We start from the raw sequence: 240,933 nt of genomic DNA, 5'->3' as shown, positions 1-240,933 counted from the left end.
CTACAGTTGGACACACTTCATCTGGCTGTCATTTTATTAGCATTTCATATGAATAAAAACTGGGGTATTTGTTGGGCTGTCAAAGCGTACAGCTGCGCTTGAGTGTAGTTTTAGTATTTGCAAAGGTAGTTGTGCTTGCTTAAATAGTAGCTTGCACCTGTCACCACTTGCTAACAGGCCTTTGGATCACACACACAAACATCCTAGGCTTCTGGTAGCAGACATAAGTGTCTTCGAACACCAGGAAACACACTTTAGACTAAAAATAAACCACTTAAAACAATTGACCTGAGCATTGTGCCAGAGTAAAGGTCACTGAAATCATCAGGGTTAAATGGTCGCCTAAATGGACTGCACTTATATTGTGCTTTACTAGTCTTCAGACCACTTAAAGCACTTTTACATACTACTACATGTCACATTCACTCTTTCACACACATTCACACACTGATTGCAGAGGCTGCTATGCATTGTCTTCAATCAGGGTCTGACCATTTACACACAAACATGTTGGCTATGCCTTCAGGAGCAATTTGGGGTTCTGTCTTGTCCAAAGACATGAAGTCAAACTGCCAACATTTCCATTGAAAGAGGACGAACTCTACCACTGAGCCACCCCAGCCCTGCAGAGGGTTCATCCAAGATAATCCAACAAAGCAGGCACAAATATGAGAAGAGCTCAAATGGAAATACTCCTTGTTAGAAGCTACCGTTGCTATGCTTTAATTATTTTGGCGGTATTTTAAGTAGGAACATTAGCAGTCCCTCCCCTCTGTGTTTCTGTGGTTTCACTCCACCTGGACTGTCGGTGCCTCCGCCTCCTCTCTGCTCTTGTCTCCTCCTGCAGCAGCAGCAGTCTGTGGAAGCACTCCACCGCTATCACTACCTGTTGCACTCAAAGCTTCTCTAAACAGGCAATTGGAGGAGATCTAGCACATCTTTTTGCCCACAGCTGCAAGTTTTATTTTTCTCTGCATCACATGGATTGTGTGTCCCATTCATGATTTCCGGATCGCGCGGAAACAGGCTGCAGGTAGGCACCATCAAAAACACACTGTGGTAAAGGACTTCAAAAATAATCGTAGTTTTGCTTTCAATGCTGTGGGAAAATCTAGAAAATGATGCGCAACATGCTATGTCTTCTTAGCAGTTGGATTGTTCTTTGCATTTCCCAAGTCTATTAAAACAGGGGCTGTCTGAAAGCGTTGAAGCGTGATTAGCAGCCATTTATAAGCTAATTTTAATTCATGCGGAGGGCTTCGTTATGTGGCTTTATTGCACATTTTGCTGACATCTTTCAAGGGTGAAACTGGAGGGACAGCTGCGTTGAGCCTCAAGCTCCAAATCTTTCACTTTTCCAACTAAACTGATAAGTTTTGACTTTATATGTGGTTTGTTAAGATAAGATAAGATAAGATACACTTTTAAAAAAAAAGACAATAACAAAATACAGTAAAATTAAGAATAAATATGTACACTTTTCAATTATTATGGATAATTTAACACCTTGCAAGGTGGGTGAAGCCATCTGCTGCTGAAGGAGCTTCTTAAGGCCCCCACAGTCCCATGCAGAGGGTGAGAGGGGTTGTCCATGATAGATGTCAGCTTGGCTAACATCCCCCTCACTTGCACGTTCACTTTTAATTAACTATGAGACCTCCTTACAGGAAAATAGTTTAATAGTGCAACAGGTGTCCCATAAAAGACAGCTTTCTCTGAATGAGAGACTGAATGAAGTGTGTGTTGGACTTCAGAGAACTCAGATATTTGAGTAGGACTGAGGTCTCTGTCTGATGCAGCATGAAAACACTGATGTTTTAATTTCCCTGGTCTCATTGCAGCGGGCTCATGCCACCAGCCAGATGTGACCCACTGCCGCCAGCTTGGGACAGACTGACCGATGTGACCCCAAGACCTCATTGTTGGTCATCATGGGATGTGGCACCTCTGTTGCGACAGAAACCCAGGAGAAAAGAGTGGAGAAAAGTAAAGGTGTGTGGCTGGTTTATAGATGGTTCAAAAAGCAGGTAGCTGTTATTCTGCTCCCTGTGTGTCATTTCATCCAGGTCTGACACACATTTTCCCTGTGCTGTCAGCAGGAAAACTTAAGACCTGCTGCCCCTGAGGAAAGCTGTGAAAAAACAATTGGCATCAAATTAGAGCTGACATGTTAGAACACCTGGCCTGTTGTTAGAGCTAAACACAAGTGATAAGTGAGGGATAATAATTGGAGAGCAAGCTCAGATATAACTCAAATTAGGCTTCAGGGATGATGATATTACGCATTATGGTGTAACTCATGTTTGTGTGCTTACACAACCTTTAGGTCACATTTAAAGCTACATACACTCTGCCATCCCAGTTTCCAAAAACACAGTTTAGAGACTTAATCTGTTGTCTTCAGTCCAGATAAAAATCCGAGCTGAAACAAGCAGGCAATTGATCAACTTGTCAATGACACACATTTAATATGCAACTGCTTTGATATTTAATTAATCATTTCAGCTAAAAAAAAAATACGCTTGCAGCTTCTTAAATGTAAAGATTTGCCCTTTCACAGTTTTATACATTTTTTAATCAAAGTATCTTTAAATTTGGACAGAAAAAGCACATTTGAAGACGTCATGGTAGTCTTTCTTACATTTCATTGGCTTATCAATTAATGGATTAATTGAGCAAGTAATTGGCAGACTAATTATAGTGGCGATGTGGACTTATCAACTAACCAAAAAAACAAAACTGAAAAGGAAACCAGCCACTGTGAGTGTGGATCGTACCAACGATCAAACAAATGATCTTGGTCCAGGCAAGAAAATACAGTTTGTTTTTATATTTATTCAACAGCTTACAATCAATCAATGTTTCCTCTGGCGTGTCCTGGTAAAGAAACATTCACCTTTCCAGTGCCCACCCGTCCTAGCTTACCTGCCCATATATACACCCCACAACATGCAAAACTACAGATTCTATCAAAATAAAAGGCGTAAAAATAATCAAATATATTGATAACACAAATGTTATCGAACTTCCTAAAATCTTCCTTTAACGAAATAACAATGAATAAACAAATGACTCCATGTAAGGTAAATAAAATTATACAAAACAGTGTAAATAGCTCCAACATTAATTATTGACAAAAGTTATTATTAATTGCTATTAAAATTTAGAAATGTTGGCAATCTACACGCCTTGATGTTGGATCCATTTTACCAACAGACAATCTCTCTCTTAAAAATTCATTTCTAATCTGTTAATTTCACTTAATTATTATGTAAAGCTCCTGTAAGGTTTTTCAATGGTTTTAAAACGGACTGAAATGAATTGTGATGACTTAATATGGCCTACAAAAGCAAACCAGACCATCAGCAACAAGACTGATTATTTCTATGTGGTTATTTTTAATGCCTGAAACTGCTGGTGGGGGGTAGGTGTCAGACGAAGTGATTAGCTGCACGCTGCCTTTGTTTACATTTTCCAGGGCAAAAAGTTAAAGTGAGTGATACTTATGACTGTTAAAGAAAGCAGGATGAGATTTTATTGTTAAAAAACACAACTTTAGCATGTACAGGACAAAGTCAGGTGGTACAGCTTTGTCCACAGGGGGCGCCAAAATCAACACAAACCGAAAGTTCCTCACAGGAGCTTTAAGTACGTGTTGCTCCATTGTTATCTCCTTGATCTCCTCTGTGAAGCATTTTCTTATCTGCTCTTTAAACAGTGTATGATTAGGAGCAGACATCTCGGCACTAGTATTATTGGTTAGTATTTTCCACATCTCAGTGTCACTTTCTGATGTTAATTAATTTTTGCAGGAGTTGACTTGAGTTTGACTTGTTCCGCACACACACACACACACACACACACTGTGATGTTTGATGGTGTGTTCTTGTCTTCTCTCGTTAATGAGTGCTGTTTCTTCTGAAAGCTCTTTTAATTTGCTCACTTTTTCCAGTGTTGCTCATGACCTCCCCTGTGTCTTGTTATTTCTTCTTACTATGTGTGTGTGTCTTTGTCTGTGTGTTGTGTGTGTGTTTTTCTCTGTACATGATTTTATTCAATTACCAGTTACTCCTGCTGGACTGTCTTTCCTTTTTCTTACAGATGAAACAGTAAAGACCCCCAACCCTGCTCTGAGTAAGACCCTGCTCGTATTTGTGTGTGTGTGTGTGCATTTTACACATTGACCTCAATTTGTTTGTTGTAGTCTTCATTTACAAAAGCAGCAGCAGAAATAACATGTTTTTGTATCAGAAGCAGTTACTGAATTAAAGGAAATATTCTATCAAACTGTAATAAGCATAAAAAGTGTACCCTGTGTGCTAGAATGATAAAAAGAAAGCTGAAAAGTCTCATATGTATTGATTATGTTCTGCATGCATGTGGTTCCTAGACATGTTATATGTCGCTCGTGTTAAAAGTGATGTTCTGTCGCAGCTATGAAGGCGGCTGTCTTGATCCAGCGATGGTACCGGCGCTACATGGCCCGTCTGGAGATGAGGCGTCGCTACACCTGGAACATCTTCCAGTCCATCGAATACGCCGGAGAACAGGACCAGCTTCAGGTGACTCTCAACAAAAGCATGCTTAAAAACTGCTGACTTTTAGAAGCAACACAAATCTAATACACATCTTCTTATTGTTTCTCTTCAGCTCTCCAGCTTCTTCAGCTTCATGCTCGACAACTTCACTCAGCTGAGTGGAAACGGTCCAGGTTAGGAGCCAAACACTCTTATCTACACAGCATTCAGATCAGATAATATAGTCTAAAAAAAAACTCTGATTTCAGCCTTGAAATGTGGGATTTTAGAGGTAAATTTGATACAATTTAGAGTAAAATATTCACTCCTTACAGAAACTTCATGGCTGTCTGTGTCCGAAACCTAAATTTGTGAGGTTATTAAAGGTATAATAAGTGGGATTTTTCCTTGCATTTTGTTAACAGCACATTCAAACTGGGCCCCTCCTCCAGGGCTCTTCGTCACCAGAAGCTCACTCTCACTCTCTTGTGTGAGAACAAGCCCACCCCGCTGAGCTAACACCGACAGTATCACGGTTACCTTTGTGCTAGCATGCTAACCGCTGGTTACAGTTGCGCCGGTTAGCTTTGTGCCAGCAGGCTAAATGCCAGTTAGCTTGTTGTTGAACCACTCCCACACTCACCTATACGCTGTGATTGGCTCAGGGAACCACCCTGAAAACGTCCTGTGCAAAACAACAGATTAGATGCAGAGGGAAGGGTCTCACAAGGGTCTGCACACACACTCACCAACACACATGTATAGAGGCCCATAAGTGACATGTATCTATATTTTATAATATTTGTAAAAGTCTGTATTTTATTTTTCTAGGAAAATCCTACTTATTATACCCTTTTTAAGAGATATTTTGTGCCTTTTTGTAGCTTTAAACAGCTTTTTTAGGCTTATTTTCTGGTCTCTTATAAGGTGGAACAGTAATGATTAAAGATGTAATTAATGAAATTCAAATATACAATCATTTTAACCATTTAATAAGTTGTCAGCTGGTGTTTTATGGTTGTAATTGTGAACGTGAAAGGTGATATATGTATGTTTTTTTACCTCCCTGAAATGAACACTAGTTTTGTCATGCTCCTGTATTTTGGTCTACATCAGAAACCCATTGCATTTACCTTGTTGCTTAGTAACTAGTGTGAATGAGGAGGCCAGTGTTGGTGTGTTGCTCTGATACAAGTGAGCTTTAAGTGTCTACTGACCCACTCATCCGGCTAAAAAGCATAATGCTCCGATGAAGAGCTAATCTTATGTCAGTCCTTACAGCTCAACATCCTCTTCTTCAGTTTTACATTAAGACAACACAAGTGATGCATTGAGGACACAGTTTGTATGCGTTAGGCTATATATATCCTCTGTTTGTGTGTGTGTGTGTGTGAGTGTGTGAGAGAGAGAGAGAAGAGAGGACATTTAAGGTATAAGGTAAACAGGAAATAGACTTGCAGAAGAGACAGAGAGGCCTGTAGGTCGACGTCTGCTCCTGCCTTGTTTGTTTGCATAAATTAGAGAGCATCAGTTCCTTATTAGCATGTTGGAGTGGTCTTTTAATACAACAGTGAGGTCACACACGGAGGGGGATGTGTTTTGCTGTGTCCGGCTGTTTATGACAAGGAACTACAAATAGATGTGTTGTAGTTTATTCTGTAGGAGCCAGGAGGGAATTGACAAAGTATATTTTGTAGTAATTTTAAGGTGAAGGTGTGTGATGGTTTAGATTTGTGTTGATTTTTGTAGATTTTTTGCAGACGCTTTTGTCCAAAGCGATGTACATCTGAGAGTTAATACAACACAAGCAACGATCGAGAAAGGATGGCACGAAGTCTGTAAGTGCCAAAAAACAGCTTTAAGTGCGATCGGACGCTGGTGCAGACAGACAGTGCACAGGGCGTAAAGAAGTGGGGTTTTTTAGCATCATCATTAACAACATGAACAAGGGCAATATTATCATGATCATGAATATCCCAATCAACATCAACAATATCCTCAGAGTGCAGAGCTGTGAAAGAGCTTCTTCTTAAAGGTGGAAAGGGACTCTGCGGACTGAATGGAGGTTGGTAACTTGTTCCACCACCGGGGGAGTACTGAGGAGAAGAGTCTAGCTTATAGGACTAACTTAGGGCCCTGTTGTGATGGGAGTACCAGGCGTCTTTCATTGGCAGAGCAGGGATGTTGAATTAATATACTCACCTGTTCACCTTTTGTGGTCAGTGGGAGAGAGAGGGTCAGCTGTCATTATTGTGATTAGGAGTTTGTGCGCTATCATGAGTTCCTTTTTTTTTTAAATCCCTCAATGTGTTTTATTTGTAATTTATATATAATTTATTTAGAAGTTGTATCTATCACTTTTAACAACTACTACTGCTGTGTCCTTCAGATTTGATCTCCCAGCTGCTGGACCCCGTGGTCGACCCCTGGTTAGACAGAGATACCTGCTTCAACCTGATCCCTATTCCCGAGTCGTACACCGGGCCCCGACTGTCGTTTCCTCTCTCTGTCTCGGACACAAACGCTCTCCTCTCTGCTTTTAAGGAGCAGCAGGTACGGCTGCTTGGTCTCCTGCTCTTGAGTGTGTTTTTAGATGTTATGATGCTTAGAGGGACTCATTACGTTTCCACCACGCAGACTCTACATGCCAGATATGTTCTGCAGCTGCTGTACGAGACCAAAAAGCTCCTCAAACAGATGCCCAACATCATCCACCTGTCAACATCCTACACCAATGAGATCACTATATGTGGTGAGTGAACTTAACCTTAACGAAGTTTGTCAGTTTAAAGCACACAAGTTAAGAAGAACACAAACGTGTGAATGTTTCAGTGTCATCATAAGGATTTTGCTGTTTAATGCGCACCTGCCACATCTCACCATACAGCAGCACTCTGAATAAATGAAGGAGCTGCTTGGTAGTTAACTGATGTCTGTTAATGTGTTTTAAATACAGTAAACTGCATCTTAATGGCAGCCGTCCAAAAAGGAGGTCATGTTTATTCACGCTGATCAGGTGCTTGACTCCTCTCAAACTGCTGCCTCCTGCTGCAGAGTCGCATCTCATTAAACTCGAGAATACTTGTGACTAAAATACAAATAACGCTGTTTGGTGGTTGCGGTGGAGCAATTCACAATCATGTTGTAATTCCATTGTGGTATTTTAATCTTAATCTGTAGAAAAGGGATAAAATGAGCGAGCAATAGGACTAAAGATAAATGTGATTTTCTCTCGGTGCAGGAGATCTGCACGGGCGACTTGATGACCTGCTTCTCATATTTTATAAGGTAAAGCTATGATTTAACAATAGAACAACTTTCTGTTGCATCATTCACTACATATTTTATAAGAAAACATTAGTGAAAGTCAAGACCTCTGATTTTACGTTTGTGGCGCGCTGTTGTTGATCAGAACGGCCTTCCCTCTGCTGAGACGCCGTACGTGTTTAACGGGGACTTTGTGGACCGTGGGAAAAAGTCGGTAGAAGTGGTCATGCTTCTGTTTGCCTACCTTCTGCTTTACCCCGACTACATGCACCTGAACCGAGGGAACCACGAGGACCACATCATGAACCTCAGGTAGGAAGAAGAGTAGAAATGAAAGAAGACATTTATCCATCTCGATTTACCACAGATATTAAGGTAGTTAAATTACAAGAACTGTCTTAAAGCGAAGTTTTTACGTTATTCTTTCAGATACGGGTTCACAAAAGAAGTCATGCAGAAGTATAAGGTACAGTAAACTCTTGATACATTTAATGTATCATGTACAAACCACCATTTACCTTCTAGATGAATGGATTAATCTGAATTCGTTTTCCTGTGTGCAGACTCATGGGCGTGAGATCCTCCAGCTGTTTCAGGATGTTTTCAGCCTCCTTCCAGTCGCAACAGTCATCGACGGAAAGATCCTGATCGTTCACGGAGGGATATCCGACCAGACTGACCTGGACCTCCTCAACTCCATAGAGAGACACAAGGTCAGTGGAAACACACAGCCAACATTGATCCCTAACCCGCCCTCAGTGTAAACTCTTTTAACTGAAATCATTTATTTTGGCCACCAGAGGTCAGACATTTGAGAAATTCACAACCACAACACAATAATGTAGTTGTTAAAGCTAACAAGTTAGCAAACAGTTGGCTGAGTTTATATCCACTAGACATGGAGCACATTAGAGTTTGGAGGCTCGCTGTGCTTCCTTTATTTAGTACTTTAATAGTCTCTTGGTAACTTTGTTTATCTGCTGCAAGGCTGCCTTACCACCAACATTTAACGGGCAGCAGTTGACCTAGCCTAACTGCATCAACTTGTTTGTGGTAAATTAATTCAGATTTGACTTACACCTCAAAAGCACAATATGACCAAACATCATTAGGAGTACAAGGTGAGAGTCCTGCTTCATGTCCAAATCTTGTTTGTTGTATCTGTTTTGTTGGTACTTTGTGAGTGCCTCTGACTGAAGAAATACAGTTGATATTGAGCCATAAAAACTTGACACATAAAGTATAAAAACATAACCATAGATTTATTTTTGTTCTGACTTTCCTGTCTTTTCCTTCTCTGCTCCTGTAGGTAAAATCGGCCCTGAGGTTTCCCAGGCGCAGTTTGGACCAGCTGGACATCGGTCAGTCCTGCAGACAGATGAAGAGAATGAGATCCACAGACTGCTCTCGTCCCAGCAGCGACTGCAGCCACAGCAAGCACCAAAGAAGCCCCCACCAGAGGTCTGACAGCAGGCATAAGAAGCTTTCCGAAGTTGCATTGGGTTTTTTTTTTAGGTCAGTGTACAATATGAATTCTTGTTTCTAGTGACAGACCATTTTTATGCAGGAAGAGGCGATGTGGGGTCGGCCGACAAGACAGCGCCATCTCCACTTCTTCCTCCTCCTCCTCATCCTCTTCCTCCTCTTCGCTCTGCTCTCCTCGAACTCCGTCCTGCCTCACGCCTCGTCAGTGCCCGTCCACTCCCAGCTCGCCTTACGCCATCAGTGTCCTCCAAGTGCCTTTCCTGGACTCTCTGTCCTCCGTTGGCCCTCCTGAACCCCCACAGCATGAGCGAGAATGGAAACAGGTCAGAGAACACATTGTATCGGCTCTGTTTTCTGTGTTTTATGCAGCAGTTTCAGTTTCTCTCCTCTCTCCTGCAGATTGTGGACGTATTGTGGAGCGACCCTAAAACCCAGGAAGGCTGCAGTCCAAACACGTTCAGAGGAGGAGGCTGCTACTTCGGCCCTGACGTCACCCAGAGACTTCTGCTCCAACACGGACTGCAGCTGCTCATCAGATCCCACGAGTGCAAACAGGAGGGATACGAGCTCTGTCATGGAGGACAGGTACACGGGAAGTGTCACATTGTCTAAAAGTCTGAAACATATTTAGGTCTCGAGAAATAATTGTGTGAATTGTTTCTTCTGCAGGTGATCACAATTTTTTCAGCATCAAATTATTATGAGGAGGGAAGCAACCGTGGTGCGTACATTAAAGTGGGCAGAGAGCTGGTTCCACGCTTCTACCAGTACCAAGTCAGCCGCACAACACGCAAACTCACCCTAACACAGAGGTACGACAAGTGTCAGAGAATTTAGAGTCACAGTTTACATCAATAACGACAAAAAGACATCTGTGTATTACGTTTGAAAGCTTCATCTGTGTTTGTGTGTGTGCAGAGTACGAGCAGCAGAAGGCTCTGCTCTCAGGGCTCTGAAGGAGAAGCTGTTCAGCCATCGCTCTGAGCTCATGTCGGGCTTCCAGCAGTACGACCAGAATAACAAAGGTACACTCTCCTCATCACTCAAGAAGTCTTACTTAAACATTTACTTCCTAAGGTTTTAATAGGCAGTTGTTATATTTAAGCACATGTACTCTCAGGTAGTGTGTCAGTCAGTGAATGGACTCTGGTGTTGGAAGCTGTCCTGAGACTGGACCTGCCCTGGAGGACGCTGCGCCCGCACTTAGCCCGCCTGACACCAGATGGCAGCGTGGAGTATCAGTCCTGCTTCGAGGACATGGGACCAGGGATCCGTCTGCCGCAGGTCAGAGCAAGCAGCCAAGTACATCAACTCAAGAATTGAGGCTTAAGGCTATATTTTGAGATCTTGTTATTGAACTGTAGTACCTCTATAGTTGTTATAATTTCAGAGGGAAATATTCTGCTTTTGGAAACAGTTTTTGTTGGTTTTATCAACGTAAGGGAAAGAGGTTGGAGAATCATCTCAGGTGAGTGCAGGCAAATCAATATTTGCGAAAAGGGAGTCTTGTCTTTTTCTCCCCTGACAGCAACAATATAATGTATTGCTATAATTTCAACAACAAAGTCAATCCAGGAATACACTACAAAACTGTGAAAAACAAAGGAAAACTTAATATGCAATTTGTGCACAAATAAAATAACTTAATTTAGTTTCATTTCTGCCCGAGGAGCAGCTCTAAGCTTGACAACAAGTTACAATCCAGACGAGCTGCCTGTCGAGGTCGTCACGTTGTCGCTTTATTTTTCCAAATGTCAACTATAAATGATGTTGTGCTTCATGATTAATGTTTTTGCACGCCCTTTCTTTTCCTCTTTTCTGTCTTTAGGTGACTCCAAACCTGGCTGAAACTTTGTTCAGATACAGGACCGACATCGAGATAATATTCAACATTATAGACAAAGACCATTCAGGTAAAATTAAGTGCTCAACCTCCTTGAAGAATTTGTGTTAGTGATTTAAATGTATTATATAAAGTTGTGTTGTGTTGTCGTGTTCAGGTCTGATCTCCATCGAGGAGTTTCGTCACACCTGGCGTCTCTTCACTGCTCACCTGGGTGTTGACATTGACGACAGAGCCATCGATGACCTGGCCCGGAGTATCGACTTCAATAAGGACGGCAGTATAGACTTTACTGAGTTCCTGGAGGCCTTCAGAGTCGTGCACAAACTGGACAACAAGGATCAGCATGTCAATGGAAAGTATTCATGAAGGGAAGAATCTAAAGACTTCCAGAACAAACTCTGCACGATCAACAGAGAAACTAACAGAGGAAAGAAAGTAGAAAAGTAGTGATGAGGTGAAAAAATAAGTATTGCTTTCATTTATATAAAGATGAACTTTACATTTAAAAACCTGACATCTGAAAAAACAGCAGGAATTTAGTGAGGCACCAATCACAGGTGTATTTTTTTTAGCCTTTCTAGTGGCTTGGCTCGAGGGATGACAGAAGTCTGCCCTGAAGGTTACCTCCATCCAACACTTTGGTTTCAAAGAGAAATAGCTCAACAATTATTAGATGGATTGCATTTTTCATTGTACCCAGAGTAGGGCTGAACGATATTGGGAAAACGGACATTGCGATAACTTTTTGTTCTGCGGTATTCATTGTGATGTAAAAAACAGGAAATTATACCAGTAAACGCAGCGTGTTTTTATGTACAGTACATATATAACGAACAATTATACTTTTATATCTATTTTCCTTTAACAAAACAAAACCCGTTCCTAATTTAACCACCCTTGGTACAGCAACTGTAAATGAAAAAGTGGAGACAGTTCAGGTGGAGCGACACATTTCTTAAAATGAATGCAAATTGACTCGTGGGCTGCAACTGTGTTTTATGTCATCAACCATTTCTAATGGTGTTCAAATTAATAAGTGACTTTTCAAAATGAAAGCTCACTGCATTCTCCTTCCTGTCGGCACACACAACCTCATGCTTTGTGTGCACTGCAGGTGAAGCTGCTTAAAGTAAACACTCTGCGGAAAGTCCGCTCTATTAACAACCCGCTTAAGCTGCCACAATGTTATCCAGCACTAGGACGAGGTGTGGCTGATTACGGGAATACACGCACTGAAAAGTCGCTTCACTTATCTGAAGACCTGCCTCGATCATCCTGCCATCAGATCCGAGACGGCAGCATCGCATGCATGTTTACAGGCAGGTGACACACAGTGACTTTGACTGTGTTGCACAGTGGTCAGTTCACTCTGTGCTCTCATGAAGAGCTGCACTTGTGTTATATTAGACTGTTTTTTGGGGATTAGTCATAGAAAACATCCTCTAACACTTTATCTTGCACAACCAGCAGGCCAAAGTTGGCTGTACAATAAAATATCTCCACATAAACTACAAGACTTGAGGTAACTTTTGGTGCAGGCATTCAATCCAGGTCCAAAAAATGGCCAAAGAAACAAGTCTGAAGCAGGTCCTGGGGCTACTGTTTTTTTATGTAGTACGGACGTCACCTCTGACAGCAGCTGCAGACTGGTCCTCCTGCTGTATCTGTTGTACCATGATCCTCACCAGTGTGATGCACTGCTGTTACCTACGTATCAGTCCTGTAACTTCACATGCATTCACGAGAAAGGAATAAAATGCCCTTTTCAAACTAACTTGTATTTTGTGTAGTTTTTTATTCTCAGCGTGTGTCCATGTGCTACTTCACTCTGGCATCCTGCCGACTATAATTACCAAAATGTGCGAGCAGTTAAACAGGCCCAGGCATCCTGCCGGCACGAGTAAATGATGGGTTTAGATTTTACTGATGGCGTTAAATGTGCAGCACACACACACACTTTCAACATGTGCACACACACATCTGCAGACGGCTGCTTAAGTGAAGGGTGAAGGACAAACGGGGAGGTGTGGAGACAATAATTTGCACTGATTATTTTAGTGCCAGAGTTTTGGGATGTTTGGTTCATTTTTTTTAAAAGGCTCTTATGTTTGAGTGAATTATGTCATTTTTTGTATGCTAAAACAATAATTAAAATACTTGCTTTAAAGCAGGTTAAACAGCATCTCTCCACATACCGTCCCATCCATCTGTCAGAGTGTTTTGCGTGTGAACCATCTTCCTCCTCCTTCCTCCCTCCCAGCTGGCTCCCCTGCTGAAATCCCAGACAAGTTTTCTCCTCCCCTCAATCTTCAGCCTCTCGTATACTTCCCACTTTCACTGTCCAAATTGTGGAGAGGAATTTAAGCTCTGTAGATCATTGTCTCTTCCTGAACATACCTGGTGATGGGGGATCAGATGGGGCTCCTGGCAGCACTTGTAGCTCTTCTCTGCGTCTACACTCCAGGTACTTCTTCATGTTAATATTCATACTTGTGTGTTGTTAAGGGGAGCAGGAGTTCATTCTGAAACTGTCTACAGTGTGTGGAGCGGAGGGATGCAGTGGTTTCAGACACCTGGAGAATGGACAGACGTTTTTCCGTTACGGTGGACTGCTGGTGATCTTCCGCTGTCGTGCTGGATACAAACTCCATGGATACAAAACCAACAGCTGTGTGTCGGGGCACTGGTCCCGGGACACCCCAGTCTGTGTTGGTGAGGAGATTCATTCATGAGCATGTACTTTTAACCTTTTTATATATTAGGAATTCAGGTTATGATTTGTCAGATTTTCTCAACTTCTGTTCAAGTACTTTTATTAAGCTTCTTTCACAGTGCACAGCGGATACGTGAAAGGATTTGAAAAGAAGACAACAACAAAGAAAAGTCTGTTTTCAGGCTGGAACTTTAATCACTTTAAAGCTCCTGTGAGTTTTTCACTGGTTATGAAACAGACTGAAATTCATACAGATGCCTCTTTATGAGCTGAGACAAGATTGATTATTTCTATATTGTTATTTTTAATGCCTGAAACCACTTGGCAGGGGATAGGTGTCAGACGAAGCGATTAACTGCACGCTGCCTTTGTTTACATTTTCCAGGGCAAAAATTTAAAGTGACTGATACATATGACTGTTAAAGAAAGCAGGATGAGATTTTATTGTTAAAAACACCACTTAAGCTTATACAGAACAAAATCAGCAACGAGATAAGCGGTACAGCTTTGTCCACAGGGGGCGTCATAATCAACACAGACAGAAAGTTCCTCACAGGAGCTTTATATGATATTCTCCCCCTTCCTTCAGGATCTGGTTGCTCCAACCCAGGGCCACTCACCCATGGTACGAGCAGCATGAATGAGGATGGCTCCTGGGCTGTGTTTAGCTGTGACAGTGGCTTTCGGCTACATGGTCCTTCAATGTTGTACTGTAAAGGCCGCATCTGGAACAGCACAAAGCCTGTGTGCAGAGGTGTGGATATAAAACTCTAAGCTATTAAACAAAATATTTGATATTATAGAAAATACTGTGATTTAATTTCTTAGTAAGACTCTTAAATCTGTTTAACATGTTTATGTTGGAGCTAGCAGCTAATTAGCATTTGTTCAATATGTTTATGTTGGACCTAGCAGCTAATTAGCTTCGCGTAAAAACATGAAAGTGGGAAGAGGCTAGCTTTTGTCTGTTCAAAGCTAACAAAATACCTATAAAATCAAACTGAACTGCACTTTGTTAGCATTGTACAGAGCCAGGCTAGTTTTTTTTCCATTTTTCCTGTGCTAGCACTAAGCTAAGTTAGCCAGCTGATTCCAAACACAGCAATATGTAGACGTTTCTGTAAAAAAGACTATTCCCTTAACTTCTCACCATTTGGTCTTTGTCCTCTTTTCTCCCAGAGTCTGACATGATGAGCTCACTTTCAGGTGTCCATATGCTAAAGCCAAACATACACCAGAACCTCCAGGCTGCCGTACTTTCGAAGAACCTACAACAATCCCACTATGACACTCTTGCTAATACTGCATCCAAAGAAGCAAACCTCAAACTTGGCTCGTTGTCTCACACGCCTTCCCAAATGTCGAACAGCGAGAGTGTTAAAGTGACGAATCCTAAAATCCACCTGCAGCAACATAGCAAGTTTCCTAACTTTAACGTCAAAGATGGATTCCGGACAAGTAGTCGTGAGGCTCAACTTCAGGGTACAAATGAAGTTGGAGGACCAGAAACAGGAACTGGGGATGCTCCAGAGGCCAAAGCATCACAGGAGGAAGCCGAACAGCTGGACAAAGTAACTCAAATGTTTGCCTCTAAATCACATCCATCCACTGCTGTCCCATCTACCCTTTCATTAGTGCCAGGAACAGAGCAATTAGCAACTTCACCACCATTATTTTCAACATTACATACACCAGCTACCACTGCTACAAATACTGCTTTCAAGATTATCCTCCCAACTGTGATGTTTGCGCCAACTTCACAGCTTCACCACACAAGATCTGCTTTTCCTGTGCTTGTAAGTGAAGAAGCGCTCACTTTTGGAGAACATGGCGTGTCCTTGGATGAAGTACCTCCCTCTGAAGTAGTGACAGGCTCTTCACAAACTCTAGATGAAGACAAACAGGCTGAAACTGGTTTCAAGTATACTTCTTTGTCTCAGCCTGGATCTACTGATGAAGAGGAGCCCACAGAGACTTCAACACAGACTTCTTCTATTTCTGCTCATTTCGTTTCAGGTTCTTCTTCCATTTCATCACCTGCGTCCTCTGCAGCCTCTGTATCACCACATCTTTCATCCTTTTCCGTCCTTACTTCCACAATTCCCAGTTCCACCCAGTCCAGTATGAACACACATCCACAAAACACCTCCACCATCACTGAGCCATCATTTAACCGGACTCAATACCTCAACCGTACAACTAGCTCCACCTCCAAACCGCCTCAGCTGTTTCTGAGCCCGATCAGACGACCCGTGTGCCCGTACCCACCCGTGCCCGCTCATGGGACCTTCTACTTCCGTAATGTGGAGAATCCAGGACCCAGAGAGTACAGACACTACATCCAGTATGCTTGCTACCCTGGTTACACACTGGCTCATGGAGACGTACACAGTTACTGCCAGCAGGGCACCTGGAGCGGAATCACACCTGTTTGTCTAGGTAGGTCATTTTGATGCTTCATAACTAAACAGAAACTTAGAAAGTGCTGCAGTCGATTTACCAATCTACTGCCCAATATTTATTTGATGTATTTAATATTGTTTATTGTTGCCAACTCACCTAGAGTAATTTTTGTTTAGTCTTCCATTTTTAATTTCACCTCCCTTGATGTAGTGAAAATATGGAGTACGTACATTTACAGTATTAATATACAGTAAACAAAATGTAATGGTGCAAAATGTATATTTTTTTATTGACAAATTAATTTCTGTTAATATATATAAATAGTTTGTTAAAAAGATTTTTTTTTTGGCTTTTTGCCTTTATCGATAGGATAGCTGAAGAGAGACAGGAAATGTGGGGAGTAGAGAGCAGGGGATGGCATGCACCAAATGATCAGCTGACCGGGAGTCGAATCTGAGATCAGTGCGGCGAGGACTGTAGCCTCTGCACATGGGGCACCTGCTCTGCCAACTGAGCTAAACCAGCGCTTCAAGTAGTTTATTATCTTAAGTTTTTGTTAGATCTTGTTTGTGAATGGCAGAACCTACTTATAGTCCTTGGTCCGTCCTCTCCTGTTTGACAAGTGGGCAAGTTAATATATATGTATATAATGTCAGAAAATTGTGAAAATTGGCCATTACAATTTACTAAATCCCAAAGTGACATCTTTAAATGTTTTGTTCTGTCAAACCAACATTTCAAAGAAATACATTTTCAGTCACATACGTCAGACAAAAGGCAGAAGCTCCATTATGCATTTATGCACATAAAATACTTCCTTACTTAAAAATGTGCCAATCAATTTACTGTCAACTAACAGATTTTTGGATAATGGTTACAGTAGTTTCAGTTTACCCTTTAAAACAAACCGTTCATCAGTGTGTCTGCTATAAAGATCTTTTTGAAGATGATTTTGAAGGGTTCACTTATGTACAGGGTAGCTACATCCTTTGCTGCTGTTACAGATTCAAACTGAGTCGTCTCCAGTTTAACGCCTCTGTCTGATATTATCCCACCATCTAAAAGACCCTGAAAGTCTACTCATATGCTCACATTCATCTCTCTCATTGTCAGCGTTGCTCCATTTGAAACAACCCTTAAACTTGTAACTTCCCCTGAACTGCTCTCTCCTCCCTGTTTGTCTCCAGAGTTGACCCCATGTTCCGTCAACAACGGAGGCTGTTCCCAGCTGTGCTCTCACTCCCAGCACGTCAACCAGAGCTCCAATCAGACCCAGACCAGAACCGAGTGTCACTGCAGACCTGGATTCACTCTGCTGGATGACGGGCGAACATGTCGAGGTGAGCACACACTCTTTCCTCAGAGCCCTCCCTCACTGTGACGGTTACATTCCTCCTGAATCCTCTGCGGACCCCCTGCTCTCCTCCTAATAACAACACAGCGTGCGCCGAGGCGTGTCACAGCATAACAGGGAATCTGCTTCACATGTTTTATGTGTTTGATGTTTCACGGCTCACAGACGAGCATGAGTTTATGGCAGCATGACCGTATATTGTCTGAGGTTACACGTGCCTGCTCACACAGCCTATTATTTTTGAAAGCCTTTAGTGGATGGTGTTGAGATAGTTTAAACAGTGCTATTATCATCCTGTCTAGGCTATTATTGTGTGCCTGAGTTAGTTTACTTTTAGCCAGAAAATTCAGACAATTCAGAAAAATACAGGTTTATTTTAATTTTCAAAAGATTCATATTTTTGGATCAGAATTTGTCCAACGTTGTAAAGATGTGTCAGAAAACGGCAGTTACAGAGAGAACTGTCAGGCTGGAGAAATGTGGCTTTCAGTCAAACAAGGCACAAACTGATATACAAGCATGCTGAGTCCTTTCTACACATCCTTGTTTCCTGCCTCTGAAGAACAGGAAGTCAGAGGAAAACCTCTGCGTTCTGGTTTGCTCATTACAGGCCCAAACAGAGAGCAAACATGGAGACACATCAATGAGGTCTCAGATTCCAGTTTGATTCAGAGCGGCAGGGGAGACGAGCACCTTTCATCTGCTGCTCTTTTCTTTCATCTCCGTGCAGCCTGGACTGTGTGTTTCTGTCAGATTGACGACATTGTTGCTGTTGTGTTGATATATGTGTGTTGTAGATGTGGATGAGTGTGTGGAGCAGCAGCACCAGTGTCAGCACAGATGCAACAACACGTTTGGTTCCTTCAAGTGCAGCTGTGATGACGGATATCGACCAGCTCCTGACCAGATCTCCTGCACAGGTGTGTGTTGTGTTGCTGTGTGTATATATACTTGTGTGTCTGTTATTGTCATTTAAGTCCATCAGCAAAGTGTTTTTTTACTTGGGTCACAATCTTTCCAGATGTGGATGAGTGCATGCTGCCGGCAGCTGTAACAGGCTGCGTGTTCGGCTGTGTGAACACTCCCGGGAGCTTCCACTGTCAGTGCCCAGCAGGATACAGCCTTCAGCCTGCAGACAGACTGTGCCAAGGTCAGGGGACACTCACTGAACATTACAGTGAACCATGTAATGCTCCTTTAGGCCATGCTAGCTGCAAGAATGATAATGTCAGAACACCACTTTCTGCTTGATAGACTTACACTAAATTGGTTATAAACATTCATGTTTCAGAGATGATGAATCAAAGTGACAGTGGTGATCCCCTGACTTTTAATCTAACACCACCATGAGATTTTTATGAGGTTTTGAAGGAAATGACTGAACTAATATTGGATGAATTTACATAAAATTTGGTTCACACATTAATGTCCACTTCACGATAAAGTGTTATCACTCTGGTGATCGCCAGACGTTTAATCCAGCGCCGTTGGTCCAGATTTTAATTTGTCCAATTATTCAGTTTATGACCAAACTGCTCAACTTGCCTTATTCCCATTATCCTCAGCTAATGCTAATTGCTAGTTAGTAAATGTAAGCATTAACTAGGCTACTGTTACAATTAATGCTTAACTAAGATGGTGCTTACATTTGAAATTTAGTATAACATCATATACAGTACATTACCTGCTCAGTATTGGCATGTTAGAGTCACTGTTATCATGCTAGCATGCTGGTGTTAGCATTTAGCTCAGCTATTAGCTAGCATACCTGTAGAGTCTTAGTCTTGTTTTATAGTCACCATGATATAGATTCAAGTTTAAAAGTCACATTTGATATAATTTTAATAGTAAAGTAACTTTACAAAAAGAGCAGGTCTAGACTGTACCTTTTTATACTGAATTATTTAGAGAGAAACCCAACATGAAACCACCATCAGCAGCACTTAGCAACATTTGGCAACAGTGGCAGAAACCTTGAGCAGAACCAGGCTCCTGTTGAAGAGCCATCTGCCTCGCCTGGATGGGCCGAAAGGTGGGATAGGGGGAGATACAGGCAAAGAGATCAACCACAACAACATATGTTCTTGTTACATCAACTACAACAGGGGTGGCCAACCCTGCTCCTGGAGGGCTACCTTCCTGCATGTTTTAGGTTCCTCCGCACTCTAACACACCTGATTTGAATGATCTGCTCGTTCTCAACAAACTGAAGCGTCTCGGGGGATTGGTAATGAGCGAAACATTCGAATCAGGTGACAAATAATACAGACTTATGCTTGACGTGGATCTGAATATAAAGCGAATTTCCAAAATCCCATTTTGAAACGATACTGCAAATCTAGTAGTTCAGTTGCTACATGAATTCGACTTATTGTTTGACATTTTACATGTGTTCTGTGGTCAGCTCCTATAAAGCAAAAAATCTAATTATAGCTACTTCAAATAAATGTTACTAATTAAAAAACACACCAGGTATTGCAGCAATAAAATTGCAACAATAAAAAACATGTTTCTATTGGTGCAACTTTGTCCCAGTGCCTTTGCCCTTAAATACCAGAACACAATACATGAATAAAAAAGTTGTAGACTCAAGCTTAGTTTTCATCTCCTCTTAAACCTCTTTTTCGTCTTCAGATAAAGATGAATGTGCTGTTAATCAGGGGCTTGGTCCATGTATGGAGCAGTGTAATAACACACCAGGATCATACCGATGCTCCTGCACATACGGTCACATCTTAGCCGGAAACGGACACAGTTGCATCGCTGAGTGTCCATCAGGGTACAGGAAGCTGCCGACAACAACACCTGAGAATTCAACAACACAGGCTCGTAGGGAGGAGTGTGTAGGTAAGGGAAAAAAAAGGTTTCTCCAAAGATTTCTCCAACTAATGTCAAAAGCATGAGCCTTGTGCTTTTGTCCCCACACAGATATAAACGAGTGCCAGGAGGAGGACAGGTGTGGATGGCAGTGTGTCAATCTGCCAGGCTCGTACCGCTGCATCTGCCCCAGAGGATACACACTCCAAGGGGACAAGCGGCGCTGCAAGGGTCAGTGGGGTCATGCACACACAACATCTGTCTCAGTACGGTATATAGTATGTGGAACATTTTATATTAGTGTAGTATTGAAAGAAGCTTTTACCTGAACACAGTAACTTTAAGATATTTAAGATGTTTACATTAATATCAACGATTATGGTTTACGGATAATGGTTATATGAAGACAAGTAACAAACAGGATTTCTTTGCTCAAGAATCGCTGACCTAAGAGCATGCATTAACTGTTTTGAAGCCTTCTTTTCAGCATTTTGGTTGTCACCATCCTGTTCTTTTGAGTCACAAGTGTCACTATATTTGGATGGCAAGATTGAAGCGCATTGCTGCTCCTCTCCTGGTTGACAGGTCACCTTTGTGGCAATCTCAGAACGACGGTATAGCTTCTGGTAGCAATTTCAGGCATTCGGGTTTAGCCAGCGTTAAGGACCTACAGTAAAGACTTCCTTTTCTGTGCGCTGCATTGTTTACAGTCCAATTAGCAACTTGAGAAGGGACCATGTGTTCATATCAAAAGTGCAGGGAAAGTTGCCGCTCCAGATGTCAGCAAAATAAACGCTATCATTTCTTGGATCATCTGTTTCTGGGGAGTCCCTGTTTCATTGCAAATAGTAAGTTTCACAGAGGCTGCACCCTGGCCTACATCAGCAGAACGAACCCGAAAAAGAAACAGATTTTCTTGTGATTTACTTTAACGGGTCTTAAGTTTGCAGAAATAACATGGGAGCCGGGATGTCATTATGGTGGATTACGTTCCGCCTGCTTTTGGCCTCCACATGGACTGTTTTTTCTTGAAGTTTATGGTTTACATAGCCCTCAACATCTGAATCTTTATAATACACTACCTCATCCTAGTAATGCATTAAGTACATCTCTCAGAAACACTTAATTATGAATTGATAACAAGTAAACTAAAACAACTAACAAATAAGTATTACTTTTAGATTTTTGTTACTATTATTTGATACTAGGGCGGGATGCTTATCCAAATTTCTTTACAATTTTGGCTTTTCAGTTTTGCAAGTCTTTTACAGTTTATTTCCGATAGGAAAGTCTATGTAAGTGGCAGAAAAAAATCAAATTCATGTGTAAAAATTAATGTTTCTGTTATTATGTACTAGTATGTAAAACTCTTAATTTTTCCTCTCTCTCCTCTAGACATAAACGAGTGCAGTCAGAAGAATGGAGGGTGTTCCCACCTGTGTGTGAACCAGAAAGGTGGATATAAATGTGCCTGCCCAGCCTCCCATCGTCTCTCCCCCTACAGCTGGAAGAAATGTCTACCGAGGACAACAGCGAACACTGCTGGCTGAGCTGGAAACAACATCAAAGTATCTATTCATGTAGTCAAACCCAAAGAGCAACAAGTGGAGCTTAAAATAGGCTAGCTGGCCGATCAGAGCTCCTGCTGCATCGCGTATACAAAAGCATAGTGGCAAAGAGTTAATAAATGAATGATCGCTCAACATTAAAGGATTTTATTGTTTGCACAAAATGGCTTAATGAACATACTTTTCTGATGAAAAAAAAGATAAAATAGGTCTTTAAATATAAAACAGGTGACCTGCATAATGTATTATGGTAAAAAATGTATATATCTATATTTATTATATTAATTTAGACCATTGCAAATATTTCAGGGTAAGGCTTAGCATCAAAATACATCAACCTTTAACTGTTTCCTGCTTTCAAAATAAAAGTACTGTTAAAAGACATTTAAAACTTTCTTTTCCTCTGCTCTGTTTCAGTTATTCTTCTGACACGTTCACATACTACAATGCTCTTTTCAGACTTACAAAGACCCTCTTCAACATGCTGCAGACCTCTGGTACTTTACTAACATCTGGCTCTACTTAAGCTTCATTCTTTATGTTGACAACATGCACAATGCTGCCTTCTACTGTAGTCAATCAAAAACTTCTCTGTAACAGTATTAAAGCGGAATTCTGCCCAAACATACCATAAACTATCTTCTTTTCACTCACTGAACGACTCATGCATCTCAGTACCAAAACCTTGGGGGGGCATTCACACACTGACAGATGGATTAAATTGAATTCAGTGTACAAAACACACGCAAACAAAAACACGTTGGCATTCAGGCAAACTAGTTTTCTGATCCCATACAGGTCAGCGTTATTACAAGACAACACTGGCTTATTAATAACCTGGTCGCTATCAGAGGTCACATATTTTTTAAATTATTGCGGACAAATGAGTCACTTGTTTGGGAAAAATAATTAATAAATAAAAGTTATTTCAGAGTAAAAATTAATTTCCACATATTTCTGTCAGCCTTACAGTACAGCAATAAATCATCATTAATAAATAAAGATAAATAAAGTTAACAGGCCAATAATTAAGTAAAAAAATAAGTTTAAAATGTTTTTTTAAGGGAAATAGTTAAGAATTGGTGTGCATTAATTATTATATAGTTTACTCTGATAACTGCCAGGCTTATTAGTATTATAACACGTCATAAGACACAAAACTGTTGATATATTATTCTCACACACAACACAGAGAGCACAGAGACGAGCGAATAGCTTCACATTAAAGCATGTCAGACAGTCACCTGGAAACATACAGCAGAATGTTCGAGTTATAAATAAGTCCTGGACCCTAAAGAAAAAATAAATGCTTACTGGTATGTTGTAGTTTGGAATCAGCTGCCAAGGCGATTGTATTACATGAGTGTATTAGAGCTACCAAGATTTACTGAAGAGTACGTACTTACAAGCACACTATGAACCATATGAGCTGATAATGAGAAGCTTTGCTGCCTCTGTCTTTTGTTTTCAAACTAGTCTCCTCAGGCGTTTTCACTGCATCAGGCAGCTGGAGCTCGGCAGGAAGTCCTGGACATACGTGATCGCCGCCTTCGATAGATAGGTCATGGTGCCGTAGCTGCCACTGGGGGCGCTATCGTAGAAGAAGTTGCAGATTCCGGTTGCCTGGTCCTTTTCAAGGAAGTAATCACTGGCACTGAGGGATTTCTGGGGATGAAGAGGAAGAAGGAACCCTGGTTTTAATGCACAAACACATAAATGTCCTTTCAAACTAAAATCTATCTCTTGTAGTAGTTGTACCTGGTCATTGAGGAACATGTCATTGGCTAAATGCAGGATGCGGTCCACATAGATAATGCCCCCGATGCTTTCCACATCCACGTCAGCCACCAGACCGAGAACCATCACAGTCTCCACGAGAAGCTGACGGTACTCCGGTTGAGGGACGTGATTCAGGACAGTCTCCACCTGCACCGCAAACTTGATCTCTCCTTCTGTCATCTACACAGAAAACACAGAGGTAAACACACTTCCACATCCACAGGCAATCAAGCTGCAGCTACAAGTCACAGGCACACAACCTCTCTTGTTGTAGAAGAGGGCAGCACATATCCATCGATGGACAGGCCGTGGCACTTCTGCAGGATCTTCCACACCTTCTGGTAGAAGCCCATTGGTACTCTGTTGATGGCTCCGTCCAGCCTGCGTCTCCTCAGCCACTGGCCCTGCCTCTCCTCCCAGTGCAGCTGACCATCTCCTGGACCAGTGCCCACTGGAGATAGGATCCCACTGGGGGTGGAGGGGCTGCTACACCGCTGCGGTGAGAGAACAGGAAGAGACAGTTAGGATACATTTAATGGACCAGATTGGTGGTTTTCAACCTTATCTCCATGTACTCTATATGTATTTTTTATGCACTAAAACACATGCCAGTCGTGTCTGTGCCACCCAGGCTGTTCACTGTCACTACGCTCAGACTACACCTCAATATACCATGGCAGCAATTATTTACATGTAATTGGTAGAAATGAACATGTTAAACTCTTTTTTTTTAATGTTTAAACTTGTAGCAGTACCAACAGCTGAAGTGCTTTATCATCTTGAAAACATCATTACTCCCCCAGACCTGCTATCAGACTTCGATGTATAAAAACTTCCCCTTTAAGAGAATGATTAAAATGATCTACAACTCGGACCCTCACTGCATCATTAGGATTAGAAGTGTGATAGTGAACAGAGCCTTTACAGAATACAGTGTACTGAAAAGTGGAATTGTATATACATAACAAATACATGTAGATAAGGTGGAAACATCTACTTAAGAAGTCGTTCTCTATAGCTACACAGTCCGTGCAATCATTCGTGCATAATGACATCATGCTATGATCACGCTTGGCAATAGAAGACACTCGAGCAGATATACTAAAGGACAAGGCTGGTAATATTTAAGTGTAACCATAAACAGACATACAAAACTATTGATTAAGCTTGCTTAAGTGTTGTCTGTGTATCAAAGCCTGATAAAATGTATGCAACCGCTGCAAAGGCTATATGCAATGGCAAAGATCTATCACCTGAAGACCATTGTGTCAAAACGTTGTGATTAGCCTATAAAACTTTTTGTGGCATTAAGCAAGTGTGCGGGCTCGCTTTCTTTTTCTTGCTGCTGGCTTTTGATTACCGTGCATCTACGTGATGTGTGTATAACAACCATTTTGCACCGCTGCAATGGCTGACAGATAAACACAACCACTGTGGTTTATGTCTCTCAGCTTGTTAATATTGCAAAATAGTGTAAGCTTGAAACAGTGTCCCCAAGTTAAGTTAATTTAATTCATACAGCCCAAAATCATAAGTTTGCCTCAAAAGTTTTCAAATCTGTTCAACATAAAGCCCTCTCTATCCCCAGACTCACAATTTCGATTGGTACAAGTCTACAAACGGGAAAAAAAGGATAGAGAGGTACAGCGGAGTGACCCTTCTCCCAGGACAGACTTGTCTTAGAATTACCTACACCAGCGATCTTAATTGCAAGGCCAACATGTCGCCCTGCCTTACTGTATGTCTGTAGTTTGTTTTTGCAAAATAATGGAGATCTATGGGGTGCTATAACATGCTTTCAATACACAGATAATACTTTCTATTGTTGGTTTTGACCTCTTTAGGACATTTGTTGACAAAATAGTGCCAGCCTTATCCTCAAAAGCAGAGCACACATGCAATCTTTTAGTGTCAATACAAGATATGAAATGTAAATGATATGTTTGCTGAGTGCATACACACATTCTAACTACAGCATCCAAAGATAATCGAAAGCAGATGAGGTGAAATGGTTTACCGTGGAGCGAGGAGAGGTGACATTGCTATTCAAGGACATGCCTCCGCTGAGGATCTACACATGGAAATGTATGACAGATGACAGAACAGGTTGAGATGGTTCTTCATACTGCACAGATAAAGATGCTACAGCCGCACAGAGAATAATGTGACCGGATGTTTGATCTGGAATGAGAAAAGTGTTGTTAAATTCTTTGGAACCAAAGTGACCTGAAAAAAAAATGAATGATGCCAGTCTGTGCAAAACTGCTGTCAGGACATGAGTGATGACAAAGGGCTACTAGGAGCAGATGAATCAATGTCTGGATAGGTTCCAGATACAGAATGTATGGGATGCTGTTGCTCACAGAATGTTGTTGAGACTCGGCGGTTCGTTTATGATCATTTATTAAGCCGGCGGTTTGACTGGCAAGAGTCGGGTTAGAAACAGTCACATGCTAGTTATTATCAAAGTCAACCCACACTGAGAGGCCGAGAGCCATCCAGCTGCAAGAAAGACAAGAACCATCATAGATTAGGAGGGATAGATATAGACAGCCAGACAGCCAGACAAATATTATGCACTTCTTTGATTGTGCATCCCACCTGTTTAATTTCGCTCTTCAGCTTGTGTATTCCTGAGCGTTCGGTCTTGGTGGCTCCGGTGTGGCCCAGTTCATGGATGGAGATGGCCGGACTGGTGGCTGTTGACTGGATCGGGCGCACTGATCGACAGAGGCAAAAATGTACACATTAAAAAGTGTATTATATGTTACTTAGCCAGCATATCTGATTCATGCGCCCAGTGATATCTCTGTTCCTGGATGGAAAAAGAACTGGGCCATGCAGACATAAGCAGGATTTAGCAGAGTCTTTCTCCTGTGCCATAGTGTGTACAGGTTGTTCTAAGTTGACTTAAAGAAATAACAACTCTATAATTTATTAGTCAAACATGCTTGTGACTTTGCAACGTAATGCTTTGAGCTAAATACTGATCAGCATGCTGACAATGACAATGCTAGCATCTTGATGTTTAGCATGTTAATGTTTCCCATATTACCAGATTTTTCTTAGACATCTTACATTTGAATATTTGCATTAAATTGGTGGAGCTATAGCCTGTTGCCTCACAGCTAGAAGGTTCCTAAAAAAAAAAGTATATCAGAGGATATTTGAATATTTGTTCAGATTTTTGTCATGTCTCGTCATTTATGTTAAGTTCACACCTTTCAGTTCAGTTCTGTCTTTTGTGTTTCCCCTCCTGTTTTATTTTGTAGTAATGTCTCTCCTCTCGTTTCAGAAAACTTCACTTCCTGTCCTGATGTGTTTCCCGCCTTTGTGATTGTCGTCCCCGCCCTCATTGTTTCCACCTGTGTCCCATTACCTGGTGTGTGTGTATATATAGTGTCTCCCTTTGTCCTCTGCCTGTTCGTCTTGTCATGTTAGGAGATTTCAGATCAGTCAGGTTGTTATTTAGGATTTTTTGAAAAGACCAGTTTATCATTGAGATTTCTAGTTAGTCTTCCTTTACCGAATTTTACAGCCTTGCTGTGATTTTGTTTTGTTACTTTTGCTTTTTATGTCAGTTCTATACTGTGATTTTTGGTTAATACTTTGGCTTGGTTTTTTTACTCGAATAAAGAGTCTTTTTGGTTGAACTTTTGAGTCGTGCGCCTGGGTCCTTTACTTGGTTCTTGTCAATTTTTTTATTGCATCATTTAATTTCATGCAAAACTGAGGGTTCAACAAAACAACCTAAATCTACTATTACACAAACTGTAAAGGAAATAAACTCACTGCTCCTCTCCACCCCAAACTCTTTTCCACTGAGGATGTGATGCAGCAGGTTTTTCATGCCAAACGGACTCAGGCTCATCAAACTCTCAGACGCCTCCTCCCCTACAAAAAGTTACACAGTTTTTTTAACTGTGCAGGGTAGTTTGTTTACATCCACAGTTGTGTTAGTGCACGTTTGTTCTGTTTCCCTACCGGAGCAGTGCAGGCTGCGAGCCAGCTCGGTGGCCATCACTTGCATGATGAGTCCTATCCTGAGCCGGAGCATGTCCCCAAACAGAGCAGGCTGGGAGCGCACGTACATCGCCAGATAGACCATGATTTCCTAAATCACAAACTCGCACAGTTTACATCTGAAAGATTCATATCTGAAAATGTCCTGTAGCTGTTCCAAAGGTAAGTTTATAGATTTACCTGAGTGAGCACAGCTATACTGATGTCCTGACCACTGGCTTCATAGATGAGAGTGTTCAACTCCTCAGGAGGAAGGGGACTGAAGGGACACAGTGAGGAGAAGAGTTGGTTTATTATGTGGTAATTAAATCACTAATTCCCTTCAGCCAGGGACTCTGACTTACACTGTGATGACTTGTTCCCTGGGTTCAGGAGGAAGGCCTACAGTCAGCTGCTTGTGGTGGGAGATCAGATCCGTGCAGGCCTGAGGAACAGACATATAGAGGTTATTATTATAATTATCTCATAATATATTGATTCAGTAGAGTCAATAAAGTCTCTATTCCTTCTCCCTGGGTCATCAACACAAAGTAATTCAGCAGGTTGTTCAGCTAAAGTATTGATGTCAATGAGTCAGTTATCAATTTTTTCCACTCATTGATCCTGATAGATGAACGTGCGACTTACATTTTACCAATAAAGAACTTAAAAAGCAGCCTGCTGTGACAAAAAATGTCTCCTCACTGACCTCTGCGAGGACCTCCACCCTCTTGCGTAGGATTCCAGAGATGTATCTGATGAGACCCCACTCTTTACAGGCTCCAGCTTGCACATACAGCTCCTCCAGCAGGGAGCGCACACTGACCCCGCCCTGCCCCGGACCTGACAGCTCCACCAGCCAATCAGCTCCTCTGCTCGTCACAAGAAAACACAGGAAAGGTCAAAACAAAATCACTAACATAAGCTCTGTTCATACATAGTTGTCTGTAAGTCCGTACTTCATTATGTAGAGGATGTAGAGTATGTCGGCCTGGTCCTGCAGAGTCGGACACTCCTTCAGCTGCCTCACCAACACTGCAAAGTCCGTGTTGCCCTGAGAGTCTCGAGGCAGGTGCAGATCAGCAGCACTGTGGGGCTTATGAGGGAAGTCAGTGTGAGACAAATACACTCCAGATTAGTCCTGAAGTTACAAGAGAAACCGGGCTGATGGTGGAAGCATTTCGAGTTCCTACCTTTTGCTGCTTTACATTTGAGCTGTGCTGATGATGAGGAACATCAAGCAGGTTGAGAGATCTGCGGTGTTTGCTCTTAACAGGAGTCACAGGTAGATACATGGAAGACTCTGAAACACATGCAAAGAAAAAGATTGTTATGAAGTCAGACCATGATATTTTTGAGATGCTGTCGTGTAATATAATCCAAATATAGACATCACCCTGCGCTCCACCATTTTCTAACCCCTAATAAACATTTACATAAATTAAGCCCTGTCCCTGGACAGAAGGATTGTTCAACACGCAAACAGACTTTTACTTAATTTCTAGAACCTAATTAACTTACTGGGTATGTTCAGACCCTGGACCTGGGCCATAAAAGACAGGATATCTCTCGTTGTATGTTCAGCACTGAAGACGTGGTGCTGCCCCCTCTGGATGGGAGGAAGATGGCACTTGATGGTGGTGCTGTGGAGGAGCTGGGTGAGGTACTGGTCAAACATGTCCTTGGAGCCCTCTGCAGTTAAATAAATACACTCAATTACACATAGTTTGACTTAATAATAAAATATGACATACACATTATTCATTGTTAACTACCTGAGGGGCCATATTTGCTGTAGTCATCTCCATATTCGTCATCATCCTCCTCATCCTCCAGTAAGCTGTCATCGTTCTCTTCATCCAGGAAGCTGAGCTGAGTGTGGAAGGAAGTGGTCTTGAAACTGGAGAGGTCTGACATCTGCACCCTGGAGTTACATTCACACAAAATACCCACACATGCAAGAGAAGTTAAAAATACTGTGTTACAGACACTGAAACACATTATATATTAGTTTGATATAAACAAAGGGAACAGACCTCGCTCCTGCAAAGTAGCCATCCTGTAGTTTCCTAAGGGTTGCTAGGATACATGGATCAATCGCTTCTCCATCTTCATCTAAACAAAAGAGTAAAAAAATATTTTGATGCGGTGAAATAATTTGACAAAATAGCTGTATGGAAAAAAAAAAGTTAATTCTACATCACAGTTATATGCATTGAAACACATACTGTAGTAAACTGTTCCCTGTTTTACAGAGCATGAAGGAGTGTGACTTCTAATTTCCAGAGGCCTTTTTCTCATGTATATATGCTTAAGTCAACAACAGATACTATAAAGTCCAAACTGATATGTTTTGGGTTAAGAGTCCGATTACCCAGCATGCTGCGGGTGATGGGGAAAGTGAGCGTGGGTCGTCCTGTCATCCTCCAGCAGGAGGAGAGATAGGCCAGCTCTGTCCGCAACATCTCCACAATCATCTGGTTGTCCAGCGCCAGGTAGAAATGGTGCTGATCCAGGAACTGTAGTGAGGACAGAAAAAAACAAAACAGAAAATATATTTACTAATGCTTTCTGTCGAGCTTCATCATTGTGATTCTGAACATCTAAAGCTAGTTTTACCTGTGGGATGAAAATATAAGAGCGATTTCTGATCTCGTAGAACTTGGATGTTCCCAGAACTCCGATGTGTCTGTAGGGCCTCCCGCTCAAATTCAGTTTCTTGCAGTTTCCTGTGACAATTACACAAAATGTTACTTAATAATTCACACACATGTACACACAGGTAATAAGAAAACAGTGGTAGCTGCTTGTTACCCAGTTTGACGTAGACATGGCTGAGGATGCGGGCAGGCATGACCCTGATAGGCAGAATCTCTGACATGGTCTGGACCGTGATGCCATGATCGCTTAACAACTCCTGGATCTCCTCCGACTCTGCTACAACGCAAACTGACGCACACGTATAAAAAGAAATGCAATATATTCTTCTATCGGCAAATCTGTGTATAAACCCATACTACCATCAGAACACCATTATAAATAATAAATATAATGATGTTGGATCACCAACCTTGTACCACAACATCTGGTTTGAAGTTTGTAGAGAATCTCCTGTTGAGTGGATCTATCTCCCCTGGTGCTAAGAAACCCTTATAACACAAAGCAAGAGAGACACAGAGGGTGAATTATTAGAGACAAACAATGGCACTGGTATATTGTTTAGAAAAGAGATACCATCTGTATTTATATATCGTTGTCTACTTGTATAAGTGCCTTTTTTTCCTCATTTACAAAATAAAATCTCATCACAGATTATTTTCCGTATTTCTGACACGTTACAGCTGCGTGTTACACACTTTACATCAGAGCTGGTGAACAAGGACCCAGTGACTACCTCGGCCAGCAGACAGCCCAAGATGTAGAGTGACTGTCCCCACATGTGCGGCAGCTGCCCCATGGCCACTCTGTCCACTGAGTGAGGACTGCTGTACTCCTCCTGCACCTGCAAGAGGCAAAACATGTTCTCCATTTTATGTCTTATGCCTAATACACAAAATACAGCAGTCCAGATGCAACAAACACCTAAAGTCTAATGCTCCCTTATACTGATGGGCAGATAAACAGGAAAATCAAGAGGCTTGCATTATTCTACCATTACTATGGTACTTATAGTGGTAATATATACAAAATAGACCTAAAACAAATAGATGAATTATATCAATTAGACTCAAGTCAGAAAATGAAAGACCAGATACAAGTGAGTAGTTATTAAAGCACAAGACAAGAAGTATAGAAACCATGCTAGCAGCTCTGGGACAGTGCATCACCTCAGGAGTGCTATGAGTTAAACGATATTGTCAGGATGCTAACGATGATAAGCTAGCATGGTACTATGTTCAGCTACGGTTAGAGTGTTAGCATGTTTACATTTGCTAATTAGTATTAAACATTTAGTACAAATTAGGGTGACGGAAAAGTCATTACTTTTATGAGTAAAAAAAAAGGATTCGAAAAATTGACATGAACTTGCTGTTAGCATGATTGAAACACAAATGCTAATATTTACAGTTCTGACATCTTCCTGAAACACATAATGTCATCTCTTTCTTGAAGTTTTGTCACCTTGTTTTGGTGGGTCAGACAATGCAACTAGAACCTCAAAAAAAGGTGCACCTACTATTCTTCCTACAGAGGTGAGATACCTTGTCATGTGGGACAGAATAAAGTTCTGGCAGCAGTTTGATGCCGTTCTTCCCTCTGATCAAAATGCCCTCCAGTGCCTCTCGGTACTCCTGCACCTGTGGAGCACATTTGTTCAATATTACATCTGAAGTACAGGCCAGTCGATATCAACTCAAATACAGTGCACAGAACACAGTGTAAACTGCATATAGATGAGTGTGTTTGGTTTCATCACCTGCACTTGATCTTCAGCGAAGATACCGTCCAGGATGAGGTAAGTCCAGAACACAGGCCACTCACACTCGATGTTCTCAAACAGCTTGAGCTCTGCTGGATCGTAGTGCAGCCGAGACGGGTCCTAGTGAGACAACAGCAAGGAACAAAAGTAGAACCTTCTAGCTCAAATTACACAATTGTTTTACAACAAATAGAGCATTTAAATATATTATAAATCCCAGCATTAATACTTAAATGTGCAGAATTTCTTACCTCTTTAGGACATCGATATCCATCCCGGATAAAATGGCAGCAACCATAGCGACCCTGAAATACACCAAAGAGTGAACTTTTAAACTGCTGACTGACTTACAAGGAAAAGCTTTGAGGAAAAGACTAAATCGTGTGGTTTCTCTGTACATACTAATACATAAATAAGTAAAACAACACATGAATTATATCCTTAGATTATACCTGCAGTTTGCTGATGATTTCAGACTTAGTGATGGCCACCAGGTCAGCATCCTCAACAGCAAAAGCAGGAAAGGAAATGACAGACAGAAGTCCGGCGTCTATCTCCTTCGAGGTGGAAGCTCTTGGCAGCATGGAGCACAGGATGGACTGTGGGAAAACATACAGACATGCTGAGCAGAAGAAAGATGGGCAAAAATGATGCTGAGGTAACTGGAGGTAAAGCCAACAGTACCTGACAATGTTCCACTTCATCAGGCAAAACATGGATGACTGACTTCGGGCCCCCGTGTGCACCAAAAAGATCTAGCTCATCTATGGCCTCCAGAGCCGCCTGTGACAAAATCAACACAAACATTCATGCACCAATACATGTTACATACACATTCTACTTCAATTAATATCTGTAATAAATGTCTTCAATAAATGTCATTAATGTATAAACTTATGACAATATTACTAAGTGTGTGGCTCCTGTACCTTAGCAATTCCCACAGAGCTGCCGTTGAGCTCAGGTATGCCCTGGTTGGTCTTGTCACCTCGCTCCCACATCCCATAATCCTAGAGCGAGGAACAAAGGTAATGACATCTTTTTTTTTTTAAATTCTCAGCTCTCAATACTCTCCCCATATAATTATTAATGTCATTTGTACTGTAAAAACATGGTCAGAGCACAATGAGCATAAAACCAACATACTGGTTTGCAGCTTCAGATGTTTAAAAATTGTGGCTGAAATAAAACGCTGACGTAATTTAGACCCTGGTCCAATCAATGGAAGCAAACTAAGATTCTCCCTCCTCCAGAGGTTCCTAGCTCCCGGGGAAGGTTCCTCCAGTGAAAACATGGCTTGTGACAAGTTTATCATCTTTTAATTCCTTGAATTGTTTCTACTTGTCAGAACCTGGTAACAGTTTAGTCTGTTGTGACATGTTTTTACTATGAGTCATAAGACATAAGGCTTTTTGTTAGTTACCCCTCTGAGTGCCTCAGATCTGTTCAGAAACAGTTTAGTCCGGTTTGGCTACAGAGCAGCTAATTCCTGGTAAACTCCCTTTAAAACTTGTAAGATGCCCTTAATGACATCAGTAGGGGCAATTTATGAGCCAAGTCTTGGCTCATATATGCAGTAGTACTCTCAAGACTATAAACTGACTTTACTGTGTAAACTCTGTGTTGTTCCCCTTTAGCCTTTTCTCCTTTTTTAGCTGTTTCTTTTAAGTGAACTGCCCTTTGTGTCAGCACTATGCCTTGTTTTCTAGAAAGCCCCCTCTAACACCTCTGAAAATGTCACTCACCGCCACTTTGTAAGCAGCCTCTATGTAGAAGACCAAGTTTTGGATGAAGGCCACCTCATCCAGGTTTGAGATGATACGAAGACCTGTGTGACAACATAACACACTCAGCATGACAAACTAAAGCTTAACAAAGAACTGTGCAATGAAATGTTGTTTTACCTATGTGTGGCATATTTAAACCACATTATTTACATACAGAACACACGGAGAGATAAAAGCAACAAATATAAAAAACAACACGACTCAACCTGAGGCCGTCATCTGTGCCAGCATCAGCAGGTAAATGGAGGTGGCGTCCACCTGGAGGTGGCCCCACTGGTCGTCTCCAACCACCGTGGCACATGTTTGGGTATCAAATTTGGCATGCAAGCAATCCTTTGTACTCTGGGTGTGTTTGAACTTCTCCACCTTGGCCACCTGAAGACAAAAATATTCATATGCATACAGAAGCAGAATAAGCACCTATTTTAACACTCTGCTGTGAATTTGGCATCTTCTTCTTATTTCCAGCAATAGAAGGAGAAAGCAATGAACAATTCACACTGTTACTGCAGCCAGACTTTCACTATCAGTTTCACTTCAACATAATTGTCTGACCTACCACCTACTGTTTGTTCCCTTGAGTTTAACATCCCTCTACAGGTAGTGGCAGATTGTGATCAGGGACAATAAGTAGTTTAAATCTAATCATCCTGTTTAAATACCAGAGTTAACACATTGTGATTTCCTACTAACACATTTTGTGGATATGATGTTTATATGTACATACACAAGTGAACACACACTTGTGTCTTACCTGTCTCATCATGCACTGCAGAAGTCCCTGCATCAGTTTCACCACACTCTGCCAACAAACACCAACAGCTTCGTCAGTAAACTACAAAAATCCGACAAACGTCTCGATAATTCAAAATATCATAAGTATTTATTCATCCTTTAATTAATTAATTCTGAATCACTTTTTAAAACATTTTGTCCAGTTCAGTTTAAAGAGGTGTAATCACGAACAATGTAAACTGTTCACTTTCCCCCCCGAAACGAAGTGAACCCTTCAGGGTTCTGATGAGATTTAGTGTTGAATGTCAGTAAGTGAACACACCACCATTCAAATTTACCATCAGTACGTATGTCAGAAAGTGAATGCTCCACAGCTAAAATGCACTTTAGTACTTAAGGTCAGCAAGTGAACGCATCACCATTCAAATGCACTTCAGTAAGTAAATACATAACAGTTCACATACACTACAGTATGTATGAGATTTAGTGAACGGTCCATACTTTCAATGCACCATGGCATTGCATGTCAGGAAGTGAATGCACCACCATTCAAATACAACAGTATTAACGCAAGTAAGGGAACACATCCCTGTTCAAATGGCAGGAATCACAGATTTAATTAAATGTAGAAACGATTACATCTACAAAACAACTCAAAGTTCATTTAATAAGAATGATGCTTACTATGACTATTGGCCAAAATTTTAAATAGGGTCATTTGAGATATATGCATAAAATGCTAATTCACAACTTAATGAAGTTGGAAAAAGCAGTTGGATTTTCACCTAGACTAAGTTTGATTCCTAACACAACAGATCATCTATTACTTGCATCAATCAGCAGGTGAAAATTAATTGGTTTTAGCATTGACTTAGTGGTTTTACAGATCTATAGCATTTTAGTGAGAGTCTGGGTATTTCATCATACTTTATGTTACCCTGCAGTTCCTAATCCGAGAGCACGATTTTTTTGTTTTGTATTATTGTGATATATGTGTGTTTGTCTGTAGCCTACACTTGATAATGTGACCACGTGTCACACCCTAAAAGCGTCCTGCTCTTAAATAATTAACCCATCAATACAGTTAAAGCAAACACGCACTTGTGTACACAGTAACCCCCTCTCAAAAACACACCTGCTCCAGTTCGTAGGCCTTGGCCTTGTCTTCATCGCGGTCTGCGTTCTTGCGGTAGGCCATGCCCAACCCCCACACAGCCAGGACGCTGTACACATTGTCCCTCACCCAGGCGTCCTTCTTCGTGGCACTGGCAGGCAGAAGTCCTGTCACTGGGTTCTGAAACAAACACAGATCTTGCCTCTCACTATCCAAGCCACTTTCTATCATATTCTTTCAGTCCATTTAGATGACAGACCGAAATAGTCTAAATGTGTTTCACAAAATCTTAGAGCTGAAAGTGACATCATCTTCAAATACTAGCATTGAACATTAATGAAAGACAAAGCAGGAGAGGACAGCATTTTTTTTGTCAAGATACAAATAAAAGAAAGCATCATGTAGCAAGCTATCAGTAAAGGTTGGTTTAGTTTGGTTAGTGTGTTAATAATATATCATTAAAAATAGTTCAGTTTGTGCCCCCTACTCCCTTCCTCTGAAATCACACCTATACCCTTGCATGTATAGGCTTCTAAGGAAACTTGGCACAGTCTCCTATCAGCTGTGAAGCCTCTCTCTGTGAAGAGTCACAGCTTTAAACTTAGAGAGCTGTTGACAGTACCTCAATGTGAACTTCACTGTTTATAGACAAAGGTGCATAGTGTGCCGGCCCTCCAAAATTTCCAGGAGCTGAACTTTGCTCATGTTTTGTTTATTTTTAAGCAGGTCTGTCTGGCTGAACCTGAGGCTATGCAGGCTGCAAAACATCTGCATGTTTAACATATTTCTGCAAGAGGAAATGGAGGATTTGTTTACAAAAATCATGCAAAACTAGACATTGTGTCCATGCTTACAAATGTTGTGGAAAGTGACAAAGTGTAATATTTTGGAAGTACTTTGGCCTCCACATATTTGCATTTTATGTTGCCTTATATTTCAACTCCACAACATTTTTAAGGTAAACTTAAACTTCAGCTTTAGTGATTTGTTTAATTTCTTATTTTAGTTCATGTCTGCTACAGCAGAACAGGCTGCACATTCCTTTGTCCACATTCCTAAAAAACATTCTTTCCATATTTTTCTGGAGGAGAGCACATGATCCTCTTGCTCAACAAAAGTCAATGAGCATCGAGTTCTGCACCGGTACAACAGAGTCTACTGGGTAAATTTCAAGTAAATAGAGCTTGCCTCTAAGAGGAACTGCATTAGCAATTACATGAATTAAACATTCAATACCATTCTGCCCAAGCACAATGTATCAATGTATTTTTTCCGTTTACATCATATATTATTAATGGTAAATATTAAACATATACCAGTAACTGAATATGTCTTATAGAGTAGAACATAACTAGGTTAAACTACACGTTGTAAGTAGAAATGTTAAAAGTAAAGCTACCATAACCAGCTGCAACAAGCTTAAATATGAGTCAATAATTCAGCATGGCTCTGGACTCACCTGGTGGCGCAGGATAGTCTCTTGGACCAGCCTGGCATATCCATCCAGCCTCACTCCTGAGTTACTGCGGCTCCTCATCCTCGCTGATTACTGCACACAATACAACAAGTTACTTCTGAACTAGGATGCAGGCTAACCGCCCTAATTTACCTACCTTTAAATATGACAGTATTAAAATACAACGGCTTCATTTCCTTTAACACTGAGGTGACTTACCACGCAGTGATCCATCCTGTAAATCCTGCAGCTCGGATTTGATCTGACACCTTCTGCAGAGGCTGCTGCTCTGCTAAAGCTGGTTAGCCGAATAGCATCCAGCTGTTTGTGACGACAAAAACATGTCACGTCAAACTCACAGCTTCTTTTCACACAGACACAGTCAAATATTCCGGTAGTACTGCGTGAGGCGTAGAGTCAGGCCTAACAGGTGACAGCACGTGAGGTTTCACTACAAGAGGTTCGCGTGCGGGGTAGTATGTCTGCTACTGTACATCAATTCTGAAAAAACACATTATGTTCATGTTGTTTGATTTTTGGACGACAGGGGGCGCCAAACGACCTTTATTCTTTTCTCTTTACAAGAATTCAAGGCCCAATTTTATTATGTATTTCATTTTTTTGTTACTTTATGTTATAAAGCTTGAGGGCAAATATTGTAACTTATACTTTATGCTTCATTTATTTAATAACTTAAGGTACAAGTCACATTGCAGATTTATATTTTTAACATACGATAGATAGATAGATAGATAGATAGATAGATAGATAGATAGACTTTTTTGATTCCGAGGGAAATTTAGGCATATAATGTATAATAAAAAACATGTTTCCATGCAACTAGGTGTCCATTTATTGGGGCACAAGTATCTTGTGTTTAATTCAAATTATTATTATCATTATTATTATTATTATTATCATAGATTTCTACCAATTAAACAGATGTGAAAATAAAACTTGTAAAGTTATGTCCATAGGAAGTCATAGATCCAACGTCACGAATAACGGAATCTTTCAGCCAATCAAATTCCCTAGCTGGGGCTTTTTCACCCAATCACAGCGCCGTTATCGTGAGTCGTCTCATCAGCAAACACCATCCAGCTAATAGTTTAGCATCAGGCTGGCTAAGAAGCTAGCCTGCTGGAACACATATTTACCTGTTTATTGTCTTTGTTTATGTATTTCGCTTGAATTTAGTGAAGTTACCTTTCGTTCACGGGACTAAATCGAAGACCCGGTCGAAGGTAAAGAGTCGTGTTTATTTCTCATATGAGCTGTAGCTAGCTAAGCGTCGCAAGAGGGGGCGCAAATGAAACTAAACGTGTAGTTGATGTTAATATGTGGCAATTTAGCAAGGTTTGCTAACGTAAGCTAATGAAACTTTGTGCAGATGGCTCCTGTACGTAAAAGTCACCAAACTGCCAAATTTCAAATACATTTGATCAGATGCCCTGGTCGTCGTCAAGCTTGTGTTTCCCGTCAGGGCGTTTCTTAATATTATTCCGTTAGATTAAGCTACTGCAATAACTTTCTGGTCATGGAAAATTAATACTCATCATATATGTCACTCGACTGCTGATGATTTACAAACGACTAATTATATTTTGCTCACCTTCTTTAAATGCATCCAACTCTCTAAAGGTTGTAAGTGAATGTTTATCTCATCTTAACCAATAGTAACTGTCAACTGAACTTCCTCCCTCAGATGCAGTTCATGCTGCTGTTTAGCCGGCAGGGAAAACTGCGGTTACAGAAATGGTATGTTCCTCTGTCTGACAAGGAGAGGAAGAAGATCTCCAGAGACCTGGTCCAGACCATACTCGCCAGGAAGCCCAAGATGTGCAGCTTCTTGGAGTGGAGGGATCTCAAGATTGTGTACAAAAGGTAAGTGAAAAACAGAAGTTTAAATACTGGATGTGAGAGTCCCTCATTTTGTTGTTCCCATGTGGTATCTACAGCAATGTTTGGAGATGCATCTCACTTTTAAAATCCTGTCAGACTTTTTTCCTGTCATCTGAATGAGGCTTTCAACACAGGTGAGAATTGATGAAGGCTGTAAGATGTGGTTGAAATCTCTAGTAAATGATGGCAAGTGGACCCTGTGGTCCTTCAGTTGACCTAAAGATTGTTTTAGTAAAACTCATAAGAATAGAGTAGAATAGATAGAAAGGAAATTCTTGTGCCAGGTTAAATAATGGTCTATTCAATTCTGTTTGTTGAATTTATAAATGTTTCACAGTGGTTTTTAAAGGCTACACATTTTTTGTCGTTGAATTTGTAATGCTAGGCATAACAAATGGGTAATGGCTTGTGTTAATTGTTTGGTTTGTCACATCACTTGTGGTGGCTTTTCGGGTTGTTTATGAAAACCAATGATTCAGTGATTATTTTGTCAAGCACTGAGATTTCTGGCAGTTAGCTGTCACCTTCTGGTGTGTTATTAGAGCCAGGAACACCACCTCTCTAACAACAACTCCCAAACAATGAGGTCATCATCATGTGTTCAGTGTTAGAAACAAAAAAACTAATATATAAAGACAAACAACAAAACAGCCAAGAGACAGGGAAACAGCACTGCAGTACTGGAAGCTCTGCACAATGCTGTAACTCAGTGTATTTCATCATTACAAACAGAGTATATTTGGTATACATGTGCACAATCAAATGCAATGCATCCCTGCATTAAATCATGTAAATGCATCATGTTCTTTTTTGTTCATAGATGTTTTTAATCTTTATTGCAATCTAATTATTTTTTATCTTATTTGATGAAGGGTTAAAGAGGCAGGATTGTTTGAAAAGTGATTATTTTATTGGTTTATTATGGGTAAGATACACAATGATGTAACCATAAAAGCAGAGCTAAAAACGCTTGTTATTCGGGAAGTACGTTTTTTAAACCCTTTTTATTTTTGGCATGAAAATAAATAACAGGGAAAAAAATTCAGAGATACAGGAAAGCACAAATATACATCCATGTTACTAATATAATTGCCTGAGAGAGCATAGGCCCTGGTGTTTGTTCACATCATCGCCTTGTTAATCTATCTTCTGCCTTTTATTTCCTTACTTTGTTGCAGATATGCGAGCCTGTATTTCTGCTGTGCAGTAGAGGATCAGGATAACGAGCTGATCACCCTGGAGATCATCCACAGATATGTGGAGCTGCTGGACAAATATTTTGGCAGTGTAAGTCTCGTTCATTTTTAACAGATTAGCACGCTGATTGATTGTGTGGGGTGGAGACAATAGAAAGTTTACTGCACAAAGCCAAGAGTTCAGTCGGCACAGGACATCTTCTGATCTGCTGCTGTTTGTGGCTTTGCAGGTGTGCGAACTGGATATCATCTTCAACTTTGAGAAGGCCTACTTTATCCTGGACGAGTTCCTGCTGGGCGGAGAGGCGCAGGAGACATCCAAGAAGAACGTGCTGAAGGCCATTGAGCAGGCTGACCTGCTGCAGGAAGTACGCACTGTTTTTTTTTATCAACAAATAGCTGAACAAATTCCACAGACCAACCATAGTGTGAGATGAACAGTACTTTGAGTAGAGTTTTCTGTTGGTTAACATTCTTACGTGAAATTGTGTAGGTGCTTGCTAAGTCAGTTTAGGATAAATGCAGATTTCATTGTTTTGAATCCCAAAATGACGACATCAGATTTGTTGTAGATTTACTTTCATTCAAGACAAAGAAAAAAAGCAAATCTTTGAATTTGAGGAGCTGGAAACCGCACATTTATCAATATTTCCTTTAACATCAGTATTTTATTACAGTTGTTGCAGATTAATTTTCTGCTGATTCAGCGATCCTTGCAGATCTAACCTGGTGAAATTGTAAAAAATAATTTCACTAAGCGATGCAATTGTTAAACAGATAGAAGTGTAGATTTAAGATATCACGTATATTTTGTGCCGCAGTCCTTGTTTATTACGTCTCTCTCCTTTGGGCCAGTGTGCTGAAGAAAGTGCTGTCCTGCATGTTTTGGTTGATGTCGAGCTGTAATCACTTGCAGTCAACAGAATCAGGGCTCAGTGATTTATTTTAAGCAAGGCATGCCGTTGTATTGTTATAACAGCATGACTAACCGTGCAGGCCTGTAAACGTCACTGGTTCTACACTCATATTTAGAAGCTTAAAATGATGGCTCCTAATTTTGAAGGGGTACTTTTTGCTACACTGTGTATGACGGATGAACAAACCGACAGGAGACAACATTAATGTTTTTGTTTTCTTCATCCGCAGGAGGCCGAGGCACCACGGAGCGTTTTAGAAGAAATCGGTCTCACATAAACCATCTCGCTGCTGCTGCTGCTGCTGCTGCCCTGCAGCTCTTTCTCCCAGATGCAAATCTGGAAACGTCCGTGTCTCTATCCTGTCTTTTCCTGTTCACTGTTTCAGTGTTGTATGTATATAATCACCACCTGTGTACTGTATTAATTTGTACTGTACTTTCCCGATATGTGCTTTGAATGTGGTGCCAACTGTGGTTTTGGTGTGTTCCCCATGTACAAGCTCCCTCACTGTGTTCTGCAGTACTATAAGCAAACATTTATCCCATGACTTCTTAAAACCAAGTACAATGTAGCGACGACATGAAAACTCGAGCATCATATTAAGATCATCCATCGTTACAGAGTGCAGAGTTGTATTTGCTGTTTGGTTTTAAGGTCTTACTGAGGTGCTGTCGAAGCCAAAGTTGGTGCCTCTCGTGGATTTTCATCACATTAGAGTCACTGAGTTAAGCATCTGATTTCAAGAGCAGCTAAATAGTCAGAGAGGCTACAAAAAACTGTTATTTACAAAAATCAAGGCTGTCCTGAAGGTTTTTCCAGAATCTCTTGAGACTCTTTATCTGCGTAATAACAGTGAAGATTTATACCTTGTTTCTCAAGAAGTCCTAATCCTGGTAGGTGGAAATTACATGTCCTTGCTCACAGAATCATATTAACACATAAAATACTGAAAATAAAAATCAACCGGCAGCTAAATTGTCTTTGAAGACTGATAAACTGTAGAACAGCACTCAGTGTTCCTAAATGACCTTCATTTTAAAAATATATATATAACTGGACATAATTTATCAAACGTTCTGATGCACAGCTCCGTGACTTAAATGTAACGATAACACACGAGAGGCACTAACCCAGGCTTATGCTGTTGGAATCACTGACACTGTTACAATCACTTTTACATGGGCAGATTCGACCCACCAATTAATTGAAATCAAAGAATTACACATAATCATCATCAGTGCTTATGTTATGTAGGTTTGCATACGTTTGTGTTTGGTGATTTCCCTCCAGGTATTGAGCATTTCACTAATTGTTTTTGTGAAATTAGTGTTTCGTTTGGTAAAATTGTCGTTCTGTTGTCTTGATTTTGTTGACTTATATTGTTTACAAAAAAAAAAATTGTAATGGCCTTTGAAGATAAATGTTAGGTCAGTCTCTCCCTCAGTCTTAGGTCAGGATAGGATAGTGACCCAAATAAGAGAAACACTATTTTAGGTATTATGATACTTTGGCGTACTCTGAAAGACTAACATGACCAAAGAACACTGTGTTTTACCTCTGGAAGGCTCACATGGCGGAAAAGGGATTCAGAAGTGCAGCGTGTTTGATTGAGAAACGTATGCGGGGTTACTTGGCCACAATATACCAGTATTGTAAGTATTCTTAACCATATAAAGAGGTCTACCCTGAGTGTTATTATAGAGGAGGAACAGAAGAAGAAAAACTGCACATATCAGGGTTACCATCATTAATATTCATGACTGTCGGCTTGTTCACTTGTTGGTACGAAGCAGGAAAACAAGCCAACAATAAATGAATACTCATCCCAAACTGTATGGCAGTCACATTTTTTTATCTGCATTACCAAACCCACAAAGTGTTTTTGTTGAACATCCTCATCAAACAAGTTGATCTTTGATTTTTGCAAAAGAGGAAATCACTTTTTGTATTAAACACTGCCAATACATTTGCCAACATTTTTTCTTATATTTGAAAGTTATTAAAAATAAATGTATTCAAAAGAAACACCGACTGTTTTTGTTTCTTTTACTGAGCAACAACAGTCATGTAAAATATTCACATATGTACATGTTATGATGGGTGGTTACTTCCTGTATCACTGCTCAAACATTCCTCTCCACATTCACATTGCTGTATGCAAAAGAGCAGAACAATTTTAACTCAAAGAGGTGCTCGTGTCATCTTTTCCTGCTGGCTCACAAAGTATTTCAGTGTGAGACGGCTCACTTTTCACATCAGGACTGAGCTTCATCTCATTATCAACATGCAGACTCTCATCTAAGTCATTGTTTTTCTGAATCAGCTCTGTTTCGTGTCTGTCCTGACTCGCAGCATCAAGATTCTCCGCCGTCTCTTCCTTTAAGTCTTTTTCCTTTTCTGACTCTTCCGATGAGCTCGTCCCTTCAGGCAAATGATTCTTCTTCTTCTTGCTTTTCTTCTTACTCTTCTTCTTGCTCTTTTTGGACTTTTTGTGGCGGCGGCGGCTTGTGTTCGTATCATCATTAGGGGTTTTCTCATTTTTATCTGGCTTCTTGGGGCTTCTTTCTCTGCTCTGCTTGTGTCTTTCCCCGTCTGTGCTCGAGCTTCTCGACCGTTCTCTCTTTTTCCGGTTAGTGCAAGTATCTCTCTCTCTACTGTCCCTCTCTTCACTTCTATTTCTATTCTTGTGCTCCCTGTCTTTATCTCTGCTCCTGCTCCTCTGCCTGTCTCGATCTCTATCCCGACTCCTACTCCTCGATCTGTCTCTGCTTCGGCTGCGATACCAATCATTCCTCCTGTCATTGACTCTGGACCTGGATGACCATTTGTCCTCTCTTTGCTGGTGGGAGGCCCTTCTCTCTCTGCTCCTCTCTCTGCTCCTCCTCCTGTCGCCATCTCGTCTGCTGCGGGATCTCTCAGATCTCGGCGGGCTTCTGCTCCATTGACTCTGCCTCCAGGATCGATCTCCGTATCGCTCTGACTGCCATCCGTCTCTGCGACTTCCCCTGACGCTGCGGTCCGGTGACAAATGCAGGTCCCGGTCGGCCTCCCAGAATTCATTGCCAGGGTTTCGAAACACATGCAGGAAGTTACAGTGCTTCCCCTTGGGACACTTCTGCCTGTCAAACAAACCTGAGGAAGGAAAAACAACAATGTAAATGTGAATCTTGTATTTTAATGTAATATCACGTTTAATAGCCTTTCTTAACACTATTAATAGATAACTTACCACAAATGGCATTCTTCCACCGTGTAACAGGACATATCTCACAATGAAGCTGCCGGCCTGCGTACCACCTCCCATTGAACTTGATTAAGGCCTCCTTACACTGCTCCTCTCTGGACAGAGGACAAAGAATAGTTTTATCTACGAACACACACAATAGAGAGTTCATTTATTTGAAAAGGTTGTGGAGGTGTTGCATGATGGCTTACGTGTCAAACTGAATGTAAACATTTCCTCTCAGGTGTGGTTCGTAGTTGCAGCTGACCTAAAACAGAAAAACATCAATGAAACAAAGTGCTATTTTGGTGGTAATAAAAGTGAAGTGAGCAGTTTTTAATTGACATTTGTTTTTCAAATATATGTGAACACATTGAATATCCTTTTCTCATCTTACCTTGAATTGTACCACCTTGCCGACACTCTTTAACTCTGGCAGGACGTCATGGTAGAAGTCGAGGAAAGACTCCTGCAGCTCCTCCTCGCTGTGTTCCAACCAAGCGTCGATGTCGTAATCATCACGGCGCGACTCCTCCATGCCGAACGTTATAAACATGCCGCGGATCATCAGAGTCGGGCTGGATGTGGGATAAACGTGCTTCCGAGAACATCTGGACTCACAAAGACGGAAGAGGGAAAATTAGACTATGATTTCTGGAAAATTTGATGGCCATTAAAATAGTAGGTTAGTGAATTTAGTTGCTAGTACCTGTCTCCAAATCGACATGCTCCGGTTTTAAGGAAGAACGGACAGTTGGCCACGTCTCGCTCTGTCCCAAAGTTGTCAGAGCTTTCTGTCACAGGAGCCTCAGGATTCATCCACGGCCCTCCATTTTCCAGCTGGAAGTAAGAGCATGAACAAAAACATATATATACTGTATCGCTTGACTTAAAACTAGCAAAGGATTGTAGAAAATGATTCATTGTATGTAGCTCTTATCTAGTCGTTGGCATGGTTACAAGACTTGTCATAGTCCTAAACTTCTGGGCTCTGTTTTAGGTTTGTTTGCACTTTTTGTGATCCCGAGATATGTCAATATTCTAGTGCATGGATTACAGGAAGTCTCTCTGGAGAAAGCAAAATAAAGTTTTCTACAGTTAGCTGCTATTGTCAAAATGTACTAACCTGGCCAATTTATTCATCAGGCCTGGAAAAGTTATTAACAAATCGGATTAAGCCATCATGCTTTGAACACTTTCCACTGTTCTTAATGTGTGCGAGTGTACTTGAAAATAGTGCTTTATGGAACTTTTTCACCCTTGTGTCACATAAATTGTGAAGAAGTCAAAATAAGGAATTCTACAGTCAGAGTAACAACACATTCACATGTTTACCTGATTTTCAGCTTCATCCAGCATTTTCTGAACAGCCTCCTACAAATGGTGTAAAGACACGGCTGGTGAAAATGAGAAGAGGTCAACATACTGCAGCATGTCTGTCACTGTGTGTTAAGACCACATTCACAAGGACTGGCATTTCAAAATGTCTGCACTTCTGAAAAGCAACTTCACAGACTGTTTTCACACAATGTAAAAGATACATCCTTGTTGTGACAGCTGAGAGGTTTTGTCTTTGTGTGTATCTCAGTTAAGGAGTTGGATGGTTGCTTGTGCCGCTCAGTCAAGGATTTTTTTTTAAAGAACCAGGTACAGACCAAAAGACATTTTACAAAAGAAACATTCAGCTGGTGAGAAACTTTTATCTTTATCTGAATCTTCCCTTTGGGGTGAATAATAAAAATACTCATGATAAGGTGGAAGAGGATATTTTTCTTTTTGTTTTTATCCTCCCGGGCCACGTTTCACCTCTCTGCCTCGCCTCTCCTGCTGCTTCTGCTCCCTTTCTTCTTGTTCTTTCTTCTGCTGGGCCTCCCATTCCTGCTTTATCATCAGCTGTGAAAACAAAAAGACACAAAGCCAGAGATTGTTACAGTTCAGCTCAGGTGTGCTAATAAATTAGCTAATAATGCATCACAGCAAGAAGCCCCAACTGATAACAGTACTCCCCTGTGTCAAGCTTCATTGTTGGTATAATTTGACACTGCCAACATTGATCAGAGTTACTGGTAATTATTTTAGCAATGAGAACCAAAGACAATTTGTTCCCAGTGAAATCTCAGATATGTGGTTTGATTCTTTATAATACTCAGAAATTCTTCGCAGTTGTTGTTACTTAAAAAGGATTATATTTTCCTGCCATGGATTAACATACATTTGATGCTCCAGTGACGATTAACAGTGACAGTGTGTGTGGGAAATAGAGCCCCTGTTCATTATAATAAGGGAAAGGAGTGGAGCTCTATGGCACAGAGCAATAAGCTATATCAAGCTCACTGCACAAAGGCTTATATTCCTATATAGGAAAATATACTGTAGTCACTGCTCGATTATCCTCAAAGTCTTTGGTAAAACATTATAAAACCCAAGTTAAATCCTCTGTGTCCTGATCCGACATGCCACAAGACGATGAAAAACAAAATAAGCAGTACACCATCAGTGTGAACACATTAACATTTGTAAACTTGCTATGTTCACAAAGGGTAAGTAATCAAGTTTCTCAACAGTATTCTTTCGACTTACCTCCTCCTCTTCTTTTCTCTTCCGTGCAGCTTCCTCCCTCTCAAACCTCAGCCTGAATTCCTCCTGGGCAAGCCTCTCTCTTTCCAACCATTCTTCATGTTGCTGCTGTCTGAGAAAACAAGTCAGGCCCAAACCAAACAAAAAGATTATTAAAAATGGTACAATCAAGATTTCTGGGCTTTTTCTCACTAAAAGCAGAACAGGACAGCAGAGTAACAATGAGTAGAAACCTACCTTTCCTGCTCAGCATTATCAATATCCTCATCGTCTTCCTCATTTATTTCCTCTTCCTCTACAAGTTCGTTACTATCTCCATTGCTTAAACCTATAAGAGAGAAAATGTTTAGATTATCTGGATGAACTTTCAGGAACTGTATAAAAAAAAAAAAACTTCACAGTCGACAACAACGCCAACATGCAGCAGACATCATACCACATTCTCTAGTTTGGGCGAGAGCTTGGCGCTTCCGTTTTCTTCTCTCTTTCCTCAGGGCAGCCTTGCGCTGCTTTTGACTAAAGGAAAAGATGACATTTCAAAACATATTAAATTCAGGAGAGCAGAAATAACATAGCTGAAGATATTGCTCCTGGAGGGTCCTTAATTGTTATTGGGAGGGGGCAGACATGACCAGGGTAAAAAATGTATACTAAGAGTTAAGTTTAGTTTTTACAGAATGTCAACCACAGGTGGAACTTGTATTATACATTTCTGCAATTGCCCAACCACTTTGTAAACACTGGTCTCATGTAATCAAGTCCAACAGTCCTGCAGTAAATACAGCGCACATTAAGCAACCTGCACACTGTATATTCTGAGACTGTATGAAAGGGGTGTTGATTCAACTATACAACAAAATCACAACGAGTTGAGACCGTAGTTTGTGTTATTATCTTGTATTTATACTAAATTATGTACACACTGTAGAACTGTCTTCAAGTTGCAAGAGTTCTATACTCAATAACATTAAAAGCTTTACAAACGTAGGGTTAAATTGGCTAAGGTGGGTCCATTGCAGTAACTATACAACACTGTTATGACGTTTATACGGTTTCTCTTGTTTTGTGGTTAACACCCAAACATTAATGGTTAATCAAGTTATCTAAACAAGACACAAACCTCAAAACAGGCGCAGAAATCAGTGGAGTTGCTGCTGCCATCACAGCTAACTATAGCTAACGGAAACTAGCTAGCATTAGCATCCAGACGTATTTTAGCCGTAGTTAATTATTCTCAAACGCATTCCGTTAAAACATTGAAGCAAATGTTCTCCGACTAGACGAGTTGTATCCGACGTGGATTTCATCTATCAACGTAATCATATAATTGAATAATTTCTAATCGCTGTAACTGTTAGCTAGCTGCATGCGGATTTGTTTAGCTAAAGAGTTGTAGCGGAAGAGGTTGTTGAGTGGATACAAAGTACTTCCGGTTAATATTCAAAATAAAATGTCGTGTTTTTATGTTTCAGAAAAAAATACAGATTATTTCCCGATTATTAGAGAGTATTTAGAGACATTTTATTTGTTTCAATATGTCAATATGTCTAAAAGTACGTGTGACAGGACACTTAAATAAATACATTAGAAACACACAAGCCAGGAGATAAAACCTCTCTGGAAGTCCATTAAAACTAAACTAAATGTATCTAAAATGTCAAAGTTTCCTTTACTTTTTGGTCTTTACATATTTAATGAACAACTTTACATAAAATATAAAAGCGCACTTATGTGAGTCAATCAATTCTAACTGACTAATATATACAGTATATATGTACAGTAAATGAAAAATAGTTTAATCTTCTAAATCACAAAAAGTACAATGGCCAGTTCCAGTAAAGTTTCCTTTGGTGCCAACAATGTTAATTACAAGTATTAATGTTCAATATCTATAGTTATATTCTCAACAAAATCAAAATTATTTTGAAATTGAAAATGTATCTGTGGGAACTGTATTAAACCTTACTCTGTAAGTAACTCTGAGTATGACAGGACTTTTTTTTAACCAAGTACACTTAAATTGTAAAATATCTATCTATTGTATGAATAACACTGTATATTTTGAAACACGCAGACACGTTGAATAATTGATTTATTTGCAAACCCATAAGCAAAAAGGCACTGCCCAGAAACAGTCAGCGTCAACAAGAACACAATTTTTATAACAAAAAATAAGTATTGTCAAGTAGTTTGAATGCCCTACACAAAACCCAAAACAAATATCTGCGCTCTGATACATGTGCTTTTTAAATGTCCTCTTTTTAAGTTCACATTTTAAAGATAAGCAGCAAAACATAAATGAAAGGAGACATAAACTCGGTCAATGGAGTATTTTGTCACGTTTCCAATACCTCCACTGTGCCGTCATTAAGGTTACAGGTGGCGGCTCCCTCTCTAAGAATATAAACAGCTAATAACTGCAAACACAGTTCTATGCAAGTACTTCAGCATTTATTCAAGCATCCTTGTCATCCCTGGCGCTCTGTCATTCTGTCTTCTTATCTGGTGTTGGTCTGAGGAAGAAGGCAGGCCTGGTGCAGCAGCGGTAGCAGAGAGCTTGAGACACCAGAGCATACAGGACATTGACCAGCAAGAAGACAGGTTGTCTGTCAGCAGGCACTCTGTAGGAGAATGGTGTCCGTGTGTGCAGAGATGCACCGATGTGAGCGAACTGGGCCTGTAAAAAAAAGTGATTCATTGTTAGTATATTCACATTAAAAAAAAATTCTTAAATTTTCCATAAAGATTGACTGGAGTTCATACTGGGTAATTATTCAAATAAAAAATAATGATAGTTTTAAGGTGGATTATTTATTTAACAGACATCTCTGATGCTGCCACTCATTCTCAAATTTTTTCAACAGACTTCAGACAGTTGTTGTTTCATAGAAAGTTACTGAAATCACACACACAGCGTGTCTCATAGCAACCCGGCTGTCAGAGCATCAGCTTGTCTATTTATAGCCTTGCAGAACAGCTGACATTCAAGTGAATACCACCATTCCTCTCAGTCTGATGTCAGCTTCTGCCCTTATCCTGCCGATGAGTGACACGCTGGCCTGCAGCTTGAACACAATGGCTGCTTTGTATTTTTTAAATTGTAGTTGGTGCACAAGCTGCTCCCACCACTCATTACAGTTCATACAGAGCCACTGGTGTTTGACGGCACGAAAGATCTTAAACTGAGACCAATGTGACCCTAGCTGCACAGCCTAATTTGCCTAATCTACCTGGAATGATTGTATCATCATGCGGGAAAAGATTTCACACAGAACTGTTCCTAACATGAACCCTGCATTACACCTCGTATCCTACAGGTACCTTGATGTTTAACCAGACAACACCTTACTAGAAGGCCAGTGTTGAAAGATTGTGCTCTGCTTTATAGTAAGTAAGTAAAGCTTAGTAGGAATATACTTTTTACACAGACTAAAGGTGTACAAGGTTTATCAGAGTATTATGTTTTGAATCCAACAAGCTGTTTTAGAGAGCAGTCAGATTTGAGTTAAAGAGTTAAAACTAAGCTTGCTCGTGTGTTACAGAACGCCATGATCGTAGGGGCAGAAATGAAAACTGGTCCCTCTGGTAAATATATGTGCAGTCTGTTCTAATGCAATCACAGGCAATATTGTCCAACATTGTCACATATCTCATATTCTGCACGCAGAGTTTGAGATATCACACTCAGGCAGACATATCCCTATAGTAACTAAATGTAAAGTCAATTTTGATTGTATTTTGTTGAGGCTTCAGGGGTGGTGTAATAGATTTATAGTGTCCTCATCTGTTGGTAAATGGTAAATGAACTGTACTTATATAGTGCTTTTCTAGACTTTGCGACCACTCAAAGCTGTTTTTACACTACATGTCACATTCACCCATTTACACACACATTCATACACTGATGGCAGAGGCTGCTACGTTAAGTGTCAATCAGTTATCACATTCTTACACCGTTGGCTATGCCACCGGGAGCGATTTGGGGTTCAGTGTCTTGCCCAAGGACACTTCGACATGTAGCCTGAGGGAGCTCCGACCTTCCGATTGAAAGACGGCCGACTCTACTACTGAGCCACAGACACCCCTGTTGTCACTTATTGTTGTGTTTTACTGTGTGGTTATGATAAGTATGTGCTACTTACGATTTTTTTCTTCTTTTATTTATGCATTTATTTATTGTATTATTATCACCTATTTTACTATTATTATTATTATTATTATTATTATTACTTTTCTGTTTATACCGACACTGCAACCCTCCTATAGTTTATAAATTGCTCCTATGTATATTTATAGGACGCTACTTGTATTCAAATGGCATGCATGACTGTGTATATATGTTGTGACTTAGATATACATGTGAGCTCATTGTTGCTTCTTGATCGGTTGTTTTTATTGACATGGTCCCCTACCAACGTCTATCTAAACTGTAGTTTATGTTTATTTCATTTCCTTATATGTGAAATGCTCAATAAAAACAATGTTAAAAAAAAAGTCCAAGAAAAATGTCCCCAAAGGGACAATAAAAGTGTATTGTATCTTGTTGTGTCGTGTCTTATCGTATTGTATTATATCGTATCTTGTTGTGTTGTGTCGCATTGTATTTTTTGTATCGTATCAAGTTGTATATTGCATATTGTATTGTATTGTATCAAATGAAATTATTGTACTGAACTGTACTTTACAGATAATAACTCTCATTGCACTTTTTAAGGTGCAGTCTGAATACTTTCCCCTTCAACCTGAACGATGTGAAACATTGTTTGGTGGTGAAGAATCTTTGACTGCAAAGACTTAGTTATCCTTATTGGTCACCAGCATAGAAAAGGAGTAACTCATAGGACTCACCTGTGCCAGCGCTCCAGAGTGCACTAGGGTCAGATCTGGCATCCATTCACAACCTGGAACCATCAGCCCATAGAGAGCACTGATGTAATATGGTCCAGAGTACAGCATGTATACCAACATCTGAAAAACATGGATACAATATACTGCTCAGAGATTTGTTTTAATGACATTCATAGGTTGACTGTTTGGCGTTTGGACCTTTGTTGACCTACCTGTATTTTAGGATAGGCTGCAGGGTCTTTAAGGTACGGCTCATACTGTCGTGTGTAGTCCTGACACCATTTGCTGGAACAATCCAGAACAATCTAAAACACAAACTGTGTGAAATACAGAAGCTCTACATCCAGCATCTGTTCTACCACCATGTGTTTATTGATAATCTAAGGGTTTCTTACCAGACCTCTGAAGACACAGAAAGCAAAAGCAGGAATGAGGTAGATGATAAAAAGTAAGTCCAGAGGTCTGTGGAGTAAACTTTTCCTTTCAGCGTCCCGGATGCTCTGAGAGAAAGCAACAATACAATGTTCAACAGGGTTCTACTTAACTACATGCTGGTATAACAGTAAGAAGTATGGCACAAAGACATGGAGCCTGGAGTTGAACTTGTAGTTTCTGGCAGTTCAGACTTTGCACTGCTTCTTACTGGCACCCAAAATACAACATATAAAGCTTGGATTGATTATGGCCACGACAGTCAATAGTTGTACTGTAAGGGACTGGAAATAAAACCAATGTTTTACAAGATGGATGGTGTGAAATATATTGTTGATCATAAATTTAAAAAAAGTGTATAATGTGCAATTCCCTGAAATAAAGTAAAGAACCTGTCGTTCATTTCCAGCTAACTTCATCAACTCCAACGTCTTCTTTGGCATTTCTCCTTTTTAGAGGATGTGTGTGAATGTTGCGGTATAAGTTCCTCATATAATTTACCTCACTTTCTTATACTTGAAACTACATGTTACATTCCCTCATTCATAACAGTCTACAAAAGTTACAAAACAAAACAATATTTATTGTAAAATCTGTCATTTTTGATCCTGACTTACTGTCAGCTGAACATCCCGTGTGGAGGGCTGGCTGAAGATGCGAAAGCAGGCCCAGACAGACACTGAGATATACAGCATGTGGAGAAGGAAGAGAGAACTAACTTGGGTCCCATATTTACCTGGAATCAAACAGAGCAAGGTTATATCATACTGTGTGAAAGACACCCCCTAAAAGTAGCTGTATTTAGAGTAGGCTTTGTGTGTGTAATGCTAGTCTCCAAAAATCTGCAATGTTTGGATCATTGTATGGGAAAGGTATGTGCAAATGGGTTACACAGCCTATCCTACACAAGCTATCTAAAAGCATCTCATTATTTTTAGTGTACTTACCCACAGCATTCCCAAGAATGTAGACTATGGCACGCATGAGAAAAGATCCCACCCAGTAGAGTCCAATGGCCCTGTAGCTGTCCCTGTGAAAACAACATACCCTACTATTGTCAAATCAGGTGAATACGGTATACATCCACAGACAAAGATAGATAGATAGATAGATAGATAGATAGAGCTCTTACCCCCATGTGATAGCAGCAATCATGACCAGATACATGAGATAGTGCACACAGCCATCCCAGTAGGAGATCATGTGCCCATATGCTGTATTGATGTGTGGATCTGCCTGAAACATATTACATTTGTCAGTACAAATCTGTGCAGGCACTTAAAGACAGCTCACAAACAGGACTCACAACACAACACTTGCCTCTTTGAGGTAAAACGTCACAAATCCATCAATGATGTTGTCCTGCTCCAACCCGATGATGAGATTCACCACACTGAGGAATGCGTACACTGCATACACTACAGATATAAGCATACATACATTTGTCTCCATGGGGTGATACATTTACGCAACAGTAAAAACTTTCAGTTAGCTCAGTGCCAAGCCCAGAAGGACATTATGTAAACATAATGCACAATTTATCAGTATTTTACACTTAACTCAACTACATTTTATTTTAAGACAGAAACGTGCATTAGTGTTTTATAATACCATAGAAAAGAGGATCTACTGGAGCCTTCTTCCTGAGCATAAAACGTGCTGAAATGCAAATGATGAGGACTGTTGTGCAACCAGCAAAGACGAAAGCTTCAGCACTAAATGCAGAGTAGAACAGAACAGAGTAGAAATTGAAACAATTTTCAACTGATGCTACTCCACTGTTAGGTGCAACTTTTTCAGTAGCCGAAAAATAAGATGTAACAGCACAAGTTAAGAGTAGTAGTAGGCATATTTTCACTCACCTGTCGCTGTATATGAGGGAGTTGAATAAGTAGCAGGTAGGGATTGACATCAAGGAGAGCACAAATACTCCCGTCCCCGCAGACGCGCTCATTGTGGACCAGGCTTGAGCGATTTATCCTGTGCGAGAATTGAAAAATTCAGCCGAGGAAAACTCTCATGTTAAGGATGTCACTTGTTATATAATGACCGGAATTAACTTCTTGCACCGTCGCTGCATGCATGTTCTGTCTTGTTCGTTTGGTCTCTCTCGCTTTCTCTTCCTACCTACTGTAGCCCACCTCTCTGCCTCCTACTGTCACTCTTTCTCTCTCTCTCTCTCTCTCTCACTCACACACACACACACACACACACACACACACACACACACACACACACACACAGAGAGAGAGAGAGAGAGAGAGAGAGAGAGAGAGAGAACTTTTAAGACTCACTGTGAAGGATCTACTTGCTGATTGTGTTTTTAATCCGTAAATCTTTCTGAAGGGTTGTTTACCTATTTTTAGTCAAAGTGCAGAGTCTGACATCTAGCGGATGATTGGAAAGAGCAGCAGAAAGAGTAAGTTTGTCATGTCCCTTATACAAAGCAATATGGAACACAAAATAAATTCAAACAAATCAGTTCTTAATATATTTGTTTGTAAATTCATAGCATTTAATTATTATTATTATCAAATATTGTAAATGCTTATTTATAAGTTGACTCTTACAATGAGTTTACATGACTTTCCCCCACTTTTCAAAGAATAAGATCGTTATAGTTTAAAAACATTTTGTAAAACTTTTTTCTTCAGATTTTAAAGGTGGTTTCTTATTATGAAATCATAAACATTTTTCAGTACATCTTTACTAGATTAGTTGAACTGATATATTCTTTGTTTATATCTGTTTTGTAACTATTTTTTTCTATTCATTTATCCGTTCTTTGTTCTGAATATTAATTTCATTTATGTTGATCTTTTTTCTCTTTTTCTCCTCACTTTTTAGCACTATCCAAGATGATTTACTATTGTTTGTTTCACCCTTTTAAATTTATCAATAAAGTTTAGAGAAAAAAATTGTTTTGAAGGATGTGTGCGCATGCGTCATTGCTGGAGATACGCAAGCTAGCAAGTAACTAGCTAAACATCAAAGAGTGATGGCGTCTGCAGCGATGGATACCACGTAAATAAATACAATCACGTAAGGCACGGTCGGTACATGTTGGTGTGTCGATAACGCTCCTTCACTAGAGGTAGATTACATAATAGGAGCGTGTCGTTATGGCGACCGGGAGCGGCGGGAGTGTCGGCGGCGGCTTGGCGTCAAACCATGACGGTCAGGAGGCAGCATCCAACTCGGCTCAGTCTGGAGCCGCAGCAGGGCTCTCCAACGTGCCAGCCTCCGGTCCTGCCCGGTCCGCCTCCCCGCCCGTCCTCGGCCTTCACCGGGAGCCCATGTACAACTGGCAGGCGACGAAGAGCTCCCTGAAGGAGCGCTTCGCCTTCCTCTTCAACAACGAGCTGCTCAGCGACGTCAGGTTCATAGTGGGGAAGGGCAGACAGGCCCAGAGGATACCGGCCCATAAATTTGTGCTGGCCGCGGGCAGTGCCGTCTTTGATGCTATGTTCAACGGAGGCATGGCCACAACCTCGACTGAAATAGAGCTGCCTGATGTGGAGCCTGCAGCCTTCCTTTCCTTGCTCAGGTAGGACAGGTGATCACTATGCATTCGCTCCTGCAACATCAAGTCCCTCTTGTAGGAGAATGTTTTTTAATCATTGCACTGCACCCTTGAAACCATCAATAACAGCATAATAACTAACAGAATGAACATTTAATATTATAACCCTCAGATCCTTAAAGTCGGTCCCAGACGCAAAGCAGTAGCTAAGTATTGTGTACTGTGGAGCTGAAACAATGGGTTCATTAATGGATTAGTCGCTCCTAAACGTAAAACTAATCTGTAACTATCTTTATAATCAGTTTGTTTTTAAAGTCAAGCTTAAACGCATTTTCGTTGATTCCAACTTCTTAATTTTGAGGTTTTACAAAGTTGATAGTGATAGAGATTATGTCAAAACAAGCCTATTTGAAGACGATACTTTTGGCACTTTGACAAAATATGTTTTTTTGTTTTTTTTTCTATTTTCTTTTAATTCCCAGATGACACAATTCCTATTTTAATCGAGAAGGAATTTTCAGATTACGTAATAAGTCATTTAATAAGCCTGAATAAGGGCTTAGACGAGCTAGTAAGATCTTTTGTTGGTCAATATATTTTACAGTAACACCTGGATTAGTGTCAAACCTTTTGATTTTGTATAACTAAACCTTTTGATTTTGTATAACTAATTCTATATAATCTATCTATAATAACTTTATTTTTTTTAAACACATTACAACCCAGTAAATATGATAGCACAAATTGATCCTGGAGTACAAGAAAAGATGGTCTGTTGTTTATTTGAAGCAGAGCTTAACCAAAAGTCAAAGATCTTGTGCACAGAAATTGTAATAATCTATAAAAGCAAATAGTCCAACTTGTCTCCCTGGAAAGAAAATATGATATTTATAAACTACTGTCTGATATGAGAGTAAGTAGATCAGACTGTGGCCAGACATAAGACCCCAGCTTTCAGACACTGTTTGATGCTCAGTGGGACTGACAGATTTCAGTTGGTACAAAAAAGTCCTGAGGTTTGAAACCCAGCCTAAGTGCATTTAAAGGACATCAAATTTAGTCCATTTTTTTTAAGACTCGTTAATCTACATGTGTTGGCTAAACTATTCTGAATTATACTGCAGATAACAACATAAATACCTAACCACACACATTGTTCCTCTGTACAGGTTCCTGTATTCTGACGAGGTCCACATTGGTCCAGAGACTGTGATGACGACTCTGTACACGGCTAAGAAGTACGCCGTCCCTGCTCTGGAGGGTCACTGTGTGGAGTTCCTCACCAAGCACCTCAGAGCTGACAATGCGTTCATGCTCCTCACTCAGGTTAGAGACCTGATGCTTTAACAGCACATTTGGTTTGCCATGTCATATGTCACAATTATTTTGTGGTTAGCCCAAGGGGCACATCGACACATCTTAATACCTTTAGTTGTCATGGTCTGAGGTTTTTAGTTACGTGTCTCTACGATTCTTAATATTTGGTGCTCAAAGATTTGAAAAATGTATTTCCAGAAATGGTGGTCGGGATAATGCACATCCTAGCTGTGATCAGATTTCAGTGGACATTCTTTCTACCGAAGAAATAGTCCATATGAAAACTGTTGAAATCTTTTTCTGGTGATTATCCAGAGCAACCAGGACAGCCTTTTTTGGGAAAAACAAGTGGCTTTTTTAAGTTCTAAGGCTAATATTTTTTACTTTGAGCAGCACAAAATAAATGCTATTTAACTCCACTGGAAATACATCCAATTATCTATAATTTTAGCACAGAACATAACTCATTGCTTGGCCAGATATCCTCAGAAGAAAGTATTTTCACAGTATTTTAGGTGAATTCACTGTCTGAGAACAAGGCAGCAAAATAAGATCATTTTAAAGCAGGGCAGGAATAGATGGTTTCAATAACAGCTTGATCTGATTTTTTTAAAGGGTCCTTCTGTGCAGTATATGAAATAATGTCATAATAATTCTGCATTGCAGTGGGGGATAAAACCATTTGTTTTTCACCCTGTCAACACCGACTCATCATCTAGGCATCGATGGGTTAGTTTTCACGACATTAGCTGTTCTATTTTTGGTTTATGCTGCCGTTTGATTTAGATCAGCTTTTTTTGATCTGCTGCTGGCTGCTTCTTCAAGCTGCATGTTCAGCTGCTTTCTGATCAAAAAGCCTTTTTTTCCCTTGTCAAACTCAGCAACAGAAAGAGCAGTCGTCTATAAACCATCTAAAGCAACCGAGAGAAAACAAAAGATACATTCCCAGTTGGTACTCTTATCTATCTGTGTCACTGCTTTCCTGCTTATTTAATTTGAACATTTTGTGAAGTTTGATTTCTCCAAAATGTCTAATTTGTGAGAATATATTCAGGGTTTCCCAACTCGGGTGTTTTTATTTTTTTCCACCGAACTGCTTTCGGTTCATCTTGCACAATATTTAATAAAAAGAAGGCCGTTCTTTTTAGAGATCCAGCATTTCTCCTCTGGTGCACCTCTAAAAGATGCTTATGTTGCTTCTTTTGTGCTTTTATTACAGGCGAGGTTATTCGATGAGCCTCAACTCGCCAGTCTCTGCTTAGACACTATAGACAAAAGCACTGCTGATGCAATAAACGCAGAGGGCTTTACTGACATTGACCTCGGTATGTGAGTTTTTTTAACATCATATCTCATTTTCAGCAGCTTGTTTGGATGAAAAAAGATGAATAATCTGTGTTTGTATGTATAGATACCTTATGTGCAGTGCTACAAAGAGACACACTCAGCATCAGGGAGAACCGTCTGTTTGGGGCGGTGGTACGCTGGGCAGAGGCTGAGTGTTACAGACAACAGCTTCCCCCGACCTCGGAGAACAAACAGAAGGTTCTGGGGAAAGCTCTCCCACTCATCCGCTTCCCGCTCATGACTGTTGAGGAGTTTGCAGCAGGTAAGCATATCAAGATAAAACTTGTTTCTCATGCTTCAATGGTACTTTGTTTTCAATACTTTATTGACCTATTCAGTCATAACTAAACATGTTCGTCATGTTCCTGATGTTTCCATACAACTCCAAACCACAGAAACCAGCTTGATATTCTTTCTTGTGCCACAGGGCCTGCCCAGTCTGGAATATTGTTCGATCGGGAGGTGGTAAATCTGTTTTTACACTTTACAGTAAACCCCAAACCACGGGTCGACTACATTGACAGGCCCCGCTGCTGCCTCAGGGGGGAGGAGTGCAGCATTAATAGATTCCAGCAGGTTGAGAGTCGATGGGGGTACAGTGGTACCAGCGACAGAATCAGGTGAGATGACAAACATCGCTGGTTCGACGTTATTCTGAGAAAACTGAACTGTTGTTGCATTTTGTTCATGTTTTCTCTCTGTGTGTTTTTTCTCCCTCTCCAGATTCAATGTTAACAAAAGAATATCTATAGTGGGTTTTGGCTTGTATGGTTCAATACATGGACCCACTGACTATCAAGTCAACATACAGGTAACTTCAACTATTAATTATGTCAATGGAAAACTCTTTAACACTGCTTATATCATCTGTGTGTTTGCGATAAAGGGTTGTGAGTTTCCAAGTTTGGTAGGACTCGATATTGTTAAAGACCAGCTCCAGTCATGTTTAAAGACGTCTAAAATGTTCTGCTTGAAATAATAAATTGTGTCTGATATATTTTTTCTGCAAAATACATTTAATTATATTGTAAAAATCCTCCAAAAGCATCTCCTCCTTCTCCCTCATTAAAAATTCCTGAATCTGCATAGTCCCCGCCCACTATGCACATTTCCAACCGCCCCCCTCCATCGCGAAAACAGAACACGTCTCTGCCATCATTTAGTGGCAACTTGTTGAAACCTAGCTAGCTTGAAACTAGTAGTAATGTTAACGTTAGTAGTCAGTAGTGAGTTTGCAAAAATTCCGGTGACGGTTACAGCTGGCTCATGCATCACCAAAGTGGTTGCCATGGGTTACACATAATGATATGCATAGCGTCACCCCGTCCATTAACGGGATTGGCTCCTTAGGTTTGTGACGTCTCAAACCTGCCAATCTGAAAACGTGTTGTTCAGCCTGTCCTTGGTACACTGCAGTTTAAAAGCAGACAGGCCCAGCCATGGAGATGATGCTGATGTTGTCCCTGATATGTCTTGTAGCACATGAAGAACACCACATGGAGATGTTTACAAGGTTAAACACTTTTTCACTGGAGGGGTCTTGAACAGTTTTTAATAGTAGTGGTAGATACCAAAGAAATACCCAGCTCTACTTTCTGCTGAACCCACTTTCCACCCCTGAATCCTGCATGCTGTGATTCCTTGTTAGTTAGAAGTTTCCTGCACTTCCAACGACTAACTTGTACTACATCAAAGAGTTTGAAGTGTGTGAAGCTGTTGCATTTAATTTTGGCTTATTTCTAAAGATGAAGAGAGCTTTTACAGTTGAGAAAAAACAAGCCACTGATTACCTGACTACCTTTTATCGAGTGGATTTGTCCCTGAAAGTGTAAATGGGCTCTTCTTACAGAGAACTGCAACAACAGTAACTGTGCCACAGTTTAACAGAAAATCACAAGTGCAAAGTGCCCTGTTTAAGTTCAATGAAGTACAATTTTCCTCTGCGCCCTGTCGTGCTCTCATTTACGACATTATCATTTCTTGCAGATCTTAGAGAGCGACAAACGCATCACACTGGGGCAGAACGACACAGGTTTCAGCTGCGACGGCACAGCCAGCACTTTCAGAGTGATGTTCAAAGAGCCTGTGGAGATCCTACCTAATGTCAGCTACACTGCATGTGCCACCTTAAAGGTCAGTTCAGACTGTCTTTTAAATATATGTCCTTAATTTCATGAATGAACGAGATCTGTTTAACCCAGATTTGGATTAATCTTTCCCCCGCATTTTAACTGTCCCCTCAGGGCCCAGACTCCCATTATGGCACCAAAGGATTGAAGAAGGTGACCCAGGAAACAGTGACGGGGACCAAGACGACGTTTTTCTTTTTTAGCTCACCTGGAAATAACAACGGTACTTCAGTGGAGGACGGGCAGATACCAGAGATCATCTACTACACCTAGACTTAAAACATTGTCATGCAGGTACACTGGACCAGGGAGACCTTAGACTGCTGGGAAGACTGGACTGCTGGAGATAAACGTAGTGCCTCTTGAACCCTTGGAGTAGAGAATGTGTTTGTGTGTGCGTGTGTGTGCGTGTGTGTGCGTGTGTGTGTGTGTGTGTGTGTGTGTGTGTAATGGTGTACAGACATGATGAGGAATGTGGAAACAGACAGAGTTGAGGTCAAATCACAGCTCTGGTGTGAAAAAAAAGCATATTTGGGCATAAACTCTACTACAACTGTAAATGATCAAAATACTGATCTGTGTGTCTGTGTGTTATTATCAGTAGACCACCAGTGCACCAGTGAAACGACAGAGACAGCTACCATATGTTGGTCGATGCCATTTCAATAGTTACTTTGTCAGTTTTTGCTGATACATTTACCGAAAGTATCATATTTGCGTATTTTTTATTGTGCACTGTTTATCATTTATTCAGCAGGCGTCTTCAGTACTTTGTTTTTTTGCATTGTATTAAGGATCCATTCGTGTTATGTAACTTTACCAGTGGTACATGTTGTAATTTATGACTTCATGTTTGCTTAGCACTTCATCAAAATGTAAATAAAAACCAAAAAAGAACATTTGAAGACTTTTATGGTGAAATAAATGAAGGAAAAAAACCTTTTTGGCAATAAAACGTTGTAAGACCAAAGCAAGATTGTTTCCTTTGATAGACTCTTTTATCATATATGATAATTCATGTATGTGAAGCTAATATTCCTCTCTCTGTCACTAGGTGATGCCAAATACCCCATACAGCCAACTATCAAGCTACTGATCAGATTAAGTGGGACTAGGCAAGCTGGGTCAGTGGTTTAAATCTGAGGGTGTGAGATGATCGAGGATAAGCATAATTTGCCTCTTTAGTCATTGAAAGAAAACAGTCTGAGGGAGACAGTAACTTAGGTTCAACTGCTCTAGGTGTCAACAATTACTAAATGTGGAGGAGAAAAGTATGGCACATGATTATTATACTATTGTTGATATGTGTAAGAGGTAGTGTTTGACTGCTGCAGCTGGTTGAGGTGGAGTTAACTGCCGTACATACAACTCAGTGTTCGATTTACCTTTAAACTGTTATTGAAATGAACCTATGTTAGAGGTTTAGAGGGATTAAGAGACGTCTGACACTGGACAGGAACTCTAAAGCAGATCTTGTTCTATTAGTAGTCACAATCCCAAAATACTGGGAAACACTTTAACAATGTATAAGTTTGATAAATATCATGTGTGTTTCATGAAAAAAATGAAAAATCTATAGCTGTATAATTAAAACAATAAGTACAATAATTCTCCTGAAAATGTAGTGAATTAGACATGTAAAGAAGAAAGGGGAAATATTTATGTAAAGTACTTTAAAATTGAACTTAGCTCGCCCACAGTACAGTGAGTGCATGTAGTTAGTTCCTATCCACCGCTGCACATGCCACATGTGAGAAGGAGATGCAGGTAGAAATAGCCTTCAGTAACAAGTATTTGGATATTTCACCAAATTAAAAGTAGCAAAGCTGCGTTCTGATAATCCTCCCTACTTTCATCTTTTTTCAGTTAAAGGAAAAAAAGAATTGGCACCTAAATCAGAATCAGAATCAGAATTGGTGTTTATTGTCAAGTAGGTTTACACATACAAGGAATTTGTTTTGGTGATTTTGGTGCAGAACAATTAACACAAAACTAGAATAAAATTAAGTCAAAAGACTTAAATAGAATAAGATAAAAAATAGGAATAAGAATAAAAATATAAAAAGGAATACGTATAATACAAATAGTACAAAATATGTACAGTTGTGATTAAAAACTGTACAGGTGTGCAGGATATTGAACAGTGCAAAGACCTTACAGTATTAATTTAAAAATAATGCAGTGTATAGACAATATAAGTCCAGTGTGCATTAATGTCACGCGTAGTCCGACGCATAGTATGTAACGCATAGTATCAAAAGTTACTCAAATCCGATTTAACTTTGTGATCAAAAAGAGGAAATGTGTGTCGTCAGAGCTGCAAGGAGTTGAATCAGCAGACAAATAAATAAAATATAGTATTTATTATAATGTAAAGCACTAGAAACAATAAAGACATTCAATAAGATCATGCACAATGGCCTCATTCAATATGTTAGTTACTGTTATGTATGGGATAATGTTTAGTGAGCCGGTCATTGTTATGAAATGAACCCTGACTGGGTGATGCCCGAGTCCATCACCTGAACAGGTTCATTTCACAACAATGACCCGCTCCCTATACATTATCCCGCTTATTACACGGCGACTTACTGACTTAATTTGAAACAAAATGTTAATTTAAATCGTCCTTCAGCATCTGAGCTTAGAACTCCATCCATAGCAAATGACCAATCAGAATCAAGTATTCAATAAGGCTGTGTAATAACATATTATTATTACTAACACCCTCACATCAGCAGAATTATAGTGCAACGTGTTGTCCAGGTGGAGCTATTTCAAACTACTTTATATGGTTTTGGGAAGTTTAATGTATAATGGTGTATACGCTGATTTAATGGTTTTAATGAATCTGAATTTAAATCTGTAAAGTAACAAATAACTAAAACAGACACCTCAACAAGTTACTTTCTCCTACTGGAAATAGCTTTACTTTAAGGGGTCAAAAAGGTTGATGAAGGATGATCAGATTTCAATCATAGGCTGTTGCACTCAAAACTTAAGTAATACTTGATTATCGATGCTTGTGAACATCTCTGACACTCATTTTGTAAGAATATTTTAATTAAAGATCAAGAGTTTAAGCTGCAAAAAGTGCAGCAAAGTATTTTGTGTACCTTAAACCAGCCTGTAACTCCTCTAACAAAACAGCATAATAATCAGCACTGTCATTTTTGTTCCTCCCTAAACCCTCATGCAAATCTGAAAAATGCCAGATTATTTCTTGTTGGATGTGACGTGTTCTTATTCTGCCAGGAAATAAAGCTGAGCTGTCTGCTGAAAGCTATCATGCTGCAAGCTATCTACAGCTCAGAGACGAAGTGCTCTTAAATAAATTGCATAATCCACACAATCATATGAGAAATGCTGTGGAAACATGGCCACTTTAGACGGCTGTGAGTGGGCTTTGACGAGGAGGGTGATCCACGGAGGCTGTCAGGTGAGTCACCGGGACCTGAGAGCCTCTCCCGCTGACTGACTGCCCACTTAGACAGCATTTATTACTGAAGGAACCGAGGAAAATCAGTGTGAGGCAGGTTTTTCACCACCCACCAGTCACCAAACACTCAAAAATCAGGAGGACAAATAGACTACAGCACTAACAGTCCTCTGCTCTTATCCGCTTTGAGTAAAAAATAATGTTTCACGGTCTAATGGGAGAATAAAAAACAGGTTCAGGGAAGCTCTTTTAATACTTTCAGAGGTTGATGGATGAGGTTTTCACAGACACTGAGGCACTAAAGAGGCAAACATGAAGCTTATGGGGACTAACTGAAGCGTGTAGACTGGTCCTTGCAGCTTTTAGATTACAAATCCATGGCAGTGATTTGTGATTTTCTGATGAGTGTGGTTGTATTTCAGTCTGTTTGATAGTGTGTGGGTGGGCAGATAACTGCAGAATCGGCCGTCTTTCTCAGTTTTGAGCGTTCTACTTTGAACACAGACAGCAGGGGAGAGGATTTATGCCTCTGCTGCTTTTGACAGCCCGTGACATGTAATAGTACAGGACTGAAGTGTTGCAGAGTCAGACTTACTTTGCCTTAAGCAGAACAGAGAAAGGCTCTCTTCCCTCTGTACTGCCTCTGCAGAACAGCCCTGCTTTCCTGAGTGAACAGCATCCTCAAAGTGGCCTTGGAAAGCAAGTTTCTCAGGATGTTGCAGCATTATGAATGACCACTCCGACTGTCAAGGTTTAAGTTTTCATAATGTTGTATGTTGTAGGTTAGAAAAGTGGAGTACTATATGTACAATATGAAAGCAGCATTGAACTTGGCACACAAATGATTGAGTTAATGACAATAACCAGATTTGAGCAATGACTGTGATGATGTAGGCTGCAGCCAGAGCTCATTACGCCTACCTTTCTCACAGTATAAAAATGAGAACATTTATGAACAACCTACGCTGTGCAGACTTTGAATAAAAGACGGAGCGATGCATACATTATATGTAAATGCATGTACTAATGTACTATAGAAATACATCATTTTATACAGTACATAGAGCTACACACATGCATACACATCTACTTATACAGAATACACATACAGGCGATACAGGATTTTCTCCCAGATCATGATTAGAAAATTAAACGCTCTGGATAAGTTCATTGCATGTTCTCCCAGTGCATGCGTGGGTTCTTTCCGGCTTCCTCCCACAGTACAAAGACATGCTCTGTAGGTTATTTGGGGATTCTAAATTGCCCGTCGGTGTGAATGTGAGCATGAAAGGTTGTCTGTCTATATGTGTCGTCCCTGTGATTGACTGGAGATCAGTCCAGGGTGTACCCCGCCTCTCACCCAATGACTGGGAGCTGGGATAGGCTCCAGCTCGCCCGAGACCCTGAACAGGATAAACGGTATAGATGGATGGATGGACAAGTTATTATTATCAGGATGATCATGAATTGGGATGATCAATACAAATGAATTAGGCATACAAATACTGTTTATACATTAATACACATATGGATGTGCTTTGTTGTACAAAAACACATTTTGATGAGTACCAAGATCATCCTTTAAGATGATTCCACAGACTCAATCACTTTATATCAGTATGTCCTTTCTCTTATTGTAGTTTAATCTTTGATGATTGTAACTACTGATGTGCAGATGTACTGTGAAACTTTATAATCAAATAACTCTAGAATATCAAATATGATGACACATAATTATATACTAGTTTAAATCTTGAATGCAAGCTCACCTGGCTTCTGTAGGTTTCATAATAAAAGCACATTTTTAGCCAAACCACTAAGTTCAGTGTAATGGCTTCAGGGAAATGGAATACACAATTTCAAGGCTTATATTTGTAACGGCCTGTGGACACACAAGAACACAAGCATGCAGCTTGTGTGATTCAGCAACATTGAGGCAGCCAGAGATCCACTAGGGAAAGGTAGGTTGGCAGATCAGCTGGTCAAAACAGTTGTGCATGATGACAGGATGACTGGAGCATAATGATGACTAGAAAACAATCTTGCAGAAGACAGATGTAAGTGAGGAGAACATTTTGAAAATAGGGGAAATGAGGATCAGGTGATGTGGAAATGGTGAGACGTTCGAGGGTAAACAGGTGTTGAATCACGGATGTGGAAAGTTTCCTCAAAATGCTCTTTTTAGAGTTCTTGTTTTAATTTCATCTTTTAGAAAGCATGGGAGTCACTCAGATGTGAAGAATGATGCATAATGTAGTCATTAAAACTGCATCAACTTAAAACAGTTCTTTGAGGCTGCTGCTATGACAGCTGTCTGCTAAACTTTAAATGACTTAAAAAAGCACTTTAGCATGTAACGTGTGTACACTTGTGATACACAGTCACAACTGATGCAAGAGTATACACTACAGTATTTAATATATATATAAATACAGTATTTTCTTCCCTGTCAAAATCTGATATCCAAATTACCCACAATGCAGCAATACCGCCAACCATTCAGTCAGAGATTGGGGTCCGTTATGCTAGTAGCAGCTAATGTAGCCTTGAGCTGCTAGCCTCAGAGATGAGGTGCAGGCTACCAACGTCATGGAGCTCACATTTTTCTAACATCCACATTTGTCCTGTTCCAACCAGAGACTGTGTAAACATAATATATATCTTTATACAAAGCAACAGTGCCTCAGGTGATGGCAACTGAGGCTAGCTATCAGACTTGCCTGGCTTCCTCTGGAGGCACAAAATGTTTTATACAACTATTTCCCTTCAGCAGTCGTACTCCCCAAGAGTTCTGTCATCAAACTTTGATGTGAAGAATCAGTGGAGTCACTTTAAAAATAATTAATTTAAAGGTATAATCTTGAAGATTTTCATTTAAATAAATGTCTGTTAAGTCACTATCTATCACCGAATGAGGTAACACAATGGCCCACTGATGAAAGCCTTTGCATTTACAGTATTAAGTATTATTATGGACTGGGTGTCTGTGGGACATTCGCAGATAAAATCACAAGCAGCGCCCAGTTAGTGACGCGTTTTCCATCACCCAGCAGTGGTTGGTCTGCCAGAGAGGGTAGGCGGAGCTAAGCGACTGCTTTTCTGCTCTCTGCAAATGTTGTAATCTACTATGTAATCTACTATGGCTGAACAAACAAAGAAAAGATCGATGACTACAGATACAACTTCAACAATAAGTGAAAATCCAAAGAAAAAGAAACTAATTTGATGCTCAGGTGAAGGCAAACAGTCTAAAAAGGAAATTGACCATCAGCGAGGAAAATCAAGAGTTACAACCTTACCAAATGGAGCCAGCTGTAGACGTCTGGTCATCTGGGACGTATGCGCCCGCAAATGCCTTTTATCACCATAGGGTGCCGCCAAAGAGAACGAAACGGAGAACTTCGAGATTATTACTTTAAGTTAAATCGTGATTAACTGATTCAGTCCCTTTCTATCTTTAATTTTCCTTTGTGCAGTCTGACTAATTTAAACCACTTTAGACCATGTGTGAAATCATTCCAGATGTTTCTGGGGGGGAAATGGCATTATTCCAAGACTGTTCTCAATCAGTCTACCTTCAGTGTGCAGAATATCCGGCAATTTGCCTGTGTGTTTAATCTTAGCTATTATTTAAATATTCTGTACACCCTGTTAGCATGACACATCATCATTGGCTGTAATCCATTTAAAATCATTAATACAGAATGTTCTGGTATGAGATCCAGCTCTGGGTGAGTGTTCAGACCACTTCACAACAACATGAACCTGCAGGGACGAGGGTGCGTGTGTGTGTGTGTGTGTGTGTCTACTTGTCCAGCTGGTGGAAGTTATGCAATCTGTATTCTAATGATGTAAGTGAGGAGGGTAATTAGTTTCCACGCACATAGGATGGTGTGGTGAGCATCACTAACCCCCAGGAGCAGAGTCACTGAGTGTTTATTTCTACTGAAACTGCTCATTTGTGAGTTTTGTCACTTGATATAGTTCAGGAGCGGAAAGTAAAGAGGATGATTATTGTGTTTTTTTCCAGTCTTTAGGTATAAAATACAAAATTTGTTAGATTTCAGTAGAGATGGCAGTATGATGAGAAGGCAAAGCACACCTGTTAGATAAGTGCAGGCGAAAGAATCTAATGAAATACACAGCAGACCCATGTCTTCTGTAATATGAGACAATTTAATTTATATTTTCATATTAGTAATTGATTCTATTGTAGTTGTTTCCCTTGAGTAAAGGTTCTGAGTACTTCCTCTGTTACTGAGTAGTCCTTAAGTCTGCCTGCATCTTCCTGCAGAGGTACCACCAGATATAATCAGACTAACAAGCTCCCCTCGGCAGCAGCAGAGTCCACTTTCTTTACATGGCTGACCTGAGCGGCTGCATCATTAACTTATAGAGCATGCAGCTGGATGAACAGGGGACAAGATGTTATCAAACCTGATCTGCAGCAGCAATTAAAAGGGTCTATTCTTATATCTACGCGCATGTATGAGTGCCTGCGCACCATCTTCACGTGTGTGTTCACGTGACAAAGTGTACAGATTTGTATGTACCTTAAAAAGCTGGGGGCGTTTTAATTTCTACAGAAAGAGCAGAGCAAGCGTACTCCTCCATTCACACACGTCACACGCTACATAAGCACTCCCCACTGTCTGCTGGGGGCTGGCAGGCTGGCCTGGGCCAACCTTAGCCCCTGCACTATCCAACACCAGATGTAGGTCGGCGAGTGCTGCAGGGGCTGGGGGATGTGGCGTGTGTGTGTCGGTGGAGGACTGTGTGTTGTTTTGTGTGCACACGTGTAAATGTGTGTATGCACTCAGACTGGGGGGGTGGGGGGGATAGAGTGATGATTGTAGTGGATGAGTTCATCATCAAGGACATGGCCCCCAGCACACTGTCTCCATTGCTGTCACATTGCATCGTCACAAACAGGCCACATGAAGCCTGACAGCCCGGCAGACCAGACCGAGGGGGCTCTCACTGGTCCTCACTCTGGCTCTCTGCATTGTTTTCCCTCTCTTACACTCTCCATTATGCACCATGCATTAACAGCTTATTAACTTTAAAAGGAATACATAATGGGTTTGATTATAGGGGTCACTGACAGCTCCACTTAAGTGAGGAGATGAAACCAAAATAATGATAAGGAGATTTGTTTAATGTAGCAATAATGAAAAAGGGACTCGCCCTTATATTTAAATGTTTATGCTCAGTTAACAAGATAAACATGGTGAATGAGTAACAGATTCTTAATACTCAATGGCACCCAAAGGACTGGATTAACATGTTGACCTCTGGATTAGTCTTCGCTTTACAAAGGGTCAAGCTCTTGAGGATTTCAGGAGGATGTTATGTCACTCTTGTTTCATTGGATCCTCAATATTAGCTGGTTAAGAGTGTGTGTTAACGCCAGAGAGGGTGCACAGCCATGCTAGCAGCTGTATGCTAACATCAGTCGGCTAACATGTTCACAATGACAATATGCTTATGTTAACAATGTCTAATGTTGATGTTGACCAAAGTCACTAAAGTGATTACAATTTAACCTGAAGGGAAATGAGAAATATAACTTTTTCTTACCCAAAAAAGACTGGTACGCTATTTTGGTACCTTTCGACAGAGCAAAGCTAGCTGTTTCCCCCTGTTTATAGTCTTTGTGCTAACCAGGGTAATTAGCTTCTAGCTATATCTTTACATTGATGGAAAGAAATAAGGGTTCTCATTCAACTCTCGCTAAAAAAAAAAGAAGTACTTTGTAAGTTATGCATATACTTAATTATACTTTAAAACAATTAAACTTTTTATATAATTTCTTTTCCAATAAATCCCTATTTCATTGTTACTGTTTCAGTCTCAGTCTAGCACATCTCTGCTCTGTGAGGACGCAGCCATCTCGGCTGAAGTCTCTCTAATCTAAACTGATTACAGTGGTGATGGCAGCCTTCAGCGCTGTGTGCCAGTTTCAGCACATCCCCCACACACTTTCTCCCCACTCTCCTCCCCTCCCTCCTCCATCATCACAGCTGATTGCACTGCTGAAGTCCAAATGAACTGTTAACCCCGTCTTCTCCTCAGCCGTAAATAGCAGCAGCATTCAGGCAGTGATCAAACAATGCAGAATGTTTCCGCCTCTGTTGTGGATCAGTGGAGACGGCCACTGTGTCCAAAGTCACCATTTGTTTCTAATTAGAGATCTGCAGTGAATGGACTGAGATGCACAAGCCCTGACATCTTTAGGCAATGAGCTACATGCGCCATAGCCAATGATGCATGTAGCAATAATGTATTAATGATGCACATTAATATTTCAGTTGCTCCTCACAATGTGAACTATTGGTCTTTGGCTTCTTGTGGGCCATTTGCTGTGAATGCTGCTTTCCCTTTCACGCAGTACAGTTGTTCAAGCCACCAGGTTTAATGTGTCATCCATTAGACTGATATCAAAGGATCAGCGATGGAACTGGTGAAAGGTGGCTTCAGATTATTAATGAATTCTGAGCTGCAATAAGAGATGTGTAATTACAGCTTCTGGGAAAAAATAAGGTGATCCACACTTTGATGAGTCACATGTCAAATTATTTTATTACGTCAAATCATACCCAGTTGTTGTAAGATAGGTTGCCAATGCACCTAAACTTACCTAGGTAACAATGGTCAGGTTATTCTCATTGATAGGGAACACTTTGCATGTTCATCTTACAACCACAACTTCATAGACAAGCATGTTTGATTACTTTTTCTTATTTTACAGTGCCAAACTGGCCCCTACTCAAAGCAGTATGTTCCCCAGTAAATCAGTTGTTTCTTGTTCATCTTACAAACCCTATAAAAAAGGTTTTCCCTCTACCCCCGTCACAAATCTGAGCATTTGATGCTAAAAAAATTGAGGTAACATTGCTTTGTCTTTTTAAATTGAAGGATTTTCAGTGTTTTGAAGTTAAAAAGATAACTTTTTTTGTTTACTAGAGACATGTACAGTATCTATCTTTCCACCTTATGTTTGAATCATTTTCAAAAGCCTCATGAACACTGACAGATTTCATCGTTTTAAATTGCTGCATCTTTACAAAACACCTTTAACCCTCAAACACTAATACAGAGTAACAGTTTGTTAAAGTTTGAGCCTCATAACTTCACAAAGCAGAACCCCATGTTAAGAAAATACATGTTTATTGATAACAGCCCACCTTACAAGTATCTGTAGATAATATTGTGACAGAAAAAATAAAACTGCATTACATATAGATTTCTCAAATTCAGATTCACTGTTTGCTACAATACCGTCCTGTATAATTAATAACAATCTGATATCCAAACATGAAAGATGACAACAGCAAAACTATCTTAACACAAAACCACCCCTCATTCAAAATCCCCAGTTGTAATGCGATTGATTATTGTTAAAACGGCACACATAACTGAAATATTGAGAAATTTATCAGTGGGAGTTGAAGTACTGAAAAAAGGAACATGTACAAATGTAATGAGGAAATTTAATATAATTACAGGGCTGAGCAATATGAGAAAATAGTACTGTTTTTATGTAAACAGTAGGTAGAGGTCAACATTTTTTAGCCATCACATTACAGAAAAACTCTCAGAAAAATTACCCAGAATTTCATTCATAAATGTTCAATGTAAAGCAATTAAACGGTGTCTCACAATATTTGAAAAGTTTCACACAAATACAACAAATTAATCATATTTATACATTGCTCAGCCCCTTGCTGAAGCTGTGGCACTGAGAGCCACACAAAATGATAATAATCAACAGCTGCACATTGCCACATATTGTATTGCAATGCAAGTTATGAGCCTGCCAATAGTCAAAATACTGACAACACCTGAGAGTTTAGAGTAGAGACTAGTAGCGGTCATGATGTGGTCTCTGATGGTGAGAGTTGTATCCCTGGTTGGAGCTTGGAGGGCCCGATTGATACCCACTTCCATGACCCCATTGCCTGTCTCTATCTCGGTCTCTATCTCTATCTCTATCTCGGTCCCTATCTCTATCTCTGTCATGCCAGTTTTGCTGTCCACGCTGGTCCCCTCTCCAACCCCGGTCTCCTCCCCATCCTCGGCCTCCTCTCCACCCATGACCTCCACGACGGTCTTGGTACCTAGATGGAAATCGATATAAATTTCATCCATCTTCAACAGCACACAAAACATAAATGCATGCATTACATGGAATATGTAAAAACAAAGACTATATAATCAAACACATGTTGTTTTATCAATTTTAAAAATGGCTAATCAGATTTTGCAAAAGACCAAGAAAGGCCAAGTATATCTAGCTCAGAACAATTGGTTTCCCGAACCACAACGAATAAAGAAACCAGACTTATCCTGAACTTGAAATCAAAATAGTTAACCTGTGTCTTTTAAAAAACGGTGCACACCACATATTTAACAAATAAAAGCCCCTTTACTACTACTACTACCACCATATTTTCTGGAGGCGCAAACCCCAGTTAGTCACAGTGTCTAATCCCTCACGTCATTCAATTTCTCGGTAGAATATTAAATCAGTGGAATTGCAATTTAACTGTAATTTAAGCTTTAATAACTTTAATTTACTTACAGTGTTGCAATTATTAAATCATATGCCTCCTGTCACTGCTCTAAAATCACACACTTGCATATTTAGATAACCTGGTTATTAGACATTCGGTATTATTAACAACACTATAATATACAGTTTTCACCGAAACCATGAAAAAGTGTGTAAATTACGAATCACAAATTGCGCAGTTTTCTTAGATCCCCCTCCGTTAAGTGTGATTTAAGGCTATGTAAAACAAACAAACAAAAAAACAATGTTTTTAGTTTTTCCGAGCTAATGATAAATTACCTGTTATCCCTGCCTCTGTGGTTTCCTCCTCCACGACTTCTCCAGTCCTCGACGATGGGTGGGGTGTCGGCGGGACGGTTCAGATACTCCTGGTACTCCTGGTCCTCTGATGAAAATCTGTGGGCAAACAGCTCCTCGTATTTCTGCAGGTTCTCTGTGGTCTCGGCCATACTGCAATGACAGATAAAACACTAAATAACCGGTGGCTATCATGGCAAAGCTGCTCAAACTATACGTGTGTACCGCTTGTGTTTGCTATACTACAAGCCAAATTTCCACGCGGAACAATAAAAACTAGACATATCATGATATGATTGGCTAGCGTTACCAAAAATAGATACAACATTGATACCCCGATTTTAAACGCTTATTTTAAATACATACCTTTCTACAACGTGAACGTTGTTAGCTTTAGCTACACAGTAATAATAAATACCATGACACAAACAACTTGTCGGAAGAAATGCAGTGCTAGTCCGTCACCGAAATGATTCCCCAGGAACACATTGACATATTTTCACAGTTCCGGGAGCGCGCGCACCTGAAAATGATTGACGGCCGTTACCTGCCATTTGGAAACGGGATCAACGGTTAATATCAAATCCTTTAAAGTCTTTTATTTTAGAACAAATGTTGCCTTTAAACCTTACTTTAAAACAAACACTTTAAGCTGAATAAGCTAATTAGTGGCGAGGCCAATCGCATTAATTTGCTTTAACCCTTGTTTCGCCTAATTAACGCGAAAATGCCAGCTGCTGAAAGCTAACGTCAATTAAATATGTAAGTACGCTTGAATTTAACGGGACAGCTATCGTTGTTGGTGGTTTAACAGTATGATTTTGTGAATTATTTTCGGTTTCAATTTTTATATGGTTTCGGACCACAGTTTTGGGGTAAAACACCTACTGAAACCGCAGACACACCACAGGTTGAAAAAGTGTGGGTGGCTCTGGCAGAAGCGCGAGCAGGTGGAAGCCACTCCGTGTCGCTGCTGCTGCCCTTCAGTGAAATACAATCCCGTTGGGGAGGGAGAAACTCTGCGCAGCGAGCAAGCAGTGAAACGCAAACATTAACTTAATTCATCAGCGCCGATTGTTTGAAGGCAGCGTGGAGGGAGCCAATCCGAAGTGGGATTAATTCTGTGGCGTGTGTGAAGAGGGAAAACAAACAAGCAAAGAAAAAAACTTCCTGAAACAAGCGGGGTTCTGTGAGACTGCGCTTGACAACCCGGTGTATCGAGTTTACGAAGAAGTGCTCTCATTTTTCAGTTGTCTCTCAACAGCAAGAGGACTTATTCGAAGCTGGCGGACGGGGAATGAACTCTTTGGACCTCTAATCATCTGTGGACTTTGACTGCGCTTTCACACATTATTTTCCACTCAACCAGCTGCCGATTGAGCCTTACATATTAACAGGAGTTGTTCCTCAAGTCCGCGGCAATGGGGTGAGTAATCCAGAAAGCGCTGCCCTTCAGAGCGCCTCTAATGACACCTGCACTGACTGACATGGTATGCGTGTGTGCCGTTGAAATTACGGCAACAATACCTATATAATTGTCCACTCTAATATATGACAAGACTTATCTTAAATGTGATTATCGATGTCGTTGTTGCCCGATGCTTTCCTGTGCGTATTTGGAGCTAAGGAAGACCCCAATTTACTCTTTTACAGCCAGATTATTTGGGAGCATAGAAAGTGGTGTCTTGGTACATATTCCGATTTTATGTGTGAAAGAAATGTAAAGCCAGATTACTAATTAGGGATTTATTTCTAATATCTTAGCCAGATTTGAGGTGGTAAGGTCTAATTTCTTTGTGAATACTCCTCCTTATCTGTCTGTAGGATTACGTGTGAGAGGGTTATGATGTCAGGTGTCAGAGTCAACACTGCCCACTAATGAGAGATGGTACTTCTGGGAGTGTGTGTATTTTGTGTGTTTGAGTGTGAGTGTTGTCCACAAGGCTGGAGGTAGTGTGGTGTACTCCCACAGTTGTTTACAGTGCACAGCACATTATTTTGCCTCCATAGTGTACTGTTGTGTTAATGTGGACTCTGTGGCTCAATGCCGTAGTTATGCAACCACACCAGCTCTCTTTGCATCTACATACATATATACTGTATACCACTGAGTGTCTTTCTGAAGTATACCTAGCTGTGTTTGCATGGCTTTTCACTTAAAAACATTAACAACTGCAGTCATGTGATTTATTTCAGAATAAAACCTGTGCCTTAATGATTTCTATAAACCTTAGACACCTTGATTTAGCTGTAAAAATATAAGACAAGCTGAGAATTGATGTTCAACAGTAAGGCAACAAGTGCCACAATATGCAACAGTGACATGTTTTTTTTAATGTGTAAAAACCAGTTCAACAGTCCTGACTTCTCAAGAGTTTGGCTCACTCATCAAGCAGGTTTGAAACTGAAGTGAGTCAGTAGTTTTGTCATGAGCCTGGCCCAGCAGCAGCAAGACAGCCAGTCGCAAGCAGGAGGTCACACCTACTGACAGAGACATGGCAACAAGTTTCCTTTCTCCAGTTGCCTGGTTTCAGTATGTGCCAACCAGTAGTATCAAGTGACAGCTCAATACTTTCTGCCATTCTCTAAAGCCACTGGACACAAACTGGTAGCATTTGTTTAGGGATCGTCTCATGTTTTTTTCCCTTAAGCATTATTATTTTAATCATTTGTTTAGTGTAGAACATCTCAAAGTATTAAAAAATATAAGTTCTCAGAGCCCGTGTCAAACTGTCACAAACTCTGTATAACTGTCTAATTATACATTTCTAAATGGCTAATTTCCATTTAATTGACCATTTGTTCCAGCTCTAACTGAATCATGATTCGGTGAGTCATCTTATCTGTAAAATGTTACAGAAAGCGATAAATGCTCTGCCCAATTTAGGTGACGTTTTTCTAATATCATGTTTTATCTGACTCTGAATGTTTTTTTTATTTATCATTGGAACCTGGGGTTATACTTTATTGCTGTTTAAAGTAATCACTTAAGCAACTATTGAATTGTTGCAGAAAATTGAATTAATCATCAGTAAGGCTGTCTCTAGGGCTACAGCCACAGACTGTATAAAAGAAGTGCACGTAGCAACTGTGGTGACATAGTTTCATGGACCACTGTTTTGAAACTTCTAGGCCGTCACCATCTTATATATTTTTAAACCAGAAGTGACCATATTTGGACGACAGGGTGGACACACATTGCTACGTGTCCTATCCTGGTTGACAGGTTGCAGTTTAATGTGTCAATCACAGGTAGACATGGCCTTAGGCATACCCTGCTATACGTTCTACTTTACTCTAATTAGGGCCATAGTTTACATGAAGAACACCAAGCTGTTTTAAAAAGACAAGGTAATAAATCAGTTGTAACCAGTGGAGGCGCCGCTTTCTCAGCATCAAAAAGAATGCAAGTTTCAAGTTCTGCATCAGCTTGACTTTTAAAACTAAGAAGCTAAGTCCTCTTCTCTCAGTCTGTGGCTGAAACTCACTTTGATTTTAATTATCGAGTAATCTGTGGTTGATTGTTTGTTTGTTTTTGTGGTCTCAAGCCCAAGGGGACTTGATTAATTTGCAACAACCAGCATTTTAATTCTAAAAATGCCAATTTTCTAATTAAAGGACATTAAGAGAAGCTTTCAAACCTCTCAGCTCAGAAGTGAACTCGGGGGAATTGCTTTTTTTTTTTTCAAATTAAAACAAAAATACTAAAAAGATTCCCATAATATATCTGATAAACTACTAATCAATTAATTACCTTATCTGTAATCATTGTAGCTCTTTATTTTTAATTATTATCTTGAATAAAAGTGTCAATCAAGGTTGAATCAATATGCGTGTCTAATTGTGTCGCTCATTACCGCCTGATTACACTTTGTAATGATGCAGTGTGTCCTGCCCTAAATGACTAATCAATATAGATAGATAGTGTGTGACGTAGTGTGTTTAACGGTGGGAACTATAGATCGTTGTGTTTTTATAGATGTCCTTTTATGCCTCTTCACTTCTAACTGGAGTTATAAATTAACCATGAGCCACACACACACACACACACACACACACACACACACACACAGATTAACTCCCTCAGTGTCCTGTCCCTAGTCTAGCATAGATCTCTGATCATGTGATCTATCGGGGCCCTCCTGACCTTGACACAATTTGATCTTTGTTATTGAACACAGTTAATAAACTCATTGTTTCTGTGCACAATCCCCAATAAAAAATCCAAGTAGGTCATTAAATAGTGTTTAAAGAAGTTGTAGTGTTTGTTATGGGAGTTTTAGTTACACTTCTGCAGCTTAACTGCTGCATCTCAGAAATTATTCCTAAATAAAGCTCAGATTGCCCCAAAGCCCCACTTTACTGAATAAGTGGTCCCATAATAAGCAAAGCAATCTGCGTATTGCTATTTAGAATAAGCCATGCTCGAGCAGCCCAACGCAGGGATAGATGCTAATCTGCTGGCTGGCCGAGACTGACCGCTGAGGGCTTAACACTCATTGATTAGGCTCGCTGACATGTGACGTGGCAGTGGGTCTCTTGTCTGGCGGTAGGACAGTGACCGAGGCTTTAGGCCCTAATCTGAGTGTGTGTTCTCCGTCTGTGGCTGAAGGCTGGAGCTAATTGTTGTAGAGGTGTATTAGGGGAGTACAAGCAGGTCTTACAGTTAAGAATCATGGGTAAATGAAAGGGGACAGACTGACGGATTGGACATCTCCTCACCAGATGGTTGAGGCCTAGGAGGCCATCTGCTGCCATGCTGTGCTTCTGTGGAGACTTCCTCACTTCCCTTTTCTCCGAGCTCTCAGATTAAGTTGGAGTCTGCATCATATTGAGTCAGTGTGATGGAGGAGGACCTGCTGCGGTTGCTGGTTTGATTCTGGCCGGCTGCCTTTGTTGCATAGGATTCTGTCCGTCTCTCTCCTGCCAGTTTATTGAGCTGTGCTGGCATGGAGGTACAGTTCAATGTACCGTATGACCAAAACATGGGTAGAAATAATGAAGGTCACCTTTAATAATGGTAGTGAATGTTCAGTGACAAAATGTCCAACAAATAAAGTACAGTGTTAAAGCAATATAGAAAAACATATGGTTCCCCCAAAAGTCCCAGGAGGATGAAAGGTTAACAAAAGTTACAAGCAAATACAGTAGTCTCTGAAACATCCAATCACAAGTTCTGTGAGCCCGATATGACGCGGTAGAATCGCCTCTCTTTTTCAGACTAACCATTCAAAACCAAAAGACTCAATTAAAAAAGCAGCATGTATTGTTTTCTGTTTTGTATTGATGAATTGCTTCGGTGGCTAATTTGTTTTCAAAATGAATTAGTTTTTTTTCTCATTTCATTGATTCAGCTACGTATCTTGTAATGATAATAAAGAGCAGGTATGAGCTCTAATGCTGAATTAAGCTGAACAAAACAAAACTCCTCGTCACTGTCGATCTCCTCTGCTCACTTTGTTAACAACATTTCAGTCCTGGAAGCTTCATAAATGTTTCTTCATGAGTTCTGGCTGCAGCGAGCGTTAATGAAGTGAGGATAAGGGATCATTGTCACTGGTGTGAGTGTGTTGGATCTCGGTTATTGAGTTTTTGATGAAATACACCTTTCAAAAAGACTAGGGTAGACTAGGGAAGGCTAGTGTGTGGGAGGTTTGTTGTAATAGCTAACTATCTAATGAAGATAAAATAAAACATTGAGACTGCTCATAAAATAGAAAATTTGCAGCTGTTCATTTTTCTCCACAGAGCCTTTCAGTATTAATGTTTGTCTCAGTCAGCACAGATTATTGCATGCCGCAGTAAACGCATGCAAACCTGCCCTTTCTCTACCCTCCTGCCATCATTACTAGATTAGCGTGTTTGTTGCGATAAAAGCCCAGGTGTTGTTGCAGGTATGATCCCACAGAGCCTTCCTCTTCTGCCTACTTTGCTTGTTCGCTCAGACAAAACGCGGCTCTCACTAATAAGGCCGCTCTGCTCTCCAGCTGAACCTCCACTATTCATCTGACACATAAGCGGGATTATACCGGCTAATGAGAATCCTCGTTATTAAATTCAGTTTCTTGTGTTCAGAAATGAATGCTGCTTCGGTCATCACCACACATTTGTTTCTAATTCACCATCCTCACATTACAGGAGTCACCAGATCTGCGCACCTTGCGACCTAGATATGAGTTTCTCATTTTCCCTCTTTGACAGATTTGGGAGAAGATGTTCTTTTGTTACTCTGCGCTGCAGAAAAGCCAATTGTAACTTAGTGTATTGTTGTGAGCGCTTTGAGAGGGAGTGAGGAAGGATAAGTGTCAGTATTCCCTACTGCACTGTAGATATTTGACAAGTGACTAATGCAGCTTTTGTCACTAAAGTTCTTTCAAAAGACAGAAATGAAAGTTCTCTGTATTTTTCAGAGCACTTAAGTTCAATGACGGCAATTTATATAAATTCTGCTAATGGTGATACAGTTCCCCTCCAGGCACGATTTCAAGTGTGTAAAATGACTCTGCTCTGATTAATATTACGTTAAGCATGGTTTTTACACATTAAAAGTGTCTGAGTCTGGAAGCTCATGGCTCTTTCTCCATCAGTGAGACATAGTGGATCAGGCCGTGATCCCATCCCAGTTATGATGACCAGTGAAAGAGCTTCAGAGGAAACATGGAGAGAATCAGCCGGACACGCTTGAGCCTCAGATGCAGCGTCTGTTGTGTGATTAGCAGACGTGTCAGAGTGCTAACTCTTGATTGTGTTTGTTAGCTTGTTAGATTATAACTGGTAGTGGCTAAAACAATGTAAAGAGCTTTTTAATATCTGCTATGAAGTTACAGTGTTTGGTTGTGGTTATAGTGGAAGGAAGCTCCTGGGTCAGATATACAATATATATATATATATATATATATAACATATATCCAAAACTGCTCACTGTGCTTTGTGCTCTGTCAGAACTTTCACTAATGCAAACTCTTGATGTCTGTATGTTGTCATCTACGTTTGAGTTTTCAGGTTTCTTTGCTGATTTTGTTGCATTAGAAAGTGATTCACTCTTGAATATGTCAAGTACCACATCTGGTTTTCCATGAACGCGTCTTGATGTCAAATTTTAGAGACAGGCTCTCTGCTTACAAACTCTGCATGGATACATTTAATTGATTTAAAGTCAGACATTTTAGGGGACATAAACTTAAACTGACAAACTCGAAGATTTCAGTTTTGCTCCATTTGACGCTACCTACTGGCGATATGCAGTAATTTTGAGAGGACACTTCCTAATTTAATCAGACGTCTATGGTTGGCTCCCTTTGTCACGGTTGCAACTCTTGATTTTCCTCGCTGACGGTCGCTTTCCTTTTTAGACTGTTTGCCTTCATCTGAGCGTCGAACTTGTTTCTTTTTCCTTGGATTTCCACTTATATTTGAAGGTGTGTCTGTAGTCTTCGATCTTTTCTCCGTCTCCGTTACTCGCAACATTTACAGAAACCGGAAGTGAATCCACTTAGCTCCGCCTACCCTCTCTGGCAGACCAATCACTGCTGGGTGATGGAAAACGCGTCACTAATTGGGCGCCGCTTGTGATTTTTTCAGCAAACGTCACCGCAGACAGTCTGTAATAATACTATATACTGCAAATGCAAAGGCTTTCGTCAGTGGGCCATAGGCTCAATCACCATTGTGTTACCTCATTCGGCGATAGATAGTGACTTAACAGGCATTTATTTACATGAAAATCTTTGAGATTATCACTTTAAACAACACATTTTAGAGTGGAGTGTATCCTGTAAGTTATTAATGTAGCCCTGTGAATGTCCTGCTTCAGTGCCTGTCTTAGTGAGAGAACTTTTCCTTTGTGAATTTGACACATAAGTGCTTGAAGTGGTGGAGTTATGTGTTCACTGCCCACAGGCTACATGATGCACGTCAGCATGCTAAAAAGAGTCCTAACGCTGCACTGAGTGTTTTTCCATCAGATCTCTGCAAATAATGTGATGCACTTTTCAATTTCAACGTCAGTTCAGGTTTATTGTTTTGCCTCCAGAGGGTTCAAAGGGGCAAAACATATTTCTAAACAGGCCACTGACCCGGTGAAGTCCCGCTGCCAGAGAGATGCTGTCTCTCTAATGAAGAGATCCTATTATGGTGTTACAGGCTCATTCATTACGCCGGGCCTGTGGGTCTGCAGCCAGTAGTACCTGGATGTACAGTTGACTAGTTTATTCCTCCTCAGGCCATTTCGCACTCCAAACATGGTGTTAAACCCAGACGTTGTGTGGTGATGCTATCTCTCTGCTGACCCATTTAGAGGAAGACTTGATACCTCTGTTACAATGCTGCAAGTTTAGATGAGCATACTTTTTACTTGCATAGTCTTGCATTTAGTCATCAACTAAAATGAATCAAATTTACATATTCCTCTTCCCCACCAAAGTTAGAGTGTTGATGCAGATTTCTCAGACCCGGGGAGACCTGCTAACTGCCGATTGTCTCTTTTCCCATTGCCAGTGTAGTATACCCCTATGGGTCTCTTTTCTGCTGCGTCACCATGTGACGTCACAAACGTGCCGGAAACAGGGTTAGTAAACAATAGTACGCACAAAAAGCTTACATTATACTCTTTGGTAAGCAGCATGGAGGCCAGTGAAGATGTTACTGTGGTTAGGTCTTTATTGTGTCTTTTACTCATTCAGTCTATTTCTCAATCTCGGTGCAGACAAATTTAAAACGATGTTCGAGCGCTGCTCGGACGGAGACGGAAAGGAGGCTTTGTGTTCCCATCATTGCTGATCGGAGCTGAGACGATAATTACCCGGGTCTGAAGGCCGATTGTAACCTTTCCCACTAAGCAAAAAATCCAGGCGTTAGTGGGTTTTTCGACCAGTGTGAAAGGGGCTATACATAAGTATCTGTTTGATCCTCGAAATGTTTTTGTATCTGTATTTGTGCAGGTTTATGTGCTGCCTCCAAGTGGTTTCTATGACTTCTGGAGGTAGTGAAGTAGCATTATTTTAATGCTGCTGATTCATGTTACACAGGCGACAAAGCCTGTTTGTTTTGTGACTTTAAACCATTGAATATTTGCCCTACAATCCCAAATAACTAATCAATAACAACTGACAGCTGTCTGGTTCACTTGGAAAAAAAAATGTAGGTGTCTGTGATTGATAAGGAAAGTTTGTTTGAGGAATGAGACCGGAGTGGATTCTTGAACTCAGGAATCTGGACGAGGCCGTTCTCTCACTCGCTGAAAAAACACACCTGAATTCCACAGGTGTAGCAGAACTGAAATGCAATGTGACAGCAGCCCCTCACATTAATCCACAGGCAAACTCTGCTGCTGTTATTCATGCTTCATCCCGGTACACTGTGTCATCCTGCATCGTTTTAAAATGTCTTTTTTAAGCAGCAGGATTATCTGGTTCTTAGCAAACTTGGGCAATGTGTAGGCTAACATTTCAAAGGATTTAAGAGAACAAGAGGCAGACATGTTAGTCGTGCATCACTTGAAATACGGCTGCTCCATGTTCCTCAGAGGTAATAGTGCATTTATTGACTGCTAACCTGGCAGTCTTGTGTTAACAGTTTTCTTGATGGTTTTGTTTGCTGTTACGTGTGATTTGGTTTCGTCGAACAATTGACTTTGTCCTCTTTTGTTTTTAATTTATTCTTTTGCTGGTTCACAGCTCGATTGCTGCATCACGAGTGTGGATGGGCCTGAAGTGTATGTGTAGGTGTATGTAGGCATAGACAGTGCAGACTCACTCAAACCTGCTCCCATCCCACACACACACAGTAACACACACACACCTGTAAATTATTTAAACGCACCAGATGGGGACAGAGCACCCAACAGTCAGTGGGACGCAGAATTCAGCACTCAAAAGACCCAAATGTTGTCGTCTTCTTTTTTTATCCACAAAATCAATCAGCCTAATGCTTTTTATCTGGGCAAAGCAGATCACTGGATTCCACCAACAGTTTGTGTGAGTGCATCCATGTGTTCAGCTGTGGCCTTTCGCTTCTCTTCCCCTGCCAGTGCGAGCTGGCTCCAGACACTGCCACTGCAAAGGTCAGCGTGTTTGTGTGTGTGTGTGTGTGTGTGTGTGTGTGTGTGTGTGTGTGTGTGTGTGTGTGTGTGTGTGTGTGTGTGTGTGTGTGTGTGTGTGTGTGTGTGTGTGTGTGTGTGTGTGTGTGTGTGTGTGTGTGTGTGTGTGTGTGTGTGGTTGGCTGTGTGTGTGTATGTATGTAAAGCGACAACAGTGATCTGTATAATGGGGTTTTGTTGTTCCCAAAGCAGATGAAGACTGAGATTAGGCTTAAAGGGGGCAGTGAATTTATTAGGCTTTCATTTCTGTGAGAACCATAATCCCAATGGAAGTAAAAGCTTTATTAGCTCATGAATTGTCGCTGCCTGCCGGCCTTTCTGTCTGTCTATGTGATATTATTTTCACCAGGTTCTCATTGTAATGCATTAAATAACACCTTTGAAGCAGTTGAATGTCCTATTGACAACTTGCTTTGCCAGTTGCTGTTAAGCAGCAATGACACCATCTGCACTCTGTTAATAAAACTCTAGACTCACTGTATAGGAATAAAAGTGTATTCATGTTTCGGCTTGCTTTAACAGTCTCTGTTGGGTAAAACGTTGGGCCTTTTTCAGAACAAGCTCTCGTATGATTTGGATTGAGGCTCATTTTTCTAAACACAATGCCGTGCTTGAAAAAATTGCAATATTTGTGAGGCTTTTTTTGTGCATGAATAATTTTTTGCTTTGCCAAGCAGAGTGGTCGTGCCATGTCGTCCAGCTCAGCCACCCTTGTGCACGCTCCACACATTTTATTGAAAGCCTCCATATCATGAAAACAAACGTCAGGCTGAGAAGTGAAAGCAAAAAGAGCAAGAGCAATACTAGTAAGGATCAGGGGCCGGATTCACAAACCAAAAGAAACGTTCTTAAGTGCAATTCACTGTTATTTTCTTTAGAATAGTCTTATTTCGTACAAACTTCTTTATTTTCTTACTTACAAACCTTTTAGATGAGATGAGCTATGTATGTAAATTAGGCGTCTCATTATTGACTATAAAGGACCAAAATGTTATTTCACTTTATTAAAATGTTAACTGTCACATTTGCCAACTTTCTTTGAAGGGGTGTGCATAAAACTGACATGACACGTTCATAGCCAAGACATGACACCTGTCATGAACATTGAATGAGTCTCTATGAATGTTCATGACTGTTGTCATTAAGTGTCATTCTGTCAATTATGTCATTTTTAATGCAAAGTTGATCTCAAATTGATCAGGAGGAATTGGTTATGATAGTTTTTGGACTTTTTTTTGTCGCCATGGCTACAGTTGTCCTGCTACCTCCTTCAATCAGCTCGCTTCCCAGTTGGCTATTGTGTCGTTCCACGTGACAATCCACAGAGAGCGTGCTCGGCTGTCCTCGGGGTTCCCCCCACACAACGGGGTAATGGATCCTAAATATTGAACATGTTTAATATTTACCATTTGAAATCGGTGCGGCCTTGACAGCCTTCCGAGCAGATCGGGGGAAGTAAAATCACTCTTGACATACCTCACACCACAGGAACATCTGGAGAGATAATCTATAGAAGCATCAAAAAATGAGGACTTCCTTTTCCACCTTTAAGTAAAAGCTAAAGACCCAGCTCGTTCATGAACACCTCCACATTTAATGATGTTGATGCTATTGATGATGTTGATGATGATAATATTGAAGATGATGATATTTAGGATGTTGTTGATATTGATTAGATGATGATATCCATGACAATTATGATCTTGATGACTTTGTGCATTGCCTCTGTGCACTGCCTGTTGACACCTGTGTCTGATCGGAGCAGTTTGTTGGAACTTAGTGACTTTGTTCCCTCCTGTCTTGATCCTTGCTTGTGCTGTACTAACTCTTGGAAGTACGTCGCTTTGGACCAAAGCTTCTGCTAAAGTTTGTAACATTGTAAACACACAGTAAACACGCAAATCAAAAAATGGATACAAGCTTTTCTAGGTTTGAGAGTTTTGTAAGAAGCAGCGTGTGCCCAGTAAACTTCATCAGTCTGAAAGCCATGTTCTCGTCTCATTCTGACTTCCAAAGAGCCACTTCTGATCCATCACCCCCATATTCTTCCTCTGCATCCATTATCAGGCTCTCAAGATGCCCTCTGACCCCTCTCATCCAGCCACTCCACCTAATTATTCCTCACTCTTAGAACTTTGTAGAAGAGCAGCTCGATCCACCTGCACTCACCTTTTGAGATGAGAACTTGTAGTGGGTAATTTAAACCTGCTGGGTCCAGTCCCTGAGGAGCACCGCCATTACAGGAAGTGCAACTGGTTTCTCACAATCGGCAGCGGTGTTCCTGCTGTTTCAAGTGCCTCTATAGATGAAATTGAGTGTACGGGTGAGGGTAGGTCTGCACTTGTACAAAACACTTGAAATGTTCTTGGATGTGACAACATGGCTGTTTATGAAACGGCAAAGTGCTTTCTTTAAAATGGCACATAGATTTGATCTGTAATGATTTATTAATTAATTTAAAAATGATCAAGCTGGTGGTCTTACACTGGATAAAATATGTGAAGCTTTCCCATCTTTACCAGTCATAAAATGCAAAGATTAAACATATTCTTACCTGCATAATCTAATGTAGCATGCAACATTAGCCTTCAGCAGGAAACACAGAGAGAGGAGGATTCTCCGAGCATATTTCACAACAGCTTTCAACTCTTGACTTCAGGGTCATGGCTGCGGTTTTCTGTGCGTGTATACATTGACAGAAAGAGAGGAGAATCAGTGAATAGAAAGCCACTTGTTTGCGTACGTCATGCAGGAGAGGAGCATTTCCTCTTTGTTTTCAGCCTGTGGACTTGCTGGGAGGCAGATTACTTCACCCCCTGAGAGATAGATGACGTGATTTTGTTCGGGAGACGTGGAATCTTGATAGCTAATTGTGGCTAAAATTGTTCAGTGAGCGGACTCTGAGGCACATCAGTTTTCCATTACTTATTTTATTAACATGACTTCCTCCTGTCTTGGGAATAATTTTTTCCAACGCACTTACAGTTTGCTCTGTAAAGGTGTTTCAACACTGCCGTTATTACATTATTTAATTGAAAGCATTATTTTACCATTGACGCTAATGGCTTTTAGATGCTGTTAAACCTCATAGTGCTCATATCAATCATTACTATGTTAGTGTTGGAACAACTTTGACTCCTGGCTGTACTTGTCCTGCTTTCATTTAGTTTGAAATACTTCCCCTGTGAAGTTTTCATGGCCACTCATCCCTTACATTAAACATAAACGTTTCAGCATTGCCAAAGAAAAAAGTATTAAGAACTGTTGTGCAATCATCTGAACAAAATGCTGTTTTAGAAATAAACGTTTTTGCACACTGCTGAAGGTTAGAGAGAAGAGACGTGTGTGAAGTAGTGCTTTCTAATAGAGCTGGGGGATGTTGAGAACATCTTTTATTATATGGAAATTTCAAGATGTTCAAATATACAAAACACCGCTATGCCCAATTAAATACATTCTGTTCTACTACTTTCTTATACATAAAACTCATGTTAAACATTTTTGTTGACGTGTGATATCAAATATAATGGACATATAATGTTTGATCAGACTGACATGTTTACTTTGTGTAGCTGTTGGTACATTTGTATGATGTTAAAGACAGAGTATTATAGAGTCATAGATGTTGATGATCAATGAATACAAACAAGTTTAAACCTGTGACTACTTTAAGTCACTGCGGCAAAGAGGGAGACAAACTGGTTTCATACACTACAATCAGGATTCCTGTGTTTATAGAAACAGCTCAACATTTTAACAAGTGTTATTCAGACCTGGGAGGAGGGTCTGGACTAACCCGGATGGATGGATGGAACACTAGAAAGGAAAGAAAGGAATATATACATCCAGGAATTCTAACATCAATAATAAATGATAATCTCAACTACATTCATCTTAAATATCAACTAACATGATTCTAAATATAAACATATCTGAAAAGTAAACGCACTCAAGTAAATCTAAAACTATCTAAAAAAACATTACAGAGAGGTAGAGGTGTTCATGTACCATACAGTCTTCGCAGTTGTAAATGTGCAATTAAAGTGTATAGAGATGTTAATGTGCAAGTACACTGATGAAGTGGTACTAAACGTTCAAGATGAATTCACCTGTTGTTGTGAAATCTGGGATTACAAAAAGTTTTTAGGCAGTTATGGAAAGTTTGTAAGTTAATTAATTGATTTATTAATGTATTAAATAAATTGAATTGGCAGTTTAAAATTATTATTTCATTAAAGTATCACTTATTTTGTATTTTCCTTTTATAAAAAAAGATGTGCCCAGGGACCACAGATGTAACAGATGTAGCTATATAGCTAACTCTGGCCCAACAGTTGTGTCTTGCATGGCCCCTGTCGAATAAACTAATAAACTCGAGTAAATGAAGACATTTCCCCCACAAACTGGTTCCTTAACAGTACACCAGAAAGCATGAAATACAAGGTATGACTTACAACATTTCCTCTTCAAGAGTTGTTTGTTTGTTTTTCTCTTTGAAAAATGACAAGTGAGAGAGTGATGATATTTTTATCTCTTTTTTTCTTGCAAGACGGTGAGGTGCCTCTTGTTTGACTGTGTAACCACAAGTAGGTAATTGTCTTGATGCATTCGGTGCACAGGGGAAATCTTCCATTAGACTACAGACACGAGTGAAAAACAAGTGCACAGTCTCACACAAACACTGCATCAGCGTCTCTGTCACCTATGAGGGAGGAGGGGGTGTTGATGCGCTAATGGCTTTGGGTTGCTATAAGGATTGAGGGTGTGTGTTACATTATCACCTGCCCGTCTGTGCTGGGACTAACAGGACTCTGCATCTCTGGAGACGCAGCGCAGTGTCTCTGCAGGCATGATGTGCTGGGGAGATGTTAAGAAGTCACTCTAACTTGGTTAAATGTTGTGAAATGTGGCTCTCTGCTCAGTGGAAATTGTCTCGCACTGCGGTTACATATTGCGTGTCCTATCTGCAGTGTTCTTGTCTCATATTGTCCTCTCTTCTCTGTCTTCTCTCCTCTGTCCTTCTCTCTCCAGGGAGCAGCCGATCTACACCACCAGGGCCCACGTCTTCCAAATCGACCCAACCACCAAGAAGAACTGGGTCCCTGCCAGCAAGCAGGCTGTCACCGTCTCCTATTTTTACGACAGCACACGTAACAGCTACCGCATCATCAGCGTGGATGGATCCAAGGTATGTGTGCGTGAGTGCATATTGTGTGTCTGTGTGTAACCATATCAGAAGAAGATAATGGGGAACATTAAACTGCTCTCAGGAGAGACAGTTGACTCTGAGGAAGAGCACTCAGAGCCACAATTGAACAAAACGAGTTATGAAGCGTATTAATGGGACATGTGGAGCTGCAACCTAACATCAGACCACTTGATATTTTCATGCTCTTCTACTTCTGATGTGAGAAAAGTCATCTATGCCCTGTGGTCCCTTTAAACACGACTTATTAAAGAATTGAGGAAAAAATGGATTGAACATATATTGGTATGTCAAATATATAAAATTACACACAAAATATTAAAATTGAAAGCAATTGTGTTCTACCGTCATGCATTACACAAGACTCATCTCTTAGTACGTGCAAGACAACAGAGCACGAATTCTAGGAATCCAGGAAGCACACTTCGCCAAACTCATTTCCTCATTGAGTTGATTTTAAATACTTGTGACCTATTTAAACGAGTGCATCTAATTAGTTTTTGCTCTGTTGATTAAACTGGTGATGCTTCCTTAATTAATTAAATACCTGTTTAGTTTGTTAAATACTAGAAAATAATTTAAAATCTTATTTTCTCATAGTGCAAGGGAATTTCCTGGAATCACTTATTTTTGACAGACTGCCACTTCAAAATCACAACATAATCAATTTACAAATACACAAAGCAGAGAAAGGCAGCACGTTTTCAAAGGTAAACAGAAAATACTGACTGTTTCCTGATAAATGTTCAAAATGATTTGTTGATGTCTAAAATAGATCATATCTAAATTTTGCTAAATCAACCAATTGATCAATCACCTTTCAGCTTTAATTAAAAATAAATTTGTAGGTTGGTAATGACATAGATGTAAATAAAACAAAACAAAAACGTGTCACAGCAGAACAACCTGAAAACCAAAAATACTATATACATTTTAAGTATTTGCTTTATCCATTAAAAAGAATAAAAAATTGAATGGAGATTCTGCGCACACAACATGTATATATGGTTGACTTTGCTGCCTCATGGGTTTCCATTAAGACACACACGAGTTAAAGGAGCAATTCTCTGCTGGAAAAAGCCACTGTCAGTCAAAGCTGGTGTTCTCTGTAATCAATAGAAGCAATAATATTTGAAATTGGCGCCATGGTGGAGAAAATTGTACAAACAGCTTGTGGTTTCGCCCATTCTACATTCCCTCAACACCCAGCGTGCATTGCGCCCCTCCCTCTGAAAGGAACGGCCCAGCGAGAGACACTGGAGTGAAGCAGTACAGAATCAGAAATACGGCGAGAATATACTGGTGGTCTGCCTCTGCCAGATGACTCGTTTTACGTAGTCTGGCGGAGGTTTTCCAGGGCCCATTGCCCTGTATCATAGCCAAATTGTATTTTTTTTCTACCATAATGGCATTAGCTCCCCATGATGGCATGATAGGACTGAGGTTGAGAATTGGCGATTAAGGAGAGGCTTATAAATGCGTTAATAGATCAGCACAGGACCAAACTGTAGCATGTAGGTTTAAATCAAAGTCTGGACATCAGTGAACATCCCCTGTAACAAATACAGGTAAACAATAGCAGCCAGGAGCTGCATGCTCGTTGAGTTACAATTAAATTCAATTATCTGTCATTTTCTTTCATCATACAGCAGTCGACAGTTGTCATTCTTGATGGACTTAAGAGCTTTTAAGCCTTTGTCACACTGGATCAGCTTTTCTTCTTCTAAAAGTCAAGTCCCTCTGCACAGATTTTTGATCTAATTTGATGCTTTTATTCTGAATTCTGTTTCAGCCATGCGTTTTTAAGAGCAGTGATCGGTTAGCTTAAAGAACAGGCTCTGTATCTGATCATTATCAATCTCTTAGCTTCGTGCTCTTGTGATGACAAATCGAATCTGTTCCTTTAATTCTGAGATTTGATCATGCATGCGACAACACACACCTATGAGCGTGCCTGTGTCTCATATTCACACTACCTTCCTCTGCTATCTGAAAGAGTAGATTGCGTGTTTCCATGGCGATCAGAGTCTTCTCTCTGTGTGAACACTGAAGGTGGGTTATGGCAGTGGTATCCCTCCGCTGACACTGTCAGGCAGTCACCTTTTGCACATTCTGAAATTGCACAGATTACCTGCAGAGCCTCTTCAGACACTGAGCGGGGTGACAGTAGTTTGGTTCTCTTTATGTGCTCGGCGGTGGTCCCTTTAACGTGCACTGCTCTGTTTGGGTAAGGCCCTGCTGGGTTCAGAGCTACGATTACCAACCCAACAGCTGAAGGGTGGCTCTCACAGGAACTCAACATGGATTTATCTCAATGTGGAATATTTGCACGCCAAGCTTTTTCTAAGGTGAAGCTCTGCTTTACGGTGGCAAACTAATGCAGACCAAAATATGAGATTTGAGCTGTGCGTGGATGGGATCTATCTGCTAAGTTTTATAATGTTTGAGCCAGACAGTGAAAAGTTAAAAAACATGACATGCTTTTTAGATTTGGAAAACATTTTCCTCAGCAATTTAAGGCATTTTTTTAACATAATTTAAAATGCACTGTTTTTGTGTTCCTGCATGACTTTGTTGAGTCAAACTCTGTTAGCATCAAAATAGCTCTCTTCCCACATCTAAAAACGAGAGAGGCAAGACTCTAATCTGTTATGTCATCAAGCAGCTCTCATCGAGCTACAGAATTGACAACACTGCTCGCATGTTTTATCTTTCGATACAAAACAATCTGTTTTCTTTGTGAGAACGGGGTTGGAAATGTACTTTATTTCTGGCTGGATGCTTCTATATTTTTGTTTGCCCTCTATGTCCCCGAGGCCAGGAGTCCTCTCTCTGCTCCTCCGCTGCTGTCATCCCCCCTGTCCTCCTGCCTCTCCTCTCTCCTGTAACCTTGAGAAACAAAGCAGTATGTGTCATAAAGTGTCTGCAGGCAGCAGCTATATGTGACTTATGAGGATTAACATTTATAGTATAAAATGTTATCCCAATCTGAACCGAGATGTCTCCAGTTAATTGAAGTAAGTCAAAGAGATTTCTATATGAGCAAAGTAACCGAAAGCAGGGAAATGTTGAGTCATATCAAATGAATGTTAAATTTAGTTCCTGGTTTGTACACTTGCTGCGAGGGAGACAGGTCTGTCTAGAACAATAGTTTGTGCTGCTCTACACACTAACTATGACAGACCGTCAGCTTATATTCATCCATCCGTGATGGCTGGGCAACTCGATGATGATGATATGCCAAGTAGAGGAGCGTATCAGCACTTTTGCCTTTCATACAGCGATGTCGCAGGCCTTGTGACAACACAGCAAAGAGCTTTATCGCTCTACTATATGAATTATTCCATGCATGATAACTTTTCAAGCTTGAAAAACTTCAGCTCTTCTCTTAATTTCAATATTTTTGCCTTTTAAAACCTTCTGTGTCTTTAACTACCTACTTTTTCTATATTTTTTTACCACTTCTCTCGCAGCCTGAGTCCAAAATTAACATTTTGGCCCACATGCCGGGGGCTGGTGAGCTACAAGACATGTGTCTGCCAAGAATAAGAATTCAAATTCCTCCATGTGAGCTTGTTGTGTTTTTTTCGCTCACAGGTTTGCCAGAACTTTTTAACCAGTTCATAGTTTTTGCCATTATTACAAGACACAGCCCTGTGCTATCACCTTGCTTTCCTATATAATTTGTCTGCAACCAAAATACGCCATGTAGTTTCTCTACCTGTGTGACATTAAGCCTAATTTCCAAATTTAAAAGTCTTAGTTCTATTGGGGTGAAGAGGACATGGCTGCCCTGCACTTCAGAATACAATATTTTCCCTCCATAATTTAAAGGTTGGGCTTGGACAATCAAGCTAGATTTGATATGTGTATCTCAAGCCATCATGATGGGAGAATGCACTGGGTTTACCCACGTCCCAAAACAATCACTCATTAAGATCAATGTGCACAAGCTAATGTGAATGTCAGAAACTGTCAGAAACAAACAGGGACGACAAATAATTAGAAATCATAAATGTCATCTGAAGGTTGATGTACAGTATTTATTAACCTCTTCCAATGAAAAGGCTGCCGCGCATCACCCGACTGTCCAGACTCAAAAGCAGAATCATAATTCCAGCATGAGAAGCTGAATGTTCCCGTTTATTGTCTTATCTCTTGAATTAAACACCGTATTTCATCAGAGCGTCATGGGGCCCTGTGTGTCACACGAGCTGATTGATGATCTCACTTCCTGTCTGAACAAAACACAATACTTTTTGGATTCACATTACTCCTGCATGTTTGCTTCCGCACAGCTCGGAGAAGCACAACACATAATTTATATATTTTACAACAGGCTGCCAGTATTAAGATTACAGAAGGCTTGAGGACCTGCTGAATGCATAGCTCTCCATAAGTTTATGCAGAAATCCAGGAAGCAGACTTGGCTTTAAGTTTTGATGTGGTGACTCACTCCGACTCAAACTAAGTCCACCCCCCGCCTGTCTTTGAAAACCAAACTTGCGTCATTGCCACCCAGGAAAGGTTTTTGCACTCCTCTATATATGATGAGATAAATTGCATCAGGTCATTAAAGCGGTTGACAGATGTACAAAAAATATCTCACATTTCTTCATCCACATAACACCTCTGCTTGATGAGCAATCGCAGGTTTATCATCTTTGATGAGAGGACACAGAGACCATCCTGTCGTCTTTCTTTGGCTGTGTGTCAGTTATCACACCGCTGCCAGTTCCTCCTGTTCATCAGCATAACTATCCTCACTGCACATTTGTCACCATTATTTTCATATACAGTACATCCTTCAAAAAGTAGGCTTTGTGCCTTACATTTAGTTAGAAACTACTGAAATTTGCTATATGATAGTAAAAGGTGAAGTGTTAAAAGAGAAAGCACAGCAATAAATGAAATATATATATATATGAAGTATGTATCTGGCAAGAGCACAGGTTTAGTTTCACTATTTGGGGGGCACTTAGTATGCCTGAAGGGGGCTGGTGTCTGGTGTATTTTTAAGGGACCAATTTGTGGTGGAAATATCTTTATCTATGTCTACCACTCTCTTTGCCTTTATTTATAGGACGGCTGAAGATAGACAGGAAAAGTGTGGAGTAGAGAGTGGGGGATGACATGCACCAAATGATCGGCAGACCTGGAGTCAAACCTGTGATCAGTGTGTCTGTGGCTAGCCTCTGTACATGGAGCGTCTGCTCTACCAACTGAGCCAAACAAGCACCCAAAACTAACATTATTTAACTTCCTGCTACTTTTTATTTTTTATTTGGTTATTTTGTCACTACATAGTTTAATGTAACTGATTACATGTTGAAGCGGCTGTGGCTCAGTGGTAGAGTCGGTCGTCTCTCAATCGTAAGGTTAGGGGTTGGATCCCTGACTGCTACAGTCACACGTCGAAGTGTCCTTGGGCAAAACACTGAACCCCAAATTGCTCCCGGTGGCATAGCCATGAATGTACATAGATATTGATTGGAGATTGGCACTAAAGCCTTTGCAGTCAGTGTGTGAATGGGTGAATAACATGGGTGTGACATGTAGTGTAAAAGTGCTTTGAGTGGTCGGAGGACTAGAAAAGTGCTATATAAGTACAGCCCTTTCACCATGAACTAATATAATGAGAGAAATAGAGAGTGTTAACTGCTGTACTCACCTCAGCTGCACCCTCCTGCCTCCTAAATGAATTATGAATGGCCAACAAATAACTATAATTAGGTGACTGTTGTTTCATCGCAGCTTGTGTTCAGATTAAACTGAAATGAATGGATATTATCGTCGTGGAGATAACTCACAAAACTTCCATAACAGCTTGAAATGTTTTCTAATCCCTTATTTCACCACAGTAGGGGGATTCATATTATGTTTTCATGTTTGTAAAAACCAATTGCAATTAAAATTGCCTTTTTATTCTGAAATGGTCCATTATGGGCACGTCTTTTTACAGAGTTTAAAATGCTTCCTGCAAAGTGTTATGTCTTGTGGCAAGTCAGAGCTTTTTTAATTACACGCTAACTAGCTGAGGTTAATTATAAATATCCTACCATATGAGACGCACAGGCATAGAGAGTGCATGCATAGGTTAAGAAGAATAAAGACAACTTGGTAATTTGGTTCTGCAGACTGGTGAAACTCTTTATAATTCTTAGTTTTATCAGTGAAGTGTTCGAGTCACCCTGCAGACTGGAGTCTCTGGAGTCTGTTAACAGTGACAGACAGAGTGACAGCTTTCTCATATCAACGAGTCTCTGCAACTTAGAGTGCTTTGTTTGAGCCATGTTTTATAATTCAGTTTCTTGAAAAAATTATTGCCAGGCACAATTCAGTAGCAACTGAGTATTGGTAGCACACACTCCTACTGTTCCAATTCTTCGCCATTGGTAGCTGATGTCCTCTTTTCAGCTATGGCAAAGTTTTCAGGCATTTGGTGGTCGACAAGTGATCACAGCTCTTTCCCCCATACCCCTCTCTCATGTCCTACATCTCTTATCTTACTTCCTGACTCTGCAGATTCTGTGCGCTCTGCAGACACATAATCAGCTGCAGAAGATTTATCCTCTAACCTCCCGGCCGTCTCTGAGTTTCTCGCTGACCCTCAGGCCATTGGCCAACCCAGCTTCACTCTGCGTCACATGTGCCACTTTATCCGCAGCCCGGCTCGTAGAAGGCACAGCTGCCAGCGTCACTCCGCTCTCCCTCCCTCTGCCAGCCCCCGCTCTCTCACCTGCTCGCCCACTGAGACAAACATCAGACATGCCAATATACACTTACAGCTAGAGCCAATGAAGTCGAAGGCAGTTACTCAGTAGTTTACGTGCAGGAGTATCTGGCTAGGATTAGCTGGGATTTGTCATCATTTGTTCTACCTTTAATCTGTTGGTACTCAAATTTCTACATTGTGTATTTGAGCAAAATATTACTAGCAGTAATGTGATTAAAGATGCGCAAGGTTGGGCGATATTAACTGTCCCATAGTTGTTTCTCTTCTTAGATGAATCATATTATACATCTGTCACTGTCACGTTTTCCTTAAGGCCAATATGATGCGTTAAGATGGCTAGTTTTTCTGACAAAAGTCCAAACATCTGAAGAGAGTTGGTTAACAGTTAACAGAAATATAAATGCATCAAATCCTAAAAATTAAAAACTGGGTGTGATTGGTGGTATATTTGATGGATCAAGGTTCTGATCAATGACTGTATATAGATGGATGACGCGTCTCCGTCTGCTCTCATTTTACTGAATTGATGCCAGAATAGCCCCCCGTGATAGGTGCTGCCATCTTGCAATGGTGACGTCATTTGGAGCCTGTGCAGTAGAGATCGGCGGGCGGCGCCGCCATAGCCACTTCCGCTAACCAAAACACACACTTAACTTACCGAAAAAACAGCAAAGATCCCGCACATCGGCGTGTTTAACAGCAGAATAGCTTCTCTGTGTTGGTCTGAGGTTAACGTTCACAGATATGGAAACTTCAATGACTGTAGTGATTGTTTTATTTACGTTTCCTCTCGTTGTTCCTCCTCTACTCTGCTAATGTGGAACAGATCGGCTGCAGGAGCTGTCAACAGAGCTGTCAATCATCCTTTTTACAGGATAATTGTCAGAAAAATGAACACTTGGACATAAATCAGCATGATAAGAGCTAATTATGATGACAGAAACCATGTTTGACAAAAATGTATTTGGCGTATATTTTGAATTTATAGTTTGACTCATGTCCCATCTGTTAACATGGAGGAGGCGGGCTTTATGACCTATACTGCAGCCAGTCTGCAGGGGTCGCTCCAAATGTTTTTGCTTCACTTTTAGGGAGCTGTCATGTCGTCCATCTTTTTATACAACCTATGTTCTGATACATTTACCTTTTAAAGTTTCATCTCTACATTTATCAAAACTATTGATTTTTGATGAAAGATGGCAAAATACAGCTCTTCTAAAAGTTAGTCACCTTTAAAATTGAATGATCATCCAATCCTAGTTGCTGAGTTTGGATTGAGGCTTTCAGAGCGGGTCACACAGCAGACAGAATGGCAGGTTCAGTTCCCTTCTTTTGATATATTTTGTACCTCTCCACCTGAAGAGTCTGAAATCATAATAATATCAGAGAGGAAATGATCCGCAGAAGCGTCACGTCTGCGTCTATCATCCGATTCAAAAAGGCTTTACAGGCCAGTTCTTTATGTTGTCAAGAGTCTTGACACATTAGACACTTTCTTTCATAAAATCTACAAGCGCAGGCGTATCAGCCCAAAAGATGAAGATTCACAACCTCAGCTCAGTGTTGGGTTAAATCTGACAACTCAGCTGTCAGTTTGGAGAGGTGAAAGTCAGAGGCTCTGACAGGATTTCTAGCAGACAATGTTTTATAGCAAGAAGGAATTTGGACTCTAATTGGCTGATTGACAACATATGATAACTGATCCTGTGTCAGGTTCTGAAAAAGAAACGTCTTCGAATTATTTATTTCTTCTTAGCATGTTGCAGTTACATCTGTTTACCTAACTCTTTAATGTTTTGTGTTTCTTCAGCAACACTGGCCCAGTTTCCCCACAATGATTAAAGTTTCATCTTATCGCAACACTCCTCTTTGAGCCAACGCGGTGGCCTCTGTTAAATATTCACTCTGCTGCTTGTGATGAGACATCTCATCAGGCGCTACCCTGGTTCCTCTTCTGAAGAAATTAGGTGACATTTGTTTGGATGAAGCCTCTGAAGAGTTCAGATGAGATCCCCTGCACCTTTGAAAATTGCCATTTACCTTATGAACCCTTGATGTGGGATACAGCTTTAATCAGAGGTTGTAATGATAATCTTTCCGGTATATGACAGTCACAGATAAAGGTCTTCTTTGTTTTTGCACAGTGGCTGCTCTCTCTAGAAGCTATTACCATTGTTCTGAATGGGTCACAAATGTCTAAAAGGTGTATTGATTGCGAGCTAATGTGCTCGTTCTGTTGGCTCAGTCTCTGCGTTTTGGGTCCCTTTGCCCAGTAATGATGCAGTTCAAAGTGTTTTAACACCTCAGTCACTGAGAGATGGAGCGGGAGACGGTGGGGGCGTTGAAAAGGACACGAGTCTGTCAGCAATCTGAGTTCTTGAGTCCTGTTTTCAGAGCCATGTTGCTATGAAACAAGGCCTGCACTGTGATTAAACTGTCTTCTATTGTTTCTTAATTGTTGGGGTAATTTGCATGTGCAGTTTCTAACTTCTCCTAAATCTTGGTAGTGAGAATGTGTTTGTGCACATGCACAGTGGTAGATGTAAGCTGCCTGTGTTTGAATGCACATTTAGCACGTCTGTCTCTACAGCGATGCCGTAAACACACACATCAGTGCAGTCCAGTGAGGCTGAAATGTGCTGAAAGTCGTCACTGCCTCGTGTGCCGGTTATTTTTGACTGCAGCAGATGTTTTCTGGCAGCTGATTTACTGCAGAGCTGCAACAGGTGAAAGTGTCCTGTAGCAAATATGGGGATTGTAATTTGACCACTTAGAGGTTAGTGGGTCAGCACATGCCACTGCTTGGGGTGTCTCTGTTTATGTGCGTCATTGTCTTACTTATTTTATGATGTTTTAATTGTAGAACAAAATGACGGGTACAAATAATCATTTAATTTATGTTGTTTCTGGTGTGTAACCCGTCATCTTTGGGTAGATGGTTGCTCAGTCTGTAGGGACTTTGCTGAGGAACTGTAGGGTGGCTAGTTCAAGTCCCGGTACAGACCAAGCATGGACATTGCGGCTGGAGAGGTGCTGTGTCATTTTCTGGGCACTGTCGAAGTGCCCTTGAGCAAGGCACTGAATCCCCCACTGCTCGGAGCGCATGTCCATGTGCAGCCCCCTCCCTCATCTCTCCATTAATGCATGTCCATAGGGTCCTGTTAGTGCATGTGTGTATTTCAGGCCTATGTGTGTGTAGCATGTTGTTAATAATAACAGAGTAAATACACTGAATTCCCCCGGTGATAAAGTTCTTCTTCTTCTTCTTCGGATCCTCAACCCCAAAAGTCTTGAACACTGTGGGACGCTCCCACATTGTGTTAAAAGTTGCACAGACCTGTTTAACGTGAAAAGAGGTGAAGTCTTAGGGTTTGGTTTCTTAGAGTGTCAGTGTTCTTGTGTTGAGGATCCATCCTTTAAATAACAGGACATTGTGAGATACCGAGATTCTCTTGCCGAAAAAAGGCCTTGCATCATGAGTCAGTTGCTGGTTGATGGAAATATCGTCGATTTTAAAGCTAAAAAAACACTGAAATTATGTTTTTAATTGAAGGAAAAGAATGGTTTGCTTTTCATGTATTAAAGGGGTTCTCCTCTTTATGCAGAGGGTAACCACTTATCAAAGATTGCATTGTGTTGTAGAAAGCCTCTCAAATATGCAAATGAATCCGACCACTTAAGAAGAAAACAATAAATATGGCAATTGTAATCAAACTTAGCGTGGGCGTGGTGAGTGACATTAGCGGGGTATTACAGATCTACTCTCGTATGAATGGAGCTACAATAGACGATTGTTCTTTGCTAAATCAAAAGGGCTATTCATTGTTGGAATGCAGCTGCTAAAGTTTCATTTATAACACGTCTGGGCTGAAATACAGACACAACTTTCTAACACAGCGGTAGGCTGGGGGAGTGTGCCCACCTGGTGGACCTCAGAACTATGCATGAAGACTTTATCGAATATCAGTATGAAAAGTAATGACGTGTTACCTTGTCCTTACAGGTGATCATCAACAGCACCATCACACCCAACATGACGTTCACCAAGACATCGCAGAAGTTTGGCCAGTGGGCGGACAGCAGGGCCAACACGGTGTTTGGACTGGGCTTCTCCTCAGAGCAGCAGCTGGCCAAGGTGACAGGAAACATTTGTGCAGCATCATAGCACACATCAGAAAAGACTGATTTATGTATTTGAAGCAGTCAGAAAATGGTTTACGGATACAGCTTATTCCTACATCGTCACTATCACCAGATTACTGCTTCCTTGTTCTGTAGAAACTCTTGAAAATGAGCCACACTGTGTGTGACATTTCCTCTTGTGTTCTCACTAATCATCGCGGCTCTCTCGTCTGTCTCATATTTCCAGTTTGCCGAGAAGTTCCAGGAGGTGAAAGAATCAGCCAAGCTAGCGAGGGATAAATCTCAAGAGAAGGGCGAGACGTTGAGTAATCACTCGCAGGTAAATGATATCTCTGTGCTGTCTCACTTTCTGTTTCAACACCTTTACTGTTCCTTTACTTCCACAGTCAGCCTCCACAGAGAACATTTCAGTGTAGCCCAGTTTCCTTTACAGACAATAAAGGGTTTATGTGAACAAAGGTCAATAAAGCTTTTGTTGAATATTATTGGACAGCAACACAGAAATCATTCATACAACTGTGTTAATCATCTTGAATAAGAGGTCAAGGGTCATCCTCAGCTACTTACTACCTGGCTGGCACCCGCAGCTAAGAGGATAAGTTAGTCTGAGAGGGGAATAAAATAATAAAAGTCTCTCAGTTCCACAATAATGTTCTCAAGGTGGTTTTTCTGTCAGTGAGTAAACAGCATTGTTTCGAGGTAGATGCAGCAGTCAGCGGCAGCCAGCTCTGCTCTCTGCTTCTCTGACTCCAGATGGCAGGACTCAGACTCACTCTGAGACACACAGAGCTGCTGGGCCATATGACATGATAAATACTGGCAACAGTTTTCCCTCGCCCCTCTGCTGTCATAGCTGACGTGTCCAGGGTGTTTACAGTGCCGCACTGAAAAAAGCCCAGGGCCTCTTCTTCACAGTCGGAGCAGAATTTATGAGACACTTTTAGGGATTTTAACCCCTCAGACCTTTAAAAAGCCGCAGGGAAGCCTTTTGCTAAATAAAAATCTGCCCGGAACCATAACAAGTCTCTCTCTGTCCCCTACCAGGAGTCTGGACGTGAGACGCCCTCAACCAACCAGGCGTCCAGCATTAATGGGACGGATGATGAGAAAATCTCTCATGTCGGTCCGGAGGCTGCTGTGCTGAAGACCGAGAACGAGCGTCTCAAGAGTGCAGTGGAGCTGAGGTGAGCTTTCGTGTTGTGGACGGAACAACCTCTTAGATGTGTAATGCTTTTGCAAATTGAAATTCACACACAAAGTAGTCTGCAGCTCGGGATGATGTTTGTTTTACTGGAGCAGAAACAGAAAACACACAGGTGAAGGGAATCTGTCGTCACCACCTTTCATTCTCAAGCCATCAGAATGATCCAAGGTTTATTTAATAGTTCAGAAGACTATAGCATGTGGACAGAATGAAAATACCCATGCAGATTTTAGGGGTGCCACATATCTCACAGTACAGCAGCATTCGCCTCATAATGCATCACATCATTAAAACTCCAAACACAGCAGCCCCTGATTGCTTTCACATAATTCCCTTTCTCTAATTGTCTCTGCACCAAACCACTTCGATGTTCTTCCTCCTCATTTTATTGCTGCGGGGATGATATCGTGTCCCCAAAGGGCTCAGAAATCATCTGATCTAACTGACAAAACGACGCTCCTCTACTCCACCTTTTGGTTATCTGGCCTTCACAATGCAGATGCTGAGTGTAAAAACGGGTAATTGCATGAAGCACCAGATGTGGGTCCAGATGGGATTAAAATGACCCCAGGGCATCAGAGGCAATTAAAATGACAGCGAGTTATTTAGCCAGAATTAGAGCAAGGTATCAACAAAAAAGCACTACCGGTTTATTTGATCCAGATGTTGTGAGGTGAAAAAAAAGATTACCAGACCTTTGTTGGCAATGCTCGAGAATTCATACACACAAGAAAGTAAGTATTAACTGAACATCTGCATGAATGGTGCAGGAAACGGATCCAGTTATTTCCCTAGAAAGAAACTTGTTATATAATCGGTATGCATTTCCCTGGACAGGATCAGGACACAGCATGTAAAATACGACACATACAAGGACTGAAGTTTCCTATAATAAATGACATATTATCTTCATATGCTTTTTATCTTTATTGTTATTTAGCATTTTCCGTATACCTAATTAATAACTTACTATTTAATGTAATTACTCTAATTAGTAATTTAATTTTAGCATATCTTCTAGTCCTTGTCTGAATCAGTTATTTATTTTAAGGGTGAAGGGTTCACTAGAAGGAAAGATTATTGTTATTCTCTATTATCAATCAGTAGAGCCGAATCATAATGAAACTTATCTCAGGACACTTTACAAATATACATATGTGTTGAACTCTCTTATACATATTCATTTTTTATTATTAATAGTTTATTTGAAGAAAAGGGACAATGTACATTAATCAAGACTCAAACAAAATGCGCACACGTGTTAGCTGATAGTCCGGTGGTCCCTTTTGCCAGACGTTGTTGGCATCCGAAAACAACAAAAACAATTCAATAGGCACAACAGTTAAAATATGCTAGTTTGAGATAAAAGCATTCAATACAGACAATGAGTGGATAGAATCCCATTCATAGGTGATCTGCAACAAGCCATTTTTGACATTGCACTTAAAAGAATGATAAGATGGGGACTCTCTTATTGACTGTGGTGCTGAATTCCATTGAACGGGATTATGCAGTCCCCCCTAACTGCACCTCTATTTACTCTGTTTACATTAGATATGAAGATGATGAAACCTGACGGAGGAGGAGCTAAACCATTAGTTATCTTATAGACTATAGGCAGATATTTTTGTATGTTTTTTTGGTAGACATTTACCTTGTATTTATGCTGTTCATGGTTTTGGCACATTGTTAAATTAACAGCATTTATGAATGATACCAAGTGACTCTTCACTTCACATCCTGCACTAGAAGATATAAATAACACATAAAGCTTTTCCACTCAAAGCTCGACAGAAGGCAGGTCGTCTTAGGAATGTCTTGCTAAAGGGCTCCTCCCTTCTTTGTCCTGTTTATGTTTAACTATAGAATGATTACTTGGAATTACATTAACCAGATCGATAAAGGAAACGCATCAAGACTGTTGGTGCCTTTGTAATTAGAGTGAAGATGGACATTTTTCCCAGGAAGCATCCTTGGACTGATCTTAAAACCCTCTTTCTTTCTAACTGAGTGTTTAAAACACTGATTTATAATGTTGTAAAGGAAAGCAATAGGTTTCATGCAGTGCATCAAGCTTACATGTGTTGGTTGTGGTTATTTAGCACAGCTGGGTCCACCATTGTCCTGTCTCTGCTGGCCTTATTTCGTGCCTTCACAAGGCTTTGGGATTTAGTTTTGTGGAAGTGTGTCACAGCAGAGAAACAGCCGAGGACTGCAGAATGTTGCGGTGCAAGTCTGTCCACATTTGATGGAGCGCAGCACACTTTCACCCAGCCATGCATAAGGAAGGGAACAGCGATGCATACTAAATATACATCACAACCTCTCCAACCTTATTGATAAGACAGAAGCACACACTGTGGTAAAGAAGATAAGAATCAGGTTCCTTTCAGGGCTGCAGCTCGTTAGACATTTGAGACGTTTTCCACTCATTTCTTTTTTAATGGTCTAAATATCTCTTGACAGTGAGATGTACATCACAGCTAATTAGATAGTTATGACTGAGAGGATTCTGTAGGATTATGTGCCTTGTCAGTGGGCACAAGCCCCAGGCTTTTCAACACCAACCTGTCCAAATGTTCCTCCCATTAATATCTCCCCTCCCGTATCTCCCTCTCTCTGTCTCTCCTGTCTGGCAGCAACACCAACGCCAAGAAATGGGAAACAGAGCTGCAGACTTTAAGAGAAAATAACGCCAGGCTGGTGGACGCACTGCAGGAGTCCTCGGCTAATGTAGAGAGCTGGAAGAAACAACTTAGTGCCTGCAAGGAAGAGAGTGACACGCTCAGGGAAAAGGTAACACAGTCATGCACTCCTAGAGGGAAGCTGAATAATGTACACACACCCATCGATCCTGCAGATAGGAAAGGTGACGGTTTAAAACACTGCTTCCTTGTTACAAAAGAGACAAAACTGCTTCACAAAATGAAGAGATTCTCAGGGGTTGGTAATATATTAACCAAACAAGGACAAACATAATTCTGATAGCAAAGTTTCTCCACTGAGCGAGCACAGTACTGTACATGTTATTAGCTTGTGTGATCCCTGAGTCTCAGCTCCACTCAGTCCACTAAAAATAGAATCATTTTAGTTTCATAATCAATGTGGGCTGTTCCTGCAGCTGGCCTGGTGTTGCAATGATACTTTTTATTTTGTAACATGCTGCAAGTTTTCCCTCTAATTGCTAGTGTCAGTTTTCATGTCGACACCTCTTACACTGTGCAGCATATTTGAGATTTCATAAACACAAATAAACAGATGCGTGTGGTTAACACAGAATTGGAAACAATCTGTTGTCCATATTGAGTATTTTCTTAAACCACTACTCCTCCTTTTTCTTCCCACGTGCAGATTGTCGAACTTGAAGCTCAGTGCGCTGAGGCCGATCAGGAGAAGCAGAAGAACGCCCAGCTGAGTGTACGAGTGCAGGAGCTGGAGGCTGAGCTGAACGACAAAGAGCAGGTAACCCGTCTGTTACACATTGATACAGTGTTGGCAGCGGGGCTGTCTGCTGGAGTTTTATAAAACAATGCTTTCTTTGTTACAAAGGTGGAATTTTACTTTGCATGTTCACTCGGTGCCCTTCATCCTGTCTTCATCAAAGAAATCCCCATTTAAAGACGATCACTCCACCCTTTAATCTCCTGAAGATGAAAATCTACTCTCGCCTCCTCATTCGAACATATCAGTGCTTCTCTTCACCTCTTGTTCCTCCTCCACTCCTCTCCCTCAGGAGGTGATTATACCTCCGTAGGAAATGACAGGTCTTTTTGTGTGATCCTGGGTTTGGTATGGATCGCTCTCGTTATTTTCGCCAACCCAGCTAAATCCAGACCTTTAAAACTGCCCACTATTCTTCCTCCTAATATCCTCTCTTTTCATACTTTCTGTGCGGCTTATTTTTTCAGTCATTTACTTTATTTGTGCTGTTTTGGTACAATTTAACTCAACTGTGAAAATAGTCTAACTTTGTGCTTGTAAATTTATCCACTGACCTTGTCTCTAGTCAGAGCAGCAGGAAATTTTGGCACAAAGCCATTAGCAGCAGTGCCTGATGCCTGCTGCATCAATCATCCATAATCCAAACTAGCCGACTGTCAGCGCAGCAGAGCCTAATGCTGCTGTTATTTCTAATGAGGAGGAGCCCTGTGCAGCCACACAGTCTTTGACCTTTGATCACCGCTTGTTAAACACTGTTTTTGTCTGCAGACAACTGATTAGCACTGACTTCAGCGACGGCCTCGCTGCCTTTCTCTACTATAAAGTGACCGTGTCTCACTATCTGCAATGAAAGGGAGAAACAATCAGCCCCGTGTGAAGCAGAGGGAAAGATGAATGACAAAGATACAGTTACCGTAAGAGGAAATTAGATGTTAATTCTGGATATATTATGATTCAACAGCAAAGGACAGTATTTTCTGCTGACAGTGGCTTGTTGAGTACATATTGGATATTTGGCCAAATCCTTTTAGGTTTTTTTTTACAGTAGTATCAAACTGTCAATTACTGAAAGCTGGCATCCAACAAAGAGAATAGTTTGACATTTTAGGAAACGTGTTTACCTGCGATTGATATCACTTTCATACCTGTCTGTAAATGTGAGGCTGAAGCTTTAGCTTAGCATAAAGACTAAAGACACAGCTAATCAGCTTGGCCCTTTCCAAAGGGAACAAAATCTGCCTACCAGCACCTCTGACGCTTACTAATCCACTGCTCCTGGTCAAGAAAGTCCAGCATGTAACCCCTCTGTAAAACCACAAGTGACACATTGACCAACTGCAGTTCATGGGTAATGCAGCAAGTCGAGCTTTTCGCTCTCCCTATAATGTGAATGTTATTTTCCTGCTATCAGGTAGTCTGTTAAGTTTTGAGTAACTCAAATTCTAAAAAAAAAAATGTTTTCAAAATGTCCCCAAGCCCGTCTTCTTCATCATACTTAATTGTTTAATCTGCTAAAGATCTTCTGTAATATTTGGTCTGTTTGTAACACAAACTGTGAAAAACCTCCCTTTATTATCTTATAGAGCTCAGGTTATGTCATCAGATGTCTTCATTTGTCCAGAAAACAGCCCAGTTACTACACACTGGCATGACAAGTGAACGCAGTAAATTTAAACATTTTAAGAACCTGGAACCAAGATTTTTTTAAATATTTATTTAATAAATAAAATCTGCCAAGGATTACTTATAGCTTGTTCAGTCTGATCAACAATAAAGACTCAAAGATTTTCAATTTTCAGTCACACTAAACGGAGACAAAGCAGTACACCAACACATTTCAGGAGCAGGAACAAGTTCACCTTTCATACTTTTGCTTGATGGATCACTTAAATGTTGATAGACCCTCAAACGTTTAGTGTTAAAAAAATAGTGACATCTATAGCTATGCTGCATAAAGACCCTGTTCCCCTGAGGTAAACAGTGTGTCTGGGATATTCTAGTTGAGCACCTGGCAGCCTGAGTATTAATAGAACATCTTCCTTGGAGAGCGTTAAATCAGACACAACAACAGCGAGGCGGCAGTTCAACCTGAGCTGGAGCTGTTTTTAAAAGAGTATCGGCAAAGACTCGAGTCCTTTGGGTGCTTCAGCGTCTCCACAGCCCTGCAATGCTCCTGACACTGGCCAAGGGGTCTGCAGGAGGAAGTCTCTCTGTTTGCACAGTGTTACACAGCAGCAGACAGCCCACAGACGCTCCTCTACCCAGTGACTCACCTCCTTCTAGAAACACACAAGCTCCACTCCTCCAATTAAAACGTGCCTATGAATTATTAAGCATTCACTGTGGTGTGACCCCGCGCTGACCACCTGTGAACTTACACAACAAAGCTGCTGCAGGTGACTTCAAACACTCCGCCAGTTATTCCTTACTGTGACTAGCGTGGAGCTATACTGGATGCTATGAAACTAAAGATGTTGTTTGGCTTAAAGCAGCTTTGAGATGAAGTTTTGAGAGATAATAGACGCTGAGAAGAAAGTAAACGTGTAAGCACAGGGCAGATAAACAAGTCAAGGCTGTATCTTCAGTTTTAAGTCTGTGATGTTTCTCTTTCTTTACTTTTGTTCTCATTATTCCCTTCTTGCTCTGTATTACTGCCAACTGAGTTTATAATTTTTACAGCTGCCAGCGCAAAATAATTAGCACCATCTTAAAAACATAAATGTAAATGCTCCAGGGTCATGGCTGAGTATTCACTATTAATACTTTTTTTTTCGTACCGCTTTAAATGTGTCTGCCGCAACCAATGCAAAAAAGATCAATTACTGAGAAGTGTGTGCTTGATAGCTTATTGCCTAAAGTAAGTTAGCTTAGCTTAGCACAAAGACTGGAAACGGGGAGACAGCTAAGCCTGGACATTTCCAAAGGTAACAATATCTGCCCTCCATCACCTCTTAAGTTTGTGTTTGTTTTATCCAGTAGGTTTCTGCTCCTGGTCAGCAAATAGTCCATCACATAAGCCCTCACACAAGCAGGTTTTATACGTTTATTAGTGGTTTCCAGAAACGCTGGTTGGTAGTTTTTTTACGTTAGGAAAGAGCCATTAAAAAAAAATCTAAAATGCCTTCAATACAGCCTAAAATGAGGGGTCGATAACGGCGAGTAGCAAGTCCACAAACTGATCCAATACTTCATTTCAGAATCAATTCAGTTTTAAGTTTTGAAAAGAAATCAAGTTAGAAATCAATTGTTGGTCACTGCGCCGAAACATTAACCTACACAGCAAGTTTTGCTATTCTGCCACTATGGATTTATTACAGCCCGCATTGGTAACTACTGATTTGGAGTGCTGCACTGTTCTATGGTCATTTATACCATCATAACAAGAAAAAAAGAGTATGGTGCTAGCAGAGAACGTAACCTGAGTAAAAGTTAACACAATGCAGGATATTTTACCCTGGAAATCCTGCCAGCAGAACGATGATGTGTTCAGTTTGTAAGGCTTCACTTTCGAGGGGTGTTACCACAAAGGGTTAGTAGTATAGACTCGTAGCTCTATATTTGGATTGGTACTCGGTTCTCATATATTCTCATCCCAAATTCCCCCCCTGGGGATCGGTAACGGGTTATCTTATCTTATATACAAGTTCAGGAAAAGGAATCGGCCATGATAAGGAAAACATGGTACTGGAACACCTCTATCATCCTGATATAGTTTTTTGATGTTTGATTATCTTTATTTCCCCTTTTCTTCCAGGAGCTGGAGAATCTGAGGAAGCAGGCAGAGATAATCCCTCAGCTCATGGCAGAGTGCGAGGGCATCACCACCAAAATGCAGGTACGTTCAAAGTACCCAGAAATCCCACATAAACCCCCCATTTGTCTCAGGTGTGAATCACAGCGGAGTATAAAAGCCTGACAGGGAGCTGTAAAGCTTACAGCACACGTGAGGAGGGGACGGCTGTCACAGCGAGGTAACGCACTTAACGCTTTGAGGCATAAGCAGCACTTTCAGAAGGATGTACAGAAAGAGAGAGTTCCTATTCAGCGTTCAGCCTGAGGGCTGGTGACACAACATTCCCATCACGTGTCTCACTAACGCACATCGTGGTTACTGTATCTATTAATAAAGGTCCGTCCCCGGTACATCGCTGAGTGGATTATTGCCTCTTTGAAAAGGTTTCCTCTTCCTCATCTGAGGAACAGAGATACTCCATCTCTGTCACGGCGTATTAGCTTCCTAGCTGCACAGATTTGATCTGTTAGATAAGGAAAAAAAACAGAGAGCTTTAATGACCAAGTCTCACAACATTTCTGAAGGTGTGTGTGTGTCTGCGAGATTAAGTTGGGTGTGTTGCCAGAAACCCTCGAACAATACAGACTCACGCCCATCACCTCCCGTCTGTCTCATAACAAGGAGCACCTGTTCTTCCAGGCCGTATTGAGAAATATCAGACTCTCTGTTAAACCAGAAGTGCCAGGCTCGGTGACTGACTGCCCCGAGAGTGCCAAGTCTGACATGAGCTGCATTGATAGTGACGCTCATGTCGGCCTGTTCGCACTGACTCAGAGCAGTGATTGTCGCCCAAGCTGTCATGCATGTGCCGCCTTTCAAGCCGGGGCAGGGAGCAGAATAAAACAACAGTGGCATGCCTGAAGTTCCTGTGCTTCACAAAGTTTAACAGCCTGGTTTGTTTCTGCAACAGCCAGCTGGATGAACGACAGTGTGAACTGAACCAGCAGGAGTTTATCTAACCAGCTAGCTAAACTGAGGAGAAGCGGAGACAAAGGGTTTGAATACCTCTGTCTATCCACGAGGCCCAGGGCCAAAACCCAGCCATCGTGCATTTAGATAATAGTAAAGTAAAGCTGTTGAGAAGGACTTCAGTGCAGCTTTTTTACCCTAATCTGAATCTGTTTTTGTGGCTTTCTCACGATGAATTTTCGAACTCTACCTCTGTGTTTTGGGTCATTGCTCCCCTCTATTTAAAGCCGACACCCCGCGTGGCGATCGGGTTTCAGGAGTCAGCTGCGGATACAGTCATGCAGGAGCAACACTCATTTAGCACTCCTATTTTAAACCCCTCCCTTCAATGGTATCTTCACCATTAATGTGTCACTTGTGTCGCCTGCTAGTCTGAAACACTTCCTCTGCCCTTAATTCCTCTTCATAAATGTACTTAATTACAAGCTTCGGTTTCAGTCTTGATGATTTAAAAATGTTTTTTTTTCTAACAGTATTTTGGTAAAATGCTGAAAAGCCAGCTGAACTGCTTTTATCTTATTACTGACTGTTTGTGTAAGAAGCTCTGTCTTTGTTTTGGCATCTCTGCAAACCCGTGCTGCTACATCAAATGCTCCGACATCCCTCTTAAGAAACAATCTTCTTTTCCCTGTTGCCACCGTTTCCTTTAATGTAACTGTTGTTTTTTCTTACACACAGGCTGCGGAGGCGAAGAACGGAGAGCTGGAGGGGAGGATAGGAGGTCTGCAGTTGGACATCGACGACAGCCGACAGAAGCAGGGCAACATGAAGGGCGAGCTGAAGAAGTTCATGGATATCCTGGATGGAAAGATAGACGAGCTGCATGAGTTCAGGCAGGGGCTCTCCAAGCTGGGTGTTGATAACTGAGAAAAGTGGCACTGAGTTGAAAGGGTCAGAGGTCAGGTGCGAAGGATTCACTACAGTATGTCTTCAGGGCAGAAACTATGTGGCACCTACTCCCCCAAGGTGATGCCCACTCAGAAACTATCAGCTTTGGCTTCTAATAAACACTACCATGTGAGAAAGAGAGTATTGGAGAGGGAGACTGGCAGCAGGAAGGCCAGCGTGCTCCACCAAATGGCTCAATTTTTGTGCGCTGGCTTTCTGAAACTAAATCAAGAGTCACACTTTGAGCTAACTTATCCGTTTCTGTGGGGGAAGCGGCTTTAAAAAGCTGGTGGTGGGTTCTTAGATTCTGTCCATCTGTCTTTTTTCTGAAGGCTGCAGCTCTTCTTCACACGCAGTCTGACTTTAGAGTAAAAAAAGGGGACTTAAAGGGCTAAAACGAATAACACAACAAAGACAATGCTGTTCAGCATCACTCGAGTAATAATTGGTGTTAATCCTTGTGGCCCCCTCAGAGAATTAGAGATCTTTCTACAGACTGTCCTCGCTGTTGCCTCCCGTCTATCTCAGGTGTGTTAGGAGACAGTTTGTACTCATTAGATTATATGCACATACATGACAACCGGCCGTGACACAAAGTGCCTCCAGGTGAGTCTTAACCCGCCTGGCAAGGAGAACTGGCCAAGTGATGACCATCACCATAATAATAATCCACTCACTAATAAAAAGAGGTGCGGGCGAGCCCATCCAGAGGACGTTAATGTGGTTGTAAAACAGGTGTTTGCACAGAAGCTACTCTGAGAAGGAGTGTCTCTCGTGGTGTTTTCGTCAAACACACCTTTTGATTATATTTGAATAAAGAAGGAAAACTCTCGTCTCAGGAGCTTTCCATCAGACACATCCAAAACTAATAATAGGAAACGACTTTGCCATGAGTGTAGTGTAGTTTTCAAAGGACTGTGTGTGTGCAATAGTATTGTTGTGTGTCTCCAAGGCTGTTTTTGTGCTTCCTTACACACTGGTTTTTGTTATGGTGGTGGTTATTTTGGGGTGAGGGGACTTGGTGCTGCTCGACGGGTGAACAATGTGAAAGTGTACTTCACTGAAAAGATGGCATGGGCCTTTTCACTACAACCCTGTCAGATTCTTGGTTTTTTGTTTTACATATTTATTTATTTTTGGTGCCTCTCTGCAACTAGCGTTTCTAGAACAAACCAAGTAAATCAACAATAATGTCTCTATAGGTGTACAATGATATATTAAGAATACCAAACTGTCAGGATTCAGAGGTTTGTTTGCAGGATGCTGTCAGAGCTGCTTTGGGGAAGTCCATCTTAAATTATGGTACATTTACAATCATAAGCACATGTTGTAGTGGCATATTTACTGGGTAATACTATGGTGTTTAAGTATATTTTTCCATCACTGTTTTGATCTTGTTACGATTAAGAAATCTATGAAAGGACTTTTTGCTTCTCTGTTTAGCCCTACTGTTCATAAGTCACCTGAACCTGCATAACACAACGTATGATCCTTCCTTTTGAACCAATGCCTCTTGTGCACTTTTGTGACTCCTGTTCAATATTGTACAATAGAACTGACAATTGTTAAAATCTAGTTTAATTATAAAGCTGAGTAAGTGTCTTCTTTTTAGCTTTAATGGTGGGCCACGTTTTGGTAAAAGCTCCACAGAGGAGAGGAGAGGTTTCTCTAATCCAAACCTAGTCCTAAATCAGTTTGATGGGTTTTTAAGCTTCCAAATCTGCTGACACAATGGAAGTCTTGAGGGTTTTTTCCTGGATGAGAAGGTGGAATGAACCTACAGCGCGAGAGCTGCATCCTGTCGAGGCTCGGGCACAAAAGCTCCGCCACCGCACGTCTCTTTCTGTGATGTTGATTTACATAACACTAAATATAGCTGTAATCCAAACAGAGACACACACAAGCAAAGCACAGGAAGTGGGATTTAATCACAGCCAGTGACACGTATCAGTTTCTCTCAGGTCAGAACAAATGAAGCAAACACACATTATGAGCCTGTTTGTGGGAAGGAACAACACTTAGAGTCCATCGTCCTCACAGCGCCGAGGAAATAACTGCAGGGGTGGATCAGACGACATGTTGCCAGGCAACTTAATCCCACACACTTATTTTTTTTGTAAATATATCTGCGTGTGATTGACAATGAGACGTTTGGATCCAGTGCAACCTTCCAACAATTATTTTTTTAATTTCACCAGAGAGTCGGTCATCTTTCTCAGCCAATGAGTCTCTCTGCTGCGCTCTCTCGGGCAGACTTTGATCGTCTTTATTACCTTCAGAGATCAGCTGTTTGGCACAGGTCCATCAGAAAACTAATCAATACGCAGAATGAGCTTCAATTTGGTGCTGAAATGATCATTTAATTTAACGCTTACTTAGTTGATGGAAAATTAAATGCTGGTCGATTTCAGTTATCTAATAGAGAAAAGTCTCCTGAGCCTGTGGGCTGTATTGAAATGGCTTCTTGTTGTCTAATCAGCAGCAGAATATCCACATATAATACATTTAAAATCATATAAACAGAAGAGTAACACATTTTACAACTGGAAAGCTACAGATTATTTTTGCATATTTGACTGGTTAATAATCAAAGTTGCCAGCGATTAAGAAGCTGCTTCATTTTAAACAACTACAATTTTAATGATAAAACAGTTTGAGTCACTTTTTATAACAGGAAACTGAACATCTTTTAAGTGCAACTTGGACCGACAGAGCAATGTGAAGCCATCACTCTGAGCTGTGATATTTTCTTTTTCATTGGCAGAAAGGACATTTTGTTAAAACGATCTAAATGAATAATTTAAGAAGTGATGTGTCACTTCTGAAAACTTTATGGGGAGTTATTTGGGGCATTTGTTCACAGAAAAAATAATGTTACAGTAGGCTCTGGATCTGTCGGCGTTTCGGACATTTTACTTCACTCTAGGGCAGGGTTCTCAAACTTTTTGGGGCCAGGCACCTGAAACGGGAGAATATTTTCCAAGGACCCCCTTGGACCCCCCTTAATATTTGTTGATAAAAATGTTTTTTTTTTCAATAGCTTCCATGTCATGTGATCCAGTGTCCTCAAATCAATGTCAGATGTTAACACTCACATTTTTCCAATAGCTTGAAAAAGCTGGCCCAAAGCTAACGTGGTGGGAGGAATGGACACAATATGCTTCATTGACACAAATGGTCCTCATCTGTTGATGTGCAGTTTTTAATGATAAAGCACATTTTTATAATTTATTAGAAAGGTATTATAATTATTTTGCGGACCCCACTTTGAGAACCACTGCTCTAGGAAGACAATGTTGGTTGATTAAGTATTTTGGTTAAGACATGAGAAACTCAAAAACTTCTGGATGGATTTCAACTAAATTTAGTTCAGACATTCATGTTCCCCAGAGGGAGAAACTCTAATGACTTTAGTGGTTTGATGAACTTTATACATGTTTCTAACTGTCCTGTGTTAATTAAGCGCTAAAAAGCTTGTTTAGGTGTATGCAGGCTAACATAGTAAAGAATGCTAATAACATCAGCTCAACATCAGCCTGTTAACACTGGAATTATGAGCAACTTAGCATGATAATTTTAGCATTCAACAAAGTACTGCTTTTCTACACACATCCTCACAGAACTGTGAGCATGTCTATAGACAGTTATATTTCAGTGTTTGTTATTTTTCTGCGATTCTAAGAGTGTGTTTGTTTGACTCTTAAACAAAAGAATACGTGGGCCCCATGTCTAGAGGCCCCAAGGCTACAGTCCTCGACGCACTGATCGCAGGTTCGACTCCCGGTCTGCAGATCCATTTGGTGCATGTCTTCCCCGACTCTCTACTTCCACATTTCCCGTCTCTCTTCAGCTTTCCTATTTAATAAAGGCAAAATGCCAAAATAATCTTAAAAAAAAAAAAGAATACATGGGCCTTAATCTCTTAACTTTTCTGACTGTTTATAGTCAAAATTATGAATAAATTACATGAAAAATGTGAAACATTATATATCACCAACTAAAATAGTTCTTACTTGTTGCCTCGTATCAGAATCAATCAAACTCAGACTGATGCAGCAGCAGCGTCTCTCTCTGCTGTTCATCTCCGTCTCTTTAAGTCTCTCAGCGAGGATCATTGTGTGTCTGGTGATGAGTGGGCGAGTGGGTGAAACATCATTAAGAAACTATGCTGCTCTGTACATGTGTCTGAGAGGGAGACACAGAAAGAGAGACATGGTACTGGAGGCCACTACCACTGAGACTTCCTGTTGCCATAGTAACAGGCTGCAGAATTTCATGTTGACGCTCGACCTGTGGGTTCGTCTAAATGCCCGCCATGTGTATGTCCCCCAAGGTGCGTGACCCTGTATTGCACCTGAATCACCTGGATGAGACTGATAACTGAAACACACGCACAGTGATGGCGGCCCTGCAAACATTATAGCGTTAAGAGCAGCCATAACTACCTCTGATAACAGCTGATCTCTGAGTACACAGAGCTGAATAAACCCAATCACAGCTGCCCGGGGACGTCTGATCTGTCACTGCAGGGGAGAGATGTGCGAGAGCGACGGCTGTTACAACATGACTCATCGCCATGTGGGCAACAAATCCCAATCACACTCACCGGGGTCCCACCAGCACAGGTTGATAAGACACCGCCTTATATGATGTGACTCATTTAAAGAACAGGGGTTTTATTACGGTCCGGCTAACCTGTGGAGATCAGGGAATGGCACGAATTATTAAAGACAAATAACGGACAATCCACCATCATGATTAAACGTGTGGTCTTTTATTTTGAAATCACAGCCGTACAACTGGAACACGTTTCTTTGCAGAATTAAAGGTTTAAAACAAAGTGCAGCAATTAATCATTTCTCCCACAAACTGTTGGCCATACAGTACAGTATTTTTGTACATAATAAATCCTAACCTCGTCTTTTTGGAGGTTCAAGTAAGTTGAGTGCTGCGTCACAGGTTCAAGGATAATAAGTGCACAAGTTTGCCCTAAATAATGAGTCTGAAAACTTTTCGGAGGATTTAAAACCACGATAAGAGAGCAAGATGTGTACATTTACAAGCAACTTAGTTATAAATAATGCTAGATTCCTTTTTTGTATGTAACTTCATTTGATATGGCGTCATAAAAGAGATTATGTAAAAACTGCACCTAATTTAAGCCTAGCACATTCCCACATTTCTGACACAAAAATAACCACAGCGACAGGACAGTGCATCAACAGCCTGTAACACAAACAATGACGCAGACTTCAGACATGTCGGCTGTAAATAATTAACACTGCTGCACCTCAGGAAATAAATGTTCCTTTGTTATGTAATAAAATGCAGAAACTACAATAGCCCTTACAGGGGTAGAGCAGGTTAAGAATACATTTGCTCAAATGTTGCTACATTCAAAACAATAGAAGTCAGCTGAATTTCGACTCAGCAATGCAGGGAGAAGAGAGTTTGTGACAGTGGAGTCGTGTAGTGTAGTTGTCTCTGCCTGCAGCTCAGGCTTCCCCTGCTGTGTGACAGTCTCAATAAAGGCCTTCAGACGCACAGTTGGAAGAAAAGCAGTCATTAACACACTTTGTACTACAGCACTACTGCCTGGCTTTTCCTTTAATAAGCGCTGAAGCACATCGCCTCATTGGCTCCGTTTGGGACTGCTTTAGAGGACAGTAAATCCTGATTCTCATTTGAACAGTTGAAGCTGTTTATAATATCACAGCGCTATTTTTAAAAAGGCAAACATGACTACTGTTTCAACTTCGTCAAACTGCAATGTTGCAATGAGAAGAGGTACGATCTTTTTAAAGAAGAAGCTTTTTGGTGAACATTTGGCAGTGATGTAGCTCAGAGCCGTGAAGGAAAGGGGTAAATGTAAGCATTGTGTGTGTGTGTGTGTGTCTGCGCTCTCAGCTGTCCCAGTCTATACTGTGTGTCTCATCGTCTCCTCTGTCCTCATCGTCAGAGTCGGCTGCCACCTTCTTCATCCTCATCATGGCGGCTTTGATGCTGCGCTCCAGCTCTGTGTCTCCGCTGTTCTGGCTTTCTGCACGTGCAGGAACCACCTGCAGCACCAAGAGAGTCAATTTAAAACCAGTTTTCATCCACATTACCTCCCGATGGGAAAATTATCTACGGTTAAAATATCAATTAAACTTGTTTTCACAGACAGCAGACAATCATTATAGAACAAAGCAGGAGTGCAACTAACAACATTAACAAAAGCTCTGTGCCATGTAGCTGAGGCCTTTAGCCATGACACTGAGCCAGCAAGCACAACTCCAATACATTACAGCCATTATTCTTATTATACATATTCAACTGTCACAGTCACTCGTGCCTGACATGATTCGACTGGAGTTTCCTTTATGTACGGACACAAAATGTTTTGATCAAATATTATACAGTGAAAAAGCTTTGGATGAACAGACAGCTGTTGGGCTGAAACACAAACAGGGTCCGTGTGTTTTTATAGCTGCATGTTTACGACGTCACTGTAGAAAAGAGCAGGTACAAATAATAAAAATTAATGATAGCTGAATTCCATCGCCCTGGTGCAGGCTCGCTCATTGGCTTGTATAGTACAGCAGTACTTTTCCTATTATGGTCAAAATGTCAGCTGTGAGAAGGCATAGATGATCCGACACAGACTGCGCGAGCAAAGAAAACTAGTTTGATGAAATTATCATTTAGATTTAGATTTGATAATGTGTTCTTCCTTTACAGATACAAAAATATATGAAATATTGCAGAGGTTTCCTGTTATGAACATGGCGTGTTTTTATTCTCTGTTTCCTGGCCAGGTGAAATGAAAATTAGCTTACAGCTAACTCTGGTACAGCTAAGAAGCTGTGCATTGTCCCTGTCAAATAAACAAATACAAATCTATTAAAATCAAGTGCAACATATCTAAATTAAACAAAACATAATACAGCGTTAACACAGAGACAAACTTTAGTTAACTAAGTTTGACAAGTAAATCATCTAACATTTGTTATTCATCTTTTAAGATGGCAATCAACATAAATTACCCAAAAGCCCCGAGGATATTTGAGTCATTTGTCTTTCAAACCAAATCTGCCTTCAGTTATTCCCATACACCCTTAAAACCACCAATTCTATCTTTATATGTCACACTTGCTTCGTGCATTCCCATATCCCATGGATGGTAAATAATCTATATTTTGTTGACAACAAACCAAATGACAAGACCAAAAACATAAAATGTTCATCTGTCTCTAAATACTTTCAGACTTTAGCAGCCTCTATGCTTTTCTGTTCTCGTAGAGCTTCTCACCTTCTTCAGCATGACTCCCTGTCTGATGGCAGACATTAAAGAGCTCCTCGGGTCCTCAGCAAGGGGCTCCATCCTCGGAGTCGGGACCTTTCGAAGCTGGATCTGTCCACGCTGCAACGAGGCCAACACTTCATCCATAGTTCCTGCAGTGACAATAAAGAATAAAGGAAAAGAGGCACTTTCAAAATGATGGAAGGAGGTGCTCTTAAAGTAAGGCATTGAAAAAGTTAACGAAGGAAGCAGCCCGCACAGAGCTTTACCAGGTTGTCACTGGTCACAATTTCAAATCAGATTAAAAAAAAAAAGCTTCATCTAGAGCGACCTCCATTTGACAAAAGCAAAAATAAAATAATAAAAGCCTTTTGGACCATAACTGATGTAAAATGCTTCCTCTGGTCTCACGGGGGAAGTTGGGAATTCAGGAGAGAACACCGTGTACAGACACACAAAGACACACACACCTTTCTGTGCTACAAACAGACACAACCTTCCCTGCAGTTGAACAAATTCATTCAACCAGCTCCATCTGTGTTATATTTCTCCAATGGATGTACATCAAAATGTTCCTTCAGAATCCAACAGTTGGATGTCTATTTATTACAGACACACTAAAAGCAGGATTATTCTTTGTGTATTTTTTCACTCTCACCTATATTTTGTTTGAGCGTGTTCTTGGCTGGAAAAGGGGGGGCCTCCTTTTCACTGAGAGGCATGGGGGTGTCCTCAGAGGAAGGTGAAGCTCTGACAGGGGGAGGAGGTACTGCAGGCAGCAGTGGTGGTGGAGGAGGGGGTGGTGGTGGTGGTGGTGGTGGGGGAGGAGGAGGAGGTGCAGTAGGGCAGGTTGTTGGTGGCGGTGCAGAGTAGATCTGGACAGGGATGTCTTTGGGTGGCTGTTTCTTGGGTGTTTTATTGCGTCTCGGTGCAGGACGGATGGAGGGGGGTCCCTCAGAGGGGCCGAGGCTGATGATTGACAGCGGCTGGGAGGGACACGGTTCTGAAGGAGACAGCCTGGACTGAGGAGTCTTCAGGATGAACTGGCCCTGTCGCTTCTGGAAAAGAGAAAGGACAAAGTGCTTTCAGAAATAAGGACATTATCTTGTCTGATGTTGTGAGAGAGACGGCAAAGACACAAGACGACGCCCACACAGCAGTCTAATCTAATTCTCCTGCTTTAAAAAGGTCCCACAGAGACTTGAGATTAAACTGATGTGACAGAGGGGTATGTGTACAAAACACACACATTTTAATCCGCCTAATATGCTCGAGTAGGATGATCTTGTAATATATATTAAGAGAAAACAGAAACAATCCATAAAAATGATTGGGTGGCAAAACAGCCTTAACACGAGAGCCTCAGATGCTGGACGGTTTGTCAGTTTGTCACAAAGGTTATTAACAAATTAAGTTCTTCGTTATTAGTAGCTACTAGCAGATTTATTAAACCAGTTTGCAGCATTAAAACTTAAGAGATGTCTGCAAAGAAAGAAGAAGAAGAAGAAGAAGAAGACATACTTTATTAATCCCCGGGGGAAATTCAATGTTTTCACTCTATTAGAAACATGCTGCACACATAGGCCCAAAATACACACATGCACAAACAGGACTCTATGAACATGCAATAATGGAGAGGTGTCAGAGTAAGGGGACTGCACATGGATGTGCACCCTGAACAGTGGGGGATTCGGTGCCTTGCTCAAGGACACCTCTCCAGCAGCCAGTCCCAGTTTCCATGCTTGGTCTGTATGGAGACTTGAACCGGCCTCCTCTGGTTCCCAATCCAAGTCCCTACAGACTGAGCTACAATCTGCCCCAAAATAAGTTCCTTACTGATTGCTAGAAAGCATCAGAATCCATGTCCAGTCTAAAGTAACGACAAACATAAACTAACTGTAGCCTCACAGGCTGTGACAAAACTGACAACATAGATTAAGAGTCATGCTAGCAGCTCTGTGAGGCTGCTCTTTGGCACAGGACTGAATAAGCTAAATGCTAATGTTAGCATAAAGTGCTCATAATGACAATGCTGATAGTTAGCTGGTTTAATGTTTCACATGTTTACAATGGTAATTTAGCATGTTAGCTTAACAACATTTAATTAGCAATAATGAATTAGTACAACTAACTTTAATGCATATAGCATAATAACAGAAGTATTGGAAAAACTGCTGTTTGTTTTGACATAATGGTGGCGCTACAGCTCAAGTCGGGGGATCATTAAAATACAGCAGGGTCCTCCTGGGGGCCACATTCATGTCTGTACTAAATTTCATGGCAATCAGCTTCATAGTTTTTAAATATTTAAGTCTGTTAATGCACATGTGACTGATTTATTAATATATACTTAAATCAATTATTAAACTCATTTAGGACCATTACAATCTTGACTTTTAAGACAGCATGACGAGAACCACTAAAGTGCTCAGCTTTACCTGCTGTGGAAGGTCATGTGACACGATCCAAAGCTACTCACAGCTAATAGGTGTGTGTGTGTGATACGATTGGATGCTGACTATTCAAGAATCAATTTAGCAACTTATTTGTAGATTTTCTTTAGTGGCCGAAACAGTTTAACAGTCGAGTGTTCTTAAATTGAATTTTGAGGTGAACTGTGGAATAAGTAAATAAGTAAGTAAAGTTTATTTGTTATAGCACCTTTCACAGAGTGATGTCACAAAGTGCTTCACAAAAAAATCACAGGACAATAACAACAACAACGATCAAAAAATGAACAAAAAACACAGAATAGAAAAATTCAATTGTACAAAATTATGTTACATGGTCAAAAGCCAAATTGAAAAAATATGTCTTTAAGTGCTTCTGTATAAAACCTCTTTAAAGTATCAGATGAAACCGCAAACCGAAGGGTTTGTTAGAAGGATGTTTCAAAGTGTCGGAGCAATAGATTGGAAGGCGCGGCCACCTTTTGTCCTCAGTCGTGCACGAGGAACAACAAGTAGACCCTGGTCAGAGGACCCGAGGGATCTACTGGGGATATATGGATGGAGCTGGTCAGCAATGTGTTTGGGTGCTTGGTTGTGCGGGGCTTTATGGACGAAAAGAAGGATTTTAAATTGAATTCAGAATTTTATTGGGAGCCAGTGTAGAGAGAATAGGATGGGTGTGATGTGAGTTGCTCGGCTGGTCTGAGTCAGCAGCCTAGCGGCAGCATTTTGGATCAGTTGTAGACGCGCAAGGGAGGATTTATTGAGGCAGGTGAAAAAGGGAATTGCAGTAATCAAGCCGGGAAGAAATAAAAGCATGAATGAGCATCTCCAGCTCAGCATGTGAGACAACAGGTTTCAATTTAGCCATGTTTCTTAAATGAAAGAAGCATTAACTGATAAGTGATTAAATATGTTGCTCAGAAAGCATTTCCTGATCAAAAAGGGGGTATCACTCAGGAGCGTCTGGGGGTTTTCAGAAGCAGAGCAGAGGCTGCAGGGGGAAGAAGAGCAGAGACAATAAGAGAGAGAGCCTGACCTCTCTGAAGGATCGTAATCTGCTCAGGGTCTTCTCCCGCTCCTGGTCCACCCACAGTTTCCTCCTCTGATCCTCCTCTTTCCTCTTCTCTCGCTTCTGCAGGACAACAGAGGGAGACAGTGAGGGATTTTCAGAGGGGAAAGAAATGGACATAGTGTCATTTGGTGTCATTTGGTGTCATTTGGAGGTAACAGGGACAGACTCTCTCACAAGCGGTAGCCACTAATTCAGCTCACAAAGTTAATAGTAGTTAACTTCTTTTATTCAATAGTAATATTTATTTATTTCTCAAAGGGTCATATGTGCAATAAAAATCTGTCAATGTGCAATAATCTCTCACCACAGTGCAATAACCTAATTTAGTTTAATTGAACTATTACCCACTTGTTATCTAATTTTGTACTTTTTTATATATATATATATATATCGATAGATATATATATTTTGATCCTTATTTTTTTACCCTCTGTGTGCTGATTCTTTCCTATTGTATTGTACTGTATAAGCTGCTGGAGACTGAATTTCCCAGAGGGAGTCATCCCAAAGGGATCAATAAAGTTGAGTCTAAGTCTAAGTCTAAGTCTAAGTCTTTGTGGTGCAGGAGCATCTCTGTGGGACGTCTCGTTGCAGTGGTGACGTACCATTTGGATCTGATGGTGCTGGTTTAAGAAGAGGGAGCTCTGCTTGGCTGGCAGCTGCTTCTGCTCGTTGGCCTCCATGCACTGATCCTGGAAACGCACACAAAACAAAAACATAACTGTGGTTGGTCTTGAACACACTATAGTGAGAAGTTAGTGGGTGCTTTCAGGGTCCTTCAGAGTTTATAAAATGCCAGTGAAGCGGCTAATGAGGGGCAGAAAACATCTCAGTTAATTGGGATAGCAGTTTTTAAATTTCTAAATGTTTTTTTTTTTACTGCACTGTTAAATTTTAATGCATGTGATCCTTTTTCCCTGGAGATTACTGCCGGTGATTTTTGGAGCCTCGAATCAGGAGACTCCTCTCACTTTGTTCTGAGCAATAAAATCCTTTTTAATCAGATAAAATTAGCATTCAGCCAGCAGTGGGAGACAATGCCAACTGCACCAACTGTGCTTAAATTACTCTGTCAGCTAAAAATAAAACTCAATAGTCCAAACTCAAAAATACTAAAAACCCAGCAATTAGAGAGCAGAAGGAGATAGAGAGGGAGGAGAATCCCTACATGTTCTTTCAGGGGTTTTAACTAACAAATATTTTTCATCATTGATAATTTTGTTAATAGTTTTTCATTATTAAAAGATTACTTGTTTGATCTATAAATTATCCCTTAACAGCAGAAAAGTATCAATCTTTTTTCAGAGGCAAAGTGACGTCTTCAAAAAGCTGTTTTTGTGGGAAATAGTCAAAAAGATGACCTCATTGTAAGACTGGAAGAAGTAAGTTATCCTCACTGTAACTATATGCAGTCTACTATTCACTGATCAATATGTTTCCCCTCAAAAAAAGATGGCCCTAAAAAAATAACTTTTCCTGGAGCAGAAGAATTTCTCCTGAAGAAAAACAAAGGTCGATGGTTCTCGCCCTCGCACCTTTTTGTTGCGCAGATAAGCTCGCCGGGCGCAGATGTTGCCTCTCTTGGTCTCCAGGTTTTGCAGGCGTCTTTTGAGCTGACTGACAGCCGGAGAGTCCGCTGGGTGAATACTTGTTTGGAACATGCTCTGCAGCTCCTCTGGATCCTCGCACACATCGTAATACACCACCTCCTCCTTCAGCTCTGAAACACAAACACAGTCCGATCAGTAAAAAAGTAATTTCCCTGTTTCAGTTCATCCTAAAGTGACATGTCAATAGAACAAACAGTTGGATTATAAGGTTTTGAGAAGCATGTTTAATGTATTTCTGCCTGAATATATATCAACTCTTGGGCCAGTTTTTGCATGATAAGACCCAGGTAAGTCAAGGTATTTTTCAGCAGTACGGTAGGTACCAGACCAGCTGCATATAAACTGGGTAAGAGCCAAAGAAATGTCCTTGCCTTTTGAGGATTATTTTGCTCATAGTATAAACTTTGAATTCTCTTGAAAGGCTCCATAAACTCAGCAGCCTTCTTTGAATTTGCTTATCTCACATTTCACTCTGTCCTCTCTCTTTCTTTACTCAGCAGCATCTGGTAAAAGACACCTTCGTGCATCTGAAGGGGGAGGAAATAAACCTGAAACCGGCCAAGGTGAGGATACACAAACCCAGCCAGAGTCACCACACACACACACACAGACACACTTAGAAGCAAACATCAATCAGGTCCCAGGAGGAGCAATTAAGGAAATATTTACATGCAAAAACTATTTCCCCAAAGTAAACCCTGCACATCATAATCCAATAACATCGGCCTGTAAGAACTCAGTATGACCTGATATATTTATTTATTTATATCTATATTTTAAGATTATTAAAAAAAATCTTTATTTGTATGACAGCTGAAGAGAGACAGAAAATATGGTGAGAAGAGAGTGGGGGACAACATACAGCAAAGGGCCGAGGGTGGGAGTCGAACCCGCGATCGCTGCGTCACAGACAAAAGCCTCTGCACACGGGGTGCCAACATTAAAGCTGAAGCAGTGTTGGAATGGTGCTGATTCTACTGTATGCTAAGTGTGATGTAGTGTTGCCTTATATTGTAACGTTTCTAGTATTGCTTAAATTAGGTGGACGGATCATTGGAGTCACAATACAGAGAAATCACATGTATACATGTCCAAAAAAAGAGACTACTTTAAAAACACAAGCGTTTAAAAAGGGCCAGTTCACCAAATTCAAACTAAAGAAATCAAAACACATTTTTCTGATGATTTGGCTGCTTAACACCACGGTTATGGTGTATGCTGCTGCTCCGAGCTACCTACTTATTTTTTTAAATTATACCTCTGTGTTTATTGTTCTGCACCTACACACCAAGTCAAATTCCTTGTATGTGAAAACCTACTTGGCAATAATCCGGATTCTGATTCTCGTTAAGGAGCCAATTAAGGGATACTGCTACTTTATGTCAGTATCTTACTATTTTAAAAATAGTAAGATAACTCACTCAACTCTGAACAAAGAGAATATACATTCATTTATTACATTTAGCTTGACTTAAACCTTCTGAATATATCATTAACTCTGATCTCTGTTGCAAAGAAACTTCCAAAAACCCACAACAACAGGCACTAAAATAGACCTAGAGAAACCAGACACTGCTGCAGAATCTTCACACTTAAACATTTTCTTTGGCATCAAAGTAATGCAGTGATCATTCTCAGTAAACAGGAACTGCTCATAGCTTATTAGGCACATACTTTGAATTATGTGAAATGTGCCACAAATGTAAACAAACATGGGCTAAATTGTGGCTTTGGTGAACTCACCCTCTAGGTAAGCTAATATTTATTGCACAGCTTTCACACTGGAAAGCATAACCTTGTTCTTGTCTCACTCTTTGTGCAGTCATTTACTGTATTACTGCAGTAATTCAAATACAGGCAAAGATGGTGTGAAAAGCTTTAGAGGCCAATTACAGTTTCACAGTGGGATGCAACCTTGACTTGAAAAACCTTTTCTCCACGCTTCGATATTTTATACTTAAAGATTCTGGTATTATGATTTCAGATGCTTTATACATCTACAAATTAATGCTGCTTGAGTGCTTCATAGTGGCCTGGACACCGTCTTTTCACAGTGTATAAAAAGGTAATATACTCCCTCCCTTCATAAAGCAGAAGCGGAGTGCACATCTATCGTCGCTGCATGTGTTGTGTACCTTTAATCTGCCGCCGCAGGGTAGTTATCTGAGCCACGAGCAGCTGCTCCTCGTGCTTCAGGATCTCAAACTTGGTGTCGTACAGCTCTAGCTGGGTTTCATAGAACTGCAGCTCCAGCTGGTCCACCGTGTCCTGCTGCTGGCCTGCATCAGACGCAGACCCAGGATCAGCTTTGTGGCTCTTGACTTTTCCAGTCAGGCTGCCCATCTGCACCAAACACAGCAGAGAAATACTAAGTCTAAAGGATATATATAGCATATTACAGTCTAAACTGAGCACAGCAACTGCTATTTAGTAAACGAAAACCCTCCATGTTATTCTTTTCATCATATTATTACTCTTAACGTTTGCCTCCTGTGTTGGATTTTTCTATGCTTTCTGACAGCTGACGTAAATTCAGGACCTGGGAGAGTCCTTGAACATGATAAGAAGGCGCTTTTAAAACAGACTTTGCTCTCAACTACATCACCAGGAGAAAAAAAATAAATTATTTGACTTAAGAATCAATCCGAGAGTCTGCGTCAGATAACCTTTCTCAAGTTTTAATCTCTGCGAGTTGGCTTTCAAACTGTGATGAAATGAGCTGAAACCAAAAGCTACCTGCAAGGTCAGACAGTAATGTTAGGTATGCACGATATGTAGTGAAAGAGCTGATGCATTTAAAGTATATGGGTGTCCTTAAATGCCTTAAATGATTTAACCACAATTCACACTGCCTGGATGTGACACAGAAGCAGAACAGAGTGAATTGATTTTTAATAATATACTGATTATTATAAACACACTATGCAAATACACCAAATGTAAAGGCCTCAAGCTGTGTCATGTGCAGGCTTTATGCGTAGGTGTAGCTTACTGATCCTATTATAAACACACACACACACACACACTGAGCTGTCTGTGTAAGGACTAATGCAGATTTCACAGTGGTAGATACTTTCAGCTTCCTGATACCTGTTTTTTAAAGAGCTTAATCGGATGAATAATGCAACCACATGCAGGTGGAAGCGCTGAAGGTGTTCTCTGTCGTCCTCCAAAAAGCTCGAACGCACAGCATGACTCTCTAAAGCAGCAAGTGCTTCGCTGCAGCTTTACCAGAAGCACTGTGATCCTGACATCTGTATTCACAGATATGCGTATAGCTGGAACGTTTTGAGTACGTACATACAAACGGACGCACTAGCTTATTCATGACTGCGGGTTTTTTGGGGGTGTATCGAGGGGATTCTCTGTGTTTTTGTAGACGCTTTATAAATAGATCAAAGGACTATAGCAGCCAGAGATTCAGATCAGACTGGAATACCAAGTGAAACATAAAATAGAACATGTGGGCACCGTGTCACATCTCTACAGACTTACATCCACTACAAAAGCAGTGTTGGCCTTGGCACTAAGAAATACAGACCTGAATGACAACTAAAGCCTTACAACTGGGACCAAAAGACATTATGGGATGTGCTGACTAAAACAGAGCAAGTAAAAAAAAAAGGTTATTTTATGTTTAATCCAAAAAAAAAAAAAGTAAGACACACACCCTTTCTCTGATGCCGTCTTTCTTGCGGTTAAGGCACATCTCTGTAGTTCTCATGTGCTGCAGGGTTTCCTTTGCCAACAGGAAGCGCAGTTTCTCCAGTCTGGGAGCTGCAGACGCCCAGGCAGCAGCTCCAAAACGACACTTATCCTCCTCCATCTGCTTTAACATACCTGCATATGCATAAAGGGTCTGTTATGTCCACATCACACAAAGCACATATATAGGTCATTAAATACTGTTATGCGAGTGGTTTAGTTTACTTTTTCAACAATCAGGAAACAGACATTGCCAGACATATACACTGTTAGGCAAGAGCAGCCATACAAATGCTTGTGGATGTTGCTGTGATCAACAAAGCGCCATCATTTCTTCAATTTAATTGAAGAAACCGCTGTGATATCCTTCACAATTCCCTTATTTTCTCCCTCTGACAAGGCTTTGAAATGCTTGCTTTGATAATAAATTCTTCACACAGAGTCTGGTATATTGTTTTTTCTTTATGTATATATCTGTAGTAAGTGGTCCATGTGCTTTTAGATTCATCTGAATATGTGTATTGCATGTTTAATCTTTTCCTCACTTAATTATTAGATTAAAATGTTGTTTGTTTCCTGTGTGCACCAAAGAATGCATCCATAAACATATTAGAGAAATGAACACAACAACTTATACCAGCCAGAGCCTTTGAAGTCTGTGCAAAGTAGGTGACAGTGATGTCCTGAATTGAGGCGACTGCATCTTCTGCTTTCATTTTCCACTCCTCTGCCTCCTTCTGCAGAGCTGCAATTCTCTTAGGACCCAAGTCCTCAAACTCCAAACACTTCTGTGGAGAATCACGGCGAGCAAAAAGTGGACAACTTTAGATTCAGTGATTAAATGCAGACGGCTGACTTAACCAACAAACATATAAATTTGGCTTTTAGTGTAAGTCTAGAGAGAAAAGTTAAGAGAGGAAATAAAATCCCACTTTATATTATGCACAGCTTCTTAATATATGCCTGTATTTATGTACCAGGATCTCCATCTTGTAGAGGCAGGCCAGCTCTCTCATGTCCCTGAAAGGCTGCAGCAGATACTGGAAGAAGGTGGTGGCCACAGTGACCAGGTCCTGGTAGGCCTCGTCCTCCTCCTCGTAGATGCTGAGCAACGCAACCATTCGGTCTGTACTGCCATGACTCTGCAGCAGCTGTAAATATGGAGGACATAAATAACACAACATGAGTTTAATCTGAGTTCACAGCCTCGTCTTTGAATTTTCACATCTCAAAAACACAGAAATCTCTGAGCGAGCTGTTTTTCATACCAATTTCAACCAACAGACTGTGTTTGTTCAATCAGAACACAACTTTCATAACAGAGAGAGGTGAAGGTTGAACCGTAAAATCACAAGTTAGCGTGTCAACAACCATTTCTTATCAAGGGTTAAAGTGTAACACCTTTAGACCACTGACCTTGTCTGCACCTCGGTCAGCTAATATGCTGTTATATAAAGGACAGAATGGTAAATCTATGTGTTAAGAATTAGGGTTGAGAAGATAGGGATTTAATTGCAGATCATGATAGTAAACAATTAAGATCTGATGGTACATTTCCCTAATCAGGATAATCATGAATATGCTAATGAGTGAACTGAAAAAGCTGCCTTGCTTGGAACAATACAGCTCCATAATCATCTTTTTTTAATGTATCGCTAAATAACTAAAGGGGGAGCTTTATGATTACATTATGTATTTATTAACATGTATTTATTAACAATATAGGTAAAGAAAATAAGAATTAAAGTATGATGATTTAGTGTCATTTTAAGGGTTTTACCATAAATATACTAATGTGAATATTTTGGCCAGGATAATCGTGTCATGAAGATATTCTATTATGTCATGCCTAATAGGAAGAGTTGAGGAAATAGGCTTGAGAGATAGGTTAATAATTTCCTATATTATGTGATTTCACGCTAACCTGCACAGTGTATTTGATGGGAACAATATGAGGTTTATGGTCTAAAATCTGCTCTCTGACAGTCTCGACAAAGTGTGACCTGTATAGAGTGGGAATTTCCTATGTCACTTTTTATTTCATTACATTTAAAACATGTTATTTATTGTGTAAAAAGCAAATGAAGAGACTAAAAGTAACCTTTCTGTGCTCTTGTGAAACTCACTAGGTGACAAAGAAATCAGTGCTGGTGATGTTGCAACATTTGAGCTTTGATTGAATTACACAAACAGCAAAGGTTTGCTGTGTCATAGTAGTTCTGCATTTAGACTTGTAACACCACTATGTGGTGCTAGTCCTACAGGGTAACATTCAAAACAAGAAAGAGAAATAAAGAGCTTAAAGATGTTTGCTAAGCTGTATTAAACCCTCAACCTTTTTTTATTCGAGTGAAACAGCCCCTTTAAAAATATTTGTGTACCTTGTCAACATCTATTTAAAGTGTATCAAAGATAAGCAGTGGTAATTAATTAAGAACTGTATGTGCCATATTCAGGTAAGTCTATCCTCATTGATATAAGTACATTCTTTGTTGCTATATACAGAGAGGTTTCTCTAATATGTAGTCCACACACATTTATGTATGGTATTGACAGGATATTAGACACAACTCTCAGCAATATTGCCACAAACTAAAGCCTCCAAAATTACAGTAAAGATGAATCAACACTCAAAAACAGGTGTATTACAATGCCTCAATTTAAGCGAGGTGCGTCTAATAACCTCGCAGACCCGTGTTTACATAGTACCCATGATGACTCGCGCAGCTGTAAACAGGATATGAGCACGTGCGCGTAATTAGATACCACTCTGCCCTACTCCACGCCTGTCACACTCCTCACCTGTCTCAGGTGACCCTTGGCCCTCGCCATCTCCTCCTGCATGGTCTTCCTTCTGAACTCCTGTAGATTTTCAAAGTACTCCTCCACATCCCGCTCATTCTGTGTGAATAATGTATCGAGGACGATTTTTCTCCCGCAGACGTCAATGGCTGTGCTGAAGTACTTTTCCAGTTTCCTACACGGTGTGTCAAAATCCCTCTCATCGTCGTCGTCAGGACCTGACCTCCGAGTTAGGAAGAGCAAGTCCCAAATGTTGCCCCCCTCGAACTCCGACAAATCCGGGAAGCAGGTTACCAAGACGTCTGCCACGCATGTAAACTGTTGATGGATTTGTTTCAAGTCGTTCACGGAGAAAAGTCCAGCCCAGCTCATCTGAGGGTCGCCAACGGTGACTTCAGCTTTGCGTTTCTGCCTTTGTAACGTCCGGTTGTGGCAGGTGACGGCGAATTTACACTCGATGACGTTCCATTGTACAATGAACCCGAGCTTAAACGTCTCAGTTTCCTCAAATATGTTACTCTTAACTGCCACCCAGCCCTCCAGACTATCTAGCCGCTCACACTCTACGTTATTCATCTTAAAAAAGGATGTTTCACTTTGGCCTCCGAGAAGCTGCTGTCTCTGTTTACAACGTCCGCCATTTGTATGACGTAGGCTGCCTTCAGGCACCTTAAACACATCCGGAACAATAACAAACGGAACTTTAAAGGCTTCACAAAGTTAAAAATGTACCCTTAAAAAGGTTGTTTTAATTCTTTTTAAAGAAATGGATGCATGAGAAAACCGAAGCCCATTTAGTTTGTGCGCACTATTAAACTAGAAAATTAAATAAAACATTTCTTCTATAATAGATTGCACGCAGTTTCTCCCCAATATTCTTCCTCCTATTGTCGATCAACGTTGCTTGATTTTTAAATTAAATGAACAGTTACGGAAAAAGACCGGCCTCTAATTTCAACCACAGAGGTGCTCAAAGTGCAGGTCAAAATTTAGCTATTTCTTATAAAACGCGTTTAAATGACAATAGTGGGAATTTACAAGGAGCCCTGAAGGCACCATGATGTCCCTGGTAATGTGTTCAACTTCGACCTTTAAATCACATGTTTTCGGGGATTTCCACCTCTTGATATCAAAACAATGACTAATTCTGAGCCTGAAACTAGCACTAATATCATGTTTAAAGTATTTACAGAACTCAGGCATCTACTTAGTCTAAATTTCATGGTTTATTCAACAGATAACTAACTTCCAGCATGAATGTTTGACATGCCTATGACATCTGAGCGGTCTGTGTCCCATCTATTTTTGTCTCAGTTTCTGGGTGAGGGTTGGACTGCTTACAGAGTTGGTTTGTCGGACACCACTGTGGGCCTGCACTGGTTGTTTAGAACAGACTGGTTTACTGAATATACAAGGTAAATGTGCCATCAGCGTATCATTCACTGTTTATTATCTAATTAACAGATTGTTCTGCACATGTAATTTGCTTGGTTCAAGGAAGAAGATTATATTTTTCTTAAGATCTGAAAAGCTAATGTGTTCATTTGGTTTAGTAATTATTTGATGCAAGATTTGAAGATTATCACTCTAAATAGTTGCTGAGAAATAGATTGGTTTTAATTAAGATCTGTAAAAGGCTGAATTAAATTGATCATCTATCAGAAACATGGATTACAAGTGGTTTTCACCCTCCCAGCGATTCTCCTAATGGACCTATATGAGATCAGAGGAGGTATACTGGATGCGATAGCAGAAGAAGCTGAGCAGCAGGGGTTAAGCAGAGAGTCGACCACCGTGGAGCCCTACAATGTAGCTCCAGACAGAAGAGGGAGGACAGCCCGAGACGTTTCCACCTTCCAGAGATTCTCTGTTGACACCAATGAGTCCCTTCATTTTGAGCCCTGTGAGGATTGCCCTCCATCCCCAACCGGGGCGGAAGATGGAAATGATGAGGATGACGTGTTTAAGGAGGGAGGAACTGAGGTGGGAGGACCAACACAGCTTTGGCTCAGCATTTGATATGGTCTTATTTGATTCAACCACATTTAAACACACAAGAGGATTTTGGAGAAACACAGAAGGAGAAAAACAAGCCATATTATTTTCAGTTGATAATTAAAGAGGTAAAATAATGTATTTCTATTGTTTTCAGAGAGAGATCATCACAATTAGGAATCGGCTGCAGGGAAAGGTTGCTGAGATGGAGAGCTTTGCAGGTCATCTGGAGGAAATCTTTCTCACTGTGGAGGTAAATGTTGAGCTCTATTGAAGACTATTTTTTAGGTAAACGGATCGTTACAGTGTTTTTTTTAAACGTTGATTTATTACTTTATGGTTGAGTTAGCATTTGGGAATACTGCTTTTTGTTATTATTTTGTTTTATTAAAGTTGAAGATGTCAGATTTCAGTTCTGTAACTGGAAAGTCCATGTTTCTTTCCCAAAGGGCCTCAACTCAACAATAAGACACATCCATTTCCTTCAATTCCCTCCCTGTTATCTGTCATCCTCTCTTTTTCCTGCCTCTCCATATTTGGTTTAATGCATAACAAATACATTCCACTGTGATCATATAAATGTGTGTACAGGAGAACTTTGGCCGTCAGGAGCAGCACTTGGAGCAGCACTACAACGATGTACTGCAGACGTTGTCTCAGAGATACGACGAGAGGGCGGCTGGACTGGAGGAGGAGAAGAAGGGGAAGCTTGAGGCCCTGTACAGTCAGCTGCTGGCTTGTGGCCGGGCGATGGATGCCTCCAAAGAGCTCATTGAGGCGGCCCAGGAGATTTACCGCAGCCAAGACAAGAGGCTTTTCCTGAAGGTGTCCAAGCTTGTGGTTTTTATAAAGCCAAACATTCAAATGTGCTGATTACAGTGCAGGATTTTGCTGTAAGCACAGCTCAGTTTGTCGACATGACTGTTAGTAAGTCATTCTTTATTCAATTGTTTTCTTTGACCTTTATTGACAGACAGTTATGCCCACCATTAAAAGGTAATTATGATGCAGCTCTGTGAGTATGTCGCATGGAGTGACAGTGAAATGACTGCAGAGTGATTTCAAAAGACAAACCATTAATGACACAATGGTTAGATTCAGACTAATGTTACCTAGAATTATCTGCAGTTACTAATATTATCTAAGCGGACAGTGCAGTTTGCATTTTCTCTCTGTGCATGCCTGGGTACTTCGGCTTCCTCCCACAGTCCAAAGACATGCTCGTTATGTTAATTGGTGACTCTAAAATTGCCCATAGGTGTGAGTGTGAGCATGAAAGGTTGTCTCTGTGTGTCAGCCCTGTGATTGACTGGCGATCAGTCGTGGGTGTAACCCCGCCTCTCGCCCAATGGCAGCTGGGATAAGCTCCAGCCCCTCTGCAACCCTTAACAGGATAAGCGGTATAGATTATGGATGGATGGATGTTTTCAGATTAAGATTACTGCTGTGTGAGTAATTAGGATGCATTGACAATGCTGTCCTGTGCGAACTTTGTATCATTACTCTATACAAGTAGGGTTTCAAAAGGGTTTTTATCTGGTTAACAAGAGAATTTTCTCAACCCATAAAGAGAAAACTTAATGGCCCAGTAGAGAGAAAAATACATGTTTTTACTGGACAGGGAGGGATAAAAAAAGACAGCTGGAAAGTAACAAAAGCTGTTATAAGAATGGGGACTTTAACTTTTAACATTCTGACTGATTTAAATGAATGGCATGACACAAGCTGCTCTCTACCTCAATGTTAAATCTCACTACAATAAGCTTGTTTTTGTTTTTGCTTCTACACTAGAATCGAGGAGTTTGCCAAAGAGGAGGTTGACCTCAGGTTGGCTACAAGTCTGGATTTTAACACACCACTGGCTGACCTGTCAGACGTCAAAACCATGATGGACTCCATCAACGTCGTTCCAGGTCTGAGTTTCCAACATTTCACTACCACCAATTGGCCTATGAATAAGTCCCTACAGTGCACAGTTGAAGGGTTAAAGGTGGGGTAGTCATTTTGAAAGAAAATAAACTGCAAGAGCACACTAGTTTAAAAGTATTCAACCCGAGAATAAACTCCCTCATTTAGCTGTCACCAAAGCTTATATCAGTGTACTGTACACTTTGATAATAGACTTTCTCTGGTCATCTGTCCTGTTTGTGTATGTCTTCAAGCAGAAATGAACATTTAGGATATTGTGAATGGTAAATTTAGTTCAGTGTCACCGTTTTTATGCTTTGATACTAGCAACAACCCTGGGGTGAAATATTGTTTCCTTCCAAATTTATTTACTGCTTTGAGAAATTTTCACACAAATGTCTAAAATTGACATTGAAATGTTCTACAAAACACCAAATCACATTTGGTCACATACTGTTTATCTTACACCAATCTTGAAAAACTGTGGTGATTGTATATATCAGCCAGGCTGAAGATCTGTAAGTAAAGCAGCCATGTTTACAATCCTTCTTGGCAGCATCTTCCATATTTGAAGCATTATCTTCTGTCATGGCTACAGCTTTGTATTCGATCACAGTCAGCTTTTTCGGCCAAGAATGTGAACACATTACGGGAAAATTACTTTGATTTTTGTTTCTCTTAATGAAGTAAAAAAGCTGAACAAGATCAAGTCAAAATTTATTTTCTTGTATATCAAATGTGCCTCAAAGGGCTTCACAATCGGTGCAGCAAACAACATCCTCTATTCTCTTCATACAGAGTGGTTGTCACAAACTGTTTGCCGAGGCATACAACCGCAGGGCGATGATTCCAGTAAAGATAAGAAATTGGCCAAAATGGAAGCATAAAGGTTTCATTGTTCAGTGCAATTTAGAACAAGCTGTATCACTTTTAATGCAAAAAAGCTCCTCTAAGATTGCCAAAGCCCTTTTAATGGTATGACTTGATAATACATACTAATAACAAGTCTCCAATATAAAACCAGCTCCATCCGCCCCAGTCATCAACCCTCAGATGCCCAACTCCGCCTCCCAGACGTCGCTGCGTGTCTGCTGGAGCTTGTTCTCCGACGACACGGTGGAGTACTACGAGCTTTACTACAGGCCCGTGCTGGAGGACACACCGGCAGACAGCACCTGCGCACCACATGGTACAACACAGACACAGACTGCTGATTCACACTGCATGATAACACCATCTACTGTTGGAATGGGATCTACTGAAGGAAAATAAGGGATGTGTTTTTTGATCAGTGCCGCCAAAATAAAATCTGTGCTGGTTTTTCAGAGAGCAAGGTGAAAGTGAAGGAGACCCACTGCACTGTGACGGATCTGCTGCCCAATGCTCAGTATGAACTGTGGGTGACGGCTACCAACACCACAGGCATCAGCCCAGTGAGCGAGAAGGCTTTATACATGACAGGTAATACATGTTACACTGTTGTCAGGATGTCCCCTAAAATCCCTCTCAGGTGTATTTTTATCTTTTTTTGTTAGCACTCACGTGATTGATGCTGTACAGAATGTGGTCTAAATAGTTGATTCCTCTCCCTCTAGTGCCGTCTCCTCCTGTGATCAAACAGAGGGAGTGTACCAGCTGCCCAGAAGCTGCTCTGATCCGCTGGGAGTCGGGAAACACCAACCCTGTGGACTCTTACACTGTGGAGCTCAGTGAGATGGGTACTGATGGCTTACAGAGCGGTGTCACTGAGTAAGAGCTGTGTTCACAACATACAACAGAGAAACTAAATCAACATTAATCAGGCTTTTCTTGAATTTGTCATGTTTTTTTTAAAGCATTCACCAACAGCTTGTTTAAAGCTGGAAAGCTTCAATGGACATGCAGAGCTTCAAAGATGCACTACCCTGTATTTGTCCTCACTTGCCCATCCTTTATTAAGGCTTTGGCTTCGATACATTCATAAACACGCCTGTATTACTGCTTACTAAGGATTGTTGAAGTCCCATGGTTACAGAGCTGCTGAATCAAGACTCACTCTGCCCCAGAAAATCTATTCTTAGCTTCAGCTCCTGCAGCACACTGTCCTCATTTGGGGTCATTATAGTTGTTTTTATCTGGGCACTTCAAACAGTCAAAGTATTGACCTGAAATGTTTGGATTTTTTTTAATTGAGGAGCCTAAACTGTTTAAACTTTAATGAGTCTATGGTCCAACTTTGACAAACTTTTAAGATCCCCCCAGAATCCTGGCAGTTGTAAGACAAGATGTTATTTTAATGCTTTACACTCGGGAAGAGGAGTGGAAATCAAATTTTCATCATGGTGCATTTAATATATTTTAAAAGGAAGTGATATCAGCCTTCTGTCTCATCGGTTGGTCCCCCAGGTCTATCGTAGCCGTTCCCACCTGTCAGTGTCTGATCCAGCTGCAGTCAGGACGCCGTTACCTCATATCTGTGAGAGCTGTCAACATCGGCGGGCCCAGCGACAGGAGTGAAGTTATTACTGTCTCCACAACAGGTGAGAAGCATCGTGGATCAACCTGATCATTGTGCTTTGTCATTTCATCAGTTGATAAAAGTACACTAATTTATAAAAAAGCTTCCTTTACAAATAAAAGTCCTTAATTTAAATGTTACTTGAGTAGAAGTACAGACGTATCAAAATAAATCTACTCTTTGAGTTTTTACATGTGATTATTATTACATGATTATGCATGTTACCATGCTAACCCATAATCTGATGCAGTCATCTTCAGTTTAAATACATATTTGAGTCATAAAGAGGTCAAAGGATGAAGTTGTTTTACAAGAAAATAAAACAGCTTAATCTAAACGAACATCTCATTACATATAGAAGAATTTAGCTTGTTTTCTAATCTAGTGACCCCTTACTGGTGGTATCACACCTCTTGTGTGAATTCCCAGGTTGGGGAAAAGCTACTTTAACATCTAAGAGAAAGCTGTGGAGCTAATTGAAGTGCTTCACATATTGTTGGATTTTAATCTGTAACAGTGTTTCATATTTTATGTACTGATCAGTTTTTAAAAAACAAGATCTTAATTTGAACGGTTACTCCTAACTTAGCTGGTAAATAATTGATACATGTAAGTCTAAAGTAGCAAACAGAAAAACTCAAGTACAAGTGCCTCAAAATTATACTTAAGTACAGTAAATGAACTGGCTGCTTTCTGCATTCATATAGTATAATTACTAATTATAATGTTTACTTACCTGTGCAGGTACATTCTTCCATCTCCTGGAGGAAACCGCCCATCCTTGCTTGTCCATCTCTGAAGATGGCTTCACCATGTTTTATGGAGACGAGGAGCTGCCAATTAGTGCTATGGCCTTAGATGATAACACCTTTGCCAGGTAAGGTGTACAATGTTCTTTTGTCAAAGAGGATAATGAGAATTCTAGTCGTGTAGATATATCAAATGTGTGTGTTTGTGTGTGTCCAGGTGTGTAGCTGTCCTTGGGAATCTGATTCCAGTGCGAGGCAGACATTACTGGGAGGTCGAGGTGGACGATGGGACTGAGTTTAGGATGGGAGTTGCATACGAGGACACAGAGAGGAACTCGTACCTCGGAGCCAACAACACGTCCTGGTGTATGAGACACATTCTCACTCCAACCAGGTAACAGTGCACCACCTCTACTAAGACAGCAACGATATGGACATTGTTAATGACAGAACTCTTTCTGCAGCGCTAGTTCTCCAAAATAACTCTATTAGGACAAAAGGAGTATTTGTTTGTACATAGCTTATCTTAGCTTAAGTCCTAAACATGAAATATTTACTTATTTTGTGACAGTTAATAGGTTTATGGTTATGACCTCTTGATCAAAGCCTTAGTGGCTGAATGCTGTTTTTATTTGGGTTCAGAAGCAAAGAAAAATATTGATTTAGCTATTACTTTTGCAAAAACAGCAGCGAAGTCTGCGGGCCTGAGACCCTAAACAAGAAGCAAAACAGAGCCTTTAGAGCTGATGATTAGATGATTAAAAATTTTGATAATCAATTTACAGGTTTGAGGACTTAGAAAAAGTCATCTCTGATTCCAATCTCCTACATGTGAATATTTTCTTGTTTCTTTCTGCTCTGACAGAATATATTTGGGTTGTGGACAAAACAAGACATTGAGGCCATCTTATTGGGCAAACATTGATTGACATATTTTACCCACTTGGTTAGATCTTAAATCAGACTAATAGAAGAAATAATCCTCAGATTGTTTAACAAAGTAATTGTTACTTGCAGCCCTAGTAGTCTTGGCTAGTCACTGTTTGAAACAAACTTCATTAAGTTTGTTGTGCAACCTGGGATGGATAAACACGGCTACACAGACCAAGCAGATGCAGACTTTTTTTTACTGATACATCAAATAGCTGCAGATCCTCACAGGGACCACTACTGCAGTTCATAGAAACTAGGCCGAGACTAATTTTAGCCAGCAGAAATTTTCCTATCCTAAGCAAAAAATTGTGCATCCGCTCAGTGCAAAGCTTAAACCTGTCTGTTACTTTCTAAGCGTTGCTATGGCAACCCTCACTGGAACAAAGCAGGAGAGTTGAATTGTCACATTGAGGAAATCAGAGCAGCATATCACACAAGCTCTAAATGTGGCTCTTATTGTGGGCATCTTCTTAGTGATTCTGCCCACGCTCAATTTAACAATCACATTTCTCATTTTCTTTAATCTGCAGCCGTTTGAAATCCCGCTGCTGGCTCAAGATTCAGAACCTGCTTCAGTAATAACACAGAAATCATCCCAAACAGGATGAGAGGAAAAGCTTTTTGTTTAGAAATTATTTGCTTAACACAATCTTTTTCCCCCCATTAGGCATAAATATGAGTTCCTGCACAACGGTTGGAGTCCTGACCTGAGGATCACAGTGAACCCGGTGCGGATAGGAGTGGCTCTGGACTACGAGAGGGGGGCTCTGTCCTTCTTTAATGTGGATCTGGAACAACACCTGCACACCTTCCACTGTAACTTCAGAAGTTATGTCCACCCCTGCTTTAGCCTGGACAACCCAGGAGCTCTTACTGTACACAACGGCATAGAGGCTCCTGAGTACACATTCATCTGACACGTGCAGTATCATCTAATCATAACAGGAAAGAAAAAAAACAGGGTTCGTAGGATTTAAAATAGTTGTTTAAAATAATTACAGAAGGTTGTGGTTTAATCCCCGAGAAGAAAACAATGAGAACATGCATATTCATCAACAACAAGTCTGCTGACATTCCTCAGCAGTATAAAATGTGCAGGATCTGAAGACAATACGGGGTTTTCAATTGTTTTTATTATAATATTCCATGGGAACAGGCATACACCATTTTCCAAGATAAGAAAAAGTTTCACTGAATTTTACAATATGTATTTATATCATCAGCAACCGCAGCAGACCAAGTGTTTGAATCCCCCCAAAGAAAGGAAATACGGGGCTTGTTTTTGATAAGCAAGAGATGCGTTGGAAAATGAAATAAAGGTGTTTTAAGGACAAAAAAAAACCCATTTGCAGTTATTTTTACAATTGTATTCACATCTTTAAAAGGAAAAATCCACCCTGAATATCTCCACACTGTTCAAACTGGCTGTTGATACTGGTACATCTTGAGATTTGTAAGTGCATGTTTTAGCGTTAACAAAAAAGAAAACAAAGGGTTCTTTAAAGGCAGCAATAACACAAGGGACAAAAACAAGTGTTTTCTAAAAACAATATTAGTATGTAGCCACTTTGCATTGCAATTAATGTGACTACAAACACGCTCAATGAAAGTGAACTAGTAAGCAGGCTATCTTGTATTTACATTTTCTTTATAGGCAGGCATACATTTAAATATGCCAACCTTTGGCTAAAAGCAACAGGTTCACATCTGTTGTGTGTAAGACATTCTTTGAGATCCATGAAAGAACAAAAACAAAGTACATAAAATAAAAACCTACACCAAGAAATTAAACCCTTCTTCTTTTAGAGTCTGCGAAAGCACCGAACATTAGTAACTGTTGATAAATTAGAGATCATATCTGGTTTTTTTTGCCACTTCAGCCAGTTACTATGAATCATCTGTACCTTACATTATAAAAAGATTGTCAATCTGATGGTGTATGAAGCAAAGTCACTTGTGTTTAAGGTCTTAAAATGGATGTCTGATCATGGAAGTGGTACCAGAAACGTTTAAGAAATGCCAAACAGATTAGTCTGCTTCATTGGAAGTAAGAAAAATAAATAGAATTTTACAAGTTGCATGAAAAATGGTCCGCAGTAACGTATTCACTTATAGTAGTGCGGTGTTAAACTGGTATATTCCTAAAACAGTGCATGATAACACAAGGGTGGATTTTTCTTTGATGGGCTTTGAGAAGGGGCTGATGTTTTGGGAGTAGAGACTTTGGGTCTGTGGGTGTCCTGGGCATTTGGGATGGGGGAGGGCAAGTGTTATGATTTATCTGTCTTACTGCTGCGCGTCCTCTCCTCCTCTTCATCGGAGGAATCTCCTCCGTAGGGCACTAGCCCTGACGCGTCTGCTTCCACTTTAGACTTCTTCTCGCACACGTCCTCCTGAACACCTGTAAGGGCACAATAAAAAAAATGGAGAGACAGAGAAAAGTGGACAGAAGGTGGGAAACATGAGAGAGGGAGGGGCGAGACAAAGAGAGAGAGAGAGAGTAGAAACAAAAAGGAAACCCATTGAGGAGCCCCATGTTAGCGATGGTTTTGAGTTGATCCACAGCCAGGGGGAGGGAAGATATCAAATGAAACGGCAGCAGAGCACACATCCATAACAGGCAGGTCCGGGGACACATGTTGAGAGAGAAAACAAGGGAAAGACAAAGAACATATACAAGAAGAGCGTGTTAGTGGGTTCTACCAGTGAGAGATTCACACAGGTCTCCACTCCTCCCCCATTGCTCCATGGGGGGAGATGCCATTTTATGCAACAGAAAACTCTACAGATGAAATGTCTGACGAGTCAGACTCTCAGGAAATCAAAAAAGTGCATACCCATTGACGCGGCGCTGACAGGGGGACTGGCTGGATTTTCTGTCACGACGTCTCTCGGCCTTTTGCGTGCAACAGGGGCAGGAGTCACGAAGAGAGGCGGCGGTGGAGGCATCAGAATCCTTAACAAAAAACAAACATGAATATCTACACCGCGCAGGATTAATGGAGAATAATATTTAAAGAAAATTAGCTCTGTAAACTGACCTTTCTACTACTTTCTCCTCTCCAACACTGGAGGCAGGAAGTGCAGACTCCTGATGAGCAGGACCCTCTGGAGAACTACTGGCAGGCTAAACACAAGAGTACAAAACATTTAATAATTCAAAACTAACTTAAAAAAAAAACATAATTAAGAAAGGTTTGATCCACAGGAATAACATTTAATCAGCATGTGGAGACCTTTCCAAATTCCTAAGATAAGATATGATAAAACTTTATTAATCCCGAAGGAAATTATAGTGCTAGATGGCTCCAATGACGACGAGGAGCGACTCTAGCAGGCTGCTGCATGGGACAGCACAAGAAGAAAGAGGCAGAACGAAAGTTTAATTCATTTTCTAAAATTAATTTGGGTTAAAAAGTCACATAAAGAATATAAAATTACGTTTTTTCATTTGCATATAACCAGCAGCTTTATTTTCACGTTAATACGGTCTCTTCCTTTAAAAAAAGTCTTGTTAGAAAATATGATGCAGTCAAATCTGGACAACTGCCATAGTCTAAGTTGCAGTCAAAGCTGAGGCAACCTGGGTCAGATATAGAGGCAGTAGGTTCCTCAGTTAGATCTTTAAAGATTTGTCTCATGACAAATTCTGTACTCAGACAAAGCATAAAGTCCATCTGGGGATGATGTCGGGAATTTCCAATTGATTAGCATTGTGTCATACAGTGACGCCGCTTAATCCCATGTCTGTGGTCCCAGAACACTGCTCAGCTTTGTTTAACAGCCATTTTTTTATTAGCAATGGTAATTCAGGATTGATTCCACTTACTACTGAAGTAGTCAACTAGTTCAACACTGGACAAGGAAGCTTAAGAGGCAGCAGTTATTCGGGGTTAACTGAAAGACATTTCTGACGAATATAATTGTGGGAAAATGTTAACCATGATGATGATTGAAGGCTCTCCATTCTCTTTGAATGATCATGAGCACACAGTTTTACCCTCAGCAGCAACTCAAAACAAGTTGATCAAAAGATGTATTTACGATAAAATGTCAGAATGATCCTCCCGTGGTGTGTGCCGGTATGACTTTTCAGCTAACCTGTTCTTCCTTTGGCCCCTCCTGGAAATGTCGTTTGGGACTTCCTGAGTCAGGTGCCGCGTTTAAAGATCCTTCAGCCTCCACGCTTTCACTGCTGCCAGGGTCCTTAAATAGAGCAAAACCAACACATACTCACTGATGCTGCAGCCAGATTTTAAAAACATAACTCCACCAAGGCTTCCGCTTGCTTAATGTCTCCTGACAACATATTAATATGGATTTTTACAAAGACAATTATCTTTAAAACTGCAGAGACTGACCTCAAGCTTCAGAAAACTTTTAAACTAGTGAAGATATTAGTTGAGTGGAAAATGTATTAGATGATTGAGCTATGGCTTTGGTACGAGATCCTTTAAAAGATGTTTTTATCATTACATTTTTTTTTTTTTACATCAAATCAGCAAAATAACGACCTGAATGTTGAATGCAATCTCGCATCGCAACCTTAACCTTTGGTGGTTACCTGGACGAGATAGGGATGCGGTTTCCTAGGACACACCGGATACTGAACCATTGCCTGAGAAGATGGAGGGTTTGTCGACATGTTAGAATGACTTGGGGGACCATTTGCATTACTCCAATAACCACCGGCTCCTGGGTACGCTGAATAGCCGCCAGCATACCCATTTGCTGGGTAGTTATACCAGGACCCCTGGGTAGAGTAATTGCTATTAGGAGGAAATCCATGTGCTGGGTATGCTGAAATGAAAGTATAGAGCTTGGAGTTAATAACATATATCAAATCAATTGATAATGGTGTTTTGACAACTGTGACCTTGAATTTTAAACATATGTTGAGCTACTAAAGCCGTCATGGGAGAGGTTAAAGACCACAAGAAAAGTAGTCAGCTACTACCTGATATCTTGTCACTATGAATGGCACATTTCGATTACTCCCCAATCGCATTTGACTTTAGATTTTTAATGATCAACTTTATTCTTTTAAGCACTTATAACTATGAAAGTGAATAAATATAATTGCGCATACAATTTCCCACCAATATTATGAAAAGGAAAATCTGAATTTGATAGGGAGTCTTTATTATTTAGTATATTTCTCAGGGACACTGCATAATATGAACGTTTTTGAATAAATGCCAAAATTACCCAAAAGGCTAGTCCCACAGATATCAGAGCAGTAAATGATTTAAAACATGATGTATAGCAACACAGACATGGGAGGCAGGCAATAAAGCAAAGCATGTAATCAGCATATTCTGTTTACATTTTTCAGTCTATGCCTTAAATAGGTAGCACTTTCCAGTTAAGACATGTGGGATGTATTGATATTATTCTGGTTTTAGGAGCATCCGGACTTATATAGAGCACATTCTAAATATGTCTCAATTCGGGTGTTAAACCAGTTTGTGCAAACGTCCTCTTGCATGTAAGGCCAGCTGTCTGCATTGTTAACAAACAAACTAGCCAACAGTTTGTGGTTGACTGCAGTGTGTAGGGCTGAATATTGATGTATAATATAAAGAGGTGGAATATTTATTTTCATTGGACATACAAACATCAATGGCCAAACTGAAATATTTGATGTCAACAGAATCGATATAATGTTACAGTTGTTTCCATTCAGTATCAAGTCTCACAGGAAAGGCAAAATGTTGCTACTTGCTGCTGGTAAGCTACACTGTGTCGTCTTTAAAAGATTATTATTATTATTTACATAGGACGTGCACAATAGGTGAGGATGCACAGAAAACTATAATTATCACCTAACCAACTTTTGATTACAAGAATCAAAATTGAAGCATGTTTAGATCGATTTTTCAGTATCAAATGTTACACCCCTGCTGGTCACCCTGTTGGCATTGGATACAAATCACAGAACAATACTCACGTTGTGTTGAGCCTGTGGCTGTGTACATCGACACCATACGGGCATGTTCAGATCTCACCTGCAACATGACAAGAGGCAAAGCTATGTGAGGCGTGAGATAACAATCCACAATGTTGATCAATATTTTGAATGAATTTTTTGTTGTATTGTGGGTAGGTGCAGAGCACTCAAAACCTATCTCTGGAGATCAGGTGGTTCACGCTACCACTTTCACTTTAGGAGGTGGGTATCAGTGAAAACTATACGCTTTAATAGTTTCACCTTCTTAAACCTCCCGTTAGACTCATTGAATTCACTTTAAGATCCCTGACTTACAGTTTCCAGCAGACTCTCTGTGAGTTTCTTCGCTGACTCCAATCCAGCTGAATTTGGGTGGCTGTAACACATGAAGCGAAATATTCAATATGATGAAACTGACACAAAACACAGAAAAAGAAAAGTTAAGAATGTATGTGCAAGTGGGGCTCTTTTATAGCTGTTCCAACCAAAAATTAAACCAAACCTAAACATGGTTATTGACTTAAATGCAGCTTTACTTAATTGATTCAGATGAATGACTTCTTGCATGCAAAGTCATGTCCAATAATAAAGGTAAAACATGTTTAAATAACTTCAAGAATTATGAGGAAAAAGTTATTTCAGGGCTGTAGTTGATGTTGCTTGTGGTTCTTGGAGGAGAGGAAGTTGCATAGGCATCATTTAATTTTAGAAGAACATAAATTCAGATCTCTATAAAAGGACCTGAAAAGTTTGGAAAAGGTGAGATGTGTAACAAACATACCTGATGTAGACGTAAAGAGGCTCAAACGACTCCCGCTTTGATGCTTGTTCAATGTAACCGGAACTTTTTCCCCTGAGAAAGACTCGAGCCCCCGTCTCTGTCTGGATGTGACTCAGGTACGTCCCTCCTGGACCCTCAACCTTTTCATTCACATTGAATGAGGGCAGCGCCTGGTCCAGACCCACAAAAATCTTTGTGTGCACAAAACTCTGAGGGTAAAGAAAAATATGACTCACTATTCTTCCCTGCATATTTAGGTTGTTTATTCACACAAACATTTAACAGAACAGCTTTGTAAGCAGGTGCAGCAATCCAAGGGTTTTCCCTGTAGACCAGGATGTTCTCTCTGCTACTTAATTTGGGAGGTGGGTATCAGTGAAGGCAACATGGTCTTCATTTGCCTCACTTTCTTAACCTCCATTTGTAAAATTCTGACTCACACAATAAGCAAAAGTAAAATTAATATTGAAGACAGAAGAGCTGAGATGCACAATGATTTGTATACAAAATAAAACATACCAAAACTAATAACATAAAAAAAGCTAATTACAAACATGCGTTAACAGCGCCCACAATGACAAAGCTGCTACGTTTGAGCACAATGTACTTGTATCTTCCCCATTTCCAACATTGCAAAGGCATAAAAACAAAGTCAGATTACTGCTTGCAATTTAGAGGTAATGTGGTAAATGCCTTCCACAAGTTGCAGCTAAGAAATACTTTAAAAGTGGTACCATTTTAGTAACGATTCCTTTGGAAACTAAACAGACATCATCACCAATTGAAGTGGAGGGAATGTCAACACAGACGTCACATCTGCCTACCCCTGAATGAGGAGCTGCTGGCCGGTGTCCCTGCCCAGGTGCTGTGTTCGTGTTGGGCATCCGTGGCACAGGTGTGGGGATGACAGGGCGAGGAGGCTGAGGGTAGAGTGTAAGCGCAGGCATTATGGGTGGCTGTTGTCCTCCCGATGCTGCTGAAGCCCTCAACACGTCCTCAGAGATGATCTCCTTTATCCTCATCACAGCTTCTGATGTTGCAGAAAAGTCACACAATGTTCAGACATTAGCCATATTCAATCTCTTGCCTCAAAGAAAACCTTCATGAATTACATTGAATAGGGCAATTCCAAACAACACATTGAGCAGATTAAATCAAAGTACTACTTACTATTGACCTGATCTTGGTTCTTTCCCTGGACATGCAAATACAAAGGTCTTTGTCTAAAAGAAAGCAAATAAAAAAGTCATGGACAATACTGTAATTCTGCACTATTACAAACATTGATTCTTTTTTTTACATCGAAAAACGTCGTCATGACATTGTCTTGGTACATACCCTCCTTTTCCCTTGTCAGCTTCAGACATGTAATGACCTTTTGTTGAGACAACTGCTCCACTACACTGTCGGATCTGAAAAAGGTTATAGGATATTGGATTAAGAGATAGGAGTGATTTCTTGACAAGCTGTTAAATACTCTTACTACTACACTTTTCAATATGTAAAATGCAACACTGCTATGGCCACTTCCTATTTACCTCCTCTTGTGTCTTTCCTTTTGTGAGAAGGTCCCTGCAATTTAGAGGCACATCATTTATGTCGACCTCTGTGACCACCATTTCCTCTGTTGTGGTTTGCATGGGCATACTTGAAGGAGCCTACAAGACATAAAAATGATAAGAGAAGCTATAAGCCCTGCGACGGCATGGACAAGGTATATTACAGAGCAAGCTACAGTTTTAAATCATGTGTACCTTTGCAAGTAATGGTGGAGGAGTCAACAGCTTTCCTTTTGCCATTAGCATGGCATTTATTTTAGCAGCCATGGCCGCAGCCATTTCAACTCCTCCCTGAGGTGCTGGCTTTTCTCCAAGCTGGGAAACAGTGCTGTTGGAGCCGGCAGTGACCCCTGATAAGGAGACCGGGTGGGCTGCATTTTCACTCTGCTGCTGCCTTACATCTACATTCTGCTTTGGTTGTGCTGGCTGATCCCATCTGCTGGTTAGGCACCTGAGGATAAAAACAAGAAACAAATAAAATGTTAAATATGCAAACTTATAACATTCACTTTTACCACAGTACTTTAACAACAAGAAAATATATTTTAAAGTACGAAGTAACTCATAAGTGAACTGTCCACTTGATTCTTAAAGTGTAATCTGGTAAATCTAAAAACACAAAATGAAATTAGCATGTTCAGTAAAGGTGTAAATATTGCTAGTGATCATTCCATGACATGGGCCTAAGTGTGGCTGACTGAAACTATCCCATCAGAAACATGTGGAGTCTTGTTAAACTGCGGTGTGTAAAATAAAGGGATACATCTTAGCACCCTGCATTCTTTCACTATTCTTGTATGTTTGTCTACACATACTTTTACACGTTTATATTCTAAGGAAATACAAAACTACATATGTAACTTGTTCATCATTTCAAGCGACACTCTCACGCCTGTACGTATTTGTTTACTGTAGCCGTATGCTAACCACGTTTAACGATATATCTTTCAGGTAACCAACGTATTCTCCGGCGTTGCGAAATAATTTTTAACCGTTTGTTATTTTGATAGCTAACAAAACGGGTTGTATTTTGAGCCGTTTCAACAGAAGTTGTGGTAAGTTAAAGTGGCTGTTTAAAGTCAGCTAATCTAACAACAGCTACTGTTAGCTAGCTTTGACTAGATATCTACGGCTAAGCTAGCTAACTTATTTAGCAAGTTACGATCATGTTTTTGGACAAATATATATTTAGGACTTGAAATAATACAGTATTCAAAAATCTTGGTAAGATAAGCACAAGCCAACTTTATGTATTCACATTTTAAGCGGACTATTGACAACCTAAAGAAAACATTTACTATTAATAGGCCGCGACCATGTATGCTAGCTGCTAGTTGGTGCTAAGGCTAACCTCTTGTGTTTCAAATTCAGTGAACAAATACAGACAAATGCTAAAGTACAAGAAAAAACTAAAACGAAACTTACGGTGTTTGCCCAGTCATTCCCGAAGACATAGCACCAGTCCACTAAATCTGCAGTAAAATAAAAACAGTTGCTAATATCGTTGACGCTGAAACACGGCAGCCATCGGTCTGCTGCTTGCTTGCGCGGCGATTTCTTCTGACGACTCGTCGCAATGTCTGACTGAACGGAAGTTGAACTGTTTTCATGTTACGTAACACTCACTGGACGAGCGTAATAGGTAACTTATCAACCTTATATCATTGGAAAAGAAAGACCATCTAGTTCAGAGAGCAGACATTTAAGTATACACTTTTAAATGGAACCAGGATTTCCAGCAAATTGATTTAAAATTGTGATTAAGCATATATAATTACAAAAGTTCAGGCCCCATTTTCATGACCTCAGAACAATGGCCTCATTTATTCTGCTAGGGGGCTCTGGGGCTGAAAGGAGAAGCCAAGCCCCCATTAAATATCCGGTCACATTACATGCTACGTTTACCAATATTCGCTTTTCTTCTTTTCATTTCAATTAAAAGCTGAGTACTGGACAAATTAGTACAAGCATCTGCAAGTATCTGCCATTTTTAAATTCACACCACTCGCTTAAAGGTCAAAGCCCAAAAACGTCCTGACCCTGGAAAAATAGGAAAATATAGGCATAGGGCAGGGTGTCAACAGATAAAGTCTCTGCAACACAATCACATTGGTTCTTAAATAATGACTTAGAGGGATTATTTTGGTAACAGTATATAGCCTACATTGTTTTTAATGAAGATCATAACCATCCTGCCTTTGAGGCCCACTTTTTCACAAATTACGTGAATATGGCTGAATTTACTTGCTAGGGGCCACAAATAAGCTGCTGGACAATGAAGATACCTATCACATTTTGCCTTGCCTTACCTGTATGAGTTCTGTCTTCAAACACTTGAGCAGAAAACCACAGAAGAATTAATGTGATTAGGTGTGCTTCCTGTTCCTGGCTCCAAAATCACAGTGCAGAGTTTAGCTTTGTTCAACTTTGTGGTTAGATTGACTTTAATGACAACATTGTAATATATTTATAAAATATAGTACATCAGACTTTGCCATCGATAGTGGGTAAAGACAATGACTTGGACTTGTTGCCAACGTTGTTCCTGTTTTATTCCCAGTCCACCAACCTTTACACAGACAGCCATTGAATGTTTGACAGTATGAAATGTTAGAAAATAGCAGCTTTGACCATGCAGCCAAAAGTACTAATGCTCTGTGTTTGGAAATAGAAAATATATTTAGTTTATACGTACAGAGAGTATGGCATGACTTTGCATAATGATTGAACCAACAGTAGCCTATTGCACACAAACTATTTGCATTACTTATAACTATTACAAATAATAGAAGTAGCCTAACTATTTGTATTAGATTTCTCTTGGTATACACGTATGTATTAATGTAAATGGCACATTTTTAATAAAGAGCAGAGAGACTGTCCCAACCAAAAGTATTTGATGTTTCTTCCAAACCTTAAAACAGCCCGTCTATATTTAGCTGACAAAAACCTCTAGCAGCAGTGTGAAATATTGACTCTTTGCCAGAAACGAAGGAGGAAGTTGAATGACCGAGTCCATAGCAACATAACACCTAGGAGGGAAAAAGTTGCAGTGTAAAAAAGGGGTCAACAAAGTGAAACAAAAATGGAAGACTATTGATAAAATCTTGTTTCCTACAAACAGCCAACATACTCTTCTTTCACCATGACCACAATTGTTTGCTAACAAATACTTTTAAAAACCAAACCATGATAAATCCATAACCCTTTGTTATTTTTATATAATTTTGGAAAGAAGAAAGAAAGCATTCTTCGGTTTACAAATGAAAAGTTGAAATTATAAGCAACAAAACAAAACGTTAATCAATTCTGTACTTAGGGATTTTGCTTCTATAGCCATACCAGATTTTGGAGACTAATATTAGCTAACATTAGCAAAGTTTGGGTACTGTACGTATAGTTTTACATGACCTTATGACTCTAGTCCACTTGTGACATTAATGAAGCGTTTTAGCTATAACAATAACTTAACCACAGCTGTACATCAAGGTGTTTTTTCCATTTGTGGAAGATCAAAAGACTGTAAATTATTTATGTAACTTTCATTTGTAATGCTCTGTGAGGCTTTACTGTGTTTATCAAAATAAATTATTTTCTACATGTTTTAATAAAATGTGAGGCTAAACCAGAGTTAACCAGTGAGGCTATTACCTCCACTTGTTCTTTCTGCAGCAGCATTCTGGTATTCCGCCATTAATTGGACAGTTAATGTTTGTAAGTGATGTAGAGTTCCATTGTTTTCTACCGTCCTTCTATGATAGGTAAAGTAGATGTTCAAGCCATGGTCTCAGCAAGCCAACATTTTCTTTCACATTCATCTTTTACCTCCATTCAAACTGCTTTCTAGTTTAACAATCCAGAGTCCTCTGAAACCCAAATCTGCAAGCGTCACCTCTATACATGACTGGATATACCTGAAAAACACTAAGACTTCAATCTGGTCAACGTCCTTGCTTGTTCCTGAGTTGGAGTTCGGTTCCACTCCACATTTTAATGTGTTCTTCTTTGGCCTGTGCTACACCTTTTCAAAAAGTTTCATGAAAATCCGGCCAGTAGTTTGTCCATAATCATGCTGACAAACACACAAACAAATGTCAAAGTAACACAAGTCAACTTAAGAGGAAATTCAACAGTGAGACAGGCTCAGTGCAAACATTTAGTACACATATAAGGCATGTTGTAAGCTAATAAGAATGATTTAAAGAAGACAGAGAAAGATACAGTAAGTAAGAGAACAGACATTGAATCATTGCAGAAAATAGACTGCAAACTTATAATTGACATTATTTTATTTTTCATTGAATAGTTCTAAATTTTCTTCCGTGCCTTCAGACCAAGATGTGAATCAGAAGGAACAAACAAATCCCCTGATTTGAGTGTACAGTTCTGTCATAAGAGAAAGAAAGATAACCGTGGTCAATACATCTTATTAACCATCATTTGCTTAGCTGTTATGGCATTTATATACTGTTTAAAGAGGAAATATTCTTAATAAGCAACAATCTTTAACATATATTAGTATCCTAATCTGAAACCAGCCTTGAACAGAAAGCTGTTCCCTGGGTCTGTGCATAAGGATGTTGGACAAGTGGCCAAAATAGAATGACGTTTGATCAGAAATCAATGCAAGCCGGCCTCTAGGAGACTGCTTAAAGACAGTGATAGACAACTCTGCGATCCACATCCTTCTTAACCATTTAGTTCTCTGTATACATGCTCCGCGGGACCGTCCAATTCACAGGTATTCAGATAGCTATAATGGTTGATCTCATTTGCTGCAAATCCAGTGTAAAATTCATTGTCTATAAAAATATTGAGATTTACTTGAACATAACCTTCTGACTATGTCATAATAAAAACTCCAGATGTCCGTTGCAGTTGCACAGTGGGATGTACTGTATAAATATTGTATAAAATAAGGCAGTCTTTTCAGTAGGATAAACCAGATACAAAAATTTCTGGGAGAAAAAATTTTCAAGTCCAAAATGTTTTTCACATATTTCTGCTGTTGTCAAATGTCAAGCGGTTTACAGCATTAAACCAAGAGTAAGGGATTGTTGCAACAATGAATACACCCACACACCCACACCTACAACCCCAACACACACGCCCACACACACAAACACATAAACACACACACACACACGCACACACGCACAAACTCCTGATGATCAACAATAACAGCTTATTCTACAATGCAACATCCCATCCCTGGACAAATCACTGAGACGTAGACATTTCTAATATTGTTTACAGTGCAATACAAAAGTGTTCATTCAAACTGGTACTGTACTTTTCATAAGAAAATAAAAATGTTGAGTATGGTAACGCTTCATATGAGTAATAAGGTGATGTTTTTGAGAGTTATAGTAGTATTTGACTTCATCAGCTTTGGCTTTTTCTCTCTTTTTGAAGCTCGTTTTTTGTTCTTATTTATCAACTAATTCATTTATGAATTTTAATATAGAAAATATGGAACATCTAAAGAAAATTAACAAACCAAATCATCTGCAGTGTTGAGGTTTTTGTCTCTCAGCAGTGGCCTTAGTTAAAGATCCACTGCCTGACCCAAGAAGAAAGCATCCCCTTCAACGTGTCTGTAACGACAGCTTAGTGTCAACATGGATGTGTTTCTGAAGGACACACAAATATATTGCCAAAAAAAACAAAGCAGTGGAGTGTTCTTTCATGGTGTGAGGTTTTTTGTCTCTTAGCAGTGGCCTCAAATAAAGATCCACTACCTGACCCAAAGAGAAATCATTCCCTCGCACATGTCTGTAGTGTCAGCTTGGATGTGTTTCTGAAGGACACATGAGTATATTGCAAAAACAAAACAAAACAAAAAGAAGCAGTGGAGTGTTCGTTCATGGTGTGGCCTCCAGGGGCAGAGAGAGCAGTTCTGCCACGCTGCCAGCACAGAGATGGAGGTCAAAGGTGATTGGACACCTTCGGATCCAGACCACACTTCATCCACTCCTCCAGTCCTGCTCGCTCCTTCATAAACAAGCAGTTTTTACTCAAACAGCAGCTTCACAGGCAGACAGGAGAGCCCACGTGGTAATTAAGGGACGGATGCTTTGCCAGGAGGCCCGTAAAGACCCTCTTCTCAGTCATGTCACTTGACCAGCTACACTGCGAATGCCTGAGAGGCACGTGAAGTTCATAAGGATGCTGTGTGTCTGTGTCTGTTAGTCACAGTTCTCATCTGACAAGGTTGTGAAGCCAGCAGCGTCACTGCTGCGACCGCCTGTCAGGAAGTCCTTCTGTGGTTTCTGTATGGACGGACATGTGGACGCTCGGCGTGCTACAGAAGCAGGAGAGTGAAGGCGAGGAGGCCCTTCGGCTGGCAGGGAGAAAGACGCCCCAGCACGAGAGAGGAAGGCTGACCCAGACCGCAGAGTCCCGGAGCCGGACACTGCAGCGGCCTACTCTGGAGGCGGTCGCAGGCTGTGCAGCTTCCTCTCGTCCAGGCCTTTCCAGTACTTAAAGTTGTTGTCCAAGTGCTGCATAAGATTGGGGAGGTCTGCAAAAGCTGGAGAACCGAAAAATGTTGATAACCTGATATCAAACGCTGACAGTTCATTTAATGATTGGGGATGTGTTTTTAAATCAACTCCACTTTCTTACTAACAAGATTTTTCTTAACTAATTCTTCTACCGTATATCAGGACATCTACTGAGCACCTATTCCTGATACCAGTGTGTTTCCCAGGTTCTCTTTTTCCAAATTTAAAATCAATATACCTCTCAGTGTTCAGGTCATTGTTATTAAGGTAACAAGAGGCTAAGGATTTGTGTGGTGTTACTGTAACCTTATGAATGTAACCATCTATTTCAATATAAAATTCAATGGTTAGACTAAGAAACTGTGGCTGCGTCTGTAAATCCACACTAACATGCTTTTTAACATACATTTTTAGTGCACCCTAAACCGTAGTATGAAACCAACAGAATGTGAAATTACAGTCTGCAAGTACGGGACACTATGATGCCATTTATATCCTACAATACAGTGACAACAACAACATTAAAGGCAGCTCTGACGTAACATTGATGATGCTTAAATTTAAGTATAAGTATAATATAGGACCTTCCTATAGGTGTAATATACTGTTAATTAGTTAATTGGTCACAGCATTGTATGTCCAAACACTGTTATAGTTGCCACAAAGTACAAATACTAAAAGTTAATTTGAAGAGATCCAAACTTTATGCTCTGACAATCTACATGCTACTTCAATGAAAACTAACAAAATAGAGATGTATAGTAGTGTATGTGTCTCCAGTGTTTGCATGCTGTGCAGTCTTACCATCCCATGCATCAAACATGTCGGTAATGAAGTAGTCTATGAAGGAAATCTGGGACTTTGGGATGCTACACGTGTTTCTGTCAAACACAGGCATAACCACCGGTAGGCCTTGTCTCTTCTCCTCGTCCGTCTGTACCAGAGACGACAGCACAAGTCATCATCACGCACAATAAATACATAATTACAAAAGAATTGAAAAAAGACACAGCGCAGCTGCTGCCTGCTGGATCCATCTCCACACAGCAGCACCACCCTGTTATTTTTTTTTAATTACCTGTGCAAAATACTCCTCTGAGATGCGTCCGGCCCATTCTATACAAAGCTCCTGAGGCCTACATGGATTGGAGATGTCTGCACACTTAATCAGCATCCGCTTGACGAGGATGCGATTCTCAGGAGATGTCAGAATGCCTTTGACAGATTCCTCATCACTGTTTCCCTTTAAAGAAAAAATAAACAGCAGCCGAGCATTAGCACAGAGACAACTGAAGTTCTGGTTAATACACTTCTCCATGTACCGTAAAATGTCGCACTGGCAGCTGAAGAGGGTTTTAGTTTTGTTTAAGGAGTGTGTGTTCATTTTGGGCCACTGCAACACTTACATGTAAGAGAGTACAGGGTGGTTCAGACAGTCACATGATTTGCAGCGTACTGTGTGTTTCTAGATTGAATTCAGGAACAATTATGTTAAGCAGAAGTACAGAGGGTCTATTTGGCTAAGCTGAGATGAGAGACGCCTCTGTTTGATTCAGACCTTCAAGTCTATACGTTAACTGAATCAAAGTACATGAGCAACAACAGCCAAAGAGCTGCTTTCATCAATGTAAACTCCATTAAACTGAAATGCGCAATCTGTGTAAAGTGACGCGCTCTGAAAGGATCTATATTCAGAGCAATAACTGAGGAAAGAAAACAGTATTAAATCATTCATCACATCATTTTTGCCTTTAAAGGGAAGACGACTTTTAAATGCCTGTCGAGCATTCCTCACACAGACGAGAAAGATGGTACCAAGTTGTAAAATTCTCTCCCCACAAAACTATCTGTGCCCGGGCAGCAACAGGCCACGAGTCCCCTGATCCAGGATCACCCTCTGTCCAGCTCTTAAACTATTGTCGCTTGCACTGTGTTGGACTGAGTTTGGTTCTGCGACAGTGCGTGACAGAATGAGATTACAATGTTTGTCAAGTGTCTGAATGCTCCTGTTTGTCCTTCCTGCTCTGACGCACAACACTGATCTATTTAGAAAAAAAAAGAGGCTAAAATTAGAACTACTATTTCTACACAGGTAGGAAATATCAAAACATTTAAAAGCTTCATTTCTAATCTCACCCCGTTCTCCTCCAGAGCAGCCAGCGGCTTGTTGATGCTGTTGACGAATTTGTTGACGTGTTCAAAGTGTTTGGTCATCTCCGTTGCGAGCACCATGTCGATGATAGCCTGTCGTAGTGTTCGATATTCATTCCTAGAAGAGAAGAAAGACAGGCGGGAGTCAGACAGGTGAAGGAGAGGAAGGCAGGGAGAGAAGAAAAGGAGAACACAGAGAGAGTGAGACGACAGTGTTGTAAATAGCATAAAAACCCGTGTGAACAGTTTTCCCCCTCTGACTGCTGTGACAGTGGAGATGAATGGATGCTTTGTTCACCTTCCCCCTCTGAGGGGACCAGCACATGTGAGCTATTCTGCTCCGGGACTCAAATCACATTACTACCACGCCACTGTCAACACACACAGTATTGCTTTCATCGACACAAATGCCGACTTAGCTTATCCCCTGTGATGCTTCAGGTGATGACTGTATCAAACTGTTTTTTTGGTTTGATTTTTAGAGATTTGTTTTTGGCCTTTGGCTTTATTAGATAGGACGGTAGATAGGACAGAGATATGTGAAGAGAGAGAGGGGGGATGACTTGCGGCAAGGGGCCGATGGCTGGAGTTGAACTTGGGGTGGCTGGTCGGGGACTGAGCCTATTTACATGAGACGCACGCTCTAACCACGGAGCTAAGCTGGTGCCGCCATAAACTATTTTCTATAAGAACTTTGATACAGAAAGTAAACATTTTCAAAATGTTACAGATTGATTTATAAAAATACTGCAATTTCTGATTTATAAGATACATTTCTTTAAAGTAACAATCTCAAACTTTTTCATTTAAATAAATGCCTGTTAAGTCACTATCTATCACCCAGTGAGGTAACACAATGGTGATTGAGCCTATGGCCCACTGATGAAAGCCTTTGCATTTGCAGTATATCGTATTTTTACGGAATGGGTGTCTGTGGAGAAATCAGAAGCGGCGCCCAGTTAGTGACGCATTTTCCATCACCCAGCAGTGATTGGTCTGCCAGGGAGGGTAGGCGGAGCTAAGTGGCTGCACTTGGAGGCTGTGGCTCAGTGGTAGAGTCGTTGTCTCTCACCACTGGAAGGTTGGGGGTTCCATCCCTGACTGCAAGTGTCCTTGGGCAAGACACTGAACCCCATATTGCTCCTGGTGGCATAGCCAACAATATGAATGCATAGATCATTAACTCTCAGATGTACGTTGCTTTGGACAAAAGCGTCTGCTAAATGAAATTGTGACATTATAACATTGTAACGCTTCCACTTTCTGTAAGCATTGCAAAGAAAAGATCGATGACTACAGATACAACTTCAAAAATAAGTGAAAATCCAAAGAAAAAGAAACAAATTGGACGCTCAGATGAAGGCAAACAGTCTAAAAAGCGAAGCAACCGTCAGCGAGGAAAATCAAGAGTTACAACCGTAACAAAGGGAGCCAACCTTAGACGTCTGGTTAAATTTGGAAGAGTGCTCTCATAATGACCAATTATCACCAGTGGGAGGCGCTCAAGAGCACAATAATTCTTCGAGATTGTATCTTTAATATAGAACAATACAACTGGGTTGTAAGGGCAATCGCTCAAATTGCAAATAAGCACAAAAGTCAGCAGATTGATCTAATTTTGAATAAATAAAAAGTTTAGTTTCAATGTTACCTTTGGAGACTGTGTTATTCAAAACTTTATTACGGACTCGATGTCCAGATAAAAAGGCAACACAATACACAAAATAACACAATTTGAAATGTTAAATATATACAAAAATTAACGTCTTATAAGAAGGCATCTGTTCCAGTGTCTCCAGAGCTGGGACTAAATCTGATGTTTGACAATACCGAGATGATAACGTTCTCTCTCTCTCTTCGAGGCATCAAGCTGGCAAATAAATTTATACATACGATTTCTTAAAACAGCTTGAACAGTATTGACATTTCACTTTCACTACACCATCTTGGTCGCTTAAGGAGAATCCTCATAGAACCATTACAAGCTGTAATCTCTGTGAGCTTGTTTGTCCACAGGTGTGCAGTATAGAGGGGTTGTGTTATGTGGTAGCTGACCATGTAATCTTCATTTGATCTATGAACAGCAAAGGCATGAACAAATAATAACAATGTTTCTTGTGTGATGACTGTCCTACCTTTCTATGTTTTTGAAGATGTTGCACTTGTCGTCTCTGGTGGTGATCTGGAAGGCCAGTGCCGCGTGGTGGCTCTCCAGCACGGCGGTGTCGTTGTAGAGGATGGCCAGCTCGCTTCCTGCGTTGCACAGGAAGCTGTTGGTGCGGCCCGGGTGGTCCACGTCGTGTACAGTAGCAGCAATCAGGGCAGCCACCTCGTCGATGGGATCCAAACTTTGCTGTTGTGTGAAAGGACACGAAAAACAATGGAAATATGAAACTGGAAAGATTGATGCACATTAAAGGAAAAGAGTGGTCTTATACATATGAGGGGTGAAGTGGGGCAAAGGCTGTGACATGCTTCAAATAACGGCTGCAGATTCAACTAAAAAGAAGCTCTACATCATCTTGATTTATGAATAGGATGATAACATTTATTGTTTGCCTAAATATGCTGCATTTACAAGTTTTCAAAAGGTGACAACCGCAGGAAACCACTTATAAAATGAGTATACTTCTCACACCACAAAATATCTGCTACTCGCACAATACAGATACAAAGGAGCACAAGATCAAGCAGAAACTGAGGCTCTGTTAGCGCTTGTGTAGATCATTTTTAACCTACTTTGGAAGCCGAAACAAATAGCTGCCCTAAATGAGTTGTAATTTCAGTCATTATATTTATGCGGTAACTTATTGTTAACAAGGTGGTTCTTTGTCTCGTGTTGCAGCACTATAAAAGGTATGAACAGAGAAAAAAAGGAAAAGCAAAAGTTCATCAGAATAAGTGCTCATTTCTAAAATAATTTGCAGCATAACAGACCTGCTAACCTGTAGACTTCCAGGGATTCATTAACCTTGGGTGATGTAACCTCACAGTTCAGTGGCTAAGCCAATGAAAGATCACTGGACTGAGATCAGAAATAGACAGTTTTATAATCAGCTTAACCAGCGCACGGCCTAAACCAGTGAGCCACTGACACACTTGGGTGAAACCACAGCTCTCTTGGATAACGTAGGCTCAGACGGGACCTCTGACACTGAACCTGAGCAGAACGCTGCACTTGATAGTACAACATCCCCTCACATCCCCCTGTAAGTGTCCTGGCCCACTGTCAAAGCAGTGGAAAACACTTCAATGTCAGCTTCTGGCGGATACAGCCATGTAGCCTCCCATGTTCTCAGAAGCCACAGCTTTAGCCTAAGCTTTGGACTATTACAAACTTTCTAAAAGCAAAACTCATGTCATGATATGCAGGTTTTGGCATGTTTTGAAATATATGCTACATTGTTAATATTTACTGTTTTCTAACGTACCTTGACCCTCTCCTTGCAGAGAAAATATGCTGTTGCGTGCAGGACGTCGGCTGCATGGGAAGAGTTGTGGTAGGAGTTACTGGAGTGGTAGTTAGCTTCAATCACTTGTAGCCAGGAGCGCAGAGTGGCCTCAGGACAGTTCAGGTACTCGCAGACCCCAAAGCGGGAGAAGATCTTCATGCCCAAGTAGGTCAAAGGCCTGTGGGAGGGTTCAGCATGTTTGTTTAACACTGAGTGATACAACTATTAAAACATTAGTCACAATGCCTCTGGAAGCTCCTAACCGTGTTGTCGTCTCACCGTTTCAGGGTTGCAGCTTCCAGGTTGAAGATGTCAAAGTCCCAAGAGTCCTCGTTCTCCATGGTCTGGGCGATACGAGGGGGGATGTCGTTTAGTGACAGAGGAGTTGTCAGCTGACTGGGGATATGGTGCGGCTCTGTGAGAGGGCGAGACAAGAGAGGAAGCGATTAGATATAGTTACAGTTTTTGTTCAGTGTTCATTACCTCGGGATGAACCCCAGAAGAAAGAAAAGGGTTTTAGCGTGTAATAACAGAGCTCGAGAAAATAAAAATAACTCTTAAACAGAGTGTGACACTTCAGATTGTGTCTCCTGTATGCTTTACATAAACTTACGTTTTGCGGAAAAGATGTATTCATTTCCTGACAGTCTTCGTAAACCATCCTGTGAACAAGACAGAAAGTGTCAGGGATGGAGGAAACAGGCTGCAAACACATGATTCATGCTTTTGAACAGCTTCATTAAGGGGTTCAGCTCAGCGTTCGGCACACTTTCTAACTGAGACATTAACTCTTGCTTCAGATCGATATAAAAGTCCATCCGTCCTTTATCTATACCGCTTATCCTGTTCAGGGTTGTGGGGGGCTGGAGCCTATCCCAGCTGTCATTGGGCGAGAGGCGGGGTACACCCTGGACTGATCGCCAGACAATCTGACACACAGAGAGAGACAACGTTCATGCCCATATTCACACCTACGGGCAATTTTAGAGTCACCAATTAACCTTATGAGCATGTCTTTGGACTGTGGGAGGAAGCCGAGGCACCCACGCATGCACGGGGAGAACATGCAAACTCCACACAGAAAGGCCCACTTTGTCTGAACCGGGGTTCAAACTAAGAACTTTCTAGCTGTGAGGCGACAGCGCTTACCACCGCACCACCGCGCAGCCCGATATAAAAGTCATGTGTGCTAAATAAAGCTGCTAGGAAAGGACAGACTGACAAAAGCTGATCTCATTGGACTATAGAGTGAAGAAAGCTGGGTGCATCTGGTCAAGTTGTTGTTATATACACAATGGTGTCAACAAAAAAGACACATAATACTTTAGCCTGAAGTCAGGGGGAATTTACATCTGAAAAGTAGGTAAGAAAATAACACGTAAGAGCACCAGGAGGATATCAGCAAAAATCTCTAATAACTACCTTAAATCCTTGAAAACTGCATTTTGACTGAGGCAACTTAACTTTAAAATCTACAGCATAATAAATAAGACATTGATTAACACTTTGATGGGTGTTCTTCCATCTCTGCTATGACATAATATTTTGGAAGCTGTGTTATGTTGACACCTCATATCGTTCCCCCACCAGCACACAGAGGGAGTGGAGGGACGAGGCAGCCAAGCTGAGCTTATTAATGAAACCAATATGCAGCTTAAGAAATGATTACCATATTTATGAAGTGTAATAGTTGTGTCATAGATGACACCGTGTTAATTTATGTACATATGTCAGATACTGTACAGAAAATTATTCCAATATGTCACATGCCTTTCTCAGGGCTGAGCTGCACGCTGGGATATTAAATGGGGCTCATCAGTGAGGTAACACATCATCACCGAAATAATATAACTCAGCACCTCAGTGGTAACCGTGGTAATGATGCAGATCTTCCAGGACTGTGATTTCTATCAGCTGTGAATAATAGACTTTTCTTTAAGGATTATGAAACTTGAGGTGCATTAAACTGTTTTTCGCCACACCAGCCTCTAATGACAGTTGGTCAATCTATCGACTATTTTAACAGCCGTTGGATGGACTGACATTAAATTTTGCACAGAGATTCATGATCCACAGAGAATGAACCCTAAAGGTGGCTGCACACGGCCCAGACAATGACCAACTCACCTCAACGTTCTAAAGTTGGCAGTTGCTGGTTGCAGTCTCTAGAATGTTCCGGAAACCAACTGCCAGCTCCACACTGCCCAGACACTAGCTGACAGGACAGACTTGTGTTGGCTACTTTTTCTTAGTTAAGTTTTTGCTTTATTTTACATGGACGAAGGTCGTGGGTACTGATGTTCCGCACGCGACTATAGGCTAGTTGTCAAGGGAACGCACTCTCAGAATGTTGCGGTTTGTTGGGAAAAGGTGGTCTGACTTTCCACGACTCCACCAAACCCGACTGGACATGTCAAACTCAACAACAACAACAACTCAATACGTCAAACATCAACCAACACCAACTATAGTTGGAGTTGGTTGCCGTTTATGTGGGCAGCCACCATAAAGCCAATCAGGTCTACAGTTGTAGTTTTAAGTGTGAGCATGGAAGGAAATGTGGCAGAGACATTCAGTTTCCTCACAGAATGAACTGTAATAGCTTTGTTGATCCCATAACTTTCCTTAAGCACCCTTATGATAAAAAGTATAACTTAATCAATACCTGCAACCTGCAAAATTATTTATATTCCCATTAGCCTCAGCTGTTATTTGTGTTTAATGCTAAATAGCACAAATTAGCATGCTAACATGCTAAACTAAGATGGTGAAAATGGCAAATATTCAACCATCTAAATATCAGCATGTTAGCATTGTCACTGTGAGCATGTTGATTCCAGCAATCAACTCAAAGTATAGGCTCACAGATCAACTAGCATGACTGTACACTCTTATTTTTTGTTTTATCTATCCATCCGTCCCTTATCTATACTGCTTTTCCTGTTCAGGGTTGCAGGGAGGCTGGAGCCAATCTTAGCTGTCGATGGGTGAGAGATTTGGTACAGTCTGGCCTGATCGCCAGTCAATCACAGGACTGACACAGTCCTTTCATGCTCACACTCACACCTATGTCATTTTAGAGTCACCAATGAACCGAAAGAGCATGGAACCCACACATGCACGGGGAGAACATGCAAACTCCACACAGAAAGGCCCACTTCATCCGAACGGGACTGCGAACCAGGAACCTTCTAGCTGTGAGGCGACAGCGCTCACTGTGCAAACTATTTTTTAATGTTAACAGAAACCAAAATGTTTATTTCAGTTTGTAAAAAACATAAACATTTACATAATGTGTCTTAAAAAATGTCTATATAAGCTATAATAAAATAGTTCTAACATAAAATGTATAATTTTGTGTTGTGAAACTCTGTCCTCAGCCCACTGTACGTCATGAAATTGTTGAAAGAAGAAAAAAAATAACACACTGTTGTAGAGAAATTGAGGCCGTAATGTTAACATTTTTACTGCCTGTCAGCTGTGTAAATGACAGGCCTAAATCATCCAGTCATCCTGGTGCACCATATACATATTTTGGGCGTCAGTGAGTACATGGGTGTGTGTCGCAGAGTGAAATGTTTACTTCACAAGTGAAAAAGGAAGAGGAGACTGGCTCATCTTTGACCCGAGCATTGTCTGATGGTGGAGCTGCCTCTGTACACACTGGTTATTTTAAGTCTTTCTCTCTCGAAAGATGACAGCTCTTCTCTTAATGTTCAGCGGGTCTTCTGAGTTCAAACCCAGCACACCGTACCACAACAAAGCTGAGGAATGAATTACGCAATTTATAAAGCAAAATTATTCGTATTTAAATATTTATCTTAACCTGAACCTGCACCTTGTGATTTTCTAGGCTTTATCGCTCAAGCAGAGAAAGTTTTTCTAGGGAAGGACTGCGTGTAACAATTCTCTGCCTCTGTGTATCTGGAGTGTACATGTATAAGTAAAGCCATGCTTATTCATCTGATCCAAAGAACAGGATGTTTCCAGGCCTGTGGAGTCAAGAGGAAGAGGTTCATGTGAGTGTGACTGTGTGCAATGTCTGTGTAAAGAGAGAGAGAGAGAGAGAGAGAGAGAGGGAGGCAGAGGGGGGAGAGAGAGAGGGCGGGGTGGGCTTTCCTCTCCAGCCTACAGGAGCACAAAGGACAATCTAACACTTCCTCTGGGGTTGTTGCCAAGACTGCCAACTTGGCACTCTTTCTACTTCTGTACTTCACCATTGCTGTCTGTTAATCTCTGTCTCCCTCCCCCAAATATGAACAGCAACCAAAACAAGAGTCCGCACAAACACTCCCGCCTCTCTGTTTCTTTCATTTAACACATAATCATCCTGAGTGACTCAAGGACATTCACGTAGACATGCACGTTATCACTGTGGAATTCTGCAAATGCTCTGCGAGCATGTTATCATATGGGAGTCGATTCATTTGCAAGGGAAGGAAGCTGTTTGGGTGTTTCCGACTTCTCGAAGGACCCGGGTGCTGGAGGGGACCTGCCGCTTACCGTCATCAGCCCCCCCACAAGGTCATTCGTGTGGGGGTCTTCATCCTTGGTGCCTAACTGAGGGGAGTAGAGCTCAGTGGTCCTAAGGATCTCCAGTACCCGATCCAAGGCCTCTGCCACGGGCATAGGACTGCTTTCCTGCGCTGCATTGATGATGTTGATTACCTGGATGTAGCAAAAACAAGGTTAAAATTATTATAAATGGCATAATATCGCTAACAACAACACGTTTGTTAAGCACTATCCCAAAACCTAAAAATAGATAATTACATAATGATAGATAAAAATAGTTACTAGACCATAATCAAATAGCCAAATAAAGTTTAGATAACATTTGATAAAGTAAAGTAAAATTAGAATAAATTCTCAAATAAAAGCTCTGCCACATGATTTCAAACACTCTGTCCCCTCGTATTGTAGGCATACACGCTCATTGGCGACTTAAAGGGTCACAAAAAAGCCCTGAAATTAAACAGTAAGATGTTAAAATCAATCCAGAGACATGGAAGTCAGTGTAAAGAGATTAAAACAGGCATGATGTGGTCACAGCTTTTACTTCAATCAATCAATCAATCAATCAAATTTTATTTGTATAGTGCCAAATCATAACCAGGGTTATCTCGAGACACTCTAAACGCTCTAGAAGCGTAGAACAGCTCCCCTATCTTGATCTAAAAGTGAAATCTAAATAAAAGTCCACTTACCACAACCTCTTAATTAACATTTTTGTTTATTCTGAATGAAAACAGACATAAATTGTTTTTTATGGGGTTATGTACCAAAGTGTAGTTTGTATGCTTTTGTGTTAACTATAGCAGATATAATTTGCTAATAACTGAGCTCTACATGTGCCAATAGGTTTAATTTCTTTTACTTTTAGACAAGATCAGGCTAGCTGTTTCCCCATATTTCTCGTCTTTGTGCTAAGCTAAGCTAACCAGCTGCCGGCTCCAGCTTTATATTGAATGGTACCAATCGTCTCCTCCAACTCTCAGCAAGAAATAACAATATATCGCAAAATATCAAGCTGTTAAATTAAGAGGCGATTCCATTTATCTCAGCACTTTTTAAAAAGCATGTAAGATGACCTCTCTAACGTTAATTAAAGTCCTGATTGTAAAAATGTTTCAAGAGTGATTCAAACAAGATTTAACATGGTGCTTAGAAAACATACACACAGATTTACAGCTTTGCTATTAAATATCAACTTGGAGGATCCAACAAAAGGGCACCTGTGGCGAGGTCAGTGAGCATGTGCAGGGACACAAGTTCTCACTAACTCACTTACACACACACACACACACACACACACACACACACACACACACACACACACACACACACACACACACACACACACACACACACACACACACACACACACACACACACACACACACACACACACACACACACACACACACTAGCAGCAGTTCTATCGGTGCTTTATTCTGGAGAGGATGATGCCTTCAGGGACTGACTCCACAGTCAAATGATACAGCAGTGGAACTGCTGTGTGTCATATGACCCATCCCTGGGGACTTTCTCTGTTCCTGACTATCCCGGCTGCAAACTACACAAACCACAGAAACAGCAGGTCATGCTGCTCTAACATGCTTTCCTGTCTTGTGCATGAAATGTGGCATTTTATCTCCTCTCGACATGGTTTGCCTGGCCTCTAGGCTCAGTCCTACAAACTGTACAAGACGTGCTCCCAGCAGTTTCATTACTAAAGTGTTCAGTCATGAGATACAACACTTCAGTACAAAGTGCTGATCATATGATGGATGCTCGGAGGGTTGATGGGGAGGGAGATGAACCCACCTTGGTGATGGGAGCTTCTATAGTCATGGAGTGGATTCGGGCCATTGAGGAGTGCCTTCGCTGTGAGCTCCCTGTCAGGGTGAAAAAATACCCCCAAAACATCCCCACATTACAATCCAACAAACAAACTGTACTTTTCCATTCCCTTTCTAATGACTGTGTTTGTGTCCAATCGACACCTAATGCAAACAGGCAACTGAGAAGCTTTCATAAGCTGAGAAGAAACGCCCAGAGTTTCCATCGTCTATGTCCCTTCACTCTCACCATCGCTCCCCCGAGACGTTGTAGATCTGACGTCCAGAGAGCCTTTCCTCCGGTCTTTGTGCTTACTGGATTGGATGTCTGGGGAGGAGAAAACACACCTTAGATTAAGAAGGAAAACAAACAAACACAGTTCAGGTAAAGTGAAAAGGCTTTGGCCCCCCATCACAATATTTTTTATCCAATCAATTAGCAAAGTTTGAAAAAAGGTGCAAAAGTAGAGATAAAGTCTTAGCCAATGAAATGAAATACAATACTTTTATATGCTATTAAACATTCTGAACTAAAAAAAACAGTCAAATACTCCAGGACTTGAGAAAACTGGGATTCCCGAGTCCCATATTTTCTTATCTTATCATTGTCAGATGTGTTTTAGGCTTTTAAAGGACAAGGCTGGTGTAATCGTATCAGAACCAACAATGTGTTGGTCTGTCTCTGAATACTGTCTGACTTCCAAACAGCAATATTGTGAATCATTTTTGGACAGCGGTCCATCACCCAGACCATACACATATATAAGGTTTTGTTTAATCTGCCTAAATAAACTTTCAATGCTTTGTACGTTTTTTCCTTAATTTATACATTAGATCATGAATGACCAAAACTACTGATTGTGTGTGTGTGATTTGATTCAGAAACTTAAGTATAAGGTTAGAAAAAAATAGAGATAAAGGCAGGAAACCTTTCTTTGTTTCTCCGTCATTGTTCGTCTATGGAAAAACTGTGTATTTAGATTTCAGACACATGGACAAAAGGAAAAGTCAAAGTCAATTAAGAACAAAGTAAATGAAAGACACCGGTCACTCTGAAGGGCCAGAAAAAAGAAAAGGAAAGCTCAACTTCACTTGGTTCTAATGTAACATTACAAACAAAGTTAACCTCTAGCATCTAATCCAAAAAGGGCTGTTGAATAAGAGTTATGCATGTCAGTGCTGTAAGACCATGCAAAGCTTCATAAAAAAACTGCCATATTTAAAAATTACTTCTTTAAAGTAAGCTGGTGAAAAGACACCAACACAGGACAGACATGATTCCTGCTCTGTTCCTCTGTCAGGAGTGTAGCTGCTGCATTTTGAAACCACAGCTTTGAATTGGCTTTACCGTTGACACCACAATGCAGGAAGAAACAATAGTCCAGTTTAGAGAAAATAAAGGCATGGATAACTTTTTAAGGTCAACAAAAGAGAGAATGCATTTCTTTAAGAGCTATTTCTCAGATAAAGCAGGAATGGACACTGATAGTGTTCAAAGTGTGGCTGAAGAAAACAGTGATTCTCTATGGTGCATTTTCTGACACATTTCAAAAGTTTTGAGTTGACAGAGCTCCCGATCCCGAATGTGACTACCTCCAATTTGTTGATATGAATGTCTTACAAATGTTGGTGTTTGCAAACATTAGGTTAGACTAGCAAGGATGTGCTGCTTCCCCAATGGCAAACACAATGCTGGCCCTCAGATCCTCAATCCTTTTGATTGATCACAAGTGACATTTTCGTAAAAAGAACCTCCATCACTTATGCTGATAACTAAGCAGCAGCGAGAAGCTGAACTGCTCAAATCTGCATAACTCCATATTATTTTGGGGGGTTTAGCATAATAAATCCCTCGTAATGCTATTGCAACACACAGAAGAATTCAGACTGGCATGACTTGCCTTCACAGTTGGCTTTTTCATGGAGCAGAGAATTTCAGGGTGGATCTTACCTGTCTGAGACTCTGCCTGCACACGTTCACTGGATTTATCACTCTGCACGGACAGAGGAGAGAAGCATATTGATACATGCAGACCAGTAAGCTCCTTTCATTCAATATAAATCAGCAAAACTGGAGACACATCTCACCTTATTATTATCATTTAAAGGCCAGTTGATAGACACATAGTGTCTGGTTTTTCTGTGAATGACAGAATCCAATTAGTACACCCGGCAATTTAAAGAATATAATTATTATTCATTCATATATTATCCGGTATAATTATTGAGTTGCTGGGAATGTAATTTTCATTTAGGATGACTGAATGACCTCAACAAACTCACCCTCCCTGTCCAATTACAGGTGTGATCTTCACATTTTGCTGAATGCTGTCTCCATTCTTCTTTTTGGCATAATAAATCCCCTGCCACTCCTGAAACGAAACAAACCAACACCAAGAGAGAGGAAGTTTAAAATATAGACACAAAACATATTCAGGAAGTATTTGCCATATAAACTGAAAAAAAGTACAATTTGAAAATGCCCTAAAAGTTGATGTAGACGGTGTGTATGGCGTTTTTTGTGTTGCAGGTTAGGTGGCCAGGTGCGATGAGTATTTCAGAGAGCAGCAAGTTGTCTTTAATGGGCAGTGGGAGTGCTCCTGGAGTCTGGTGCATTTGTTTCATGTCCCCCCTCCTACAGACTGCACTGGCAGCTTAAAAAGAGCCTTCCTGCTGTTCGCCTGTCTGGGACTGACCTTCGCTCTCTGTGTAGTAAGATTACAGCACAGCCATCAGCCGCTGTTCTTGTGCACATGAAACAGAGCTGCTGGACGGCCAGTGGTGCAGACTTACAGCACACATGGATGCACGTGCACGCATGCATGCACAGACACAAAGGCAGGAGCGGATATCTACAGTATTTACAAGAGTGATTTGATTGTGATGCAGTAGTCTACAATGATTGCTATATAATATGTCAAAATCACATATATACAGGTATAAACAAACCCCCAAAATGTATTTTATGATAAGATTAAGCTTCTGATTAAGATCCATATTAAGTAAACCCAAGTGAAACTTGTGTTTGGCCTGAAATGTATGGTGTAGTGCTGAGATAAGTTCATGAATGTATATTACCTTTCCTTTCCGTATGCAGGAATTTATTGTTTCAAGGAGATCAGGCTTATTCTTCTCACTTTTAGGCACTTCTATTATTTCCTTCCCTATTAGCTCGCCTTGTTGGTAGCCCATAATGGACTCATAGGCAGGGTTCACATACTGGGAAGGAGAAGTAACAAGAGCGTTATGAACATAAAAGTTCAGATTTCAGACACAGTTAAGATGATGTTCTCAACATATAAGCCTTGCCAACCAAAACAACTCTCTTTATAAAAAGGCAACACACTTGTTGGAAAACATAACAGGCCACTTTAAAGTTGACAAAATGTCTCAGAGGGACAGAGACCGCAACTATCAGTACTGAGATCTGGGATCACAAGACATGAACAGGCACTGAATAGGGGGGAAGGAGAGAGAAAGAAATAGAAGCAGAGGGAGGAAGAGATGAAGCAGTCATCAAAATAATGCAAACGAGGAGGATTTAAGTGAATTAGAAACTCACCTGAATTACTTGATCTTCAGAAGTGATCTCTATGGCCTCTTGGCTTTGTTCTAGAGCTGTGAAAATAGCATTCCCAGCCCTTGTGGAAAAGGAGAGATAACAGTAGCAGAATTATTGTTAAAATATGCAACAAGCAGAGTTTCCAGCTTCTATTTATATACATATAGAGTTCCTCTGATACTGCCTAAAATGCAGTAAGTATGCCAGTCAATGCACCAATCCGCTACCATTAAATAAATAGCCTCAATTATTATGTCAATCAGTGTTTATTATGTCCACTTTTTTTAATCACACTAGTATCGAAGGGGTACTCGGTATCGGCCCATACTTAAGTCAAGATATTGGAATCAGTATTAGGAGTAAAAAATGGTATCAGAACATCTACATATACATAAAAAAGTAATAAATAAGTGTGAAATAAAAATGTCTTTTCGTCAGTGCAATAGCTTTGAATAATATGCTGTGCAACTACTCTAAACTGTAACTACAACACGCCTCACCTCAGTTTGAACTGCGCCCGCACCTCTCCATGCTCCAACTGTAGCAGCTCATTATAGCAGGCCATCATATTGGCATTCTCCACATATCTCTGAAGGGTCAGAGGGCAACACGGATCAATCAAAGACAACTACAATTCAATTTTCATGTCAATGTTTCCATTAGGGGATGTGTTATAATGCTGCTAAAGCCATAAGTAACAGTGTTTCAGACAGAGGGAACTCGATGCACATGTCTCCTGAGCAAACAGAAGGATTTACAATCTGTGTCCCTGCCTTACAGCGAGTGTTGACAGTAGGGATATAAAATACATATCATAAGAATAATACAAACACAGGCAGCAGAAGATACATTCACACACACATACACACAATGTGGCTCACCCTATTAAAGCCGGCATTGATCAGGGGCATCACAGAGGCCTCCTCTCTGTCTGGCCTTAAAAAGAGAGCACATGTTTGCACCAAAACATTGCTATGACAAATGCTTGTTGAGAGAACATCAGAGGTTTTCTCCATATGACAGGCTGCAGGCCAGCAAACCTCCACTGAGACATGCTTTTTAATTATGAAAATACTCCTAATCATTAGCTACTTGGAAAAACAGGAAAGGGTAGAAAGGCAGAGGGGGCCAGTGGGTTGTACGTACCTTTTCACAACGGCGACTATCACAGTGTTTTCTGAAGAGTTGACCGCTCTAATTGACCTGAATGTAAACAGAGGGAGCCTTTTTAGCCAGTGAGCAGGCTGGTGGAAAAGCCCATGGCATCAAATCAATGTATTTTTCAGTTTTTTTCACGCTCCGATTCTCCCAGGCAAGCAGAGCCCAGTGGTGGAGCTCTGTGAGCAGGCCTAAGGCCTCTGAAAGAATGCAGTGTACAGGGCCACTCATCCGCCTGTGGTTTCCCCCAGCCAGTGGTCATAAAAGGCCCTTTAGTTCCCCTTCGGAGCCCGTGCGTGTACACTGAACATATGGATTGGCCAAAATGAATAGGGTTAACATACACGCTGGGCAGGGCGAATGAATGTTTGTAAATGTGTTTTTGGTTTGGGCAGAGGCTAAAGATAGAGGGTGGTATGGGCAGGCACCGCTCATTTCTCACTGACATGACTCCACTAGGTAGCATGAGAGGCAAGTTAGTGAGCACGAACTGAACTGGCCATTTACCCCCGCACATTTACGATCGCACGTGTTACCAAATGTACTTTAAGCCATGAAAAGGAGGGCTGAAATCAGTGCTGACAAAATCATCTGGTCTGGATTATGTCATTGATTTTCCACAGCAGTTACAGAATTTAAATTAAATTCTACGGTCCATAACATTACAGATGCTTAAACAAGGGTATTGTAGCAAGTGGAGACAAGTGGACGATTGTGGAGAAGCTCACCTAAGCTGTTGTTACTGAACATGTGTGTGCAAACTAGCTAATAGGCAGGCAGAGAAGTTAAACCAGTTAGCTGAATGTAATGAAGGAATGGTTGAAGTAGTCAGCTGAATGTAATTGATAAAGGGTTATGATAGCCAAATAATGTTAATGTTGAAAGCTGTTTAAGAATTGGATAAACTGATTAAATTGTTCAAACAAATGAATAAATTAAATTAAAATGGATAAACTGTTCAAATAGATGGCTTAAATGAATGGATAAATGGTTCAAACAGTTAGCTTAAAGTAACAGATAAACAGTCAAAACTATTAGCTAATCGTAATAGATAAATTGTCAGAACAGTTAGCTAAAAGTACAGGATAAAACGTTAAAAATAGTTAGCTAGAGCTAAAGATAAATGGTTAAGTTGGTCAAATAGTTAGCTAAAGTAGCTAATGGAACCATTGAGTTAAAGTAGTGAATAAATTGTATGAAATTGATCGATGATTGTTAAATTAGTTCGCTAAAAGTTCAATGAATAATTGAAATAGGTAAAAATCATTGATAAATGTTTGAAATGATTTTCTAAATGGTTTGAAAAGTTAGCTTATAGTAATAGATAGGTAGTGATGGTAATGTTTCCACCCTTCCAGTGGTGGTACTAATGCAAAATGATGCTGACCTAACAGCTTAAACTGACATTTTTAAAAGCACCTTTTACTCTACCCACATGTATATAACCGATAGTCTAATCGCATCCAGCTAGAAATCCGTTCAAAGTACACATACAAAACATGACATATGACATAAAGATGGACTTGAGTTCACCAGAGCTGTGGGGGTACACCAGGCAACAAAAGATGGAAGCCACTGCACTGCATGATTATAGAAATACACATAAGGAATACAGTAAGTACAAAGATGATGGTAGAAATGGCCTACCGGCATAGTGCTTCAGCGTCAAAGTGTCTGGAATGTCTGTGGTCAATGATGACGAGGTCATGATGCTTCTCCAAGAAGCATTCAAGAGCCGACTCGGGTGTTCGTGCCATGCTGCACCTGAAGTTGGCCTTCTCACATGCCCAGCAGAAGCCATTACTCTGACTGTCCTCTTTGGCAAAAACTAAAAGTACCTGCAAGAAGAGAGATGACTAAGCACACATAGCCAACTGAGTCATTTCTATTTTCATGTAACCTTTGCAATGTCACACTACAACCAACGAAAATGTGTTACTTTTCAGAGATCTATAATATATAGGATGAGTAAATATTCAAAGGGAAAAATGTTTACATGAAGAGTGGATGAAAACACCGCAGAAAAAAGGCAGGGATAAAAAAGCTTGAAAAAGTTGCAGTAAATTGTTAGCATTAGCACAAAGTAGACCACAGACTACAACATGTAAATGAATGCGTGTGCAGTCCTTCAGTAGTTGTAAAGTAATGTTTACATCTAACTGATGGATAAATGTTACATTAATGGATATATGGTCTCTGTTTGGTTTGTCATATTTGGACTGAAGCTACAGTATTCAATCAGATGGGAATATTTATTGCAAAACGTGAGAATAACAAGGCTAAATGATACAAAACTAGCATCATTGATCACAAATAATCTGCCTCCATCCTGCACTACAGAATTAAACAATTAAAATCAAGACGAAAGAGAGCTACAGTAAAATGTGGATTTGAGGTCTCCGTGTATCAGCAGCTCTGAGTTGTCAAGTCATCACTGGTGCGCTCATGCTCATTTGCGCCTGTCGTCCTAATCAGCCTGCAGTGCGGGCTGGGCTGTGACCTCAGGCCTCCAGCGGACAGGCCCTGATTGATCAGGCTCAGCTCGCACTCTCGGGTGCGTCACAGATTTTATTGTCCACCGCCGTGATCTATGACACAATTAGTCGAGGTGGCCTTGAGTGGCTGCGGCCCCTCCCACCCGTCTGCCAAGGTTGTGGCAGAAAGTGCTGCTGCTACCGTCAAACCGACCATTGAGAGCCCGCTCTCTCTCTGCCAGCATACTTTCATATAACCCCTCACTTGCGTAAATACCGGACCAGAGATTTAGGCCCGCCTCCAAGAGCAGCGCTGCACTAAGAGTAGATTCATGAGTCACTCTCTCAAACAGACGTCATCTCCCACTGTTGGCAGGGAGCAGAATGAACGTAAAGAAGGGAAAGTTTGTTCTGCAGTTTTAAGTTTGCATCACACCTGTAAAATTGAGTTAGGGCACAAAGACCTGACTTTGTCGAGAGAACTGGAACTACCGTCCTCGGCACAATGAAGGGACAGAGGACTGGCTGTGTTGACACTTGTCCTTTTGATTCATTCTGACGCTCCGTGTGGCTTTATTTGAGTACCAAAAGGCCTGAAGCAGAGAGCCATTACGCTAGAGAGCGGTGTTCCTAATACAAACCATATTCCACACATGAACATTTTCCCTACAAGCAGCAATAAGTGTCCAGGTCATAAATACATCACCACCGAGTCCTGCAGCTATGTTCGGTACGCACAGGGAATTAGATCAGAATTCCACATTGGGATGTTGGTAGAAAAGTCAACATTCCCGCAGAGGTGGAGGAACGAGGTAAAATAGGCTAAGATAAGGTCTTTTCAGAGGAACTAAGGTTAGACAGATTTAACACACACTGTCGCAACAGGGAAAAGAATCTGTCAGAGAAGTTTTTAAACTAAGGAGACTAAGACAGCAAAAGTAGCTGAAGGGGGTAGCAGCATTTTTGGCAGTGTCTGATCGCTCTGTCCAGAAAACTTCATTGTTGAAAACAGACAGGGCCCGGCCAGATCCTGTGAGCGGCGAGAAAAGAGGAGGAGTGGAGAGGAGGAGGGCATGACAGGATCAGCTGTGAGTGACAAAAACAGGAAGGGGATATCTCTCTACCTCGTTTTCCTACCGTGGTCACACTGGAGCGCATCGGACAATAAAGCCCAGTCTGCACACTCATACATGGCATTGAATTACAGGACGTCTGATGTATTGCCTTGATTTGACTCTCACAGACTTCATGTTATCTTTGTTGCACATCTGAAATTGTTTTAGTTAGCTTCAATATATGACACAGAAACGTGGCAAATTCTCACATTTGGGGGGATGAAGCTGAAGTCACATTTGTGCTTGAAAAATAGATAAAACAATTCATCGATTATTAATAATAGCCGACATTCATTTTTCTATCCCAAATGCAGCCTCTCAAAATACATTAAATATTCCTTAAAGACTGACTTTATAAAGACACGACAGAAACCACGCATGTGAAAGTAGCAAGCACAGTACCAAACTGTATAATGACCCATTGAACGTCAGAGAAAGTCCTGAACGGGTCCATGGGTCCTCTGTGCAGCTCTTCATAACATGCATTGTTCATTATGGTATGTTCGTGGTCATAAATGTTTGGCCCTGTTGTCTTGACAACCGGGAGCTGCATGGCACACAATAAGTCCATTAACATTTTTTTTTTTCTTCTTCCTCTTCTTTGACGTTTTGTAAAACTAATCCTAAGAAAATGCATCCAAATATTGACGGTCACACCAAGTTTAGCTCCCATGCCAGCCAAATGATATGGCCATAAACATGTCACTGGAGCTGTGACAGACCGGTTGTTACAGACTTAATGCATTCAAGCACATAAGCATCAATCCAACAGGTGCTTGGCATTGTTTTACGTTACCTGAAGTGGGTCTTTAAATAACTTCATTGGTCCAAATTGCACCTCTGTTAATGTGGTCTGGAAGACAAGAAGAAGAGGAATACAACGATTAGAAAAATGACATCATACATGTGATACTTTCTCAGTTCATTTTTCATATTTGTGTATTTTAACATTATCTATATTAATTTTAGAAACAACTTGACTCCTACACACATATATGTATATCTGACACACATGCAAGAGAAAACATAAAGTCAAAAATCTCCAGTACAACTGGACAAATGACAACTTCCTTTATCCATACACATTGTCCAAGCCCACCCCAACTCAAAAAGAAGAAATAGTGGAAGAAGATGTTAGTTGAGGGTTGTGGGTTGACACACTGAAGTTTAAGTCCAACTTATATTGATGTACAAATGTTAAAAATCTCTGCATATCTACATCTTTCCATTATGGAGCACTTAATCTGTTCGCCAATATCAACCTCATTTCTAAAGTTCATCTTTAATAATGATGTCTTCATGTAGGCCCTCTCTCCATGCCTCTAGCCTCTTTATGAATGACTCCGAGGACTCGCCTATCAGCAGGCTCAACATTAACTCCAAACTCATCAAGCAGCTTGATCTGTGTCCCATCACTTAAAAATATGCTGATCTGGGTACCACTCTAGCATCCGTTTAGCACGAGTAGGGCTTAATGGTCAAATTAGCCAAAATAAAAACCCAGCATCTCGTTAGATTTTCAAGATTAAAGCATTTAAGTTAGCAATAATAAATAAGCAACAACCAGTGAGACTTTCAAAATAAAACTTGGTAGTTTTTAAACTTTTTATGACTTTTGGACGTTCAGCATCACTTTCACGTGGTTCATGTTAATGAAGGACAACCTAAATATGTAACATAACAACCTACAAAAGCATAGGTAATGTAACTATAAAGAAGTCTACTTCTTAAAAAAAGTAAACATTGGCACATAGGACACAAACTCAGATTTCCTGAACGAAAGTCTTTAATTGTGAAGGGGGCTTAGACCTATATACTCGTTGTTTAGGGTCCAAGAGACCCCACTGCTGTAAGTGTGATAATAATAACACCAAAAACAACATTTCCCCCCTCTCTTTTTTCTGACCAGGTTTGACCAATATGTCTAAAAGTATTAAAGTGCTAACCTTATTTTTGCCATAAACTGGACTTGCATATTGGATGAAGGTGACATAAAAATGTTGATAACGCATCATAAAATCCCCAAATAAGGCAATATCTCATTCTTGATTTCTATTGTTGACACAATATCTATGGATTAAAACACAAAGAAATGTATCTTCTCCATAATAGTGTTAAGTTATGTAGAAGTAACTTAGTTTGATCTCTGAGGAACATCTTATGAACAAAATAAAACAAAAGTTGTAGAAATTTAGCGACATTCAAACCATCACATACAAAGAACATATAGAAATCCACTGCGTTTAATCATGTTATACAGCCGTTCTTGTGAGGACAAAAAAAGTCATAAAGCTGATTAAGGTGTGAAGTATTTTTAAGAGCTGTTAAAGAGCCTCCAGGACTGCAAACAGAACATTAGCGTGAAGAATGAATCCATTGGTGAAATATACATCATTGTATTTTCTGAAGTGCCGTACTTAAGCACCATTTCATGCTACTTTAGACTTTTACTGCACAACATTTATTGGACAGCTCTACTAGATACTTGAGATTTTACATGAAAAACATAAATATCTAATTACTCCAAGAAAATGCTTCTAACAGATTATCACAACACAACAGTGATAGAAATGTATTATATGATACAATTTATCATATTATTGATATAGCCTACTATTTTACATTATACATACTTTTACTTGCTCACAGTACTTTTGTTAATTGCAGATGTTTCACCTGAAATAGAGTTTTAGGACCAATAAGTCACACATTTCTTTATGATAATATTTGTGTTTTTTCAGAGAACAGAAAGTAGTAAATGCTGCCTTCACAAAAATGCATTAGTTATAATAATCCAATGATATAATTTTCATAAAACACCACAAAATCGGCCAGTCTGTTGTACTTTTTACTGTACCTAATAAATGTGCTTTTCTGTGAGTCTAACTGACTTCATATCATTGTTAGGTCAATTTTAGCTCTTATGTTACCCAGCGGACAGATTCTTCTTTCAAACACTGTTGCCACTTTGGAGAACAGTTATAAAACATTATTAAGCTCAACCTATTATGCATAATCTCTACAACTTTTAAAACCTTGATTGTTTTTTTCATGCATGATTACAAACATGTATTAAGAGTTTTATAAAGCCTTCATAATAACTTATGAATGTGGTTGTATTGCATTATAGATATGACCTTCAAAAAAAGCTGTTCTGAAAACAATCTGTATTTTGCGTGAGCGAGCTATGCACCAGGACGGCAAGTCATTATAGTTCTTTTTAGGATCTTGTGTTTTGTTTCAGAAATGTAATAAAAACTGTGAAAAAATGCCCATCTGAGCTGAAGGTGACATCTCAATACGTCTTATTTTGTCAAACCAACAGTCCAAACCACAAAGCTAACGTCACTATATGACCAATAAAAGCCGTATTAATGCCAAATATGTTATGAATGTGGTTGTAATGCATTAAAGACGTGACCTTCGAAGAAAGTCTTAAGAAAATTTGGCTTTCGCTTGAGCTAGCTGTGCACTAGGACGGCAACTAACAATTATTTATTAATGCAATTTGAAAAAGAATTGTGAAAAAACTACTCATCTTAGCTCAAGGTGACTTTTCCAAATGTCTTGTTTTGTGCCACCAGAAGTCCAAAACACAAAGTGTTCAGTTTACTTTAACAACTTATCAAGAAAAAGGGCAAATCCTCAGATTTTAGCGTCTATAGCCAACATGTTTTTGGCATATTTGCTTCAAAAAATGAATAAAGGATTAATCACTTCATCACATCAAAATAGCTGACAATCAATTTTCAGCACCACATGGCAGTGACTTACTTTCATAATATTTCTGAAGGCTCTGTACCTCTCACCAGTGACTGAATCAGCAAAAACAAAGCCTGTGAATCAGTGTCCTCGTTTCTAATTCAACCAGACAGCAGAGAAGTAAAAAATTAAAATAAAATAAAAAAGACTGCAGACGCACAGGTTTTCAACTCATTACACTTTTCCTTCATGAGCTTACTCTTTTCTGTCTGCAAATAATTTAGCTTCCTTCCTGCTAAATAGGACCCAGCTCAGGGGTTAGTAACGATAGCAACCAAGCCCCTTGCGGACCGCCATCCCTCTAGAATTCCTCGTCTCCGTAAACAATCCACACATGTGAGGGGGAATACAGAGAGGAATTTCAGAGCATGCCGGGCGGCTGTAAATCACTTCTTGCTAAATTGTAAGCCTTTTGAAAGCTCCATGAAACAACAAAAGGGGGGAAAAAAGCTGATTAGCCCTCGGTTGTAGCCAAATTGACGTCATCATGACACTGGGCCGTTTGTTGTAGCTGCTCCACAAACAGGGAGTATGGCATCAGGATGGCAGCGAGCTCATACTCTGCGATCATCTGATCTTTCACAGACACAAGGACCTGGTCGCATGATAGGCTCATGTGCGCTGGAGAGACAGTATGCATGTGTTAGTGTGTGTTTCTGTGTGTGGCTGTATAAAAGGGGCTAACATATGGAAATGCCACAAACTCGTGCTTTTCTAAAAGGGTTTAACCAAACAAGGCCTAGTTTTTCTACTTGTCAGATATGATTTCAGTGACTCTAACCACGTGTGTCAGAACAAATAACTCAGTCCTCAGCTGTATTCATTTTGATCAGAGCCTCAAAGAACCCATATATTATCCCGTGTAGGTGAAACAAAACATTCACTCTTCTTTAATAGACTTCGGCTGGCTTTCAGTCAGAAATGGTGCCTGCATTAAGTTATACCATGAATAAAATTATGTTTCAACTGCAAGTCACCATACTCACATGGCAGCCATTTTCCTCTGATGTCATGCTCAGGGTGGGACGCTCAAGTGCTGTTATAATGTTGTACAACAGTATACCAGGATGTAAGCCCTATAAATGTAGGTTACCTAACAAAAGTTTCATTTCATCATTTCACCACTTCTTGATAAATGAGCAATTAAAAGGACAATTGATAGTGAAAACTTGGAGGTAAATCAACATAGGCTATTTGAATCCACCCTACTGTAAAATATCAGCTAATGCTAGCATTCAAATGCTCCTTAGATAACACTACGTTATCTAGCATTACATTAGCTTGTAACTGAAAAGCTAACTATTAGCTAGTAACTAGCTAATGTTATGTTAGCTAGTTCTGTAAAACTACCAAACAGTAGCTTTCAGTAAATTGAAAGTGATTGTTAGAAACCTTAAATCTATAACATAAACATGAAATAATGTCTCACAGTTATGTTCCAGGTTGTTATTCGTATAGATTGAAGTTTTCTTACAATCAATTTCAATTTATTGCCTCCAGCTTATACTAAAAAAACAATAAACAGTCAAAATCAAGAGGGAAATCTGGTCATATTTCAAGTTAAAACATACTAGATATCCCATTAGCCATTGTCAGACAACAGCTAACACATCTAGCCACTAACTACATTATATTACCGTTAGCTAGAAAATGGCTGAAAGCTAATATTACTGTTTGGTAGTTTTACACAATAAAATAAGAAAGGCATAAATTCCTAGCTAACATAATGTTCTCTTCCTAGCTAACATTACCTAGTATGTACGTTATCAAACATGCTGTTTTACGTTGAAATACAGATCTCTCTCCAGATTTTCACTATTAGTTGCCTTTTCAGTTGCTCATTTACAAAGAGGTGGTGACATGATAATTATTTTTGGCTACCCTACATTTATGCTGCTTACATCCTGGAATTTGAGCACCCTGAGCATGACGTCAGAAGAAAATGGCCACTGTCTTAATATGGTGAATGATGCGGTTTGTCGCTAATGTAGTTGAGGTCAAGGTCTTGACGTATGGAGCTGGACCACAGCCTCCAGCGAGCGGAGGCCTGGCGAGAGCAGCGAGCAGCACTCTGTCTCCATCCAAGGAGACTTCCCTCTCTAACTGACACTGACACGACCAATGCAACTGCAGCCGAGGTTGTGTAACTCGAATAGCCAGCCAGCCACACACACACACACACACACACTCACACACATAGTTGAACCAGTCTGCCAACCTCTTCGGGCAACACACTCCTCCTGTACAGTACACACACACTCTGCAATGAATCACTCAGCCATGCATTTGCATCCCACAAACATCATGCTGGCACTCAATCAGAGGCAAACAAAGCAGGGGAAGTGAGTGAGCATGTAGGCCAGGCAGGCGAGGAATACGGACACAGTGCGTATGACTACGTAATCCATGTCCCGCCCTGTTTGCTATATGCTGCTTACATGTACCAGTCACACCGAGGTCTCTCTCTCCCTGTCTGTGTCTATCTCTCTGAGTGCACAGAGCCACTTGTTAGTTGGACAACAAGTTCGTTAAGCAGCAGAGCACAGAGGAGATGCAGTCTGTGTGCTTAGTGCAGACACTTTGAAAAGGAGGTTTGAGTTTAATGTGATGCATTCAGGTCCTCGTAATTTGTCCTAACTCATCATTTTCAAGTTAAGCTGGGTGATAAGTCAAGACTAGTGTTAACTCACTTTCAGTAGGATGATGATGTTTCACAATGTGGATTAGTCATGTTTGAAATTTCTGTTGTCTACAGAAGCAGCTTATTCATTGCACTCCGGTATTGGATCAGTACTTGGTATCAGGAAAAGTCTGATGGGTGCATCACAAAAGTCACTCTCTTACAGTGAGGTGACAGTCTCCGGGCTGACAGCTTCAAGCAGTATCAGGTCATGTGATGTCACACCTTTCCTCCTCATTCAGGCCGATCGGACAACATCAGAGTCATGGACGTCTACAGTCACCTCGAGCAGCGTTCAGGACAGTGTACTGCTTCTCTCATTCAACACACCTAATGTATTTACATAGCGGAGTTTGCCTCTGACCCTATATCCTGCTCCCAGTGTATCCGGCCCTATAGATCTCCTCCTCCTCCTTCTCCTCATCCTCCTCCTCCTTCTGCTCTCCTCCAACCCACTAGCTTTTCTGTCTCACACTCATAGACCTACACACACACACACACACACTACACCATACGCACTGGGAGAGTGGCTTTCCACTAAAGTGAAAAACAGGAAATTGGATGACATTGTTCGGTGCGCCGACGTCAGCAGTGAGAGATAGAAAGAGTAAACAGCTTCCTCCACCCCAGAGCTGGGACCAGGATGCAGGGAATCTTGGGATGCCTGCCCTGCTCGTGCTTCTGAGGAAAACGTGCATGGCTGCCCAGTTTGCTAACAATCTCCAGATCCCTGGCTTTGACACAGCTAACATGCTCGCTCTCCCTCCCACTCTCTTGATACCTCTTAAAACTTCACCACATGTGGATAGAGTATTATATGCAGAGCCGATAACACTACAGCAACATTGGACGAGATCAGCGTTTCTTCCTTACAAGGAGACAAAGTGTTGGGGTGTCTTACATTCGTTTGTCTGTGTGTATTTGTGTTCCTGTGTGAATCAAATGGAGATGAATCAATGTTCTTCATTAGGTCTGATTAAGGGGAGCAGCTCCAGCCACAGGTGTGGACGCACACTATGTACCAGACAGACACACAGACAGACAGACAAACACACACTGTGCTAACTGTTGAGCTAAATGGCACTGAGTGACACATCAGCCTCACCGCACGCTGAGCCACTCAGATAGTAGTGCTAGCTGCTCACGCTGTGTGTGTTAGCTCAAAGAGAATTATTCACTTTCATGTGTGGCCACTTACATCGGCTGCCGATAGATCTGTGCTCAAGTCATCGATAACAATGGGGTTGCAAACCTGCACCCAGTTTTAACTCTGACAAATCAACAACCAGCCGTACAAACACATCACCAAATATTTGAGTTTACACAAACATTTACTTTACTTTGATTTTATGATCTATGTTCCAACCCTCACCTCTGGTCATGAGCTCTGGGTAGTGACCATAAGAATGAGAGCATGGACGCAAGCGGCCGAAATGAGTTTCCTCTGCAGGGTGGCTGGGCTCAGTCGTAGAGACAAGATAAAGGCTCAGACATCTGGAGGGAGCTCCGAGTAGAGCCACTAGTCCTTTGCCTCGTAAGGGGCAACGTTGATGAGCCAGTTGATGTGGTTCGGGCATCTGATTAGGATACCTTTTGGGGCAAGTACACCTGGGAGGAGACCCTGAGGTAGACCCAGAGCTTACAGGAGGGATTATATATCTCATCTAGCCTGGGAACGCCTCGGGATCCCCCAGGAGGACCAGGAAAATGTTGCTGGGGAGAGGGACGTCTGGGTTAACTTGCTTAGCCTGCTACCACCACGACTCGATGCCAGATAAGCAGATAAACGCAATTTAAATTGTTAACTGATGTTTTTTTATGTCCATGCAAAGCCTGTTATAGTTGTGTGAAAGGTAGCAGCAATATGGTTGAAAAAAAAAGAGGTGAAAACAAAGGAAAAAACTAAGCTAATGTGGCAAAACAAACAGCTCTCAAGTACAACTTGGTGCGACTTGTTCATACCAAAGAGCTGTTCACAAGACTGGGATCGTTCGTGGATGTAAAATCATTCAGTCTTCTTAGCGCAGCAAGATTTTATAGTGTTTAAGTTTGAAACACACTTTTGGACACGGTTTATCCAGCATCATTAAAGTAGCTCTCATTCAGTGACCAGGGATTGTACACTACAGTTGTCATACAGTTTGGTACATTTTTGGTTCATTATACAGAGTACAATCACTCTTACCAGACTTGGTGAACACTAATTTTTCAGAACATTTTTTGAACATGCATTAAAATTACATTATATTTGGGTTTTACGCTGAACTAATCAGAGGCATCATGATTTCATTATTTCCAAGCGCCTTAAGACTGAGTCCAGCGTGAAGCAAATGATGAGAAAGTGACAAAGTGATGATAAAGTGTGAGAATTCAGAGCTGAATGTGTTGGTATTTTTTAGTTATCCCTCAGCAGGGGTTTTATATTAACTCTTCATTTGTTTGTATTATCAAAATATTTCTTGTTAAGGGCCAGAAATGGAGTTTATATAACCTCACTGTATGAATTAATTTACATAAAACATCACTTCAGCCACGTATATTGCAAGAATTTAAGACCTCAGAAGTCAGAGTACAAATACAACTTATATTATGTCTTTTTTTTATGACTCCGAGAGGCAACCAACCATCATCTACAGGTGCTCACACACAAAAACACTCCTGTCCTGGTTACCTGTTTGCTAAGTACATGTTCGATCCAATTCTTATATCCCATTGTTTTAGGAAATGCATCTGTGTCTTTCTGTAAAGCACTTATAGTGTGATTAAAGCAGTTTGGTAAATCACTGTAACCTGACACGACTACATGCACAAATGGAAGCAATGTATTTCAAAGGGTAAATACAACATGTGTACTGCTAACGCTGCTTTAACTCAGAGCAGCATAAAGACTCCAGAGTGAAAGAAAAGCCCCTCACCCTCCCCCACCCAAATAAAAATTAGACATTCGTCTGACGCGTTAATGTAATTGCAGTTCATCCGTTTAGAAAAATAACCACAACCGTGTGTACTCTGGCTGCGTCCACATGTCTTATCCATGGTGACCGAGCCCACAGTCAGCCAGGCAGAAGACTTTAGTTGAGTCACTGGCGTGGCCGAGGGAAACTAGGCCACCGTGGATCCGTTTGTCCCAGAACATCCTCGCTTTCTCTGAATTTCTATCTCTGCCTCTCTCTCTCTATCCATCCGTCTCGCTCTCTCTATCTATCTCTGCCTCCTTCTCTGCCTGTTTCTCTCTCTCTCTATCTGTCCGTCTGTCTGATGGATCACACCACAGATGAAAGAACACCCTCCTGGAACAGAAACTACAATATCCTGTAGAAAAAAAATGTAATATTTTTAATATGTAAAATAGATGTAACTAGATGACTGTTTTAATCGTGTACTATCTACAAGTGCTTTTTCTTCTTATACCATGTGTGTCATGAGATAAACAATGTGCCTCCATCCAATTTCTATGACAGTTGTTTAACTGTGTGCACATGACATGACAGGAAACTTGCTTCACTTCATAAACATACATTTTAGATGAACTGTTCTATATTGTTTTTTTTGTTTTTTTTTACTGTTCTCCTTTAAATTGTTGTGTTTTTTACAATTAGCGTATTCCTATACATACATTTTATTTTCAAAACAAATAACTTTTGATATTCTGCTAACTTTTTAATTAAATATAATTTGAAGCTGCGACGAATTATACATCTATTATCAATTCATGTGTTTAACTGTAAAAATGTGAAAATTAATCTAATTATTTTCTAACTAACAGTCCAAAAACCCAAAAGAAAATCAAATTATAAATAGATAAATATTAAAGTGGTAAATGGTTCGATTATAAAGACAAGGACAGATAACTATTCGGCTGTTGTTTGTCCCCCCCAAAAAATTGTTGGCTTTTATTCTGTCAATCGACTAATCAATTACTTTATAAATTCTCTCCTACCTTATTGGAGCTTTGTCTGATATATTCATATTACTCTTTTTTCATCACTTTGTTCTATCAAATGTTTCATTACGTCATGAATTCCTCCAAATAATGTAGACTCAGCACTCCACATTTAACTAAAGGAGCCTATGTACTGAATATTTACAGTTTACTAAGATCACATAAACGGCATAAACAGCTTCTCAAAGAGGCAACCCCTGTGTTGGAAATCTTCGACAGGGAAACACACTGCATTAACTTTGTGAAAGAGGAAACATAGCACTTGACTGGTTCCCAGGTCCCTGCTGAGCATCAAGACATAGAGCAAAACGGTGTAGAAATCAGATACATCAAACTGTTGCCCAAAATCCCTGATGGTAACTGAGCACTGAGGTACATGAACTCACCGAGGACTCGTATAAAAGTATGCAGATGGCAAGGTAAGCAAAATAACACTACGTGATTAAGTTATTGCTTCATTTCCCTCTTAGCTTTCTAAGGAGAGCTCCACCAAGTCTGAACAGAGACACAGATATCACCAGCTGACACCGATCACACGGGGCAAACCAGAACACGGTCATCACACCGATCATTCAACTATTCAACGACTATTCAACGACCAACAGGAGACAATATGACCTGCAAAGCACACTTCCTCCACATTCTGCTCCAAAAACTGCGATTTCTAATCAGCCCTGCATAAAAGTGCACACATACACATTCATTGTTTTGCGAGCCGTGCTTCCAGAGTACGCCCTGACCTTTATTCTGTCTGCAGTGACATCTCCCCTACCTCAACAGATAGTGCGGAAATTCAAGCATACGGGAATGCACACACACACACGCATAGGGAGAGGGAAGACACCGGGTAACTCACAGGAGACTGAACTTGTCCTGGAATTCAGTCCCAAACGCCCTCGGATGACGTGCGTGGTTTAAAAATACAGAGTTTGCAGAAAATGGATAGGTTACTTCTTCCTTGGTGACCTGTCCCTGTTTCTCTCTGGTGTTCCACCTTGTTATCATCGCCTCAGATGTCACACAGAAACCATTGAATGTTAATTTCTGCTCTATTGCAAGTCCTTTGTTTTACAGTAAAAGGAAAAATAAGAAGTAGATGTTTATACCTGCATGCTTGGACACAAAAACAGCAGAACACTACATGTATTCTGCTCTGTAAGGTGTTGCATAAAATCGAATGTATACATTAAGTACACAATACTGACATCAGAGCACATGCTGCATTCCCTGAGCTCATGACGCCGCCTGGGCCCTGCATGTATACCCTGTGTCCATAGTGGCGCGAGTGTGTGTACGTGATCCGTGCGTCACTGTGCCAGGGAGAGTAACGGAGGCCTGGCAGCGCGGCAGCTCCTGCCGTCAGGCCGGCTGACGACAGTAAGAGCGCTCACACACACTGGCCCACAGGGATATGAGGGGACGAGCAGGAGCAGGAAAGATGCACTCATTAAACATGGAGGGAAATACATAAGGCTGTTAGCTACATGGCTACATATAAGCTAAATGTGATGGTGAAACTGACGCTGGGGTTCTGAAGTTTTTCAAATTAAAACACATAAGATTTAAATGACATCATATCACCTGATTCCCCTCGCTTTTATGCACTTCCTGTGGTCCTTTTTGTCCTCCCGTTTCCCTCTTCAACTTTTGAAATGATGCACATTTTATTTGGAGTGTGCCCAAACTATGATCTCAACATGACCCGCACCTCTTTTATTATCTGACTTTAAGGATCCAACTGCAATATGAGCAAAAATCCAACTCTCAAATCTTAGTATGAGACCTCCTGAGCCTGGTTATGAAAGGCAGCGACCACAAACCATACAGCAGGCAGCGTGGTAAGTTAAAGGAATAATGCAGCCATTCATTATTGCATTTCTGTAACAATTTGCAAACAGAGGCTTAGATATCCTTAGCATTGGTCAAGTTGCAATGGATCCTACATCTCCCATGATGCAACAGCCTTTTACATTAGACCTTCCTTGCGTCCTAAAAGGATCTTCTCTCAACTTATAGCTTTAAAGCAACAATCTAGAAGATTTTAATTTAAATCTCTTTGGCGGCACCTTTGGCGATAAGCCGTAATTTGTTTGTTTGTTTGTTTACTCCAGCACTAGCAAAGACAAAAACAACAGTCCACCGATTCAGACACAAACACGCAAACAGTTGGGTTAGCACTGTTTAGCCTCTATGGAAGACAAAGCTCTCCCGGGTGATGGAAAACTCCTCACTGCAAGCCGCTTGTAATTTTTCCCGGGAATGTTATCATGGTAATCCAGTTCAAAATACTGTGAATGCAAGAGATTAGGGCCATAGGATCATTCAGCATTGTGTTACCTAATATTTAGCAATAGATATTGACTTAGCAGACATTAATTTAAATGAAAATAGACTATAACTTAAATTAAAAAAAAAAAACCTTCAGGGTTACTCGTTTCAAATTTTAAAAAGCAACTACAGAAAAAAAAAACACTTGTTTTCACAGGCTGTTTAGTTCAGCTCATAAAGAGTTAACTGAACTTCAAGTGTGAAATTGATGGTATTGCCCCTTTAAAGGACATATATAGATGATACCCTCTGTATCTTCCACCAGTGTGTGTAAATTAATTAAAGACAGATGAAGATCCTCCAGAAGCCGGGCACTTTCTCCAACGCTCACCTTCAAGGTATTTCTGTCCTTATCCAGATTAACCCGAAATCCCTGTAAGACCTGGACAATCCTAAGCCATCCAGGGCTGTGGGGCAGCCCCTTACTTAAACCTCCTCCTCTTCCTCCTCTGCCCCCTGCAGCCTCCTTCATCACCACTGCACTGTTTCACTTTACCTTTTATTACTCATAACAAAAAGAAAGGTTGCCCCTTGCATTGTGTCTCCTCTGCTTTCAGTAGCTGTAAAAGCTAACATTTTTCGATTCGCTTGTCTACTTTCTTTTCCTCATGTCATTCTCTCATTCCAGACAAGGTCAGAGGTCAATGAAGCAAAAGGAACGAGCTAAAGGAGCTTGGGGAAGTCTAAGTGGGACACAGTCCAGTGACACTACAGTGTGCTGTAATCTTACCGGGAACCTTTCCATTGCAGTCAGCCACTCCTCCTTTAAAGTGCAGCCAAATACAAGACAACAAGACAGGCAGAGGGCAAACAGTGACACTAGCTACACAAGAGGACCGTCTGGCCTCAATGTGAGATCATTACTCGACAGCGAATTTGCTGCCAGAGCCATACCAAACTGTACAATCTTAATTACCTCAGCGGCCCCGTGGCCTAAAGAGAGGATTAGAATTAGCAATACGCCCATGTCGGCCACGCCACCCCTTCTCTATCTGCAGCCCTGCCTGGCTCCACCTCTACGCTACAGCTGAGATGTTTTTGAAAATATCCGTCGCGGTTCTCCGAAGCTTCTTCAGATGACTGCGAGAGCATTAGATAATCACCGGACTCCCCCTCCTCTTCACCTGCTAAAACAGGAGCGCTGATGTCACCGTTGCATGAGGGATCAGTGAGTGACACGAGCTGGAGCAGCGCGCTCGGCACATAAACTGTCCTTGATTTAAACACATACACTCACACACACACACACACACACACACACACACACTCACCGGAGGAGGAATGGGGATTGTTGACTGCATGCCAATACACACATTCATGGAAGTCTCTAAACAAACATAGACGTTAAGGCCAGACTTCTTACTGAATGTGCTGCTGCCATTTATTTAAATAAACTGATTATTTGGAGGAAATAAATTCAAACTGTTGTGAACAGAAGAAGACAGCAGAAAAAACAAAGTTAAACCAAGCTGACACCAACTTCCTGTCTGACAAAGTACATCATTTTAAAGCAACTACACACCAGACTGTGAAATCTTATATATTTGTTTTATCTAACAAACGCTGAAATTAAAGCAGCGATTTTTTGGGGGGTAATTTTGAAGAGGTAGTTTAAAATTATCTCAATTTATAAAAAGTTAAATGTAATTAAAATAAAGCTTCAAATTGCCACCTGGAAAATCAAACTCCATATGGAATCGGAAAGATGATTTTCGAAGTAAAATATGTACTTTAGCTAAACTGTAAATTCAGTAGTATTTAAATGTTAACATTAAGTATTCAGTTTCTTACAAGACTGACATAATTTTGTCCTCTTTCTGCTTCCATACAACCCTGACATTTATATTAATGATCTTGTTTTCTGCAACAAAAGTGGAATTTTTTTAAATGCTGAGCATCAGGGTGCTGGTTTAGCTCAGTTGGCAGAGCTGGCGCCCTTTGTATAACGACTACAGTCCTCAACACACTGATTGCAGGTTCGACTCCCGGTCTGCGTGGTCACCCCCCACTCTCCCCTCCCTACAATTCCTGTCTCTCTTCAGCTGACCTACTGAATTTTCTTCAGCTGTCCTAATTAAACTTTATTCCTATAAAATAAAATCACAAACATTCAATACTGATCTTTAACTTGATATTAATAGATATATTGACAGCTCGACAGCAGAGCTTCTTGCTATCATACCATATCGGCCCTTTAATTACGTCCAATGGGCCACACAATATCCCAACCTACCCTATAATTGTCGTAATTTTCTTTTAATACTAACTGTTTGATTAAATACTGAATGAGAGAACATGAATGTAAAATTTGTGAGGTGACAAGCTTTGACAAAAACAAATGTCAAGCTTCCTCTTTAACATGTATAGATTATTTAGACCAAATGATTATGTGTAATTGGGGGTCTGATATATTTAACTACGCTGACTGTATGCAGAAAATAGTAGGAGTCATAAAATACTCAAATACATAACTTGTATTGTGGTCAATAAAGAATATTTCATTGAGCAACAAGCAACCCTCCTGGTCACACAGCTACCACAACGACACACAGTTCAAACAAATGACCTGTGAGGAATGTACTCAGGCAGGTGTGACAGGTACAATACATGGCACAGGTGCTTTTAATAGACGTGCAGGAATGTTTAAGCTATTGATTCACTTCTCTTAAACAATGACATGTGTTCAAATATCTTTCATTGTTTCTGGTGTGCATGACAATTATATTTAATGGGGCACGTACTGTCATAGTTTCTATTGAGTCATTTCCTGCTTTCTTTGGCTTCAACAATGCCACCTAGATTATACTGCTGTACATATCACAACCCATACAGAAGCTGAATGCCATTATGTGTTTAGCAACAGAAGGCTAACAGCTACTGGGTCAAAAGAAAGTGGATATTACTTAGAAACTGTTGTGAAAGTTTGTTACATGGAGATGGGAATGCATGTTCAAATAAAAGTTTTTGCTCACGTGTAGCATCATTTAACTTTAGTCAACTTCATCAAGGTAACGCCACATTACATGTAGTATTAAAATATATAATGTAAAAGATTTTTTCCCCCCTTGTTAAGTAAATAAAAAAATATTTAAGTATTAAGTAAAGTAAATATCAATCAAATCAAACATCAAATTACAGCGGTAATCTTGAAGATTTTTATTTAAATAAATGTCACTATCTATCGCCGAATGAGGTAACACAATGGTGATTGAGCCTATGGCCCACTGATGAAAGCTTTTGCATTTGCAGTATAAAGTATTATTATGGATATTTGCAGGGAAAAACATCAAATTCGCGGAAAAAAAATAAAAACAAGCGTCGCCCAGTTAGTGACGCGTTTTCCATCAGCCAGCAGTGGTTGGTCTGCCAGAGAGGGTAGGCGGAGCTAAGCAGCTGCTTTTCCGGTCTCTGCAAGTGTTGCGAGTAAACAGTAATCTACTATGGCTGAACAAACAAAGAAAAGATGGATGACTACAGATACAACTTCAAAAATAAGTGAAAATCCAAAGAAAAAGCAACAAATTCAACGCTCAGATGAAGGCAAACAGTCTAAAAAGGAAAGCGACCGTCAGCGAGGAAAATCAAGAGTTACAACCGGAGCAAACCGTGGACGTCTGGATAAATTGGGACGTATTCATTTTACCGCCAAAGGTGCCACCAAATAGAACAAAACTGAGAACCTCGAGATTATATGTTTAAGATTAAATTTCATATACCTATCTTGACCTACAGATGGGAAAAGGCTGTTTCGTTTTACCAAATGTTACGGGCAAATACGCACATATATACATTATGTCAAAAACACTTCAGTCATTCAGCTGAACAATGCAGACAGGCTCACTTCCTGCTTCTGCATCTTAGCCGCAAAAGTAATTTGCATGTCCTGCCCGAAGTGTTCATAGTATTACACTCCTGTTACAGTTCAATATTCAAAATGATTTGTTTCTTCTTTTGCATATGGTGAAGCCTGAAAATGTGTCCTTGCAACCACACACACACAAACACACACACACCTCACACCACAAATACAATGAGCACCATCTGTGCTCTACCCTGTAAAACTTATGAGGGATATATCAACGGAGAGTACAGTATATCTTCAGAGCAAAAGGCAGGACGCACTCCAGAGAGTTTTGCGTCATAGCTGGTCCATTAAAACGAGGGAGGAGACGAGCGCTGCTGGCTTAATGCGCTGTTCAGCAGGTGAATGAGTGTGTTGCGTGTTTACTACAGCCAATAAGCTGCAGGCCTGTTCACTTAAATCCACTGAGGCTCTTGTCTGCTCAGCGCTTCTTTAGTGAAGAAAGGCTGCAAAATGAAGTCAAAGCCTGCAGAGCAATTTGATTCTAACATATTTTCAGATCAGCTGCCAAATCTTGCAGAGAAATACCCATCAGGTTCATCATTTGTTATTAAATCTACCTGGTGCTTTTGTAAATCAGGTCTCTGGAAGAGTCTTTCTACTGAACACAACCTCTCTTGAGTTTATTCTGGCTGTAAGAACAGTGGTGTGACGTAGCGTGAAAATGGCCAGAGTACTCCATGGCTCTTAGCATTGTTAGCAAGCTGTGTTTTACAAGGTTACAGCAGGCCACAACCACCACATAAGGCTCTTTTCCAGGGGAGATTAAGAACACGTCTATGGACACTGTGACAATATGCCAGAGAGATGACTCTCAGATGAACTCTTCCTCTGGAGGAACAATGATGGTGTGTTCTGTACATGTTGTACTTTGCAAAACCACCCCAAAGTGTGGGATACAGACCTTTGGAGATCCTATGGAGGGTATGCACATGACGACACTGCAGGATCTGAGGGTGCTTTCACATGGAAAAGAAAATCTAAAGCTGTAGAAGGTTGTGGTGCTACAACTTAACAGAGGGTGACAGGAAAAAGACAAGAGAATCTGAATCTGACAATCTGAAACGTGGTGCCAAAGCATGAATATTACTCACAAAAAATGTGATAAATAATCTGTTGTATTCTGACTTTTTCCCAGCAGTCCACGAAGGAATAGTTCAACATTGTGGGAATGCTAAGAAAGCGCTAACTGAGGTGCTCTTTGAACAGGGAAACTGTTTCCCATTAATTACCTAGGCGGCCCGCCATAGTCTAATTTGTCCCGCCGCAGTTTCATAATGAACCGAAAACATTTGTGCAAATTAAGTGAAACACGTCAAGCTGCTACTTTATTGTTGCTCGGTGCAAAAGGTGTACTCGCCATTTTCTCGTTTTCCATCACTAATCTACAAAAAAAGTCTGTCTGACATCACATCAGTGCAGCTCTTCATCAGAGCACAGAGTGAACTGACCGCTGAGCATGCAGTCTGTGTCACCTGCCTGTAAACTGTAAACAAGCACGCAATGTAATGTTAGCGGGATGATCAGGCTTGCTTTCGAGGCAGGCTTTTAATTACGCGTGGCAGCTTTGGATGTGCGTGCCGTTATCAGCAGCACCTCGTCACAGTGCTGGTTAACGCTGTGGCTACAGATACGGGCTGGTAGCGGACCGGATGTACTGTTTACTTTAGCGGCTACACTTGCAGCGCACACACGGCGTCAGGATGTGTGGGACGACAGGAAGTGGGATACAGCAAGATTTCGTTTCCAAAAGTTACCGTCACTGAGCTGATTGCACTGATTAAACATACATTTAAACATGGTAGACGACATAACGTATAAGTAACGCAACTACAGGCCACATGTTTATTTGTATCAATAAAGCAACGTGTCACTCCAACTTAACTTTATTTACTTTTTCATGGGGGTGTCAGACTCGCATCATTCATATCTATACAACCAATTTGTTTACAAGAGCCCACATTTCTAGCCTCTTACTGTTTGTCTCAAAGTGTACCAGATTGTTCCATTTAACTTTAAAATGTACAAAAATTTTATTACGTGGGACCATGGACCCCCCTAGAGGGATCAGAGTCCACCCCACATAGTCTCAAAAAATCCTGTGGGAAACACTGAACATGTAGACATCAAATCACATAAAAAAACTCTAAGGAACTCTCTTTTAAAGAATTTAAATGGACTTTTTGTCACAGCACGGTCATGTACACCTTAAAAGAAACTCTGACACCTTTGTAAGGGAGTCAAAAAAAGTAATGTCATGTCTTTAAGGTAAAAAGTTTAGCTTGGCTTCAGGAGAAAATGGCCATCCTGACTCTGTCTAAACGAATCAACATTTACATTTTATCTTTACACAACCTAAGTATAACAAAAAGAACATTTGGTTTTATTGGGGAAACCTCAAGACTCCAGAAAGTCACTGCCTCGGGCCAAGGAATAATTCGGCCCATAACCCTCCGCCAAACTACAGCGCGACAGTTTACACTTTGATTTGTCTGGGCGGCTGTGGCTCAGTGGTAGAGTCGGTCGTTTCTCAATCGGTAGGTTGGGGATTCGATCTCTGACTGCTACAGTCACATGTCGAAGTGTCCTTGGGCAAGACACTAAACCCCAAATTGCTCCTGAAGGCACAGTCTTTGGTGTAGGAATGCCTTTAGATCCTGATTGGAGATTTAGGCCTTTGCCATCAGTGTGTGAAAGTGTGTGTGAATGACTGAATGTGACATGTAGTGTAAAAGAAGACTAGAAAAGAGCTATATAAGTACAGTCCATTTACCATTTGATTTATATACAGATAAACAAACTATAAAGCAGGCGTTGATTAGGGAGCTTTGGGGATGTTGGTGGTGCCTTTGACCATATGGCTTTTTAGTTTACGCCTCATAAGGGGTTAAAAAGAAAGTTTCTAAGACATTGATTCATGTCTTAATGTAAACATCCAGTTGCTGTCTTGTATGTTGTGCGCATGATATTTGACTGAGATGGTCTGTGGTTTATGATAGCAGTATGTTTTCCTCTGGGATTACAGCTTCCCTTTTGTTGCTGATAGAGAAGATTTCTGATGAGAACTGTGTCACACCAAAGGTTCCACCAAAAGTTATGTGTGACATGAAAAAGTGACAGCATGTCTTTATTAAATCCTCGGGGGAAAGGTTGCCAAAGAAATGATAATTTAAGGATTAATAATTTAATCTCGTGTCTGTTTCTACATTTTAATTTGTTTTTATATCTTGTGCTTTGCGTTCTTCAATAATCTTGTATTTTAGTCTCACTTCCGGACCAATTTCCCTTTCAGGACAAAGTGACTAATGTATTTATTAACAGGTTACTTTAGTAGCAGCGGTAGAGATTACAATGCAAAAGCCGACTGTCTAAATAAAACTCAACTGCACGCGTGAGGCCTTTGACTATCTCTCACACTGACCGTCTCCAGACCTAAAAGTCTACATGTATGGGGCAGGAAGCCACATCTGAAACACGGTAGCATGACACTAAGACACCTGCAGATGCTCACATCTTAGAAAGCTAGGAAATTGGGATAGACACGTCTGAGGAGGAGCTTTAACATCCACCGGTGGTGGACCTGGTCGCACTCACATCTGCATTCCTGTGAGCTCCTGAAAGAGAACAGAGCGCGCGGCTGCAGAGCAAACACTTGTAGCTCCTTGTTATGGAAGAATACTGTTTCCGTAATCTCATGAAACTATCACATGCTGACCTTATGATACTAAATTCTTAACCTGGAGGGGGAGCAGAACGAGCTTTAAATGTGGCCTTATTTGTTAAGACTATTTCTAAAACAATGGGAGGTTCTGTTTCATAAGTAGATGCACCCAATTGACACCTCATCTGTGAGCGGGCTCCCTGAGATGAAGAGAGCCACTGTATCTACACTCAGGGTGACAAAGGGATTTATTATGTTATCCTAATTTGATTTCTACACAGGGTCAGCGCTCACCGTGTCAGCAGAGGGAGACTTTGGTGTCATTATAACAAGAATTGGAGCTGCTTGGTGCTCAAGAGTAGATTGGTTCTAGGAAATCAAACGTAGAAATACAGTTTGAACGCATGACATCGAAAACAGGACTGTGGATGCTCCGTGGGCCCCGTCTCACTTCCTCTAAAGTCCTCCTGCTCCTCCTCATGTTCCAGTGGACATAAATGACAAGGCAACACAAAAAATTACCCTCTTACTGCCCCGGCAGACACTGCAGACAGGAAGGGAAACACAGTCACACTGCGGCTGACGTCTTGTTTAAATAAACATGATTTACAGCTGAAGTCATACTTTAAGGTTTTTCAAGTGGTTTGTGAAGTTTCCTTTGATGTCAGTGAAGTTTAAAAAGTGTCTTCCTTTTACTGTTGAAAATGAAACAAAGACAAACTCAACATTTAGAGAAATATGCTTATTCGCTTTCTTTTCAAGGGCTCAATCAGTTGATTGATGCCAATCTCGTGTCTGTAAAATATGAAGCTACAGCCACAGCTGTTTAGCTTTGCTGTGCATTGACAGCTAGCCTAGCCTTGTGCAAAGTTACAATATTTGCTCACCATAAGCTATAAAGTTTACTATAAAACTAGTGTTTTATCTTGTTTGATTAAGACATACAAGTGTTGCAACAACTGACAGGTGTACCACTACTTTTACTACTTTTTAGCCTGCAAATAACTCAGCAAAAAGCTGAAGAGGGCAGAGCCATGCTAGTCTATAAATCCATTTTAAAAAATCGAACAATAACTTTATCAATCCAGCTCGTGGGAGCTTGTTTGGCGCAGCTTATACTATCATCCACAAGCAAATGTGCAATATGGTGTGTGTGTGCAATATTAAGGGGGGCGCAAATGTGCAATACTGTTAAGGACAGACATCTAATTTCGTGGTATTGTACTCGTGCTCTGCAATGACTACAAAGGTCTATCTCTATCTATCTAAAACCATAACAAAATACAGCGACACACACACATCAAATAAAATGTATAACAGTGGTTAAATGTGGAATCAGATCTCAAAATAATAATTGATAAATATATAATTTATTGATAAATGAGTAACATAATAAATGCTGATTCACTGTTAGATACAGTTTTCTGCTTGTTATAATCTGGTGCTTGTAATGTAAAACTTTTCTTACTGCTCTCTTGGCCTGGATTCAACTGTTGATTTTGTGTCTTAATGGGAAGGGTAAAATAAAGGTTAAATAAATAATGATAAAGAAAGAAAACCTATAGATCCTTTAACCTTCTGATTGCAGAGGGGATGAATGATTAAAATTAGCGGTTAGTTTTAAAAGCAGGTTAATCATAAAGTCGCCCTGATGGTAGAACTTCCCGTCCTTGTGCTAAGCTAAGCTAACTGGCTGCTGGTTCCGGTTACATATTTAGCGTACCGCCATAAGATAAGTATCTCTCTTCTTATGTAACTCTTGGCAAGAAACAAGTACACAACGTAAACTATTCCTTTGACATACATGTGGGGTTCGTGTTGATGTTTTCGTCTGTGTATCGTCACAACTTCTCCCCTGTGAGAATCAAACTGCTAACTATGGCAGCGTGCCAGAGGTTAGTGCCATGCTCTGAGCTATAAAAGCCCATTGTACATATACACATGACATCCTTGATAGACACAGATAAGCAGAGTCCGGCACTCGATCCAATCAGCAGCTGTCAAGACAAAGACAACAGCAGGGCCATTGAAGTCAGATGAACGTTAGCATTTCTATGGGCGCGCAGAGGGAGACCGCTCCTACTGTGTGTTAAATCATAAACGGCATTGTGACGGTAAAAATAGCAGTGATGTATGAATGAATATTGGACGGTTGGAGTGTGACATTTCCGAACAAGAGTTTGTATAGAGAAATAGCAACAAAAAAGGGAAGAACAGAGAAAGTTTGATGAGAGAAAGTGGAAGAGAGAGAGAAAGAAAAAGAGGCAATATCAGTCTCCCTCCTCTCAGCCGGCAGAAAAAGCACAGTGGATTAATTCATCACTATGCTGAGCCTTTGCCCTCCTCTGGAATAAATTACCCAATGACTCTAGACTTAGACTAAACACACACACACACACACACACACACGCACTACTGACCAGAGAGGACACACAAAAACAGCGGGAGAGAAATGGCACAAATGGGGAGAGGCTGCCCAGGTCACCGGTGTATCATATCTTCCTTCGCGCTCTTTAAAAGTACGATGTGTCACATGAGGCGTTTGCTTCAGAGACTTTTTAAGTCATGCGAGTCAGCAACAGTTGAGTGTTTCCCCGAGTGGAGCTTCAGTTTAGAAAAGCAACCCTGTGTGCGTCGTCACTGCTGGGGATGGGAGGGTTTAAATGGAGGAAGTCTGAGGTAGGGCTGAGTGATTCCACCACTTATGTAAATGCATGCAGAGGCTGGAATCAGATGGTTTCACTCTGCAGATACTTATGAGCTTAGCACCTTTTATTGCCCTTTAACGGTAAAAGGTAACGGTAAAACTGACTCGACGTTCGCCTTTCAGGGAGGGGAGAGAGCTACTTGATTTCCTTGAGTGGGGGGTGAAGCAGACTGGAAGAGTCAAGGCCAGATAAATGGTGTTGTGTTTGGCTGAGGTCTTTCTCTGTCTGTTTGGTCACACACACACACACGCACACACAGACACACTAAATGCCCACAATCACAAGACCTTGTACTTGAGCCTTATCATCGCCGGAGAACCCCAGATGGTAACATAGCCTTGACAAAGACTCACATCACACTCCCAAACTTGTATTGAATCTTTCTCACACTGTGGACACCTGCACATGCGCACGACAAGTGTGAGCAAAGATACAGCCCAGTTTTATATTTACTAAATTAAGTTCTGCAAGAGGCTAAGCTTGAGCACTTCACTGCCGCTGCTGTGTGAGGAGATGTGGCTGATTATTGTCATTGTCACAAACATGGAAAATGAGACTAAAAACGAACTATGTATTAATTAGACAGGCAACCTGTTTGAGATCTATTACACTGCATATTCTACTAGGTTTGCAAATTATGATTATTTTCATTATTAATAAATCTGCCAATAATATCCTCATCGTTAGGTCTAAAAATAGTGCAAAGTCACAATTTTTTCTCTTACATAATCTTAGAATACATCTTAGAATAGTTTGTTTTGTCCGACCAACAATCAAAAACCCAAATATATTCAGTTTACAGCAATGTAAGATAAAGAAAAGCAACAAATCTGCACATTTAAAGAGCTAAAAGCAGAGACTGAGACTTTGCAGATTAAGTTTCTGTCAATCAATAAAAAGATTATTGGTCTTATTGTTTTGGGTTTGCTTCACTGAAACGTACAAGGGTCTGGTACAGCTCTACTTTTTTTAAATAAAAAAGGAGACATCTCATAAAAGTTTCCATTCCCAAATATATTCCAGATGAAAAGCAAAACTGAAAAAGGCATTATTAAATCCAGTTTGTGCCTGCACGCAAATGGCAGTTATTGATCTCTTAAAGGGAGAAAAAAGAAAAAATCAAAAGAGCTTCAACAAGCAGCGGCGTTATGTTTCACTGAGCCTTGAATGCATCACGGGAGAGGTGATGCACACATGATTTTTGATGAGGGCGGCTATAACTGACTTTTCTTTACATTGTAAGATGAAACCGCTGCCGCGCACTGGGGCCGACCACAGAGGACATTAAAGATGACACCTTACAGAGCAGGGATTAACCATTTCCATCTGAAGGAGATTTGTATACCATTAGTCTAACTCAATCAGGGGACTAATTCAATCAAAAGCACAGTGGGCGTCTCGACGTGGGGGCATCTGTCACACTGACTTCTCACTGCAGCCAGCGCTGACATTTGGCCACAAAATTCAGCTTGACAGAGGCCCCTCAAATAGCCTGCGGTCTGTCAGACAAACGCACACATACTCAGGGAAAAAAACAACACACAGACGCACTATTAAATTCACAAGATCACACTTTTTTCTTTTTTTTTTTTACTGACGTTTTGTGTTTGCACTCGCCTGCAGATGCACATACAAACATTACAGTCAGAGCTTCCCTTGCATATATTATCAATGTGCAGCTCCTTAAGTCCTCTACATTAACGTAATGAGGCCTTTTGCACACATGAAAACCAGGACCTTTACTTCTCAGTTCTTCCTCCCAACAAACTGTTAATCTGAATTATACTGACAGGTCGCACGTATGTAACCTCTTACACAATCCATAAATGTCAAATAATACCAAAAATCATCATCATCTTGATTAGAAACACCTATTAAGTCCCTGCAAACAAGCAGGCGCCGCACATTTTGTTATCCTCTGTTAGTGTTATTATTTGTGGGCCAATACACAAATGGGACTGTTATTTTTTGCGATGATGTAACACACTGATGGCAAACTTTTCGCTATTATGTCACTCGATCCTTTTCAGTAACGACACCTACTTTCCATTCAGATATTCCCGTCGCATATACAGTTAAATGCTTCTATAAATGACCTCTCACTTTACGCAAGAAACACACAAAGTACAGGCCTCGATAACAGAGGACAAATCACAGAGAAGCTTAACTGGTAGAAAGGTGAAGCAGAGGCCAAAGCTGTGTCAACTGAAAGGGAAACGTGTTTGGCAGCAGATGTCAGAGCTTCACGCTTCGATTTCTGTCCTATAAAGTACAAAATACACATGGAGCGACTGAAGACTGAACAAATGTGTGCTTTATCCAAACTATTACATAAAACTACAAAGGGAACAATATGGCAGGTTAGTGTGGAGGCCTGTGACCCCGTGACCTTTCACTGAGTGAGTGTATTGTGGCCTAGTTTCTCAAATTTAAATACAAAATGTCAAGCACGAACATTTTTAGTTTGAAGGGACTTTAAATGCAATATTTTTGTCACAAAATAAACTACAAAATGAAGGCTGTGCCTGTTGTGCTTAAACGTATAGTGGCTTAAATGTTTTTGCCCTGAAATCTAAAGTACATTTTGTCTTTGTTTTTGGCAGATGTTTGTCCTTAAAACCGTCATTTTAAGAAACATATAGTTCTTTCTGTGATAGAAAAGAGGCCTAGTGCAGAAAAACTTTATGTAACACCCTCACAAACACACACTCCTCACCCTCACACACAGTTCGTTTTTTGTGTCTCTGTAAATGTAATGAGTGTGTGTACCTCACCTTGCAGCTCGGGGGTTTCAGGGGTAGTCCCGAGGCAGGATTTCCTTGATGCTGAGTGGTATTAGTCTGCTGGGGTGAGTGGGAATCCTCGGACTCTTTTCCACTGTGGTAGACCACCCTATCAGAGATATGAATACTTGAAGCACAGCCCATGCTTCAGCCCACTTCAGCCTTCTTCTTTTTGCGCAAGTGCTTTACTTTGAGGCTACAAGAGTGTCATTCGCCCTCTCTGTTAGTGTTTTTAAGGTCCACTCTTCCTCCTCAGGGTTTCATGTTTTTAAATATATATATAAATACATATATATGTATCATCTAGGCCACAGCAAAGCCAGTCCTCCAGTTTCTCTGACACAAGGCATGAATAATATATCTTTCTATCCCCCACCCCCCCAACCAGGAAGCTGATTTCCTCCCTCTGCTTTTTCACATGAACTTAATTGGAGATGTTTAATCAAAGCAGCTGTCTTATCCTCGAAAACTTGGATTCCGTTATTCTTCAGCAGGGCTGCTCAGACGATTTTATCCCACACTCCGGCTCCTCTTCAAGCCTTCTTCGTACCACATCACCATTTTCTCATTTCTCCTCAACTTCACTGTTATCAAGTAGGCCTGAAAGAAACACACACGCACACACACACAAACCATGCAGTCCCCCCTCGCCTGCTTCATGCAATAGTTTTATCCATATTTTGTGTCCAGGGTTTCATGTGTAGTCGTCCTCCCCCACCCCGGAGCCATCAAAAATGATGCTTATTTTCTCTCTCTGTTAAACAATCCGGTTGCCCACTCCTCCAGCTCAAGACACGGGCCATAAACCGGTTCTCACGACACTTTGCTCCAGTCCTGAGCAGTTCATCATCAACAGGCTGAAATATTCACACTGCAGGCTGTTATTCTGGACACTCGCTCCGATGTCAAACACCCTCCGTCAAACATAATGTCATGTAGTCCGGCAGAATACTCCATTTAACAGGACAAATTCACCGATTTAGGAAGCGGGGAAATCTTGGTGGATGGCTTGTATTCTCCATTCAGGCATCCGCTGCCCGGTTGAGGATGATCCGCCTGGTATAAGAGGTCCAAACCCGGGTGCAATTGGCTACAGTGTTACCAGGATCCGCGATTTTTCTCTCATTCTGTAGGAGGAAAAAAGGATGTAGAGGCTGTCAGCTTGTAATATGTGGAGGTACCACCTCTGGAGAATGCAGCCGCTTCACAGAGAGACACACAGAGAAAAAAAATCTTTAAAAAAAGAAAAAAAAGAAAAGAAACAAGACCGCTCCGTGTCCACAAGTTTCGGATCTGAAATCAGGGACGGCAGGATCGTCAACGGTTGACGCGCGCGGAGGTAAGGCAGGATCGAGCTACATAATGCTGATTTTATGTTTGTCTTTTCTCTGCCTTTTCTGGCGTTTGCCCTTCCAATTCTTCAGCACTGCTTGACAGCGGCACATCCAATAAAAGCACCCGCAAGGATTGACCTACAGCCTTTACTGACGTTAATGCAAATGAGCTCGGCGCAGCTAATCGGCGTCGTGCTCTGCGCCGCTGGGTGGTCCTCCGTTTTCCGTGGGAACTTTGAAAGCAGGAAATAAAGCTCTCACAGAGGAGCAGAGAGCTGCTGCTGGTGCTCTGTCTCAACATTTTCCACAGATATCACATACCAACCGCGCGAAAGGGGATTTTGGTGAGTTTTTCACGGCTTGGTCTGCTGCAAAATAAGTCTTAATCACTGTGGTTGTTGAACGTTTGTGAACACCCCGTAAAACATATTTAGTCGAATGTCAAGGCTATGGAACACCACTTGGGCCAAAATTAAGTACATTTTAAATCGCGCACTGACAAAAAATGTCAAGTTTTACAGAAAAGTACATATAAATTATAGTGACAGACTCTGTAATGACAAATTATTTTCAAAATCAACTTATCATTAAATGTTACTTTGTATTAGTGACTTAAATGTGTCAATAATAGTTTAATGCCCTTAATGTTAAAGCTAGTTGTGTCAGCTGTTTTTTAAGCACACGTATTGAGCAGGGATGCACGATATTGGATTATTTGCCGATATCCGATATGCCGATATTTTGCAACCCTATTTGCCAATAGCCGATTTTAATACCAATATACTGGGCCCAAGCTTTTTTTTCGCCTAATTGCAGAGAACATCAAGTGTCCCCTGTAGTGGAATTGATATCATGCCTACTCTAATTGTAGTGGCCAGCTGGCAGATGCAGAAATAACATAATACAGTGCTTTTTAAAATGTGCACATTCACTGGGCAACATAAGAAAACTACTTAAACTTAGGTTATGTACAAAATGCCATGTTTATTTGTATGCAAAATGGTCTTTTCTTTTTTTAGGGAATCACCAAGCATTTTGGTAAAATTAAAGCATTAATATATCGGCAGAAAAATAACTTATCTGCCGATACCAATATGTCATTTTCAAGCCATAATCTGCAGATGCCAATAATATCGTGCATCCCTTGTATTGAGTGTCATTACACTGTATATGAAAAACTGGAGTCAAATTCTATATTCTATACAATATAGCTGATTCTGATTCATATTAATTAGCCTATTATTGTTACACCATAGCCTAAAAAACGTGGATGAACCAAACCTGATATTAACCACTGGTTTATGGGCTGCCATTCTGAAGTCTAGAGTTTGGCATTTTGTTTTTTTATTCGAGACATGTTACAGAGACACGTAAACACAAGTTATCAAAGTTGTACAGTCACACACTCTATGTACAAGGCTTATTCTGAACCTAAAGATATGTCCCTTGAATTAAACACAAGATACTTGTGCCCTTGTGATGCGGATAAGTGCTCAGTGAAGAAACCCCTCCCCTTGTGCCCTCATCACAATACTTATTATTAACCTACCACATGACCCTAAGTGGGTACTGCAACCCAAGCAGCATTGCCAACTTAAACAGACCCACACTCCGTTCTTGCAAGCTCCAGGTATTAACAATGCTGATACTACCTACCGTACCACATGGCTCCCAATGGCCCCCACAACTAATGCTTGTAGTTAGATGGGCAGCGAGAGCGAGCACATCAATAGGGTTATAAGTGGGCACCTCCCTGCACCGGTGTTTCATCAAGTTAGGCCCACGACACCTCAGAAAGGCTCAACAGTTAGCTCTGGCATCCCAGAATCACTCCACTCGATGCTAGCTTTCACCGCCCATCACACCTACACACAGAACTTTGTTCTATCAAATCCTTATGTAGAAAATGCAACTATTCCTTATGCCAACATTATATACTAAAAAGGAATGACATAGAAGAAAAGGATTACTGTTACCTTTGTTTTCTTTGTATTTCTCCTCATCCAAATCCACTGACTTGTTTTAACTGCTTCGTCTGACATCTCCTTTACTGCCTTTTGCAGACACTGTTCACACACTCCCAGTTCTCCCAGTCATGAGATAGGTGATCGAACAATGAACCCTCTACATCCCACTTCTACCTGAAGTTGTGTTAGTGTTATGTCATGGAGTTCTAATGTGCTGTATGTTTTGGTGTGGATGTTACGGTCGGCTGTATCTAATCGCCCATTTGCTTAGTTGTTGTTTTGACTGGAGTCTGCAGCCTCCCAGTGTCATGATGTGTTTGTATATTGACATTACCTTTGTCAGGTGATTTGAAAACTAACCTTTCAGGTCCCAACTTATTAAAATAACAAGTGTTCACTCCGCTCCCACTACCATTTGTTTACAGTTACTAAAGCAAACAAAATAACGAAACAAATTGTCCTGACCAACTATTTGTTTAATACTCGACAAACATCAGACATTTCATGATTGTGTAGCAACAAAGAATACACAGAGACAAAACAACATAGGATTTTTAGGCTGGGGGTTTTGTAAACACAAAAAATAGGCCAATATTCATTTAAAATGTACATAATATATAGTTGATAAATAAACTTGTCGTTGCTTTCTAAAAACTGTTTCTAAACGACCATTTCCTGTTCCTCATCAGCCAACAACCCAAATACCAGTGTATCTGCAACACACACATCTCATAGCATTGTGTCACTTGACATGTGCGATTTGTTGCTCATAGCAAACTCAGGCTGTGCTATACAGGAGTAAAGTTTTCTTCTTGAAGGGATTAAGAAGGCTGTTAAAGATGTTTTCTTATGGTGTATGGTCATGTGTCAACAATGTATGAAAATAGGTGTATTCTGAATCTCTGACAGCCACTAGCCAGGAATTATGTACAGCAGGACTCTGCTGATGTTTGGGCTTACAAAGAAAATAAAAGGCTAGGAAGTTTCAGCAACAATTCAGAGTTACTCTCCCATAAAGCCGGTGGACTTGCAGGAGAAAGATAAATAAAGGGATGATCAAAATAAAAGGGGCAGAGACAGAAATATGCTGACTTTTGTTCTTATGCTGCAATGGTGCTGGATCCTACATTTCCCATAATGCAACCAAAAGCATCTTTTCATTGAACCTGTTCTTTCTTCCAAATACTCGTCTCTTTCTGCCAAACACTCATGACCAGTCAACTGGTATTATATGTAAAATTGGTGGAATTCCTCTTTAACACATGTGCAACACTTTAACAGGCTAAATGTTGCAGATTGCTAGAACTGGATGTTGATTTATAGAGGAATTTGCTATACTAACAAGTCTTAAACAGTCCACACCATTATTGATTTAATTACTTTTTTTAAGCTTTCAGGCAACTGATCATATGAGGGTGTGTTTAAGTGACTTTACAGGCAGGTTTACTGTAAATCACAGCTTCAAGTGGTGTATTGCTTTATAGAAAAAACACAAACAAGTTTAATACAAAGAATGTTAGTGATTAAATAAATCTATGTTAAAGAAATGACAGCACATAAGAGGTCATGCTTTATTCTTTGTAAGCTTTCAGGAACACTGGCTGCATCAGTAATGAGGGGAAGACATGTTTACTGTTGCCTTAGTTGGACATTTCTTTGTGTTTGGCTGTTATCATCTTTGTACTTTGGGCCCCCCCATGGGCACCTCTTAGGAAAGTAAAGTGTAATTAATTTTAGTTACAGCGTGTTTTGTCTATGCCTGAAGTCAAGTTTTGTTGTTTCATTGTTTTATTGTTTAACTGCCATTTATTGCATAGCAAAACAAATCCCTTTGCACTAATTAGAAATGATCATTAGAGAGAATTTGTCGAGTTTAAGAGGACAAATACCTTCTGATTTCAAACATTCAGTATCAATAATACACTAAGACAAGAAGTGCTTTATCTCTAATTCCTCCCTTAAAAAATCAAAGTTGAAGCTGTATTACACATAAACTGTGAATAATCCCATAAATGAATCTGAATTATCTGGCAAATCAGTTCAAATTTGATTTGGTGGATATCAGAATCAGCTTTATTGGCCAAGACACATACAAGGAATTGTGACTCTCTTAAACAGTAAAACAGTGTGCCACTTTGGCCCCTTTGGTTGTTTGTAACATTATTCAATTCAAAATTCATTCTGGTATTTATCACTAACTGCTAATGCCTGACATTTGTCCCAGTAGTTGGCATTGCTGTGTACTACAGTGTGTTTTGTGATGCTCCCACTAGAGGGCGCCAAATAAGTGCTTTTTCTGATTCTAGACATTGTGGCTCTCAACTTGTATATGACCTGTATCTGCTTTTAGAGGCTGAATTAAAAAAGTCCTTTATAACTTTATGGATTTAATACATACAACATTTTTCTTTACTTATTATCAAAATCTTAAAACGTTTTAATTTTGGGGGATGTCAGGGGACCGGCACTTCACTCAGCTACTAGAACATTGTATGAAAATAATGATCAAAAAGGAAGTTAAAATTATTAAGATATAATTTATTCCAAATGTCAAACGAACAATTTGTTTTTAGACTTCAGGAACTCTACTTTTGGTACGAACATGTATGTTGTTGACACAGTTTAAAGAGTTACTCATCAGTCTGTATGTAAGAGTAGAAAATGGTGTAAACTTGGAGTTATGAAGCAACTGAACGCTACTTAATTTATGTAACTATTAAACAATTGAGCTCAGTTCAGAGGCTGAGTCTCTCACATCGCTCTGAGTGTTTTTTTATATGCTGTTGTGTTGTGTATTGTCTGCACATGTTGTACTCACAGTTTTTGGCCAGGAGCCAGTGAAAAACTGTCATTCCAGTTACAGTAGACAAGTCAAAGTACATCTTGTTCGAAGCATTAAATTAAAGCCTGAGCATGAAACCTCTCTGACGTAAACCCACTGAGGATCCTTTCTGCTCGCTCCATGACACATTTCTGAATGAATGCTGTGTTTGAATAGTCCTGAATCACTTGTAGTTTTTATCAAACATTAATGCCAATTTGCAGTAATCCATACAAGATGATGTCTCACACTACTGTATGTGTTTTTTTATTTCTTGTGCCTTTTCCCCTGCTGTAAGTTTTCTTTTTTTTTAATCATACAGATACTTTGATACAAATCATCACAAAAAAGAGGCTCTTCACACTCAAAGGTCACTTAACTCGTCTTGGTTAGTTCTGTCCAGCCGTTAAAACAGCTGTTGAATATCTTCTTTGACTCTGTCGAGTCCTGGAGGCATAGATACTAGAAATTCATAACACACAGCCTTTTCTTAGCAACTGAGGGCAGAGAGTTTAAATAATGTGGGCGGAGAGACGCAACAATAAGCAACTTGTTTATATAGTTTGCATTATGGGACATGTAGGATCCAGTGTTTCTGGAGCTTGTCCAGTACTAGAAACTGAAAATAAGCATATGTCATCCTCTGCTGCGTCGATTTTCTCTGTTCTTTCTCACAGATTTATAAAAAACAATGCAACACTGAATCACTGCAGTGGTTGGTAGGCTTTATTATTTATTCTACAAGAATACAATCGCCTGTATGACTACTGGGAAATTATTTTCAAAGAAAGTATATGAGAGGAAGCGCTGTCGCCTCACAGCTAGAAGGTTCCTGGTTTGAATCCCGGGCCTTTCTGTGTGGAGTTTGCATCTTCCTCCTACGGTCCAAAGACATGCTCGTTAGGTTCATTGGTAACTCTACAGTTGCTCATAAGTGTGAGCGTGAAAGGTCTCTATGTGTTGACTGCCGATCAGTCCGGGGTGTAACCCCGCTTCTTGCCCAATGAGAGCTGGGATAGACTCCAGCCCCCTGCGACCCTGAACGGGATAAACAGTTTAGATGATGGATGGATATTTGAGAGGATCATTTAAGCAAACAGGAGTTGCAGTCAAGTGAAAAGGTGAGGGGCCACATTCTGGTTGACTATATTTGAAATTTGCACCATGAAGTTATGTCTGTGCAAGCAACCACAAAACAAATATCCCGACCTCTATAATGAATTTGCATTGTTTGTTTTCCCCTTCCCCCATTCTGGCCTCCTGCAACCACTCTTAACTACTGTTAAAGGAACATGTGCTCATAGTAAAGCAGGTAAATCATATTTGACCATGTCCAGTGATGAGATGCAAAATAACCAGACCTGTTTGAATTGAGCAGCCTGCTAGAATTACATGTGTTCTCAGCAGTCTTTCACAGCACCACACTATAGGTGTGTTTCAATGGCAGGAACCAGGGTCTAAATAAAGTTCTGGGGTGATTGATTCACCCCCTGAAAAAGTCCCTGCACGGAGGGACCATACGGTCCAGGAACTTTCAGGATGGGGCCTTCTGATTGGTCGAGTACTCGTAGCGTTTTATTTCATTCGCCATGTTTAAAAGACTGCAGCTGCAAGTTCACCGTTATCATCATTAACAATCAATGCACAAGCTGAATCTCCTCCATGCTAACAGGCTAACTGTAGGGTCGCGCAAATGATGATACCGGCCCAATCGTAGCGTTTTATGGCGTCATCTTTTTTTTAATGGCCTTCATCTTCTTCTTACCGCCACCTGCTGGAATGGCGGTGTAGTGCAGTTATTTTTATTCTTCATACGTCATTGGCCTGTTTTGCATAATCTTCACAGGACTTTAACCCGCTGTGGAAACACAGACAACAATGGTAAATGGTAAATGGACTGTACTTATATAGCGCTTTTCTAGTCTTTGCGACCACTCAAAGCTGCTTTTACACTACATATCACATTCACCCATTCACACACTGATGGCAGAGGCTGCTATGTAAAGTGCCCAACTGTCAATCAGATACCACATTCATGCCCGTTGGCTATGCCACCGGGAGCAATTTGGGGTTCAGTGTCTTGCCCAAGGACACTTCGACATGTAGCCTTAGGGAGCTGGGGATCGATCATCCAACCTTCCGATTGAAAGACGACCGACTCTGCCACTGAGCCACAGCCGCCCCAATGGACCACAGGAACCATTTAGTTCCTTGAAGAGAAGTTCCTGGAACTAAAAGTTCCTGGTACTTTTGGTCAAAAAGCACTTTATTTTTGCTGCTCTAAGTGATTAGAAATTGATTCTTTTTAGCTGCTAACTGAGCACACAAGAAACTTTACCTAGAACCAAAGTGCAGTTACTGATTCAGGGGAATTTTATGTCATCATCTTTGCCTGCTGACACACTTCAGTTCCCTGCTTGCAATCAGTAAAGTTTATATCAGTAAAGCATATATTACGTCCACATATAATAGTTTGAAAACCAACATTTCTGCACTTTCTATTTCTCCAGTGTGCCCTGTCAAGTATCAGCTATCAGACATGTAATTCAGACTGTAAAGACAATATGAGACAATGACGGCTGTTTTCCTGCAGACACTGAAGCCTGATCATAACCAGATCCGGATCAATTCTCCTGTTTGAGGACAGTTGTTGAAGCAGCTGCAGTGTTGCTCAATTAGGCAGCTGTACAAACAAGCAATCCATCTGCAGATGTCGACAAAGACGCCGGGAAAATATGAGGTACGACTGAACAGCTGTGAAAGGCAGCGATTTGGTTTCAAGTGAACCTGTCCTGACACACGATCACATTAAATCCACTGTGATTCTGAATGTGGTTTATCAGTGCAGGAGGCCACAGCTGTATCCAGATGTTAACCCTTTAGTGCCTGATCCAGACCACTTTGTGACAAAGAAATATACCTGAAATACTTGAGGTGTCCAGATTTGGTCCCATTTAAGATGACACTACAGTGCTGAGGAAAAAATTCGATTAACAACTTTATGTTTAAGAAAACATCCTTTGAGTACCTTTGCTTATTTGCATCGGTGTAAAACCAGTACAACGGAAAAACTGAGTCAATAAAATGTATGGATGCATGTCCGCTTAGGGCTTCCATACTTTTAAATAAATTGCGCTCGAAAGAAACTATTTCAAAAGTTAAAATGATACATTATTTTTTTATATGTATATCATGATTGTTTGCAATGAATACAGCTGGATTCACTGTTGTGACCTGATATGCAAAACAGCCGCAACATCATTGTTTGATTTTGTCATTCAGACGCAATGTGTAATTGTAACCACTAGATGGCAGCAGACCTCTATATTGGCTCACTCGCTCACGTAGCTTTTAAAACTAATATTGTCCTGCACAATTCAGACCTTAACCAATGAGTCAAATGTAATGTTTGTTATATTTTGAGGTGTTACCGTTCTTTTGTTGTCATTCTGTCTTTGCTATTACTAGCATACCTAGAAATAAAGAGGGAATGAAATAAAAGGAAACCAAAATTAATAACTTTCTTTTAATGCAAAAATAGAAATTGGCCAGAGGTGCACACACAAATAAGATAAGATAGTACTTTATTGATCCCCAGGGGGAAATTCGGTTGTTGCAAGAGTACAAAGACAAGCAAGAGTAAATACAACACGTAAAAAGGTTCAGAAAATAAATCAAGTAAAAATGACACATTACACATTTTGACCTGTGTGACCTTTAACCTCACTAAGAGCAAGAGAAAAAAACTTGCATTTGTTGTAGAGAATAACAGCTTTTACATTCTAGATATCTGATAAATAAAGCAAACGTTTCCAAACGTCTGCCTTCAATTAACCAAATGTAATAAAACATAAATAATGCATTTAATTAAAAAACGTCCTTACAGTAAAGTCACCATTTCTTCTTGCATTTGCATGTGGTTTACATAATATAATATGATGTAATGTCCCTCTGACTGACACATCAGCCGGGTTAATGTTTACAGACATGACCGTGTTAAAGCGAATGTCGTGTCATTTATCAACCAGGTGAACCGATTCCAGGGTCACAGGTCTGTGTGATCTACAAACGTTTACTTAATTCAACTCAATGTGAGATATTCAACTGTGGAATAGAACTACGTATATTATTCCATGAGTGGTGATACAGAGAACAACACCACCAGGACTTTTTACTGTGTGTATCACTCCGCCTCAGCCAGGTGTTCTGGATACTGTTTATTAACTTTACAGCAGAATGTGTTTGTCTACATTGATCAAGCTGGTACCTGTGAATCAGACAGCAGAATCTTGTTTCACTGGTTGAGGATAAATGAAAACAAACAGATAAATGTACATGATAAAAACAGCTGATCTGTGGTAATCTTTAGACACAGAGTGCAGAAGAATGTTTGGGTTGCTTGGAAACGAAAGTCCAGTTTCAGTTAAGTTGTGGAACTAGTTGAGTTGGTGGAGCAAAAAATAATCAGTTGTTGATTGTTACTGTTCAAGGACTGCTATTTGCAGCTTTTATAACTGTTGTATAAAAGCAATATCACACTGGAGTTCGTGATGTTGTACTGAATATCAGCACGGCTGTGATTCGGTCGTAGGCACGAGGCCGCAGCCCCTCTCATGTGATACTGCTTAATTAACTGCATATTAAAATAATACACTTTTATGCTATTTATATTTCGACTTGTCTACATTTCAGAGGGCAAAATTGTACTTTTTACTCCACTACAATTATTCTACAACTACAGTCACTACAAGTTATCTTTCAGATTAAAAGCTTCAAACAAAATATATGACTAGCTTCTGAAATATGATGAAATGTTACTGAAACTACTTTAATACTCCGTTTATCCATTATTGATACCGCTTATCCTGTTCAGGGTCGCACGGGGCTGGAGCCTATCCCAGCTGTCATTGTGAGAGAGGCGGTGTACACCCTGGACTGGTCGCCAGTCAATCACAGGGCTGACACGTAGAGACAGACAACCCTTCACGGTCACACTCACACAGGCTGTTTTAGAGTCACAAATGAACCTAACGAGCATGTCTTAGGACTGTGGGAAAAAAGCCGGAGTACCTGGAGAGAACCCACGCATGTAGGTCATGCACGACCTTCTAGCTGTGAGGCAACAGTGCTAACCACTGTAACACTGTGCAGCCCAACTTTAACACCATATTAGATAAATATATGTGAAATACCTAGTAGTCTATGTCATCAGTACTTTAATCTGAGTATATTTCTCCAATAATACATTTACCTAAGCAAACATTTAATTGCATTTTCCCTTTGCAAGTATTTCCATCTTATTTTAATACTTTCACGTAAGATATCAATACTTGTGGTGGCTGTGGATCAGTGGTAGAGGCGGTCGTCTTCCAATCGGAAGGTCGGAGGTTCGATCCCCAGCTCCCTCAGGCTATATGTCGAAGTGTCCTTGAGCAAGACACTGAACCCCAAATTGCTCCCAGTGGCACGTGTGAATGTGATAACTGATTGACAGTAGGGCACTTTACGTAGAAGCCTCTGCCATCAGTGTGTGAATGTGTGTGTGACACACATTGTAGCAACACTAGTGCAACGGATTAATGGTATTGATCTGCAACATTGTTCACTGTTATATATGATAAATAATATTGTCAAAAAGTACACAGTCACAAAATGACACACAAGTGTGTTTAATTACATTTAATAAGGTTGCATAATACAAAACATCACAACAAAACATGGTTCATTCTTTAGGCATTTTTGCTTTGCACACGAGAAGCAGCCAAGCAGTTCAGTGAGAAAGACTATTAGCATATAACTGGCCCAGTTTGCAATGGGAGAAAATAGCAGAGGCAAAAGGTTTACAATATCTGATATGGACCGCATACTTTTTAAGTAAATATATAAAAACACTAATTGTCGGGAAATCCAATAAAGAGTATGAAAAATATAAATAGAACTTTGTCCGTTCAATCAATTCAAATCTTTACAAAATAAAATACTAGTAGCAATAAGAAATTAATCTTGTTTAATGACCTACGTAAAACAACTTTAATACATTTCTTTAAGTAAAAAAAAGACTTTGGAAAAAGAGAGATTTGTGGTTTCTTCTTGACGTTTCATGAGGAGGTAGTTTCTCTCCCCCTGTGCCCTTCTGTTCGGTGACTCTCACATACCAAATTGTACCTTGTCCTCAGAGTTACGACTTTTAGATGTACAAGCCATAATCCATTCAGCTTCACAATAGCCAGGCCAGAAATGCAGTTATTATTGAGATTACTGATTGGAGTGATTCATTTGTTGCTATTGAGCGTAAAATATCTGAACAAAGCTGTTTGCAAAGACACTCTGATGCACAGCAATGTCAAATCAAAACGATTCAAACATTCACACTAAAAATGTAAAATGTGTGTTTCCATTCTAAGATGGGTTTAAAATTTTTCGAACAGTGAATTTTTGTATCACAAAGCTCCAGCCTTCATTAACCTGTGTCTACACACACGACTGGCATAAAGATTCAACACTGAGGCTTTAATCTTCAAAGCTCAATAAAAACTGCCTATTTCTGGCAAGGCTAGTGGAAGTAGGACTGCAGGGTACCACGGCGGCGGACATCGGTTGTCCAGCAGTGGAAGCCACCACCCAGGGAGTTGGCATGGCGAATGCTCACCTTTATGGTCTTAATACCTGCAGAAAGACAAGTTTGCACCTTTTTATTATACCGCAAAAAAGCCTCATGTTGTTGAGGATTTTCCACATTGATTAAGTTAAAAAATATCTGTTGAAATTAACATTTAAAGGATGCAAAAATAAGCTGGAATAAGTTATGATCTTACCGAGACTCTCAAACATTTTGTGAATGGTGCTCTCATTGGCGTCGACCATGACACGCTTCTCATCCAACATCAGGACGTTCATGGACAGCCACTTAGAGGACATCCACAGAGGGTGGTCTAAACAGACAGAAAGAGAGCGTCATTTTAGGCAGTAAAGATTACAAAAATATCTGCTTATCTAAGAGAAGATGAAGAGAAGGCTACCATCAGGAATCAGAGGTGTCGGAGGTTTCACAATAGTCCAGCCGGCCTTCTTGAACATGTCAATCTGAGGTCAAAGGACAAAGAGCAGCAGTGAATAAGCAGCACATGTTGAAGCATTAGTCCACAAGAGGGCAGCACAGGAGGAGGAATGAGAATAAGTCTGTACCTGGCGACATGGGCGGTCTGGGTTAGACAGCACCAGTCCCGGCCCGATGATGTTAAAAGTGGCATCGATGTGCATGGGGTTGGGGTCCTTGAATGAGATGATGTGGATCTTGTAGTCTGGTGCCAGATGACGACGCATCCACTCGATTCCCATGTAATTTGTAACCTGCAAAATGAAGAAAGTCCACAGTGCAGCGTTATTCATTTAACCTGTTTGTTGTATTGTATGTTGTATTCTCTTGTTTTTGAATGAATAAATGCTGAACTGGTATTCACAGGCTCACAGAGACCTCTGATTATGTCATCAGTTTAGCAGTAGCAAATCGCTGCTTTATCTAATCTGTCTTTTTCTCCACGTTGCATGAGACGGACGTCTGAGCAAAAGAATGCTGGATAAGAGAATTCGTCCTTGTGGCACTTCCAGAAAAGAAGCAATCCATATCAGATCAGCTCACACGTTTGAAAGCCTTCATACCTGACTCCTCTGGACGAAAAGATCCCTCCCAGCTCGGATGAAATCTGCAGCATCGAAGCAGGGCTCGTGCTCTGTGGTCACAAACTTCCCCTCGGCGGCCAGCTTGTGTCTGTCCTCCACTGTGCGTATGGGATAGTCCTGAAACATGAAATAATGGTTTACAATCAAGCACTTGAGCAGTAACGTACAGTCTCTTGCAAGATATAGTGCAATAAAAGCACGAGGGCAAAGCGTTCACAGGTAATATAAGGAACATAGACAAGGTTTTTTTTTACAGGTTTAACTTTGTATTGTGCAGACAGGAAATATGAGGCCTTACCTGATCATACAGCTCATCGGACATGGTGGGCTTGGGAGCAGTGGTCCATTTAGCACCTTTTCTGAAGTACTCCTTGATCAGAGGTCTGTAGGCTCGGTACTCAAAGAAGCGAGCCCTCCAGGCCATAGGAGCCTCGATAATCTCATTTCCCACAACCATGAGGATGTCTCTGGGCATGGCAGCGTACATTCCTGCAGCAGATTCAACAACACACGATCAGCTGACTTAGATAATCGTGCGATGCTTTAACACTGTTAAAGTCTTGCATGCAACATATACTAAAACAAAGGTACTTAAAGTTTCAAAAGTAAACTTGTTAGAAAAAGTAAGCTAGTGTTAGTGTTGTATCATCATGTTACTTGACCTTAATTAGTCATGCATTCACAGGTAAACAGTATTTTACTTGTAGCTGGTTGAGAGGGAGCTAATTTTAACAGCTTTATCTACTTTTACATACTTTAATCCATAAAATGCATCATATTTCAAACAAACTGAACTGTCTTCATGGATAACCGGCCTTCAGTTGTTAACCACTGATACACGCACGAATACATTTGAAAATCTTCTCTGTGCTTTGAGTGTTTCGTCTTTTTACCTGATGATGTGAAGTCCGGAGTTTTGTACTCCGTAGACCAGTCGAGGGGTTCTGGCCTCACCACAGTGACGCCTTCATGGCGCAGAATATTGCACATTTCGTCAATCTCGGCAACAGCTTTTTTCAAGTGGTCCGCAGGAAAAGACTGGCCCCCATACCTCTGGTAGAAGGGCCAATACTTCTCATATGTGTTAGCCTGTTGACAGATTATCAATAGGACAACACGGACTTAATCCAATATGTCCCACAATAACATGTAAGTATCATATCACAGTTAAGACGCTCTGTGGGTAGAAAACCTTCATAACATGAACATTGTTTAGCTTACTTTCACTTCCACAGTGAAGGGAGGCACTTGAGCATTTTCAGCACGACCCACGATCACCTCCTCAAGAGGGTCCCATTCATTGTAGGCGCAGACGGGGCACTCCTGCTGCACGAGCTCAGTAACATGTTCCTCTTCTATGGCACGCTGTGGCTGTGCAGCAGCTGCACTAGAGGTGCTCTGGAAGGTCCTCTGCACCCATCCAGTCACCGCCCGGCCAAGCTGAGGAGGGAAAGGGCTTTTTTGAATATTTTGCAGCGCAAAAATGGCCTTCAGTTTTTTGCAGTGGGAGTGACACAGATACTGAGGAAGATTTTTGCATAACACATGACAATTCTTTAGACTAAATAGACCATTCTAGATCAAAAATAAAATGTGTACAATGTGTGTTTTCGTTGTTAAAAAAACCAGCTGTGTGTTAAGACCATAGTTTTATTTTTCTTTACTTTTTCTTTCATTTTAGAGCCAAAAATTAAAAACTAAATTTGGCAGAGCTGGCAGCTCACGTACAAACAGATAATCCAATCACAATCAAACAGTGTAGACTGATAAGAGAGACGAAGTGACCTCAAATATCTTTGAAAAATGCCTTCAGTTTGTTTTGTGCCAAAGTACACGTGTTTTAAGGAGCGTTATCTGCACAGATAGGCGTAACTGTGTGGCCTTTGCTGGCTCAGGAGCAGCTCAAGTGTCACTGAGTTTGGGAGCGCATCGGTGCCAAACAGCTGCTCACTGTCACTCAGGGGGCACAGGAAAAATGCTCTCTCAGCGATTAGGAACAAATCAATTCATGGACTAAGGACTGTTTGACTTAATCAGTGTATTTTAAGCAAAAATAGTCGAATAGATTGGATTTTTTCTTTACAAGGTTTTTGTATTTCTTAAACTAAAATGCTCAGTCTAACATATAATTAATGAGTTAACCAGTCAAACCGATCCAAAGTGAGAGAAGCAGTTCAGATGTTCCCTGACGAAGAAAATGCCGAACAAATTCTCTTTATTCGCGTTGGCTGAAATGTGCTTTTTTTTTTTTTTTTTTTTTTTTTTTTTAAACAAGACAAAAATAAACTTTTCCTAAAATTTTGGAAGAAAAAAAAAAAAATGAAACCACCAGAATACCAACCATGGTTCCGATCAGATGGGCAGCCTCGGCCCCCCTGCTACCTCCTCTCAGACACCTTACACGCAGCATTGTCCGAAGTAATAGTGAGTATGTCAGCGGAAATCGCAATGCAGCTCAGGGTCCACCTTGCAGTTTGCTCATGAATGAAGACGCCTCGGCTTTATAGCAGTGGGTCTACGTGTCTCAAAGACCATTGGTTGCTTTCAGTTTGTGGGGCAACGTGACTTGAGAAAAAGCTTTCCGTGTTGTGGGGCAACGTGACATGAGAAAATTGCCAGCCCTCATTTGGCGTGAGGGTTGGTGATGTCCACAGTTGGGCACGAAAAACACAGTATTGTGTGTAAAAGAAACACATTAAAAATACCGAGTGTTATGATTTAGTCTTTACTTGCTCATGGTGCGTTCAGGCTCTGTCAATATTATAACAAAGAGAACGGTCTTGTGTCCTGAGATAACTTTTGTTCTGATTTGATGCTATATAAATAAAAATTGATTGATTGCCTCTTACATTTCACTGCCTTTAATCCAGTGTTATGTAATAACATTAAAGTATTCTTTTATTAAAGCAACAGTGCTGTTCACACCCTCCAGAGTGTGCAGCAAAGGGTGAGAAAAAGGAGCTCCCATAATCAAAGGTAGATAGATAGCCTTGTGCAAGCTGTGTCACCACATGCTTCCCTGGCGTGTGCTCACAAGCATTTCACAACCCAAAGACCTCAGTGACCGCTGATATTACTTGCCCTCTGAAAAAAAATCCCTGGCTGATGCACAAGGTTCAGAGGATACGCACAGAGGATGCCCAGGAAGTCCCAGTAGCATCGTTCAGACAGATTTTAAGAGAGATTTTATTAGACTGAATCGTTGAAGCTGCATTGATCACTTTATGGTCACTTTGGGGAAGAGAAAAAAATCAAACAAGATGCACAGCTGGTACACAGTGACATGACTTACAGTGAGGACAACAGTTTGGGAAGCAGGGGTGTCTGACTTGGGATAAGGGCCATTAAAGGAGCAATTTGCCTGTGGAAAAAGCCACTGTCAGTCAAAGCTGGTGTTCTATGTAATCAATAAAAGCAATAATATTTGAAATTGGCCCCATAGCTGTGGAGAAAGTTGTACAAACAGCTTGTGGTTTCGCCCATTCTACATTCCCACCACACCCAGCGTGCATTGCGCCCCTCCCTCTGAAAGGAGCGGCCCAGTGAGAGACGCTGGAGTGAAATACTAGTTACTCTGTTAGTACAAACATGCAACACATACAAAGGCCCAAAATACAGACAAACACAAACAGAACCCTATGGACATGCATTAATGGATAGATGTCAAAGAGAAGGGGCTACACATGGACATGTGCCCCAAGCAATCGGGGGATTCAGTACCTTGCTCAAGGGCACCTCAACAGTGCCCAGGAAAGGAACTGGCACTCCAGTTCCCAAGCCAAGTCCCTGCAGACTGAGAAACTCTCTACTCCAAGATATAAGATATGCAAAGATATAAGACTGAATGGCCATGGATGTGGGGAGGGCACAGGACACATTTTGTGCGTGACCCCTGTCAGGTAGTCACAGCACCAACGCAGGAAGCAGTCTGGCACATCACCCGCTTCAGATGTTATCAGACTATTTAATTGCCCATTATCAATTTTTATTGCTACCATTTGAATGCTTAAAAAGAGGCCGACTGCACCTGCCAGTGGACCAGTAGATTCAACATCACCTTTTATAATCCACAAGGCCGTAGAGACATCCGAGTGACAAGTGGAACATTTCTGGACTTTAGTCGCCAACATACCTTGGTTAAGTTTTGCAAAAAGATTATGGTTTGGATAAAGTACAGTACTTAAAAGAAACACAAACATACTCGGTCTACTTGTTTGTCTGGTGTTTGTTTTACCTATCCATTCATCCAAACCACCTGCAGAGCAGGTTCTTGCGCTTTTTATGCCATGTCACTTGACTTCCTCCTATGCATGGGTTGTACTTTACCAAAAGATGATGCCCTTGCCTATACCCAGAGAAGAGAGATTTTGTTAGCTTGGGACAGAACAATGCTCTGGTTCTAACCCTTGTACTTAGCTTAGCTTATCAGCTGCTGGCTGTAGCTTTACATTTACGGGACAGGTTTGAAAGTGGTATTTCATCTAACTCTCCATATGACAACAAATTGCATATCTATCAAAATGTTGACCCATCTTTCAATGGTCTACTGTCAATGGTCTGGCCAATGCGTGTTAAAGAGTTTGGTCTGGTTTCCTGCCGGCTCTCTGGCCCACACTTGCTCCTGGTCACGCATTACATGTCTCTACTGACACCTTGCCCTACCTAAGTCCCCATTGAAAATGTGTTTATGCCGAGTTGGCTTTCTTTGGTGACTCACAGCCTGAACTCTCTAACCCCTGCAGCATCTTAACTCCGGTGCTGCAATAGTTTCTTGTGGCATTGCTTCAGCAACATCTATCACCCTACTCTGGCCATCAGTCGTTGATGCCATGAAGGCCTGCTCTGCACCCCACCCCACAGCCCCCAGTCCTGCAGCTCTGTTGCTGTCCCCCAAGAGCTGCACTTCAGCTGCCTACCTGATCAGCATCATCCAAGACATGCAAAAAGATACAGATTTGATGAAGTAGAAAGAAGTCCAGCTTAGCAGGACTATTTTGACCTGTTAAACAATAAGAGGTTGAGTTACAATGACTTAAATTAGAGCTTAGCTTGCCATATCACATTAAATTATTTGCAAACTGTAAATAAGTACAAACTAGCTACGTTTCTAGCTATGTTTTTGTGTAGACAAGCTGCAGATGTTTCAAACTGCACTCATTTAAATACTATCTGACGTGCTGATACTCACACTGACACGTGCTGATGCTGATACTCAAACTGAAAACAATCATGAACATTTAAGACAAACATGTGATTCTGGCAATTGAGCAGAAAGTGATGGCCTTTAAAGTAACAACCATGGTCTGGTGGCAGCAAATGACAAAGAAAGAGTGCCACCTGCAGGAATTTAAAACTGCTTCAAGAGAACAAAGTTGCTTTGGGACACAGACAATTTTACAATCCTTCTGTTACAAACAGTATAACAGAAACATGAAGGGCGCTCCATTTACCTGTGGTGCAAAGTAACAAAGAAAAATAACTCGGGTGTGACAATGTGACATTTTGAGGCACTTGTTCTACTTAAGCATTTCCATGAGGTAACCTTTATTAAACAGATTAAGAGTACACATCTTGCTAACCCTATCTTCATCATTTGTAAACTGCACAGATTTGTCTTGTTTGACCCTTTGAACGTTGAGATCCACTTGACTTAACAATTATTATACTGTATAAATTCATACAGACCTTATAAAAGAAGCAGAAAATCCTATTTTTGTCATATTCAATGAATGCCACATTATCTGAATGAGGCGTTCACGGCTCCGCCTCCTGCCTCAACTGACTATAACCCCAACATCCCCTTTCTTTTGACCCCGACACTGACCTCAACTATGAGAAATATGTGGCTGCTTTAAAAATATCCTTAGACATTGTTGTTGTTTTGAATAGTTAATTTAACCAGAGTTTGAATACCACTTCTTCTTCAATAAAGTTTGCTTTAGCGAAAGGCTGCTGTTGAGCCATATTCCTTTAAATCGACCCTTTTCTACATAATTCACTCATTTGACCTCTTCTGTGAACTTGGCATAGCCTAGTTTTTGAGAAATGCCCCGCCCCTCCGAACAAAATCCTTGTTTGCTACATTCCCCATTTTGCTGAGGGGGCTGAACTTTGAGTTTTCTTCTGTTTTTTCCACGAGACTTGCAGCTTTTTAAATCGAGAACATGATGGAGATGCTTTTAATTTCAGTCATTTTAGCAAGTATCCTTCTAATACCATTCGCTCTGAAAACTTTTTCTCCTTATGTGTGGATGGATATTCTGTATTTCAGGGATCTGCTGCGGATTTTAGTGAGGTTTGTGTCGAGGCGGAGAAGTAGACCTCTCTTCTTTGTTTTGGACCGTTTCTTGGAGCAGACCGCTGCACATCCAGACAAGCAGTTCATTGTGTTTGGAGATGAAAGCTACACTTACGCTTCCACGAATAAAAGGAGCAACAAAATCGCCCAGGCTCTTCAGTCTCAGCCCGGGTATAAAGCTGGGGACACCGTCGCTCTTTTTATGGGAAATGAACCCGCCTTCATATTTACCTGGCTGGCTCTGGCTAAATTAGGCTCTCCTGTGGCTCTTCTCAACCACAACATCCGCACCAAGTCTCTGCTGCACTGCTTCAACTGCTGCAAGGCCAAAGTGCTGATAGCAGCTTCAGGTATACACAACTTGGCGCTCACATTTAAGTCTTTTATGAGCTAAACTTTACCTGAAGTTAAGGCATTTAGGCCTGCAGTTAAAAGAGCTCTTTTACTTTGTGGATGTAAGTTTCTTCATGTCAAACTTAAGTGTTATGTGCAAATGTTTTAAATGTGCACAGTTGAGACGATCCTTTAAGAGCTCTTTTGTTATGCAGCACACATTCTGAGTTTCTTTATATAATAAGAAGTAAGCATTTCCATCTCAAAGGGCTGAGTGACTAGTACAGCTGATGTATCAAAAGAGATTGTCAAGTACCTTAGGAAATGATCCTGAATGGACTTACAGTTTGAGTTAACACAGGAGGGGAAGGTACTTAAGCTGATTATTAAATTGATAATTACATACTTAAAATACTTTATATATTATAAATTGAATGTAAATATTATCTGACATTATTTTACATCCAGTTGAAGGTCAAATGTCAAGCTTCTGTTTGAAATATAGAAATGTCTGACTGAATGGCCTTTTTTTAAAATCTCAAAATAGCCTTTCAGGTCACTGAAACAGCTTAATACTAGATTAGGGATAACAACAGTGTTTCTGTGCTCAAAATACTGCAGTACATATTCTCAACGTCCCCTAAACTAATCCTCAAACTTCACTGACCGTCCTGCAGCCTCTACGCAATTACATCATAACTCAGAAGTGTTATTTTGCTTGTTTAAAGCTTTTATTTTGCATTTTCTGTAAACTTGCACATTTGTCTGTCGCTCCCCAGAGCTAAAGGAAGCAGTGGAGGATGTACTTCCCTCACTGATGGAGCAGGACGTCACTGTCCTCCTGATGACCCAACACTGCGACACACCTGGAATAGAGAGCTTCTGTGATAAAGTGGACGAGGCGGCAGGCGCCCCGCTCCCCCGATCCCTCAGATCACACCTCACATTCAAAAGCCCTGCGGTCTATATTTACACTTCAGGAACGACAGGTAAAGGAGTCGCTGCATTGGTCTGTTTTTAAGATTCATACTGTATAACATTACAAAGTTTTGTGTCTTGTTGTATTTCAGGTCTCCCTAAAGCAGCAGTGGTCAACCAGAACCGCCTCCTAACAGCTCTGGCTGTTTTATCTTCCAACGGTGTATCAGCTAGTGATGTCATCTACGTCAACCTGCCTCTGTACCACACAGCTGGATTTTTTATAGGCTTGATTGGCGCCATTGAGACAGGTGAGATGATTTAGATGTAGCAAAGACGTTCATAACTTGAGACCAAAGACCCTGTGAGGCCTGTGTGAGATTCATGTCAGACTGATGAAGACTTGACTGACTTAATAGGGATTGTTGAGTTGTTTTATACAACTAAGGCTTTGTTCAATAGCTAAAATAATATATAAAATATGAAAGTTCTTAATATCCTTCATATATATCCACATTTTGAAAGCCCAATTAGTGTAAAGCGGTCCATGTCACTGCTAACGCCCCTGTTGTCTTCAGTAGGGAAGAGACAGCTGTGCTGCAGGTGCTGTAACAAAAGAAAAAGAGTACTCTAGAGTTGTTGTATTTCAGGCAAAACTGCAGCAAGAGGTTAAAACTACAACAAAGGTAGTGTGATGATGATTCACTGTACATCCATGAGTTTACCAAATTAAATGCACTGAGCTCTGTCGGCAGGCCAGGGCTTTTTTTATGCATGCCGCTGGCCAAACCCTCCATCCTGGGTTGTGAGCAGGTCAAAGGTTTAGCATCATTTTTTACTGTAAACCAAACAAACCTTCAAGATAGACATGACAAATATATTAGTTTGGCACTTAAAAACAAAACAAAAAAACCTACTAAGTATTTATAAGAGCAGTTGTTTGCTGATGAGGGCTGTTGCTCGAAACTTTGAAGAGATGTGCAGGAGAATTTATGGCAGATTTAGTTTTCTTTTTGCACATTACTGACAAAGAGTCACTGTCCTAGAAAACCAGGTAAACTTCAGATAAACTGATGACATTTTTTTAAAAGGAAAAATTCAGTTTAAGCTAAATAAACCAATAAGAAAGCCTTTGGATTAGCTACGAAAAATCATTGTAGCAAAGCCTAAAACAAATCTTGTTCTTCAGCCCATAAAAAGTTGAGTTTTGGAGACACAAAAGGTTAACACACGATGATAATCAGTAATCATTTGCTCGTTCACCGGCTGTGCCATCTGAAGGAATGCAGATTCATGGAAGTGGCACCCTGTTCTAGGACCTTTTAATGTTCTCACTCTTGACCTTAATATGAGGCTGGTGCTGTAAACTGATGCCCGCACTTCTCCTCCTCCTCCTCCTCCTCCTCCTCCTGCTCCTCGCTCTGGTTCTCCTTCCTCTGGGAAACTAAATAAAAGAGTCTTTTGTCGCTGTGAAGCTTTAATCTGAAGAGCTGGGTCAACTAAAACCAGATTACCTCTAATTTCTAACTGCTTTCCTCTTTATGGGGTAAAGTTCCTGCCTGTATTATATGTGTGGTTAGGCAGCCTATAAGATAAGTATACAAAGCTGCCCCACAACAGCCACATTCCTGTCGTGCAGTGCATGCAGTTACAGGACATTCACTTTAAACTCTTGGCATATGTTTATATGGAATTATTCATGTCCAACATAAAGGATGGTAACTCAAAATTCAGTCAATTCAAAATGGAAGTTGAGTATTAAAATAACCATAAATACTGTGGTTAATATAGCTGAGATATTTCTAATAAACATAATTTCTTTGTTTGTCAACTGTTCCTGTTTCTACCTAAAAATTAAAAGTTATTAAAGGTTGTGAGCTGCAGCAGAAACAACAGAAATCAATTAAAAGTCCTTCAAGTAAAAAACTGTCGCCATCACATTCCTCTGCTGCTTCTCTAATAATCAAACTTTCTGTCTTACTTTGAAGGGTCGACCATCATCCTGAAGAGGAAGTTCTCTGCCTCTCAGTTTTGGGATGACTGCAGGAAACACAGTGTGACCGTGGTTCAGTACATAGGAGAGGTGATGCGTTACCTCTGCAATACACCCAAGGTGAGTCTGTTTTGAACCTTTCACACAGGGCTGTTCAGACGTCAACTGTTTCAAAATCTCAAAATATGCAGCTTAATAATATAAAGGTTATTTTTTGGGGCTTTATTAAGAGAGAGGACAGTGGGTAGTGTCGGAAACAGGGGAAAAGAGAATAGGGGATGACACGCGGCAAGGGGCCAAGGATGGGAGTCGAATCCAGGGCCACCGCATCGAGGACCGTGGCCTCTGTACAAGGCCGCGGATTTAACTGCTGAGCTAAACCGGCGCATATAATGATTCTTCTTCTGCTCCAGAGAAAGACTTTGCTTGCTCTTTTGATGCTGTTATCTATTGATCATGTGTTAGTTATTTCGTTATCTTGAGATACTTGTTCGTATGTGAACGCTGCAAATTAGGTTGTTTTGGTGGTTGTGTTATGATCCTTACCTTTCATGTCTTTTGGAGGTGGTTTTCATATTGGCCATCACACCCACATACACACGCTTATATTCTCTTTATGTGATTTGTGTTGTGAAACAAATAAACATAAACAAGATGACAAAGTAAATCAAACAATATGTATCAGAGATCAGGAGTGTCATCATGCCAGCATGTATAAGACATCTGTCTGTACTTCAATCAGTGTGTAACATTTCTGGGAAACAAAAGTAGTATTGACAAGTACTTTTCGTGTGTTATGTTGGTGTTTTAGGACCAGGAGTGATTGACACTCAAACAGGCTCATACTGGATCTTCAGCAGGGGGCTGTGAGTGCAACACCTCCCCTCTGCCATCCATACCCTTTGTAAAAAAAACTCCCTCGCCCTCAAGACATCTGCAGATTAGGAGCGCTGTGAAGCGACTGCAGCGAGCTGCCATTGAGACCAGTGTAGTCAGAGATTTACTTTCCAAATCGGTACATTCCAGCAGAGCAGCACAGCTGGCTAACCAAAATAGAAATCATTAAATCCCAACTATCGGGTTCCAGCCTTCTGCGTCACTACCTGTAGGGGTTCGAACAGCATGAAGCCTTATAGATACGTGTGGACGTAATCGCTGATGTGTGAAGTAGACATTTTTAAAGTATCCGAATGCTTTCATACTTTTACACTCTCTTCAAGGTTTCTCTGCTGTATTTTGGAGTACTGTACACATTCTGCCTACATTTAAGGCCATTCAGAGTATCTGGTTGCATCACATGAAGTGCAGTCTCATTTTACTGCGTGACCCTGTGGCAGCGAGAGGCGGTGGTTTGTCTGTATCTGGTCACCTCTAGGAATAGATGCTGGCCTTTACTGAGGAAGACCATATCGAGTAACTGGGTAACCAAATATCTCTGGACTTGGGTTTGACTTCAGGGTCACATTTATTACAAACAAATGGTATTTCTGCGCAGTATTTACATGATTTTCATAGGAAAGAGGATTTTTATGTCACACATAAGTGTTTTTGCTCCTGTGAACTGGTTTAAAGTGTCATATTTAGCAGATTAGGCAGACTTGATCAGAAAGCATAATTAACAGCCTGTTTTAAATCCCTGATGTGTATTTATTATGAAGCATATGAGTTCATGCAGGTGTGTTGAAAAGCTTTGCAGTCTAGCACACTTGATTTAAGTAGTTTATCGTTTTGAAATAATTAGGTCACACGTGATTTATTCCCGTAGCACTTGCATAATACCTGACCTATTTATTTTGTATTCTCATGTGACAATGCAGAGAGACAATGACAAGCACCACAAAGTCAGACTGGCCATCGGAAACGGAGTCAGAGCCGAGATTTGGAGGGAATTTCTCAACCGCTTTGGGAACATTGAAGTCCGAGAGTTTTACGCCTCCACTGAGGGAAATGTGGGATTTATCAACTATGTCGGGAAAATTGGAGCGATTGGACGAGTCAACTTTTTGCATAAGGTAAGCATGAGATTAAAAAATATTTATCTTTCTGTTAACATTGTTTTTTATTTTCCTTTACGACCCAGTTACTGCATGTGTAAGAAAGTGTGACTAAAGGCCGACATACCGAGAGTTCAACCGCGTCTTAGAGTCTTACAGTTAAATTCACCAGCTAAGACAGTCTTCATCTTCATCTGCTTATTCAAGTAAAGACTTCTACGTGGTTTAAGCCAAGTAAGAGGAGTTTGAGTTAAGACTTTTCATAGTTATCCTAATATGTTTATTAGCGGCCAAAATAGCAGTTAAAACATTTTTATGCACGATTGGAACTCATTTAACACATCCTGCATTATATTATACATGTATATATCAATAATACATAAGGAAATCTAATATACATATATGAGCGTGAAAGGGTGTCTGTCTCCGTGTGTCAGACTGGTGATCAGTCCAGGTCGTACCCCGCCTCTCATCCAATGACAGCTGGGATAGGCTCAGATCCCCCAACAACCCTGAACAGGATAAGCAGTGTAGATAATGGGTGTGCATCAAATGGAATGCTATATATGTCTGCCATTAAAAAACAGTGTCAGAGGAAGTACTCAGATTCTTAAGTAAAATGATTACCACATTGTGAAAATACTGCACTATGCTATAATTAAAAGTCCTACATTCAAAACTTTACGTAAGTATGAGTACACGAGTGTTATTATCGGTACTTACTTAAATGATTACAAGTATAAGTGCTGAATAGACAGTTAAATGGTCCCAGTCAGTGTTTTACTAACATATGTGATATGTATGATTTCATACAGGAATGCCTAATCCTTCAGTTTGTCAGAAAATATGAAACTCAGTTTCACAAGTTTGGAGTGACGTGGTTTTCACTCGGCAGGAACGCTGTGAAAAATTGTTATCTGAAAAGTAGCTACTGCTGTCGCTTGTAATGGAGTTATAAGTGCAGTATTCGCCTCTAAGGCATAAAATAAATGTAACATTTGAACCTTTATAAGTAATATGCGAGTTATGTGTTTTAGTCTGCTCTTGGTAAAATGTGAAGTGGGTACATTACACAACACTGATGTCTTTGCTTCCTCCCGTAGAGGCTGTTTCCCTTCTCTCTGATTAAGTACGACACGGAGCGGGATGAGCCCATACGAGATGCTAACGGCCTCTGTGTGGAGGCGCCCACAGGTGAAGAAATGTGTTTATAAAATGTTTATAAAAATGTTTATCATAGTTTTTTTAAGATGCGATTTTGGGGAATTTTTGCCTTTATTAGAAAGAACAGCAGAAGAGAGACAGGACATATTGGGAAGAGAGATGGGGAATGGCTGCTGCATCAAGAACTGTTTCTCTGTATATGGCGGCGTCTGCTCTACCAACTGAGCTAAACCAGTGCCCCACTTTATCATAGTTTATCAAGCCTCGTCTCTGTGCACTTGATATAGATCTCTATGCTTATTGCCTGCACTGACACTTGATATTACATCTCCATCTTGTAGGCAGGGACAGTTTTCCATTTCAATCTGAATGCATGATGTAGCAGACGTCCATTGATAGTTAAAGGCAGTAGAAGACACGTGTTTTGTCCTTTTCTTGAAGGTGACACAGGTCTGCTGGTGTCGAAGATCACAGACATCGCTCCGTTTGTGGGTTACTCTCAGAACGAAGAACAAACGGAGAGGAAAAGACTTCGTAATGTTCTCAAGAAAGGAGATCTTTACTTCAACAGCGGAGACCTGATGAGGATCGATAACGACAACTTCATCTACTTTCAGGACCGTGTAGGCGACACATTCAGGTACAGAACTCCTCTGCGCCATGATTTATTACAAATACACATGAAAGACTTGAACATACCACAAGGACGCTTACTTTTTATTGTTAAAGCTGAAAAGAAAACAGTGATCATGCAGTGATTGCACACATTTAGATCAACAGAAGTACTTTTTAACTCTTATTAAATGAAAGATTAAGATCAGCTGTTTTGGACACAGTCCATGATTGTTAAACAGCACTCATTGTTACAAACCTATCAAAGCCCGAGCCTACAGAACCATTTTATACATAATACATGTTTAATACATCTCACAACGCTTTTTTCCCTGCCTGTTATGCAACAGGCTCATTTAGAAGTTCTGGACAAACTTGTGTTTGTTGTTGAGGCATGTCTATAAAATGCCGTCTTGCCTCAGGTTGAAACACAAGAATGATATAAAGCTGTTTGATCAGGTGGAAAGGTGAGAATGTAGCTACAACCGAGGTGTCTGACATCCTGACGATCAGCGACTGTCTCAAAGAAGCAAACGTTTATGGAGTGCAAGTGCAAGGTGACGATAATTTCCTCAATTACAACATTATGGCTTAGAAATGACATTGATTGATTTGATTTTACCTTGCGTTGTAGGACACGAGGGGCGAGCAGGGATGGCCGCTGTCACTGTGAAGGAGGGCGCCCAGTTTGATGGAAGTCACATCTATCAGCACGTGGTCAGCTACCTGCCCTCATACGCCCGACCTCGCTTTATAAGAATACAGGTAATAATCAATGATGCTAATCAAATCAGCATGTGATATTCAGAAACCTGAGCGAGTATGTTGTACTTTTCTTCCGTCCAGAACGCCGTGGAGCTGACGGGGACGTTCAAACAGATGAAGGTGAAGTTAGTGGAGCAGGGCTTTGATCCAGGACACATCCAGGACCCTCTTTACATCCTCGATGACTCTGAGAAGAGTTACGTACCGCTGACAGCTGAGGTCTTCAGCTGCATCGTGTCAGGAAACATCAAACTATGAGCAGGTTTTTAGTTGTATAAAAAATCTGTGCAGGCTTTCAGTCAGCGGCTGATCCGTTTAATTTCCAGCTGAGCGACTGAACAAATCTTTTATACAAATACTTTTATCATTTGTTTTTTGTAATAATAATAATAATAATATGGAGACAAATGTTTTACTGAGGCAGGAGTCAGCCTGCAAAGTGAGGAGAGAGTTTGATCATGTAATTGTAAATACATGTATATTTGAGGAGGAGGCTATAAATAGTATATTTACTAGCATGGGGGCTGCCGTTGTTCTTATTTCAGTCTATTACCTGTACTGAGAAGTGTATATGGCTCAACAGATAATGTAGTTTACTGAGATGTTTCTGAAAGTCTTTATTCAGTACAAACTTAAGCAGTGGCTATTTTTCTTTCCCACAAAGGAACTTTGTATTTAACACAATATTTGTCTTTTAGGAAAGATGCACGATGCATTTAATGGTTTAACAATGAGAAAAAAAAGTGTTATTATTTTGTATTTTGTGCAAATATCTGTAAATATACACGACTTTCCTAAAAATTAAAATGATTCTTGTAGTAAAAGCAGAACTAGTTTACATGTCTGCTCTGATTTTACTCATCACGGCTGCATCAACACTACCCATAGTGAAAGAAAGGAAACATTTCAGGTGTTACACTTTAGATTTTTCAAGATCTTTATTTCAAACATGTTAATAAAATAAAGAGAAATAAATAACGAAATGAGAAAAGCAAGAGAAAATATGAAAAGTAAACATAAAGCACATCGACACAAAGCAAGCAGTTTTAAAAGGAATAGAATGAAGTTTACACTTATTTTTTCCTACCCCTTCTCCCTTTTCTTCCCCTCAGCAACAAAAATCCACCCAGTGTCCACTGTAGAGAAAAATAAATCATGAATAAATTAATACATTCAACAAACTATCACAATCTTTATTGCCCAAAAGCTGCTGTGAGGAGTTTTTATCTGGTTATGAAACAGACTGAAATTGATTCTGATTCCTCTTCATGAGCTACAAAAGCATACCACACCATCAGCGTCAAGATTGATTATTTCTATATAGTTATTTTTACTGCCTTTGTGTGTCTTACAGTGTTTACATCGGCCTATTTTAAGATGAGCTTTATTTAACAAACTATCAAAAGCCAGAAAGGCATTAATGTTTAATTAATGCAAATATTTAATTGTTGTCACTTACAGATAAACGTATTTGCGGTTCCCGTCACCGTCCATGCTTGCATCGTTTACATTTAGCATTATTTTTTGGTCAAACTTTATTGAACACTACTTCAATGTACGAGCATTTGTTTACATTTAGTGGGGGGGTGGAAAATCCCGTTTGTATACGTCACCAAGTTCGCTATGTCTGCGGAAAGTCTGCAGATATGCTGACTCACGGAAAGTCCGTAATTTGGCGTTAAAAAGTCGGCATCAGAGCCCTCGCACACTTGCTGATCTGACAGTGGGACAGCACTAAGCACTCACGCACTTACCGGGAACGCACCTCAAAGTCTGTCGGTGTGTCCGAAACCGCATACTATCATACTAATCATACTAATCATACTAATTATACTAATTATACTAATTATACTAACCGTGACGTAAAATTGAGTAAGTCATGCGTTCCCATCTCATAGTATGCAATTTTGTGTATGCGAGAAATGCCCGGATGTATACTAGATCGGCCCGGATGTTTGAGTATGAGACGGGAGCTCACTGGTTTTACTCAACCGCCCCAAAATGCATTGCGGCTATTCAGCTTCAGACCGGACATACGTAAACGATTAAGTCACGTGATACGGAGAAGACGGCTCTGAGTATGATGCCAACGGCATCCTAATAGTCAGGGTAGTAGGCAGTATGCAGTACATACTGTTTGAGTATGTAGTAGGCAGTACGTTAGTATGCGGTTTCGGACACAGCACCTGAGTATGTGAGTGTGGAGATTGGGATTGGGCTGAAATCAGCAAAGATGAGAGGTACAGCTTTGCCCACAGAGGGCGCCAAAATCTACACAAACCGAAAGTTCCTCACAGCAACTTTAAACAGAATGAAGTTTGTGCTTTGCTTGAGTTTGATGTTATAACCGTTACCCAAATTCACCCCACAGATTGTTACACACTTACTTTTCATTTTTCTTTCAGAGTTTCTTCAGGCTTGGATTTTATCCTTAAATTGTAACCACCCTTTTTTGTTGAAAAACATTTTTAAAATATACAGTCGTCATAAAACCACAAGGTGGAGGCAAATGCTCATGCTGCCAGGATCCCTGTTCCTAGTATAGACAGTGCTACACACATACAGGCTGAACAGACTAATGAGGCTGTTGACCTTGACTTAAATCTGATGGAGCAACTACCTGTGCTCCCCTCGTGTAAGGATTATGGCAAACAAACCCAGATCACCACAGCCTGAGACAAAAACAGAGTCAAATAACAGTTCTTGTTTACTTCAGACGTCGAACAGGTGGAGCAGTCAACACCAGTTTGTAAGTCAATAAAGGCAAACTTAACCAGGCAGGGGGAAGGCAAGAAAACGTCATCTATGGATCAGACAGGAAGAGAAAAAATGCTGGAAAGCTAGGACGGATGCAAAGATTAAGAAGAGATGGGCTGGTATATACTCTAAGTGAGTCATAATAAAGTCAGACAGCAGAAATACTTGGAAAGGGGAGTTTCTGCAGAGCAGGAGGATGTGCCTGGATCTGCAAAGACAACCTGGGTCTGGATGAACAGAGCGAGGAACACGATGGAGGTTTTGCTGAGAGCTTTGGGAACCTGACTGCAGAGATGTTCCCTCATTTGAAGCACGAGTGAGCTCATAGGCTAAAGTAATGTTTTTATCACTAACTTACATGTCTCACTCATGACTTATGGTTCCCTTGCAACATAATGTGTTGCAATGAGTGTACTGGTATTCAATGCTTAGTAAGGATATTTTAATCTCTTGTGCAGTGCATGATTTTCTCGTCTTTGTATACATTTAGTAAAATTGTATTTATCTGTTAGACACAAATACAATGACTCATGTCTGTCTTGTGATTATTGGACAGGAGAATGTTTGTATTCACTCCTGAGTGTGTCAGCCAAAACTCCACAAGCTTGTGGGATTCAGTTTGAGTGGTTCATATTTTTCAGGCTTTATTTTAAAATTTAAACACAAAATAATTTGTCCTAAATGACTTGTTAATGGAAACAGTTAAGGATAACTCCTGGTTCTGGCAGCCCTTGCTGCACATGAGGGAACTTGTCCGGCTAACACGATGATCATAAAGGTTTAATAGGAGTACAGTAAAAGTATAAAAATACTCCTTTACATCCAGTGCCGGCTGCAGGTTGGAGATTTCATTTGACCCCAGGAACACATATCGGCTCCATTGTTACACACCCAGGAGAGAAAGTCGTTCAAAGTTCAAGAGGCGTAAACTGAATGGGGCTATATTCAGCTGTTGTTTGCAGTTGAAAGTTGAACCTCTCGGGACTCCAACAGCTGCAGGACTGACCCGTTTCTTCTCGTAATAATGATTGATTATATCCTTTTTACACTTCTGGCTGTTTTGCCGTTAGTGTTTTACTTGAGAAACCCTTATGTGTTTTATGATTTGAGTTACGCGATTACTGCAATTAAAATTGCCATGAAACTGAACAAATTCAAGAAGAATAAACCTTTCTACAGTATTTTGGATTGTTTTCTGGACAAAGTGAGGAGGCAGCCCAACAAGAAGTTCTTAATTTTTGAGGAGAGCTCCTACACCTACAGCCAAGCCGACAAAGAGAGCAACAAGGTGGCCAGAGCTCTGTCCACGCACGCCCACCTGAAGGAGGGGGACACGGTGGCCCTCTTCCTGGGGAACGAGCCGCTGTTTGTGTGGGGCTGGCTCGCGCTGGCCAAGCTGGGATGCACGGCTTCTCTGCTGAACTGCAACATCCGATCCAAATCTCTGCTGCACTGCTTCTCCTGCTGCGAAGCAAAGGTCCTGGTGGCTGGAGCGGGTAAGCGGGGGAAATGAAAGACTGTTATCCTGCATGAGATTATGAGCTGAATTTGTCATCTCTGCTCTAGCTTTTCAATAAGAATAGAAGGTGGCAGTGGTTTTAAAGCAGGGGTCTCCAACCCTGCTCCTGGAGAGCTACCTTCCTGCATGTTTTAGGTTTCTCCATACTCAAACACACCTGATTTGAATGATCTTCTCGTTATCAACCAACTGAAGCTTCGCAGGGGATTGATAACGTGCAAAACATTCGAATCAGGCGTGTTAGAGTACGGAGAAACCTAAAACATGCAGGAAGGCAGCTCCTCTTCCTCCTATAATTATCAGTGACATTAAGTCTGTGTCCTCCTCTAAATATAATCTTTGCGTGGCATTCGAGGCCTGACCGATACTCGATTTTTGAGGCCGATGCTGATGCAGATATTTGGTATGTTAGAAAATGTGATCACTTAATAAAGGCTGATAATTTAATTGGTTTCTTTGACATTAAGAAACGACCTTGATCTGTATGCGTGTGACCTTTCCCAGTTTAAAAGTAAACTTGTCGCTTCTCTCTTATGGGATACTACACTACTTATAATGGCCAATATAACATACTGCATGGTTGTATCTGTTCAGTGTAAGAACGGAGACTTCCAGAAACCACAACTCAAACCAGGTTGTTTTCCTATCATTGTCACCGCTCTGTTCTCCATCAAGTATTCTTCTTTATCCGCCTCAGACTTGCGAGCGGCTGTAGAGGAGGTGCTGCCCACCTTGAAGCAGCAGGGCATCCGTGTGTTTCTCCTCGGTGAAGACTGTGGCGTGGACGGCATCAAAAGCCTCTCGGACAAAATCCAGCAGGCCTCGGACGAGCCGCTGTCCCCTCAGCTGAGGGCTAGCATTCACCTGAAGAGTCCCGCACTGTACATCTACACCTCAGGAACCACAGGTAATCTAAACTCTAATCTGACCTTCAACTCTGATCTTTGTTCGTGATTTTCAGTGTGCAAGGACAGGGGTATAAGCTATGGCTGCTTTAAATGTTGATTTTCAGGGCTTCCCAAGGCAGCTGTGGTCAACCATGAGCGACTCTGGATGGCAGCTTTTCTTCAGTCTATCGCTGGTGTACGCTCAGACGATATCATCTACATATACCTGCCTCTTTACCACAGCGCCGGCTTCCTGATGGGGCTTTGTGGAGCCATTGAAAAAGGTGATTTTATGGCATCATAAACACTACTAAACATGAAACCCAGCCTGCTTTCTGATGAGTTTACTCAAGGTTAAACAGGTATATGACCTCGAATAGCAGCCAGTTCTCTGCTCCGATTTCCACTGTTTGTATATCAAAGTCCTGCAGGTCATAAAGTGAGCTCTGGGTGTCAGATAATAATGTGTTGCTGAAATCTGTGCCTCTTCATTTCTCTTTAGGTATTACTATTGCTTTAAGGCGCAAGTTCTCAGCCTCCCACTTCTGGAACGACTGTAGGAAGTACAATGTGACTGTTATTCAGTACATAGGAGAAATTATGCGCTACCTCTGCAACACACCGAAGGTAAATCTCCGGATTATTCCACCTACAGTTATATTGTTTTATATTAGTTACGCATCAGACACACAAGCAAAGTTAAATTGGTCCCTCTTATCATCTTACTTCTCCTTTCTTCACTTTCTTGTCTTCCAGAGAGACAATGACAAAGATCATAAAGTCAGAGTGGCGCTGGGGAACGGGATAAGGTCCGACACCTGGGCTGACTTCCTGCAGCGGTTTGGGAACATTCGGATCTGTGAATGCTACGGAGCCACAGAGGGAAATGTCGGCTTTGTCAACTATGCTGGCAAAGTTGGAGCAATTGGCAAAGAGCATTTTCTCCACAAAGTAAGACGCGGAGGATACATGCTGTTTTTTAAATTTTTTTTATTTAATAATGCTATCAGGTTCAGGTATTCAGCTGTAGGGTTACTATGGTGGCCTTGAAGGTCAAAAAACAACATACACACAAGGTATAATCTTGAAGATTTTCATTTATGTAAATGTCTGTTAAGTCACTATCTATCGCTGAATGAGGTAACACAATGGTGATTGAGCCTATGGCCCACTGATGAAAGCCTTTACATTTGCAGTATTATTATGGACTGGGTGTCTGTGGCGACATTCGCTGAAAAAATCACAAGCCGCGCCCAGTTAGTGACGCATTTTTCATCACCCAGCAGTGGTTGGTCTGCCAGAGAGGGTGTGCGGAGCTAAGCGGCTGCTTTCCGGTCTCTGCAAGTGTTGCGTGTAAACAGTAATCTACTATGGCTGAACAAACAAAGAAAAGATGGATGACTACAGATACAACTTCAAAAATAAGTTAAAATCCAAAGAAAAAGAAACAAATTTGACGCTCAGATGAAGGCAAACAGTCTAAAAAGGAAAGCGACCGTCAGCGAGGAAAATCAAGAGTTACAGCCGTGACAAGCGAGCCAGCCATAGACTTCTGGTTATCTGGGACGTATGCACCCTCAATTGCCTTTCATCGCCATAAGGTGCCGCCAAGTAGAACAAAACTGAGAACTTCGAGATTATATCTTTAAATATTATTGAACCAGGGAAAGCCTTATTGAGATTAAAAATCTCTTTTACAAGAGTGTCCTGGCCAAGACAGCAGCACACTTTAACAAAGTTTCAGACATACAACACACAACAATTACAAAAACATATTCTGGGTCACATAGCGGAAACCATTCATCAAAGCATCTACAACCTGATGCATCTTCCTCAAACACCTTAAATCTACTTTTAAAAAGATTTAAAGAGATCAGGTCCTTCAGACCCAAATCCTCCTGAAGCAGATTCCAAGCCGCAGGAGCAGCGTACCTGCAACCCTTGTTTCCCCATGTCAAGACGCAGTTTGGGGACAGATAGCAAAATTAAGTCTTGCGACTGGGTCACAGAGCGAAGACTGTAGCTTCCAGCATTTTTCTGATAAATAAATTACATAAATAAGAGGGAAGCGAGTTAAGAATTGCTTTTTCTCTGATGAAATCTCTGCTTCTTTTCTTCTCATTGGCGTTGTCTTCTGAACGTAAGTGCAACATAGGAAACACCCAGGCATGAATTGCAGGGTTGGCTGCAGTGTTGCAGTAGTATTTCTACAGATGCAGTTTCAATTTAAATGTGCAAAACAAGATCTTTATATGACAGACTACTTTATTCGTTTCTATGTTTTATCTTGAACTGTTTCTCAGATGAGCTGTCCATATGCCCTCATACGGTATGACACAGAGAAAGAGGAGCCGGTCAAAGACTCCAGAGGATTTTGTATCGAAGTCCCCCGAGGTGAACATATCCCCTTTATATACAAATGTGGCTCTGCCTTGACTTTTTTAAAAATCTCTAACTAATCCAAATCCTGTGCTTTCACCTTCAGGAGAGACCGGTTTGTTGGTGGCAAAGATCGGAGTCAAAAGTCCTTTCATCGGCTACGCCAAAAACCAGCAGCAGACGGAGAAGAAGAAGCTGAAAGACGTGTTCGTGAAGGGAGACCTCTACTTTAACAGCGGAGACCTTCTGAGGATAGACGACGAGGGATTCGTCTTCTTTCAAGACCGCATTGGAGACACTTTCAGGTCCGTGGGTGAAACAAAGTGAACAAATCTGACAAACTGAGTTAATGATGGAGACCAGCAGCCCTGTACCGAGGCCCTGTTACTTTTGGTTGAAAATCAGAGCAAAGCCTGAACTTGAATGTGATTCAGTATCACTGAAAACTTCTTGATTTTTAAAGTTAATTATATGGAAGATGAGTCCAATTTTCCCCACAGGAAAAATTAATTTAAAATGTACAAAACACTTGAAAATCACTTGGGTGAGAATGAGCCAGCGTGGGTCAACAAACTCGGCCCAGCACTGGCTGTGTGTTGTGTTATGGTGCTCATTTTAGCCTGTGTAGAAAACCACTGAACGGAGGGGTTGTTCTGCTCCAGTTACTCAACAGTGATGGAAAACTAATACAAACACCAGGTCAAAACACCTCAATGAACTCTGGGTAACATTTTTTTCAGTGTGAAAAATAATGTCGATTTTAGGAATCTCAGGCATCCTGGACACTTTACTACGCTTAATTTCAATGGCCGTTCCTGTCATGTTAGCTGAAATAATTAATATTCATTTAGTCTTTATTTTGGGCCATTTTGCCTTCATTAGATAGGACAGCTGAAGAGAGACAGGAAACATGGGGAAGAAGAGAGTGAGGGATGACATACAGCAAGGGGCCGAGGGCACGAGGCTGTGGCCGCTCAAGGACTGTAGCATCTGTATAAGAGGTCACCTGCTCTACCAACGGAGCTAAACCAGCCCCCAATGTTTATTTTCAATAATGCTATACTTATACGCTATACCTATCATTCACCTTCTGTCTTTGTATCGTTATCTTTTGCAGGTGGAAAGGAGAAAATGTGGCGACCACAGAGGTGGCTGATCATTTGCTCATGGTTGACTGTGTAGAGGAGGCTAATGTCTACGGTGTGAAGGTGCCAGGTAATAAATACACGACTGACGATGTTTAATCAACAACAAACTCATTAGAGAATAGTTGAATAATTGTCAAAGACTTTCATTTGACCGGACTCCTTTTGAGTCAGTCTGGAGTTTTTAAAGTCCTCCTTTATAACTCTTAAACGGTTAATCATAAAGTGTTGGAATCTTAAACCATATAAAAGTAAAAACATAAAAAAAGAGAACATTTTGAAAGAAAAAGAGCGTTTATTTAAAGCTAGGACCTGCCATTGTAAAAGACCCTGAAAGTGCTGTTGATACCTTCATCCTGGAGTAAACCGTCTTCTTCCTCTGACCTTGACTGATAAGGACACGAGGGAAGAATTGGAATGGCCGCCCTGACGCTGAAAGAAAACATGGACTTTGATGGCAGTGCTGCGTATAAGCACGTGAAACACTACCTCCCCAGCTACGCTAGACCGCGCTTCATCCGCATACAGGTAAAAAAAGACAGTCTAAATTAATTTACAACATTATAACACATAGAAAAATTTAGATATAAAATAAACATGTACTTTTCCCTGGCAGAACTCACTGGAGCTAACTGGGACGTTTAAGCAGATGAAGCTGAAGCTGGGAGAGGAGGGCTTCGACCCCGCCGTCGTCAGGGACCCTTTGTTCTACCTGGAGGACAACAACGGCTACGTGCCCATGACTCAGGAGATATTCAACGGCATCGCAGAGGGAAGAAGCAGGCTGTGAATGAGTTCAGTGTTTATTATTCAGATAGTACATGTAATTTGTTTTCGATGAAACAGGACACCAGATGATGATAAAGGACCTGCACATTCCACAAATCACTTATTTTGTATACTGAAACATGTCAACAGATGTAATTTTGTTTGATATACTTTTTAATAAAAATGTTTTTTAAATGAGAAAAGTTCTCAAATCAGTGACACACTTAAATATTGATCTTCACTTTGTACAGAACTGGCTGTACTGGCTCCGCACCAGTACAGCCAGTTCTGCACGGCAGCACAGTAGTAAACAGTTTATTATCTATAGCTGAGTTACTGTGTTTAAGTGAGCTATACGCTGCATTTAGGGCCCTTACAAGAGCGTGGGTAAATTGGCAGTTTCCACCTGAGTCTGAGTTTGACCTGTTTTGGCCACAGGAGAAGCAGACATGCAGTTCACTCTCCTGCAGGTGGAGGACAGGTGTTTCTGAGCCGTCTGTGACACCTTCACGGGGCAGCACAGCGGGTGCCGGCCGCTCTGCACCCACTGGTTGCAGAAACTGGGCACGCTGTAGAACTTTGTCAGCTTTTTACCCAGAGCGTTTGAGGGCACCTCTGTTATCGTGCACGCAGGGCTGGATCCTGCTGCTGATGCCGCTGAGAGAGCACCTGCAACATCTTTACGAAACGGTCTTGTTTTAAAGTTGTAGCCAGACATCGGCCCGATGTAAGTGCCCGGCAGAGGCTCGCTGCTGCAGCTAAGAGAGCGCATCGGCCTCCTGGACCGATCCCAAGCCTTGTCAATCCACAGATCCACTTCGGCCCTGTCCTGCCTGGATGCTGCTTCCTGTCTGAGGGCGTCTGAGTCGGGGTCTTGTTTTTCTCCTCCTGCTATCACTTCATCTTTCCCTGGTTTTGTTTGATCCTTATTATTCAGGGCCCCTTGCTCAGCCAGAAGAGTGGAAGCTGTTTTGGAGATGAGGTTCCAGTCCTTCAGGATGTCATCTGCGGTCGTGAACTGTGAGGTCACGGTAAATCTGATGATGCGTTTGGTGTGAATGTCTGCAGGGATGAGGTACATGGTGCCCAGCCGGGTCAGTCTCCTCAGCAGCTCCTGGGTCAAAGCATTTCCTCCCTTGAATGAAAAAGACAGTTCTTTTCACCCCCAAACAAAACCACAGCATTTTCAGTGACATACATTCAAGGTTGCTGCTCTTTTATTGATCACTGACCTTCGCGTGTGCTTGATAAAACTAGTCTAGCTCATTCAGTAGCTCACCTTTGGACAAGGCGCGATGGATAACCTTGTACATCTTAACAATGATTAGCTGATATATTGCCCCGCGAAGATAAAACTCTCAAATTGTTGTGTTTAAATGCAAAGTCACTCCAAATCTGTGCCTCATACTTTCAGACAGAACACCACCAGGCCGAGGTGCCGCTCTGCAGGGATCTCAAAATTTGGGTCGCTCCTGATGTGAGACTCTAAGAGCTTTGCCATCTCAATCCCCTAAAAAGAAAGAAAAAACATAACCCTATGTGTAAATTCTTAACAATATAATTACTTTATTCCTTAAACTGTTTAACGACAGAGAATGCCGCTCACATGTCTGATATGAGCCTGGAGGTTTTTCAGTCCAAAGGAGCGCAGAACAAACCAGAGCTTCAGAGAACGGAAACGTCTGCTGAGGGGAATCTGCCAATGCTGGACAACAGGAAACAGAGTGTTCGCATTAAATGACGCACTGTGACAGCTCAATCATTAATGTGGTGAAGAAAACATGTTCAATACCATGAAGTCTGTGGCTGCCTGTGAGTTATCATGTCTGAGGTAAACTGGATCAACGCTGAAAGTCTGTTGCAGCTTGTATTTATCCTTCACCCTGAGGAAACAAAGTTCAAACATATACAACCAGCCAGCAGAAATGCAAACACTTTCAGAGAGACGATATAATACTCCTTAAAAAAACAGGAAAGATACGGCTTCAGTGCATTTACTCACCAGAAAGCTGTGCAGTCAAAATGGACCAACATCCACTTAGACGGGTTGAAAACAAAGGAGTGAGCAAACTCGATCCCCTCCAGAGACCAGCGCAGCTCCGGACATAAGTAAGCTGAGCCGGCGTACGCAGCATCCACATGGAGCCACAGTCCCTCCTCCGCACCTGGGAAAAGGTTTAAACACAGTAACTGTAACTCTCCTCAGTGGGAGAACAAGGATTTGACTTCAGAGGATGCGTAAAAGGAGATTGTTTAGAGAGTAAATTTGCGGACGTACAGACTGGTCCCAGATCAGATAGATTGTCGAAGGCACACACTCCTGTGGTTCCTAAAGTTGCGCACAGCTGATCAGGAGAGAGTACACAGATAAGATTGAACATTTTTTAAGCATATTTTGTTATATATTTTAGTTAATTAAAAACACACCCCACTTTTTTTCTTTTTTTTTTTTAAAGTTTTAACTTAATTTATGACTACCTACTTCTACCAAACTACCTTTTTACCATCTAAGCAGCAGTGTTTCTTTTTTAATTTAATATACCATAATAATGAACATGAAGGTGCTTGTAGTAAAAAGGGAACAGATCCTTTACTGAAGTAAAAGGACTAATGCATTAATGTACAAACAATTTAACTCAATTAGAAGCCTACACTCAAAATCTTACGTGAGTAAATTTACCTTAACATTATGAGCTGATATACTCAATTATCAATCATAACATCAGAGGTGACAGTAGTGGATCTGCGGTAAAACGTCTAATGTGCCTGATATAACATCATACATTACATTGTTAAATAGATATTAATGATGCATTAGTGTGTAAACAAGAGGGAAAAATGTTCCGATGCAAAAATTAGTTTACTAGGCCTCAAATTTCAAGGTTTTCCCTTGAAAATCGAGTAGATACGATAAATGATGTAACAAAATTGACATTCTCAAGGCACAAGTTGGACAAGCCTGTTCTTGATTTAAGAGACTGAGTTACTTTGCGCCACTCATTGTGTCCCTCACGTTAGCATGTTTGAGGAACTGTCATAGGTTTAAAGGTCTGATGCTCAAAGAAAAGAAGATGTCAGATTGTTAGGAAATCTTTCAGCAAGTAATGATGACAGGGATTTCAAAAACAAAGAGCTTTAAAACACTTCCCACTTGTTGCCACTAGGCGGCAGTGTGACCTCATGGACTCGTCATGTCAAGTTAATTGTTCTGTAAGTTTCAGACTTATCGACTGATTTGAAACAGACGAAAGTCTGTACAGAATGTGATGTTGTGATGGCAGCTACAAAATGAAAACACTGGTATGATTCTTAAATTCACCACCCTTTCACCCTCATGATACCCACTCGCGCTTCAGTGTCGAACACCTACCATGAAAGGGACCAGTCCCCTCCTCCTGTCCTCCTGTATGGCCTGTTTCAAAGTGTCTCCTCTCAGAGACAGCTGCCCATCAGTGGGAAGAAACCGGATCTTCACCAGAGAGATCAGACCTGCCTTCTCTACAGAGGAATGAGCCTAGAAAATCAGTCACACATCACATTAGTTATTGATTTTATCTAATCAGACTGACAGGAAGTTATTGCACAAGCTGTGGTAACACTGACCTGATCTGAGGCGTAGGCCACAAGTCTTGAATTTAGGACTGAGTCATCCACTTCCTGGTCAATCTCTGCACGCAGCTGCAAGATTTTGTCTTTCCTGGCTGCCAGCAGAGCAACCAGTGTGCTCTCACTCACGGTGCTCTAACAGGACAGTCAGGTAAAAGACAACGAGAATTAACTCCCACTTACTACATAAACTTTTGGATTTAAAACAATTCGATCACGGTGTCTCGAACCTGCAGTATTCCTCCACCTCTGCTGTCGGGATGGTGGTGCAGGAAGAAGGAGGGGAGCCCCAGTGCTTTACACAACCAGTCCATCACGTTGATCTCCAGCTCGGTACAGGCTGGGCTGGAGGCCTGTAAGATAACGTGTAATGCTATTTATTCTGCAGGGGTGGGAATCACCAGAAGCTTAGCCACACATTATTATAACAACACTTAAGTCAAGCCAAGCATGTTGATATACGCATCATCTTGTCAGTGTTCCAACAACATACACGGTGATTTATTACTGCTTATAATGAACCCAAAGGCAAAACTGGTCCAAGTCTGTTTTAACAACTAAGATGAAGTTTGCCCTAAAATTACGGATGCTTCTGAGGTATTTTGAACAATGCAACCCTTCAGCAACAGGACGGAAATTATTAATCTAATAATGCCTTTACCTTTGTTGTAACTTGGACCTTTGCTGACTCCACAAGAGACGTCACATGACTTATAAGATGATAGATTCAAGTACCAAAAACTTTTAAGGTTAAGTTTCAACATAACTTTTATGCGATAAAAGATCAATTGTTGTTCTGTTGTGAAACATTATTGCACGGCAAACTGTTGAACTGTTGTTGTGACATTGTTCAATTTTTCCACTTCCCCTTAATATTTAGGTGGTGTGACAACATTGTTGTGGTATTTTTGTAGTTAAAATGAAGTGTACTGGAGAGAAAAGTGCAGGTTGTGTCTTACCCATGTGAATCCAATACAGTTGATGGCATCGGCCAGCATGTCCCCGAGCATGGAGGGCCATGAGGTCAGACCAGGGAAGTAGGCGTGCATGTGAGGGCTCTGCCAGTGAACCACCTGAGGTAAAAAAAAAAGAGGACAAATTATTTGCTTCCTTGTTATAGTTTGAAATGTTGAATAAGCAGCAGGGACTCACTCCTGGCATGATGACTCTCTCGATGTCGTTGAAGATGCTCTCCCAGCTCTCCGGCTCTGTGGGCGCGGCGTCAGGGAGAAGCTCCTTCATGTATCCAGGCTTCACGTCTGGAATCACCTTCCTCTCCCGGATGGAGCTCAGGTACTGCGTGATGTAGTCCACCAGCTCCTTACCTGACCAGAAACAGACACAGTAACAGCTGGAATGATATCCTGATTCAAATCTTTAATCCCTCTTTATTTAGCATGTTGTTGATGTCTCCTTATTTGCAGTGATTATAACAACACAGCAAGTCAACATGGTAAAAGTGACCCTGTATTACCTCTGCGGTTGTATTCCTCAGCCTGCATTGTTTGTAGATGAGACCTTGTGGAGTTAATTTGTTGTGTCTAACAGGAGGCTGCAGTGATGCTCCGTGCTGTTTGTTCAGATGCAGGGATCACAGAACTATATAGACCCGCTTGTGAAGAGCACGCCCTGAACTGGTGACGTATTTAAACCAACAAACAAGCATGACCTTTGCAAGTTTTTCCCCCTCATTTTGAACATATTTACCTTTTAAACATTTACCTGGACATAAGTTCTTTGCTTATTCAGTCTCAGTGATATGATGCTGTACAATAGATCAACTGATAGTTAATGTTTACAATATTCTTTGTACATCATAATGTGCAACAACTTTATAAATAGAGGAAATATACCATTTTATATTTCTAAATATCAGAATGATGCTTTCCATACCACCAAACACAAAGGTATGTTTGCAATGTATTGTGAAGTATATCAAACATATAAACAACATTTTGCAGCAACTTTCTATTTAGTTGAAAATAAAATGACTTTTTTTTTTGCATGCACACATGCATATTAACTCATGTTTTGTAACGTAATATGCAATAATGCTTTGCAGTACATGTTGATTCCTAACATTATAATGTTGTTAAAAGGCCTACTGGTGCAGTGATGTAGCATTTTACAGTTGAAGCTGGTTGAGGTTAAAGCACCAACTCAATACAGGGTTGAATTTAACCAACAACAAATGAGGCATTTCTCCCAGTGTTGGTGCTTTTGACATAATGTTCAGTTCATCTTTATTGTCAGACTCAAGTTCAAAAAGCATACAACAAAAAAATAGATACAATACATATAGAACTAATAAAAAAATGATTCCCAAAAAACATTCCCAATTTTCATAAATGTTTCCACAGGGGTGACTGGTATCGTCATTCAGGCGTCATAAATTACATTAGGTTTCTCAATAGAGCATGGAAAGTGGGGACTAGCACTGCTAGCACTGCACCACCTTGGTTTTTTAAGTAGTATTCTCATACAGTCATTATACGCTACCTGAATTTTATGCATGCTTGCATCTTTAAACTTGACCCACAGAAGGGCCACAAGAGAGCTGCAACCTTTGGACTAGCAAACCCAAGGTGCTCTGCAGTGATTTTATCTGATACACGTACCTTATTGAAAGATAACTTATTGCTTGGTATACCTCATTAGATGTGTTTCCTAAAGCATCCATGTTGGCAATATTACCCACTTTGTATGGGTCACTTTTAACACAGTTAAAAAAAGCATAATGGTTTGTAACT

The 240,933-nt window shown here is 40.7% G+C and overlaps 16 protein-coding genes and 1 non-coding gene across 20 annotated transcripts; 7 read left to right on the top strand and 10 right to left on the bottom strand.

The window, feature by feature from the left end:
• The first annotated feature begins 899 nt into the window (after window positions 1–899).
• Window positions 900–12,852, top strand: ppef1 (protein phosphatase, EF-hand calcium binding domain 1). The gene is made up of 19 exons (XM_069657920.1): window positions 900–1,033; window positions 1,842–1,992; window positions 4,102–4,134; window positions 4,435–4,562; window positions 4,651–4,711; window positions 6,907–7,070; window positions 7,155–7,269; window positions 7,759–7,805; window positions 7,930–8,096; window positions 8,214–8,250; window positions 8,348–8,497; window positions 9,094–9,245; window positions 9,352–9,592; window positions 9,669–9,854; window positions 9,939–10,081; window positions 10,188–10,294; window positions 10,390–10,553; window positions 11,098–11,182; window positions 11,270–12,852. The coding sequence occupies exons 2-19, from the start codon at window positions 1,932–1,934 to the stop codon at window positions 11,479–11,481; spliced, it is 2,253 nt and encodes a 750-aa protein (XP_069514021.1). The 5' UTR covers window positions 900–1,033; window positions 1,842–1,931; the 3' UTR covers window positions 11,482–12,852.
• Window positions 12,853–22,115: 9,263 nt separating this feature from the next.
• On the bottom strand, window positions 22,116–37,729 carry phka2 (phosphorylase kinase, alpha 2 (liver)). Of its 2 annotated transcripts, XM_069660013.1 has the most exons (33): window positions 37,483–37,729; window positions 37,267–37,356; window positions 35,829–35,987; window positions 34,713–34,760; window positions 34,165–34,333; window positions 33,917–33,999; window positions 33,101–33,181; window positions 32,856–32,954; window positions 32,624–32,770; window positions 32,423–32,476; window positions 32,169–32,291; window positions 31,954–32,049; window positions 31,146–31,253; window positions 30,822–30,900; window positions 30,566–30,700; window positions 30,371–30,480; window positions 30,126–30,270; window positions 29,788–29,866; window positions 29,527–29,675; window positions 29,273–29,443; window positions 28,945–29,054; window positions 28,711–28,847; window positions 28,461–28,623; window positions 28,117–28,196; window positions 27,953–28,031; window positions 27,734–27,863; window positions 27,542–27,643; window positions 26,351–26,469; window positions 26,228–26,251; window positions 25,767–25,820; window positions 24,010–24,243; window positions 23,729–23,929; window positions 22,116–23,635 (listed from the first exon to the last, which is right to left on the bottom strand). In XM_069660013.1, exons 2-33 carry the CDS (start codon window positions 37,342–37,344, stop codon window positions 23,462–23,464), a joined length of 3,720 nt encoding a protein of 1,239 aa, XP_069516114.1. In that variant the 5' UTR covers window positions 37,345–37,356; window positions 37,483–37,729; the 3' UTR covers window positions 22,116–23,461. The 2 variants fall into 2 exon arrangements, with proteins under 2 accessions (XP_069516114.1, XP_069516122.1); XM_069660021.1 differs by lacking the exon at window positions 26,228–26,251.
• A 630-nt stretch (window positions 37,730–38,359) lies between these two features.
• LOC138610432 (AP-1 complex subunit sigma-2-like) lies at window positions 38,360–43,297 on the top strand. The gene is made up of 5 exons (XM_069683228.1): window positions 38,360–38,507; window positions 38,969–39,147; window positions 40,344–40,452; window positions 40,592–40,729; window positions 41,508–43,297. The coding sequence occupies exons 2-5, from the start codon at window positions 38,969–38,971 to the stop codon at window positions 41,553–41,555; spliced, it is 474 nt and encodes a 157-aa protein (XP_069539329.1). The 5' UTR covers window positions 38,360–38,507; the 3' UTR covers window positions 41,556–43,297.
• On the bottom strand, window positions 43,072–48,465 carry zrsr2 (zinc finger (CCCH type), RNA-binding motif and serine/arginine rich 2). The gene is made up of 11 exons (XM_069683115.1): window positions 48,199–48,465; window positions 47,515–47,594; window positions 47,316–47,406; window positions 47,082–47,190; window positions 46,308–46,394; window positions 45,837–45,875; window positions 45,211–45,341; window positions 44,899–45,112; window positions 44,714–44,769; window positions 44,508–44,617; window positions 43,072–44,410 (listed from the first exon to the last, which is right to left on the bottom strand). Exons 1-11 carry the CDS (start codon window positions 48,237–48,239, stop codon window positions 43,455–43,457), a joined length of 1,914 nt encoding a protein of 637 aa, XP_069539216.1. The 5' UTR covers window positions 48,240–48,465; the 3' UTR covers window positions 43,072–43,454.
• Window positions 48,466–49,153: 688 nt separating this feature from the next.
• LOC138588206 (transmembrane 6 superfamily member 1-like) lies at window positions 49,154–55,615 on the bottom strand. 2 transcript variants are annotated; one of them, XM_069658153.1, is made up of 11 exons: window positions 55,529–55,615; window positions 54,221–54,338; window positions 53,970–54,073; window positions 53,675–53,776; window positions 53,491–53,590; window positions 53,306–53,388; window positions 52,976–53,094; window positions 52,322–52,426; window positions 52,139–52,231; window positions 51,927–52,046; window positions 49,154–49,755 (listed from the first exon to the last, which is right to left on the bottom strand). In XM_069658153.1, the coding sequence occupies exons 2-11, from the start codon at window positions 54,310–54,312 to the stop codon at window positions 49,564–49,566; spliced, it is 1,110 nt and encodes a 369-aa protein (XP_069514254.1). In that variant the 5' UTR covers window positions 54,313–54,338; window positions 55,529–55,615; the 3' UTR covers window positions 49,154–49,563. The 2 variants fall into 2 exon arrangements, with proteins under 2 accessions (XP_069514254.1, XP_069514263.1); XM_069658162.1 differs by lacking the exons at window positions 53,970–54,073; window positions 54,221–54,338; window positions 55,529–55,615 and having other exon boundaries at window positions 53,679–53,907.
• On the top strand, window positions 55,315–61,638 carry LOC138588195 (BTB/POZ domain-containing protein 1-like). Of its 2 annotated transcripts, none has more exons than XM_069658140.1 (8): window positions 55,315–55,905; window positions 57,051–57,207; window positions 58,418–58,523; window positions 58,610–58,807; window positions 59,036–59,165; window positions 59,269–59,356; window positions 60,532–60,678; window positions 60,789–61,638. In XM_069658140.1, exons 1-8 carry the CDS (start codon window positions 55,481–55,483, stop codon window positions 60,945–60,947), a joined length of 1,410 nt encoding a protein of 469 aa, XP_069514241.1. In that variant the 5' UTR covers window positions 55,315–55,480; the 3' UTR covers window positions 60,948–61,638. The 2 variants fall into 2 exon arrangements, with proteins under 2 accessions (XP_069514241.1, XP_069514232.1); XM_069658131.1 differs by having other exon boundaries at window positions 58,973–59,165.
• A 9,043-nt stretch (window positions 61,639–70,681) lies between these two features.
• On the bottom strand, window positions 70,682–73,440 carry LOC138590258 (RNA guanine-N7 methyltransferase activating subunit-like). The gene is made up of 3 exons (XM_069660875.1): window positions 73,352–73,440; window positions 72,968–73,138; window positions 70,682–72,233 (listed from the first exon to the last, which is right to left on the bottom strand). Exons 2-3 carry the CDS (start codon window positions 73,135–73,137, stop codon window positions 71,978–71,980), a joined length of 426 nt encoding a protein of 141 aa, XP_069516976.1. The 5' UTR covers window position 73,138; window positions 73,352–73,440; the 3' UTR covers window positions 70,682–71,977.
• Window positions 73,441–74,002: 562 nt separating this feature from the next.
• homer2 (homer scaffold protein 2) lies at window positions 74,003–111,032 on the top strand. The gene is made up of 9 exons (XM_069662187.1): window positions 74,003–74,411; window positions 88,113–88,269; window positions 99,027–99,158; window positions 99,393–99,485; window positions 100,211–100,350; window positions 103,010–103,166; window positions 103,722–103,832; window positions 107,566–107,646; window positions 109,252–111,032. Exons 1-9 carry the CDS (start codon window positions 74,407–74,409, stop codon window positions 109,438–109,440), a joined length of 1,065 nt encoding a protein of 354 aa, XP_069518288.1. The 5' UTR covers window positions 74,003–74,406; the 3' UTR covers window positions 109,441–111,032.
• Window positions 111,033–114,231: 3,199 nt separating this feature from the next.
• Window positions 114,232–129,016, bottom strand: LOC138593003 (WASP homolog-associated protein with actin, membranes and microtubules). Its single transcript, XM_069663840.1, has 11 exons — window positions 128,386–129,016; window positions 126,561–126,734; window positions 126,221–126,371; window positions 125,549–125,718; window positions 124,014–124,221; window positions 121,804–121,988; window positions 120,874–120,960; window positions 120,233–120,328; window positions 117,402–117,801; window positions 116,753–116,895; window positions 114,232–115,520 (listed from the first exon to the last, which is right to left on the bottom strand). The coding sequence occupies exons 1-11, from the start codon at window positions 128,959–128,961 to the stop codon at window positions 115,365–115,367; spliced, it is 2,346 nt and encodes a 781-aa protein (XP_069519941.1). The 5' UTR covers window positions 128,962–129,016; the 3' UTR covers window positions 114,232–115,364.
• A 430-nt stretch (window positions 129,017–129,446) lies between these two features.
• On the top strand, window positions 129,447–137,622 carry LOC138592029 (fibronectin type III and SPRY domain-containing protein 2). Its single transcript, XM_069662640.1, has 13 exons — window positions 129,447–129,800; window positions 130,082–130,368; window positions 130,538–130,633; window positions 130,972–131,205; window positions 131,354–131,376; window positions 132,172–132,293; window positions 133,313–133,477; window positions 133,615–133,749; window positions 133,884–134,037; window positions 134,674–134,807; window positions 135,530–135,662; window positions 135,752–135,928; window positions 137,135–137,622. Exons 2-13 carry the CDS (start codon window positions 130,093–130,095, stop codon window positions 137,382–137,384), a joined length of 1,899 nt encoding a protein of 632 aa, XP_069518741.1. The 5' UTR covers window positions 129,447–129,800; window positions 130,082–130,092; the 3' UTR covers window positions 137,385–137,622.
• Window positions 137,623–137,705: 83 nt separating this feature from the next.
• On the bottom strand, window positions 137,706–146,282 carry LOC138592037 (KH homology domain-containing protein 4-like). The gene is made up of 14 exons (XM_069662648.1): window positions 146,183–146,282; window positions 144,953–145,208; window positions 144,737–144,856; window positions 144,537–144,610; window positions 144,369–144,421; window positions 144,023–144,228; window positions 143,199–143,407; window positions 142,733–142,793; window positions 142,418–142,475; window positions 141,032–141,267; window positions 140,569–140,673; window positions 139,509–139,594; window positions 139,305–139,423; window positions 137,706–138,868 (listed from the first exon to the last, which is right to left on the bottom strand). The coding sequence occupies exons 1-14, from the start codon at window positions 146,209–146,211 to the stop codon at window positions 138,738–138,740; spliced, it is 1,743 nt and encodes a 580-aa protein (XP_069518749.1). The 5' UTR covers window positions 146,212–146,282; the 3' UTR covers window positions 137,706–138,737.
• Window positions 143,488–143,618, bottom strand: LOC138593762 (small nucleolar RNA SNORA47). The gene has a single exon (XR_011308334.1). It is a non-coding gene; the product is annotated as a small nucleolar RNA SNORA47 (small nucleolar RNA).
• Window positions 146,283–149,026: 2,744 nt separating the features above from the next.
• Window positions 149,027–198,652, bottom strand: pde8a (phosphodiesterase 8A). Its single transcript, XM_069685764.1, has 22 exons — window positions 197,235–198,652; window positions 172,313–172,369; window positions 169,575–169,765; window positions 167,916–167,972; window positions 167,651–167,705; window positions 167,270–167,358; window positions 166,770–166,848; window positions 166,286–166,426; window positions 165,491–165,579; window positions 165,296–165,347; window positions 165,159–165,201; window positions 163,458–163,535; window positions 163,194–163,264; window positions 161,370–161,534; window positions 157,480–157,528; window positions 157,146–157,281; window positions 156,846–157,044; window positions 155,550–155,767; window positions 153,400–153,532; window positions 152,342–152,506; window positions 152,068–152,197; window positions 149,027–151,289 (listed from the first exon to the last, which is right to left on the bottom strand). The coding sequence occupies exons 1-22, from the start codon at window positions 197,385–197,387 to the stop codon at window positions 151,183–151,185; spliced, it is 2,457 nt and encodes an 818-aa protein (XP_069541865.1). The 5' UTR covers window positions 197,388–198,652; the 3' UTR covers window positions 149,027–151,182.
• A 10,392-nt stretch (window positions 198,653–209,044) lies between these two features.
• On the bottom strand, window positions 209,045–213,506 carry gatm (glycine amidinotransferase (L-arginine:glycine amidinotransferase)). Its single transcript, XM_069660524.1, has 9 exons — window positions 213,387–213,506; window positions 212,267–212,485; window positions 211,939–212,134; window positions 211,344–211,534; window positions 211,025–211,162; window positions 210,551–210,715; window positions 210,385–210,448; window positions 210,181–210,297; window positions 209,045–210,031 (listed from the first exon to the last, which is right to left on the bottom strand). Exons 1-9 carry the CDS (start codon window positions 213,453–213,455, stop codon window positions 209,919–209,921), a joined length of 1,272 nt encoding a protein of 423 aa, XP_069516625.1. The 5' UTR covers window positions 213,456–213,506; the 3' UTR covers window positions 209,045–209,918.
• Window positions 213,507–217,212: 3,706 nt separating this feature from the next.
• Window positions 217,213–225,901, top strand: LOC138608257 (long-chain fatty acid transport protein 2-like). Its single transcript, XM_069680833.1, has 10 exons — window positions 217,213–217,693; window positions 218,456–218,665; window positions 218,747–218,905; window positions 220,583–220,707; window positions 222,405–222,599; window positions 223,685–223,775; window positions 224,187–224,385; window positions 224,817–224,914; window positions 224,992–225,122; window positions 225,204–225,901. The coding sequence occupies exons 1-10, from the start codon at window positions 217,213–217,215 to the stop codon at window positions 225,378–225,380; spliced, it is 1,866 nt and encodes a 621-aa protein (XP_069536934.1). The 3' UTR covers window positions 225,381–225,901.
• A 3,002-nt stretch (window positions 225,902–228,903) lies between these two features.
• Window positions 228,904–234,599, top strand: LOC138585052 (long-chain fatty acid transport protein 2-like). The gene is made up of 10 exons (XM_069657285.1): window positions 228,904–229,375; window positions 230,096–230,305; window positions 230,411–230,569; window positions 230,788–230,912; window positions 231,042–231,236; window positions 232,589–232,679; window positions 232,771–232,969; window positions 233,782–233,879; window positions 234,207–234,337; window positions 234,426–234,599. Exons 1-10 carry the CDS (start codon window positions 228,904–228,906, stop codon window positions 234,597–234,599), a joined length of 1,854 nt encoding a protein of 617 aa, XP_069513386.1.
• A 351-nt stretch (window positions 234,600–234,950) lies between these two features.
• hdc (histidine decarboxylase) lies at window positions 234,951–239,685 on the bottom strand. Its single transcript, XM_069659532.1, has 12 exons — window positions 239,658–239,685; window positions 239,336–239,508; window positions 239,143–239,256; window positions 238,414–238,536; window positions 238,181–238,318; window positions 237,948–238,091; window positions 236,856–236,922; window positions 236,580–236,742; window positions 236,370–236,460; window positions 236,184–236,282; window positions 235,986–236,087; window positions 234,951–235,712 (listed from the first exon to the last, which is right to left on the bottom strand). Exons 1-12 carry the CDS (start codon window positions 239,683–239,685, stop codon window positions 234,951–234,953), a joined length of 2,004 nt encoding a protein of 667 aa, XP_069515633.1.
• Window positions 239,686–240,933: the final 1,248 nt, after the last annotated feature.

Source organism: Semicossyphus pulcher, unplaced genomic scaffold (assembly GCF_022749685.1).
Source record: "Semicossyphus pulcher isolate SPU_LCO1_2020_fin unplaced genomic scaffold, fSemPul1.0.p SCAF_1, whole genome shotgun sequence".
Lineage (NCBI taxonomy): Eukaryota > Metazoa > Chordata > Actinopteri > Labriformes > Labridae > Semicossyphus > Semicossyphus pulcher.
Note: the sequence above shows the minus strand (reverse complement) of the source record. Positions and strands in the feature narration are given on the sequence as shown.

Coding starts and splice junctions, on each gene's coding strand:
- ppef1 (XM_069657920.1), top strand. CDS start 1,932: ATGGGATGTGGCACCTCTGTTGCGACAGAAACCCAGGAGAAAAGAGTG. Junction 1,993..4,101: donor AAGAGTGGAGAAAAGTAAAG/GTGTGTGGCTGG, acceptor TTTTTCTTACAG/ATGAAACAGTAAAGACCCCC. Junction 4,712..6,906: donor GCTGAGTGGAAACGGTCCAG/GTTAGGAGCCAA, acceptor TGTGTCCTTCAG/ATTTGATCTCCCAGCTGCTG.
- phka2 (XM_069660013.1), bottom strand. CDS start 37,344: ATGAGGAGCCGCAGTAACTCAGGAGTGAGGCTGGATGGATATGCCAGG. Junction 32,477..32,623: donor AAATCATCAGCAAACTGCAG/GTATAATCTAAG, acceptor GGTGTATTTCAG/GGTCGCTATGGTTGCTGCCA. Junction 31,254..31,953: donor ATTCTGTCCCACATGACAAG/GTATCTCACCTC, acceptor TGCCTCTTGCAG/GTGCAGGAGGAGTACAGCAG.
- LOC138610432 (XM_069683228.1), top strand. CDS start 38,969: ATGCAGTTCATGCTGCTGTTTAGCCGGCAGGGAAAACTGCGGTTACAG. Junction 39,148..40,343: donor CTCAAGATTGTGTACAAAAG/GTAAGTGAAAAA, acceptor ACTTTGTTGCAG/ATATGCGAGCCTGTATTTCT. Junction 40,730..41,507: donor AGGCTGACCTGCTGCAGGAA/GTACGCACTGTT, acceptor CTTCATCCGCAG/GAGGCCGAGGCACCACGGAG.
- zrsr2 (XM_069683115.1), bottom strand. CDS start 48,239: ATGGCAGCAGCAACTCCACTGATTTCTGCGCCTGTTTTGAG. Junction 47,407..47,514: donor CGCCCAAACTAGAGAATGTG/GTATGATGTCTG, acceptor TCTCTCTTATAG/GTTTAAGCAATGGAGATAGT. Junction 47,191..47,315: donor GATAATGCTGAGCAGGAAAG/GTAGGTTTCTAC, acceptor TTGTTTTCTCAG/ACAGCAGCAACATGAAGAAT.
- LOC138588206 (XM_069658153.1), bottom strand. CDS start 54,312: ATGAGCGCGTCTGCGGGGACGGGAGTATTTGTGCTCTCCTTGATGTCA. Junction 53,777..53,969: donor AGTAGATCCTCTTTTCTATG/GTATTATAAAAC, acceptor TTATATCTGTAG/TGTATGCAGTGTACGCATTC. Junction 53,095..53,305: donor CATTCTTGGGAATGCTGTGG/GTAAGTACACTA, acceptor GTTTGATTCCAG/GTAAATATGGGACCCAAGTT.
- LOC138588195 (XM_069658131.1), top strand. CDS start 55,481: ATGGCGACCGGGAGCGGCGGGAGTGTCGGCGGCGGCTTGGCGTCAAAC. Junction 57,208..58,417: donor CGTTCATGCTCCTCACTCAG/GTTAGAGACCTG, acceptor CTTTTATTACAG/GCGAGGTTATTCGATGAGCC. Junction 60,679..60,788: donor CTGCATGTGCCACCTTAAAG/GTCAGTTCAGAC, acceptor CTGTCCCCTCAG/GGCCCAGACTCCCATTATGG.
- LOC138590258 (XM_069660875.1), bottom strand. CDS start 73,137: ATGGCCGAGACCACAGAGAACCTGCAGAAATACGAGGAGCTGTTTGCC. Junction 72,234..72,967: donor CACAGAGGCAGGGATAACAG/GTAATTTATCAT, acceptor ATTTCCATCTAG/GTACCAAGACCGTCGTGGAG.
- homer2 (XM_069662187.1), top strand. Junction 99,486..100,210: donor CGTTGAGTAATCACTCGCAG/GTAAATGATATC, acceptor GTCCCCTACCAG/GAGTCTGGACGTGAGACGCC. Junction 103,833..107,565: donor AGCTGAACGACAAAGAGCAG/GTAACCCGTCTG, acceptor CTTTTCTTCCAG/GAGCTGGAGAATCTGAGGAA.
- LOC138593003 (XM_069663840.1), bottom strand. CDS start 128,961: ATGAATAACGTAGAGTGTGAGCGGCTAGATAGTCTGGAGGGCTGGGTG. Junction 126,735..128,385: donor CCAAGGGTCACCTGAGACAG/GTGAGGAGTGTG, acceptor CCATATTTACAG/CTGCTGCAGAGTCATGGCAG. Junction 126,372..126,560: donor TCTACAAGATGGAGATCCTG/GTACATAAATAC, acceptor GATTCTCCACAG/AAGTGTTTGGAGTTTGAGGA.
- LOC138592029 (XM_069662640.1), top strand. CDS start 130,093: ATGGACCTATATGAGATCAGAGGAGGTATACTGGATGCGATAGCAGAA. Junction 130,369..130,537: donor TTAAGGAGGGAGGAACTGAG/GTGGGAGGACCA, acceptor TATTGTTTTCAG/AGAGAGATCATCACAATTAG. Junction 135,929..137,134: donor CACATTCTCACTCCAACCAG/GTAACAGTGCAC, acceptor TCCCCCCATTAG/GCATAAATATGAGTTCCTGC.
- LOC138592037 (XM_069662648.1), bottom strand. CDS start 146,211: ATGTCTTCGGGAATGACTGGGCAAACACC. Junction 145,209..146,182: donor GGAATGACTGGGCAAACACC/GTAAGTTTCGTT, acceptor TTTTATCCTCAG/GTGCCTAACCAGCAGATGGG. Junction 139,595..140,568: donor AGGGGCCAAAGGAAGAACAG/GTTAGCTGAAAA, acceptor TCTTGTGTTTAG/CCTGCCAGTAGTTCTCCAGA.
- pde8a (XM_069685764.1), bottom strand. CDS start 197,387: ATGGGCTGTGCTTCAAGTATTCATATCTCTGATAGGGTGGTCTACCAC. Junction 166,849..167,269: donor CGGGCGCAGTTCAAACTGAG/GTGAGGCGTGTT, acceptor CTTTTCCACAAG/GGCTGGGAATGCTATTTTCA. Junction 163,265..163,457: donor AACGTCTCGGGGGAGCGATG/GTGAGAGTGAAG, acceptor TCACCCTGACAG/GGAGCTCACAGCGAAGGCAC.
- gatm (XM_069660524.1), bottom strand. CDS start 213,455: ATGCTGCGTGTAAGGTGTCTGAGAGGAGGTAGCAGGGGGGCCGAGGCT. Junction 210,716..211,024: donor TTTTCGTCCAGAGGAGTCAG/GTATGAAGGCTT, acceptor TTCATTTTGCAG/GTTACAAATTACATGGGAAT. Junction 210,032..210,180: donor CAAAATGTTTGAGAGTCTCG/GTAAGATCATAA, acceptor GTCTTTCTGCAG/GTATTAAGACCATAAAGGTG.
- LOC138608257 (XM_069680833.1), top strand. CDS start 217,213: ATGGAGATGCTTTTAATTTCAGTCATTTTAGCAAGTATCCTTCTAATA. Junction 217,694..218,455: donor AGTGCTGATAGCAGCTTCAG/GTATACACAACT, acceptor GTCGCTCCCCAG/AGCTAAAGGAAGCAGTGGAG. Junction 218,906..220,582: donor GATTGGCGCCATTGAGACAG/GTGAGATGATTT, acceptor CTTACTTTGAAG/GGTCGACCATCATCCTGAAG.
- LOC138585052 (XM_069657285.1), top strand. CDS start 228,904: ATGATTGATTATATCCTTTTTACACTTCTGGCTGTTTTGCCGTTAGTG. Junction 232,970..233,781: donor CGCATTGGAGACACTTTCAG/GTCCGTGGGTGA, acceptor TATCTTTTGCAG/GTGGAAAGGAGAAAATGTGG. Junction 233,880..234,206: donor CTACGGTGTGAAGGTGCCAG/GTAATAAATACA, acceptor TTGACTGATAAG/GACACGAGGGAAGAATTGGA.
- hdc (XM_069659532.1), bottom strand. CDS start 239,685: ATGCAGGCTGAGGAATACAACCGCAGAG. Junction 239,257..239,335: donor AGAGAGTCATCATGCCAGGA/GTGAGTCCCTGC, acceptor TTTTTACCTCAG/GTGGTTCACTGGCAGAGCCC. Junction 235,713..235,985: donor TGGTGGTGTTCTGTCTGAAA/GTATGAGGCACA, acceptor TTTTCATTCAAG/GGAGGAAATGCTTTGACCCA.